General features: G+C 41.3%; 16 protein-coding genes and 1 long non-coding RNA gene across 32 annotated transcripts; 7 read left to right on the forward strand and 10 right to left on the reverse strand.

Moving 5' to 3' along the window:
* Positions 1 to 21997: 21997 nt before the first annotated feature.
* On the reverse strand, positions 21998 to 44552 carry LOC308102310 (H-2 class II histocompatibility antigen, A-Q alpha chain-like). 3 transcript variants are annotated; one of them, XR_013934639.1, is made up of 6 exons: positions 42641 to 44552; positions 40825 to 41082; positions 39728 to 39828; positions 39106 to 39286; positions 37894 to 38193; positions 21998 to 22359 (listed from the first exon to the last, which is right to left on the reverse strand). XR_013934639.1 is itself a non-coding variant. In XM_080451968.1 (5 exons), the coding sequence occupies exons 1-5, from the start codon at positions 42711 to 42713 to the stop codon at positions 38066 to 38068; spliced, it is 735 nt and encodes a 244-aa protein (XP_080308094.1). In that variant the 5' UTR covers positions 42714 to 44552; the 3' UTR covers positions 37361 to 38065. The 3 variants fall into 3 exon arrangements, 2 of the variants coding, with proteins under 2 accessions (XP_080308094.1, XP_080308093.1); XM_080451968.1 differs by lacking the exon at positions 21998 to 22359 and having other exon boundaries at positions 37361 to 38187; XM_080451967.1 differs by lacking the exon at positions 21998 to 22359 and having other exon boundaries at positions 37361 to 38193.
* Positions 22348 to 27789, reverse strand: LOC308102312 (H-2 class II histocompatibility antigen, A-U alpha chain-like). The gene is made up of 5 exons (XM_080451970.1): positions 27679 to 27789; positions 26287 to 26544; positions 25040 to 25140; positions 24421 to 24601; positions 22348 to 22841 (listed from the first exon to the last, which is right to left on the reverse strand). Exons 1-5 carry the CDS (start codon positions 27749 to 27751, stop codon positions 22720 to 22722), a joined length of 735 nt encoding a protein of 244 aa, XP_080308096.1. The 5' UTR covers positions 27752 to 27789; the 3' UTR covers positions 22348 to 22719.
* Positions 29231 to 48847, reverse strand: LOC308101540 (uncharacterized protein). The gene is made up of 10 exons (XM_080450962.1): positions 48715 to 48847; positions 47055 to 47324; positions 46643 to 46927; positions 45862 to 45978; positions 45635 to 45664; positions 34135 to 34404; positions 32392 to 32679; positions 30676 to 30789; positions 30533 to 30562; positions 29231 to 29403 (listed from the first exon to the last, which is right to left on the reverse strand). The coding sequence occupies exons 1-10, from the start codon at positions 48776 to 48778 to the stop codon at positions 29363 to 29365; spliced, it is 1509 nt and encodes a 502-aa protein (XP_080307088.1). The 5' UTR covers positions 48779 to 48847; the 3' UTR covers positions 29231 to 29362.
* Positions 48848 to 51284: 2437 nt separating this feature from the next.
* Positions 51285 to 78529, reverse strand: LOC308101817 (uncharacterized protein). Of its 11 annotated transcripts, none has more exons than XM_080451304.1 (11): positions 78273 to 78529; positions 76570 to 76638; positions 74002 to 74118; positions 66704 to 66880; positions 62916 to 63005; positions 60049 to 60144; positions 59330 to 59446; positions 58712 to 58807; positions 57683 to 57799; positions 55714 to 57191; positions 51285 to 53922 (listed from the first exon to the last, which is right to left on the reverse strand). In XM_080451304.1, the coding sequence occupies exons 2-11, from the start codon at positions 76625 to 76627 to the stop codon at positions 53887 to 53889; spliced, it is 2382 nt and encodes a 793-aa protein (XP_080307430.1). In that variant the 5' UTR covers positions 76628 to 76638; positions 78273 to 78529; the 3' UTR covers positions 51285 to 53886. The 11 variants fall into 11 exon arrangements, with proteins under 11 accessions (XP_080307430.1, XP_080307432.1, XP_080307431.1 ...); XM_080451306.1 differs by having other exon boundaries at positions 60049 to 60118; positions 62980 to 63005; positions 76570 to 76629; positions 78269 to 78529; XM_080451305.1 differs by having other exon boundaries at positions 55714 to 57158; positions 76570 to 76629; positions 78269 to 78529.
* Positions 78530 to 84750: 6221 nt separating this feature from the next.
* LOC308101149 (galactose-specific lectin nattectin-like) lies at positions 84751 to 92097 on the forward strand. Its single transcript, XM_080450513.1, has 6 exons — positions 84751 to 84795; positions 87658 to 88017; positions 88950 to 89062; positions 89425 to 89559; positions 90307 to 90412; positions 90828 to 92097. Exons 2-6 carry the CDS (start codon positions 87675 to 87677, stop codon positions 90917 to 90919), a joined length of 789 nt encoding a protein of 262 aa, XP_080306639.1. The 5' UTR covers positions 84751 to 84795; positions 87658 to 87674; the 3' UTR covers positions 90920 to 92097.
* Positions 92098 to 94705: 2608 nt separating this feature from the next.
* LOC308102342 (toll-like receptor 2) lies at positions 94706 to 110596 on the forward strand. Its single transcript, XM_080452006.1, has 12 exons — positions 94706 to 94765; positions 96274 to 96554; positions 98229 to 98385; positions 98851 to 99000; positions 100599 to 100808; positions 102349 to 102471; positions 103295 to 103445; positions 104332 to 104496; positions 105121 to 105300; positions 105830 to 105970; positions 106670 to 107244; positions 108031 to 110596. The coding sequence occupies exons 2-12, from the start codon at positions 96275 to 96277 to the stop codon at positions 108464 to 108466; spliced, it is 2568 nt and encodes an 855-aa protein (XP_080308132.1). The 5' UTR covers positions 94706 to 94765; position 96274; the 3' UTR covers positions 108467 to 110596.
* rnf175 (ring finger protein 175) lies at positions 110050 to 123673 on the reverse strand. Of its 2 annotated transcripts, XM_080452023.1 has the most exons (9): positions 123577 to 123673; positions 122129 to 122166; positions 121235 to 121376; positions 119609 to 119763; positions 118717 to 118824; positions 117822 to 117942; positions 115592 to 115725; positions 114821 to 114922; positions 110052 to 113994 (listed from the first exon to the last, which is right to left on the reverse strand). In XM_080452023.1, the coding sequence occupies exons 1-9, from the start codon at positions 123598 to 123600 to the stop codon at positions 113874 to 113876; spliced, it is 945 nt and encodes a 314-aa protein (XP_080308149.1). In that variant the 5' UTR covers positions 123601 to 123673; the 3' UTR covers positions 110052 to 113873. The 2 variants fall into 2 exon arrangements, with proteins under 2 accessions (XP_080308150.1, XP_080308149.1); XM_080452024.1 differs by lacking the exon at positions 114821 to 114922 and having other exon boundaries at positions 110050 to 113994.
* Positions 123674 to 129491: 5818 nt separating this feature from the next.
* LOC308101541 (ladderlectin-like) lies at positions 129492 to 132474 on the reverse strand (the record flags this gene model as incomplete). The annotated part of the gene is made up of 5 exons (XM_080450963.1): positions 129492 to 129559; positions 130454 to 130559; positions 131198 to 131332; positions 131763 to 131860; positions 132420 to 132474. 5 exons carry the CDS (start codon positions 132472 to 132474, stop codon positions 129492 to 129494), a joined length of 462 nt encoding a protein of 153 aa, XP_080307089.1.
* A 12088-nt stretch (positions 132475 to 144562) lies between these two features.
* LOC308101886 (tripartite motif-containing protein 2-like) lies at positions 144563 to 159503 on the forward strand (the record flags this gene model as incomplete). The annotated part of the gene is made up of 13 exons (XM_080451419.1): positions 144563 to 144658; positions 146834 to 146985; positions 147217 to 147397; positions 147860 to 148119; positions 153687 to 153825; positions 154275 to 154460; positions 155093 to 155288; positions 156239 to 156342; positions 156709 to 156876; positions 157628 to 157796; positions 157955 to 158025; positions 158221 to 158361; positions 159351 to 159503. 13 exons carry the CDS (start codon positions 144563 to 144565, stop codon positions 159501 to 159503), a joined length of 2016 nt encoding a protein of 671 aa, XP_080307545.1.
* A 5931-nt stretch (positions 159504 to 165434) lies between these two features.
* Positions 165435 to 174124, reverse strand: LOC308102348 (L-amino-acid oxidase-like). The gene is made up of 9 exons (XM_080452018.1): positions 174075 to 174124; positions 171313 to 171533; positions 170261 to 170373; positions 169775 to 169976; positions 169229 to 169297; positions 168708 to 168844; positions 167628 to 167996; positions 166980 to 167147; positions 165435 to 166415 (listed from the first exon to the last, which is right to left on the reverse strand). The coding sequence occupies exons 1-9, from the start codon at positions 174112 to 174114 to the stop codon at positions 166139 to 166141; spliced, it is 1596 nt and encodes a 531-aa protein (XP_080308144.1). The 5' UTR covers positions 174115 to 174124; the 3' UTR covers positions 165435 to 166138.
* Positions 174125 to 180163: 6039 nt separating this feature from the next.
* Positions 180164 to 188124, reverse strand: LOC308102346 (L-amino-acid oxidase-like; the record flags this gene model as incomplete). Its single annotated transcript, XM_080452016.1, has 10 exons — positions 180164 to 180506; positions 181355 to 181522; positions 181975 to 182340; positions 182852 to 182988; positions 183765 to 183833; positions 184128 to 184329; positions 184499 to 184611; positions 185598 to 185818; positions 186656 to 186733; positions 188034 to 188124. The coding sequence occupies 10 exons, from the start codon at positions 188122 to 188124 to the stop codon at positions 180230 to 180232; spliced, it is 1722 nt and encodes a 573-aa protein (XP_080308142.1). The 3' UTR covers positions 180164 to 180229.
* Positions 188125 to 189156: 1032 nt separating this feature from the next.
* On the forward strand, positions 189157 to 193054 carry LOC308101542 (L-amino-acid oxidase-like; the record flags this gene model as incomplete). Its single annotated transcript, XM_080450964.1, has 5 exons — positions 189157 to 189211; positions 189988 to 190124; positions 190379 to 190744; positions 191228 to 191395; positions 192778 to 193054. The coding sequence occupies exons 1-5, from the start codon at positions 189185 to 189187 to the stop codon at positions 193052 to 193054; spliced, it is 975 nt and encodes a 324-aa protein (XP_080307090.1). The 5' UTR covers positions 189157 to 189184.
* A 1652-nt stretch (positions 193055 to 194706) lies between these two features.
* Positions 194707 to 199652, reverse strand: LOC308101945 (immunoglobulin superfamily member 10-like). Its single transcript, XM_080451495.1, has 8 exons — positions 199544 to 199652; positions 198217 to 198483; positions 197358 to 197639; positions 196914 to 197210; positions 196628 to 196765; positions 196407 to 196422; positions 196213 to 196304; positions 194707 to 194823 (listed from the first exon to the last, which is right to left on the reverse strand). The coding sequence occupies exons 1-8, from the start codon at positions 199554 to 199556 to the stop codon at positions 194774 to 194776; spliced, it is 1155 nt and encodes a 384-aa protein (XP_080307621.1). The 5' UTR covers positions 199557 to 199652; the 3' UTR covers positions 194707 to 194773.
* Positions 199653 to 199737: 85 nt separating this feature from the next.
* Positions 199738 to 203835, reverse strand: LOC308102007. Its single transcript, XR_013934602.1, has 4 exons — positions 203735 to 203835; positions 202264 to 202299; positions 200378 to 200680; positions 199738 to 199837 (listed from the first exon to the last, which is right to left on the reverse strand). It is a non-coding gene; the product is annotated as an uncharacterized lncRNA (long non-coding RNA).
* Positions 203836 to 206062: 2227 nt separating this feature from the next.
* Positions 206063 to 215478, forward strand: LOC308101915 (uncharacterized protein). Of its 3 annotated transcripts, none has more exons than XM_080451461.1 (13): positions 206063 to 206283; positions 207254 to 207595; positions 208987 to 209028; positions 209221 to 209253; positions 209737 to 209769; positions 210064 to 210195; positions 210632 to 210652; positions 210751 to 210780; positions 212712 to 212753; positions 212969 to 213001; positions 213152 to 213184; positions 213339 to 213370; positions 214593 to 215478. In XM_080451461.1, the coding sequence occupies exons 1-13, from the start codon at positions 206136 to 206138 to the stop codon at positions 214656 to 214658; spliced, it is 987 nt and encodes a 328-aa protein (XP_080307587.1). In that variant the 5' UTR covers positions 206063 to 206135; the 3' UTR covers positions 214659 to 215478. The 3 variants fall into 3 exon arrangements, with proteins under 3 accessions (XP_080307587.1, XP_080307588.1, XP_080307589.1); XM_080451462.1 differs by having other exon boundaries at positions 207257 to 207595; XM_080451463.1 differs by lacking the exons at positions 212969 to 213001; positions 213152 to 213184; positions 213339 to 213370; positions 214593 to 215478 and having other exon boundaries at positions 212152 to 212932.
* Positions 215479 to 217359: 1881 nt separating this feature from the next.
* Positions 217360 to 220537, forward strand: LOC308101687 (Fc receptor-like protein 5). Its single transcript, XM_080451133.1, has 7 exons — positions 217360 to 217414; positions 218544 to 218579; positions 218925 to 219083; positions 219186 to 219290; positions 219441 to 219698; positions 219940 to 220071; positions 220438 to 220537. Exons 1-7 carry the CDS (start codon positions 217384 to 217386, stop codon positions 220485 to 220487), a joined length of 771 nt encoding a protein of 256 aa, XP_080307259.1. The 5' UTR covers positions 217360 to 217383; the 3' UTR covers positions 220488 to 220537.
* A 25340-nt stretch (positions 220538 to 245877) lies between these two features.
* Positions 245878 to 251650, forward strand: LOC308101543 (insulin receptor substrate 2-B-like; the record flags this gene model as incomplete). Its single annotated transcript, XM_080450965.1, has 2 exons — positions 245878 to 250755; positions 251604 to 251650. Exons 1-2 carry the CDS (start codon positions 246357 to 246359, stop codon positions 251648 to 251650), a joined length of 4446 nt encoding a protein of 1481 aa, XP_080307091.1. The 5' UTR covers positions 245878 to 246356.
* Positions 251651 to 262984: the final 11334 nt, after the last annotated feature.

Consider the following 262984-nt stretch of genomic DNA (forward strand, 5'->3'; position numbering starts at 1 on the left):
TCTCAAATGACAACAAAACACATCTTAACTCACCCACAGCAGACATAGACAGGATGAACAGCCAGAGAGCAGAGCAGACACATGTAAACACAGCCATGATCGACCAGGAATGAGGAACAGTCTGCAGTCACTGGCAGTTAAAAGCTCCATTTGGACTTTATATCGCTTAAAATAAAAATAAGAAATCCTTAATTAGTAATTCAAACCAGACTTCTAAGCAGCAAAAGGTTCACAACATTGATATAGTTGTTATAATTGCTTCGAGTTAAAGCTAGTGTTAAAACTGTTTATTTCAAACAAATAAAAGGTTATTTTAACCAATGTGTAAGGTAGAGTATGATAATACAACTATGTAGCAGTGGTTGGAGGTGGTCTATCCCTGCATTGAGACATTTACACCCTGGTGTTGGGAGGACACCTAGTGGTTGACAAGTAGTACTGATTGATTGAATACTTATTTTCTATCAATTACACACATCATGAAGCATTGAATTCATGGAGATTTTTTTTGTTTTTGTTGCATTCCTAAGCCAATAATTTGATGAAAGGTGGTCTCTCTGGTAGGAGACTCAAAGAGTTTCATTTGAGTCTCCTACCATTTAACATCTTTCCGCCGGTAATCAAATTATTGGTTTAGGAATGCTAAAAAAAACTAAAAACTCTCCATGAATTCAATGCTTCATGGGGTGTGTAATTGATAGAAAACAAGTCGTTCTTTTGGGTGAACTACTCCTTTAAGTACAATATTTCCCCTGAAGTGGAATCCCGGGTAGGACATAAAGTTATGGATTCCATAATCTCTTAAAATGACAATGTAATAATCTTCAAAATGTGTTAGGCCTACTATTATCTCTTTACACAGTGGTAGCAGATTCAGTTGAGGCAGACCTTCCAGGTGTTAAAAGCAACAAAGCTGATGGTGTTACAGTACATTGCTACAGGGTACATTGCACTTTCCACTGAAGAGGACAGCCATTACTTGGCATCCAAGGTCCTCAATCACCTCTTTGGTCTGGTCACTAGGGGCAGTGAATGCATTGGCACAGGGAGAAAGGGCTAATTCTGTGGGGGAAATTCTGTTTTCAGCGTTCTCCTTTCTCATGGACACCTCAACACATAATAGGGGCTATATACCCATTCAGCTATTGCCCCCCACAAAACCAAAGGGCAGGGTCTCCTTTTACAGACTTGTACTGACTTTTTGCCAACACCAACATGCACCCCTCTACCCACCCGAGGTGGACACTAGCCCTGCTGCACTCTCCCACTCCCCCCCGGGGACCATACGGAGGTACCAAGCCCTCAAGGTGACATTGACACAGCTGAGGCAATTGACAATGTGGAGCTGCATCTCATAGTATCTGAGAAATTGAAATACATTAATAAAGTCAGTTCAACAGTGGAAACAAAAGCAATCGGGCAGTTAGCAAACATGATTAAAAACTATGTTTTTGTGAATGCCACTGCGCTTAATAGACCTTGCAAAATACATTTTGAATCACATTTACACTCCCCGGTAATATAAAATACAAATCAAAATAATAATACCAAACTATCCCTTTAAATCTAGGTAAGACAAACCTATCTTGTAGTAAATAAACAGTCAACCATATAATAACTGAGCTGTCAGTTGTCAATAAAATAACAGCTGTCATGGGTTCCCCTATAGGGCAGTTGAATCTATACCTTTTTGAAATGTGTTACTGGACACCTGTTGCAGCCAATTTGATGTGGTTTAATATTGATATTGTGATGGTGCTGTGATACTACTGAATTGACCTGGGCATAGGCGGGGGGGACTCAGCCAATTTCAGGGTACAGCCTACTATTTGGGGGTGTCACAGGTGCACAGCATTAGGGATTGGGAATCACCAGAGGGAAGCCATACAGTTTTTCAACCGTGCGTGTTTTCATTTGTTTCCTGTTTGTTTTGAGTTATTTTTGGTTTATTTCTTTATCACAGTTAGTTGTTTAGTTATCAGTTAAACACCCAGCTTTTGTTTTGCTATCATCATCCTGGAATCCAAATAAACATTTTTAAATGCACTCAAGAGAAGACCTGATTTACTGTCAACACCACACGTCTGGAAAAGCTTCACACCATATCCCTCACTGGCAATTATTTGTTGTTAGGTTGCCTTTACAACACCTTTACAAACACATTGGTCAAGACATTTCTATTTCTAGCTATTTATTCCAAGATGTATGTAATATTCCCTGACTACAGTTTCAGTAGTTGCAGTTTCACAACCTGACCTCTGGGGGGGGGGGGGGGGGGGACTTTTACACATTTTGCTTCTTATATATTTCAACCATGTCTATAAGGAATAATTTATACCAGGTTTAGATAATTTGACTCCCATATGAGCAGCGTGACAAACTGTAAGTGCCAAATGCGGCAAACAAATGGGTGTTGGGAGTACCGTTACCCCAAATACAGGCATCAGACATTAAAATATCCTCTCATAAAGTGTTTTATTGGAAAGATTGACCCCCAATACTCAAGAAATGACACCACTATGTTGGATAACTCTCCAATATTTGACACAATTTGACCAAGACCACACCGCTTTAAAACCTCAAAATGTTCCACTAAATCCATGAAGGAAAACTTTTAATATATGATGTAGGAGGGTTTTAGAACGAATAAAAACTATATCACACATTACTATTGCAATTTCTTTTGGGTTGGGCCTTTTTTTTGGCTTAGATTGACTGGCCTAAAGTGCTCTACCGACTGAGCTACCCAAGTACAGCAATACTAGCAGTAATAATAATAGCGTAGGAGAAATAGTTGTAACAATAGCAGCAACATTAGTACTAGTAGTAGCAGAAGTAATACAAGTCGTAGTATTTGAAATGGACAACAAAAAAACATCTGCAATTTTTATTAATACTAAGTGTACTTGCAGTAGTACAAGCAATAGCAGTAATAGTAATACCAGTAGTAGTATTATTAGCAACATTTCCACAGTTTTTCCACCGTACAAATGTATACTATATGTATGCACCATAGTAATTTGAACCATATATTTGATACACAGTAGTAGTTGTAGTAGTACTAGCTGCTGTAGTAATACCAAGTTCCATACAGATTTTCATTATAGAATATATATAATGTTTTGTGTCATAGATGTCATAGATTATTTTGTACACTGGTGTGATGGGGCATTCCTGGAACGGAATGTGACAAAGACGAAGTATTGATTGATGCATTGACTGTTTAGGTCATTGGTTCTCAAAGTGGGGTCCGGGGACCCCCAGGGGTCCTTGGGGGGGTTCCAGGGGGACAGGAACCAAATGGGCCCTTATGGGTCTGTAACTCTGAGAGTGTACAAATGGAACCAAATGGACCCGTACACTCTCAGAGTTAAATTAACATTGATTTACAATATAAATTGGGGTCCCAGATATGCCATTAAATGGGGGTCTGCAGCCTAATAATGCATGTCAAACTGGGGGTCCTTGAAATTAAAATGGTTGAGAATCACTGCTAGAGCCGTAAGAATCTTCTCTTATGGGGGTCCCTGGCATATATTTTTCAAATGGGGGTCCGCAGGCTAATAAGTGTCAATTTGGGGGTCCTTGACATGAAAAAGTTTGAGAACCACTGGTTTAGGTACTGTACAAGCCCTCTGCTCCTGTAGTCCTACCATCAAGGGCCAGGTAGGTGGTAGATGTATATTGGCAGCTTGATTGACATGGAATTAAATTGTAACTCCAGCACAGAGATACTTCAATGCAACAACTTGTTCTACACCTTGTTGATGTTGATAAGACCCATTTCATGAGCCTTATAAGATATTGTATATTGAGTCTTTGTTAGCATTTTCTGTAATCTGGCTGGTATGGCAATCTCAGTTTCACACTAGCACTTTCCAAAATAGTGAAAGTCGGTACAAAAATCTTAAGGGCTAATGCAGACCGCTGTGATTCTTCTTCAAAACGTTCAAAATGAGTAATTTATGCTGTGTTGTATGACAGTCGTGATGAAAATAGCAGATGTACAATCTCAAAACGCGTTGTATATCTTCACATCACAACACCCCTGATGCTGGACACACGCGGCCACTCTTGACGAGAAGGAACGTCCCCCCTGCCACCACGGCCAGAGTGCCCAGAGTCACTCCCACTCCACAGAACACGTCCACTCCAGAACCGGGCTGCTCAGCGTCTGCAGAGGAACGACAAATCACAATGCCACCAGAGACACAACAAAAGGCTGCAAGAGCTGTTGTTGCTTTGAGTGCTTTCTTTAGTCTATCACTTGCTTTAGTATTAGTTTAGTCTAGTTTTGTTTCGTTTAGTTATTCTCAAAGCGCACGAACGCGGGAAGCGAACGCCAAAAAAATTACATAATAATGAAAGGAAATCATCTAAAAAAAAGTAACCAATAAAAAAATATATAAAAAATAGAAAAAAATTCTGCGTTAAAAGGAGCATCTTAGAAAAATACAAATTCACAAAAAAAAAAATTTGAATGTTTTTGAACAATTCAACAAAGTGTTTGAAGTGCCTGTTTCACCCACTTCCAGGGGGCGGAGCGAAAATCCGAGCCCGAAGTATTTGTTCGTAGACCCCCACTTAGGGGGGGTAGAAAAAGTTTCGGAGCGATTCGGGCACTTTTAATTTAACATGGGGTTTCAATGGGGAGTTTTTAGGAGCCTTCTCCGGGGCGTGGCTTCCAGGGGAAGGGGCGGGCTTAAACGCAACCTTGACAGGTGTGTTCAGTTTTCAAAGACCTTTCATTTGATGTATGGTACGTCTATATTGGACGTTTACTTGGCTGCACACAGGGCTGAGGCAGTGCACGCACACAGACGGACAGAGACACGCACACACACACAACCCGAGCACGGATACATAGTAAGCTCCACTTGGTCGGAGGCGCCGCGCCTCCTTCCGCGTTCGCAATTAGACCACGGGCTCTGAGAGTGGTGGTGGTGGTACAAATGGGTCCATTTGAGACCGTAACATAAACATTTGTTGAAAGCAGAGTACTGACCCGTCCAGAACCTGACCGTGGGCTGGTCCAGGGCAGGGTGCGTCACACTGCAGCTGTACTCGTCTCCCTCATGGGGGATGAAGTCCAGTGAGGAGAACTGGTGGAAGGTTCCGTCCTCATCAGGGAAGTAGCGGCTCAGAGACGCTCCGTGGTTCACCGCTTCACCATTCCTGGTCCAGCTGACCTGCAGTGGAGGACAAGTATATTTACTTGAGTATTGTTTTATTTTTTGGATACTTATGATGACTTTTACTTCACTACAGGGCAGATTTTTTACTTTTGACTCGACTACATTTCTCGGAAGGGAGAAAGTACATTATGAATTAACCACTTAAAGGACCACTTTGACACTTCGTATTTATTTTCATATAATTGGTCCTCTCTAATGCACATTATAATATGGTACAATTATTTTTCTACTCAGTTCAGAAACCCGCCTACCAGTGATTTCAAACAAGATTTCAAAATGTGTATTTTTTTAAACAATGGCTCCTATTAAAGCATGCTAACTTTCCAGGAATAGAAAGCCTGCAGTTTCTATTAGCTTGGATTCCTCATCGATGATGTCACTGCGGTAGCTGGGTTTCAGGAGTATCTACATCACTGTTTCCCAAACACAGGGTCAGGACCCATTTGTGGGTCGCGGACACATTTGTATGGGTCAGGCGAGTAAATATCCCTTTATTTTTTGTTTCCTACATTTTGTAAATTTTTATCATTTCAAAACATTTCAAAAATATATATTTTTCTAAACAATTTCATGAATAAATAAAAATAAATCAAAGAAGTTCCATAAATGAGAAAATAGCCGATCTACAATTTCACAACGCGTCGTATCAAGACGCGCTGTGAGTTTGTAGATCTGCTATTTTCACTAGTGGAGACGTCAAATTTCTGTTTTGGGTCTTATACGATATTATACTTTGACTCAAGTAAGTCAAGTACTTGGTTTGAGTACTTTTGTCCACCTCTGCTGACCTGGATGGATGGAGGGTAGAAGTGTCTGACGTAGCAGATGAGTCTGTTCTCCTTCCCCAGCTCCACCTCCTCTGATGGATACAGGACACTGTCAGGAGCTTCTGTTGGATGGAGAGGCAGAGGGTCAGTGGTGGGAAAAGTGTCAATACTGCAATGTAGAAATACTCTGTTACAAATAAAAGTCTGGTATAAAAAATTTACTTGAGTAAAAGTACAAAAGAATTCTCATTAAAATATACTTAAATACTGAAAGTAAAAGTAGTCATTATGCAGAACGTCCCATTTCACAAGTTTCCGAAGGTATGAACATGTTTTGAAAGAAGAAGAGCATAGCCTTATCTGAAGTCCATGTTTGAGATTTCAAGGATGAAAAACGCACACACAGACATTTTCAAACGCTTACTGTGTTACCGAAGACATACTACAGTACATCTCTGCTTACAAGGTTCTATAAATTCATTGTGAAAACATTACAGCAATGCATTGATTAAAATGTACGCCTACTTTTACTTGTACTTCGTAGTTTGTACTTAAGTATTTTTTAAAAGCTTGTGCTTTTGAATACTAATAACTTTGACTGAGCTACTTTTACTTGTAGTGGAGCAGAGTTGACCATTAGTATCTGTGCTTTTATTCAAGTACTGGGGTTGAGTGAATACCAACAATGGAAACAAGACCGCAAGGGCAAGGACTTTTTTGGACGGACCTTTTAGACAAAGTATTATAAATGTAATTGTGATGTTTAATTTTTTTTGCCTAATAAAATATTCAATCAATCAAAAAAAGTACTTCGTCCACCACTGTTGGCTATACTCTAAACAACCAACCAACCAAATAAGTACGTAATAGACAAAACTGAAAATGTACCTTGTTCTTCAAGTGGATGTTTCTGCAGTTTGTTTAAATATTCCATAATTATATGGCACGAGTTCTTGCTTTTGTTGGCATTGACCCACGTATGTTGACCGTCAAAGATTGAGTGTACAGCGATGTCAAGGAATGGGGGAGCAGTGAACACGACCTCTTCTCTTTGGAAATCCACATACAATGCCTCGTCGCCATCAATGGCTAGCTGTAGATGTATGTCTGTATCAGTGATGTTCATATGGATGGAGCAGCCCACAAAATACTGAACATCATGGCGAACTGGAAAAAAGTAATACAGAAATATAATTATGTATGCATTGCATATCACATTCCAAATTGCAACGTTTTAACGTGAGGACGACCACAGCAAATGATCCGCACACTTTGCATGGGTTCACCTACTAAGGGATGCGTGATAGGTGGGCACTAGGGATATCTGGGCACCTCGATGTAAATTTGGCTATTTTTGTCCAAAATGTAAAAAAATAATAAATAAATGGTCTTGTAGCAATTGTAGAAATATTAGACCTTAATTGTTGAATGTTTAAGCATGTTCTAATCCTGTATACTTTAACTTTACTTAAAAACAAGGCCTGTGTTCAAAATGTTACTTGAGTAAAAGTACAAAAGTATTGGCATCAAAATATATTTAAAGTACCAAAAGTAAGTAAGTACTAATGTTTGAAAATAGCAGATATCTCTGCTGTTCGGCCGGAACCAGCTAAATCCAAAATGGTAATTGTTCAGGAAATGAAAAACAAAATATAAATTTTTCAGAAAATGAAGAAAACCTTATATTTTTTAAACAAAGCAATACTGCCTCATCAAACTTGGTATTGTGACTTTATATATTATCAGATACTTGCATGTGTCATTATATTATCACCACTTTACCCAAATCCAGTGCAAGTGGAGTTAGGAGGTTTTGTCCATCATTGATAAGAACAGCTGGCAATGGATCTCAAAGCTCACAACACATCACAACGCATTGTGAGCTTGGAGATCAGCTATTTATGGTGAGCGCCATCCTCATATACTATAGATCAAGCTGAATTCTGTACTTAAACAACTTTTATTTTAACATGCATTGTAAACAACCATGGATCTAACTGTTACCACTGTTGTTCTTCTACAGTTGAGTGCAACAAACAATTCTGCCTCAATACTCAATCATGTATTTAACAAAAGCGATCATGGCACACCAACAATAAATAAATGGCATATAAATACAAAATACATTCATGAAAAATAGAATCTGTCAAATCTGTAGCCTACTGCACTAACAATAACAACCACAGTTGAATTTACCTATCATATACCTATCAACATTTTATTATCACACTGTTGTGTGTTGTGTGTTGCGTATGTGTGGGTGTTTCTTAGTGCTTTAGATTGTCATAAAAGCTGTGAAAGTCTTTTGGCATGATCTCCTTGAGCTCTTGGAGATGTTTGAAACAAACTCCTGCACACACTCATTCTCTGTCCATTAACATTTAAAAAGAAAACACGAGCAGATGACCTTTGTGAAGACACCCTTCTCCTCTTTACTGGGGTGACATCTATCAAACCTTGCACATACATTCTCTTCTCTTCCCAGTTTATGTTCTCCCAAAAGCATTGAAAAATCTTCTCCCTGTCTGCCTCATACAGAGCAGAGCTTCTCGAGAGCCTGAGAGGAGGGGGGAGTTGTTTGTTTTTGACGGACAGTTTGAGGGTCCAATGGAGTTAGGAGTTTTCGTCAGAGGCGCTTTTTAATACTTTTCATATGTTATTATTAAAAAAAAAATAACACAGATGTAGAGGGGGTTCAATAGCGTTGATTTATGAAAAAAAAAAAAAAACTGAAAATGGAGTTAGCTGGTCCCGGCTGGACACTGACGATATACAAGCTCACCGAGCTTGAGCTTGTAGATTGGCTATTTTCAAATAACCTATGTATAAGATAGGGCTAAAGTGGTTAATGTATCTTTTATATTTTAGTAATTTATATCTGCAAAGTAACTACTAACTAAAGTTTTCAAATACTTGTAGTGGAGTAAAAGTACAATATTTGCCTCTGAGATGTAGTGGAGTAGAAGTAAAAGTATTATCATTATTATTTAAGCAATATTGGAAGTAAAGCAAAAAGTAACTCAAAATTGTACTTTAGTTACTTTCCACCAGCAAGATTCTTACTTTGAGAAGTGGCGTAGCAGATTGTGAAAGTCAGTGGGATGAAGAGGAGGATGGTGATGGTAGGATTCTTCATCTCTCTTGGTAGTACGGTGGATCACAGACAGAGTCATCAGAGACACACTGGAGTCTCCACGGCTGCTGTGTTGTCTTTACTTCCTCTTTCTCACCAATGGAGGAGGTCACAATCTGGATTTGTGATAAGCAGTGGTGGAAAAAGTACTCACATTTTGTACTAAAAGTATCAATACTGCGATGTGGAAATACTCCATTACGAGTAAAAGTCCGGAATTAAACATTTTAGAAGTAGGCTAGAAGTAAAAGTACTGAAAATTGGAAATACTCCAATAAAGTAAAAATACCTCAAAACTGTGCTTAACTACAGTACTTGAGAAAACGTACTTAGTTACTTTACACTACTGGTGATAAGTGATTGGTTCAGGTGGAAAGTAGCCTCGGGAACCCATGCCTTTTTTTTTGCAGGTGGAAAGTAGCAAAGTTCATATAGTTCACCCCCCAAAAATATTATTTTTCCTCTATCGATTAGTCACCCCATAGAGACTTGAATTCCCTTTTGAGGTACTTTTACTTTAAAGTAGGAAGGCAGGCACTGGAGCAACTCTGATTAAAAAAAATAAAAATGATTGCCTTTTTATTAAGGAGCAAAGTACAAACCAGTTTTATACTTTGCTCCTTAATAAAAAGTCAATAAAACTTTACGGGAACTTCATTTCCTGCACAAGTGCTGGAATCTTTACCACTGAGCTACAGTACGTAATAGAGCCTGCCTGCTTGTTCAGGGTAGACAATCTTTTGATAATAGCAGATCTACAAGCTCACAATGCGTTAGATCTACAAGCTCACAATGCGTTAGATCTACAAGCTCACAATGCGTTAGATCTACAAGCTTGCATTGTGAGCTTGTAGATCGGCTATTTTCAATTGGCCAAGGGCTGAAGTGGTTAATGTATGTTTTGTAATAATAATCAAAATCTACAAAGTAACTAGTAACTAAAGTTTTCAAATAATCGTAGTGGAGTAAAAGTATGATATTTGCCTCTGAGATGTAGTGGAGTAGTAAAAGTATTGGAAATTGTAAATACTCAAGTAAAGTACAAATACCTCAAACTTGTACTTAAGTACAGTACTTGAGTAAATGTACTGCCAATGCCTCCATCGGCAACAAGGTCGCAATATTTGTGATAAGTGATTGGAACTCTGATAAACTCTTATTAAGGAGCAAAGTACAGAACAGTTTTATGCTTTGATCCTTAATAAAAAGTCAATAAAACTGCAACTTTAAGGGGAACTGTATTTCCTGCACAAGTGCTGGAATCTTTACTACTGAGTTAATAGAGCATGCCTGCTTGTTCAGGGGGGAGACATTGAATTTACAAGTACCACTTGTCAAACCAGACACAGGATCTAAATGTCTCAATTACAACCACCACAATTGTATATTAGGGGTGGGACGATATATCGATATCGTGATATATCGTGATACTTTCTCCCGCGATAACTAATCGATATACTGCCGATTTATTTTTATTTTTTTTAAGTTTTTGATACGTTGTTTTTCCTACTCTGTATTTGTGTAATGATGAACTTTTGAACTGTTTGGTGCTATTTTATGTGTTTAAGAATTTAATACAAGGACTATCGTGATATATCGTTGGTGAAATTTCATGCAATATATCGTGATATCGCAATATATCGATATTTTCAGATATCGTGATATATCGTTGGTGAAATTTCTTGCAATATGAATATTGTGATATATATTGTTATCGTGGGCCTAATATCGTGATATATATCGTATCGTGAGGTACCCATATCGTCCCACCCCTATTGTATATACTGTAGGTTGTATTGTATGCATTATTATAAGACCTGAGGCCGATTCTACAAATGCCTTTGTTTTCTGAAAAATGTATGTTTCTATATCAGTGGTGCTCAAACTTTTTAATGTCAAGGACCCCCAAAATGATATGTATTTGTCCGCCGACACCATCTCAAAATATGTTGTTCCAGGGACCCCCAGAAGCAAAGATTTGAGTAAAAAAAATGGTTCAAAGATTTGTCAAAAATAGCAGATCTTAAGCTCACAGTATAAAATAATGGTTAACGTGGTTAGTATCTAAAATGACACAGATGCTTTCCCGGTTTAAATGGTTTATATCATACTCCATCATGCAGATTGGACAAAATAACATTTTATTCACAAACAAATTACATAATAGAGCTTTAAGCTGAGTGTCACAAATGTGAAATATAACAATACAAGACGTACAAGCACCCTGCAAAACCTCAACATTATTGTCACATCATAAGTTTACAGATGTAAAAAGGTGGCTGAAATTAAATAAAATAAAAACATTGTACAAGCTCCCAACATTTAGCAGTTTAGAGAAAGGAGTAGAGAAAGAAACAGTGGAAACAAATTACAAAAAGCAACAATGTCAAAAATGCATGTGGTTTGAAAGACTGGTGAACATCACTGTAGAACTCCAGCTGTCTCTTCTCCCATAGTAGGGCTCTGGCCCAGAAGTTCCTCGCCGCTCCCGTTTGTATGCGAGGCGAAAAACTTCTGGGAACTCAGATTACTCCCATAGAGGATGCTGTGAGACAGACAGACAGAGACAGATAGAGACAGATAGAGACAGGTTAACGGCCTCATACTTAGATTGTAGGAGAGAAGGAAGCACAGGCCTAATAAATTATTAGTACATTAATAAATTATCTCCTTTTATGTACTTGTACCAACAGTGGGAAAGCTGGAGGGGGAAAGTGGAGGGGAAGTGAGATGAAGATTAAAATCAGTGGTGGAAAGTAATTAAATACATTTACTTAAGTACTGTACTTAAGTGCAATTTTGAGGTATTTGTACTTTATTTGAGTATTTCCCATTTCCAATTATTTTACTTCTACTCCACTACATCTCAGAGGCAAATATTGTACTTTTACTCCACTACTTTAGTTACTAGTTACTTTATATATTTTGATTATTATTACAAAACATACATTAACCACTTCAGCCCTATACATGTTGGCCATTTCAAAATAGTCGATCTACAAGCTCACAATGCTTTGGAAATTGAAAATACTCCTCTAAAGTAAAAATACCTCAAAATTGTAGTACAGTACTTGAGTAAATGCACTTAGTTACTTTACACCACTGGAGAGAAGGAGGCGCAGGCCTAATAAATGATCAATACATTTATAAATGTAAATCTCCTTTTATTTACTTGTACCAACAATGTGAAAGCTGAGAGGCAGTGCCGTGGAGGGGAAGTGAGGTAGCTTTATTGATCCCCAGAGGGAAACGTAGGAAGGCTTTGTAGGTGCGTGTGGTTCCGTGTTGGTCTGAACTACTACGTCATCCATAGACGCAACTACAGTGTAAAGTAAAGGTAAAGCAAAATGTCGCTTTGGTAGAGGTTCACGGGTTCATGTGGTTGTGATTAAATGTTTGTGTGGTCGAGAACCTGGCCTGGAACCTCATAGCTGGGGAATAACTTGGAGTCTGAAGCAGTGACTTAGATGTTTGCCACGCTTGTGTATTACAATACGTGTTAAAAACCAAGTGATGCATAAGTAACCCCCCCCCCCAAAAAAAAATATTGAGATTAGTTTTTATGTTCCTCTATCTTTGGTGACATCCCTGCTTCATCAATATCTTAATAAATCTCTCATGTCCAAGTCCAGCCCGGGGTCCAATTGTGGCAAGAGGGTACATATGACATGGCCCGCCAGTATTGTCAAGTGAAATTCAAACATTGAAGTTTGTGCATGTTTTGAAATCAACCTGTGAAATTGATCAGTCAAATTCTGATTTGTTGCTTGTTGTTGTTTGTGTTTAGCCTGGTAAACCCTCCCTCCGGAAATCTCAATTCCATGAAATGAAATGGAATTGAGATTTCCGGAGGGAGGGTTTACCATGCTAGTTTGTGTTGTCTCTTTCTCAAAATGTAAAATATTGTTTATATTTCATTAAAATGTTTGTTGAGTCCTTTTCACAATGGTTGTAAATGCGATGCATTTGTAGCTACAGTGTATATGTGAATTTGTTATGGTCCAAAGGGACAGTATGACAGCAGATGCAGAAGGCCCTAAGGTATTTTCATATTGTCAAATATGGCCCCTGTTGAAAAAAAGTTTGGACATCCCTGCATTTGAACAATAACACCCCTTATCTGTGATTCTGTTTGTATGACCCAATATAGGTGTTTTGCATCATTTACCGAACACTGGATCAAAACACTGCTAACAAAATCTTAACATTGCTCATTGTTAGATAAAGATGTTATGGATTTATGAACTTGACACTGAGAAAGTGTATTTGCCAGTAAATGAGATAATATCTCTCAAAAGTATTTGATTGATGCCCAGATGTGACAACGTTAGATAAAGCCTACACAGTATATTAATAATAATGTATTATATTAAATTACTATTATATAAAAAAAATACCAAGCTATGTTATATCTGTGGGATGATATGTGCCATCTATTACTGTAGCCCCAATTAAATGAAATTCTTATTTGTAGTTTCTTTATTGTATATTGTATGGATTATTATATTATATTGTATTATCTCTTTTTTTATTGCATTATATAAAATATATATTAAGCCATGTTAGATGGCAAACAAAGACGACACTGACAAAAAGACAGGGGGCAGAGCTGAAGGTGGCAGAATTGAGGACACTACGATTCTCATTAGGAGTGACAAGGAAGGAGAGGATCAGAACTACATTAGAGGATCAGCCCAGGTTAGAAGGTTTGGGGATAAAGCAAGCGAGGTTAGGTTGACACAAACACGCACACACGCACGGGCGCACGCAGGTGCACGTGTGTGTGCGTTTGTGTTTGTGTGTGGCAGGGACTGTGGTTATTTGTCAGTATCATGGTCAGTATCAAGGTCAGTGTCATGGTCAGTATCATGGTCAGTATCATGGTCAGTATCATGGCCTGTATCATGGTCAGTTTCATGGTCGCTTTGGATAAAAGCGTCTGCTAAATGACTGTAATGTAATGTAATGTAATGGTCAGTATCATGATCAGTATCATGATCAGTATCATTGTCAGTATCATGGTCAGTATCATGTCAGTATCATGGTCAGTGTCATGTCAGTATCATGTCAGTATCATGGTCAGTATGATGTCCAGTATCATGGTCAGTATGATGTCCAGTATCATGGTCAGTATGATGTCCAGTATCATGGTCAGTATGATGTCCAGTATCATGGTCAGTATGATGTCCAGTATCATGACAGTATCATGTCAGTATCATGGTCAATATGATGTCCAGTATCATGACAGTATCATGTCAGTATCATGGTCAGTATGATGTCCAGTATCATGGTCAGTATGATGTCCAGTATCATGTCAGTATCATGGTCAGTATGATGTCCAGTATCATGACAGTATCATGTCAGTATCATGGTCAGTATCATGACAGTATCATGGTCAGTATGATGTCCAGTATCATGGTCAGTATGATGTCCAGTATCATAACAGTATCATGGTCAGTATGATGTCCAGTATCATGTCAGTATCATGGTCAGTATGATGTCCAGTATCATAACAGTATCATGGTCAGTATGATGTCCAGTATCATGTCAGTATCATGGTCAATATGAGGTCCAGTATCATGTCAGTATCATGATCAGTATCATGGTCAGTGTGGTGTCAGTATCATGGTCAGTTTCATGATCAGTATCATGTCAGTATCATGGTCAGTATCATGACCAGTATCATGGTCAGTATCATGTCAGTATCATGTCAGTATCATGGTCAGTATCATGGTCAGTATCATGGTCAGTATCATGGTCAGTATCATGGTCAGTATCATGTCAGTATCATGACAGTATCATGGTCAGTATCATGGTCAGTATCATGACCAGTATCATGGTCAGTATCATGTCAGTATCATGTCAGTATCATGGTCAGTATCATGGTCAGTATCATGACCAGTATCATGGTCAGTATCATGTCAGTATCATGTCAGTATCATGGTCAGTATCATGGTCAGTATCATGGTCAGTATCATGTCAGTATCATGTCAGTATCATGGTCAATATGATGTGAGTATGAGAAAATGTGCACTTGAATATATGAAACCGATATATTACAATTTATAATGGATTATTTCTTTCTTTCTTTGTGTTCATTCATCTCACCAGTATTTCTTCTCTTATAGCAGATAAATCCAGAAACGAGAAGAACCATCAGTCCAGCAAGCACCAGGCCAGTCGATCCCGCTCCTATCTTAATCCTCTGGGACTCTGTCAGACCTGCAGGCTCCGACAACAACACCACGGTCAATAAACAACAAACGTTTCAGACCACATTCATGTTTGTAATCTGCTTTATCACTATACACACTTTGGCTTACATACTACAGGTAATGTTAGCGCAAACTGCATACTGTATTAGACATTGAGTTAACTTTTAATTCCAAGATCACCTATGTATGTTGCAAACTAATATCAAGACTAGAAAAGCGTGGTCCTCTGAGTGCAGGGGCAAAAACATAATCTGTTGGCCTGGCGGAGATAAAGAGCAATGTCTTACTTGACATTGACAATAGATTTACATTTGAAATGCACTGACGATAAAATATTGTTTAATTTGCACTGAACAAACTCTTATTATTTTATTATGGCTGTCATAGTTATTGTTATTATTATTACCCCAGTCAGTTAGCATGGGCTCCTGGAGGCTGGCGTGCTCTACCTTACAGGTGATCTTTTCTCCATGTATGGGCGACGTGGGCGTGTACTCCAGGTAAGCGTGAGTCTGGTACGTCCAGTTCCCATTGGTCAGCTCTTCGGTGAAGCTGACGTCGGATGAGTTCACTTCCTGTCCGTTCCTCAGCCATGTGACTCGGATGGTTTTGGGGTAGAAGTGGTGAACACTGCACACCAGGAGGCCGGGATGACGGCTGCTCCTGTGTGGACGCTCAGACCTCAGTCTGATATTGGGCTGCACTGGTTGACACACACACACACACACACACGCGCACACACACACACACACACACACACACACACACACACACACACACACTCTTGACTACCGGGGGCCCCTGGGCAGCCTTGGGCGAAGAGGCTCGATGCCAATTTACTAAAATGCATATATAGTAGGGGGTACTAAGTGAAAAATCGTTACGCGGCGGATAAAAGCATGAAATTTGATACAGATGTCCCTTGGGTCATCCTAAAACATCCTAGAAGGGGTGCCCAAAAAAATCTTAAACAGGAAGTGACTTATGGACAAAATCCAAAATGGCCACCTAAACTGTTGACCGTTGACTCAAAAGACACCAAAATAATCTCCAAAAAGCATAAAATGTGGCAGACATGTCCTTTGGGTCATCCTAAGACATCCTAGAAGGGGAGCCCAAAAAAATCTGAAACAGGAAGTGAGTTATTGACCAAATTGAAAATGGCCGCCTAGTGTTGTCGATTGACTCAAAAGACAACTAAAGAATCTCCAAAAAGTATAAAATGTGTCACACATGTCCCTTGGGTCATCCTAAGACATCCTAGAAGGGGTGCCCAAAAAAGTCTTCAACAGGAAGTGAGTTATTGACTAAATTGAAAATGGCCGCCTACAGTGTTGGCGATTGACTCAAAAAGCCTATAGAATCTCCAAAAAGTATACAATTTGGCACATATGTCCCTTGGGTCATCCTAACACATCCTAGAAGGGGTGCCAAAAATAATCTGAAACAGGAAGTGAGTTATTGACTAAATTGAAAATGGCCGCCTACAGTGTTGAAAGATGATGCAAGATACCTACAGAATCTCATAAAAGCATGAAATGTGGTACAAATGTCCCTTGGGTGATCTGAACGCATCCTACAAGGGGTGCCCAAAAAGGTTTTAAACAGGAAGTGACCGCCTAAAAGCAGTTGACACAAAAGAAAACATAAGGGGACGTCATAAAAGTGTATAATTTGGTACGTACATTGAGTGCTTCTTAATATATCCTAGAAGGGGTTATTTATTTGTTTGCTTGTTTATTCAACTTTTTAGGAAGGGACCATGTTGAAGAAATTCTAAATGGCTGTTTAAACAGTTGACCATGGCAGTCTGCATATTATGCAGACTCAATACGACAGGTTATGCAGTGCATAACTTGCCGTATTTTGTAGTCTACCTTCTGTTTTCATTTCTACATCACTTATTTATTTTACTTTCTGCATAATTTTTTTATTGTACTCTTTGAATCTTCTTTATTTATCTAACTCTCTGCATATTCTCATTTATTTTACTCTGCATCTTATCTTACTCTGCATATTCTTATTTTACTCTCTGCATCTTATTTATTTTGCACTCTACATCTTCTTGCTTGTTTTACACTCTATCTTCTCATGTATTTTCTTCTTGATCATTACTGTTTTTTTGTGATTAGTGTTTAGTAACTACATGTATTCATGTGTGCCATTTCGCAATTACCAGCACATTGGCATAATGCTCTGCAAGGTAACCCAGCATCCCGGCATCTACACTTTCTCGAACAGAAGGGCTCAGCTTTGCAGCCACACTTGAGTTCTCTACAAACTTAAGCAGCCTCTGGCAAGAGTGTCCATAAAGGTGTCCACGAATCAGCGACTTTAATTTATTTGTCAGGAGATGGTAGAGATTGCATAGCTTTCAGGCTTCTGGACCAAATGCTAGATTGGCTGCTCGATTTGAATATTGTAGCAGTGCAGCCCGTGTGGGAGGAGTGTTTTCCATTGAGAGACTATTCAAACTTTTTTTGGCACCCCTTAGGATGCATTCAGATCACCCAAGGGACATTTGTACCAAATTTCATGCTTTTATGAGATTATTTTTTATGAGTGTCTTTTGCATCATCTGTCAAGACTGTACACAGCCATTTTCAATTTAGTCAATAACTCACTTCCTGTTTCAGATAATTTCAGGCACCCCTTCTAGGATGTCTTAGGATGACCCAAGGGACATGTATGCCATTATGAGATTCTTTAGTTGTCTTTTGAGTCAATCGACAACACTGTAGGCGGTCATTTTCAATTTTGTCAATGACTCACTTCCTGTTTAAGATTTTTTTGGGCACCCCTTCTGGGATGTCTTGGGATGACCCAAGGGACATGTATGCCAAATTGTATGCTTTTATGAGATTCTTTAGTTGTCTTTTGAGTCAATAGATAACACTGTAGGCGGCCATTTTCAATTTTGTCAATAACTCAGTTCCTGCTTAAGATTTCTTTGGGCACCCCTTCTAGGATGTCTTAGGATGACCAAAAAGACATGTGTGCCAAATTGTATGCTTTTATGAGATTCTTTAGTTGTCTTTTGAGTCAATCGACAACACTAGGCGGCCATTTTCAATTTAGTCAATAACTCACTTCCTGTTTCAGATTCCTTTGGGCACCCCTTCTAGGATGTCTTAGGATGACCCAAGGGACATATGTGCCAAATTTTATGCTTTTTGGAGATTCTTTTGGTGTCTTTTGAGTCAACGGTCAACAGTTTAGGTGGCCATTTAGAATTTTGTCCATAAGTCACTTCCTGTTTAAGATTTTTTTGGGCACCCCTTCTAGGATGTTTTAGGATGACCCAAGGGACATCTGTATCAAATTTCATGCTTTTATCCGCCGCGTAACGATTTGGCCATTTTTTGTGCTTAGTACCCCCTACTAATATAGGGCATAGCAGTGGCGGACATTTTGTGGTGCCACATGTATGTTTATAATCTAAGCATTTATATCTGCAAAGTAACTAGAAACTAAAGTTTTCATATAACTGTAGTGGAGTAAAAGTACAATATTTGCCTCTGAGATGTAGTGGAGTAGAAGTAAAAGTATAGACAATTGGAAATACTCCAGTAAAGTAAAAGTACCACAAAATTGTACTTGAGTACAGTACTTGAGTAAATGTACTTTACACCACTGCTACGCCCTATAGGTTAATACTCAAATACGTACCGAAGGCCCCTGCACCAGCAGAATGATTTGTCAGTGCATCATACATGACAGATACGTGGCTCATGCATTCTTTATTACTCTTTATTTTCATCTTTGCCATTCTGTCTTTGTTCAGGTTCATGATCTCGGCAATCCATTTGAGGCCCTTGCTGTAGCCGGTGTACTTGCCCGTAACGCTGCTATACTGAGCTAACAGCTCCTTGTTGAAGTAGTACTGCTCCAGGTACACGGCATCACTGGCATTTCTCGCAGTGAACTGGCAGCTCACTAGCCCATAACCGAACAGGCCATCTGCAGGGTGGAAGCAGCGGTGGAAAAAAGTACTTGCATCTGTTACTTAAGTAAAAAATATCAATACTGCAGTGTAGAAATACTCTTTACTACGAGTAAAAGTCCGGAATTCAAAATTTACTTGAGTAAAAGTACAAAAGTATTGATATCAAAATGTATTTAAAGTACCAAAAGTAGAAAGTACTCATTGTGCGGAATGTCCCATTTCACAAGTTCATAATGCATACAAATCTTTTGAAAATAGCAGATCTGCAAGCTCACAATGCGTCGCGATGCGACGCATTGTGAGCTTGTAGATCTGCTATTTTCAAATTACCGAAAAGTGTATAGGGCTGAAGTGGTTACTGTATGTTTTGTAATAATAATCCAAATCTACAAAGTAATAAGTAACGAAAGTTTTCAAATAATTGTAAAAGTAAAATATTTGCATCTGAGATGTAGTAGAGTAGAAGTAAAAATATTGAAAATTTGAAATACTCAAGTAAAGTAAAAATGCCCAAAGATTTACTTGAGTACATGTACTTAGTTACTTTCCACCACTGGGTGAAAGTGATGTTAAAACTTGTTCTGTCATAAAGTGGTGAATGTATGTTTCGTAATAATAATCTAAATCTACAAAGTAACTTGTAACACACATTTTCATATAATTGTAATGGAGTACAATCTTTGCATCTGAGATGTATGGCGTAGAAGCATTAAAATGGAGATTCACAAGTCAATTAAAAGTAGGCTACATCAAAACTTCTACTTTAGCACAATAGTTGAGTAAATGTAGAAACCAATAGTGGTATAGCTATATTTTGACTTCTCCCAAATTAAATGATCTGTGGGGAAACCAATGTTTTCCTACTTTTGCTGTATCATATAGTACAGTATGTACGCGCACGCACACACACACACACACACACACACACACACACACACACACACACACACACACACACACACACACACTCACTTTGTCATTTTATTCTCACATTGACAGTATTATCAGTATCCTGGTGTCAGTATCCTGGTGTCAGTATCCTGGTCAGTATGTGGGTGTCAGTATCCTGGTGTAGGCCTACTAACTATACTCTCTTAAATGACAACAAAACACATCTTAACTCACCCACAGCAGACATAGACAGGATGAGCAGCCAGAGAGCAGAGCAGACACATGTTAACACAGCCATGATCAACCAGGAATGAAGTCTGCAGTCACAGGCAGTTAAAAAGCTCCATTTGGACTTTGTATCGCTTTTCTTTTATTATTAATTCGTTAATTAGTCATTAAAACCAGACTTCTACACAGCAAAAGGTTCACAACGTTGATATAGTTGTTATAATTGATTGGAGTTAACTAGTGTTAAAGGGGTTTAATTTCAAACAAATAAAAGGTTATCTTAACCAATGTGTAAGGTAGAGTATGATAATACAACTATGTAGCAGTGGTTGGAGGTGGTCTATCCCTGCATTGAGACATTTACACCCTGGTGTTGGGAGGACACCTAGTGGTTGACAAGTAGTACTGTTTATTTTGTTTCTTATTTTCTATCAATTGCACATATCATGAAGCATTGAATTCATGGAGATATTTTTGTTTTTGTCGCATTCCTGAGCCAATAATTTGATGATGACCGTTGGTCATCAAATGAAAGAGTTTTCTTTGAGTTTCCTTTAATTGATTGAAAACAAGTATTTTTTGGGGGGATCTACTCCTTTAAGTACAATATTTCCCATGGAGTGGAATCCCGGGTAGGACATAAAGGTATGGATTCCAGCTTTAATATCATTATATTCACAACAATGAATTAAATATTTCATGTTAACTTAGAGATGTGTTATAGTTGAGCTGTGTGCTCATCATCTGTCATTCATGGTGTCTGACTGTGTTTGTCTGTGTGTGTCTGACATATTTGCAGACAATAACAAACACCTGAATGCAATTTCTGGATGGATACAAGAAGAGTGGGCCTAGTGCCCACTCTTCTTCTTTTTTTGTCCAAAATGTTAAAACATTTCATATTTGAAAAATGGTCTACAAATGATTGGATATACAGGTTTTGTAGCAATTGTAGAAATATTGGGCCTTAATTAACAAATGTTCAAGCTTGTTCTAATCATGTATACTTTACTTTAGACGTTTTCCAATATATATATATTTTTTAACATTTTGGACCAAATAGCCAATTTTACATTAAGGTGCCCTCTCTTCCTTAGTGCCCACTTTTCCTGTTACCATCAGGGTAATTTTTTTTAAAATAAAATGTTATGATGATGATGATGATTATAACATTGTGTCTTATCATTACAATTGAATAATCCTCAGAATTTGTTACTACAACTAGTATATCTTTTTATTAATATTATACTTTACACAGTAATAATGTGTTATTATCATTGCAATTAACAATATTAAATAAGTCTAAAGTGTAAATGTTAGTACACTTCTTAGTGCTATATTACTTTATATAGCACTGAAATGCTAGATGGAGAAAATCTCATAAAATTAGGTCTGTATTAATTGTCTGTCCCATTATTAGTAGTATTGTTAGCAATAGCAGCAGTAGTAATACTGTAATAATAATAATAATAATAAAATAATAATAATAATAATAATAATAATAATAATAAGGGTAATAATAATAATAGTAATAATAATGGTAACAATAGCAACAACATTAGAACTAACTGTACTGTTTTCAATCTGGCTAACAAAGTATTCAATCAATCAAAATATTTTTTGTAGTAGCAGAAATCATTAACATTTTAATATTTGAACAGGACATACAGTACAAAACATACACACACCTTAGTAATTTGAACCACATTTGCTACACATTTGTAGTTGTAGTAATAGTAACTGCAGTAGTAATATCAAGTTCCATACAGATTTTCAATAGAGAATATATACATTTTTGTGTCATAGATTTGTAGTTGCAGTACTAACTGCAGTAGTAATATCAAGTTCCATTCATATTTTCAGAATCGAATAAATATACATTTTTGTGTCATAGATGTCATAGATTATTTTGTATACTGGTGTGATCGGGCGTTCCTGCAACCGAATGTGACAAAGACGAAAGATTGATTGATTGATTGCATTGCTTTTAGGTACTCTGCTCCGGAAGTCCTACCGTCAAGGGGCAGGTAGGTGGTAGAAGTTACAGAAACATACAACTATCTTAGCAGCTTAGCAGTGAATGAAATTGTAATTCAATTTCCCACACATACTAACTTTGCAAAGGGGACTGCAACAACTGTTCTGCCTCTGAATTTTTTTGGTAAGACCCTTATGACCCTTTCTTATAAATTGTGCCTTGAGTTTGTGTTAGCATTCTCTGTAATTCTCTGTAATAAAAAAGTATGGCAATCTCAGTGTCGAGGGCAAAACGGCACTTTCCAAAAGAGTGCGCTGAAAGATCTACAAGCCCAAAGCGCGCCGCTATACAGCTTCCTTCTCCACATCACAAACGGCCACTCTTGACGATGAGGAACATTCCCCCTGCTGCGGCCAGAGTGCCCAGAGTCAGGCCCACTCCACAGAACACGTCCACTGCAGAACTGGGCCTCTCCACCTGTTCAGGCTCTGAGTCACAGAGGAACAACAAATCATGTTGTTGCTTTGAGTGCTTTCCTTTAGCCTATTACTTGCTTGTTTTGTCATTCAAGGACTCCCAGTTTGGTATGCATTAGACCACAGACCCCCATAGCTCTCACTCTCAGTGTTATGGGGGTCCATGGTCTACAAATGCATACCAAACTGTGCAAGTGTTTTGCAGACCATAAGTTCCGAAATATCAATGATTTAGCTGGGGGGACCACCTGGAACCCTTTCAAGGACCCCTCTGGGTCACCGCACCCCACTTTGAGAACCACTGGTTTAGTTATACAAGAATAATGTAAGTGTCATTAGTTGAATTTGAGTCACGAGATAACCCCATGCTAACTTTGGTAGAACGTTGGGTAGGCCTAATAGGTTGTACGGTTATCTGGGAATACAGTACAGTACAGTCAACATATTCTTTTTTCTAACTTAATGAACACAAACAAAAAGTGTATTCTGCCCAAGTTCTCCTTTATCCACTATGTTGTCTTTGTTGTTTTAACAGACTTTTAACCACAAACTTCCACTTCATTGTTTAATTTGGAAGTTCCACCGTGGGATTATAAGGTATCCAAAATAATCATTTCCTGTTAAATTTAAATTGTTCATTGTGTCTTGCAGTTTCAAGAACATGGTCAATTAGTGTGAAATCAGGCATATCACTAATGGCACATGTTTTAGATTTGAGCTAAAAAGCATTATTTTATACTTTGGCTATTCAAAAATAGCAGATATACAAGCTCATATAGCGTGTCACTTTGTGCCGCGCTGTGAGCTTGTATATCTGCTATTTTTTTTAAATAGTGATATTTTTTTGCAAATCTTTGAATATTTATTATTTTTTAAAGCGAACATTTTTAACTCAAATCTTTGCTTCTGGGGTACCTGGAACAAAATATTTTTGAGGTGGGGGTCAGACTCGGCCTCAGGTCTTAATGGGTTAAATCATAACAGGGTCTGTTGATGGTGTGAGTTCCATGTGCAATCTGTAATTATGGATAACAAGTTACTAGGTGTGCAGTTTGTGTCATTTGTGCACCCGTTAACACTACTTTTTTAGTTTTTTGTTGCTTTTTACCCCTTTTCCAGCCCCAATTTGGTTGTTACGCCAATTAATTCCATAACTTCAGATTGCACATGGAACTCACAAAAATTTTAGATCCTGTTATGATTTAAAGGAAAGTGGCTTTAATTTTACAATCAAGACACAGAGAAATCATTTTTTGGGTGAACTATCCCTTTAAGTAGTAGAGTACTTCTTAAGTAAGTGTACTTTCCATCTGCATGGCCAGAGCTATTATGTTGAAAGCATCGTACTGACCCCAGAACCTGACCGTGGGCTGGCCCATGCATAAAAACATGTTGAAAGCATCATACTGACCCCAGAACCTGACCGTGGGCTGGTCCATGCATAAAAACATGTTGAAAGCAGCGTACTGACCCCAGAACCTGACCGTGGGCTGGCCCATGCATAAAAACATGTTGAAAGCATCATACTGACCCCAGAACCTGACCGTGGGCTGGTCCATGCATAAAAACATGTTGAAAGCAGCGTACTGACCCCAGAACCTGACCGTGGGCTTCTCCAGGGCAGGGTGCGTGACACTGCAGCTGTACTCGTCTCCCTCATGGGGGATGAAGTCCAGTGAGGAGAACTGGTGGAAGGTTCCATCCTCATCAGGGAAGTAGCGGCTCAGAGACGCTCCGTGGTTCACCGCTTCACCATTCCTGGTCCAGCTGACCTGCAGCGGTGGACAAGTAATGAGATATATTTACTTGAGTATTTGTATTTTTCGATACTTAGGACGTTCACTTCACTGAACTACAGGACAGATATTGCACTTTTGACTCCACTGAAAGTTGTATGCTCAAGCAAACGCTATTGCTCTTAAGTTCAGTCAATGTTCTAGTAAAGTGTCATTGTTTAAGGCTTATTGCACACCGCTCCATACTGCCTGTCGTGTTTCTTTTATGTTTATTCCTTGTACCTTGTCTATGGAGCTGCTAATAAAGATTGAATTGAAATTAATTTGTAGGGAGGGAACATGCACTTTTGAGTACTCCAGTACTCAAGAACCAATTTTTACAGAGACATTTTCACTTGTAGTTGAAGTAATATTTGACCAGGATAATCTGTACTCAAGTACTTTGTTTGAGTACTTTTGTCCACCTCTGCTGACCTGGATGGATGGAGGGTAGAAGTGTTTGACGTAGCAGATGAGTCTGTTCTTCATCCCCAGCTCCACCTCTTCAGATGGGTATAGGACACTGTCAGGTGCGTCTGGTGGATGGAGAGGTCCCAAAGGTTAAATATGCAGTAAGTAAGTGTTACTTTTTTGGTAAAATAAGTGTTCATATTCTGACAGTGATTATTGCTATAACGTGTTTGTTCAATAACAGGTGTCTCACTCTCTACAGCTCTATAGTAAACTAAAACAAAATCATGTATGTATGTATGTATGTATGTATGTATGTATGTATGTATGTATGTATGTATGTATGTATGTATGTATGTATGTATGTATGTATGTATGTATGTATGTATGTATGTATGTATGTATGTATGTATGTACTGTATGTCCTCTCCTCTCCCCTGTCCTGTCCTGTCAGAGTATAGTTCCGGAGAAGCGGACTGAGTGGCCCTGTCTTTCCCCAAGAGGACTGACGTTGGTAGCTACTGGGATGTAAGCCGGGGCTTGATCAACCCCGGCTGGGTCACCTGGGCGAGGGTGTATGTTGCAAGACCCGAAACACCCGATGACCCCAGGCTACAACACTGATGATACGTCCCAGGTGCATCCATGTGATGTTTTTCTTTATTAGTTATTCTATTTATAGTGGCTCATAGGAATAGACTATGTCAGGAATAGTTTGGTGACCACAGGAGAGACTGTTGACAGCCGAAATGTAGACGGCATCCGGGATGTATGAAAAAGAGAATGTATGTATGTATGTATGTATGTATGTATGTATGTATGCATGCATGCATGCATGATTGCATGTATGTATGTATGTATGTATGTATGTATGTATGTATGTATGTATGCATGCATGTATGTTTGCATGTATGTATGTATGCATGTATGTATGTTTGTATGCATGTATGCATGTCTGTATGTCTGTATGTCTGTATGCATGTATGCATGTATGTATGTATGCATGTATGCATGTATGCATGTATGCATGTATGCATGTCTGCATGTCTGTATGTCTGTATGTCTGTATGTATGTATGTATGTATGTATGCATGTATGCATGTATGTACTGTATGTATTATACTGGCCAACGGAAGATGATGTTTGATTAATCAACTCGACTAATCAAACTGTGACTTAAAAATGTACTCTACTAATGGACTACTGAAAACAAACAAAAAAAATAATTGTCCATCACTGTAGCAGAGCAAATAAGCTATTTTGTCCTTTACCTTGTTCTTCGGGTGGATTCAGCGTTGGCGTAATTACTGCTAGCAAGTCCTGACAAACTTTCCCATTTTTCTCAGCATTATTGAGAATCTTATCGCGAACCTCAAAGACTGAGGGTAGGCTGCCAAATAATGGGGGAGCGGTGAACACGACCTCTCGTCTCTGGAGGTCCACGTAAAATGCCTCGTCACCGTCAATGGCCAGCTGTGTCTCAGTGCTGTTAGCAGTGCAGCCCACCAAATACTGAGCATCATGGATAACTGGAAAAATAAATATTACATGTATTAATTAGTAGAGTGTATCAATTGATACGTTCTGGTCATTAAACAGGAATTTCACTAACACTTCTGGGCTTGTTTGCATGTCTACTCAGGCTTTTGTGTGAGCCCCAGACATTCCTTTGTTGCTTGATTCAATACCTAGATATTTTATATTAATTTTAGCAGATATGCCCCCCCGTAAGTCCATTCAATCACAAACTCTGTGTTAGACTCATTGAAAACACACGTCCTGCTTCTGGTGACCAATAAAACTGCTGAAATATATCATCCTCATGTGTGGAAATGAGTTATTGGTTTCACTGTTTGTAATTGTAAAAACAGACATTCAGTGGCCAAATCCACCATTGCCTTGGGGGTAAAAACAACACAGCATTGAGTTTGTAAGACAGATCATATTCAGTGATATATTTTTATGTCCAAGCGTAAAACTGTGGCTATTACTGTAGTGTAGGGAACTGCAACAACCACCATGTCATGAAAATTTTATATGGGACTTCCAAGTACTTTGATGACCGGCAGAGAGTCAAATATTCAGTCTCCTACCGGAGGGTCCGCCGGTCATCAAATTATTGGCTTAGGAATACAGCCAAAACAGAAAAATCTCCATGAATGGGGTGTGAAATTGGTAGAATATAAGTCATTTTTTAACTACTCCTTTAATGCTCCCGAGCAACAAAAATGAGCGAAGTCCATGCAAGAAGCACCTTTGTTTGACATGACAATGATTCCTTTACCCTATTCACATTCACAAAAGACTACTCAAGCACTTAGTTACTTCTGAGTTATTGTTTAATATGTGATTGAAAAATATAAAATGATAAGTTCCAATAGAAATAAACACAATTGTCTGAAGTCTCTCTGGGTAACAAAGTGGAATGTTGCCAAATCATTTGAAAATGTACACTTTTACTCCTTTACATCTGGCCCGAATGTAAAGGAGTAAAAGTACAAATATTTCTTGTGAAAATGAAAAGTATGTTATTATAATTACTCTACTTGCAAAAAATGTAACTAATTACTACGGACCTCTGTTCAATTGCTTATGTATCCTGCTTTTTATTATTATTATTAAATAAAAAACATTATTAAATTAATTTGTGGCAAGATTCTTACTTTGAGAAGTGGCGTAGCACATTGTGAAAGTCAGTGGGATGAAGAGGAGGATGGTGGTGGTAGGATTCTTCATCTCTCTCGGCAGTAAGGTGGATCACAGTGTCAAAGACACACACTTCTCCACAGCAGCTGCTGTGTTGCCTTTACTTCCTCTTTCTCACCAATGGAGGAAGTCACACACACACAAACATCCACATTGTTTCTGACAGGTTTTACCGTAATGATTACGGATGCACTGATGTGAAATATCTGGCCAATACAACCAATATCAACCATGCCGTTATGGTAACATTTTGTGTCCATTCTGAAAAACCCACAAAAAAAACAATGCCTCTTTATCCCAAAACTAGGGATGCACGATATTGAAATTTTTAAGAATTTAGAAAGAAACTGTGAAATGGGACATTCTGCATAATGGAAAGGCTACTGCTACTGCTACTTTTGATACCTAAAAAATATATAGAAACCAATACTTTTGGTACTTTTACTCAAGTAAAATGATAGTATTGTGGTATTGATACTTTTACTTAAGTAAAGAATCTGAGTACTTCTTCCACTGCACCATACAGTATATCTCAAGTGAATGGTTTATCATAGTTTTTTATGTATTCAGATGAATGCTTAAACCCTATATATTTCACTGACCGGAGTTCCCCAGGCGTCTATACTAGGCTCCCTCCTTTTTCCCCTCTACACCAAATCTCTTCAGGGAAAATAGGCAACCTATAAAACTCACAGTGAACTTGTGGGTTGGCCATTTTCGCAGAATGTTCATACACGCTATTGATGCAGTTAACCTATTAAGACCAGAGAGCCGTCTTTGTGCCAGGGACCCCCAGAAGAGATGATTTGTGTTAAAAAAAAATCAAAATTAACGAATTAACTACATTCGAAAAACACTTATAAATAGCAGATGTACAAGCTGCCAGCGAGGCACGAAGTGACATGCTGTGATCTTTTATATCAGCTATTATTGAGAACCACTCTTCTAAAGTTTCTGAAAAAACTAGCAGAGAATCTAGGGGCGCCCGCTGGCCTAGCGGTCCGGGCGCATACCACATACGCTAGTAATCCAGCTTGACAGCGAGTTGCGGGTTCGACTCTCAATCCCAATGACCTTTTACTGTGTGTCATCCCCCCATCTCTCTCCCCATTTCCTGTCAGCCATACTTTCCCATCAATAAAGGCTGGAAAAGCTCCCAAAAAGATCTCATAAAAAATCTAAAATGAAACAAATGCTTTCCCGGTTTTAATGGGTTCAGCCCTGCTTAGGACTCTTATGGGTCCAATTTGGTATTTGTTGACATTACAGCCTTCTGCCTGGCATGGTGGCAACCCCATCGTCATGGGTTGCGATGGCACCGTCAGGCCAGTCTGACTGGTTAACAAGAGAAGAGCATATCTTTGCTCACTGCTGGGAACTAGGTAGGATGAACGGGGAAAACCAACCCCGCTGCTGGTAAATAATATGGGCAGATATATTTAGCTGAATATCACAAATGACATCAGACAATACTGTAAGACATACCGTACAGCTGAGCACCTTGTAAAACTTCAACTTTATTGTCACATCACAAGTTTACAAGAAAAGAGTCATGAGAGTAGAGAAAGAAACATGGGGAAACAAAGTTAGATTACAAAAAGACACAATGTCAAACATGTATGTGGTTTCAAAGACTGGTGATCACTGTGGAACCGCAGGTGTCTCTTCTTTCATAGACGATGCTGTAACACAGAGACAGGTAAGAGAGGTGAAAGGCATCATACTTTGATTGTAGGAGAGAAGGCACACACCTCATTTTATTTACTTACTTTATTTACTTTTATTTACCAACAGTGGGTAATTTAGAGCAGTGGTTCCCAAACGTTTTAGCTCAATACCCATAAGAGACATCAGATGTTTGCCGGGGACCCAAACTTGTGAAAATAGCTGATCTACAAGCTCTCAACCCGTCGCTTCGCGCTGCGTTGCAAGCTTGCAGATCTGCTTTTTTTCACACTTCTTAGACGGTGTGCCGTGATTTTCAGTGATTCCCCCCCCCTTTTTTTTCAAAAAAGTGTACAGAAATTGTTAAAATTATGTTTTTAGAAAACCTGTCCAGCATTTATTTATTTATTATACAAAATGTCAACTTCATGTTGATTTGACTATGAATTAGGAAGAAGATGCAGACTGGATCTGTGAATCCGGATCTTCAAATAGTAATATAAACAGAAAGAAAGAAAAAACTAAACAAATTGCTGTGTCTATTCAAACGGAGCAACTATCATATATATCTCAACAATATTTGGATCATCATCATTAAGATAACTACACAACCCTACACCCTACAACCTACACAACAATGGGGAATCCAAGCTAATAGAAACTGCAGGCTTTCTATTACTGGAAAGTTGCAATGCAATAAAAGAAGCCATTGTTCTCGTGTTAATAAAAATCTAAATAAGAAATGTGAAATCTTGTTGGAAAAATAAATCATGCCTAACGATGATGTCACTGGTAGACGGGTTTCTGGACTGTCCACAGTCCTCCTATGAGACACAGACCAAGTAGAAAAAATGGTACCATTTTATCATGAGTATTAGTGAGGACCAATTATATGAAGATAGGTTGAAAATCGGTGAAGTCGTCCTTTAAACTCTATGACTGGAGTCCCCCAGGGCTCTATATTAGGTCTGCTAAAGTTTCCCTCAATCAACCTCAAATCCCTTCTATGGATGATTTTATAGCCGATCTATAAGCTTGCAATGTGCCACATGGCGATGCATTGTGAGCTTGTAGATCTGGACACTGGAGTTCATGTGGTTAAATGTAATGTTTGAAGATAAAGCCTACAGTAATGTACGTACGTACCTTCTCTTAGTGGCACCTGCACCAGTCCAGCTGTGGAAAGTTAACATGGCAAACTTATTACTAATTATTCTACCCATAACAAACTCATGATTAAAATGTATATTAGATTATATTCTTTCAGTCTTCGTGTTCATTAGTCTCACCAGTATTGCTCCTCATGTAGCAGATCAGTCCAGCAAGGAGAACCATTAGTCCCGCTAGCAGGCCAGCTGTTCCCATTCCTATCTTAATCCTCTGGGACTCTGTCATAGCTGTATCTGGCAACAACAACAACAACAACAAAGTCAACAAACAACTAACGTTTCAGACCATATTCATGTTTGTGGTCTGCTTTATCAAATCAGTCACACAAAGTATACACCCTTTGGCTCACATACGACATTGAGTTAACTTTAAATTCCAAGATCACCTATGTACAGTACATTGCTAGTAATATCAAGACTAGAAAAGTGAACTCCTCTGCCAGGCTGGGTTTACCTAGCCAAGGCTGTGTACTGTAAGTCATGGGTTGTGAGAAGTTTTGGAGGTGCGCTCTATAGAGGCCACTCAAGATGTGATTCCAATTTGGGGTTGATGTTGCGTTATACGCCGATATTTGTACGAAATAGGCGCCTCCTACTTCTATTTGATGCCAATTACAGATAAACAGTGTGGAACATCAAAACCCAACTTGATAGTCCATGCCACTGGTAGATTGAACATGATTTGTGGCATGTTTTGTACATTAGGCCCCTCCTGCAAACTGCAATCATCGCCAATTGGAATGAATATGTAAAAAAATTAAAAGACTGAATCAAGAAGAAAATGCAAAATGGCAGAAAGGGACATGGCCTATATGTTTGCGGCCTATATGTAAGAGTTATTGGCCAAAACTTGAAATGGCCTGTTAAAGCACCACCATGAAGCCAATTTGGAAAGAAATTGGGGTGGAGATCTACTGGTAGTGGGCATTCAAAGTTTGACACACCGATTGGTCCAGCAGGTGTCCGAGATTACTGGCACACAGATATACACACTGACACACAGACAGGGGCGAAAACTCTCAGATAATCTCTGACTCCTAGCCTGTCAGCCTGGCGGAGATAAAAAGCAACGATTATTTACTCGACATTGACAATAGATTGACATTTGAAATGTACTTTTGATAAAATATTGTTTTGTTTGCATTGAACAAACTCTTATTACGCGGCTGTCATGGTTGTTGTTGTTATAGTCTCCGCCAGGCCGAAAGGCATGGCGAGAGAGTATGTTTTGCGCGCGCGCGCGTGTGTGTGTGTGTATGTGTGTGTGTGTGTGTCTGTCTGTGAACAGCTAATCTCTGGCACTGTTGGCCCGGTCGCTGCGAAATTGTGCACACATACTCCCTGGATGCCAAAGTCAAACCTCTGCCCCAAACTTTTCAGATTGGCCTGTTATAGCACCACCAGGAGGCCAATCGCTCCTACAGATTTTGTCCAAACATCACGGAAATCGGTACACAGTATCTCTATAGTCATGTGATCAACGTGGATCTGTCCGATTTTCCAAATTCCATCCTTATTGGCTAAGATTGGCTTCCAAAGTTTGCAGGATTGGTTTGTTTTGAACAAAATGCCTCAAATCATGAACATAGCATGCGATTTCCGTTAAATTTTCCCATTAGACAGAGGAAGAAAATGTTCACATCAGCCTCATGGTGGCGCTATAATAGGCCGATTTGCAGTGTCCCATTGCCGTGAAAGGCCTAAGAAGAAAGGGCACCCTTTTCATATTGGCCTATTATAGCGTCACCAGGAGGCCACAATAACCAAACCTGACCTGGCCTGAACCTGTGCTCCGAGGAGCACTTTTTCTAGTTATTATTATTATTATATTATTACCCCAGTCAGTTAGCATGGGCTCCTGGAGGCTGGCGTGCTCTACCTTACAGGTGATCTTTTCTCCATATATGTGCGTGTACTCCAGGTAAGTGTGAATCTGGTACAACCAGTTCCCATTGGTCAGCTCTTCGGTGAAGCTGACGTGCGAGGTCACTTCCTGTCCGTTCCTCAGCCATGTGACTCGGATGGTTTTGGGGTAGAAGTTGTGAACACTGCACACCAGGAGGCCGGGATGACGGCTGCCGATGACGGCTGGACGCTCAGACCTTAGTCTGACATAGGGCTTCACTGGTGGACACACACACACACACACACACACACACACACACACACACACACACACACACACACACACACACACACACACACACACACACACACACACACACACACACACACACACACACACACACACACACACAGTTATCTTAAACGAAATAACAAAAACTAGAGTTTTAAAATACATTTTATTTAACTGAAATGTTCAGGGGGGGGCACTTTTTGTTTCGCTTCATCGGTGAGGTGAGTGAGGGGTGCTGGTGACACATTTCGGTACCGATTTAGCGCTATTTAAGCAGTATTTCAGGGACGTTACTCGCGATACTCAGGTCTTTTTTTCCCTTTTTGGCCGGACGCAATTTGTGCCGAGGGCTACAGCCCCTAAAGCCTATGCATTAAGCCTATGCATTAAGCCTATGCATTAAGCCTATATGCATGAAGCCTATGCATTAAGCCTATGCATTAAGCCTATGCATTAAGCCTATGCATTAATATGCATTAAGCCTATGCATTAAGCCCATGCATTAAGCCTATGCATTAAGCCTGAATTAAGCCTATGCATTAAGCCTATGCATTAAGCCTATGCATTAGCCTATATGCATTAAGCCTATGCATTAAGCCTATATGCATTAAGCCTATGCATTAAGCCTATATGCATTAAGCCTATGCATTAAGCCTATATGCTTTAAGCCTATATGCATTAAGCCTATGCATTAAGCCTATATATGCATTAAGCCTATATATGCATTAAGCCTATATATGCATTAAGCCTATGCATTAAGCCTACAGCAGTTTGGTCACGTTCTCCTCTAGACTGTGGAACCATTGGTGCACATGTTTGTACGTCAGAAACTGAACAATGTGGGCCAATTGCATTTTAATTTTAATTTCTGTTATTTCATTGTGTTCTGTTGTATAATTATGATATTATGGAACCTCTTGGGTCTGAAATAAAGACTGAATTGAATTGAATATATTAAGTTGGCTAGCCTATATATATATATGTCAGTACCAGTGTTCCCAGATTTTGTGAGAGAAATAAGCAACCAGGTCTAGGAAAACAAACCCAAAAGAAGCAGCTATAGGTCACATGAGCACTTTAAACCTATATAGCCTACTGTATACGTCGGCTGTTTGAAAATAGCCGATCAACAAGTCGCGATGAGAGCTTGCAGATCTGCTATTACATAAAAAAAATTAATGCGAAACATTTTTAAACATTCTAACAACACAAATCTGGTACGGGGCTCCCTGGCACAAAACATTTTCATATGGGGTCCATGACATGAAAATATTTGATAACTAAAAATTAAACAAGCCCAAATAAGCAACTATACTTTAGAAACACGCGCCCCCAAAAAAGCAACCACCAATATTTACAAGCCACGTTACAGGAAAAACAAGCAAAAAGTCGCTTATAAGCGGACATGGCAACACTGGTCAGTACTCAGCTCATACACCCACCAGTCATTTTCAGTGCATCATATGCTGCAGACACGCGGCTCATACAGTTGTAATTACTGTTTCTTCTCTTCCCCTCCATGATGTAAGGGCTCTTGTTGAAGTCCTCCGCATAGCGTATGGTCTCCTTCAGGTAGCCGGTGTACTTGCCCGTAACGCTGCTATACTCACCCATCAGCCTCTTGTTGAAGTAGTACTTCTCCAGGTACACAGCATCACTGCCGTCTCTGGCAGAGAACTGACAGCGCACAATGCCATGAGCGAATAGACCATCTGCAGGGGTGAAAGTGATGTTATAAAAGGTTGGATTTCAACTTGTTTACAGTCTTGCAGATTTCGTTTTTAATTAAGGGGATAAATAAATAAATTAGTCACTTAATTAATTAGTAATGTAATAATAAATAAATGTATTAATAAATAATTAAAATTATATGGTAAATGTAGGAAAACAGGAATTTCCAATGGCCGGTAAATGTGTATATTTATATAAAAAACGTTGAATATGCACACTAAAGCCTGATTTTAACTTTGTCATACAGTACAACAGATCATAAATTGGGCATGACACCCACCAGAGAGTGGTCCATCAGAATGCTTTGAGGCGGTTAATGCTATAGACTGAATGGACCTGAGTGAGGGAGAGCGAGCGCTGGTTTTGTCTCACTCTTAACAGAATAAAGAATGCTTTTACACACATTTCATCACTTGAGGCAAGGTGTGCCGACAGCAAGGCCTTGAGAAACAAGCCGAGTGCCTGTGTCATGCGGCCAATGACCTCATGCCGCGACACACACGGCATCCAAGTTGGAAAGCCATTGTCCCGTTTGCATTAGGCCGGGCCCCGTGGTGTAAAGAAACTAAGTACATTTACTCAAGTACTGTACTTGTTAAGTACAATTTTGAGGTATATTTTTTTTACTTTTTACTACATCTCAGAGGCAAATATTGTACTTTTACTCCACTACAATTATTTGACAGCTTTAGTTGCTACTTTGTAGATTTAGATTATTATCACAAAACATACATTAACCACTTCAGCCCTCTATACATTTCGGCCATTTGAAAATAGACGATCTACAAGCTCTCAATGAATCGCAATGCGACGCATTGTGAGCTTGTAGATCCAGCCTTATCTCACTTTGGTAGATCTGCTATTTTCAAAAGATTTGTATACATTTGAAAACTTAAAATGGGACATTCTGTATAATGAGTACGTTGTACTTTTGGTACTTTAAGTACATTTCGATACCAATACTTTTGTACTTTGTACTTTTTATTTTGTGTATATATATATATATATATATATATATATATACACACACATACACACATATTTTTTTAAAGCTTAATGTCAACAAATTGCTGATTTCCAACTTTCAAATCTCATTTGCATTTGATTTCACTGTGAAACTAAATGTGTGTCGCAAGCTTCTTCCATTTGACATAGAGTCAGGTTAACTTTCTCGTTCTAGTCTCTCAAATGTAGATTCAGCCTAATACTCACTGCCGACAGACAGACAGACAGACACACCCCTGTAACAATAATGATAAATAATAAATCTATTCTCAAATGTAAAAAAAAAAAAAAAAAACTCACCCACTGCAGACACAGACAGGATGAGCATCCAGAGAGCAGAGCAGACACATTTTACCACAGCCATGATCAACCAGGAATGAGGAACAGTCTGCAGTCACTGGCAGTTAAAGCCCCATTTGGACTTTAATGTTCGACGGTGTCGCGCGCCAGAAAAGCTGATCTACAAGCTGTGATTTGGTTAGTTACTATAACAACACAAACAACAACAGATTATGTTGTGTAGCCTGTAGTCCCTCAACTGCTTTATTCCCCTTGTGTTCTGAATGAAACAGTAATTAAAACCACATTCACAACTTTGATGTAGTTGTAGTTGTTAGAAATGATTGGAGTTGCTTACTTGAATGAATAAAATGATATTTTAAGTTGAGTTGATACATCATAACTAGAACATGTAGCAGTGGTTGGAGGTGGCCTCTCTGGTCATTGAGACATTTACACCCTGGTGTTGGGAGGACACCTAGTGGTTGACAAGTAGTCAGTGTTGTATGGGTGATTTTGTTAGTGGTAGGATGCTATTTTAATGACGTCACGCGCACGTCGCTTAACACCTACAATGAACAATTTATAAGCATCTAGCCTCATTACAAAGGCTGCAAACTTTGTTGAGGTGTGAATTAAGGGTTGTTTTAAATCGATGCGTGTGCGTGCGCCTGCTCCTGCTCAAAAAAGGGGTTGCACGGTTGCATATTCCCAAGACCAATGCCTCCCTGCAAGTAGTACTGCCTGAAGTACAATATTTCACCGAGAGCGGTAAAAATTTGGTCTCTCGTTAAGAGACCCGGGTTCGAATCCCGGGTAGGACATAAAAGTTATGGATTCCAGCTTTAATATCATTTTATTACCCTCTGGCGCCTCACATTTTGTTTTATAATGCAATTTGAATGGGTACTGTGTAGGGATGTCCGATATAGGCTTTTTTTTTTACCGATATCTGATATTCCGTTATTGCCCAACTCTTAATTTCCGATACCGATGTCAACCGATACCGATATATGCGAATTGCCAGGTAACATCACATATCTAATTAAAAAAAATGGCTATAATAATATCAATATAATATCTAATAAATCTAATAGAATACAGTGATGTTGTTAGGTTTTCAATTAAGTGAGTCCCGGGACTCGCTGGTGGCACACACACACCTGCCCTCTGCAGTACTCTAATTTGAAAATGGCTGGAGTCTCATTTCTCTCCAAAAGCCCTTGAATATGATTAAGGATTACTGTGATTATGGTAAGCTCACATCTCACCGATATTAAATGTTTAAGCTAATATTGGCCGATATGGCCAAAACGTTTTGTCCAATATTTTGTCCAAAATGTGTTGTCCAATGTGTGTTGTCCAATATTTTGTCCAAAATGTTAAAACATTTCATATTTGAGAAGTGGTCTAAAAAGGATTGGATATACAGGTAATAATCTTACCTGAATATAGAAAATAATAAATCTTTCTGACACCAGCAGGGGTAAAACAGCGAAACTACAGGCCATTCATATGAACCGTCACTTCCTATATAGACTCAATTTCAAAGGCCAATGCTGGGCCCTTGATTAGAACTAACAGTACTGTTTTCAATCTTATTAACAAAGTATTCAATCAATCAAATAAAAATAATAGTAGAAGCAGAAGTAGTAAACATTTTATTATTTGAACAGGACATACAATACAAAAAATAATCTGAAAATATGATGAATGTGATAATACCGGTAGTAGTAGTAGTAGTAGTAGAAGTTCCATAGTTTTTACACTGTACAAAAATATACACCGTAGTAATTTGAACCACATATTTGCTACACATTTGTAGTTGTAGTAACTGCAGTAGTAATATCAAGTTCCATACAGATTTTCAGAATCGAATATATACATACATTTTTGTGTCATAGATGTCATATATTATTTTGTACACTGGTGTGATGGGGCGTTCCTGTAACAGTATGCGACAAAGACGAAGGATTGATTGATTGATTGCATTGCTTTTAGGTACTCTGCTCCGTAAGTCCTACCGTCAAGGGGCAGATAGGTGGTAGAAGTTACAGAAACATACAACTATCTTAGCAGCTTGATTGACAGTGAATTAAATTGTAATTCAATTTCCCACACATACTATATACTTTGCAAAGGGGACTGCAACAACTGTTCTGCCTCTGAAAAAATGTTGGTAAGACCCTCATGACCCTTTCTTATAAATTGTGCATTGAGTTTGTGTTAGCATTCTCTGTAATCCGGCTGGTACAGTATGGCAATCTCAGTGTCGAGGGCAAAACGGCACTTTCCAAAAGAGTGCGCTGAAAGATCTACAAGCCCAAAGCGCTCCGCTATACAGCTTCCTTCTCCACATCACAAACGGCCACTCTTGACGATGAGGAACATTCCCCCTGCTGCGGCCAGAGTGCCCAGAGTCAGGCACACTCCACAGAACACGTCCACTCCAGAACTGGGCCTCACCACCTGCTCAGGCTCTGAGTCTGCAGAGGAACGACAATTCACAATGCCACCCAGAGACACAACAAAAGGGTGAAAGAGCTGTTGTTGCTTTGAGTGCTTTCTTTAGCCTATTACTTGCTTGTTTTGTCATTATAAAAATAAAAATAAAATCAAGGACTACCCCCCCCCCCCCTCTCTCAGCGTTATGGGGGTCCATGGTCTACAAATGCATACCAAACTGTGCGAGTGTTTTACAGACCATAAGTTCCTCCTAACTATCAATATTCTGCTCAACTTCTCCTTTATCCACTATGTTGTCTTTGTTGTCTTAACAGACTTTTAACCTCAAACTTCCACTTCATTGTTTAATGTGGAAGTTCCACCGTGGGATTATAAGGTATCCAAAAGAATCATTTCCTGTTACATTTAAATTGTTCATTGTGTCTTGCAGTTTCAAGAATATGGTCAATTAGTGTGAAATCAGGCATATCACTAATGGCACATGTTTTAGATTTGAGCTAAAAAGCATTATTTTATACTTTGGCTATTCAAAAATAGCAGATATACAAGCTCATAGCGTGTCACTTTGTGCCGCGGTATGAGCTTGTATATCTTCTATTTCTGAAAAATCGTGAACATTTGTGCAAGTCTTTGAATATATATATATATATTTTAAAGAAAACATTCTTAACTCAAATCTTTGTTTCTGGGGGTACCTGGAACAAAATATTTTTTGAGATGGGGGTCGGCGGCCAAATACATATTATTTTGGGGGTCCTTGACATACGTTTTTCAGAAAACTGTTAGGATTCAGAAGACAGTTGTAGACTCGGCCTCAGGTCTTAATGGGTTAAATCATAAAACAGGGTCTATTGATGGTGTGAGTTCCATGCGCAATCTGTAATTATGGATAGCCCTAACCCTAAAAAACATGTTGAAAGCAGCGTACTGACCCCAGAACCTGACCGTGGGCTTCTCCAGGGCAGGGTGCGTCACACTGCAGCTGTACTCGTCTCCCTCATGGGGGATGAAGTCCAGTGAGGAGAACTGGTGGAAGGTTCCGTCCTCATCAGGGAAGTAGCGGCTCAGAGACGCTCCGTGGTTCACCGCTTCACCATTCCTGGTCCAGCTGACCTGCAGCGGTGGACAAGTAATGAGATTTATTTACTTGAGTATTTGTATTTTTTGATACTTAGGACGTTCACTTCACTGAACTACAGGACAGATATTGCACTTTTGACTCCACTGAAAGTTGTATGCTCAAGCAAACTCTATTGCTCTTAAGTTCAGTCAATGTTCTACTAAAGTGTCATTGTTTAAGTCATGTTGCACACCGCTCCATACTGCCTGTCGTGTTTCTTCTATGTTTATGCCTTGTACCTTGTCTATGAACCTGAGTCTGCTAATAAAGATTGAATTGAAATTAATTTGTAGGGAGGGAACATGCACTTTTGAGTACTCCAGTACTCAATAACCAATTTTTACCACATTTTCACTTGTAGTTGAAGTAATATTTGACCAGGACAATCTGTACTCAAGTACTTGGTTTGAGTACTTTTGTCCACCTCTGCTGACCTGGATGGATGGAGGGTAGAAGTGTTTGACGTAGCAGATGAGTCTGTTCTCCTTCCCCAGCTCCACCTCTTCAGATGGGTATAGGACACTGTCAGGAGCTTCTGTTGGATGGAGTGGCGTGTTCCAAAGGTTAAATATGCAGCAAGTAAGAGATATTCTGACAGTAATCATTGCTTTAGAGTGTCTGTTCAATAACAGGGGTCTACAGCTCTATAGTATGTATGTATGTATGATTATAATGGCCAATGGAAGATGATGTTTGATTAATCAAACTCTGACTTAAAAATATACTCTTTTAATACTATTTGACTACTGAAAACAAACAAACTAAATAAATAAAAAAAGAACATGTCCATCACTGTAGTAGAGTAAAGAAGCTGTAGTGTCAAAAGTCCTATACTTCTGGCAATACTGGGATTGCCGACGGCCAGAACATGTCGGTTGAGTTCAACAAAATATATATATTTATTCTCTGTCACTTGGCCGTCACTTCAGCATACATACAAATAAATAAATAAGGCAAAAATAAACAGTCAACACATACAGACCACCAGCCCTCATGAACACAGTCAAAAAACTGTGTGCCTCTGCCACAAGCAACACCTGTGCTTGATTAGGGACCTTGTTAAATACCTATAGGCAACCTTGGCCTTGACCAAGCCTGCGGTGACGTCATCAAATTAGAAACAACATGGCTCATTCTTTGAGACACACATACGTGTATTTCGGGGGCGTGGCCGAATCCGCAATTACTTTTTCGGGAACGTACATGTTGTTAGATTGTATGGGTTTATTTCGTCATAGCGCAACATATGGTGAAGTATAGTAGTGCAGGTCATTGCAACAACCACCGATCTTCTGAAAAATGAAAACGGGACCGCCAAATATTCTAAACGTTCCGCGATTCTGCCAATAATCATATTCTTTGAGACACATCCGAGTTTTTGCCGGGCCAAACAAAAGCATCACGTGACGTTGATTCCCTTCCCCTATTCGCTCATACCAGGACATGACGAATGTGTAGGCAGAAGAATATGTTGCTATATACAGATATATATATACTGTATAATATATAGAAGCTATATTTTGTCCTTTACCTTGTTTTTCGGGTGGATTCTTCTCCAATGCCGTCAATCCCACCAGCAGTTCCCGACAAATTTTCCTGTTTTTCCCAGCATTGACAAGCAAATGATGAATATCCAAGATTGAGGGCAGGCTGCCAAGGAAGGGGGGAGCGGTGATTACGACCTCTCGTTTCTGGAAGTCCACGTACAATGCCTCGTCACCGTCAAAGGCCAGCTGTATCTCAGTGCTGTTAGCAGAGCAGCCCACCACAAACCGAATATCATGGATAACTGGAAAAACAAATATAACATTTAGTAATTAGTAGCCTAGATTAAGTACTAATTGATACGTTCTGGTCATTAAAGGGGATCATTTCTGGACACTTCATTTGCATGTCTGCTCAGGCTTTTGCGTGACCTCCAGACATTTCTGTGTTGTTGCTTGATTATACCTAGATTATACAATACCTAGATATATTATAGATTGTTTTACAGACAGCCCCTGCTGTGTAAGTCCATTCAATCACAAACTCTGAGTTAGAGTCTGCATCTGGTGAAAGACTGCTGAAATATATTATCCTCATGTGTGGAAATTAGCTATTGGTTTAACTGCTGGTAATTATAAAAACACACATTGGGTTAAAGTGGTTAATGTATGTTTTATAATGTAATAATCTGCAAAGTAACAAGTAACTTAAAATTTTGAATAATTGAAGTGGAGTAAAAGTATAATATTTGCCTCTGAGATGTAGTGGAGTAGAAGTAGAATACGCCAGTAAAGTAAAAAATACCTCAAAATTGTATTTAAGTACTGTACTTAGTATTAAGTAACTTAACTTAAGTAAATGTACTTAGTTACTTTACACCACTGGAAATGCCTGGCCAGCGTTATGGTAAATTTGTGTCCATTCTGAAAAACCCGCAAAAAAACAATGCCTCCACCATTGTCTTGGGGGTAAAAACAACACAGCATTGGGTTTGTGAGACAGACAGATCATATTCAGTGATATATTTTTATGTCAAAGCGTAAAACTATGGCTATTACTGTAGTGTAGAGAACGGCAACAACCACCATCTCATGAAAAATGTATATGGGACTTCCAAGTACTTTGATGACCGGCAGACTCTCCGGTATTGAGTCTCCTAACGGAGAGTCCATCGGTCATCAAATTATTGGCTTAGGAATACGGCAAAAACAGAAAAATCTCCATGAATTCAAGGCTTCATGGGGTGTGAAATTGGTAGAATATATTTTTTTAGGTGAACTACTCCTTTAATGCTCCCGGGCAACAAAAATGAGCCAAGTCCATGCAAGAATAAGCACCTTTGTTTGACATGACAATGATTCCTTTGCCCTGTTCACATGTACTACTAGGGCAAGGGCATGATGTCACTGTAGCAACAACAAAAAGCAAGAAAAAAACTATTGTATATCATATTTCAAATCGAAAAGTATTGAATTTAATGCAAAGACTCCCACATTTTGCATGTCTCTTTACCAATACTTTACCTGCAAAAAATCTAAAATCTAAAACGATATTGTCCAATAGAAATAAACACAATTGGCTGAAGTCTCTCTGGGTAACAAGTGGAATGTTGCTAAACCATTTGAAAAATTATACTTCTACTCCTTCACATCTGGCCCGAATATAAAGGAGTAAAAGTACAAATATTTCTTGTGAAAGTGAAAAGTATGTTTACTCGGCTTACAAGTCAAATGTATTCAAAAAAGTAAATGTAACTAATTACTACCAACCTCTCTCCATTGATTATGTATCCTGCTTTTTAAATACACATATTGGCCAATGTTTTATTGTTGTTATTATTCATTTGTGGCAAAGATTCTTACTTTGAGAAGTGGCGTAGCAGATTGTGAAAGTCAGTGGGATGAAGAGGAGGATGGTGATGGTAGGATTCTTCATCTCTCTCGGTAGTTAAGAGGCTCACAGAGTCAACAAAGACACACTGGAGTCGCCACGGCTGTTGTATTGTCTTTACTTCCTCTTTCTCACCAATGGAGGAAGTCTCTCACACACACACACACACACACACACACACACACACACACACACACACAAACATCCACATTGTTTCTGACAGGTTTTACCGTAATGATTAGGGATGCACTGATGGGAAATGTCCAGTGGTGGGAGAAGTACTCAGATATTTTACTTAAGTAAAAGTAGCGATACCACAATATAAAAATACTCTTTTACAAGTAAAAGGCCTGTGTTCAAAACTTGAGTAAAAGTAGAAAAGTATTTGCATCAAAATGTACTTAAAGTATCAAAAGTAAAAGTAGGCCTACTAAAATGTTTGAAAATAGCAGATCTACAAGCTCACAATGCGTCGCAAGGTGAGCTTGTAAATCTGCTATTTTAAAATAGCCTATGTATAAAATAGGGTTAAAGTGGTTAATGTATGTTTTATAATGTAATAATTTATATCTGCAAAGTAACTTACATTTTCAAATAATTGAAGTGGAGTAAAAGTACAATATTTGCCTCTGAGCTTGTAGTGGAGTAGAAGTAGAATACGCCAGTAAAGTAAAAATACCTCACAATTGTATTTAAGTACTGTACTTGAGTAAATGTACTTAGTTACTTTACACCACTGGAAATGCCTGGCCAGTGGCCAGCGTTATGGTAAAATTGTGTCCATTCTGAAAAAACCCGCAAAAAAACAATGCCTCTTTATTCCAAAACTAGGGATGAATTTAGAAAGATACTGTGAAATAGGACATTCTGCATAATGGAAAGGCTACTGTATTGTGACACTAATGCTTTCCCCGGTTTTAATGGGTTCAGCCCTGCTTAGGACTCTTATGGGTCCAATTTGGTATTTGTTGACATTACAGCCTTCTGCCTGGCACGGTGGCAACCCCATCGTCATGGGTTGCGATGGCACCGTCAGGCCAGTCTGACTGGTTGAACAAGAGAAGAGCATATCTTTGCTCACTGCTGGGAACTAGGTAGGGTGAACGGGGAAAAACCAACCCCGCTGCTGGTGAATAATATGGGCAGATATATTTAGCTGAATATCACAAATGACATCAGACAACACTGTAAGTAAGACGTACCTAGAGGGTGAACGGGGAAAACCAACCCCGCTGCTGGTGAATAATATGGGCATCACAAATTACATCTGACAGTACTGTCAGACATTAGACAAATGCTGTGTGTGACGCGGCTTTCAAAAAGAAGCATCAGTTTCTGCCAGACAGTGGTGATATACATGATTAAATCTTTAACACTTTTGCATTCATCCATCAAAACATTGTTTATTTTTATTTATTTCCTTGCGTTTGTTTAAATGTTATCAACTAAGTTTTTCAAATTGATTTGGAAACTTTACATTTTCTGACAATATATTGGTCAAAATAATCGGTGGTCTAGGACTCTGCAAAAGTAAATTTAGTATAGGACACGCGGTCATTTTTCAAAATCAACACATATCGCGATACATATCGTATCGTGGCCTCTGTATCGTAATACATATGGATCTTGGCCTGTGTATTGTAATACATATGGATCGTGGCCTCTGTATCGTAATACATATGGATCGTGAGGTTGTAAAACCCAGCCCTATAAGACATACCGTACAGCTGAGCACCCTGCAAAACTTCAACTTTATTGTCACATCACAAGTTTACAGGTGTAACAAAAGAGTCATGATGATGGTAGAGAAAGAAACAGAGGAAACAAAGTTAGATTACAAAAAGCCACTCAAACATGAATGTGGTTTGAAAGCCTGGTGAACATCACTGTGGAACTACTGTGGAGGTGTCTCTTCTCTCATAGACGATGCTGTAACACAGAGACAGATAGAGAGGTGAAAGGCATCATACTTTGATTGTAGGAGAGAAGGCACACACCTCATTTTATTCCCTTTAATTCAAATTATTCCCTTTTATTTACTTACTTTATTTACCAACAGTGGGAAACTTTAGAGCAGTGGTTCCCAAACTTTTTAGCTGAAGACCCAAAAGAGAAATCAGATTTTTGCGAGACATGTGAAAATAGCAGATCTACAAGCTCACAACGCGTCGTCTTCGCGTCACGTTGTAAGCTTGCAGATCTGCTATTTTCACACTTCTTAAACTTTTTTATTTTTTATTTAGGGAATTTCTTTGATTATTTTGTGTTCATTAATGAAAAATGTTTTGAAAAATGTTTGAATTTGTTTTCGAGTCTTTGTGGAAATATTCTAAAATCTATTAAAAAAATAATAATCAATTATAAAATTTAGGAAACAAAAAATAAAGGGATATTCACTCACAACCCACAAAAATTGATCCTGGCCCACTGTTTGGGAGGGAGTGCTTTAGAGGGAGTGTCGTGGAGGGGCAGTTAGATGAAGATGAAGATTAAAATAAACCTTTATTGATCCCCAGAGGGAAATGTAGGAAGGCTTTATACTGTAGGTGTGTGTGGTTCCGTGTGGTCTTAACTACTATGTCATCAATAGGCACAACAGTATAACTCAAAGCTAAAGCAAATTTACACTTTGCTATAAGTTGAGGTTGTGTAGTTTGATGTAACTATTGGTAAGATAACAATATTTTCTCCACTGATTAGAACATTTTCAAATTGTCTCGTCATTGACTTGTATTGAACGGTGAAAAAGGTCTCAAAGTCACTCTTTTAGTGTATATATACGTATGCAAACAAAGCAGAATCTGGCAATATATAACATTAGAAAACCTAACCAGCGTTTAATTATTTATTATACAAATAACTATGAATTGACAATGAATAAGGAAGAATATCCAGACTGGATCGGTGAATCCGGATCTTCAAATAGTAATAAACTAATAATATAAACAGAAAGTTTACGTACGTACCTTCTCTTAATGGCACCTGCACCAGTCCAGCTATGGAAAGTTAACATGGCAAATTCAGAGATGTAGCCTGAAGTTATAACACAGATACCTCTTCGAATTACAACTTACTACCAATTATTCTACCCATGACAAAGGATAACACCCATCTGTGAATTCTAACTCATGATTAAAATTGATATTAGAATATTTTCTTTCTTTCTTTCTGTCTTCGTGTTCATTAGTCTCACCAGTATTGCTCCTCATGTAGCAGATCAATCCAGCAAGGAGAACCATTAGTCCCGCTAGCAGGCCAGCTGTTCCAATTCCTATCTTAATCCTGTGGGACTCGGTCATACCTGTAGGATCTGACAACAACAACAGTCAACAAACAACTAACGTTTCAGACCACATTCATGTTTGTGATCTGCTGTATCAAAATCAGTCACACAAAATATACACCCTTTGGCTTACATACGACAGGTTTGTTTGAGCTAGCCTCGATCTCCAGGCTTTTATTTTCCTTCGCGTTTTGCTCAAAAATAAGCATCTACTGTATTAGGCATTGAGTTAACTTAACTTTTTATTCCAAGATCACCAATGTACATGGCTATGAATATCAAGACTAGAAAAGTGTGCTCCTCTGAGTGCTTATCCCCGCCAGGCTGAGTTTACCTAGTCAAGGCTGTGTAAGTCATGGGTTGTGAGCAGTTTTGGAGGTGCGCACTATCAAGATGAGAATTTGGGGTTGATTGGATCTTGTGTTCATGATATATGCCGATTCTTGTAAGAAATATGCCCCTCCTACTACTCTTTGATGCCAATTACAGACAAACAGTATGGAATATCAAGTATGGAAAACTCTCCGATAATCTCTGACTCTTGGCCTGTCGGCCTGGCGGAGATAAAATGCAATGATTGACATTTGAAATGTGCTTTTGATAAAATATTGTTTCGTTTGCATTGAACAAACTCTTATTACGGCTGTCATGGTTGTTATTATTATTATTATTATTATTATTATATTATTACCCCAGTCAGTAAGCATGGGCTCCTGGAGGCTGGCGTGCTCTACCTTACAGGTGATCTTTTCTCCATATGTGGGCGTGTACTCCAGGTAAGTGTGAGTCTGGTACGTCCAGTTCCCATTGGTCAGCTCTTCGGTGAAGCTGACGTGCGAGGTCACTTCCTGTCCGTTCCTCAGCCATGTGACTCGGATTGTTTTGGGGTAGAAGTGGTGAACACTGCACACCAGGAGGCCGGGATGACGGCTGCTGCGGTCTGGGCGCTCAGACCGTAGTCTGACATTGGGCTGCACTGGTGGACACACACACACACACACACACACCATCAAGTAAAGACTTCATTAAAGTAGTAAAGACTTAAGTCAATTTACTTAGTTACTTTCCACCTCTGGTCAGTACTCATCAGCTCATACACCCACCAGTATTTTTCAGTGCATCATACGCTGCAGACACGTGGCTCATACAGTTGTGATTACTGTTATTTCTCTGCAACGCCATGATGTAAGGGCTCTTGTTGGCGTCCTCCGCATAGCGTATGGTGGCCTTGGTGTAGCCGGTGTACTTGCCCGTAGCGCTGCTGTACTGACCCATCAGCCTCTGGTTGAAGTAGTAATGCTCCAGGTACACAGCATCACTGCCGTCTCTGGCAGAGAACTGGCAGTGCAAAATGCCATGAACGAATAGAGCATCTGCAGGGGTGAAAGTGATGTCATAAAAGGTTGGTTTTGAACTTGTTTACAGTTTTGCAGATTATATAATTTTTTGATTAACCCATCAAGACCTGGAACGCTTCTGTGTCACTTTAGATTTATTTGGCTAAAAGACCAGAGAATGGTCCATCAGAACGCTCTGAGGCGGTTAAGACTGAATGGACCTGAGTGAGAGAGGGGGAGCGCTGGTTTTGTCTCACTCTCAACTGAATGAAGAATGCTTTTACACGCATTTCATCACTTGAGGCAAGGTGCGCCGACAGCAAGGAGAATCAAGCCGAGTGCCCGTGTCATGCAGCCAATGACCTCATGCCACATCGACATCCAAGTTGGAAAGCCATTGTGGAAGTAATATAGGTCAGTGAATCTCAACGTTTTTTTTCAAGATCCCAAGTTTGACATGCATTGCGAGCTTCTGCTATTTTCAAAAGATTTGAAAACTTGTGAAATGGGACATTCTGCATAATGAGTACGTTCTACTTATGGTACTTTAAGTACATTTTGATATACTTTGACAATACTTTTGGTATCAAATATTTTAATACAGAACTTTTACTTGAAACAGTATTTCAGTATTGATACTTTTACTTATGTAAAAAAATGTCATACTTTTTCCACCACTAATTAATCTCTAATCACTAATCTCTGAAACTCCAATATTCACTGTAAAATCCTCAGTGTTGGACAGTGTTGGATCCTTTGGACCCAGGGTGGTCCGCGGACCCGCCATTAACAAAACATTTAACAGGTTATTGGCCATTTTTAAATTGTTAGTTTTTAATAGTTAATGGGGTTAATAGTTAATTAATAGTTTTTAAACATGATCCAGAACAAGAGAGACATGATTTAACGGGAAGGTAAAGTTGATACTTCTCTCTTCTGCAACAATGAACTCACAGTGACCTTTAAGTTGTCTAGCTGTATTGTGACCTTTCCCACATTTACTGATCTGGTGGGAAATGTCCTGTTTCCTACACTTACTGTAACATGATGCACCCACACACACACGGTCTGACCAAGTCTTCCAACAAGTGTGTGTATGTGAGATATACATACATACGTACGTATATATATACATACACATATATATATATATTTCTTAAAAGCTTAATGTCAACTAATTGCTGTTTTCCAACTTGTTCTGGTCTTTCAAATGTGGATTCAGCCCAATACTCACTGCGCACGCACACACACACACACACACACACACACACACACACACACACACACACACACACACACACACACACACACACACACACACACACACACACACACACACACACACACACACACACACACACACACACACACAATAAATAATACATCTCAAATGTCAAGAAAATAAACACTTCTCCGGTGAACTCACCCACAGCAGACACAGACAGGATGAACATCCAGAGTGCAGAGCAGACACACTTAAACACAGCCATGATCGACCAGGAATGAGGAACAGTCTGCAGTCACTGGCAGTTAAAAGCCCCATTTGGACTTTGATTTTCGACAGTGTCGCGCACCAGAAAAGCTGATCTACAAGCTGTGATTTGGTTACTATAACAACACAAACAACAACAGATTATGTGAAGACTAACAGTCCCTCAACAGTTCCCCCCCCCCTTGTATTCTGAATTAAACAGTAATCAAAACCAGACTTCTGCGCAGAAAAAGATTCACAACTTTGATGTAGTTATAAATGTATATATTAATACAACATAACTAGTACATGTGCAGTGCATGGTTGGAGGTGACCTCCCTGGTCATTGAGACATTTACACCCTGGTGTTGGGAGGACACCTAGTGGTTGACAAGTAGTACTGCCTGAAGTACAATGTTTCACCCGGAGTGGTAGAAATTTGGTCTCTTGTCACAAGAGACCCGGGTTAGAATTACGGGTAGGACATAAAAGTTATGGATTCCAGCTTTAATATCATTATATTAACAACAATGAGCAGTTGGTGGAAAAAGTACTCACTTTTACTTGAGTGAAAGTATCAATACCGCAATGTAGAAATACTCTGTACAAGTAAAAGGCTTGCGTTCAAAATGTTACTTGAGTAAAAGTACACAAGGGTGCCGATACTGTGGGTGCCTCGGGGCTAAAGGCGAGGTTTCGTCAGCGGCGTGGACGTCCCCCTGCCCCTATCTCTACCCCTTCCCCTTCCCCTGTGACTGTGAAATACAGTCGCTATGGCCGCATGGTCAGACCTCCTAAAAAAGACTAAAGACACTGGGTGACGTACTGTTTTGGGGGTTTATTTGTTGCACTGAATGAAAATTCTGAGTGTTCGGGGGGGGGGGGGGGGGGCTGTGTGGTGGACACCAAAGAGTAATAATAGGTGGACACTAGATGGAGGTATCTCACCTCAGAATGGTTGGTTGGGTGGTAATGGGAGATTGGGAGGTGATATAGGGAAGTGACTTACCCTGTGTGTTTCATGCATTTGTTTGGAAGTAAAGATCAGGGACTCCGTCTGTTCGTCTCATTCTCACTTCCACAATACTCCACTAAAGTAAAAATACCTAAAGTTTTTACTTAAGTACAGTACTTGAGTAAATTTACTTAGTGGACTCCCCAAAAAGTCAATCAATCGCCTTCAACTAATTCAGAACACAGCAGCCAGAGTTCTTACAAGAACCAGGAGGTATGACCACATTACCCCTGTTCTTGCTTCACTGCACTGGCTACCAGTGGCGTTCAGAATTGATTTTAAAATGTCATTGTTTGTTTTCAAAGCACTGAACGGACTTGCTCCTATTTATATTTTTGACCTCCTGTCTCCCCACAAACCCACCCGCAATCTTAGATCAGCACACAAACTTTTACTTGACCCCCCCCCCCCCCAGACAAACCTTGTGACGGAAGGTGACAGGGCATTCGCTGCTAGGGCTCCATTTCTGTGGAACCAACTCCCCCTGCAAATTAGACAGGCCACTTCGGTGTCCACTTTTAAAAACCTTTTAAAAACTCATTACTTTAGAATGGCCTTTAGCTAGAAGGAATAGTCAGGTAGTTCTCTGCTTTCACTCTTATTTTTGGTCTTATTATTTTTGTATGGTTCCTTTGTTTTTAAATTTTCCATCATTGAATTGCCTTTAAATTCCCTGTGTATGTATTGTATTTGTATTGTTAAGCACTTTGTAATCCTGTTTTTGAAAAGTGCTATATAAATAAAGTGTATTAGATTATATTATTAGTTACTTTAAACCACTGACAATGAGTGAATGTGTGACTCACCATCTGTCATTTGTGGAGTCTGACTGAGTTTGTTTTAGTCAGCACCCTGTAGTGGACAGATTATCAGACAAAGTGACAAACTATGGTTGTCAAAAAATATATATAGTCATGGACAGCTCTGGACATCTTTAAAGTAGTTGTTCACAATGACTTATTTTCTATCAATTACACACTCCATGAAGCCTTGAGATTGTTTTATTGCAGTCCTGAGACAATATTTTGTGATGACCGGATCATCGTCAATAGGAGACTCTTTAGTCTTCTACCTGAGACTCCGCCGGTCAAATTATTGGCTTAGGAATGTGACAAAAACAAATCTCCATTAATTCAAGGCTTAATGCATGTGTAATTGATAGAAAATAAGAAATGTTTTGGGTGAACTACTCCTTTAAGGTTTTATTGTTAGAAGGTGAATAACATTTCATTTTATAGCACTCAAGAGTTCCAGCTTAATGTCCTTCTTGAGCCGATAGTTAAAACAACGATAACAAAAAAACACCAATGTAATGGTGACTGCATAATACAGGGTCTTTAAACTGTACGTTTGTGAGCAGGGAGGAGGAAACAAATGCAGACTGAAGCGGGCACAAAGGAACCGTTTAAAAGGTGGTTTATTGAAACAACACAAGCTTACAAGCAAGCAAACAAACCCAGAGGGCAAATCTGAGATAGTGGCCCCAAAACAGGCAACAAATGATTATTAATATACTTTGGCTATTAAAAAATGGCAGCTTGTAGATCTGCTATTTTTGAAAAATCGTGAAAATGTGTGCAAATCTTTGAATATATTTATATATATTTTAAAGCAAACGTTTTTTAATCCGATCAGTGCTTCTGGGGGGGGGGGGGGGGGGGTTACTGCGGGTCCCTGGAGTGCCGTGCTTTGAGTAAGCTTGTAGATCTGCTATTTTTGGAAAAATCGTGAACATTTTAATAGCCAAAGAAATCTTAAGATGACACAGATGCGTTCGCGGTCTTAATAGGTTGAAACACACAAAACAATCAGGCAGAGGAGTGGGTGCTGAGAGTAGATGTGTGTACAGCAGTGGTTCCCAAAGGGGGTCCAGGGACCTCCCAGGGGTCCTTGAGCCCCGGGCAAAACGAGCAGTTTAAATGCTTAAAAAGCCACTTTGATAGAGGTTTGGGTTGTGTAATTACCTTGGAATGATGCAACTCCAAAAAGGTGGACAAGAAATCAAAAATAATTGCTCCATTTATTAGAAATTGATAATTCAATATATGCTCCTCATTGACTTACATTGTACAGTGTCGGTTAAACATCACTCAAAGTCACTCTTTTCGAACGTAAACAAACACAAATAAAGCTGATACAGACAATATAGAACATCACCAAACCCAGCACTGTTTATTTTTAAAATAAAAATGTCAACTTCCTGCTGATTTTACTATTTGAAGATCAGGATTAAGTCCGGATCTTTAAAAAAAATAGAAAAATTCACAGGAAGTTATCATTCTTATAAAAACAACTTAAAAAACAGTACTGGGTTTGGTCATGTTCTACATTGTCTGAATCAACTTTGTGTTCGTTTACGTGCAAAAAGAGTGACTTTGAGAGCTCAATTTCAAATCAATGGATAAATTATTCTAGATTTCTTGTCCACCTTTGGAGTTACATCATGGCAAGGTGACTACACAACCCAAACCTCTACCAAAGTGGTCTTGCCCGTTAAGACTTATTTCATATTTAGACTTTTAAAAAATTGCCATTCAACAAGCACACAACACGTCACAATGTGAGCTTATAGATCAGCTATTTTTGAACATTTTGGAAAAATCTTATATGGGGGTCCCCTGGCACATCTTTTCAGATGGGGGTCCGCAGCCTAATATGTATCAATTTGGGGGTCCTTGACATTAAAATGTTTGAGAACCACTATAGTATATTATACAAGTACACACAGATACCTCATTGGCTGCTGCTGTTCAGTAAGTCTATTGAAGCTAAGTCGAGTACCGATTAGCTAATAATATGCTAAATTATCAACCAATGTCCACACGGTTTGGTTTGATATGATATAGGATTCTTTGTTATATTAAAAATGTGGGTTTTCGTTCCAAAAACCTTAACTTATATAGATAGTAACCATAATGGTTATGAAACAGAACAGGAACTTAAATACAACTCAACATGTTTCCTGGACTATAGTTCAGTTAACTGAAACAAATAAATAAAACTAGGCTTTACAGAAACACCACAAAAAAAACGATAACCGACTGAAACCATATTATGAGCTAAGTAAGACTAACTAAAATGTAAAATCATAGGGAAAATGTCCTTAGTTTTAGGGGGATTGGGGGTACGAATTTAAAAGTGAATACATATTTTTTTCAATGTTTTTCTATTATTACACTAAAACTATCACTAATAAAAACTAAACTAAGATTAACCCATTAAGACCTGAGGCCGATTCAAAAAAGTTTTTCTAAATCCGAACAGTTTTTTCAAAAATATCTACAAGCTCATAGCGCGGCTATGAGCTTGTAGATCTGCTATTTTTGAAAAATCGTGAAAAAATATATTAGCCAAAATAAATCTAAAATGACAGATGCGTTCCCGGTCTTAATGGGTTAAGAGTTAAATACTTTAAGAAAACCAATTTAAAAACTAATTTCACAACTAAACAGAAGGAAGTTGAACACATAAAGACGTAAAACAATAAATATAATAAAAACAAATCAGCCATTGCTGACTGACTACCCTGGATCCGTCCTCAAAAGTCCTTCAACCTGAGTTGATCTCATTGATGATCAACAACATGTCATTTACAGCTCAACAGAATTTACCTGCACTACTGCTGCCAACCAACCGTTTCTATGAATCCGTACAGCCGCCAGTCCCACTGGATCCCCACTCGGCGATACACATGACACAAGTTTGAAGTCAATCGGTCAACTATAATTATAACGTTTTATGAGCATATTGTAATGCATTTTAAGCATCTTTATAATGCATTATACACAAGGGCTTCATAGAAAGTGTTACTAAACTCTTTGAGAAAAATAAATATGACCATTCACCGACTTGAACCGTAATATAACTTCAACTCGTCAATTGTCAATACGTTACAATGACACAATTCGCTTCCCATTACTGTAATGTATGGTGGAACTATTTACAATTGCATATAGTCAGAGTTGCAATTCTAATTTAGTAAATTAAATGTGAAAAAGGGCTGCTGAATTGTGACTTCGTCTTTTTTGACTGGTAAAAAAAAAAAAACAGGTCGCTTGATCACACCTGGTTGATCCACCTCGATGTCCAGAGGACCCCCTGGTGGTTGGACGTCAGACGTCACACGATTCAGAGCTGGTTAACGCAGCCTGTAAGAGAGATGAACACATTTGAAGCCAAAGAAACAGGACATTAACATGCATGAAATGACCAATTCTGCCAAGAACGTAAAAAAACGTATTTTTTTGTTTGTTTTTTTAATTTGACCCAAAGGAGATATGATTTTTCGAAGATCTAGACTCCTATCCACTTCCTTGTTAACTTAAAACTTAAAAATTCTGTATCTCGGCTCCTGAGTACTTCTTTTTTTTCAATGAAACATCTCTGGCAGTGGGCAAACGCGGCCAGAAATAATTCAGGCAGTGAATGAGTTAAGTCGAGTACCGAGTAGAAATTAAAACGCAGGGTCCGATTGCCCGGGGCAAGTTTAAAGAAGAAAACTGTGGGCAAGTGAAACCTGTCAAGAAAAGCCCTTAGGTCTTAATGTTAACTCATTAAGTCCTGAGGCCGGATTCTACAAATCAGTAGTTCTCAAACCTTTGCGTTTGTGTTCTAAAATAGCAGATGTGCAAGTGACGCGCTGCTAGCTTGTATATCTGCTAGTTTTGAATAGCCAATGCTAAAATCTAAAATTACACGCTTTCCCGATTAAAAAATTTCACGGGCTCGGATTTCGTGTGAGTACGTGATGATCAAGGCTGATCTCTTCCTGCTGCAAGTTTAGCATCGGTCAGTGCGCGTGAAAGCTACATGTGTGCACGCGTAACGATCCATTTTGTGAGGTTGTGCGCAACGATCAGAAGCATACTGTACCAAGCGCAGACGGACACACACATGCACGCACCGCAGTATGGAGTCACAATAAAAAAAAAATAATAATAATAAAAAAAAGACTTACAAAGTCATTAAGCGCCGTCTTAGTCTTACCCTAGGGGGGTCCCCACATGATTTTCTTTGGGGGGGGGAGGTGACAATTTAAAGACATTTTTAACAACACATCACCCGCCAAGGTATTAAACATCGTTTGTTATCCCCTTGCCAGCGTAATTACCTTCATCCGATGAATTTTGAAACGCCGTGGAGGCGTTACATTGTATTCCAAAAAAAGCGGAGTGAAGGGGTAAGAGAAGGGATCTGTGTATTCAGACGGACCACAACAGTCCAACCGCGATCCGCCATTTTGGGGCTGGGGCTCGGTGAAAAAAGTGGTTTTCAATGTAAAAAACAGAAACTGAGTTAGTTGTTTTTCTGAAAATAGTCAGGGCGGGCGGAAGTGACGTTTTTTTGGAATGATCTCACATCCACATACTTCTTCTCTCATTGACGATGGATCATCCCAGAGCTGTGTTACGGTGCCTAAAACAGCGTTTTTTTTTTAATAGAACGCATTTATGCGATTTGGTGGACAAGTGCGCTATTTAATAGAACGCATTTATGCGCGATTGGCAGGAAATTTGTTAATACCTTATAAAAAAAAGGAAACAAGACTATTACTGCATCAAAAGTAATCAACAAACTATACTATAAAAACTGATCAAACATTGGCCAAATTGACAAATAATATAAGAAAGAAGCGAACATTTTGAAAATGGCAGATCTACAAGCTCACGACGCCCGTTGTGAGCCTGTAGATCTGCTATTATCACAATATTTAACTGTGGCACCAACTCAAACTAAATGTAATGTCTCAACTCTTACAATTCCAAGTGCTTGTCAGAGAGGGGGGGGGGGTCCCCAGTTCAAATATGATGATTTTTATTTTTGGGGGTGGGGGGGGTCTTGGCCTGAAAAGGTTGAGAACCACTGATGTACATCCCTGTAGACTATAGCGGAAATATCATCCTGGACATGAGAGAAAAGGTACAGAGAATAGCACTTACTGAGGTCCTGGTGGTCTTCGGGTCCCTTCCGTTTAACGGAGATGGTCCTGGATGGGACACGGCATGGGCGCACTTATGGTCTATTAGGTATCTATTACAAGAAAAAGACTTCCCACAATGGTAACAGCTGAAAGGCTTCTCTCCAGTGTGACGCCTCTTGTGTACTACGAGGGGATAGTGTTGAGCGAAACCTTTCCCACATTGGTCACAGCGGTAGGGTTTCTCTCCGGTGTGAACTCTCGTGTGTTTCACGAGGCCACTATCTGTAGTGAACCTTTTCTCGCAATGCTCACAGGCGAAAGGCTTCTCTCCGGTGTGGGTCCTCCTGTGTTTGGCGAGGCAGGTCGATTGAGCGAAGCACTTCCCACACAGGTCACAGAAGTAAGGCTTCTCTCCGGTGTGTATTCTCATGTGTGACGTGAGCTCACACTTTTGAATGAAGCTCTTCCCACATTGGTCACAGCAGTTAGGCTTCTCCCCAGTGTGAATTCTTGTGTGGTTCGTAAGGGATTTTTTTTCAGTGAAGCGTCTCCCACATACGGAACAAGGGTAAGGTTTCTCTCCGGTATGGGTGCGTTGATGAGATTGTAATGTACCATACTTACCAAAACACTTCCCACATGTTTCACAGTGGAAAGGCTTCTCTCCAGAGTGAATTTTCATGTGGCTCCTGAAGCCGGACTTGTACGTGAAGCTTTTTCCACATTGGTCACAGGAGAAAGGCTTCTCTCCGGTGTGAACTCTCTTATGTTCCTTGAGCTCAGCCGCGTAATTGTAGGATTTTTCACATTGGTCACAGCAGTAAGGCCTCTCTCCGGTGTGAACTCTCTTGTGTGTCGCGAGGTCAAACATTCGAGTGTAGCTTTTTCCACACTGGTCACAGCAGTACGGCCTCTCTCCTGTGTGTGTTAACTTGTGACGCTTAAGTATTTGCGAATGGCGGTAAGCTTTTCCACAATTCCAAAAATCACAGATATAAGGTTTCTCCCCGGTGTGACTTCTCTTGTGCGCTACGAGGTTATGCTTGTGCGAGAACGTTTTTCCACACTGTTCACAGCGGTGAGGCTTCTCTCCGGTGTGAATTCTCGCGTGCGATATGAGGTTACCAATAGTAGTGTAGCTCGTCCCACAATGGTCACAGCAGTGCGGCTTCTCTCTGGTGTGAAGTAGCTTGTGTGTATGGAGATTAGAGCTGTGAGTGAATCTTTTCCCACACTCATCACAGCCGAATGGCCTATCTCCATTGTGAATTCTCTTGTGTGATTTGAGGCTGCCCATTTGAGTGCATCTGAACCCACAGTGATCGCACTGGTAAGGCTTCTCTCCGGTGTGAACTCTTTGGTGTATTATGAGACGAGAACTTTTAGAGAAGATTTTTTCACATTGGTCACAGTGGTGACTTTTTGGTCTTTTTGGTTTAACTGAGGACAAGGCAAGAAGGGTATCTGGTTTAACTGAGGACAGGGCAAGAAGAGCACCTGAGAAAGAAAACAGAAAACACAGACCTGATAAGAACCGGCTTCATGCATCATAGCCAGAGCCAGCATTTTACTTTGAAAAATTGGAATGTACCCACTTCCTTGACATTTTGTTTTATTTACAAAAGAAGAAAAACACGATCAATATTTATCTTAAAGGTTTCATGACGTTCAGTTTTACCACACATTAAAAGTCTTGGTCGAGGAGGAGAGTGGGCGGGATTAATCGGCTGTGACCTCACTGCCCAAGGGCCAAGCTCAGATTACTTTTCAGCCTAATTATTCAGAAAACCCCAGACCACAGAAAATCCACTGACTGTTCAAAGTTCAGATTTTTGGGGTGTAATTGAAGTCATACAACCCCCAAAAAACATAAAAAATAAAAAAAAGTGAAAATGAATGTCATAGAACCTTTAAGGTTCTCTCTTTTAATGAGAAGTGGGTGATGATAACATATTAAAGCAAAGACAAAGAGGGAGCATGAAACTTACGGAGTTCCTGCAGGTCGTCAGGTTCCTCCTGTTTGATAGGAACAGCTGGTTCTGTAGAATCCATCTTCACCTGCAGTCTGGTCAACTTCACCTGCAGTCTGATCTTCATAAACTTGTCTGTAATGAAGGAATTGAAATCCCATGGGAATACAGGATTAACTAGAAAAAGTGCTCCTCGGAGCACAAGTCTCCCCCAGGTCAGGTAGGTTATTATGGCCTCTTGGTGGCGCTATAATAGGCTAATGTGAAAAGGGTGCCATTTCTTCTTAGGCCTTTCACAGCAATCGGACACTGCATTTATGATTTGAGGCATTTTGTTCGAAAAATTGGGTTTGCTAAATTAGACCTGCTGGTGGCGCTATAACAGGCCAATGTGAAAAGGGGGGCATTTCTTTCTCGGCCTAGTGGGAATGTGCGTGCAAAATTTCACGGAAATCGCACACTGCGTTCATGATTTGAGGAATTTTGGTCAAAAGGGACCTATCCTGCAAACTTTGGAAGGCAATGTTAGCCAAGTAGGATGGAATATGAAATATCGGACACATCCATCTTGATCACATGACTATAGAGATACTGTCTACCGATTTGAGTCAGCCTTCTGGTGGCGCTCTAACAGGCATATATGAAAAATGCTGGGCAAAGGTTTTTCCTTGGCCTCTAGGGAGTGTGCGTGCAGGTAAAAACGTGAATCGGCCTGTTATAGCGCCACCATGAGGCTGATTTGAAGGTTTTCAAGTGGCATTTCTTCCTGGGCCAAGTGGGAATCTATGTGGAAAATTTCACGGAAAACGCAATCATGAAAACGCAATCACGAAAAACGCAATCATGAAAACGCAATCATGAACGCATGCTGCGTTCATGATTTGAGGCATCTTTTTCAAAACGAACCAATCCTGCAAACTTTGGAAGCCAATCTTAGCCAATCAGGATGGAATATAGTAAATCGGACAGATCCGTGTTGATCACATGACTATAGAGATACTGTGTACCGATTTGCGCGCAAGGAAACAGAGAGAGCATGAAACTTACTGAGTTTCTGCTGGTCTTCAGGCTCCTCCTGTTTAATAGGAACAGCTGAGTCTGTAGAGTTCATCTTCACCTGCAGTCTGGACTCCATAGACTTGTCTGTAATGAAGGAATTGAAATCCCAGGGGAATACAGGATTAATTAACTCAACTCAACTTAACTTCAACTAATAACAGTTAATAAGGGAGAAGGAGAGTTGGTCAATTACCTCACCTGTGTATTTGGTAATTTGGTCATTACTTTTTGATCATCATGCAGAGCCATTGCAGAGCAAGTGCACTAATCCTATTTGATTTAGATTCATCTTGTGTGTAACTAGGGATGGAGATCAAGACCCAGTTCTGGTTGACATACTGTAACCCTATGCTGTATAAATAGGTGGTATGGTCCTTTAAGGTTGAGCGCGCCGGCAAGGAGTGAAGGGATTGTTCTCTTGTTTACATTCTGTTCTTGTATCGGGTAAAAGCCGGCGCGCTATAAACAGTTGGGACCCCATCTTTGCCGGTGCCTTACCCGTTAGCCTTACCCGTTAGTCTTATCTTAAGGTTTTCTTTTTTTTATGAGAAGTGGGAGATGAGAACATATTAAGGCAAAAACACGGACAGAGCATGTGAAACTTACTGAGTTTCTGCTGGTCTTCAGGTTCCTCCTGTTTAATAGGAACAGCTGGGTCTGTAGAATTCATCTTCACCTGCAGTCTGGTCAACTTCACCTGCAGTCTGGACTCCATAGACCTGTCTGTAATGAAGGAATGAATTAACTCAACTTCAACTAGAAAAAGTGCTCCTCAAAGCACCGGTCTCCGCCAGGTCAGGTAGGTTATTGTGGGCCAGCAATGATCGGAATTCGCCAATCAGGATGGAATATGAAAAATCGGAAGGATCCGTCTTGATCACATGACTATAGAGATAATTTGCATGATGTTTGGACAACATTTGTGGTAGAAATATATTTAAAAAAATGTTTTGCAAGAATCGGCCTCCTGGTGGCGCTATAATAGGGCAATGTCAAAAGGGTGACATTTGTTCCTCAACATAGAATGTGCGAATGTGCGTGAAAAGTTTCACCACAATCGGACGCCGCGTTCACGATTTGCGGCATTTTGTTCAAAACAAGCCACAAATCGCCAGTTCTTCAGCATGGACTCCTTCTTTCTTTTAAAATAGAAGAAAAGACAAGGATAATTCCGTAAAGGAAGAGGAAGGTGGTTATATTACTATGCATCGAACACCAAGTAACACGATCAATATCAATCTTAAGGTTTTCTTTTTTTTATGAGAAGTGGGAGATGAGAACATATCAAAGCAAAGAAACAGAGAGAGCATAATTATGAAACTTACTGAGTTTCAGCTGGTCTTCAGGTTCCTTCTGTTTAATAAGAACAGCTGGGTCTGTAGAATTTATCTTCTCCTGAAGTCTGGACTCCATAGACTTGTCTGTAATGAAGGAATTGAAATCCCAGGGGAATACAGGATTCATTAACTCAATTTCAATAATAACAGACACAAAAGGGAGGAGGAGAGCTGGTCAATCACCTGTGTATCAAGTTAGTCATTATTTCTTTGATCATAATGCACTGTGCAGAGCAAGTGCACTAATCCCATTTGATTTAGATCAGTGGTTCTCAAACCAAAGTGGTTTAAATTCAAGGACCCCCAGTTTAATAAGCATTAGGCCAGGGGTCTTCAATGTTTTCAGCCCAAGGACCCCCTCTCTGAGAGAGAGATGAAGCAGGGACCCCCACTATATATTGCTGAAAATGTTGTTGCAGATTAAAGCTTTTTTGTAGATGTTGGATTCATGTTAATGTGTATTTTGAGACATTTATAACCACTTAAACCGTCAATACTTAGTAAACTTTCACTCTGTACTTAGTCTGCTCTTCTTCCCCGTCTTTGCCGAAAATAGCCGATCTACAAGCTCACAACGCCTCGCACGAGGCGTTGTGAGCTTGTAGATCGGCTATTTTTTTATTTTCGGCTAAAGTTGTCCTTAGAATAGGCATACTAGGGTTCAAGTTCAAGTGTAAAAACTAAGTTCCCATCACACAATGATTTGGTGGACCCCCTGTAGTACCTCTGAGGACCCCCTAGGGGTCCCGGACCCCCTGTTGAAGACCCCTGCATTAGGCCATGGACCCCCATTTAATGCCAATTGTATCTCTGGGACCGCAGTCTATACTATGAAATCCTAACTCAGAGAGTGTACAAATGGAACCAAATGGACCCGTTAAAGGGCAAGACCACTTTGGTAGAGGTTTGGGTTGTGTAGTTACCTTGCCATGATGTAACTCCAAAGGTGGGCAAGAAATAAAAAATAATTGCTCCATTGATTAGAAATTGATAATTCAAAATATGCTCCCCATTGACTTACATTGTACGGTAAAACAGCTCTCAAAGACACTATTTTAGCACGTAAACGAACGCAAACAAAGTTGATTCAGACAATATAGAACATCACCAAACCCAGTACTGTTTTTTTTTATTATAAAAATGTCAACTTCCTGTTGATTTTGCCATTTTTAATAAGTAGAAAACCTGGACTGGATCCGCGGATCCGGATCCAGATCTTCAAATAGTAAAATCAACAGGAAGTTCACATTTTTATAAAAAAAAAAAAAACGGTACTGGGTTTGGTGATGTTCTATATTGTCTGAATCAGCTTTGTTTGTGTTCATTTATGTGCTAAAAGAGTGACTTTGAGAACTGTTTTACCGTACAATGTAAGTCAATGAGGAGCATATTTTGAATTATCAATTTCTAATCAATGGAGCAATTATTTTTTATTTCTTGCCCACCTTTGGAGTTACATCATGGCAAGGTAACTACACAACCCAAACCTCTACCAAAGTGGTCTTACCCTTTAAGGGTCCATTTGGTTCCATTTATACACTCTCTGAGTTAGTCATGTAACTCCTCAGACAAGGACCCCTGGGGGTCCTGGGACCCCAGTTTGAGAACCACTGATTTAGGCGCGCAGATCGGTGAACCAATGGGAGCCAACGGTTGTTTACACCGGAGATTTTGACTCCGCCCCTCTAGACCAGATATCAGACAGGCTACTATGACTCAGACATAACCATAAACAAACCCGATATGCCAACATATTAGGGCTGTCAACTTTCCTCAGAAATGATATTCGAATATTGGTCTTAAAAATATACATTTCATTTTGTTTTGACAGAAACAATAAAAAAAATCGAGTGCTCGGATCCAATAAATCATCTTTTGTTTGTTTTTATAACTTGATACATTGTTTTTTGTATTGTCCCTGTCAAATAAACATAAAACAAATACATATATATTCGAATATTAATTTTCATATTCGAATATACATATTTTCCCCATATTCGAGGAATATTCGATATTCGAATATTAATTCACCAGCCCTACAGCATATATAGGCATATATGGACATCCGGTTGTCCAGAGCCACAGATCCGACCGCCATGCCCATATATGGTCATGTGCATATAACGGACCGACCGACTTCACACTTGGCGCCCGCATCGGCAAGGACTGGAGGGAGTATAGTGCCCACCGCCGAGTTGTTCGGAAAAAAGGTTGTCCGGAACCGCCGTTCAGGCCGGTATGACCATATCCATATCCATTTCCACAAATGTGTTCCAATATGCAAATAACCAAATTTTCCTCAGAAGAAATGGATTCTACTGGTAAAATCACCACCACCAAATCTCCAAAAAGTATTGTCTAGAAGTCATATAAATGATTCACACACACACATCATGGTTTCATATGGGGGTAGGTTTGTTTAGAGAGTGATAACTCGCCATGAAGCTACAAGATTGGCAGGGTTATCATACCAAAATATAAACTAGAGACATGTAGGAAGACAAAAATACAAAACGTTTACGGTCACCTTAGGTGGTACTAAAATGTGGCTTGGCCCCTGGACTAGTAGGAGTGTGCTGGGTCAATCCCCAGAGAGTATTTGACTTTGACCTCTTTATTGATAGTAAACATATGTACAGTATATTTACATATATTATCACACCAATGTCAAAAGGACAAAACACTAAAAAAAATAAGTCAATGGCTGATTTCCATTGCAGTCCCTTTTTCATGCATGTGTACGCACATGTAGTGATGCATGAAATGTATGTGTTCATGTACGTTTTTTTTTTTTAATGAGAAGTGGGAGATGAGAACGTATTAAAGAAAAGAAACAGCGAGAGCATGAAACGTACCGAGTTTCTGCTGGTCTTCAGGTTCCTTCTGTTTAACAGCTGGGTCTGTAGAATTCATCTTCACCTGCAGTCTGGACTCCATAGACTTGTCTGTAATGAAGGAATTGAAATCCCAGGCGAATACAGGATGAATTAACTCAAACAAACAATAAGGAAGGAGGACAGTTGGTCAATTCCTTTTTTTATCATCATGCAGAGCAAGTGCACTAATCTAATTTGATTTACAGATATCTTGTGTGCAACTAGAGAGATGGAGCTCAAGACCCAGTTCTGGTTGACATACTATGCACCAAAAAAATGCATAATCCTGGATTATGTAGTATAATAATACAGGGGTCTTCAACGTTTTTCAGTCCAAGGACCCCTAGCTGAGAGAGAGAGATGAGGCAGGGACCCCCCACTACATATTGTATAAAACTGTTGCAGATTATACTTGTTCATAGACTTTTTTTGACAGCACTATCATCAGTGTTGTGTAAATTAAGGTTTTGTGTTCATTTGTTTACACATTATCTTTTCTATTAATATGTTGGATTCATGTTAGTAACATTAATCCAGTAATGAATTTTCATATATTTAACCACTTAAACCGCCAATAAGGTCTTTGCCGAAAATAGCCGATCTACAAGCTTGTAGATCTGCTATTTTCGGCTAATGTTTCCTCAGAATAGGGATGCTAGGGAGCTTAATGTAAAAAATAAACAAATAAAACGTTCGTATCAGCCAAACATTTGGCGGCCTCCCTGTAATAATTATGAGGACCCCCCCAGGGGCCCCGGACCCCCTGTTGAAGACCCATGTAATAATATATAATAATTATAAACTATATGATTAGTAATTAAACAATGCTACCATAACCAGCAGACACTTTGTTTTCTCCCAGAATTCTATGAGTTGGGTTGTTAGACAGAGATGAGCCTACTAACCTACAGTAAATTAATAGAAATCATTTGCATGTTTTTAACAAAAAAAAAAATCTCACGATTTTTATAACCCATTTTTTCACCCAGTGCCAATTGCCTATGTAATCCTGGGCGCTACTCTCCCTCTGCCAGCCTAAGGAGAGCCAAGAACTGAGCTCATGCCTCCTTCAATGCATGAGGAGCTGGCTAGCCGCTTCTTATCACCTGACAGGGGGGGGGGGGGGGGGGGGGGAGTTTCCCCGGTTGGACGTAGCGCGTGGAAGGAACACGTTATTCCAACCAGTTCCTTTCCCCTCCATCAGGCGCCCCGGCTGACCAGGGGGAGGCAGTATAGAGACCAGGATTACTACATGTTTTTGGTGAGGGTACCTACACCCCAGGAGACACGGGGAGAACATGCAAACTCCACACAGAAATACCCTTTCGCCAACCCCACCTAGGGTATGGGCACTGATGACGCGGAGGAGAGGACACGCCCCCAGCACCCACAGTGTCCCCGGCGGGAATCAAACCCAGGACCTTCTAGCTGTGAGGCGACAGCGCTACCGACTGCGCCACCGTGCCACCTAATCATTTGCATGTTAAATCGCACCGTATCGTTGCGTATCGCATCGTGTAGAATCAAATCGTTATCAAATCACATCGCATCGTGAACAGGGGTGAATCGATGCAAAGGCTTCAATGTATGGTTAATGTATCATATCGCTGGCAGTGAATGGAGATGCATGTGAATTGTGAATTCGGCCTCAGTGATGGAGATTCACATCCCTAGTAAGTACATGTAGTGATGCATGAAATGTATGTGTTCATGCATGTCCAAATACCAATTGGTGCAAGTTAAGCCGCTTTTCCATCACAGCATAAGCACGACACAGTCCAGTACAGTCCAGAACCGCACCGCACCGCTTCAAAATGTCTTGCGTTTCCATTGCACAAAAGTCCCCACTCGCAAAATCCCCACCCTCCCCTCCCCTCCCGAAGGAAATCAACGCCCCTTTCTTTAACACACCAACTTAGCCTCAGGCTACAGGGTTAGCCTAAATGCTAGCGTGCTTCCTCAGAGCTAGTTTGGCTCTTAAGTTATTATTTGGCCATGTTCACCCTGACTTTAATCTTCGCTATTGTTGGGAAGACCTGTGTGGTGTTTAAACACGTTGCCATCACTTATAAAAAAAACATTATTAGCGTGTATCGTCGCACATTCATTGTTGCCAGGTTTAGCAGAAAAAAATAAGCAATCAGGTCTATGAAAACAATCCCAAAAGAAGCGACTATCTACGGCTATTTGAAAATAGCAGATCTACAAACTCACAACGCGTAGCGATGCGACGCATTGTGAGTGTGTGCATCTGCTATTTAAAAAAAATATATACATATATAATGTTGACAAATACATATTAATTTGGGGGTCCTTGACATGAAAATGTTTAAGAACCACTGGTTTCAACAACATATGAAACAAGCCCCAAATAATCAACTACATTTTAGAAACAAGCAGTGGTGGAAAAAGTACTCAAATGTTTTACTTAAGTAAAAGTATCAATACTGCAATGTAGAAGCACTCTACAAGTGAAAGTCTGGAATTACTTGAGTAAAAGTACAAAAACTATTGGTATCAAAATGTACTTAAGGTACCAAAAGTAAGTACTAAAATGTTTGAAAATAGCAGATCTACAATGATGCGATGCGTTGTGAGCTTGTAGATCGGCTATTTTCAAATAGCCTAGGTATAAAATAGGGCTTAATGTATGTTTTATAATGTAATCATTTATATCTGAAAAGTAACTAGTAACTAGTAACTAATACGTTTTCAGATAATTGTAGTGGAGTAAAAGTACTACCAATATTTACAAGCAACTTTACAGAAAAATAAGCCCAATGTTGCTTATAATAAGTGGACATGGCAACACTGCTACCGTAGTGTTTACATTTTACAGACACCTGAGTGGACAGACACAGCTGTGAGCCGACCAATCAGCTTTATCACAGCTTTAGCCCCGCTTAGCCCAGCTCAGACCTACCCAAGACTGGGTACTTTTTAGGCACCAGTTTAGTACCACTTACACACCACTCTACCCACTTCATTGTAGTGGAAACCGTCGCTGTGGTGGGCGGTGTGGGGTGGGGCTAGGTAAGTCCATGTATATGGAAAGCCGCCTTTAGTGTCCTTGTGGGAGAAAGTGTGGGTGTGTGTGGGGCAGTGCTGTGGTGAGAAAAGTACTCAAATTTTTTACTAAGTATAAGTATCAATACTGCAATGTAGAAATAGTAAAAGTCCGGAATTCAAAATGTACTTGAGTAAAAGTACAAAAGTATTGGTATCAAAATGTACTTAAAGTATGAAAAGTAAAAGTACTCATTGTCCCATTTCATTGTCCCATTTCAAGTTTTCAAATTTATAAAAATCTTTTGAAAATAGCAGATCTACAAGTTCACAATGCATCGCATTGCGACGCATTGTGAGCTTGTAGTTCTGCTATTTTTAAATGGCCGAAATGTATATACGGCTGAGGTGGGTAATGTATGTTTTGTAATAATAATACAAATCTACAAAGTAACTAAAGTTTTCAAATAATTGTAGTGGAGTAAAAGTACAATATTTGCCTCTGAAATGTAGTGGAGCTGAAGTAAAAGTATTGGAAAATGGACACACTCAAGTAAAGTACAAATACCTCAAAAGACCCTAACCCTAACCCAAAAAGTACAGTACTTGAGTATATGTACTTAGTTACTTCCCACCACTGGTGTGGGGGTGGTAACCTGAGGAATAAAAATACAATCATCTAATGCAAAATAGCAGCTGTACAACACAATGTCAATAAATAAAGAAACAATGGAGACGTGGCCTCCGTTGCAAGCACACACCTGGACTGTTGACGGACTCTTCAGCTGTCATTTTCATCAGCAAGGCCAGCTGCTGCCTCTCAGAGACGGGGTAATGCCCGGACCGGCCCCCTGGCATCCCCATACCAGACGGCAAGCCTGCCTTCTGGGTGTCGGTAGGCTCCTTTTTAATGCGCTTCTGCACTGGACCTTGCTTCTCTGTAAAGAGAGAGGGAGAGAGGCAAAAAACAAACCATGTCAAGCTTTCTGAGCGGCACACAAAAAAAAACGTACAATAAAGTGTTAGCTTGTAGATCGGCTATTTTCAAAAAGTTTGGAAACCACTACTCTAAAGTACAGCAAAACAAACAACACTTCTCTGCTTGAGCATTAAGTGTCTTATTATCAAATGAACCCCCATGCACACAAGTTAAAGCATGCACTCACTCACGCACGCACGTAAACACTAATATGGTATTGTCTTTGTATTGTTAGCCTCCCCTCTATTTATGTTAATAAAGGTATGTGTTAAATCCAGGTCCTAATGAGTTGTGGGCTGGCTTTCAGGTTTAGGTTAAGTCAGATATGTATAAACTTTATTTCAGACACCATGGGTCCATATAAAAACAGAGCTACAAAACAGACAAAAACAACACATAAATAGCCTGAGTACCAGACTGTTTTCATTAATTAAAAACATATAGGCATTGCCTCCAGTGTTTCCAGAAACATGAGGAATACCTTGTATCACTCTGTGTGATCCCTGTTAAGGCCATAATTAATATATTCTTTGACTCCAACAGTCTACACATAAATTTAAACATGAAATTCCTCAGTACAGCATGAAAGGTGGGTACATTACTGGTCACAAACATTTCACTTGCACTAGTCCATCTTGGAAGTTTCAGGAATATTCTAAAAGCATCATTATATGCCACCTGAAGTTTTTTAATTTTTGCACTGCTATAACGGCACCACAAGTGGGCTGTATATAGAGGAGTGCAATATGTTTTAAAAAGTGATACTTTAACATTGTCTGTACACATGTGAAATTTTCGTGCCAGCATGTTGGCTTGCCCATATAGTTTACAACACTGGCGCTGCACATCATCGTCATCACAGAGATCATCCCTGATTATGTGACCCAGGTATTTAAACTTTTTCACAACCTCTAATGCTTCACCTGCCAATGAGAAAGAGGGAAAGGAGAGCTTCTGATCGTCCTCAGTTCTAGAGATCATAACCACACTCTTTTTAGAGTTGAACTTTATATCAAACAACTTTCCGTATTCTGAGCATATACTGAGTAGCTGCTGTAGGCCAGCACTGTAAGGAGACAGTACAACTAAATCATCAGCATAAATCATATGATTGATAAGGTTATCCCCCACCATGCAACTAGTTTTACACCCATTTAACTGTATAGATAAATCATTCATATATAAATTGAAGAGTACTGGCGAGAGAATTCCGCCCTGGCGTACTCCACACACTAGAACACTAGAAAAGGTGTGGACGTACTCATTCCCCACCTAGCTTGCATGGTTTGGTGAGAGTACCAGAACTGCAAGATCCTTATTAAATACAAGGGGACACCTCGCTCTTTTAACTTTAAAAACAGTTTACCATGATTGATGCGATCAAAAGCCTGAGAGGCATCAAGGAAACACATAAATATGGTACTATTAGACCTTCTGTACTGACTGACAATTTCCTTCAGTGAATAAATACATAAGTCAGTGCCATGTTTTTTCTTAAAACCAAATTGATTGTCAGTTGTTTCTATATATTCACTGAGCCTTTCCATAAGGATACATTCTAGTACCTTGGACAAGATGCTCGGCAGTGCAATAGGTCTATAATTGTCTATGCTAGTTAGCTTACCAGTTTTGTTTTTGACAACAGGCACTAACAGGACAGATAACATGGATTCAGGCAATATGCCATGCATCAACAACCCTGAAAAATACATAGCAAGCAGCACTGAAAGTCTAAAATGCAGTTAAAAATGTTTTCATAGTGTCTTCTCCACAGCTCAGCAATATTTTCGGACCCATTAATGCCATCTATACTAGAAGGCATTGGCATCTTACTGTTGTTAACCACCTTCACTTCCTTCCAAAATTCATAAACATTATTTTGTTGTAGCTTTTTGGCCATAGAGTTTGCCCTCATGGCCTGCTCATTTCTTTTAATATAGCGTACAGCATATTTAAACCTAGCATTTGCATGCTTCTTGTGGTCACACTCAGGGCCATGCCTAGGTTTACCTGCTAAAACCCAACATTTAAAGGCTTCTTTAGCCTCTACATGTAGCTCATGAACATAGACATTCCATCCAGGTCTCTCTTATGTTTTTTACTCCTTTTTCTTTTAAAAGGTTTGCTTCCATTAACTAAACATTGTACTATCATGTCATACATTTTACACAGGTCATTATAATGTCTATCATTCTTACAGTTAATGTTTCCACATGTAATAGTCTCAACAGGTAAATCAATATTACTTAAGTATACATCAGTCAGTGACTTGTAATGTTGTAAGTCATCTTCTGTGAGGATTGCACAGTCCAATTTATCAGGTTGTTTTGGACTACCATGGCTGGCCAGCTCAGGTAGACCCTCAACATTTATAGTCAGAGAGACAGGCATGTGATCTGCTGTGGCCAGACCATACAAGATCTCAACCTTCTCTATACTATCATGAGCATCGGCTGTAGCTATACAGTGATCCAGCTAGGATGTCGTATGCCATGCTTCCCTGATATATGTGTAGCTGCCTACTGGCAACAGCACCTTGCTGGACAGAATAACCTTATTGTGTTAGATGTTGACCAAACATTGAGTTGCTATCTGATGTCAACATTCAAATCACCCAGGACATATATGCATGTGTAAACATTTTCTTTAATATAGGAACTAATAAAAGCAAGCCTATTAAGGTATTCATCCTCATTTTTGTGACATTCATAAGGAGTGTAAACATTTAAAATGATAAAAACGTTCTCATGCACAACTTTAATGCCTATGCACCAGTCCACTTCCAGCCTAATCACACTGACAAGTGGGTCGAGCTCCTTATGCCATATTAGCCACACCCCCTGGGATCCTGCCACGCATTATTCTTGTACTTAAGTCTGTCGTTGATTCCCCTGCCCCATGGAAATCGTTATGGACAGAGTTAAGTTTATCAAGATCTTGTATTGCTAAAAAAAGTCTCCTGTATACACAGTATATCAGCATTCTCTAGGAGCTTGTCAATAACAACGCGCTGCGCTCTCTCCCCTGCGCCCTGTCCGAGGCGCAGGCCACGCGAGTTATAAGACACAACTCTCATAGTTCATAAACAAGTCTATCATGTACTCGAAGCCCCAGCCTCGGGCTCACGCATCCTTATGACAGGCAGTAACTTTACACCTGCCCCAGCAGCTGCAGCCCTGGGCTTACGTGGCTCGTAGAACCGCCGTACATACGTTCCTTCTGGCCAAAGCTGAGGATCATACATCTCGCCAACCTCTTTGCACTCAGCTGTTATTTTAAAAGAGCTGTACCGGGTTTGGTCAGTGTCTATCTTTAGACAAGTTACCTCTCTAGCCAGTTTGTCTTTCAGATAACTAGCCAGTGTCTCTGTATCCAAGTCGGGTGAGAATTTCGTGGCGAACACACTCACCATCTTAGTCTTTACAGCTCGTATGTTCCCAACAGCACCGGTTCCAACAATGCCATAAGTCTTCTTTTCTCTGGGAAGAGTCAGACGAGGCTTGGCCTGTGCAGTAGACATTCCAGGGACATGTTTGCGGTATCCGTTCTTCACTACACGGCTCCATGCGGGTGACTTCGCCACTTCAGCGTTCCCTGCGGTGTTCGAGGCTATCTCCTCCTCAACGCCGGTATACAGGTCCGAGGCTCCAAGCGTAGGCTCCGTGGTTTCTGCCCTGCGGCGCTGGGCCACCTCACTGGCCTTGGCAGCAGGCGCTCTCGCCTTGCTGGCATCTGGTTGCTCAATCACACACAAGCGTTGATTTATATCCGCAGTTATCACACGGAGATCTTCACTGGTATTAGACTGCACACCCACAGCCTGCTTCATGGTGGATATATCCGCGCTTAAGCGCTCGATTTTACTAACCAGACAGGAGACATCAAGGCTGTTAAAAGTCATCGGTGGTAACTCATCTAAATGATGAGACACAAAGCGAGGAACATTTTCACCAGCCTCGTTGAGTAGTTTCAGACAACTCTTGATGTTATTTGCATCTTTTTGTGCCCCTTTATGAGCCACATTTCGCTGTGTACCTGGGCAAAGATCAAACAGAACTTTCTTTGAGCCTTCAATCCACTCTGACCCAAAGTGATTCACAGCCATTAGAACAATGTCATCCTGATTGACGGTCTTCATTTTAACAACGAGGAAGTTTAAGAGTTCATCTTCCACGATAGTTTTGCCATCAACCGTTGTGTATATTTCTGGTTTTATTCAAGGTTTGTTTGGAGCACCTCGAGCAGCACCAGCCGCGTCCGCCATCTGATATGATACCTTGTACTTACTTACTGCCCTTTATGCCGGCTGGCATGTAGGGCAGCAACAAAGGATTGTTCATTTCCATTGTTGCTGCTTCTGTAACCTGTAATCTTTTTTTACCGTACTGGGTTGTTAGCCCTGTGCCCAACCCCAACCTGGCGGACCAGTGGATATAATACCTTTTAAAGACTTCTAATACCCTTCAGACTTACATACAAGACAAATTTAAAGGGACTACACCATGAATTTTTACTTTTTCTTCTTTTTTGTGTGTTTTTGGTCTCCCCTACCCCTCTTCTATCCCCCCAAATACCCCAGTTTGAACACTCAGGCTTTCACAGCAAATCTAGGGTTTTCTGTAAATTGGTCTCAAAACAGGCCAAACTGATTTGCACCCTGACGTCACGTCACGTCAGGGTACAATCCCTCCCGTTTTTCAGTTCTAACCAAAACAAACAAAAAAATATTTTACTTTTTCCACACAGAACCAGGAGATAACATGCATACAAACTGGCTCAATAGCGCCCCGTTCCAAACAGGACAATGTGGTATTGCAGGTGAAAGTACTTTATAAGCCAGAGAGAAGTTAGTTGGAATGAGTATATCTGAGGCTTGATTTAGGCTCAAACCTTTTGAAAAACGTTTGAGGGACATAAACAATATGATATTAAATATATATATATATTTTTTTAATTCATGGTGTAGATCCTTTAAGACAAACACAATAGCACACGACACCGATAACATTTTGTACCCAAGTCCAGATAGCCGTAATGTTTACATACAGGATATCTGGCTATCTGGTGATAATATCTATTGTTTATGAAGTGCCAGGAATGCCAGGAAACTGACTGCGGCCAGTCTATTTATCAGCTGAATAGATTAATTCACAGTAGCTATTAATTACCTTGAGTACCAGTAATCTGGGGACAGCTCGACGCTATTGTGTTACTAATGCTTACTGATGTCCTCTGAAAATGTTGCTTGAGAACAGTCAACATTGTCTGACCTTTTTAAGACCTAAATACAACCGAGTCCTTTATAAAAGGCCTTATTTTCACATAAATGAATTTAATACTTTCCTTAAGACTTCTGCAGAAACCCTGTTAACGGTTAATTAACCATAAGGACTAATGGTAATCGGTTAAGAATATGCACAACAGAACTCCACCTTTTTACAGAGCAATGCACAAAATGTCTGTATCTGTCTGACTGTATGTCTCCCATCAGGGAACGCATTCCCCATCCATTTATGCAATACCTGTTGTACTTGTCAGAATATCCATTGCACCTGTAGTCAGAGTATCCTGTGCGGTTCCCACTACCATACGATACGACTGATGAACTACATATGGATACTAGACCCTCCAGAAAAACGCGGGCAAAATTCCTTGATTCAGCGGGCTAAAACTCTTGATTATGCGGGCTAAAATCCTTGATTTTGCGACGAAATATGCGGGGTTTTTTTTCAATCTTATGCGGTGAAATTGCGGGAAGTTGCGAAATATGCGGAAAGTTGTGAAATATGCGGCAATATGCGAAATATAAAGTTGCGAAAAATGCGAAATATGTTAAAAGTTGCGGAATATGCGATGCGGAATATGCGAATCGCGATGCGAATCGCATATTATGCGATGCGAAACGCATATTATGCGATGCGATGCGCATATTATGCGATGCGATGTGCGTATTATGCGATGCGATGCGGCCTTTTTGAAAAAACGCATAATTATGCGCCATTTTGCTGATTATGCGGTAAATTCTGCGATCGCATTAACGCATTTTTCTGGAGGGTCTAGGATGCGGGGTTCCCTGATGTCATCAAAAACCGCTGATGTGATGTTGATGACGAACAAAGGGCATAAATGGGAGACAGACCCCGCAGACAGCCAGGCCTAGTATTAAATTAATCTGTTCAATTCGGGAACGCATTTGTGTCATTTTAGATTTTTAGCTATAACCATTATTAAAAAAGAAAATCATAGAAACATCATGAACATTTGTGCAAATCTTTGAAAATATACATTTTTTAAAGCGACCATTTGTAACTCAAATCTTCGCTTCTGAGGGTCTTTGACATGAAAAAAAGGTTCGGGCACCGCTGATATAGCAACATACTGTTAGGATGTAGAACACGTTTTTGGACGCGGACCCCCACCTCAAAATACGTTGTTCCAGGGACCCCCAGAAGCAAAGATCCGAGTTAAAAATGTTCGCTTTAACACACACACACACACACACACACACACACACACACACACACACACACACACACACACACACACACACACACACACACACACACACACACACACACACACACACACACACACACACACACACACACAAGCTCATAGCGCGGCCCTCAGTGCCGCGCTATGAGCTTGTAGATCTGCTATTTTTGAATAGCCAAAGAAATCTAAAATGACACAGATGCTTTCCTGGATTAAATGGGTTAAACTTTAGAGCAGTGGTTTTCAAAGTGGGGTCCAAGGACACCTAGGGGTCCTTGGGGGAGGTTTCAGGCAGTCCTCAGCTAAATGATTGATAGTTAGGAACCAAATGGACCCTTTACAGGTCTGGAACTTCGACCTGTAAGGCCTAATGGAAACAATTAAAGGGACGTTCACTCTTGAGCACTAGAACTATAAAAAGTATAGTTGGCCACAACTAGGCAACGGATTACCGCGAGCGGACAATCCCCCCCCCCCCACCTGAAAAAAACACTCGTTTTCGCTGGCAGTGGGGGTGACACTATTACACCATTTACTCTGGCAGTTAAGGATTTAAAGCAAAGAAACAGAGAGCATGAAACATACCGAGTTTCTGCTGGTCTTCAGGTTCCTTCTGTTTAATAGGAACAGCTGAGTCTGTAGAGCTCATCTTCACCTGCAGTCTGGTCATCTTCACCTGCAGCCTGGACTCCATAGACGTGTCTGTAATGAACGAATTGAAATCCCAGGGGAATACAGGATTAATTAATTAACTCAGCTTCAATATTAGCAGACAATAGGGGAGGAGGAGAGTGGGTAATGACTTGTGTGTATTTGATCATTACGTTTTGATCATCATGCAGAGCCAGTGCAGAGTAAGTGCACTAATCCTATTTGATTCACAGATATCTTGTGACTTGTTGTGTGTAACTAGGGATGGAGATCAAGAAAGACCCAGTTCTGGTTGAAATACTATGGTTACCACTCACCCCTCCCCCACAACCGCGGAAGTGTTCTTGAGCAAGGCACTGAACCCCCCCAACTAGGGCTGTCACGATTTTACAAATTTAAGTTGATAATTAATTGTCACTCAAATAATTGCGATTAACGATTTCATTGTGTGTTTGGCTTTGAACATTGGAACATATGAATTTAAGGAAAAAATCTGTTTACCTTTTAGGCATCATAATTAAAAAACTGCACAGGGCAGATATGACAAATAACTAGCCTCGCGTGGCCAGACAATATCACACGACACACTGCGTGGATATTAGTCTGGTCCCTATCAACGATAGATTTTTTTCCAAGGGGCGGTTACAAAAAGATCCAAACGGACTCTATTGGTTAGACCTAAACCAATCAGAGCAGTGCTTCCTTGTTCACGAACTAATCAGAGCAGTGCTTCCTTGTACGTCATTGCTCCAAATAAGGTGATAAGCCCGCCCACATTTGGATACTGGGCCCTGGTTGGCTCCACACCACTGCAGAGGGAGAGAAATGGAATCTCTATGGAGGGGGGCCAGACCTAATCTGCCGAGGGCTAAAGTGCGATGCGATTTTGCAAAGGCAGATTCGGCTGGAACCAGGCTAACAAATAACTTAAAGACATTATTGACATATTTAATAATGTTATGAATGTAAAAATAGCAGAAATAGCTGATCTACAAGCTTGTAGATCTGCTGTTTCTGCTTTTTTAATATTTTAAAACGTATGAAAATGTTTCAACATGGAAACGATTATGCAAAAATAATTGCGATTAACGATTTAATTGTGTGTTTGGCTTTGAACACATTGGAACAAATGAATTTAAGAAAAAAATCTGTTTGCCTTTTAGGCTTCATAATACAAAAAAATGCACAGGGCAGATATGACAAATAACTTAAATTTACAAAGACATTATTGACATATTTAATAATTTCATGAATGTATAAATAGCAGAAATAGCTGATCTACAAGCTTACAGCGCGTTGCGTTGTAAGCTTGTAGATCTGCCGTTTCTGCTTTTTTTAATATTTGAAAACGTATGAAAATGTTTCAACATGGAAACGATTATGCAAAAAATAATTGCGATTATCTCAAATAAATGCAATTAGACGATGATGTAATAATTGTGACAGGCCTACAGTGGGGCTGCTTAGTGGTCAACGGTATAAGATATAGTGGTTGTACAGGTTTTAATGTGTGTGTGTGTGTGTGTGTGTGTGTGTGTGTCTGTGTGCAGGGCGTTGCTGGAAATTAACAGTCACCACCCTGGGTAAATATAGAACTTAAGTGGTAGTGTGTGGACAACAGAACTGCTCCTCTTTACAGAGCAATGCACGACATGTCTCTATCTGTCCGTTTTCAGGCGGTCCCCGCAGCTAAATGATTGATAGTTAGTGACCAAATGGACCCTTACAGGTCTGTACCTCTGACCTGTAAGGCCTGTAACTCTGTAAAACTGACCAAAGGGCAGGTCACACTGAGCACTATAACTATAACAAAATATATAGTTTAGAGTATAGAGTTTACACCACAACAAATACAATGGTGAACAATATAGTTATAGTTCTCGTTATACAGTGGTTATAGTGCCCCCAGCGGTTCTTACATTCTTGTATTTGTTTTGCTGAGGATAAGGTTAGGAATAAGGTTAGGTTTAGCCATAGTTTTACTGAGGTTACGTTTAGGAATAAGGTTAGGTTTAGCCATAGTTTTACTGAGGTTACGTTTAGGAATAAGGTTAGGTTTAGACATAGTTTTACTGAGGTTACGTTTAGGAATAAGGTTAGGTTTAGACATAGTTTTACTGAGGTTACGTTTAGGAATAAGGTTAGGTTTAAGGCATAGTTTTACTGAGGTTACGTTTAGGAATAAGGTTAGGTTTAGACATAGTTTTACTGAGGTTACGTTTAGGAATAAGGTTAGGTTTAGCCATAGTTTTACTGGGGTTACGTTTAGGAATAAGGTTAGGTTTAGGCATAGTTTTACTGGGGTTACTTTTAGGAATAAGGTTAGGTTTAAGCATAGTTTTACTGAGAATACGTTTAGGAATACCTGGTGGCAACTGTTCCGAGGTCGCCGGATTTGCCCCGGATTTGGCAAGCAGCTAAGGGGTCTTTGGCCTGAAAAACACTGAAGACCCCTGTCGTAGAGTATATAGGTATATTATGTATCTTTAGATGTTTGCCTACCTGCGACACGTTTCTCAGTTTTCTTCCTTTTCTCCTTGCTCTGCCTGCCCCCCTTCATGTCTTCTCTTTCTGAAAACAAGACAAAAATTATGGAGCTGCTTGCACAACAACCAATCTCACCGCATTCTTTACACCTGTGACGTGACAATAAAGATGATTCTGACATATTCTGTGTGTGTACACACACACACACACACACACACACACACACACACACACTTATGGGTGGCTAATGTATGTTTAGTAATACAAATCTTAACTAAAGTTTACAACTAACTGCAGTAAAAAGTACAATATTTGCCTGTGAGATGTAGTGGAGTAGAAGTAAAAGTATTGAAAACACTCCACCAAAGTAAAAAAAATACCTCAAAATGTGTACTTAAAAGTACAGCACTTGAGTAAATGTACTCAGTTACTTTACACCACTCCTACTTTGTTACTGGCCACCAGCCCACCACGTGACGCACTAAAATACTTACGGCGGAAACACGTTTTCTGCCACAACTGTCAAATGTATATTAAACTATAGAGCCGACACCAAGCCGTAATGATGAAACGTAGGCCTACAGTTCGTCTGTCACGAGTCACGACCTGGATGAACATCAACCTGGTGTCTCGTACATCTACATAAACGTTCAGATTTCAAACATAAAGTGCTTACCCCATGGCCAAGGATGTTATAACACTGTTCGGGCCCGCAGAAGACCCGTATCTTCCGTATTGTTCAATAAAAAGCATTTTAATCCGATCGGTGGCCATTTTCTTCGTATGCTTTCCAACTACGCGACCCTATCGGTTGGGAAGTATATTGCACGCTGATACAACACTATAACTATGAGAAAATGACCACCGATCGGATTTAAATGCTTTTTATTGAACAATAAGGATGATAGTGGTACTTCTGAGGTCCCGTACAATATTGTAACATCCATGGCCATGGCGTAAGCACATTATATTTGAAATATTAACGTTTATGTAGATGTAGCTGTAGAATACAACTCTCGTAGACGTATTTATGATTCTGACGTTTTCAATCTACGAGAGTTGTAGGGTTCACCCCCCATGGAGACAAGGACTTTCAGCACTATGCCCCGTAGACACTCCAAACATGTACAAATTGAAAATAAAGGTGCTTACCCCCAAGCCCCAAATGTTAACTGTCTCTACGCAGTAGTAGTTTAATGTAATAATCCATATCTTTCAATAAAGAAGTGTTTTAATGCCGTCTGTGGCCGAACGCCATTTTTTCACCCTCGTTTACTTCCTGTTTACATTTAGTGTAATTCCGGGTTTCACCAGATGCGCCCCGTCACTACCCGTCACTACCGCCCATTGGGAACTTCCGACAGAATCGGCCACAGACGGCATTAAAACACTTCTTTATTGAAATATGTGGATTATTACATTAAACTACTACCGCGTAGAGACAGTTAACATTTAGGGCGTGGCGGTAAGCACCTTTATTTTCAATGTGTACATTTTTGGAGTGTCTACGGGGTATAGTGCAGAAAGTCTCCATGGTGGGTGAACCCTACAACTCTCGTAGATGGAAAACGTCAGAATCATAAATAAGTCTACGAGAGTTGTATTCTACAGCTAAAGTTCACCCATGACTGTCATGTTTCAGGGCTAGCCTATATCCGTTTAGGGCTAACAAAAAAAGAAACCCAGTATTTTAGACCAAATGTGAACATAATACATACATGATACCGGCTGTTCCGTGTACCTTTGTTCTCTGGTTTCGTCAACTCATAGGTAACACTGAGGGAACAGCTTTTCCCTTCAAGTCAAAACTCCGTCACAAATAGTTGTTTGTTCTCCGTTTCTTCGCGACGTGTAACCGTTTAAAGACTGCTTTTGAACACCAGTTCTTTGTTTTAACCGAATGCCAAATAGCTTCAGAACTTAAGTTCAGACTATAGTTTGACGTTTGCGTCCTGTAGTTAGGTAACTTATCATAGCACTGTCTGACGTCGCTATGGTATCAGGTATCAGCCCAGAACCGTATAAAGAGAGAGTCGCGCGTCACGCTTTGATGTCGCCGCAAAGCGGGCTGCCATGGGCTTGTAGTTCCAAACATCGGAACTTTCTCATTGAGCTAGACGGAGCATTTTTGCATTCCATTCTTACGGTCGGAGTCAACGGCAGTGTCGTGTCGTCACTCTCATAGTTATACCACGCTGGTAGCAGCCAGCCAGCCCAAGACAATACAAAACGAGACAAGTCGTGACAAGATAAAGACATGATGACATCTCTGGTTTATTTCCTGTATCTGCGTGTAGGCGGCCGCCTTTTAAGGAGACTTGGAATTGAGTCTATTAATTCCAGTGGTGGAAAAAGTACTCAACTGTTTTACTGAAGTAAAATGCGACGCATTGTGAGCTTGTAGAGCTTCAAATGGCCCAAATGCAAGTGGTTAATGTATGTTTTGTAATAATAATTAAAATCTGCAAGTACCTAAAGTTTTCAAATAATTGTAGTGGAAAGTACAATATTTACCTCTGAGATGTAGTGGAGAAGTAAAAGTATTAAATTGAAAATACTCAAGTAAAGTAAAAGTACCTCAAAATTGTACAGTACTTGAATAAATGTACTTAATTACTTTACACCACTGCTTCTGAAGAACTATGCTTTAGCTCCATGGTGGTCACAGAACTAAATATTGGACCCGATCGTCAAAAGCCACACAAATAATCTTCCCAAGATTTTTCATACTAAAATGGGTATTTTTGTGAGACAAACGAGGAGAAAATCTACTTTATTATCGACCTTTCTCTGTCCCTGCAACACACTCTCGCGGGATCTACTTCTACTAGACCATTTTGTAGGATTTGTGTGGCGTATCTTTACTGATGAATATCTTTGAGCCAGCTCACCAACACAATGCTGAAGACAGCACGCTGCCGGGCAAGACCTGGGATGTTGGTTGTCTAGGAAGTTGACAACCGGAAATGGTTGAATTTGGCGGAAGTACCGCCCAAGGAAATGACGTTGATGCTTTACAAATCTGTTAACATTCTCCGTGAAAGAAACGAGTGTTGTGATTGGTCAAAAATATCGTTTCCGGGGGAAACGGAAATCCTGTCCACTCAGGACTTCCTAGACACTCGCTGCTTTAGGTCGTGACCAGGCTCTTCTTTTCGCAGATAAGTGAGGCTGTGACCGAGGCTATGAAGACAGTGGATTGGAAAATACCTACATCACCCAGCTGTGCGTCACTTCCTGTTCTCACTAAGTACAAGTACTGTACTTATTCCTGAGGTATTTTTACTTTACTGGAGTATTTCCTGTTTTCAGTACTTTTACTTCTGTCCACTACATCTTAGAGGCAAATATTATACTTTTACTCCACTACAATTATTTAAAAACTTTAGTGATTCCTTTGTAGAATTGGATTATTATTACAAAACGTACATTAATCGGCCATTTGAAAATAGCAGATTTACAAACTCACAATGCCTCACATTGTGAGTTTGTAGATCTGCTATTTTCAAAAGATCTTTATCCATTTTCTCCATTTGAAAACTTGAAATATCATGAAAGAAAGAAAGACAGAAAGAAAAAAGAAAGAAAGAAAAGATGTGGGCAATCTGGAAAATGTCCAGTAGATGGCAGCAAAGCATTCTTCAACTTGGTTTCAGTAATGTTTATGTGAAACATTCCTCCTAGCATTCCTTGAACCAGGAATGACTAAAATAACAAACAACCTGCCATCCCACAGGTCTATTATTCCTATATACCCAGGACATGGGATCAACTGTCCGATATTATATAGTCTATGGTTTTATTTTCACACTTATCCGCACAATAATGTCATTATATTATAGAAATACTCCATGGAAGTTCATCAATACATCTACATGATATTACTATAGTATATAGTAGGCTACTGAAGAATAGTATTATAGTATACATTATTGCAGTATTATTGCACATGTATGGTATCGAAGTATACTCACCACTTTTTGACAATATAGCAATTTATTTAAAACTAACAGAAAACAAAGATTAGTCTCTGCTTGAACATGTATTTTCATTTCATATACAGAATATTCATATATTTGTGTTTATTGGCGATAAACACATATATTGACGAACATTTTAAAACATTGTCAAGAATGTTATTTTAAAAAGGGGGGAAGTCAGCCTAAACCACAAAATGTCCAATAATGGAGGGAGAGTTTAAAAAGCACGATATGATGGAAAGCATTACATCTAAACTACAACTAAGGACTGATGCTTTCAACATTAAAGGGGAACCAGTAATATTACAGTCCCCCCCCCTGAACAAAATCTAGCTATAAACTATTTTAAAAAATATGGCAGCTCTGTTACTGTAGATTGTACACTGTTCTTTATACATTAACTACAGTGAAGGAGTGTAAAACCCTACTCTCCTTCAAAACCGCTCTAAAAGAGTACCTACAGGTGGCTACAATTCAAAACTGGCCCCTGTAAAAGTCAAAACCTAGCCCCTGAAAAAGGCCTACACTGCAAAGATCGAAGACCAATTCAGCATTGGCGACATCAAGGGCACATGGCAGGCGTTACACACCTTGACGGGCGGCAAAGCAAAAAACAGAAGTGAAGTGAACCCGCCTGTTTCCCTCCCCAACGAACTGAACACCTACTACGGCCGTTTCGAGACCAGCTCCAACCGCGGATAGCCAAGCGGGGCCATCAGCAGCACCAGCAGAAGGAGAACCCTCTAACCATCTCGGAGGGTTGACGTGCACACAGCCTTCACACAGGTCAACATCCACAAGGCGGCGGGACCTGATGGGATTCCAGGCCAGGTCCTTTAAAGCAGTGGTTCTCAAACTCTTTCATGTCGAGGACCGGACCCCCATTTGAAAAGATATGCCAAGGCCCCCGCATGAGAGAAGATTTTTACGCCTCTAGCAGTGATTTTCAACCATTTTAATTTCAAGGACCCCCAGTTTGACATGCATTAGGCTACGGACCCCCATTTAATGGCATTTCTATCTCTGGGACCCCAATTTCTGTTGTAAAATCAATGTCAATTTAACTCAGAGAGTGTACAAATGGAACCAAATGGACCCGTCCATTTGGTTCCATTTGTACACTCTCTGAGTTACAAACCCATAAAGGTCAATTTGGTTCCTAACTATCTATCATTTAGCTGTGGACCCCCTGGAACCCCCTCAAGTACCCCTGGGGGTCCCCGGAGCCAGGACCCCACTTTGAGAACCAATGCTGGCGGGTGTTTTCTCTGACATCTTTAACCTCTCCCAGGCTGTGGTCCCTGCAGGGTTCAAAATGTCAACCATTGTGCCCGTTCCCAAAAAGGCCAAAGTGTGACACGCCTGAATGACTGGGAGACCTGTCGCTCTCACCCCGATAGTCAGCAAACGCTTTGAGAAGCTGGTGAGGGAATACATCTGCTCCATGCTTCCTGCCTTGCTAGACCCGTGGCAGTTTGCATATCGCGAAAACACATCCAATGACGACGCTATTGCCATGGCTCTCCACACCATCCTCTCGCACGTGGACAACAAACTGCTGAAGGACAAATATGTACGTATGCTGTTCGTGGACTACAGCTCAGCATTCAACACCATTGTCCCAGCAAAACTTGACACAAATCTCCGAGACCTAGGGCTACACCCAAGCATGTGCGACTGGATACAAAACTTCTTGAATCTAGGGGTGGCAGTGGCTCAGAGTGGCCGGGTAGAGTGAACTGGAAACCGCAAGGTTCCCAGTTCGATCCCGGGCTGGGGCGCTCCCCCAGAGTTAGTGTCGAAGTGTCCTTGAGCAAGACGCTGAACCCCTAATTGCTCCCGATGAGCAGGTTGGTACCTTGCATGGTTTCCTCCGCCATCGGTGTATGAATGTGTGTGTGAATGGGTGAATGTAATGCACAATCTATGTAAAGCGCTTTGGATAAAAGCGCTATATAAATGCACCATTTACCATTTATAAATGCACCGTTTACCAACCGACATCAGGTGGTGAGAATGGGCAGCATCACATCTGACCCCCTGACCCTCAACACTGGAGCACCCCAGGGATGCGTGCTTAGCCCTCTCCTCTACTCCCTGTACACGTATGGCTGCACAGCCACACATGACTCCAACACCATCATAAAGTACGCGGACGACAGTGATAGGCCGAATCGTCAACAATGACGAGTCTGACTATAGAGATGAGATCAACTCGCCGGCACTCTGGTGCCGGGAGAACTACCTTGCCCTTAACGTCGACAAGACCAAGGAGCTGATCGTGGACTTCAGGAGGCCACGGAGGGATCATGCGCGCATCCTCATCGATGGCGCTGCAGTGGAAAGGGTCAGCGAGTTTCAAGTTCCTCGGAGTACACATCGAGGAGGACCTCGAATGGGAGACACACACCACACACGTGAGGAAAAAAGGCTCAGCAGCGACTGTATTGGCTCCGCCGCCTGAAGAAGTTCGGAGTAGGACACTGCATCCATCGTTGAAGGCGTTCTATCAGACTCTGTTACGGCCTGGTATGGGAACTGTACTGCCCGAGAAAAGATCAGCCAACAGCGAGTGGTACGATCGGCAGAGCGCATAATGGGAGGCGAGCTCCCCGCGCTCCAGGAACTGTACAAAAAGTGGCGTGTGTTTAGAGCAAGGACCATAGGCGCTGGTTTTTAACTGCGGCGGACCCGTTATGGAGTTATGAAATGTCCCTACTGTACCACTCGTCCTAGGATATCATAACGTCATAAGAAAGGTAAGAAAACCGGCGAACCGGCGAAATTCTCCTTTAATACCATGTACAACGCACTGACTTTTGTCTTTTTGCTGTGTTTTTTTCTAGCACCTTAACTAACATCCATAAGTATATCATGAACAGTATACTGGTGCTATGCTCACGCATCTTTATATCTTATCTCAGGTAACTCTCAGGTAAATCCTACGGGCGCTGCCCTGGAAACAATAAAGGCTTAGACCTTAGAATGGCTCAGCTTTTACTTGCTCTGCCAATGGCCTGGGTGTGATAGATATGAGCCTAGATAGCCTAGATATGAAACAAAACCAAAGGTTTTAAGTAACAACCGTCTGGATTCGGATTGAAGGGATGAAGACATGGCGAGTCGGCCTTTTGTGCTGATACCTTGGACGACTGTCAAGTTTTACACACAAAAATACACAATATCGTCATTGTGTTTCAGTGACTGATAACATCAGGAAATAGATAATAATGTCAGCTGGTCACAGGGAAAGTGAAGCAGAGACCCATTCTATCGTCTCATGAGTCATGAATGAAGTGCCATCCAATTTCAGAACACCGACCTGGCATGTCTACAGGGACGATTCCAAATACTCCAGGTCAAAGGCGTGCAAAAACTACGCACTGTCTAGCAGTGGTGGAAAAAGTACTCACCTTTTTTACTTAAGTAAAAGTATCAATACTGCAATGTAGAAATACTCCCTTACAAGTAAAAGTCCAGAATTCAAAATTGACTTCACTAAAACTACAAATGTAATACTTAAAGTACCAGAGGTAAAGGCACTCATTCTGCAGAATGTCCCATTTCACAAGTTTTCAAATGTATAAAAGTCCTTTGAAAATAGCAGATCTGCTAGCTCACAACACGTTGCATCGCGACGCATTGTGAGCTTGTAGATCGGCTATTTTGAAATGGCCGAAATGTATGTAGGGCTGAAGTGGTTAATTTATGTTTTGTAATTATAATCTAAATCTACAAAGTAACTTGTAACTAAAGTTTTCAAATAATTGTAGTGGAGTAAAAGTACAATATCTGGATCCGAGATGTAGTAGAAGTAAAAGTATTGGAAATTGGAAATACTCAGGTAAAGTACAAATACCTCCAAATTGTACTTAAGTAAAGTACTTGAGTAAATGTACTTTACACCACTGAACTCTGGTCATGTTGATGTTTAGTGGTTCCTGTTTCCTGTTTGCCAATCTGGGAACCAATTGGCAAAACAACCTTTGAAGTTGCTGCTGGCTGCTGAATCTGTCTTGAGAGATTACGTGTTTGCAGAGGGCGAGGCTGAGTGACATTTTAGTGCCCTGAGAAGTTTAAAAAACATGTTACGACACAACAATGCTGCTGTCCAACAAAGACACACATAATCAGTTAGACGGCAAAGTAATCTGTCACACACGTGTTGCACCTAATGACTGTGCATGGGACCGTGGGAAGGAAGAGTTGGATCACCTTCACCTGCTCAGATGGACTGATTCTGGGGACAGAGAGAAATCAGGTGATTTTTAGGGGGGGCATGGATGGCACTAAATAGACGGCACAGATAGATAAATGGGAGTGTTTGTTTGGAATTGAAAACCTGCAAGCTAGAATAAAACCTCCAGCTAAGATTGTCACTTTTCACAGTGAAATCTATATGTTGTGTCTACATACAACATGTTTTTCAGCATCTCACTCTAAAGAAAAACTAGTCATTTGATATCAATGGGGATTTGTGAACCGTGTGCGTCTACAATGACACTTTTCTCAACAGTATCACGGTGACAAGACCCACACAATAGATACATAATCTACTCACGACCACAGGAGGCTAAGTGCCATTGTATTAGAGACACATAATAGGAATCATTCGACAGAGGAGAATTTTTGGGGTGTGTTATTACGGTAATAGAAATATAGAAATGACCCACTGTACTTAAACTGAAGCCTCAGGGAAGTAAGGTGATGCTTGACGGCCCTGTCAGAAGATAAAGTTGCATTTGGCTTCTACTTTAATAAAGGCTGGGACGCCATATAGCCAGGACCCAGAACAGGCTGGCTGGACATGAGACACGCAGCTATTTCACTTTGGACTTTTGTCAACGATGCGCTCTGGGCCGCTACGCTCTGCTAAAAGTGAGTGTCTGTGTTTAGTTCAAGTTATGTTAAAGCAAATAGAGTATGTTATGTTAATACAATATAACTTATACAATTGGGGTGGTTGTACTTTGTCTCCCTGCTCTTCTATTGAGACATTTAGATTGTGTCAAAGGTCACGTCTCACCTTAGCTCCAATCGGAAACCTCTCCCTCTGCTGTATAGCTCAGAGATGAGGTTCCACATTACTAGGTGCCTGTAAGGGGGGGGACATCGGGGAATATTTTCCACTATGCATGATTCTTACCCTTTTCCGCACATCGTATCCAAAAGATAAAGGTCGTCCCCCCCTGCATGTTTTAACTTTTAGCGGTCAAGAAAATCTAAACGAAGGGTTGAAACAAGCGTTTAAATCGCCTTTTTAGTCAGCCTGTGGCCAGTCAACCCCCGTCCGCATGCGCACTACTGCTCCCGTAAGATTGCATTATGAAAACATGGCCACAGGCTGACTTAAAAAGCGATTTAAAAGCTTGTTTCAACCCGTCGCTTAGATTTTCTTGAGCGCTAAAATTTTAAACATCTGAGAGCAGGGACGACGACCTTTATTGTTTGGATACGATGTGCAGAAAAGGGTAAGAATCATGCATAGTGTAAAATATTCGCCGGTCCCCCCCCCCCCCCTACAGGCACCTAGTAATGTGGAACCTCATCTCGGAGCTATACAGCGGAGGGAGAGGTTCCAAATGGGGATACAGAAGTCTCACCTAGACACTGGATCTGACCCGAATTCTGACCTGAAGGTCAAGATTCAATTTATCCGCCGAGCAAGCAGGCCGGCTCTATTACCTCAATGGTAAAAAATGTCAGCACTCGCGCAGGGAACCGGGTTCAAATCCCGGGTTACATAGTGCAGCTTTGAAGTTATTATGTTGGGGCTGAAGGATATGGACAAAAAACAAACAAAACAAAAAAAAAATTGACCAAATACATCAATATTGATTTTGTGATGATAATATTGTATTGTGAATATAATATAGATTTTCTTTGTTTCAAAAAATTTTTCAAAAAAAGTCCAAGATCTACAACGGCTGTGAGCTTTTATTTTTTGAAAATGTATGACAAATAAGGCTTAAATGATAAAAACTAGGGATAGACAACACACATTCCATATCACGATACTATCAAATCCAAAATCCCTGATGATGTCTAGTCTTATATTGCGATATCAATATAATGATACAGCCCAGCCCTATGTTGTTACATTACTGTATGGTGATGTGAAAGTAATGTTTCTCAATGTAAAAGAGTAGGCATGATATATTATGGAAGCTTCTGTCAATTTGTATACTACCGTAGCTACCTGAGCTGCCAGGATGCCTCCAAATGAATGTACTTTAATGCTGTGGTTCTCAAAGTGGGGTCCTTGAGGTGGTTCAAGGGGGTCCGTTCGTCCCTAGGAAATTGAGGAACAGTTTAAGGGGGACTTTAAAACTCTATTTTATACATTGGCTCGAGTATTTCCAATTTCCAATACTTTTACTTCTACTCCACTACATCTCGGATCCAAATATTGTACTTTTACTCCACTACAATTATTTGAAAACTTAAGTATAGTTACTTTGTAGATTTTGATTATCACAAAACATACATTAACCACTTCAGCCCTATATACATTTCGACCATTTGAAAATAGACGATCTACAAGCTCACAAGGCGTCGCGATGCGACGCATTGTGAGCTTGTAGATCTGCTATTTTCAAAAGATTGTTTTACATTTGAAAACTTGAAATAGGACATTCTGCCCAATGAGTACTTTTACTTTTGGTATTTTAAGTACATTTTGATGCTAATACTTTTGCACTCAAATACATTTTGAAATCCGGACCTTTACCTGTAACAGAGTATTTCTATATTGCAGTATTGATACTTTCACTTAAGTAAAATACCTGAGTACATTTTCCACCACTGGGTAGTTGTATGTGTAGTGGTATGTTCATATCTCTCTCTCAGCTAATTCAGCTAATCTTCTTGTCTCCTTGTCCCCTTGATTCTCCCTCTCCCTCTCCTTCTCTCTCACTTTGTCCCTTTCTGTCCCCCTTTTCTCTCCCCTGTTTCCCTTCCTCTGTTGTCTCCTCTTCCTTTCCAACTCTCTATCTCTCTATCTCGCCCTCTCTCTCTCTCTCTGTCCTTTTGTGTCCCCCTTTTCTCCGTCTTTGTCTCCTCTTCCTTTTTGTCTCCTCTTCCTTTCCAACTCGCTCTCCCTCCATCCACCCATCCTCCACAGACACCACCATCGACGTCATGCGACTGCCATTCATGTCGCGCCTCCAGCTTCTCCCCGTCCTCGTCCTCTGCCAGTCCTTCGCGGTCGGCGTGCCCACGAACTCCACGGACGTCCCCGGTAACAGTGACATCAGCGCGGGTCGGGACACGGCCTTGCGCTGTGCGTTCGTCACACAGCAGGAGAACGTGGAGAGAGCGAGGCCCGTGGTGGGAGCGTACGTCCCGCAGTGCAGCGCGGACGGGAACTTCATGCCCCAGCAGTGCTGGGCCTCCTCGGGTTACTGCTGGTGTGTGAGCGTCCTCACCGGAGCGGAGATACCCGGCACCAGGACCCCGCCCGGAACTATACCTGTAGACTGCAGTGAGTTCACCTGTGTGTGTGTGCGTCATCCCAAAACCTATACCACTTGTGCAAGGACACCCTGTGATTGGCCAATACGCTTGTGCAAGGACGCGCTGTGATTGGCCAGTAGCCACTTTGAGTGGCGGTAGGGGCGAACGCTCTCACCGAAACATGATTTACGATTCTGTGCCTATCGGTACATAACTCGGACGGCACTGAGTCGGCCCAAGCGAACTTCGCAACGTTCGCCACGGCAACTCGCTCGCTTTAGCCAAGCCCCCAGAGTTGCTGAGAAACATTGAAGCCGCCAAAGCTGGAACTGCAGGCGGGGGGAAATACATGCACGAGCAAAACATACTGAGAGATATTTATATATATATAGATATAAATATGTAAACATATTATACATAAACACATATGCATTTAGTTATACATAGGCATCTCGAGTGTATTTAATAAATATCTCGCGATTTTATTTCTTGACACACGGGCTGCCGTAGGACGCAAAAAGGACACTAGTGCGCATGCTCATAACTCTATGGTGTCCCCAAAAACGTCTCAATAATTCTACTTCCGGCAGGCTTCCGGGTGCTTCAAAACGCCACGGAGCACATTCATTGAAACGATAGCTGGGGGGCGAGGCAATCCGCCCTCTAGTTATATTATACCTCTATGACTTTAGCTCGCTTGGTGGTGCCTCACGTGGCTCAAGTTAGCTTGAGACGGCGCGCCTCCGTCGCGGTCCAAAACTATACGGTCAAAAAAAAATAGCCTGCAGTTGATGTAGGCAGAGGCACTTCCCCATTGGCCACAGAAGGGGGGCGTGGTTATAGCACAAGTTCTATAGGCTTTAGAATGTCGCGTCAGTACCATTTACACTCTTGTGTCACTACCATTTACTTCCATCCATCCATCCATCCATCCACCCACTCATCCATCCTCTTCCTCAGCTTCCAGCTCAGAGGGATACAAAGCGAACGACTTCTGTCCGCCTGGTTGGTATCGCTTCGGCACGCGCTGCTACATCTTCATCAGCACCATAAAGACCTGGATCGAAGCTGAGGTGAGTAGAATGGAGAGAGAGACAGAGAGAGAGAGAGAGAGAGAGAGAGAGAGGGGGGGGGGGGGGGAGACAAACGGATTACTATACTACTAAACTACTACTACTACCACTAAACTACTACTACTAACATACAACACAATTGTTATGTCACTGTCAGTATAATATTATATAACCCCATATACGTATAACACCTGTATTTACAAGTTAGTTTGCCTTCCTCTTTCCTTCTCTCGGCTTTCATCCCCCCATCAGTCTCTCTCACACTCATTTTTCTTCTCCTCGTCATCAGGTGGTTTAAAAACTAAGCAGCTTTGAGTACTGACTGGTGAACCTGTCTGTCTGTCTGTGTGTCTATCTGTCAGACGTACTGTGTGTTTGAGGGGGCCACGCTGACGTCGGTCCACAGCGAGGAGGAGAATCGCTTCCTGCAGACTCTGACTCGAGGCAACAGCCATGAATTCCCTCGCACCTGGATAGGAGGAACGGATGCAATACAGGTACTATAGGGGTGTGTGTGTGTGTGTGTGTGTGTGTGTGTGTGTGTGTGTGTGTGTGTGTGTGTGTGTGTCTCTCTCTGCTTCGGTGTGTGGTCAGACTGGCCAGACTTAAACACTCTGTGCTGCTGGGCTGATGTTACCTTGGAGCGGGTAGGGTCTAACTCTGAGGCGATGGCTGTCTCGGAGGACTTTTTGTCTGACCCCAGTATCTCTGTCAGAGCATCTATGACTGTGTGTGGAACAGAACACCAACTCCCACTGACTAATGCCCGAGGTCGCCCCTTATGGGCACAACAGCAAAGGCAGCGGCAACATTGGACTGAGCTGAGACTGCAAGGGAAGGCTGCATGTCTCCCTGCTGCCGACCATTCTGTCTCTCACTCTGTGTAATTTTGTTTTGCCTTACACACTCATTGTTGTCTTTACTCTGAAAGCGAGGTTGCAGGTTTTACCATCTAAACTTAACCTCTCCATCTGGTTTCTGCAGGCAACCATGCTCCTCACTGTATCATGGTCATGAAAAAATAGCAAATAACAAATTAGTAATAAGAAATAATATATACAAAATACAGTGATAGGGGTACTAATACTTAGGGAAGTTAGACAGGCACCGTAACTTATCGTAATTAGCAACGTTTCCATGTGCAGTCAGTTCTGATCAAAAACAGCCGAGTGTTTGTGCAAAGTGACCTGCATGTGCAGATGTACAAAGTAACAATGATCAATCAAATGTGTGCCTGTCTGTAGAATGGACTGTGGCTGTGGAGCGATGGTAGCAGGTTCGACTTTAATAAGTGGCTCCACGGACTGACCATGAGTTCTAGTGAGCAATGTCTGGAAATGAATGTTGGAGGTAATTACACGCGCACACGCACACGCACACACACACACACACACACACACACACACACACACACACACACACACACACACACACACACACACACACACACACACACACACACACACACACACACACACACACACACACACACACCTTTGTGACTCTATAGCTGGACTTTCCATTGCTATTGATTGATTATATTAAGTGTGTACCTCCTAAACTTAATACATGCTTAAACCTTAACCCAAACCGTAATGTAAAATCAAATCTTAAACTGAACCTAGGTTGAACCTGACGCTAAATCAACCTCTTGAAACATTTGTAGCTGATATCCTCACTTTCAATACGTTTTCTCATGGACGCACACAGGCGCACGCACGCACGCACGTTCCCATTAACACCTGTTTGTCCTCCTCTTCTTCAGTGTCATTGGAATGGAATGACCTGGCATGCAACAACAAGAAGCCCTTCCTGTGTGCAAAGAATATCGGATCTCCGCCGACCATGGAGACATAACCTCCATGTCATCACACATCACTTTACTACAGTGTATTTGTCACACCCTATATGGCACTCGTTCTCAACCTTTCCAGGCCGCGACCCCCAAAATAATCATATTTGAACTGGGCTGCCCGTTTCTTATATTTTTTGACAATTTGGCCAATGTTTGACCAGTTTTTATAGTATAGTTTGCTGATTACTTTTGATGCAGTAATGGTCTTTTGTTCTTTTCTTTCTTTCTTTTTGTGACTTTTAAAAGTCCTTAAATTGTCACTTCATTGTCATCTGGGTCCCGACCCACAGGTTGAGAACCACTGCTATATGGGACAAGATATATTTGGAATGGCCAAAATGTGGTTCACGTATTTGTTTAGAATGTGCTTATGTTGTCATCAGTGCATAATGTTTTGCTGCACATGGTGAAATGTCTTGTATTTGCCATGTGGATGATGTTCTTTAACTGTATGGGTTTAATTATCAGCGTGATGCCAGATTATTGGACTGCAAATGTTAAAACATAGAAATGTTTGTCGCAATAATCCCACTGTCAAGTGTGTCCTCTGCAGGAGGAATACAAATCCACACTTATACACTTCTATAGTTACGCATAACAGTTGGTTGCTAACCAAAATGCTAACCAAAATGTTCTTAAAGAGATAGTTCACCTCCAAAATGTCATTTTTTTCTATCGATTAGTCACCCCATAGAGACTTGAATTCATGGATGTATATATATTTTTTGTCGCATTCCTAAGCCAATAATTTGATGACCGGCAGCGGTTCCGGTAGGAGACACAAAGAACCGCTGCCTACCGTTCTGCTGGTCATCAAATTATTGGCTTAGGAATGTGACAAAAACAAAAACATATCCATGAATTCAAGTCTCCATGGGGTGAATCAATAGGAAAAAAATATGTATTTTGGGTGAACTATCTCTTTAACCACTCAGGGCTCTATGCTATGGTCTTTGCTGTTTTCTGTTATTGTGGGGAAAGCTTTCGCTGAAAATAGCAGATCAACAAGCTCACAATGTGTCGAGTTGCCATGCGTTATGAGCTTGATGATCTGCTATTTTCCGGACACTGGGGTTTAAGTGGTTTAAGTGGTGAAAGGACCATACTGGTGTGTTTGTATGTTTAATTACCACATCTAATCCTTTTACATTATACTGTCACTTTCCTGTGATGTTGTGATGCGCTGTGAGCTTGTAGATCTACAACTAATGATCAATGTGACACCGTCATCACTGAATTCCAAAAGAAGGAATTGTAATTGGATCATAAATAAAAAACAACCTTAATCATCTCATCGTCTCTTTATTTGTATCCTAAATCACATGAGCAACGAAAGGGCTGCAAATGTAAAGGCTGCCGAACCCAAGTAGGGTTACTTTAACCCATTAAGGACGGGAACGCATCTGTGTAACCACTTTAACCATAATGTTATGCTTTGGCTTTTCAAAAATAGCAGATTTTTTAAATGCAGATCTGCTATTTTTGAAAAATCGTGAATAGTTGTGCAAATCTTTGAAAATATATATATTTTTTTTTTAAAGCGAACATTTTTAACTCAGATCCTTTCTTCTGTGGGGTCCCTGGAACAATACATTTTGAGATGGGGGTCCGCGGCCAAATACAAAATACATTTTGGGGGCCCTTGAAATGAAAAAGTTTGAGAACCTTGTTCTGCTGAAATTCGCTATCTTGATGTTTGAGCACTTTGTAACCTTAGACACCGAGAAGCGCTATCGAGTTTATTATTATCGTTATTATTATTTCACAAGCAGATAGCAGCTGATATCAGTGGTCTGATTGGGCAAAGGTGTGTTCTGACACGCCACCCAGCTGCAATTCAAAGGTGTTTATTCATCATCATCATCACCAGGAAATACAAAAATCTAAATGTCTTTACTTTTATGTATTTGGGTCAAGTCTTTTCGTCGACTACCTTTTTTCACTGACGAAAACTAAATAAAAACTAAGCTATGATGACTAAAACTATGACTAAATATACTGACAATTTCGTCAACAAATAAAAACTAGACTAAAATGTTAGTGAGGGACTTTAGTGGAGAAGAGATCCAGTAGAACTAAAAGACAAGTCATTTTATGTTCGGGTGTTGCGCTCTCGCGCTGCGACGCGTTGTGAGCTTGTAGATCTGCTATTTTCAGCATGCAACGAAGTGTAGCCTGGGATCAATACCTTTTTTGGGTGTGTGATCCGGTCGGGAGCGGAAGCAACCCTATATGCCTCACCCCCAAATAACTCCGGCCGCGATCAAGGGCATTGTAATTTTAGGGCCTACCTAATCAAATCCTTGATCGGGCGTAGTTTAGCTTATTTTTAAAATACAAAATAAATATAAATGTGAGTGTACTTTCCCGAGACTATTTAGATTAGTCTACCTTTGTAATCGATTCAGCATTTAAATTGGGGAATTAAAACAAAGCGGCTCCGCAAAATCGGAAGCAGCAAAAAACGGAAGCCGGAAGCTTTTTCGTTTTTCTTTTTTTTAGGCGTGGCCTAGACCGGATCACACATTTAATAACGAATACCAGGCTTTCCTCCAAGGTGGAAAGACTGGTGATGCGAGGTTAAACCAAGTGTAATGCAATCAGGCATAAGACACCACAATGCATTTTAGTCAACTAAATCAACTGTAATTTAGTCGACAAAAAAATAAAGAAAAGATGACTAAAATATGGAATTGTATTCAAAAGTTTGCTGTCAAAACCAACACTATTCGGGAGGCAAGACCACACCTGATACCAATCTATGTGATAAAATGCACATAGAATTAACATAGAAGTTAACTTCTCAGTTAACTTCTCAGTTAACTTCTCAGTTAACTTCTCATAACTTTTTTTTGTTTGAAGGTGTTGGTTCTTTACTAGTGAATGAGGAAATGGCAGTTAGAGGTGGGTGTTAGATCAGCGATGGTCTTTAAAAAAATATATATACCTTTATTTGTATGTGTTTGAGTCTAGTGTGCATAAAGAGGAAATGGTACTGTAGCTGGTGGTTGGAGGCAGGTGTCAGATGACGGTGATATGGTGAAAGTTTAATCCATGGAGTGAATGTTTTACTCCATAAAACATTTTGTTCCTGATTTGGATTAGTCATGTAATCGATGTAGTTTAGTTTTCTTTTATCCTGGAGGGTTAGATTCAGAAAATATACAGTGTTTTGTAAAACAATTCAAAATTGAAATATGGTTAAATCTATAGAGTAATAGTTAATGAGGGGGAATGCCGGCTAGTGCATATTGTCCACATAATCACAATTATTAATTAATAATTCTAATTCAAATTAATATTAATTAGATTCCAGTGGGAGACCTGTGTTGTATTGTCTGTCCCTCTTGTCTGTGCTAAACTGCCTCTCTCTCTCAAAAGCAAAATGACAGAAAACCCTAATTTAAAAAAAGTAAAACATTTAATGAGTTGATACGCACGCACACACACACTTACAACATACATATTTGCTCCCTGGGGTTTTCATGGTTCAACCTTCACACTACCTCTTTTGCCTCAGCATCTGTTGAGTCACATCTCTCATCCTGTGCACGCACACGCGCACGCACACACACACACACACACACACACACACACACACACACACACACACACACACACACACACACACACACACACACACACACACACACACACACACACACACACACACACACACACACACACACACACACACACACACACACACACACACACACACACACACAGTGTCTCTCATTCTCCACCCCCTTCTCCATTCCATGTGATTGTTCTTTGTCTCTTTTCGACTGTCTTAATCTAAAGGGTACAGTATCATCAGGAATCACCTTAGAAGAACACTTTGTCAGGTAAGAGAGAGAGAGAGAGAGAGAGAGAGAGAGAGAGAGAGAGAGACACTGTTTGCCCTACTAAATTACTTTTTATAATGTTTCCGCTTTCAAGTGGTCTGCTAATGCAGTGGTTCTCAAACCTTTTCATGTGAAGGACCTCTACATTAATATGTATTTGGCTGCAGAGGGCACAAAATATTTTGTGCCAGGGACCCCCAAAACAAAATTTGTTTTGTTGAAATGTTTAGCTCCCCCCCCCCCCCCCCCCCCACGATCCTTTGAAAATAGCTGATCTACAAGCTCACAACAAGTCACAGCACGCCGCGTTGTGAACTTGTAGATTAGATATTTTCAAATAGCTGATGTAGGCTGTATGCATGGGCAAGAGTGGATAAAATCATTTTGCTGGGGACCTCCCGGAACCTCACTTTTGGGGGTCCTCGGACCTCACTTTTGCTTTAAAAACACATATATATATATATATATTCAAAGATATGCACACATTTTAAAGATTTTTCAAAAATAGCAGATCTACAAGCGCACTGTGTGCCGCGCTATGAGCTTGTGTATGTGCTATTTTTGAATAGCCCAAAGCTAAGTGGTTAAAATGATTGTGACGCTATGTTAACTAATTTAGCTGGGGACCCCCTGGTACCCCCCCCCCCCCCCAAGGACCACTGGTTGAGAACCACTGTTCTACAGATCATGTGTACCAACAAATATGTAGGAGGAGTAGCAAAAAATGCTTTTTATAAGATAACATGTATTTTTTTATTCTATGACTTACGGCTGTATCTAGCACCTCAGACTTTAGGGAACCTGTGGTGATCTATAACCGTGAGAAAGTCAGAGTGAAATCACACAGTTCCTGTCCTGCTATTTCCTTCTTCATAAAATAGGTTTCTTTCACTTAGTGTTCCCTTTTCACGTTAGACGATCTGGTTAGATCTGATGGAAAGAAATACTCAATGTTTCGCTTAAATAAAAGTAAACAACAAAACAAAAGTGGAAACTACTCATCATGCAGAATGTCCCATTTCACACGTTTTCAAATGTATAAAAATCTTTTGAAAATAGCAGATCTACAAGCTCACAATGCGTCGCATCGCGTGGCATCGTGAGAGTAAGATTGTGAGAGATCGGCTATTTTCAAATGGCCGAAACGTATACAGGGCTGAAGTAGCTTTGTAATAATAATCAAAATCTACAGAGTAAGTTGTAGCAGTAGTAGTAACTAAAGTTTTCATGTCATTGTAGTGGAGTAAAAGTACAATATTTGCCTCTGAGATGTATGGAGTAGAAGTAAAAGTACTGAAAATTGGAAATACTCCAGTTAAGTAAAAAAAATACCTCAAAATTGTACTTAAGTACAGTACTTGAGTACATGTACTTTGCACCACTGGGTGTAAAAAAAACACCTGTGGTTTTATTCCGTATATGACAACCAGCTTCTTGTACCTTCCCTCTTGCCTCTCTCTCGCTTCCTCTTCTTCCCTCATTCATTCACCTCTCTGTCGGTTTTCCAGGATGAAGCAGACTTCCGCCACCCTCCTCTTCCTCTCTGTCCTGCCCCTCTTCCTCTTCCCTCTCTCTCGGGGTCAGAGGTCAGACCCAGGAGGAGGTGAAAGGTCGCGGTGCGACCTCTGCGACCGGCGCCTCTCCTGCAACTGCTCTCGGCGAGGATTCCTCGCCGTTCCCGCGGTGACGGGCCGCGCCCTGACCCTCGACCTCTCCTTCAACGACATCGCCGCGGTGACCGATGATGACCTGGGAGGCCACGCCCACCTGAGGGTCCTCAGTCTCCATGGTGACGGACGACATTTCCCTGTTGTTGTTATTCTGATTTTAATTTCTGATCTAAAAGGAGCACTTCACCCACTTTCAACCTTACCTTCATATGTGACCAATTACAGTGCTTTGGGCAGTGGTGTAAAGTAACTAAGTACATTTACTCAAGTACTGCACTTAAGTACGGAGGTATTTTTTTTACTTTACTGGAGTATTTCCAGTTTTCAGCACTTTTACTTCTACTCCACTACATCTCAGAGGCAAATATTGTACTTTTACTCCACTACAATTATTTGAAAACTTTAGTTACTAGTTACTTGGTAGATTTGGATTATTATTACTAAACGTACATTAACCACTTCAGCACTATATACATTTTGGCCATTTGAAAATAGCAGATCTACAAGCTCACAATGCGTTGCGATGTGATGCATTGTGAGCTTGTAGATCTGCTATTTTCAAACGATTTTTTTATACATTTTATATATTTGACACAACTTGAAATGGGACATTCTGCATAATGAGTACTTTCTACTTTTGGTACTTTAAGTACATTTTTATACCAATACTTTTGTACTTTTACTTAAGTCATTCTTTTATTCCAGACTTTTACTTGCAACAGAGTATTTCTACATTGCAGTATTGCTACCTTTACTCAAACATTTGAGTACTTTTTCCTGGCTTTGGGACACAACAGGGCATTGGTCATTGTTCAGCTTTATACAGATTATGAAAGTACAGAATGTAAGCTTTCAAATGAGTGTGTCATTCATTGAAAACGGAAAATGTATTGAAGACGATTTGCCCATTTCAAGTTTGTCAGGCCAGAATACTCAAAGCAGAGAAGATGCCTTACAATTGGCCGAATTTAGTCATTTTCCTCTGGACACGGACACATAGTGTTGAGAAATTACTTTGAATATAGTAACTTAATTACTTTACCACTTACTGCTCTCAAAAGGTAACAGCGTTACTTCACTAGTTAGGCCTACTACATTATAAAAGTAACTAGTTACTACTCACTACTCACTCTGCATCTCATTGGTGGGCTATGGACAAATCAGAAACCTTGGATTCCAAGCTACTGGGAAATACAGCCTTTCCTTCCCTGAAATAGAAGCCACTGTTCCTGCATTAATAAAAGGTTTGAAATCTTGTTTGAAATGACCAAACCTGCCTACCAATGATGTCACTGGTAGGCAGGTTTCTGAACTGTCCACACAGCGCTCCTTTAAGACACAGTAGATGGTGCCATCGTATAATGAGCATTATGAAGATAGGTTTAAGTTTGACATTGTATCACATACTGAGGGCCCTATTTTCGCCGGTGCCTTACACATTATCCAATAAACTTCTTTGCAATTTTTTTTACAAATTTTGATTTTCAAATAGTTCAACTAGCCGATCTACATCGACACGTTGTGAGCTTGTAGATTGGCTATTTGAAGTATTTGAAAATGTTTTTAAAAATAGTAAAAAATGGCAAAGAAGTTTATGGATAATGGGTAAGGCACAGGCGAAAATAGAGCCCCAAGACTTTTTTGACACAACCACGCACGCACGGCACACGCACAGTATACTGTACATCTCAAGTGTGATGTCTGTGTGTGTGTGTGTGTGTGTGTGTGTGTGTGTGTGTGTGTGTGTGTGTGTGTGTGTGTGTGTGTGTGTGTGTGTGTGTGTCTCTCTCCAGCTAACAGGCTGGCAGTGATCCATGACTCTTCGTTTTCGAGTCTGTGGAGTCTGGAGTCTTTAGATCTGTCAGACAATCAGCTGACCGCGCTCAACCTCAACTGGTTCAGTCAACTAGGAGCTTTACAGGACCTCAACCTGTTGAACAACCCATACAGGTATTAACACACTTGTCCAGGCATGTTTTTGCAAAAATGCATGTGCTTTGGAACTATATTGAGGACACCGACAGGACACTTTCTTCATTCACCATGAAGGAATGTCACACACTCACACTCACACTCACACACACACACACACACACACACACACACACACACACACACACACACACACACACACACACACACACACACACACACACACACACACACACACACACAGATTATATCAGTATGCTGATACTCTCTACGAGGTATACAAAGCATAGAGTTCTCAATTTCAGCCTGGCCCCGACGGGACCCGACGCAAACCATTGTGAGGTTGTAGATCCGTACACAGACAGATACACACATATCAACCGCAGCCGGATAGGAGGAGAAAACCTCTCACCTCTGAGTTGTGGTGTGTGTGTGTGTGTGTGTGTGTGTGTGTGTGTGTGTGTGTGTGTTGTTGTGCTGCAGGTGTCTGTGTTCCCCCTCGGTGTTCCAGGGTGCAGTGAGGCTGAGGAGGCTGGCCCTGGGAGGAGACGCCCTGGAGGAGGTGCAGAGGGGAGCGCTGGGAGGAGTCACCCAGCTGGACGAGTTAACGCTGCACGCCAACAACCTGAGGAGGTGAGACAGGATGTGTGAGACTGAGGAGGTGAGACAGGATGCTTATTTCGATCAATAACACACCCCATGAAGCCTTGAATTCATGGATTTATTATAGTTTTTGTCGCATTTCTGAGACAATAATTTGATGACCGGGACATAGGTCAGTAGGAGACTTATAGGAGACTCTTTGAGTCTCTCTGAGACTCCGCCGGTCATCAAATTATTGGCTTAGAAATGCAACAAAAACAAAAATTGCTCTGACCCCCGGACCAGCAGGAAACACCACTGAAGTGCCCTTGAGCAAGGCACTGAACCCCCAACTGCTCCGGTGGAGATGCTCAGCGGCCAACCGTACAAGAGTGTTTTTTTGAGTGGTGCCAACCACTCCATCACCTGACCGAGTGTGTTAGTCTGTATGTACGTATGTATGCGCACGGCCTCAACAGCTGCAGCTGATTGCAATACAAAGATGCAACCAGATACACTAATTAAACACAAACAGGAGTGCAACACATGGGCCACTTGAAGACATGCACGCACACACACAGGCTGGCTTCGTGTGCACACACTGCACACGCACACACACTTTAAATGCACCACTCACTTCACACTGGTGTGATTTCAACACAAACACAAACAAAAACACAAAAACTGTACTAGGCAGTTCCCGGGTTCTTGTGTGTGTGTGTGTGTGTGTGTGTGTGTGTGTGTGACTGTGCAGGGTGTTCTCATCCTTTGCAGGCCTCGCCTATACAGTAGGTGAATAACTACTTGTCCAGGTCGGACTACTGTAACGCACTTCTCATCGGGATCCCTAGCAAGAGCCTTCAAAGGCTCCAGTATATTCAAAACAGCGCGGCTAGGATCCTGATGAGAGTGCGTAAACATGAACACATCACACCCATCCTCCGTTCACTCCACTGGCTTCCCGTCTCCTTCAGAACCCAATACAAGGTATCCCTTCTGACACATCAGTGCATCCACGGCAACGCTCCTTCCTACCTCAAGGAATTAGTCCCCCTACAACCCTCAACCCGCAACACCCGCTCTTCAAACACATACCTCCTCAAAAAACCCACAAGGCAAATCTTCGTACCATGGGCGACCGGGCTTTCTGCTCGGCCGCCCTCCCTGTCCACCTGAGAGCTCCACAGTCAGTTGATTGTTTTAAGAGAGGACTAAAGACCTACCTTTTTAGCAAAGCATTTTTTAGCTGGTTTTACCTCTAGGCTTTATGCCCCCATGTTTTAATAGTTTTCTTCTAGTTTCCTAGTTATTGTTTTTTCTTTTACTGGTGTGATGTTTCTGTTTTTATGCAATTGCCTTCTGCTGCACTTTGAGATTTCTTGTAAATGTAAAGTGCGTGCGTATTATTAATAATGGTTGAGGGGTGAGGGGTGAAACAGGTTGTGTGTTAGGAGGAGAGACTGTAACTGTAGTCCTCCCGCTATACTAGAGAGCCCCCCTGGGAAGCAGAAGGTCCCAGGTTCGATTCCCGACCATGGCAATGTGTCGAGGAGGTGTCCCATGAGCAAGACACTTGAGCCCATAACTGCCCCACTGAATTATTATCCAATCTCCTCGTATCTATCGGTCTTCTCTGTCTGTCTCTCCAGGTACGATCCAGGTTCTCTAGGAGACATCTGGCCGTTGGGTCGGGTCAGACTGAGTCTTCACGGTCCTTTCCTGAGGGATTCGTCCCTGGCCTCGTCCGTCCTGTGGGACGTCTCCTACCCGGACACCCCCCTGGTCCTCTCTGACCTGCAGCTTGAGGGGAAGGGCTCCGTCCAGCCCTTCAATCAGACGACAACCATCAAGAGAGTCAGGTAGGGACAAAATGGCCCGTCAATTATTACATAATTGCCTCATTGCAATTATTTGAGATATGCATGTCACACATACTGTAGACCATTCCAGCTGCCCTACAACAGTGGTTCTCAAACTTTTTGTCAAGGACCCTCAAATTGACACGTATTAGCCCGCGGACCCCCATTTGAAAAGATAAGCTCCCCATAAGAGAAGATTTATACGGCTCTAGCAGTGATTCTCAACCATTTTAATTTCAAGGACCCCCAGTTTGACATGCATTAGGCTACGGACCCCCCATTTAATGACATTTCTATCTCTGGGACCCCAATTTATATTGTAAAATCAACGTTGACTTCTTGGGACCGCTTCAAACTTCAGACATGACCAGACCTTCACCTTCGTCAGAGCCTATAAACTGGTTCTCACAATGGTGGTCTGGAGACCCCCAGGGGTCCTTGAGGTCGTTCCAGGGAGGGTCCCCAGCTAAACGGTTGATAGTTAGGAACCAAATGGACCCTTGGAGGTCTGCAACTCTGAGAGTGTACAAATGGGACCAAATGGACCCTTACAGGTCTGTAACTCTGAGAGTGTACAAATGGGACCAAATGGACCCTTACAGGTCTGTAACTCTGAGAGTGTACAAATGGAACCAAATGGACCCTTACAGGTCTGTAACTCTGAGAGTGTACAAATGGAACCAAATGGACCCGTTAGGGTCCATTTGGTTCCATTTGTACACTCTCAGAGTTACAGACCCATAAGGGTCCATTTGGTTCCTATCCATCATTTAGCTGGGGACCCCCTGGAACAACAAGTACCCCTGGGGGTCCCCGGACCCCACTTTGAGAACCAATGCCCTACAAAGCCAAAGTGCAGAAACTACGTTTTTGGACACACCGACTTATTTGTGTATCGCAAAGGTCAAAATAGCCTTCGTGATTTTGGGGGATAAACAATTACCTCAAGAACAGATGTACAATAGTGTAATATCACTTATATGATGATATCTCATTTGGCTGACCAGTTGAATCACTTTTTTTATTTTTTCGTAGTTACTGCACTTAGGCTTTGTATGACATTTTCATGTCAAGTCAAGGATCCCCAAATTAATATGTATTTAAGCCCTTCTGAAAATATTTGTGCCAGGGGCGCCCCCATACAAGGTTTGTGTTGTTAAAATGGTTTAACTTTATTTTTTTTACCATTAAAACCGGGAAAGCATCTGTGTCACAGATATACAAGCTCATAGCGCGTCATGAGCTTGTAGATCTGCTTTTTGAAAAAATTTGCAAATCTTTGAATATATATTTTTTCATCTACATTTTTTAACTCAAATCTTTGCTTCTGGGGGTCCCTGGAACGAAATATTTGGCAAAAATACATATAATTTTGGGGGTCCTTTTCATGAAAAAGTTCGAGAACCATTGACATGGAAACGTGTGTGTGTGTGTGGTGGGGACATGAAGTTTATCAGAAAACTGACATTTGTAGAATCGGCCTCAGGTCTTAATGGGTTAAATAGCCAATCTGCGAGCGTCTTAATTATTATCGCTCCAGGTCTCTGGCGCTCCACAACGTGTCCATCTCCGATGTGGTCGTCACCGACTTGCTGGCGGCCACCGACGGAGCTCCCATCAACACCATGATCATAGACGGGGTGAGACTGTCAGGAACGGGCAGGTGAGACACTTGACTACACGCACCTGTTTATTTTGCACTCTTTTAATGGTCTGTGTCTTCTCTTAATGCTTAATGATTTATGTAATGTACTTAAGGAGTAGTTCACCCAAAAAAACACTTATTTTCGATCAATTACACACACCATGAAGCCTTGATTTTTTTGTTTTTTTGTCGCATTCCTAAGCCAATAATTTGATGACCGGCAGAAAGATGCTAATGTCTACGACTCAAAGGAGTCTCTTTGAGTCTCCTACCGGAAATACACCGGGTCATCAAATTATTGGCTCAGGAATGCGTCAAAAACCCCAAAAAGAATTTCGGTGAACTATTCCTTTACAAGCTCGCACGCAGCTCTATATTAACCACCTATAGCCTTACATTCGGCAAAAATAGCAGATCTACAAGCTTACACAATGCATTGTGAGCTTAGTGCGCTATTTTCGGTGAAGAGCCCTGGTGTAGAGGGAAAATGGAGCAATGTTCATGAGAGCGATGTTATTGTTTTCAAACCATAAAATAATTTAATTATTAGATGGTTTGCAATACAATGCCTTAATGGGATAGTTCACCCGAAAATCGATTAGTCACCCCATGGAGACTTGAATTCATGGATATTGTTTTATTCCTAAGCCAATAATTTGATGACCGGCAGCGCGGTTCCGGTAGGAGACACAAAGAGTCTCTTTTGTTTCTCCTACCAGAACCACTGCCTACCGGTCCGCGCATCAAATTATTGGCTTAGGAATGTGACAAAAACTAAAATATATGGACATCTTTTTTTGGGTTAACCATCTCTTTAAGATAAAATATCTGATCTCTTTAGATGGGAAAAGGCGAACTCGACAGACCAGAGTAGTGTGGATGAGGTCTTCATCAGGAACGCTGTGGTCCTGGAAATCTACAAGTTTGTCTCATTTGTGGATCTAAGATTCCTCCTCCAGTACCCCAGGAAGATCTCGCTTATCGGATGTGAGGTAAGGAACAGGATGGAGGAAAGGAACCAGTGAAGGAAAGCAGAAAGGAGGGAAGGACAAGGGCCAGGAAGTAAGGACTGGAAGAAAAGAAGGAAGAAAGAGAAGGAGCGAAGGAAGGGAAGATAGAAATAAAAGGAAGGAATGAATGAAGGACGGGAGCAAATAAGAAAGAGCAAAGGAAGTAAGGAAGAAATGAAGGGAAGGAAATAAGGCATAAAGGAAGGACAGAGGGGTGTGAAAAAAGAAACTAATGAAGTAGTGGTGGAAAGAAGAAAGAGGGGAAGGTGAGAGAGGGACCAGTGAAGGAAACCCCAGGGGTACACATGGGTACACATGTTCCTTGTTGTGTCCCAGGCCAGAAGTGATTTAAATATAAACGTTTAAGCAAAGCTGTGTTTTGGAAGTAGCGTGGACATGGACAGAGTTTATAAACCTATTTTTGATACAGTTTTGCTGTTGTTAATCCTGGACCCCTGTTTTCTTCGACTCATGAAGTATAGCATGAAGTCAAGCGTCTTTGGGTAACTCAGAAAAGCGCTGTATAAATTTGAGATATTATGATTATTTATTTGTTTTTGGATTATTCGTTCACGGTGAGGGAATGCGACAGAAAGTAAAATTGTTCATGAATTGAAAAAAGAGTTCAAGGGGTGAGTAATTATTGATAGAAAAAATACATTTTGGGGAGAAGTATTCCTTTAAGCAGACAGCATACAAAACTGAAGTTCTCTGCGGTCTAAATTGTCCTGGGTTCGATTCCCAGGATTAGCGCCCAGGATTACAAGCTTAGGCAATTGGCACTGGGTGAAAAAAAACAAGGGTTACAAAATCGTGGGATAAAAATGTATTAGGAGAAAAAAAAGCCTAAACTGTAAATGATGTCCAGGTGTTTGTGCTGCCGTGCAATTCCTCTCGGCTGCTGAAGAGCGTGCAGTTCGGCGATCTGTCGGACAACCTGCTGACTGACCTCACGCTGACGGAGACTCTGTGTGGAGGAGACGGCACGCTGAGACACCTCAGGGTGTTCAACGTCAGCGGAAATGCCCTCAAGGTGGGCCGCAGTAATGCGTGTGTGTGTTTAGAGGTGTGTGTGTGTGTGTGTGTGTGTGTGTGTGTGTGTGTGTGTGTGTGTGTGTGTGTGTGTGTGTGTGTGTGTGTGTGTGTGTGTGTGTGTGTGTGTGTGTGTGTGTGTGTGGTGGGGACATGATTATGGAAAGTAAGCCAGTGGTTCCCAAACATTTTCATGTCAAGGACCACTGTAGTTGGCCACGGACCCGCACATTTTAAAATAGTTTGTGTCAGGGACATAATTCGTTTGAGCTTGTAGGTCAGCTAATTTCAAATAGCTGAAATAGGCCTCAACTGTTTAAACTGTCCATCCCTATGATGGGGACTCCTGGAACCCCCTCAAGGACCCCTGGGAGCCCCCCCCCCCTACTTTCAGAACCAGTGATGTATGCCATTACATTACCTTTCTCTCCCTGTTAATTTTCATCTCCCTCCCTCTCCCTCTCTTTCCACCTCCTCTCACCCTTTCTCTTTCTCTTCTCTATCACCCTTTCTCTTCCTCGCCCTCCCTGTACCCCCCTGCACTGCCCTGTTGACATCTCCTCCCCCTCTCTTCCTCTCCTTCTCCCTCTCTTCCTCTCCTTCTCCCTCTCTCTCTCTCTCTCAGTCTCTATCACTTCTGAGCAGGCTGGTGGCCCGTCTCTCTAAGCTGACCCATCTGGACGTGAGCAGGAATGGCTACATCTCCATGCCCCAGGAATGCTCCTGGCCCGCCACCCTGAGACACCTCAACATCTCCGGGGCCAAGCTCAGCGCCGTCACCCCCTGCCTGCCCACCACCCTGGAGGTATGGACTGTATTTACAGTAGAGCTGCTAAATCCCACCTATTCTTCCGACTACGCGGCTAAGCCCGTCACAATTATCACATAATCGTCTGATCGCAATTATTTGAGATAGTCGCAATTATTTTTGCATTATCGGTTCCATGTTGAAAAATGTTCACACATTTTCAAATAATATTTGAAAATGTGTGAACACATTAAAAAGAAGAAGAAATAGCAGATCTAAAAGCATACAACGTGTCACATTTCTGCTATTTTTACATGTATAAAATGATAAAATATGCCAATAATTCCATTGTATATTTAAGTAATTTTTCATATCTGCCCTGTGCAAATGACAAAGCCGATAAGGCATTAAGAAATGTATTTTGTATTCATATGTTCCAATGTTCAATGGCCAAACACCAAATTAAATCGTTAATCGCAATTATTTGAGTCACAATTAATCGTCGACTTAAATATGTAATCGTGACAGCACTAATCAATTCCCCCATTCTGAATCATCTCTTCTTTTTTACTGTGACGTTGTGAAGGTTTTGGACCTGAGCTACAACGACCTCCAGCTCTTCCCCTTGGCCCTCCCTGCCCTCAGAGAGCTGCACCTCACCGGCAACAAGCTCATGAGGCTGCCCCCAGGATGGCTGTTCTCCAACCTGGAGCTACTGGACATGCAGGTGTTTGTCTATGTTACATCCATCCTAACCCCAAAAAAACCTACCGGCCAACAATACATAACAAGCCCGCAAGGACTTTCATGAACGTCCTGTTAAAAGGAATTATCCTTATCCATATAGTGTTGATTTTGTCGACTAAAACTATGACGAAAAATGATCGTCGACTACCTTTTTTCACTGACGAAAACAAAAAAAAACAAAATAAAAAACTAAGCTACAACGACTAAAACTAAGACTAAATATATTGACAATTTCATCGGGTATTTTCAGCATGCAATCAAGTGTAAAATCATCCATTACGACGCCATCAAGGCACTGCCAAAATACATTTTAGTTGACTAAATCAACTGTAGATTTAGTCGACTAAAATCTTATGATATTTAGTCGACTAAAACTAGACAAAAACTACAACATTTCAGATGACTAAAACATGATATAGAGCTGAGCTCAATTGGCAGAGTTTTTGTGGCCGGGTCTTGTCTGGGCGAATCGCACACTATTATATCATTGAGTGTGAGGCCTCGTTATCATCTTCATCTCAACATCCCAGTAGAAGGGAGACGGGGGGCACAGACTCCCCTGATGGAGAAATAAGTGATTTAATATGAATATATATGAATGATAATGAATTATCTCTCTATCTCTGTCTGTCTGTCTGTCTACCTATATCTACTGTATCTATCTCTTGTTCCTCCACAGTCCAACACTCTGAACATGTTTGGCCGTGTGGACCTCGAATCCTACAGACGCCTGCGGAGCCTGAGGGTCGGTCACAACAAGTTCGTCTGCTCCTGTGAGTTTGTCTACTTCATGCAGTCGGAAGACATCGGACGAGGCGTAGAAGGAGGAGGGACGTCATTTGACACTCCAGGAGAGAGTAGCGTGGTGGTGACTTTGTCAGACAGCGAGGAGAGCTACGTCTGCGATTCCCCTCTCCACCTGCAGGGGGAGCTGGTGAGCGGCGCGCGTCTCACGGCGGTCGAGTGTCGGCCGGTTCTCGTGATGTCGGCCACCTGCGGGTCGGTGCTCGTCCTCGCCGTTCTGCTGGGCGTCCTGCTGTGGCGCCTCCACGTCTTCTGGTACGTCCGCATGACGTGGGCGTGGCTGAGGGCCAAGCGGAACGCCGCTTACCGCCGGCGTCAGCGACAACGTGGCGGACAGGGAGACGGAGGGGACGCGGATCCCCTGCTGCTCTACGATGCCTTTGTGTCCTACAGCGAGAGGGACGCCGCGTGGGTGGACAACTTCCTGGTTCCTGAACTGGAGAATCCTGGGTAAGATTTCCAAAACTTTTCCACATTTGGGCGCAGTCGGTAGCGCTGTCGCCTCACAGCTAGAAGGTCCTGGATTCCATTCCCGCTGGGGACGCTGGGGGTGTGTTCTCTCCTCCGCGTCATCAGTGCCCTTCTGGGGGGCCTTTCTGTGTGGAGTTTGCATGTTCTCCCCGTGTCCCCTAGGGTAGGTACCCTCACAAAAACATGTAGTAATCCTGGTCTCTATACTGCCTCCCCCTGGTCAGCCAGGGCGCCTGATGGAGGGGAAAGGAACTGGTTGGAATAACGTGTTCCTTCCACACGCTACGTCCGGGGAAACTCCCCCCTGTCAGGTGATAAGAAGCGGCCTGCTCACTCCTAATGCATTGAAGGAAGCATGAGCTCAGTTCGGGGCTCTCCCTAGGCTGGCAGAGGGAGAGTAGCGCCCAGGATTACAAGCTTAGGCATTGGGTGAAAAATGGGTTACAAAATTGTGGGATAAACGCTTACGCTGAGGGGGCACAAGACCGAGTTAAGACCGAGACAAAAGGTGAGACCAAGTCAACACCAAGACCAGAATAATGTTTAATCCTAAATTGAGACCTGACCAAAAACCTATTTGAAATGTAGATGTAAAGCCTTTAAACGTTTTCATGCATAAATAAATTAATTCAAGAATAAATATGAGAATGAACCAAAATAGAAATTGCACCCTTATCTTGAGACTAAAATCTCTCATAGCTGCACATTTCATTGACCATTGGTGACATTACCTGAGTGTCCCTTGGTGTTTTTCTGCCCCTATAGGGGCGACGACGGAGAGGACATCAGGGAGAGTTCGCCGCCCCCGCGGCCCTTCTCTCTGTGCCTCCACAAGCGAGACTTCCTGCCGGGCCACTGGATCACGGACAACATCATGGCCGCCATGGAGCGGAGCCGGCGCACCATCTTCGTCCTCTCGGAGCACTTCGTCCGCTCCGAGTGGTGCCGCTACGAGCTCGACTACTCCCACTTCTGGCTCCTGGACGGAGGCGCGAAAGTCGGCGGAGGCGGGGGGTGCGAGGAGGAGGCCATCTTGGTGCTCCTGGAGCCGCTGTCCAAAGACGACATCCCGCGTCGGTTCTGTAAGCTCCACAAGCTGATGAGCTCCACCACGTACCTGGAGTGGCCTCAGGACCAGGAGAGGAGGTCTCACTTCTGGGAGAGACTCCGAGACACCCTGAGAGGAGCAGAGGAGGAGTGAAAGAGTACAGATTATGTGGAAAAGGTTGTTCACTGTCTTCCGGCAGAAATTGTGACATTTTGCACACTGTGGTATTTCTGTGCACTGAACAAAAAAAATGCCGAATCCGAGAGGTCTGACCAATGGGTTTGCTGGGCATCTTGAATTCCATAGAACTAAATGTTTTTTTTTTTACCATAGTCAGCACCATAGTCATTAACCATAGTCAGCACCTAACCTCGCATCACCAGACTTTCCACCTCGGAGGAAAGCCTGGTATTCGTTCTAAAAAACAACCGTGTGATCCGGTTTAGAAAAGAATCAAAAATAAAAACGTGGTTCCGGTTGGTGTCGCATTGTTTTCACATAATGCGAATCAATTCATTTAGTCTCGCTAGTCGCACTACGAGTTAGAATAAAAGATGGACATACCAAACGATTATTATACCAAAAGAAACAAAACGATTACACCAAACTAAACAAGTTTTAAACTAGGGGAATCATTTTGGAGATTACACGGTGCCGGTGGTTCTGGTCACTGGTTCCGGCAACCTGATGATGTGAAGTTATTTCCGCTCCGACTGGATCAGAAACCCGAAAATGGTATCGATCCCAGGCTAGTCAGCGCCATAGTCAATACCAGTCATAAACCATAGTCAGTACTATAGTCAGTACCCTACTCAGCACCATAGTCAGTACCAGTCATTAACTAGTCAGCACCATAGTCAATACCAGTCATAAACCATAGTCAGTACCCTACTCAGCAACATAGTCAGTACTATAGTCAGTACCCTACTCAGCACCATAGTCAGTACCAGTCATAAACCATAGTCAGTACCCTACTCAGCACCATAGTCAGTACCAGTCATTAACTAGTCAGCACCATAGTCATTAACCAGTCTTTAACCATAGTCAGTACCAGTCATTAACCGTCCATAGTCAGCACCAGTCATTAAAGGAGAATTCCGGACATTTTAAGTGTTATCTTTGATGTCTCGTTACTCACCTACCGACGTAAACAGTGGTGTTGTTTTTTTTCCAGAGATTCCCCTGTCGTCATTTTTTCAACCCCCTCCGTTGTCATAATGGGAGCGCGTGGCTTAGGGAAATTCGTCTATTGTAACCGATGCAAAGTTATTTTTTTCTCTACTACTACTCATTGTAGAGTCTCATGATAGTCAAACATGCGCTGAAACTTCCTGAGAGGCTACCGCTAACGCCGACCGATTTAACACTGGTTGCTTGTTTCTCTACCTGGCAACACCAAGTTGCCAGGTTCTGGAAAAAAACAACACCACTGTTTACGTCGGTAGGTGAGTAACGAGACATCAAAGATAACACTTAAAATGTCCGGAATTCTCCTTTAACCATAGTCGGCACTAGTCATTAACCATAGTCATTAGCACAGATTTCCACACTTTCTGCCGGAATTTAACAACTGAGCATATTTTTGTTACATATCTGCCCCCCTAGAGAGAGGGAGGGAGAAGGAGAGAGGGGGGAATAACTGAGAGGAGGAAAGAGGAGAGCGAGAAGGAAGTGAGCAAAGGAGAGGAAGAGGAGTGTTAGATGGGGAGCATGAATGAGCGGGTACAGGGGGAGAGGGAGTGCGGATACCAACAAGGGTGACAAAAAGTAGTAAGGGAAGGGTAAGACATGACATCTGGAAGAGAGAAGAGGAAGGAAAGAGACAACTGATAAAGACACGTTTGAAAAATACAATCACACTGACTGGTTGACTTTTGTACAATATTTATTCAAATGTGAAGACAGTACCAGCAGCAGTCTCCACTTGTACAGCATAAATGGCCGAAGGTTACTGTGGTCTGCCAGAATTTGGCATAAGAGAGTTCACTTCCACTGTCCAATGTGCTCCAGAACCGGCCAGAACCGGTACAGACTCACTTTCTAAACAGGCGTACCAATGTGTCATGAGGCTGTGTTTCCCCCAGTTGTGGGGGGGCTGAGACGGGAACAAGAGGCTTCCATCACATGAATTAAAACTTAAGCAAATCTGTAGTTTGTTGACAACCAAAACATACTGTAAAACATTGACAGTGGAAACATTGCCATTGTGTTTAAGTCTTTCCATTTATCATCCACATTTACTTATTGCATTTCATTTATTGAAAAAAAACTACCACTTTTCAACCTCAACTGACTTTGTAAAGTATGTATGTAACCTTAGAGTAAATGACTCAAAACATATTTGGATGGTGACTCCTCTGTATCAAAAATACATTTTAAAGCAAGGCAAATGGGGCTCAAATTGTAAACACAGCTATGAGGCAAAACCAGAAGCCATTTTATAGTCCATAACAGACTATAAAATAAACTGTGATTGGGTGTCTTTTACATTTAACAACACAAATTTGTATGGGGGTCCCTGACAAAAAAATATTTTCACAGCCAAATACAGATCCAATTTGGGGGTCCTTGACATGAAAAAGTTTGAGAACCACTGTAATAGGGAACATTCTGACTGGATTTCTCAGTGCAGACACCGGTACGTATAACATCAGAAGAATATCCTAACCATCTTTGTTGCTTTAATACGTTTCTTGTGTGTCAACCACAGTTTCATATATAAAAACCTATAACAAACTTTAAATAACAGATATTTACCATAAAACAAATGGTAGTAAACAATGCTCAAAGGAGAAGTACAGTAAACAATGGATGCGTAATTAGCAACCTGGGCAAAGCTTTCCTTTGCTTGTGCTGAGCTCATGAGTAACGGGATTCGCAGCGGAGAGCAATACGCTGATTTTTAGGTCTGAGGCAAGAAAATTCAATAAGTGTTCAGCCTTCAATCGTCACAAAAAATAAATCCGCTTCAAATTTGAAAACAAAATAAAATACAATATTGCTAAGAGTATTCAGGATTATTTTGCTGCTGCTTATTTTAACGATATTGCACTTTTAGTTTTAAGTACATATATGGGCCGATAGTAAACGATTCACGCATCCCCAATTTCATCCCTTAAGCTATCAATAGATAAATGTCACAGACACGGTTTTGTCAGTCGAATAGCTGACAAAACCAATGCATGATGAGGAAATAGAAAACACATCGATTATAATGGCCATAGCAAGTGCAAGTCCCAGCTTGTGCTCCATTCTAGTTCCCTCATTAATACTGTCGCATAACAAAAATAATGCTAAGGCTTGACAAAGCTCTTCAGAAAGCAAACTATGAATTGATATAGTTGTGTAGCCTTTAACACAATTATATATCTATAAGAATTTGAGTTTGTTGTAGCTATGTGTGATACCCTGGAGTGAATAACCTTTAGTAAAAATCTGATGACGACATTGTGGAGTGTCAATGACAAAAGTGCAAACTATTAAAACATTTTACAAAATACATTTTCTTAAGTCCAGATATTTTTCTTTCATGAACAAAAGATATATCAGTACATTTAAATATATTAAATAGCATGTGCATTTTTTTTTTTGTTGCCGATTCTAGTCTCTAAACACACTTACGTAATATGGTCTTGAAATCATAGTTAAAACTGATAACAATAAACATGACATGCAAAACAAAACCCTAAGAGACCATCCACACCAGGAACGATAACTAATAACTATAATTCTAAATATCATGTTCTAAAAATCTATTTCACTCAAGTGGATGGCAGAGCCGCCAACTATAAGGTCAACAACAGTGGTCAATGCTAACGTCAGGACCACTGTCAGAGCGATTTGACGAACAATAGAAACACTGACAGCCAATCAAAACCCATCAGAATTTACAGGGTGTCGTGTACAAAATATTTACAGAACGGTATCGTTTATCAGTGTGGATGGATGTTCTCGTCATTGCCCTTATACAGTAGTTATCATTCTTGGTGTAGATGGCCCCTTTAGAGTCTAAAAGCCCTGCTAGTGGCCCCCAGAGGCTATGCTGCCCCCAGAGGCTATGCTGCTCATTACACCCAGCCAGAACAAAAGTGGTTTGAACCGACAGACATGGCCATCATTATGCAGTGTTCACACTAGTGGCAACAAAGCCACAGGCTGCACGCCATTTTCAAATGAAGCCAGCGACATGGAAGATACAAACTGACGCCCCAAAAGAAGGGGAAAAAAACCTTTAAGATGGCTAAAACCTTTTCAGCACTCTAATGTCACGATGAAGCATATTAATCAATCATCAATGTTTTTGCTTCACCATTTACACTACCCTTCTCTCCACACACAATTACTGCTTGTAATGGGGGAAAGAAATACTACCTCTTGCTACTGGCAAGTTCCTTGTTCTTTTTACCCCAAGCCTTTATATTTTTCTCACTCGTCGCTCCCACACACAGACGCAGGCTTGACGACGTCAAACTAGGATGTTGAGCAACACTTCCAACGGTGACTCTGTGACAGCGTAGCCGACCACGTCTGTTCGTTTTGTAGCTTTTGTTTGCCCTAGTGTGAACGCAGCATTTATAGTCCCACTCTTTTCACTAGTGGGACTTTTAAAAAACGGATCATTTATCACTAACCCTTCCATCACTAGCTGCTGAATTGCAGAGGGAATACTGTATAAGGCGCTGTAGGAAAGGCCATCGGGTCACCAAAAAGAAATGGTGCCAAAAATATTGGCACTATCCTGTACACCATTATTCCACCCAGCCATAGCTTGTAGGGTTAAAATGTATTTGAAATATCTTTTTCAGAATACATAATACAATCTTAAGACGCCGACTTTAAATTCCAAGTACAAATACCATCCCAGCTATGCTGCTGTGCTATGTCAAAACAGCAACCACTAGTTGGCGTGGTACCTTGGGATCATTCAGCAGGTATAGCTGCATAAATTAATCCATTGAATCCGGGAATGCACGTCTGTCATTTTAGATTTCTTTGGCTATTCAAAAATGGCAGATATACCAGCTCATAGTGCGGCACCGAGTGCTGCACTATGAGCTTGTAGATCTGCAAAAAAAAAAAAAATTGTGAAAAGCTGTGCAAATCTTTGAATATATATTTTTTAAAGCGAACATTTGTAAAAGAAAAACTAATTGTTCCCGGGACGCCCAGAAGCAAAGATTTGAGTTACAAATTTTCGCTTTAAAAAAATATATACTCAAAAAGATTTGCACAAATTTTCAAGATTTTGCAAAAGATAGCAAGCTCATAGATGGCCCCTTTAAGCTCATAGGAGCTTGTATATCTGCTATTTTTGAATAGCCAAAGAAATCTAAAATGACAGAGATGCGTCCCCAGATTGAATGGGATAAACCTAAACGTATGCAAAAGAAAAGAAAAAAAACAACAAACGGAAAAGTTTCAAATGCAGCATCGACACCTGGATAGCGCTAGGGCTAACATTTCCCTGTCAAACCTTCACCGACTTTGTCGTCGTGAGGTCCACATGTTTCTAAGACGCCCTGGCCCTGCGGCATTGCAAGGGTGGTGTTCTGCAGGCCTACTATTCTAGGCCCAGGGAGAAGTTGATTCCATGGACGATTCCTATGATGATGGGTTGCCAGGCAACCAGGTATCTGAGCCAGTCCAGGAGCTGGCCGTACAGGACGTGTGTCTTCTCCCAACTGGAGGGGAATTACATTAAGGAGCACATGATACAATAAGTGTTACGAGAGATGTGACTTGTTGCATTCATGTATTTGAATTAGTGCTGCTCAGTGTTGGAAAGAGTCATCATCATGATTATTTTGGTCAATATTGAAATCACAATTATTTAACATGATCACGTTAAAAAACACTTGTCTCTTCAATAGTGGACTTTCTTGAACTTTCTTGCACACGGTAGCCAGACAACTAGATATCTATCCATCATTGATGCTGTAACTTATAGGCAAGAGATTAATGTGATTTGCCTTCTCAAGTTCTACAGTAACAAAACATTGTAAATAGTTTCAATGTCCAGAACTCCAACTAAGCAGTGGTGCAAAAAGTACTATTTCTTTTACTCAAGTAAAAGTATCAATACTGCAATGTAGAAATACTCTGTTACAAGTAAAAGTACAAAAGTATTGGTATCAAAATATACTGAAAGTACAAAAGTACTTTCTTAATTATGCAATATGTCCCAGTATGTCAAATGTATAACATGTATAAAAATCTTTTGGAAACAGCAGATCTACAAGCTCACAATGCGCGTCACATCACGTGTCGCATTGCAACGCGTTGAGCTTGTAGATCTGCTAGTTTCGCAATTCTTGTAAATGTTCCCCTATGACAAAACAAATGCCCAAAACAGTGACACCAGGTTGAAAGTGGTTAAAGAAGGTATTACTGTCATACACTTTTCCTTACCCACATTGTGTGATTCATATGGATTCAAACCTGCCATCATAAACCCCACCACTCTAACCTTCCACTTATGAGCCGACGAATCATGAATGAAAAGGATACGGGTTGTTCATCATCCTCTTCATGTCGACCTTCTCGTTGCAGTACGGACAAGTCTGCTTCTTACCCACAATGCACCAGCCACGGATACAGAATTCATGGAATCTGAGGGGCGGGGGAGAGGTTCACTTAAGGCATGACAACCACTTCTGCTTAATGGCCATTGTCAAATAAATCAGGTCACTGAGAATATAATAATGAAAAACATGTAAAAGCATTCCCTTTCAAACAGAATATAGATGCCGGAAAGAATTGCACCAAAGTAATGCCGGCACGATAACACTTCAAAGCACGTTTTTACGGTGTGGCACTGCGGCAGTCTAGCAGTCTATAAGAGGGATAGTCTATCTTTGTTTACAGAGATAATCTCACAAACCACTGATCAGCGCCAAATCCACCTGTTCAGAATCGCCTTTCCGGGTTGACTTTGAGTTCAACTCTGGTCATTTTTTTGGTGTTTTATTGCTTTTAATTAAAATTGTTTCCTAATTAAGTTGTTCTCTTTTTTCCCCCTGCTGGCCCCCAGTGCCCCCACATACATGTAAAGCGTCTTTGTGTACTTAGAAAAGCACTATATATATTCCAGATACTTTTATTAAGTGTTGTGTGCACACTGCAAGTAGGCCACAGAACTGAACTGTAAGGACATCTGGTGGTTAGACCAGGTACTACATCGCCCCCATGATCACAGGTTCTAAACCTGGCTTAGGATCACGTATCTCGTACACTCTCCTTCCTGTCAGAAATGGATGATAAAGGGGTAAAGAGGATTACATGTGGTTGCAGGAGAGCTGGTAGGTGTCCTCGATGATTCCCTCTTCGTCCACGTCGACCAGGATCCTCTGACCGCACACCGCGCAGATGTCGTCCGACAGGCTCCTGCTGGGCATGCCTCCCATGTTGTAGTACTGAAAGAAAACACAAGCAGACAAGCAGGGTAAAGTGCAGTATTGCACGGTTCTGTGCAGTGGTGGGAAAAAGTACTCAAATGTTTTATTTAAGTAAAAGTATCAATACTGCAATATAGAAATACTGTTACGAGTAAAAGTCCGGAATTCTAAATGTACTTGAGTAACAGTACAAAAGTATTGGCATGAAAATGTACTTCCAAGTACCAAAAGTAAAAGTACTCACTGTGCAGAATGTCCCATTTCAAGTTTTCCAATGTATGAAAATCTTTTTAAAATAGCAGATCTACAAGCTCCCAATGAGTCTTTTCAAATGGCTATTTTCAAATGGCCTAAATGTATATAGGGCTGAAGTGGTTAATGTATGTTTTGTAATAATAATCAAAATGTACAAAGTAACTAGTAACTCAAGTTTTCAAATAATTGTATTGGAGTAAAAGTACAATATTTGCCTCTGAGATGTAGTGGAGTAGAAGTAAAAGTATTGGAAATTGGAGATACTCAAGTAAAGTACAAATACCTCATAATTTCTACAAATCCTTCCTTCAGTGAATTATAAATCAGCGCTTGCTTCATTGTTGACATCATAATCGATGTGCTGACATTATCAGGGTAAGTGCGATGTTTCTGGTTTAGGCCTAACGTGTGTGTTTTGAGCCTGTAGATCGGCTATTTTTGTCCAGTTACACCATCATTACACCGGAGTATAAATTAAGCATGATATGCTTTACACCACACGTGTTAATTGACCTGGATATGAATAATTTAACATTAATTTATAAATAGATAAGTCAGAGCCCTCTCCACCTCCTTGGCGGACACACACAGAATCTCTCACAAACAAAGACACACATGCAGACATACAGTAATACACCAGGGGTCTTCAACGTTTTCAGTCCAAGGACCCCCTCTCTGAGAGAGGGATGAAGCAGGGACCCCTACTATATATCGCATAAAATTGTGTTGCAGATTAAAGCTTTTTTGTAGATGTTGGATTCATGTTATTTTTATGTGTATTTTCAGACATTTATAACCACTTAAACCGTCAATACTTAGTAAACTTTCACTCTGTACTTAGTCTGCTCTTCTTCCCCCTCTTTGCCGAAAATAGCCGATCTACAAGCTCACAACGCAGCACGAGGCGTTGTGAGCTTGTAGATCGGCTATTTTCGGCAAAAGTTGTCCTTAGAACAGGGATGCTAGGGTTCAAGTTCAAGTGTAAAAAACTAAGTTCCTATCACACAATGATTTGGTGGACCCCCCTGTAGAACCTCTGAGGACCCCCTAGGGGTCCCGGACCCCCTGTTGAAGACCCCTGGTATACACACATGCACATACAGTTTATACATGTACTCAAGCACACTCACAGACACATTCTCTTATGTGCCCCCATATGTACATACGTGTATGTTCCAAGAGAAACAAATGACAGACTGATATCTTTGTGAGTTAGACCAGTGGTTCTCAACCAGTGGTCCGGGGACCACCAGTGGTCCTTGAGGGGGTTCCAGGTGGTCCCCAGCAAAATTAGTTAACTCATTGAGTGCCAGATTATTTTTTTTTTAAACGTTTGGCAATTCTGGCACTCAATTGTACTACCTATGAGTATGTAAAAGAACAAAAACGAATAAACAAAAAATATTTCTATATTATGTTGTCCCAGTGTCAGAGTTTTTTCAAAGTAAAAAAAAAAGGGCTTAGGAAGCGAGATGCAGCCTTTTTCAGTTATGCGTTAAACAAGGAGTGGATGGAGCTGCAAATCTTCAGATGATGATATCTTGGGTTCTGAACATGTTTTAACTCTTTCAGCTATGGCTGAAATGAAATAAAAAATGAAATAAAAAATGAAACTCGGGATTTCTCGTTCTGGCACTGAGGGTATAACCCTAAAACTCGGGATAACTCGGGGCTTGGCACTGAGAGAGTAAAAAAAAAAAAAACGTCATTGGCACGTTGCGCCATAGCGGTAAAAACACTTGAAACACGTTAATGGCACTCAATGAGTTAACATACCAAATACATATTTTATTTTTTATTTAGGGGTCCTTGGCATGAAAAAGGTTGAAAACCACTGAGTTAAACTCATTTGATTTTACCCCGATTGTGGACGCCATGTAGTCGGAGCAGATCTCTGCGAAGTCTCTCCCCATCACGCCATAATACAGACCGTAGAACAGCATGATCACGCCAACGTCCATAGAATCCTCTGCTTTGATCCTGAGACAGAGAAAGAGAGAGAGAGATAGAGATGGAGTCAAAGGGAGAGTGTGACAGAGACAGGGAAAGAGAGAATAGAAGAAAGAGAGAGATTAAATAAAGATATAAATATCAGTGGTGGAAAGTAACTAAGAACATTTACTTAAGTACTGTACTTAAGTAAAATGTTGAGGTATTTGTACTTTACTTGAGTATTTCCAATTTCCAATACTTTTACTTCTACTCCACTACATCTCAGAGGCAAATATTGTACTTTTACTCCACTACAGTTATTTGAAAACTTTAGATACTAGTTACTTTTCAGAAACAAATTATGATATTATGCAACATACATTAACCACTTTTTAGCCCTATTTCATACATAGGCTATTTGAAAATAGCAGATCTATAAGCTCACAACGCGTCGCATCGCGACGCGTTGTGAGCTTATAGATCTGCTATTTTCAAACATTTTAGTACTTTTACTTTTGGTACTTTAAATACATTTTGATGCCAATACTTTTGTACTTTTACTCGAGTCAATTTTGAATTCTGGACTTTTACTTGTAATGGAATATTTCTATAATGCAGTATTGGTACTTTTACTTGAGTCAAGAATTTGATGACTTTTTCCACCACTGATAAATATATACTGTATATGTATGAGAGAACAACATGACAGCAAACAGAAAGTCCCCCATCTTGGCTCTACACTCCCCCCCCCCCCCCCCCCCCAGCCTGTACTTGACATGTATGAGGCGTGTGGTGTAACCGGAGCCCATTGTCTGTCCTCACCTGAAGAAGACGTTGAAGCCGAACATGGTGAACATGATGGCCAGGTAGCCCAGAACCCCCACCGCATAGCTCAGCTTATAGATCAATAGGAACCACTTATACACCATCCTGAAACACACACACACACACACACACACACACACACACACACACACGCTATACATATACAGTATATATATATATAGCAACATACGTTTTACAGGAAACTCTTAGGATTTAGAACAGTGGTTCTCAAAAAATAGCAGATGATGAAGCTCACAGCATCTGCTATTTTTGAACATTTCTGAAATATCTTTAAAGTTCCTTTTTTTTTTTAACACAAATCTTCTCTTCTGGGCCAATGTTAACGGGTAACAATTTCCTACACAGCTTCTTAGCTGGTTTCAAACCGAGGTCCATTTTGAAGACAGATTCTAAATGCTAAACTTCAAGACTGTGTGTAGCAACTGACCAAGCTGTTTGGTATGGAAGCCCATTTCCGCCAAATAAAAAGGCAAGAATTGCGAGTTTTTTTTTCCTTCTTTCCTCATAACTGTGCACTGGTACATACATACTAACGGTGATATAGTTAATCAAATCATTTTAACAGTCAGATAATCCATCTAGTGACATATCGCAAACAGTTCTAATATGAATGTCTGTCTTGAGTATTGTTGTTGACTGCTGGGTAAAACACATTGCGTTATTGACAGATGTGTTTGGACTCAGACAACCTATTCTACAGATAAACGTATCATTGCACTGTCTAAATTAAACATGTAGATTAATCGAAGAAGGAAAAAATCGACAGATTAATCAATTATTAAAACAGTCCATAGCTGTAGTCCTAATATCTAAATATATGAAACCTTGAAGGTATTATTTATGTGCATATATGTGCACATCGTGGTACCTGGGCGTGCGGCCGGACAGCGGCTTGCGCGTGGCTCTGAAGATGACGTAGCTGGTGATGACAGAGAACATACCCCACATGGACAGGAACCTCCACCAGTACAGCTTAATGGTGAAGTACAGAGGAACCACCCACATCTGGAGTAGAGTTACCATCTGGATGGAGAGAACACACACCCAGTTAAATTAACACAAACACAAACCACTGGTCGTGTTTGTCGTCCTAGGATATAGTAATATCATATAAAAAAGGTACGAAAAACGTACTCCGGAATTCTCCTTTAAAAAAGGGCAAGACCACTTTGGTAGAGGTTTGGGTTGTGTAGTTACCTTGCCATGATGTAACTCCAAAAGGTGGACAAGAAATACAAAATAAATGCTCCATTGATTGGAAATTGATCATTCAAAATATTCTCCTCATTGACTTACATTGTATACGCTGAAACAGCTCTCAAAGTCACTCTTTTAGCACATAAACGAACGCAAACAAAGCTGATTCAGACAATATAGAGCATCACCAAACCCAGTACTGTTTTTTCCTTTTATAAAAATGTTAACTTCCTGTTGATTTTACTATTTGAAGATCCGGATCCGGATCCACAGATCCAGTCCGTGTTTTCTTCCTAATAAAAATGTCTGTTTGGTGGAGACGAGTCACCTTAAGAGGGGGCCAGTCCAGTAGAGGCTTTATAAACGAATAGGAGAGTCTTTACATTGATTCTAAACCGCACTGGCAGCCAGTGGAGGGAAGCCAGGACGGGGGTAATAATGGTCTCTCTTCATTGTACCAGTCAAGAGCCTGGCCGCCACATTTTGGCCCAATCGAAGACGGGACAGAGCTGAGTGACTGAACCCGGTATAAAGGGAATTGCAGTAATCTAAACGGGCTGTTATGAGGGCACGTGTGACTAGTTCAAGATCGTGGACAGAGAGGAATGGCTTAATTTTTGTGATGGACAGTGGTGGAAAAAGTACTCAAATTCTTTACTTAAGTAAAAGTATCAATACTGCAATATAGAAATACTCTGTTACAAGTAAAAGTCCAGAATAAAAAAATGGACTTGAGTAAAAGTACAAAAGTATTGGCATCAAAATGTACTTAAAGTAAAAAGTAAAATTAATAAAATATTTGAAAATAGCAGATCTACAAGCTCACAACGCGTCGCATCTTGTAGATCGGCTATTTTCAAATAGCCTATGTATAAAATAGGGCTAAAGTGGTTAATGTATGTTTTATAACATAAAAATGTATATCTGAAAAGTAACTAGTAACTCAAGTTTTCAAATAATTGTAGTGGAGTAGAAGTAACAGTATTGGAAATTGGAAATACTCGAGTAAAGTACAAATACCTCAAAATTGTACTTAAGTACAGTACTTAAGTAAATGTTCTTAGTTACTTTCCACCACTGGTGATGGAGTATAGGGGTGCTAGTGTAGGCACAATTATTACACAATCGTCTAACGGCAATTATGTAAAGATAAACGCAATTATTTTTTTGCATAATTGTCATAATCGTTTCCATGTTGAAAAATGTTCACACCTTTCCAAATAAAGGGGTGCTAGGGGTTCATGTGGTTACCAGCTCCCTGCCTTCCTCTGCCTGCCTGTCCCTCCCATGAACTCACGTTGTAGGAGCGGTGGTGGCGCTGCTTCCACTGCACCAGGACCACCTGGGCGACCACCAGCGTGGCGATGAGGATCATGATCATCTCGGCGTGCATGGCCTCGTGACCCCGGTGCTTCACGTGGAGGCGCTCATGATTGACCCTAAAAAGGGAGAGAGAGAGAGAGAGAGGGGGGGAGGACAGGGGTCATGAGCAAGATACACACACACACACACACACACACACACACACACACACACACACACACACACACACACACACACACACACACACACACACACACACACACACACACACACACACACACACACACACACACACACACACACACACACACACACACACACACACACACACACACACACACACACAGCGTCTGTGTCACTTTAGATTTCTTTGGCTATTCAAAAATACCAGATATACAAGCTCATAGCGCGGCACCGAGTGCCGCGCTATGAGCTTGCAGATCTGCTATTTTAGAAAAATCTAGATTTTCTTTTTTAGATTTTTTTCAAAAAACTGTTAGGATTTAGATATTTTTTAAGAATCGCCTCAGGTCTTAATGGGTTAATAGAAGAAAAAAATCTATTTTTTTCTCCCTCATATTGGTAATTGACACAGAGTAGCAGCCAGATTTTGGTTGGTTATCAGAATATTGAGAAGCCTTTGTTATAAGTCAGTATTATTTTACAAAAAAAGGACTGCAATTATTGATGTTGGCAAATACAACCTTCCAGTTGACATATAGTGACACATCTCTTCCATTAGTTTTTATTATCAATAAAAGATAATGGAAGTAAATTAATCGCAATGCATCGTGAATCACAATAATCGGAATACAATCGGATCACACACACACACACACACACACACACAAGTTGAAAAATGACTTACTTCCAGCTCTCCCTGTGAGTCATTTTCAGGAGATCGTCCTACATAGAGAGAGAGAGAGATGGTGTATAGTTAGAAAGAGATATAGATAGATGTATTGATAGGTATGGAGCGAGAATAAAAGGCATAGTGAGCAAGAAAGAGAGAGTGAGAGACAGACAGACAGACAAATGACAGACACACACACACACACACACACACACACAGAGAGACAGATTGACATAGACAGAGAGAGAGAGAGAGACACAGACAGACAGAGAAACAGAGAGAGAGAGAGAGAGAGAGAGAGACAGACAGACAGACAAATGACACACACACACACACACACACACACACACACACACAGAGAGAGACAGATTGACATAGACAGAGAGAGAGAGAGAGACAGACAGACAGAGAAACAGAGAGAGAGAGAGAGAGAGAGAGAGAGAGACAGACAGAGAGACAGACAGAGACAGAGACAGAGACAGACACACAGAGAGAGACAGCGACCTGTTGTGAGCTTGTAGATCTGCTTCAAATAGCCTATGTATGAGATAGGGCTGAAGTGGTTAATGTATGTTTTATAATAATGTATATCTGCAAAGTAACTAAAGCTGTCAAATGTTTGTAGTGGAGTAAAAGTACAATGTTTGTCTCTGAGATGTAGTGGAGTAGAAGTAAAAGTATTGGAAATTGGAAACACTCCAGTAAAGTAAAAAATAACTCAAAAGTGTACTTGCGTACAGTACTTGAGTAAATGCACTTAGTTACTTTACTCCACTGATTCTATACTACATGTCACCATGTAATGGGTAACGAACCAGACAGGTTGAAATATAGCCATGGTTCACATGACGCTCGTCTGTCAGAAGCGTCATGGCGCAACTTGTTCCTGGTTTTGTACATTTCTCCATTTACAACCCACACATCTACATAAACGTTCAGATTTCAGATATAAAGTGCTGACCCCACGGCCATGGATGTAACAAGTTAAAAAGCCTGGGTCTAAGTACCCTAATCTTCCGTATTGTTCAATAAAAAGCATTTTAATCCGATCGGTGGCCATTTTTTAAAAATGTTTTTCATGTGCTTTCAACTACGCGACCCTATTGGTTGGGAGGTGTATTGCACTCTGATACATTATAACTCTATGAGAAAAATGGCCACCAATCGGATTAAAAAGCTTTTTATTGAACAATACGGGAGATACGGGTACTTAGACCCAAGCGTTTCAACTAGTTACATCCGTGGCCGTGGGGTCAGCACTTTATATTTCAAATCTGAACGTTTACGTAGATGTACGTGATGTAAATGGAGAAATGTCCAATACCAGGTACAAGTTTGCGCCATGACTGTCATGATATGACAGTCATGTTTGAGGGCTGGGTTGAAAACCTGCATGAAACCCCCCTTAGAACAGCCTCCTACCTGGGGTTGTCATTATAGAGTTATTATATATCTAGTCCTACCTGTGGTTGTACACCTGCTGCCATGGCTGTTTATCCGCTGCTAATGACAGCTAGCCCTTTCGGCTAACGGCGTCGCGTTTGCACACAGGACGACGGGAGCCCGGGTGGGACATCCCTTCTTCTTCTATTAAGGTTCATTGGCGGTGGGCAAACATAATTTGTGCATTACCGCCACCTACTTGTCTCTTTATGCAACGCAACCTAATCCCTATTTATGATTGAAAACCCTCAGTATCAGTGGATCCACCAGGAGAAGTTGTTGAGGGCAGCAACGTGACTCTGACCTGCAGCAGTGATGTCAACCCACCAGTAGACATCTACACCTGGTACAGAGACATCAGATATATCTCCACTGGTCCTCAGCTGGTAAAGGACAATGTGTCTCCTGCGGACTCTGGACAGTACTTCTGTCAGGTGACAAACAAACATGGATCACAGAGATCATCACCATACTATCTTCATGTTCAGTGTAAGCACTAAACTGTTAAATTAGCCTCGGCTATTAAACCCCATATACAATGCAACAGGTTTCATGTTTTATAACATGATACATTGTTTTTTTTTGTATTGTCCCTGTCAAATAAACATATAAATAAATAAAATAAATGGCTTTTAAAGTGATCATAAATGCTGTTAAATGCTATAGAAGTGCTTTGAGAGAATTTAAGATGCCAGATTTTCAAGTCGCTATGCAGCCATCAAATCTAACCCTATATTGCACTGATCAGATCAATGGTCTTGAGTTCTGGCCATTTAAAGTGATAAACACTGCTGTAATTCCTGTAAACACTATACTACTATCTAACAATTTGGCAAATGTTTGACCAGTTATACCTTAGTTTGTTGATTACTTTTGATGCAGTAATGGTCTTTTTTCTAGTCTTTCTTTCTTTTTTTTTAAATATATTAAGGTATTAAAAATCCGTCATCTGGGGACCCCCCACAATCATGTGGGGACCCCCCTGGGGATCCCGACCCACAGCTTGAGAACCACTGACCTAGTCTAGGGCAAGATATATTTAAAGAAGGTAGGGTCATCTACGTCATTTTCGCTATCATGCAATTCCAGCCGGCAGATTCGTCGCACCATGGGAGCCAGACTGCAGCCGTGAGTTCAGTGGAATGCATTGGAGTTAATGAGAGCCCGGTGGATCAGCTCATGAACAAAATATATTTCTGAATGACTGAGACCTTTGTAAAGTAATTGCTTCTGGAAAATAAAAGAAGACATATCACACATTGTTTTCTGCTGTGTTGCTTTTCGATGTGTCCACTGTATAAGTTTATTGAGCTATCTAAGGAGCACAAAGTACGCGATACTGCCAAGACAGAAACCAGTGTTGCCATGTCCACTTATTATAAGCGACTTTGGGCTTATTTTTCTGTGAAGTTGCTTGTAAATATTGGTAGTTGCGGGTTGCGGTTTTATGGGCTTTTTTCTAAAGTGTAGTTGATTATTTGGACTTGGGCTTCACAATTTTACATTTATTTTAACCAGTGGTTCTTAATTATGTTTATGTCATGGACCCTCAAATTAATATGTATTTGTCCCTAACCCCCATCTGAAAATGTTTTGTGCCAGAGAGCCCCGTACCAGATTTGTGTTGTTAGTGTTTCAAAAATCCTCAATATTTCACATTTTACTTCAATATATTTTTTTAAATAGCAGATCTACAAGCTCACAACGCGTTGTGAGCTTGTAGATCGGCTATTTTCAATGTATACAGTAAAGGTTTAAAGTGCTCATAATGGCCTATAGTAGGGGGTACTAAGCACAAAAAATGGCCAAATCGTTACGCGGCGGATAAAAGCATGAAATTTGATACAGATGTCCCTTGGGTCATCCTAAAACATCCTAGAAGGGGTGCCCAAAAAAATCTCAAACAGGAAGTGAGTTATGGACAAAATTCAAAATGGCCACCTAAACTGTTGACCGTTGACTCAAAAGACACCAAAAGAATCTCCAAAAAGCATAACATTTGGCACATATGTCCCTTGGGTCATCCTAAGACATCCTAGAAGGGGTGCCCAAAGGAATCTGAAACAGGAAGTGAGTTATGGACTAAATTGAAAATGGCCGCCTAGTGTTGTCGATTGACTCAAAAGACAACTAAAGAATCTCATAAAAGCATACAATTTGGCACACATGTCCTTTTGGTCATCCTAAGACATCCTAGAAGGGGTGCCCCAAAAAATCTTAAGCAGGAACTGAGTTATTGACAAAATTTAAATTGGCCGCCTACAGTGTTATCCATTGACTCAAAAGACAACTAAAGAATCTCATAAAAGCATACAATTTGGCATACATGTCCCTTGGGTCATCCCAAGACATCCCAGAAGGGGTGCCCAGAAAAATCTTAAACAGGAAGTGAGTCATTGACAAAATTGAAAATGACCATCTACAGTGTTGTCGATTGACTCAAAAGACAACTAAAGAATCTCATAAAAGCATACAATTTGGCATACATGTCCCTTGGGTCATCCCAAGACATCCCAGAAGGGGTGCCTGAAATTATCTGAAACAGGAAGTGAGTTATTGACTAAATTGAAAATGGCCGTGTACAGTGTTGACAGACGATGCAAAAGACACTCATAAAAAATAATCTCATATAAAAGCATGAAATTTGGTACAAATGTCCCTTGGGTGATCTGAATGCATCCTAAGGGGTGCCAAAAAAAGTTTTAATAGTCTCTCAATGGAAAACACTCCTCCCACACGGGCTGCACTGCTACGATATTCAAATCGAGCAGCCAATCTGGCATTTGGTCCAGAAGCCTGAAAGCTATGCAATCTCTACCATCTCCTGACAAATATGGATGGATTAAAGTCGCTGATTCGTGGACACCTTTATGGACACTCTTGCCAGAGGCTGCTTAAGTTTGTAGAGAACTCAAGTGTGGCGGCAAAGCTGAGCCCTTCTGTTCAAGAAAGTGTAGATGCCGGGATGCTGGGTTACCTTGCAGAGCATTATGCCAATGTGCTGGTAATTGCGAAATGGCACACATGAATACATGTACTAGAACTAAACACTAATCACAAAAAAACAGTAATGATCAAGAAGAAAATACATGAGAAGATAGTGCGTAAAACAAGCAAGAAGATGTAGAGTGCAAAATAAATAAGATGCAGAGAGTAAAATAAGAATATGCAGAGTAAGATAAGATGCAGAGTAAAATAAATAAGAATATGCAGAGAGTTAGATAAATAAAGAAGATTCAAAGAGTACAATAAAAAAAGAATGCAGAAAGTAAAATGAATAAGTGATGTAGAAATGAAAACAGAAGGTAGACTACAAAATACGGCAGGTTATGCAGTGCATAACCTGTCGTATTGAGTCATAATATGAGTCATAATATGAGTCATAATATGCAGACTGCCATAGTCAACTGTTTAAACAGCCATTTAGAATTTCTTCAACATGGTCCCTTCCTAAAAAGTTTAATAAACAAGCAGATAAATAACCTCTTCTAGGATATATTAAGAAGCACTCAATGTACGTACCAAATTATACACTTTTATGACGTCCCTTTATGTTTTCTTTTGTGTCAACTGCTTTAGGCGGTCACTTCCTGTTTAAAACCTTTTTGGGCACCCCTTGTAGGATGCGTTCAGATCACTCAAGGGACATTTGTACCACATTTCATGCTTTTATGAGATTCTTTAGGTATCTTGCATCATCTTTCAACACTGTAGGCGGCCATTTTCAATTTAGTCAATAACTCACTTCCTGTTTCAGATTATTTTGGGCACCCCTTCTAGGATGTGTTAGGATGACCCAAGGGACATATGTGCCAAATTGTATGCTTTTTGGAGATTCTATAGGCTTTTTGAGTCAATCGCCAGCACTGTAGGCGGCCATTTTCAATTTAGTCAATAACTCACTTCCTGTTGAAGACTTTTTTGGGCACCCCTTCTAGGATGTCTTAGGATGACCCAAGGGACATGTGTGACACATTTTATACTTTTTGGAGATTCTTTAGTTGTCTTTTGAGTCAATCGACAACACTAGGCGGCCATTTTCAATTTGGTCAATAACTCACTTCCTGTTTCAGATTTTTTTGGGCACCCCTTCTAGGATGTCTTAGGATGACCCAAGGGACATGTGTGCCACATTTTATGCTTTTTGGAGATTCTTTTGGTGTCTTTTGAGTCAACGGTCAACAGTTTAGGTGGCCATTTTGGATTTTGTCCATAACTCACTTCCTGTTTAAGATTTTTTTGGGCACCCCTTCTAGGATGTTTTAGGATGACCCAAGGGACATCTGTATCAAATTTCATGCTTTTATCCGCCGCGTAACGATTTTTCACTTAGTACCCCCTACTACTAGTGCAAGTCTTCAACAGGGGTCCGCAACCCCTAGGGGGTCCACGATCTGCAGGGGGTCCGCGAATTGTTGCTTGATTAGACAATAAAAAAAAATATATTTTTAATAGCTTAGTATTGATGCACAATAACATGTATGTATATGAAACACAATTGTATACATAATTATACAATATATTGATGGGGTCGAGGTAGGGTAGGGGGTCCCTGCTCCATCTCCCCATCAGTTTGGGAAAACGTTGAAGACCCCTGGCGGCCGGTGCTTCTTTTGGGCTTGTTTTCCTAGACCTGGTTGCTTATTTCTCTCACACAATCTGGCAACACTGCCAGAGACGATTTTTATACAGTCTATGGACGATACATGCCGCTGTTTAGATGCCTCAATAAAATTATACAGTGTGCTAAAAAAAAATCCGAATTGATTGGATAAAAACCTGTGATAAAAACCTTCTTTTATATTCCTGAACCGATTATCTGACAAAGGACACAATCGTTCAGAAATAGTGTTTGTTCACAACCTGGTCCAGCTGGCTGCCATAGACTTCATAGTATTTCACCAAACTTCCTGTTCCAATTTTGGCTCCCATGCGCATCAATGGCGTCTGCCATGCAAGCAATGGCGTCTGCCTGCCCCCTAGGCCGTCCCTTCCTTCTTTTCTAATTTCCTTGGTCTAGGGCACCTGGTGTCAGTCAACCAGGGTGTGGTGAGAACACACAGTGCGTGCATGTATGAATTTGCACTATAAGCTCACACGATACCGCTCCATCACCTCAGGTGTGTGTTCATGCCAAGGAGCTGCACGTCATGATATCAACTATGTTAACTTACACTTCTCTGGAACATGAACATATTATTATTATTGATTATTTTCCCTCAGGTACGTCATGAACTCAGGCAGTGATGGAAAAAGTAGCCTACTCTTAAGTAAGTAAAAGTATCAATACTGAAATGTAGAAATACACTGTTACAAGTAAAAGTAAGGTATTCAAATTATAATTGAGTAAAAGTACAAAAGTATTGGCATCAAAATGTACTTAAAGTACCAAAAGTAGAAAGTAGTCATTATGCAGAATGTCCCATTTTCAAGTTCAAAATGCATACAAATCTTTTGAAAATAGCAGATCTACAAACTCAAAATGCGTCGCATCGCGAGCTTGTAGATCGGCTATTTTCAAAAGGCCGAAATGTATATATAGGGCTGAAGTGGTTAATGTATGTTTTGTAATAATAATCTAAATCTACAAAGTAACTAGTTACTAAAGTTTTCAAATAATTGTAGTGGAGTAAAAGTACAATATTTGCCTCTGAGATGTAGTGGAGTAGAAGTAAAAGTATTGGAAATTGGAACTACTCAAGTAAAGTAAAACATACCTCAAAATTGTACTTAAGTACAGTACTTAAGTAAATGTACTTAATTACTTTACACCCCTGATACATAATGAATCACACAGACACTGACTTGTTTCAGTAAGGATTTATTTAGCCTTTTATTGATTCAAATGAAGGCATTGGAACATGTTATGTTTATGTGAAGCTTAAATCAACCTCTCATTCCATCCCTGTTCCTTTATGTTCAGACCTAAGGTTCCTTAGATGTCTTTAGAACAGCAAAACGGCATCCTCCCGTTACAATGGCCGTCGTCCCATTGGCCGTTATCTGATGCGTAGATAGGAAGATAGAAAGATAAAGTTCATTATTAAAATTGCTTACAGACAGTGGTGGAAAAAGTACTCACATGTTTTACTTAAGTAAAAGTATCAATGCGGCAGTATAGAAGTACTCTGTTACAAGTAAAAGTCTGGTAATCAAGATTTACTTGAGTAAAAGTACAAATGTATTGGCATCAAAATATACTTAAAGTACCAAAAGTAAAAGTACTCATTATGCGGAATGTCCCATTTCACAAGTTCAACGTGTACAAAAATCTTTTGAAAATAGCAGATCTACAAGCTCACAATGCGTCACATCGCGACGCATTGTGAGCTTGTAGATCGGCTATGTTCAAATGCCCAAAATGTATATAGGGTTGAAGTGGCTCATGCATGTTTTGTAATAATAATCGAAATCTGCAAAGTAACTAGTAACTAAAGCTGTCAAATAACTGTAGTGGAGTAAAAGTACAATATTTGCCTCTGAGATGTAATGGAGTAGAAGTAAAAGTATTGAAAATGGGAAATACTCCAGTAGCCTAAAGTAAAAAGTCCTCAAAAGTGTACTTAAGTACAGTACTTAATAAATGTACTTAGTTACTTTACACCACTGCTTACAGATCACGTGAAGAAACATCTTTTATAAGAAACAGCTTTCATTTGAGTTGCTACTGATTGTGGACACACATTTTAACCTCTTGAATCTTGAATCCATGGCCGATCTACAAGTTCATCATCACGCGTCGCAACACGACGCGTTGTGAGCTTGTAGATCTGCCATTTCTGATGAAGAGATTTGGTGTAGAAGAAACAAGAGCAGGCCAACTCAGGTCCATTTCACTAAGTATAGAAGGTTTAAGAGGTTACAAATAATTTGGATTTAATTAAATATGTGACTTACTGTAGTTAACAACAAGGCAATGCTGGCGCCCCGAATTATCAGGCTGTCCCTTGGACCAAGCTGTGTAGTCGAATTTGGTACCATCACTCCAGAACCATACGCCCTCCTACATGAGAAGAAAAGTAGAGTTTAATGCAATAATCAATACAAGATAACAGAGAATATAATGCCATTTATACCATGGCCATCAGTGGTGGAAAAAGTTCTAAAATGTTTTACTTGAGTAAAAGTATCAATACTGCAATGTAAAAAAAATAGTCTGTTAAATTACAGAATTTAAAATGTACTTGAGTAAAAGTCTAAAAGTATTGGCATCAAAATGTACTTAAAGTACCACAAGTAAAAGTAGTCATTTATGCAGAATGTCCCATTTCAAGTTTTCAAATGTATACAAAATAGTTTGAAAATAGAAGATCTACATAAGCTCACAATGCGTCGCATCGCATGTCTTCAAAGGGCTGAAGTGGTTAATATATGTTTTGTAATAAGAAATCTACAAAGTAACTAGTAACTATAGAAGCAATGATTTGAGTTTAAAATGAATATTTGTATTCAAAGATTTGCACCCATTTTCACGATTTTTCAAAAAAATAGCAGATCCACAAGCTCATAGCGCGGCACTCGGTGCCGCGCTATGAGCTTGTAGATCTGCTATTTTTGAATAGCCAAATAAATCCCAAAAATGACCCAGACGCGTTTCCCGGTCTTAGTGGATTGAGTAGATAGTAGAAGAAGAATGTATACCTTCACTGCATCGTAGCCTCCAACCCAGCTTTTAGCATCTTTGCCAGTCGCCGTTCTCACCAGTCCCCGGATGAATGCATGCTCTTCTTTGCTGTGGATTGAGGCTAGGTTTCCACCCTGGGACACACAGTATCTCTAAATAATAGAGAAGAGAAGACAAGGGAAAGAACAACCCTTAATTATTATCATTATTATTATCATTGTTATTATTATCAGTGGTGGAAGACGTACTCGGATATTTTACTTTTAAGTAAAAGTAGTCAATACCACAATATAAAAATACTCTGTTACAAGTAAAAGGCCTGTGTTCAAAATGTTACTTGCGTAAAAGTACAAAAGTATTGGCATCAAAATATACTTAAAGTACCAAAAGTAAAAGTACTGAAATGTTTGAAAATAGCCAATCTACAAGTTCACAACGCGTCGCGATGCGACGCGTTGTGAGCTTGCAGATCTGCTATTTTCAAATAGCCTATGTATAAAATAGGGCTAAAGTGGTTAATGTGTGTTTTATCATACTGAGAAGCACTAGGGTTCATTTGGTGGAGTTGTTCATTCTAATTACCTCTGCGTCAGCCCAGTCCTTTGCTTCGGGAAAACATCGGTGACAGAGATTACATCCCCCCGAAGCCCACCCCCCCGGGCATGCTTTCAGGTTCCGGCCTGAAATGACAACAGAGTCACCTGAGATTAACAACTTCATCTGAAGGAATAATATCGTATATTATGGCCTCAGATTACACCACAATACATACAAGTATGGCTGCATGGCAGTCATGTTCCAGTTTCAACAGCACAGCAACAGTTATTTATAACTGAAACTGAAGTCATTTTATTTTTTTAACAATTTATTACATTCTGCATTCCCTCAGGAATTCATGAAATATAAATCTTGAGAGCTGTTTTAAATTAATTCAATATTAAATAATCCACTGAGTTTATACCTATTTGGTCTCACTTGACCATTGGGGTTGAAGATAAGTTTACGTCTTATTCAAGCTGATTAAAAGTGTACTTTATGGACCTTATTGTTCTGTTTTGATCTCTCTCTCACACACTCTTACACGCGCACACGCGCACACACACACACACACACACACACACACACACACACACACACACACACACACACACACACACACACACACACACACACACACACACACACACACACACACACACACACACACACACACACACACACACACACACGGTGACACACCTGCAGTCAGAGCCACCACAGCACAGAGAAGCAGAGACACAGTCAGCATCCTCATGTTGATGTAGATGTTGAAGATGATTGATTGCCTTCAGTAGAGAGAGACAAACAGGTTAGAGATACTTTGCAAAAATCACCTTTATAGTCACATCACTTACGATTACAGTGTAAAAAAAAGTGAATCAAATTATTTTCACACTCCCATTTCCTCCTCTTGAGAGAGGAGAGGAGAGGAGAGGAGAGGAGAGGAGAGGATTCATCTCAAACCTTAGTAGAATGATCTGTGTTGTCTTCCTTCCTGAAGTTCCCGTGTTGAAGAAGAGAGACAGAAGCTGTTATATACAGCTTGAGATCTCAGAATCAGGGTGTGAGGAGGCGCACATGATATGCAAAGTAAGATCATAAGTACACATACATGGGAATATGCATGTACATATTTAAACAATAGGCTGAAAAGTACATACACCTTTTTTGAGTTTTTGATTAAATCTCCTGCCTTTTGTCAATACTGCAAGATACACCTTCCTTGACAACGTGACCAAATAGTAGAACTAGTATGAACAGGACACATGGAAACAGAATGGCCCGGAAAATAAAATAAAATACAATATTCTATTTGTTTGTTGTTGTTTTTTTTATTTAGCCACATTGAGCTGTTCTTCCAGGAAACTACGACACATATGTTATGATATAACTTATGCTTGATTCACTTAAACTCTACACTTTTTAATTGACCACAGGCCCTCAGGGCTCTACATTAGGCCCCCTTCCTGTTTTGACTCTACACTAAAACATCTTGGCCAAAAATAGACCCATCTACAAGCTCACAAGGGCGTCGCGTTGTGAGCTTGTAGATCAGCCATTTTTCGCCCACTGTTCACCCGCAGAATAGAGACGGTAGGTTTCTATAGGTATAGGTCTGTTTGACTGGTACTGTGGAAGCATACAGATGTACTTGTGACACCATGGTCACTGCCTCATCAGGACAGTGTGCCCAATTAAACCAGATGCAACTGAAGTATGAGTCATCTGTAATGTAGAACAGGGGTCTTCAACGTTTTCAGGCCAAGGACCCCCTAGCTGAGAGAGAGATGAAGCAGGGACCCCCTCTATTTTGTATAAAATTGTGTTTCAGATTAAACTTTTTTCGTTTACTTGGTCTGCTCTTCTTTCGCTCTACACCAAACCTCTTTTCCAAAGAACAGCTCAACAGCTCAACAGCTCAACAAGCTCACAACGCCGCGTTGTGAGCTTGTAGATCTGCTTTTTTTTGCCTAAAGTTTTCCTCAGAAAAAGGGATGCTAGGGTTCTAGTGGTTAAGGTAAAAAAAAAAATCATATCACACAAAGATTTGGCGGACCCCCTGTAGTAACTCTGAGGACCCCCTAGGGGTCCCGGACCCCCTGTTGATGACCCCTGATGTAGAACATGATGACATTGTGTTTTACTGTTCCATTTGATTCCCACAACAACGTGTCACATCGAGCTTGTAGATCTGCCATTTCCACTACTTTTGAAAATGAACATGGAAACGATTATGACCATTATGCAAAAATAATTTGCGATTATCTCAAATAATGTCACGGTGCGCATTGGGGATATAAACAGTGACTCGGAACACAAGTAGCAAACACACGATAACCAGAAACAGGACCACTCGCATCGTGGCTTTAGATTATATTAAGGCAACGAGTAAACACAGGGAGTCCACTTAAATAAGGAAGTCATTAGGCCAAAACAGCACACAGCTGGGCACGCAGGTGGGGTGGGGAAGGGCTGAGCAGAGGACAGGCCCAAACTGTGACAAATAATCACAATTAGGTGATTATATAATAATTGTGACAGGCCTAGATGTGTTTAATAAACTTCAGAACTTGACAATGTGTTGATGGTGCCTGGCGTCCTCTTGTTCCTTCCCTCAGCTCTCCACTCAACTGAATCATCGCTCTACACCCTTAATTATAGGAACACTGCAAAAGCAGTAAATGGAGTACCTTAGAAAACATAATGCATTTCTTTTTTCATGTCATATGACATGTAGAGGGTCAGAGCGACAATAATGAGGTATCATTTGGGGTAGATTGACCAAACATTTGGCAACTGCAGCTCATTTGAAATGTGTTTCTGAGTTCTAATAAAGAGCAGCTGCCCTCCGTGAAGTTTTAGAACAAAAAACAGGACTCTATTGTGTTCACACGTGGCAAAAGGTAATTTGTTCTGCTTAGCTGCTGCTCACCCTGTCTCATAAATCATTGTGGATACAGGTGGAATTTCAAATTATGAAGAAAAAAAGTATGACAAATTACACACTGCCTTATCCAGCCCACCACCTAAGGGTCCATTACTACCTCAGCTGTGTGTTTATGCCAAGGAGCTGTGAGTAGCCTTGGGAATCAACGGTTCCTGAGTCATGTGGAACAAACGAAAAGGCACGCACATCCACTCACTAAAGCAGTGGTTCTCAACCTGTGGGTCGGGACCCCCAGGGGAGTCCCACGTGATTTTGAAGTGACAATTTAAGTGAAGTGACAATTTAAGGACTTTTAAGACCTTTTTAATACGTAAAAAAAAAAGAGCTTGCAGATCTGCTATTTTCACAATATTTATCTGTGGAATCGAGTCAAACCAAATGTAATGCCTCAACTTCTACATTCCAATTGCTTTTCAGGGTGGAGGGTCCCCTGTTCAAATATGGTTATTTTGGGGGGTCACGGCCTGAAAAAGTTGAGAACCACTGCTCTAAACGAAAGAAACAGAAAAGGCCCATTTTAAATCAAATGCAAACTCTGATGTGTTCACTGCTCATGATCATTTGAATCGCTCCCAGGTTGTTCGTTTACAGTATCTTAGAGAAAATAAGTTGTAAATGGTGCATTTATTTAGCGCTTTTATACAAAGCGCTTTACATAGATTGTGCATTACATTCACACACACATTCACACACCGATGGCGGAGGAAACCAGCTGCAAGGCAACAACCTGCTCATGGGGAGCAATTAGGGGTTCAGTGTCTTGCTCAAGGACACTTCGACACTAACTCTGGGGGAGTCCGGGGATCGAACTGGGAACCTAGCTGTTGCCATCCGGCTGTTCTACCGGCCACTCAACCCCTGAGCCACTGCCGCCCCCAGTTGTGTCAATAATCTTATAGAGAAGTTATCACGAGGCACAGCTCCTTGGCATAAACTCACACCTGAGGTGATGAACATAATGTACTAGCGAGTCCATACTCACGGACGTGCACACCAAACGTGCCGAGACATGGGACTGCAACTGCCACTACAGATCCCGTATACTGTAATAGCTAGATGGCAAAAATGCCAACGTTAAAAAGAGATCAACTTATACAGTATATACGTATATATGTTGCATCTGTCAGATTGAAAAAGGAGTGCTCGTTTTCTTCAAGATCACATCCCGCACTCCCCCGCGGCAGGACGGGGGCCCCCCCGTATCAAAAAAATAAATGACGTCTCGGAGATACTATCGGGACAGAATCGTAAAGTTCAGTGTCAACAGACTGCAGTGGTTTTGATTGAAAAGGCCGTTTCTCACCACTCACTCAGAGAATCTCCAGTGAGAAAGGGCAATTTTAAATCATGGCGTGGATCACTGTTCACACACCATCATTTGAATCGTTCGTTGGTGTTCGTGATGTTCCTGAGGGAAAATGAGTAGTGTCAATAATTATACAGAGAAGTACAATATAGTGGCGGTACAGCTCCTCGGCATGAACACACACTTTTAGGTGATGGACCCTAAGGTGGTGTGAGTAGGAGAACACAGTGTGCATTCAAGCATTGTGGTTACGTGGTGCTCTTGAGTAGAGGTCACAGTTCAATGAAAGGCTTTGGTTTCAAACCCACACATATGGTGTCAATAAATATAAATGTTACGGTAGACATGAATTTGTCCCGTGATATGCCAGTTTTCTGATAAAATTCCCTTACTGAAAGCAAACATTTATTAATATAATATGTACTTGGAGTTGGGGTTGCTGATGCAAGTGGTTTGGATGCCACACCTTTAACCCCTAAAGGTCCTTACACACCGGCGAATATGCGAATATATACGCAAAATTCGGACTCGTTCCGAATAATTAAAAGACGCTTTTTCGCTCCGCGAAACTGATGTGGACGCTTGCATTGACTTTATAAGGTTTTTAAAAAAAACGTATTTATTCGCATGAAGAATTCGCCCCGGTGTGTAAGGACCTTAACTGCTCCCTGGTGCTGTATTAATGAAGCCCACTGCTCCTAATAGTTAGGATGGGTAAAGTGACTTGAATTTTAAATTGGAAGGCCCTGGCTGTCCCGCCCCGCCCCCACAGCCCTTTACATTGGAAAGAGATAAATGTCAAGTATATGTTAGACATAAGGTGACATAAGGTGCATCAACATATAGCAGCAAGTTTATACTGTACATGATATATTAGACATTAAGGTGCAAAGGGAATATCAGTGCGTGGTACATGAGATTAAAGGTGCAAAGAGTGGCAGCCCAAAACCCAATCTGATTCCAATTTGGATAGGCCAAAAAAAAACTGATTTGAGCTGCTCAGCTGCCATAGTGAACATAACCATAGAGAGAGAAAGCAAGAGAGGGGGCTTGTGACACAGAGAGAGAGAGAGAGAGAGAGAGAGAGAGAGAGAGAGAGAGAGAGAGAGAGAGAGAGAGAGAGAGAGAGAGAGAGAGAGAGAGAGAGAGAGAGAGAGAGAGAATGATGAGAGTGGAGTAGAGCTGCAGTGAAAGACACCCACGCACATACACACACACACATACATACAGTGCGGGGGGGGTGGGGGGGGGGGGATCAAAACCAATGGACAGAGGGAGAGAGAGAGAGAGATTAACCAATCCCTTCTCTCCTTCCTCTAGCCTCTCCCCTGCTATTGGTGGATTCTCCACTGAGGCAGGGCATGTAGGTATAAGCCCCTCCTCCACTCCACCCCCTCAGCCCTGGTGCTGCTGCAGGCTGCTGGTGTTGCCGTGACGATGATACCCCCCCCCCCCCCCCCCCCCCACACACACACACACACACACACACACACACACACAGAGAGCAAATCTCTGTCATGATGCGGTGGCTCTGAGGGCAGGATGGAGAGACACACACACACCATCTCAGGAAAACATGGTGAGTGTTTGTTGCTTTTCTCTTTAAGCAGGGATGAGAGGAGAGGGAGGGATGGATGGAGAGACAGAGACTGCAGTGTTTATTTTTTCTTTGGGAGAGAGGAAGGAATGAAGAGATGGATGGAGGAGGAGAGAGGGGCTGGAGGTGGAGGGAAGGGAGGGAGGGAGGGAGGAGGATGGATGGATGGGATGGACAGACAGATAGATGGAGAGATGGGACAACATTTGACTGAATCAGCGTAGACTAATCCACTTAGGGTGTGTATGGCATATGCTGGTGGAGTGTGTATGTTGTGTGTGTGTGTGTGTGTGTGTGTGTGTGTGTGTGTGTGTGTGTGTGTGTGTGTGTGTGTGTGTGTCGTGTGTGTGTGTGTGTGTGTGTGTGTGTGTGTGTGTGTGTGTGTGTGTGTGTGTGTGTGTGTGTGTGTGTGTGTGTGTGTGTGTGTGTGTGTGTGTGTGTTTCAGCAGGCCTGGATGCACTGCTGTGCTAATCCTCCTGCTGTGCTAACAGGCTAACTGTGAGATGCGTCACCATGCAGACCAATAAATGCAGAGTGGACGTTTACATTATTGAACATCAAGGTATATAAATGAAACACACTGACAGAAAAACCCACACAGACCATTCTAGCAACGTCATGTTGAGTGTCACCCATAGACCCATCATATTACTGCCACTGATCGCTGATGCTAACAGGTATCAGTGTACTACAATATAATGTAGACTAGTATACAGAGTCACTCATGCATTTATTGAAGCAAATCAAGCAATCATCTATCTATCTATCTATCTATCTATCTATCTATCTATCTATCTATCTATCTATCTATCTATCTATCTATCAGTCTGTCTGTCTGTCTGTCTGTCTGTCTGTCTGTCTGTCTGTCTGTCTGTCTGTCTGTCTGTCTGTCTGTCTGTCTGTCTGTCTGTCTGTCTGTCTGTCTGTCTGTCTGTCTGTCTGCCTCCGTCTGTCTGTCTGTCTGTCTGTCTGTCTGTCTGTCTGTCTGTCTGTCTGTCTGTCTGTCTGTCTGTCTGTCTGTCTGTCTGTCTGTCTGTCTGTCTGTCTGTCTGTCTGTCTGTCTGTCTGTCAATATCAGTCTGTCTGTCGGTCAATATCAGTCTGTCTGTCTGTCTGTCTGCCTCCGTCTGTCTGTCTGTCTGTCTGTCTGTCTGTCTGTCTGTCTGTCTGTCTGCCTGTCTGTCTGTCTGTCTGTCTGTCTGTCTGTCTGTCAGTCAGTCTGTCAGTCAGTCAGAATATCCATTTACACGATAGTCAACTCGTTAATGTTTCTGACAGGTTACACTAATATCGTGTTTGCCCTTTACGCCCGCTCCCTGCTGAATACATTCACAGCCACTCTCCACTTTAAAACCAGCCATGCTGTCCTCTTCTAGACAACCCAAATGAGATCATCTGATCTCACATTAAATTACGGTGGCTGTGGAAGGACAAACATATAGCTGTACTCCACATGCGACTTACTATTCTAAGGATCAAAGCCAAGTTTTAAATTAAAGTGTGGGCTATATGGATGGGAAGAGATTAGTTAACCCTTAAGTAAGCAACACAACCTTATCTAAACAGATGCAATGGTTAAGACCTGCATACTAGTGAATGATGTATTCTTGCCTAATTGTTTTCTATTCAGTGCCAAAAAAAAGTTGACTTGGATAGGTGACTAAGTATATTTATTTATATATTTAACCATGTTAGTTGACTAAGAAGAACATGCATATTTTTATTAAGGTTATTGACTAAGAACACATATTTATAATCAGGTTACTTGACTTAGAAGTTAGACCACAATTATAACCAGGTTAGTTGACAATGAAGACATTCTTGTCTCACCAGACATAGCCGTCTAAAACACTCTTTGATCTGGTTTAATAAAGTGAGTTGAGGGGGAAACAGTGGAGCAAAGGGGATATTATAGAGACAAACTGAATGAGAGAACAAAGGAAGGAGAAGCGAGAGAAAGATGGAGAGATAGAGGACAAGATACTGGAGCGAGACCATGAGTCTTCCCATGAGAACACAGAGAGAGAGAGAGAGAGACGTATACCGTATGAGATCATATTACTCACAATACAGGTCACTAACCCTGTGCGTGCATGTGTGTGTGCGTGTGCGTGTGTGTGAGAGTGTGCGTGTGCGTGTGCGTGTGTGCGAGTGTGTGCGTGCGTGCGTGCGTGCGTGTGTGTGTGTGTGTGTGTGTGCGCGGTTGCTCTCTTGCTTGTGCATGATGTCACGCCAATAATTCACTTACAAGCAGTTCTGAAAGCGGTTGCCAGATAATTGTTCTCAAGCATATATAAGGTCAGCCAACAGAAGTGAATGCCTGGACGGATGCAGAGTTCTATTGAGTGTTTCAGAATCACACAGTGGAATGGACTGTTAAGCAGGGTCCTGTTTGCTGGGGGGTGGGGGGGGGGAAACTAAACCAAACTGTGCCTCTATTTTTGATATCCCCAAAATGTACTAAAGTACCAAAAGTAAAAGTACTAAAATGTTTGAAAATTGCCGATCTACAAGTTCACAACGCGTCGCGATGCGACGCGTTGTGAGCTTGTAGATCGGCTATTTTCAAATAGCCTAGGTATAAAGTAGGGCTAAAGTGGTTAATGTATGTTTTATAATGTAATCATTTATATCTGCAAAGTAACTAGTAACTAAAGTTTTCTAATAATTGTAGCGAAGTAAAAGTACAATGTTTGTCTCTGAGATGTAGTGGAGTAGAGACAATTGGAAATACTCCGGTAGAGTAAAAATACCTCGAAATTGTACTTACAGTATACAGTAGGAACTGATCATTTAAAGAAACCGGGATAATGTGAGTTAGGTTGCTGTTGGTTAATGTGGATTACATGCTTCACATTCATGAAACCAAGCCACACTAATGCAATGCATGTTTTAACGTATTTCTGCTCAGTACACTACAGTACTTGAGTAAATGTACTTAGTTACTTTACACCACTGCTGGTCATTCATTCTTATGGCTGGTGGGGTCGTTATGTTTTATCTCTGCTTCTGCTCAGACTGAATGAAAGACCTGAGGCCGATTCTACAAATGTCTTCTAAGTCAGTAGTTCTCACACTTTCAAGATTTTTCAAAAATGTTCACAGCTAGCAGATGCACAAGCTTGCAGCGTGGCACCGTGTGACGCGCTGTGAGCTTGTAGATCTGCTATGTTTGAATAGCCAACGCAAAAATTGAAAATGACAATAGACGATTTCCCGGTTTTAATGGGTCAAAACCCGGTGTCCCTGTTTTGGGCCAAATTTCAGAATTTGTAGAAAACAAGAGGCGGGGAAACGAATTACCCTTAGAGGCTTTTAAATGAACTACAAAGGGAGAGGAGGAAGAACACGATGGAGATAAAAGAGAGAGAGAGGTGGTTATACAGATTAAATCATGGGTGAGTTGACTTCGTTAACAAAGAAAGAAAGAGAGAAAAGGGAAGCCAGTATAATTGTTTGTGGCTGTGTAAGTGCCAGTTACAGGCAGTCACGATAGAGTCACAGGACGCTGTGAGAAACACATGCGCACACTCACGCGCACACAAACACGCGCGTGGACACACACATACACACACACGCGCAAGCGTGCGTGCGTGCGTGCGTGCGTGCGTGCATGTGTGTGTGTGTGTGTGTGTGTGTGTGTGTGTGTGTGTGTGTGTGTGTGTATGGGGGAGGTGTTCAAATAAGTAGCATACCAAAGATCACATATACATGTCAATTTGCATAATCCCTCCCCTTCATGGATTATTCATAAAAGCCTTCTTGATTTATATTTTCTATTGTATTTACTTACAGTTTTATTTCATGGGAGAAACATGTAGGTGAGCAGGCAGAGAGACAGGCAGACATGTGAGAGAAAGACAGACAGGTTGATGCAGATCAAGACAGGCAGGCAGGCAGGCAGGCAGGCAGGCAGGCAGGCAGGCAGGCAGTGGACGGATGGACAGCCAGCCAGCCAGACAGCCAGCCAGACAGACAGACAGCGAGTCAGACAGACAGACAGACAGACAGACAGACAGACAGACAGACAGACAGACAGACAGACAGACAGACAGACAGACAGACAGACAGACAGACAGACAGACAGACAGACAGACAGACAGACAGACAGACAGACAGACAGACAGACAGACAGACAGACAGACAGACAGACAGACAGACAGACAGACAGACAGAGGTCTTCAGAATCACAGTCGTGTTTTCTCCTCTGCGTCATCAGTGCCCATACCCTAGGTGGGGTCTGAAAGGGCCTTTCTATGTGGAGGCTGCATGTTCTCCCCGTGTGTCCCCTAGGGTAGGTACCCTCACAAAAAAACATGCAGTTATCCTGGTCTCTATACTGCCTCCCCCTGGTCAGGCGGGGCACCTGATGGAGGGGAAAGGAACTGGTTGGAATAACGTGTTCCTTCCACGCGCTACGTCCAACCGGGGAAACTCCCCCCCTGTCAGGTGATAAGAAGCGGCCTGCTCACTCCTCATGCCTTGAAGGAAGCATGAGCTCAGTTCGTGGCTCTCCCCAGGCTGGCAGAGGGAGAATAGCGCCCAGGATTACAAGCTTAGGCAATTGGCACTGGGTGAAAAATGGGTTACAAAAATCGGGGGATAAAATTTACAACCAAAAGAAAAGGGAAAAAAATTATCACAGTCGTAGCTCAGTTCCCTCAAAAACATGTTATTCGCACCGTGAGCAAAAACTAAATTTAGTTGTGGATTAAAGACGATTACCATACTTTCTACACCCCGCCCTGCAGTCTGTAACCATGGTAACCTCTCTCTGTCTGTCTCTCTGTCTCTCTTTGAAGATATTTTTATGACCTATATTCATTTATTTATCTCTCTTTCTCTACCCCCCCTGCTCCCTGTTTCTCTGTTCCCCCCCTCTATCCTGCTATATTAATCTCCTCCCCCTCTCTTTTTCTCTCCTTTCATTCTGTCGCTCTCTCTGTCTTCCATACCTCCCAATTTATCTGCACCCCCCTCCACACACACACACACACACACACACACACACACACACACACACACACACACTCTGTAACCCCATCCCACCCCTCTCACTCTCATCCCCATGGTAAAGATAGACCCCGGCCTGTCACTGACTCTCACCCACGGTTTACACCGCACACTGTTCAGTGCAGACTCCAGACTCCCCCTGTTCCTGTTGGACTGTACCACCTGTGCAAGGTAGTGTTGAACAGGTCCTTATGTGTAGAGCGTACCATCTGGGCTTAATTATGGGTGTGCAGTGATCTGACATGCAGGCCATCTGGGGGGGATACGTCAACATTCCTCCGGTGAAGCCGACACCAGACAGTCTGGGGATTTGCATGTCTGCGTTCATGTGTGTGTGTGTGCGTGCGTGCGTGCGTTCATGTGTGTGTGTGTGTGTGTGTGTGTGTGTGCGTGCGTGCGTGCGTGCGTGCGTGCGTGTGTGTGTGCGTGTGTGCGCGCGCGTGCGTGTGTTTATCTTCGCCTGTGATGATGAGTCTGCCGTGCACTAGCACGTGGATAAGATGGAAAGAGGTGTTTTTAACGACTTGAGCTGGATGAAGCTGGAACAGGCGTCATTTTTCGTTTTTTACATTATTTTGATGATCATAAGACTCAATTACTGAATGCCAGTCTCCAGGTTTTCTTCAGAATATGCATGTCACTCATTTACTATGACACTATGTATGACACATTAGGAGTCCACTGGTACAGTGGTTCTCCAACTTTTTATTTTCAAGGACCCCCATAACTCAGAGAGTGCACAAATGGTTCCATTTATGCACTCTCAGAGTTGTAAAGGTTTGTGTGTTTCTGGTAATATAATTTCCCACAATGTTTTTATGTCCACGGCAAAGATTTTTGACAAAAATGTCCACCACCAGCCAGCATGGCGATGAACCCTGAGCTGGCTGACTTTGCCTCCACGGGGTCAATAAAGGCCCTTCCCTATAATCTAACGCCTTGTCTGCCTCCTCTCCACAGGACGAAACCAACACCTGTCCCTGTAAAGATGAAGTAGACGAGGAGACCTTCGTTTTGTCTCTGAAAGGTCACGACCGGGTGTGAAATTCATCTCCACAGGCCTCATACAGTGACATGAGACCGCGAACAAACTAAGACAACAAAACTGTCTTTTCCTCTGGAATGCATGAGCCTTTTATTTAGCAATATTAAACCTAACATGCACAAAGCGATATTTTGATGCTTTGACCCTATAAGGTAAAAAAAACAGTGTTGGCAGTGTTGGCACACCCCCTTGGCTGCTAGATGTGAGAAAAGGGTGTGTGTGTGTAAAATGTACACACATTTAATGTTTAGCCCCTTCCAGGTTATTGGAGGTTAGAACAGTGTGTGTCTAAAGTATAAAGCCCCGTCTTCATCGTTCACATGGATTACAAGCACTTAAATTGTTGACAAAGACGTTTAGAAGACGTTTTTGGAAGGAACCAATCACAACCAGACATTTGGCCTAACAGACGAACACCGTTAGCCTCTTCAGTGACATTTCGGAAGCAAATGGAATAACCTGAATGTGTAGCCTCTCGCCTCCAGGAAGCATTATAATGGGATTGTATCTCAAGGCTCGACCTCTCCTACTGGCTGGGAGGGTGGAATAAGGGGTGCATCTGAAAGTTAGTGCCCCTCACTCTTAGTACAATTTAGAATAAAAAGGGCCTTTTTCTGAATGTTTGGGGTGTAACTCGACCATATCCATGGGTATACTTAAAGAGTGCGTCTGAATGTTTATCCCCTCCCCCCTGTCGCCAGAGGTCGGGACAAAATGTCTGTTTGAATGTTAAGAATCAAGTTGCGATAATGGCGTGCTCCAAGTAATAATTTTGGCCCCTCCCCCTAACTACCGAAGGTTTTTAGGCCACCCTTCGGTGCACAATAAGCAGTTGTAAAAACTCACGCTTTAGCCCCTCCCCCTGACCGTGGTGTGGACTAAGGGGCTGTGTCTCTAGTCTAAGCCCCTCCCCCCCCGGGCTGCCTGCCGTAGATGGAGACTCAGCAACACTCGGACAGCAGCAGTGAGGAGTGTACGGTACTGGAGGCTCCGCCTGGCAAAAACACCTGTCCTACACACACTGGGAAGGTAACACGCCCGCACACATGTGCACACACGCACATGCATGCACATGCACGCACACGCACACGCACACGCACACACACACGCACACGCACACGCACACACAATTACATTTTAAGTCTGCCCGGCTCTACTCAAATTGTAATTGGACCAGTGTTCATTTCGTCGACTAAAACTGTGACGAAAAATGTTTGTCGACTACCTTTTTTTCACAGACGAAAACAAAATAAAAACTAAGCTATGACGACTAAAACTAATATATTGAACATTGTGTCAACAAATAAAACTAGACTAAACTGTTAGTGAGGGACGAGTGGAGAAGAGATCCAGTAGAACTAAAAGACAAGTCATTTTATGTTTGGTTGCGCTCCGGTGTTGCGCTCTGAAAATAGCAGATCTACAAGCTCACAACGCGTCGCGCTGCGGCGCGTTGTGAGCTTATAGATCTGCTATTTTCAGCACGCAACCAAGTGCAAAATCAGGCATTACGACGCCATCAAGGCCTGCCAAAGGCCGACAAAATCAACTCAACTGTAGATTTAGTCGACTAAAATCAAAAACTGAAACTCAAAAGACTATGACTAAACTAAATCAAAATGTGCTGTCAAAATTAACACTGACACACACACACACACAACCTCATTGGCCGCTGCAGTTCGTTGGAGCGATGTGTCTTCGCGTGCATAATACATTATAAAGCGAGGCGAGTTCCAATCCAATCCACTTTATTTATATGGCACATTTTACAACTTTTTCAAGGTTTCCAAAGTGCTGTACAGAAAATCAAAAACCAAACACACTGGGTAAGCTAAAACACAGAAACTCTCAAAACGGGATCAAAAGCCAAGGTATGGATGGTGGGGCCCAGTGTGTTTATCTGGTGGGGCCCAGTTTGATATGGGAGGGGAGCGCATTCCATAATATGGGGGCTGCGACTGAAAAGGCTCGGTCACCTCTGGTCTTTAAACTTAGGACTTAGGGACCTCAAGTTTCAACTGGCCCGCAGACCGCAGTGACCTTGGGGGAGCATACACCTCTAGAAGGTCAGAGAGATACTGAGGTGCCAGGCCAAGATCCAAGCTGCTGTGCATGCTGCTGTGACATACAGCCCCAAAATCCAACATGGCGTTTGACCTTTTTATGTCTATGGTGGCATCCTCCATGTGTTATCATCCCTGCCCCCCCATCTCCTTCACACACACACACACACACACACACACACACACACACACACACACACACACACACACACACACACACACACACACACACACACACACACACACACACACACACACACACAGAGTAATGCAAACAGAGGACACAGTCTAAACAGACAAAGGTCAACGTTGTTGTTTGTCTGTAGAAAGCAGTGCTTTGGTGTTAATCAGTGGCTTAGTCAACGTTCAGCTGAGCACAGTGTGCACTAAAAACACCCACATCATCACATACAGGTATAGAGAGTATAATGTCTACACAACACAAACAGACACAATCATCCTAAATCTAAACACTCACTATAAGGTTCAGGTGCAAACACAAACGTCCACCTCAGCAACGGACCGTTCACTCTGCTACTGTCTGACACACTGCTGGAGCGGCACTTCTTGACTCTCTCTCTCTCACACACACACACGCACACACACACGCACACGCATGCACACACGCGCACGCACACGCACACGCACACGCACACGCACACGCACACGCACACGCACACGCACACCAGTGGTGTAAAGTAATTAAGTACATTTACTCAAGTAATGTACTTAAATACAATTTTGAGGTACTTTTACATTACTGGAGTATTTCCAATTTTCAGTACTTTTACTTCTAGGCAAATATTGTGCTTTTACTCCACTACAATTATTTGAAAACTTTGTAGATTTTGATTATTATTACAAAGCATACATTAACAATTTCAGCCCTATATACATTTCGGCTATTTTTATACATTTTATACATTTGAAAACTTGGGACATTTTGCATAACGACTACTTTTTCCACCACTGACAGACACACACACACACACACACGCACGCACGCACGCACGCACGCTCGCTCGCTCGCTCACTCACTCACTCACTCACTCGCTCACTCACTCACTCACTCACTCACTCACTCACTCGCTCACTCACTCACTCACTCACTCACTCACTGCAGTCTCTCTCTCTCCTCCAGGTGACAGATGTGTACTGTAGGCAGTGTGAGTGTGCAGTGTGTGAGGATTGTCTATCAGGGGACCATGAGGGACACACCACTGCCCCCCTCAGCCAGACACTGGAACTGCAACGCAACACACTGCAAGAGAGACTGGGGGCTGCGAACAACAGGTTTCAGGGAGTGGGGGGGTTGTTCATGCATGTATGTACCAGTACACACATGCACGCACACACATGCACGCACACACACACAGGCAGTCACGCACATGCACACACACACACACACACACACAAACACAAATCAAACTCTGCAAGGATAGCAACTCAACTCTCTCTCTCTCTCTCTCTCTCTCTCTCTCTCTCTCTCTCTCTCTCTCTCTCTCTCTCTCTCTCGCCCCCCAGGCTCCCACAGATCTCGGACGCCCTGGGCTTCCTGAAAGAGATCCTTCATCAGCTGACCAATCAGAGGGCCTCCATCGAGGAGGACATCCAATCAAGTTTCGAGGATCTGCACAAACAGCTCGACGTGAGGAAGAGCGTGCTGCTGATGGAGCTGGAAGTGACGTACGGACTCAAGCAGAAGGTATAGTGTGTGTGTGTGTGTGTGTGTGTGTGTGTGTGTGTGTGTGTGTGTGTGTGTGTGTGTGTGTGTGTGTGTGTGTGTGTGTGTGTGTGTGTGTGTGTGTGTGTGTGTGTGTGTGTGTGTGTGTATCCCCACATACATTTCTGTGTGTTGTCACTGCTGTTGTATCCTACTGGCTCACCTGCCAACGAGGAGCCCCCACCAGGAGGACGTAGAGCCTTCACAAAGAGACACAAAGAGTCTCCTTTGTGTCTCTATACCGGAACCGCTGCCTACCGGTCCGCCGGGCATCAAATTATTGGCTTAGGAATGAGACGAAAACTAAAAAATATCCATGAATTCAAGTCTCCATGGGGTAGATAGAAATTAAAAATATTTTGGGGTGAACTATCCCTTTAAGATAAAAACAAAGTAAAATGACTCTAGCCAACCCCCTCTGTCTGTCTCTCATGTCTCTTTCAGGTCCTCCAGGGTCAGGTGGACTCCCTCCTGCGTGGCCAGGGGGACATCACAGCCTGCTGCGCGGAGACGGACGCGTCCATGGCCGCGGAGGCGTGCGCGGAGAGCCTGCAGCCCGAGCGGGAGCTGGCGGAGAGGCTGGAGAGACTGGCCAGCCAGGGTCTGCCCTGTCAGCCTGAGGAGAACGACCAGCTGGACCTGGTGCTGGAGACGGACGGCATGAGGAAGTCCATTCACAACCTGGGGAACATCGTCACCACCAGGTATTACTTGATCCCCTTTATCATGCTGCATTGAGGTTCATTACCAGCTCCACCTACAGGACACACCATTGTATTCTGTATTCCTTAGTAGTAGTCCGTGAGCCAGGACCCCAAAAATGGGGTCATCATTTCCATCTGGGGTGATTAATTCTCATAGTGATTTTTGGGTAGGTATACACCCCTAGAGCTAGGAAAAATGTGATAGCCTTGCATCGGTGGTAGCTATCTGTGTGTTATCACTCCTTTTATAACCACAAGCCAAAACACAGTTTTCAAAATCCGAATGAAGCATTCTACTTCAAACTGATGGTTCTCTCTTATTATTGACCCTTTCTCTCTGAAAAATGGTTGGGATAAAGCTCAGACTATATATTGTCCAGAAAGGTTGTTAAAATTTGCATATCTACAATATTTTTCTATTACAGGCAGTGACAACATAGTGACTATATGTGACATAAGATGTACTTTGGTTTTAATGAAAGATGGAACACAAAGGGTTCCTTTGTAAATTACCTATAGATTTAAAACCATGTTTACATACATAGATTCTAAGGAAATGTATTATGAAATTCAATAAACAGAATATAGTGCAATGGGTAAGAAAATATCCAAAATGGCCACTACACACACGCCTGGCAATTTTTTACTTTTAATCCGCTTGTCTTAGAATACCTCTGTTTAATACCTCTTTTTTAGGGTTTTCATATGTAGAATCCATTCCTGATGTTATTTTTTTAATATCAGGTCAATCATGTCAAAGGTCAGGTCAAGGTTAAAATTGACCTCTGGGAGAACAACAAATGGAAACAACTTGATGAACATTCATGGTTCACTATTCATTTTGTTTTGTGAAAAGTGTCATTAACATGTCACAAGAACTGGTATTCATAATAACATGAATGTAAAATGATATAATCTAATGTCAAATATGTATCTTTTGCAACTACATCTGTATTCTCCAACCCACATCCTGTTCTACCTCATCCTCCTTATTAACATCACTCCTCATCTGTAGCTTGAACATATCATCAGTAACCATCTTCACCAGAGCAGTTACAGTACATCAGTGATGTACTTCTCACTCTCTGTGCCCTAAATTTATATTGCACCATGTCACATAGCTCTGACGGTGGGGTCACCCTTAGCAATGACAGGAACAAGAATATCCTAGATCTCCTATCCAAATTTTGTGACATCAAACGACTTGTCAGGTGGGGCTTGGTGGTCTGCCACTTTCCACAACATCACTTGTAAATAAATGAGCCCACATCTGGTGCAACAGGTTGGTCGGTGTTGGAGAAAGGGCCATTGACTTGTGGCACCCACCTCACCCAGCACATCAGGGTAGCCTGGGAAGTTCCCTGCCAGCAAAGTGTAGTGTGCTCTGATCTTGCCTTTGTCATACATATAAGACTGTCCCATCCCAATGCTCCATCTATACTTTACACTGTAGGTCCACCTGATACACCCCAATACACAGCATACAACAGGACAAGAACATCAGTGTAATCACTGAGCATGTGTATCACACCCTTTCCAGAGATGGCTGCATCAGGGATATAGGAACTCATGGTGATGTCTGCCTCATCATGACTAAATGCAGTATCTATCGTCAGCACTGAAGGTGTACAACATGCTCAACGGCTTCTGCTTAATGTTCTTACTCTTCATGATGACATCTCATGTGGGTAAAGGACATTACTATTCACAACAGCATGGGGGCAAATTAGCCAAGGATGGGATTGAAGAGATGATCTTTCTGTGTGTGAGGAATCCTACACCCCAATATTTTATGACCAAGACACACCAGTGCTTCAACTCTCCCTCTGTTTCTGCACATTTTGGGGAAGGCTTCAGTCCACTCCACTCACATGCATCATGACAGCATCTTTCCTGATCGTTATGGCAGTCTGCTCCCCAGACTGGTCAGCAGAGACAGTCATCCAGAATCCATCATGGTGCCGACAGACAAGGTCTAGCTTAGCCTCTATGCTATGGCATGGAGCACATGCATCTTCAGCAGGCACTGGGTTAGATATCAAGCACACTGCACATGGCCAGCATGGAAGAAGTGCTTCAGTCATGTGCTTCATGAGAGAAAAGGTGAAGTTAATGTCAATGTGTCTCCCTGCGCATTCAAACTGGTGGATGTGAAGTGTAGGAAGAAGTTGTCTACCCACTGTCAGCCAGTAGGATGGAGATGTGCAGTGTCCAGGTAGGCTACTGCTGTATCTGTTCAAATGTCTTTGGCCAAGTTGATAGAAACCACTTCAGAGTGCTGCTGATACACTCAGGACTGACCACTGAACTTGCCTGTCATGTTCTGCAACCACATGCATTTCCACTTCCAGTGCTGAACCTTGCATCAGTTTTGCAATGCAGCTGAAGAATGACTGTATAACATGCATCCCACCGGGATGCACAATTACATTATAGAGCTTATATACCTGCATGGTGTCAACAAACGGCTCCATGTCAATTGTGAGGTGAATAGGGCCTGCTGTACATGTCAACCAGTGACCATATCTGCTGCCTGCTTGGACACCTGGTTGGACGATAAGGTGCGAGAGAGACCTTGACCTGACCTTTAGCACATAGGCCAAAGACTGACCAGCAAGTCAAAATATAACATTAGAAATAGATTCTAATCTACACCTATGAATGCCCCCCCCCCCAGGTCCCCATATGAATCACGTTCACGAAGTTCACAGATTCCCTCACACAACTGCAATATTTTGTTGTTTTTAACATAATTTAGTACAATGGAACATCACCATGGGATGGACACCATCTTTGATTTGGCAATAAGAAATTAACTGATGGTAATTTCACTGATTCAGCCATATTTCTTGAACCCTAAGACCTAGTTTTAGACACCAAAACCACCTTTCTAGGTTGAACAGTATCATAAAGCCATTTAAGCTCCTGGCAGTCATATTGGACGCCATCTTGAAAATGATGGCTTTACGAGAAATATAATTTCCTAGATTTTTTTGTATGTTCTTAAGCATGCCTAGACGTACCAGAACCAATTGAAAAACCTTTTGTATATTTTTTTGGGGGGGGTTAATAGTATGTTTTCATATATTGACCCATGTAATTTTCGCCTAGTGTTATAACATAAAATGCATGATAGCACCCATAAAGCTACCATTGGTGCAAGGCTATCACATATTTTCTAACTCTAGACATGCATACCTTGACAAAAATCACTATGAGCATTAATCACCTCAGATGGTAATGACCAACCCCCCTGGCTCACGGACTATAGGGTGGTCCTCCTTAGCATCTCGCAGGTTGCTACATTGGTACACTTTTATCTATAAAGCCATTCTTGGTAATTCCCCTTCTTACATTTGTTCAAAATTTGAACTTAACCTCAGATCAAATGCTTGGATGCGCTATGTCGTACCCAATACCAAATCTGAGGCAGGGAAAAAATACCTTGCGTTTTTTGGGCCCTGGTCGTGGAATGATCTACAGACCAGATAAAAATTGGCTTCTCTGATCCCCCTTGTGACTTTTAAGAGGATTGCCATGGGCACACTCCCCAGCCATTGCTCCTGCTTTGACGAGTAGCAAATGCTGTGATCTTAGTTTTATATTAGTTTAGTAGTTTTATGATTGTTGTTATTAGACTTTTAATAGTCTGTATTTGGTGCTATTGGTGGTAGGTTTTTGGTATTACGGATGTCATGTTTGTCTTTGTTATGTCCTGTATTGTTGTTACTGGCAGAGCTGTGTAACATTTATTTGCCTCTTCTCTTGGCCAGTGCACACTCGTAAAAGAGACAATGGTCTCAATGTGATTTTACTGGTTAAATAAAGGTTAAAAAAATAAAATAAGAAAAAATTAACACATAGACGGCGTGCACGCCCACACACAGACAGGCACACACACACACACACACACACACACACACACACACACACACACACACACACACACACACACACACACACACACACACACACACACACACACACACACACACACACACACACACACACACACACACAAGCATGCAGAGAGAAAATCTTTAATTTTTTTATATAGTAATGAATGGTTTTATTTCCGTCTTTTTATTTCTGTCTGACACATGACTTAAAACATGCTTACAAAAGGTATGACGTGTGTAATTCAGTAATCAGTAATGTCAGCAATGTTGTATGGATGTGTTGGGCGGCTGTGGCTCAGGAGGTAGAGCAGGTCGTCCATTGATCCGTGGGTCGGCAGTTCGAATCCCAACTCCTCCTGTCCACATGTCGAAGTGTCCTTGGGCAAGACACTGAACCCTACATTGCCTCCAATGATTCGGTCGGCGCTAGCTTGCCACCATTGGTGTGTGAATGTGGGAAAAGTGGGGACGCTGGCGTCGACTGTTCGCCGCTCCACCTCCCAATTCCCCCCCCCCTGTATGAATGAATGAACCATTGTAAGGCGCTTTGAGTAAGTTTGAGTACTTAGAAAAGCGCCATATAAATGCAATTCATTATTATTATTATTATTATGTGTGATCAATGTAGTGTGGGGGTGTTGCAGAGTGTGTAAACTGTCTGAATCATAAGGGAAACAGGCAAAAGGGTGCTGTCATCTGGAGAGGGACACCTAGAAGAGAGTGGCACCCACTCTTTTATAGGGCTCCAGGGAGCACTGGCCAGGTGCTCCCTATGCACCTAATTAGGAACCCCAAGTTGGCCGACGCCTATAGGATCTGTGCGAAAGATACACACACACATAGGGGAGTACACCATACAACCACACAGGCCCTGCAAGCCAGGCCAAGGGGCCGTGACAAAACACTGTCACAGCTATAGTAGTGATAGTGGTAAGCAGTGGTGGAAAGTAACTAAGTACATTTACTTAAGTACTGTACTTAAGGACAATTTTGAGGTATTTGTACTTTACTTGAGTATTTCCAATTTCCAATACTTTTACTTCTACTCCACTCCATTACATCTCAGAGGCAAATATTGTACTTTTACTCCACTACAATTATTTGAAAACTTTAGTTACTAGTTACTTTGCAGATATAAATTATGATATTATGAAACATACATGAACCACTTTAGCCCTATTTTATACCTAGGCTATTTGAAAATAGCCGGTCTACAAGCTCACAACGCGTCGCGTCGCGTTGCGACGCGTTGCGACGCGTTGCGACGCGTTGTGAGCTTGTAGAGCTGCTATTTTCAAACATTTTAGTACTTTTACTTTTGGTACTTTAAGTACATTTTGATGCCAGTACTTTTGTACTTTTACTCAAGTACATTTTTAATTCTGGACTTCTACTTGTAACAGAGTATTTCTATATTGCAGTATTGGTACTTTTACTTAAGTAAAGAATTTGAGTACTTTTTTCACCACTGGTGGTAAGTCAAGACAGTTTTAATCAACTTCAGTAGGATCAGTAGGGTGAGGGGCGGCTATCAATTTTGTACGTCAAGTTGGTCAGAGGTCAAGGTCACAGGTCAACGTCCAGCCCTTGGCTGATGGCTGTACATATAACAGCGCTTCAGCCGGATGATGTCATATTATAAAGACTTTAAATGAAATGTGTCCTCAGCGCGGTGGCCAGCCAGAGTGAGGCCATGGGCTTAGGGCTGGAGCAGTGCATTGTGGGACATACAGCCTCTGTCACCATAGTGACGAGAGACAAGGCCGGGGGAGCCTGCAAGAGTGGCAACGCTATTCTGTCAGCTGAGGTGTGTTCAACACACGCACGCACGCACATACACACACACACACACACACACACACACACACAAACGCAGAGATCTGTACATGAACACACACACAAACGCACTCACGCACACGCACGCACACAAATCGACGCACACACAAACACGCACTCATGCACACACAAACACGCACTCATGCACGCACGTATGCACGCACGCACACACATACACACACACACACACACACAAACGCACACAAATGCACGTGCACACACACACACACACGCGCATAGGCGCGCACACACAAACACGCACGCACTCATTCATGCACACACACGCACACACATACACCAAAAATCCATTCACAACCTTGTCTTTACTATGTCTAATTCTTATTTGCCCTCCCCCTCTTTCTCTTCTCCACTCCCCTCCCCTCCCCTCCCCTCCCCTCTCCTCTCCTCTCCTCTCCTCAGGTGTTTACTCCAGATGGTAGTATAGTAGATGGTGAGATCTTGGATCATAAGAACGGGACGTATGAGTTCCTCTACATAGTGCCTAAAGAAGGAGACTTCTCATTGGCCCTCAGGCTGTATGACCAGCACATCAAAGGAAGTCCTTTTAAACTGAACGTGACCAGGATGTCAGACGCAGACGTAGAGGTGAGTTCGTTTGCATGTGTGCGTGCATGTGCCCACATGTGTGTGTGGGCTTGTGAGTATACCACTGGTTTAAAGTGACTAAGTACATTTACTCAAGTACTGTACTTAAGTACAATTTTGAGGTATCTTTACTTTACTGGAGTATTTCCAATTGTCTATACTTTTACTTCCACTCCACTACATCTCAGAGGCAAATATTGTACTTTAACTCCACTACAATTTGAAAACTTTAGTTACTAGTTACTATAAATTACTACATTATAAAACATACATTAACCACTTTAGCCCCATTTTATGCCTAGTTTATGTGAAAATAGCAGATCTACAAGCTCACAACGCGTCGCATCGCGGCGCGTTGTGAGCTTGTAGATCTGTGTACGTGCACTTACGCACATGTGTACACTGTTTCTTCGTCCCTCTCTCTCCCTCCCCCTTCTATCTCTCCATCTTCCTTCCTCTCTCTCCCTCCCCCCTCTATCTCTCCATCTTGCTCTCTCTCTTCCTCCCACCTTCTCTCTCCCCGCGCCTCTCTCTCCGTCTCTCTCTTATCTCTTTTAACCTGATCTACTGTATCTCTCCATCTCTCTCTCTCTCTCTCTCTCTCTCTCTCTCTCTCTCTCTCTCTCTCTCAGGAATCCCCTCCCACCACCACGGCCACCAGCTCGGCGGCGAACGCCACCCCGTCCACGGGTTCCTCCGAGGGGGCTAAGAGACGAGGCAAGTCCCCCGGCCAGAAGAAGAAGGGCTCCAAGAGAGCCAGCAGTGCCCTGGGGACCCCGAGACGCAAACACCAGAACCCCATCGAAGACGACCTCATGTTCAAGATCGGTGAGAGAGTGTATCCCATAGATTAGTTTAGTTTCATTTAACAGCATGAAACTAAATCTAGGCACTTCAGAATGATCCTTCATTACTTTGATTGTCTCTGCTGGATTTTTGTGATCATAGCTCGATGCTTTAAACTGCACGTTGTACGACCTCGCAGTGAGGCTGTTGATCAGCTGTATGAAGGCTCTTTGAGCATTTGTGTTGGAAGCTTCATCTTCAAATGCATGTTACATTGGTGTTGTTGGGGACAACTTGGCTTTTCACAGCTTGCATTTGACCGTGATTTCATCACTCGTCAGAACCGCTCCAATCGCTCCATCTTTGCAACGGTGTATCGGCCTCCCGTGTCCGTGTGTGTGTGCGTGCGCGTGCGCGTGCGTGCGTGCGTGTGTGCGTGTGTGCGTGAGAGAGAGAGCACTTGTTTTTCACTGGCCAGGATATCCGGAGGTTATTATTTTCGCAAAGGGAATTATATTTTCCAATATTAATAAAATGGAGTGAATAGCTTGTTCCCATGGACAAGTATAGGTTTATGAACGACCAGACCATGAAACAGATTAACGAGCTCTGAAAACGCTTTGTGCTATGACCATATCTAACTATATATATATACAAGTAAGACGCGCGAACGCTGGAAGCAAACGCAGCTCGGAAATATTGTGTATTTACGGACTTGTAATCCGTGTTATTTCACCGTGATGGGGAGAGCGTAGAGAGACAGTCGTGTACAAATGGAACCAAATGGACCCTGACGAGTCCATTTGGTTCCATTTGTACACTCTGAGTTAAATTAACATTGATTTTACAACATAAATTGGGCTCCTAGAGATAGAAATACCATTAAATGGGGAATGAGAACCACTGCTGTAAGATGTACTGTAACAATCTTGAATATGTTGCCCTTTCTCTCTCCCTCTCTCTCTTCCTGTGTCTCTCTGTCGGTCATGTAGGTGCAAAGGGCAGGAACAAAGGAGAGTTTACCAACCTGCAGGGAGTAGCCACTTCATCTACAGGCAAAATACTGATCGCTGACAGCAACAATCAGTGTGTCCAGGTAACACACACACACGCACACGCACATGCACGCACGCACGCACACACACACACAGTCACACACACACACACACACACACACACAGTAATACTTTTAAAGTTGTTATTACTATTGTTATCTGATTTTGCACTGTTGTTTGCTGTATTTAACTTTGGTCAGTACAGCACTGTATATATATTTGTTTAAAGCGCTATACCTATATGTGTGTGTGTGTGTGTGTGTGTGTGTGTGTGTGTGTGTGTGTGTGTGTGTGTGTGTGTGTGTGTGTGTGTGTGTGTGTGTGTGTGTGTGTGTGTGTGTGTGTTTGTGTGTGTGTGTGTGCGGGTCCGTGTGCATGTGCATGTGCGTGTGCGTGTGCGTGCGCAGATTTTCTCCAACGATGGGGAGTTCAAGAGTCGTTTTGGGGTCAGGGGTCGGTCGCCGGGGCAACTCCAGCGCCCCACGGGCGTGGCCGTGCACCCAAGCGGTGACATCATCATCGCCGACTACGACAACAAGTGGGTCAGCATCTTCTCCTCCGAGGGCAAGTTCAAGGTCAGTGTGATGACCGGTCATCTGGGAGGGATGGGGGTGTGATTAATAAGAGTATACTCAGAGTAAACAGCAGTGGTGGAAAAAGTACTCACATTTTTTACTTAAGTAAAAGTATCAATACTGCAATAAAGAAATACTCCGTTACAACTAAAAGTCCGGAATTCAAAATGTACTTCAGTAAAAATACAAAAGTATTGGCATCAAAATGTACTTAAAGTACCAAAAGTAAAAGTACTCATCTTGCAGAATATCCCATTTCAAGTTTTCAAATGTATACAAATATTTTGAAAATAGCAGATCTACAAGCTCACAATGCGTCGCATCGCGACGCATTATGAGCTTGAAGATCGGCTATGTTCAAATGGTTGAAATGTATATATAGGGCTGAAGTGGTTAATGTACCTTTTGTAATAATAATCAAAATCTACAAAGTAACTAGCAACTAAAGTTTTCAAATAGTAAAAGTACAATATTTGGATCCGAGATGTAGTGGAGTAGAAGTAAAAGCATTAGAAATTGGAAATACTCAAGTAAAGTACAAATACCTCAAAATTGTACTTAAGTACAGTACTTAAGTATGTACTTAGTTACTTTCCACCACTGGTGAACAGTATATTAAACCGTGTACTGTTAATTCTTCTATCACACAATTATGTATTTTTCTTAACTACCAATTTGTTTTCCAAGATTGTAATGTGATTTATAATGTATGAATGACTTTTGTTTCCTTGGTTTAATACTTGTCCGTCAGACCAAACTGGGCTCTGGTAGGCTGATGGGGCCAAAGGGTGTGTCCGTGGACCAGAATGGTCATGTGATCGTTGTTGACAACAAGGCGTGCACCGTGTACATCTTTCAACCAACTGGCAAGCTGGTCAGCAAATTTGGTAGCCGTGGCAACGGGGACAAACAGTTTGCAGGTACTGTACTATACAGTAGGTAATTACACTAATATTAATGTATAGTACAAGTGATATTTTATGGTTAAAACAGTCTTTTTGGTGAAACAGTTAAAGCTTAATATTGAGAATATCAGTGATGAAGGTAATGATCTAACCTCTTGTCTTCCTGACTCCAGGTCCCCACTTTGCAGCCGTCAACAACAACAATGAAATCATAGTGACCGACTTTCACAATCACTCCGTCAAGGTACAGACTGTTTTATTTACACAAATGTATAATTATATGAGATTCTAAGCCATGTCAGCCATAACCCAATACACTAGACAGGGAAGAATAAGTGAAGAAATCTGAAGAAATCCAGTTTTTCAGGATTTTATTTGATGTATGTATGCATTCTGAACTGAACTGAACTGTGTCTGTGTCTGTGTCTCTGGTTGTCAGGTGTTTACCCCAGAGGGCGAGCTGGTGCTGAAGTTTGGGTCGAACGGAGAGGGGAACGGACAGTTCAACGCTCCCACCGGAGTGGCCGTGGATGTGAACGGAAACATCATAGTGGCCGACTGGGGAAACAGCCGCATACAGGTAGGAGGGAGAGAGACATGGAGGCACAGATACACATTAGATTAGATTACATTAGATTAGATAAAAAATGTTCACACATTTTCAAATATAAAAAAAGAAGAAAATAATAAGAAATAGCAGATCTACAAGCTTACAACGCGTTGTAAGCTTGCAGATCTGCTATAAACAAAAACATAGTATGTTTTTGTTTTTGGGCTAATATCATTTTCCATTTCCATTTGTTTCCATTCCGTCAAGCTCCCATTGTATTTCGTCCTCTGTCCACAAGACGATGAGAGCTTGGCGTTGCAGTCATAGCTCCATGGACCCACGTTTTTTTCCATTATGCTGATATTCCTCGGTCTATAAGAACAAACAAATTCAGTCAAATCACCACCAATCACTTGGGTGATCCAACTGTGTAACCAATCAGCGATAAACTGCTAAAAGTGGTCTTGGTCCTTACCAAAGATCCTGTTTGGTTACAGTTAAAAAAAATCCCATACATCGAACTCGGAACAAAATGATCGTACCAAATAATTAAATGTTTCCTAAATCCTAACAGTTTTTGAAAAAACGTATGTTGCTATATCAGTTGTTCTTAAACCTTTTCATGCCAAGGACCCCCAACATTTTATGTATTTGGCCACGGACCCCCCATCTCAAATATGTTGTTCCAGGGATCTCCACAGAAGCAAAGATTTGAGTTAAAAATGTTCGCTTTAAAAATATATATATTCAACGATTTGCACAAATTTTCAAGATTTTTTTAAAATAGCAGATGTACAAGCTCGTAGTGCGGCAATCTGCTACTTTTTTTAATAGCCTAAGAAATCTGAAAATGTCACAGATGCGTTCCCGGTCTTAATGGGTTAAAAACTCTCAGAAATTAAAACCATGTCTTTTTAGTGCCAACTCTCCATTCTCTCTCTCTCTCTCTCTCTCTCTCTCTCTCTCTCTCTCTCTCTCTCTCTCTCTCTCTCTCTCTCTCCCCCCCCCCCTCCCTCCAGGTGTTTGACGGCAGTGGTTCCTTCCTGTCCTACATCAACACGTCGGCCGATCCCCTGTACGGTCCCCAGGGACTGGCCCTCACCTCGGACGGACACGTGGTGGTCGCCGATTCCGGGAATCACTGCTTCAAAGTCTACCGCTACCTGCAATGATGAGCAAAACGGACGGATGGAAGGAAAGAAGGAGGGACGAACAAGCATGCGTTGGCGAGATGGAATTAAGGACTGAGTAATTGAAAGACCTGGTCAACAATTTCTAAACCCGAGTAACTACAGCTTCAATATCTGCCTATAAGACGATGGGTGATGGATGGATTGAAAAAAAGGGGGAGGGTGAAGGAAGAACGGAGGAATTGAAAAAGACGTTCTGAGATGGTTCCCATGATGTCAAAAAAAAACTATGGATGTAATAGGTGAACGGGAGGAGGAAGAAAAAGAGATGTGATGATGAGACCGGCCATCTTTCTATCATGAGGAACTCTAGCCTGGCATGGCCAGACTAACATCACTGCGTAGATATTAGTCTGGAATCTCTGTGTGGAACCTGCATTTCCGAGGGCCAAATAATAATAAAAAATGCCTCTGGTGATAAACCCGCCCCCATATTTGCATACTGGGCCCTGATTGGTCCCTCACAACTTCGGAGGGAGAGAAATCCAATCTCTATTGAGAGGGGCCAGACCTAATCTGCCGAGGGCAATTTTTGTTTGATTCGTCTGGAACCAGGCTAGAGGAACTCTACGTGAATAATGTCCTTATGTGTTGTCACCGATGATTTAATCAGTGCTTCAAATCTTCACATCAGCAACATAAGCTCTGATGATGGACCGAAAGGAACCAAGAAGAGACGGATGGACATTAGCTCCAATCGGAACCTCTCCCTCCGCTGTATAGCTCCGAGATGAGGTCCCACATAGCTCTGTGCCTGTTGGGAGGCGAACACCGGCGAACATTTTCCACTATGCATGATTCTTACCCTTTTCCGCACATCGTATCCAAAAAGTAAAGGTATTCTTCCCTGCTCTCAGATGTTTTAATTTTTAGCGGTCAAGAAAATCTAAGCGACGGGCTGAAACAAGCGTTTAAATCGCTTATTTAGTCAGCCTGTGGCCTGTCAACCCCCGTCCGCATGCGCAGTACTGCTCCCGTAAGATTGCATTGTGAAAACATGGCCACAGGCTGACTAAAAGAAACGATTTAGAAGCTTGTTTCAACCCGTCGGTTAGATTTTCTTGAGCGCTAAAATTTTAAACATCTGAGAGCAGGGACGACGACCTTTACTGTTTGGATACGATGTGCGGAAAAGGCTAAGAATCATGCATAGTGGAAAATATTCACCGGCGTCCCCCCCCACAGGCACCGAGCTATGTGGGACCTCATCTCTGAGATATATAGCGGAGGGAGAGGTTCCAGATGAGGCCAGATGGACATGTGAGGAGATGGGGAGATGGTTGGGAAGGATGGATGGGTGGAGGAGGAAAAGAAGAGATGAAGGCATGAAGAATGGAAGGCTGTAGTAGAGAAAGTAGGAGGTGTGATGTCTTACAGGAAGCTATGCTGCTTCCATACCAAATACTTCCTGCAATGATGCAATGATGGATAGACGGGTGGTGGTGGGATAAAAATAAAATGGAGGGATGAAAAAATTGAAAGGAGGATAGAGAGGCAGGGGGAACAGATGAATGAAAAGATTGACCAAATGGATGTCACTCTGCCTTCCTATCCTGTATATAAGAGAAGACATTGTGGTTTCTAAACGGACAATGGACTAAAAGAGGTCTATTCTTAAACTTTCCTGGGATATCCCAGAGTGCATTGCTGCACACCACAGTTTAGTTTAATTTGTGCCGGAATGGGATTAAATAACTATAAAAAATGTATTTCAAACAATGTTGCATAAATGGACTGGATTTGAAGCAGGATAATGCATCGAATTTATTTTCATTTGCAGGTTTTGGACATGTTCCAATTTGGCTAAAATTTTATGACATATAGACCCATAAGGCAAAGACCTATCTTAAGCCATTGTCCAGCATTTGTATATTAGGAATGTCTGATTAAGGAATGTGCTGTTCTGCTGTATTCTAGTATTCATTGTATTGACAGTAGATTCATCAATAGACATGATTGCTTGACATTGACTGAATGTGTTGGTTGATTGATAAAGCATATTGCATCTATCGTGTATGCTTGGTTCAAGTGTTAATCTATTTTTTTGTTCTTGTAAAATCAGCTTAGAGTGAAGAAATCTATAAAATCCAACATCTATATTTGAAAATATGTAAATGATATTACAGATGAAAAGGATCAACATATTGGTCAGTACTGTTTTCACACCTGTCCTTTGCCCAGTATCTCAGTGATGGAAACAAACGATAACAGTGTAGCCAAATTCTCGGATGACATTTAATTCTGTTATATGCCGAGGGTTCTGGAACGCTGTGGATCCTAGATGTATACTGTGTGTTGCTCGCCAATATAACTCACTCTATTATAGAATGTTTTCTCATCATCCCCCCTAAGAATGTTACCTAAACTGGCCTGGCGATCAGAGATCTAAATTCAATTAAATAGGCTAAACACATTAGGGTGGTCTTTCATATTGGGGGTTGGTATCAGGACTGGTTTTCCAAGCAGTGCGAGTAGGTTTGTTCATTGAATTTAGATATCTGATCGTCTGGTTATGCGAGAATACCTAGAGGAAGCATGCCTGTCGTTTCTGTCATTGTTCTAATCTCTTTGAAGCATAACAACGCACTCCCGTCATTTGAAACATAATCGACCCAAGTGCTACAGCAAACTGCAGACGTGAAACAAACACGGTTTTGAGTTCCATTTACAGAATAAAGTACAATTTTTATTATTATTATTATTAACCTCAACAACAATGCTCAGAGCATTAACATTACAGAGCCCTTATAGTAAAGGCACAAATGCACTAACAGGAAGACAATGTTAAATAATAATGTTAAAATGACTTTTCAAAAATAATGTATAAACTCCAAAACGACTCTCCTCAGTCCTCCTTGCATTACGCTGTGAGAGTTATTTTGGAGTTTTCAAATTATCGGCCTACTATTTTCTTCAATTAATCAGGTATTGGAAATCTCCAAGAATTCAAGGCTTTATGGGGAGAGTAATCAATAGAAAACAAAAAAAAATTATTTTGGGGTGAACTATCCCTTTTAAAGTGGAATTTTGCCCCACGGTTTTCTTACCTTTTCTATGATGTTATGATATCCTAGGATGAATGGTGCAGTAGACACATTTCAGAGATTTCAATCTGGAGATTTCAATCTCGTCTAGCGAGACTTCCGGTGGGGCGCATTAAGACAATCACGTTGCATAGTGTTCTGTCACTATGAACGTCAGATCTCACCAAAAAACAAACCAAAAAAAGCTAGTAAAATACGAGATTTAGCGCAAGGACCATAGGCACGCGTTTTTAGCTGTGGCGGACCCAGGATGGAATTTTTTCCACTGTACCACTCATGCTAGGATATCATAACATCATAGAAAAGGTGGGAAAACCGTGGGGCAATATTCCCTTTTAAGTGAACGTGTACAGCTCTCAACTGGATCTATAATTAGTCAAATATAGTAAGCTTTAATTAAATAGATGGCAAACCAATAACTTCAAGATTCTGTTTTTTTTACAATGGCCCCACAGTTGCAGTGCATTGTATGCTATGTATTTATGTTATTAATGTACAGTAAATTAATTGATTTATGTATTTATTCATGTATTTATTTAATTTATATTGTTATTTTTTACCTCACCATTTAATTGTGTTCCATCATGTACATTGAATTTATGAAGTGCCCACTTTTTTATACATTTTGTCTATCATGATTGCTAATTTCTTCTGTTGATTGTTGGCATTTGATTGATAATTTCCTGCACTGATTGTTGGAATTAGTTTGATATAGTTTTTTGTATTGATTGTTGTAAAAGGATGCCTTGGAATCTCTCACTATTTTTCTTACTGTTCCTGTAGAGGAACTTGGCACATATTTTGTGGGGAAAGATTTAATGTTGACATGTCAGTACTTAACCCAACCAACAGCTTTTATTTATGTCACGAATGACCCAAGAATACTGCGTCCAGGTCCATACCCCACCATTAGAGATAAGCTGTACTTGTAATAGCCGACTCATTGGTTAACACTTGAATTAAAAGCAACTACAGTGCGTCAGTACCCCAACCATGGAGAGTCAGACATAATCAGAGTTCAGTTTGCCTGGCGCGGATGAGGGAGAAATCCATGCCTCTTTGTTTGATATATGTTTGATAATATCATAATTGAAAATGATTTAACCACATTAAGCCTGCCATTGGGCATATCTTCAGAATTTGTCAAAATATTTCACAATTATTTTTAGCACATCTACAAGCTCACAATGTGCTGGATTGCAACGCGTTGTGAGCTTGTAGATTAGCTAATTTAGCTACGGCCATTGTCTTTTTGTACAAATTGAACCCTGGACATACATTACTATAAAATTAGCTTTAAGAAATTGTGCAGTTTCTTTGAGTTTTGAGTCTAGTCAGGGCCTTCTCTTTTTTTGCAAGTTAGCCCTTGTGTCAGTAATTCACATGAATGTTGTTTTCATATTAAAATGATGGAAATGCCTTTTCAGTTGCGTAACACTGTAAAACAACTTAAATTCATCACACTAATGTTTATATCCCTTTTAGAACTATTTTGTCATAATGGTCTTCTTCCTGTTGAGTTTTCTTGTCTTTTTCTTTATTATTTTCCTTTCTTTGTCTTTGTTTTCCTTTTCGTGTTTTTTCAAATGTCTTTCATGTACAAATTAAGAAACTGAACAGGAATTATGCTGGGTTTGGTACCAAGACAAACACGATATCCCCATTCCAACAAAACAGTACCTACTCTTGTATACTTACTAATAACAAATACTTAAAACTGATTATGGTCATTTTTGTAGTGTTGTGTATCGTACGTCAAGTCAGTGCATGACAAAATGTGTTCACATCCCAGATTCTCACCACCAGTGAATGAGATAACACTCATTTCCACTGTTAAACATCTTTGATCACTTTTGGGTCTCAGCCCATTAGTTAGAAACTCTCTGCATTCTACAGCTTGAAAGAGGTGAACTTAATCATTGAGTTACAATTGTCCTCATTCTCTCTTTGGATACTCTCCAAACATGGATCCGCCTCTTACAGCACCATTTGCTTGCTTTTTTCTCTATGTATTTATTATCTGTTCATATCACTGTTTGTCTGCTGTTCACACAAACACAACACAAATAAAGCATTAAAAATGGCACCTTTCTGCTGCGGCTGTTATTTGATGTAATGAGTTTGTGCATGGGAAGGTTAGCCACTTACACTAAAGTTAAACCATATGTACAGTTTCACTAGTAAGAGACCACACCTCTACTTAAGTTTAACAATGTATTGAAACGTAATGAGATGAATGTGGAATGGCATGAGGAACCCAGGGTAGGGTGAGACTCAGGGTGGGGGTGTAGTCTCGGGAGCCGACGGGCATCTTTGCATCATTGCTCTACTCGGGGAGCGGTCGGTTGTCTCTGCTCCGTCACTATCCCTGTCACGGTCCGCTCCTCGGGCCATGGACTTTGACTTTATTATTTAGCCCTTGACTGCCCTTATATGGTATTGGACTCTTTAGGGCTGTTCTTTAGGCCTGTTTAGGCCATTGTTCTGTTGTATCGTTCCAATTGTATTTCTGTTACTCTGTTGTTGCCTTTTGCCCTGATGTTGTGTACCTTTATTTTGTAGTATTGTTCTGTGCCTTCCTGTCTGCCTAGTTACTGTTCTCCTGCCTTGTCTCACCTCCCGGTGATTATTAGTTATCTCCTCCTGTGTCCCTCTGCCTATCGTCTCTTGATTTGTCTGTTGATTGCACCTGTGTCCTGTTACCCCTGTGTCTATGCCCCTGCCCCTTGTTTGTTTAGCCCAAGGTAAGGTTGTACTGTCAATGGTGTTAGTTCAGAGGACCCAAAAGCAGTATGACACAAGGCAGGAATCAAAGTTCAGGAGGTTTATTAACAAACTTAAACTTCCCATAAAATGGGCCAGGTAAAGCTAGAACAAAACTGAGAAATAATGCAGATGGCTGGAAGCCTAAACTCTAGCATACACACACTAACAATAAACCACGACCTGACAAGGAACTGATAAGATTTATATAAGAGCGCAACCAAACATAAAATTACTTGTTTTGGTTCTACTTGATCTCTTCTCCACTAATCGCTCCCTCACATTTTAGTCTGGTTTTTATTTGTTGACAAAATTGGCAGTATATTTAGTCTTAGTTTCAGTCATGACAGCTTAGTTTTTATTTAGTTTTCGTCAGTGAAAAAATGTAGTCGACGAACATTTTTCGTCATAGTTTTAGTCGACAAAATCAACACTGATCCATTAACAGCAGTCTCAATTGAGTAAGAGATCACGTAAATGCTTATAAAATCTAAACAGCTTGAATTCGGGGGAAGTGAAGAATCGGCTTTGTCACTAGCTCCCTTCATATACCAATGGTCAACACCCATGAATGTGCAAGTTCAGATTGACTGGCCAACCCACTGAGGAGAAATATAGATGAGGACAGACAGACAGACAGACAGACTGACAGAGATGTTCTCATTTGATAGTAGGATAGCAGGATAGCAAAATGCTTACAATTACAGAAGAAGTAAGAAAATAAATAATCAAAATAAAATTGTGTACCACGATCAAACGATATATTTGCTTGAACTGAACTATATTTATAAGGACTAGAAACCCTATAGGTTAAAGCTCCACTCGAACTGTACTTTTAGCCGACCCTGTGTCCAGTAGAGCAGCTTGATGGTTGATGTTCTTGGCGGCTCTGATGGCTGACTTCATGGAGGTGTCGATCCAGGCGTGAGGCAGAGCGGTGTGTTCTCCAGCAAAGTGCACCCTGCCCTCGCTGGCAAACAGCTCCTTGGCATAGTCTATGTGCTGGTAGGGGGTGAAGAGAGCGTAGGCACCCAGGCTGTAAGGATCCAGGCTCCACTTTTTCACCACCACTCCCGTACAGAGGGACCTAGTAGAATATTAGAATGATATTGATTAGGTTTGATTTCCTTGATTATGTTTGTAATATATAATATCACAATTTAATAGTTTGATAAAAATTAAAAAAAAGTTAAACACGTTAACCCTGGATTCGCTATTTTGGACAAAATGTTTTTAAAAAAGCGAAAAGGCACATCTACTCAATGTGTTACAATGCATTGTGAGATCAGCTATTTTTGCAATTTGTTGCCCCAGAACATTAGCCTTCCATACCATAGACCCCGCCCACTCTCTGAGTGGACTGCCTCTCTTGGTCTGGTGCTGTAATGTGAACCTAGGATTTGAGAGTCGGAGGTGGGGGTGGGGATCCCTTGTGATTGGTTTAGGGAAATTCTAAAGACCAATTCAAATTGTTTAGGGAAATTCTAATCCCCTCCCCCTTGTAATCGCCTACACTAGACTAGAGCCAATGACAGACTGAAGCTCCACGCAGCTTCAGTCTGATAATCAGGCTACCAGAACATAGTAGAGTAGAACAGAACAGAACAGAACAGCATGGAATAGAGTAAACTAGAGTGAAACAGAACGGTACCTGATGTGCCCCCCATGGATCTTCACCAAGTCGTTGAGAACCAGGTCTTTCAGCTCTTCGTCGCTCGCTCCCAGGAAGAGAGACGAGTCGTCAGACCAGGTGTAAGATGCCAGGAGGACGCCAATGGACTCGTTTGAGGGGAAGCTGTGACTGGGGTAGTAGATGTATCTGGAGTAGGGATGCATGATATTGAACTTTAGGCTTGTATCCGTTAACCGATTCATTGTATGGTCAAGTTGATTGATTCCAGTAGGGTTCACCTCACCCCTGTTAAAGGGATAACTGTGATTCCGGATACAGATGCTAACTTACTAAAAAAACATGCTTGCATTCTTTATTATGATTTATTACGCCTGCTGGTGCACATATTAGTACAATTTAAATGTAGTGCAGATGTATTTTTTACTTAAATGTTTTCTAACTAGATGACTTTTATTTGTTCTACAGGTTGACCCTTTTGAAAGCTTCCCCAGGCCAGAACACACTTTGATTCTGTAGACTTCAGTCATGTTGAATTAAGCCTTTTTAGAGCTTCAGATTCAAACTAATAATAATCAGGATTATTTAGCTGATCTGTTTTGATCAATATTTCATGTTTAAGTAATATCGACCGCTATTATGATGAACAATTAACCGTGCATCCCTAACCTGGAGGGGCGGTCTGTGATGCTCTTCCCTCCCCGGATGCCATCGTCCTTCCAGAACTTCTTGCTGAAGGTGAGGATGATCTTGGTGGAACTGTCATAATGCACAGAACGCAGTGCCTCCATCTTGCGGGAAGAGAGAGGAGGCCAGAAGTCTATGAACAGGGCCGCTTTCGCTGTGGTCGTTACCAGGACAAAGTCGGCAGACACTTCGGTCAAAGACGATTGGCCGCTTTCCTGATATGACACGATGACGCCAGTAGCTGATGATTTGCTGATGCGTTTGACCGTGGCCTTACGGAGGAGCGTGGAATCGAGGGTGGTGAGAAGAGCCTGGGGGAGGAGGTCCGTTCCGCCAGTCACTTCAAAGTACCTTAAATACCAAATTCAGTTCAATAACAAGATTTACACCTTTTTAAAATGCTGCAAAGCATTCAACATCGTTGTTGGCACTCAAGTAAAGCACAGTATTTTGTATCTGATTTAAAGCCCAATTACAGTATTTTTGTTAGCATTTTGATTACAGAACCACCAGTTTTGACTGTTCAAAGCTGTTCAAGTGCTTCTTATATTTGAATTAAATGATTATCACAATTCCATCAACGAATGGTTGTGCAGTGTCTGGCTAGCTGGTTGTAAAATCTGGACACTGGCGTTTTGGATTTTGTTTTATTTATAGGTGAAGGTGGTGGAGAGCAACCTTTCACCTCAAAACTAAGCTGAGACTCAATTTCTCTTGTAGATCAGCTATTTTCAAAAGATTTTATGCATTTTTAACTTGTGAAATGGGACATACTGCATTTTGAGTACTTTCTACTTTTGGCACTTTAAGTCCATTTTGATGGCAATACTTTTATACTTTTACTCAAGTAAATATTGAATTCTGGACTTTTTCTTGTAACAGAGTATTTCTATATTGCACCATTGATACTTTTTTTTAAACTTTTTCCACCACTGTCTAAACGAGCCTGGGGAGATTATGGCATAATCTCTCAACATGGTAACATGCCAGTTGCCTCTCTCTCTCTCTCTCTCTCTCTCTCTCTCTCTCTCTCTCTCTCTCTCTCACTCCATAAGTTCTTACTCAGTGTTGTCGTTGACGTCTGACTCGATGTAGATGATCTCAGACAGGGCTGTGTACATGAAGCTGTTCTCGTTCAGCAGGTCTCCGATCATCCTCACTGCTTCACGGCTAAGATTACCCTCCTCTATCAGGTACTCCTTATGGGAGAAGCAGACAAACAAAATGTTTCACACATTCAAGGGTTGCCATGTGACACATTGTGAGCTTGTAGATCTGCTATTCTGAAAAGATTTGTATACATTCGGAACTTGTGAAATTAGTACTTTTACTTGTGGTACTTTAAGTATATTTTGATGCCAATACTTTGGTACTTTTACACAAGTACATTTTGATTACCGGATTTTTTACACTGCAGTATTGATACTTTTACTTAAAAAATGTGTGTACTTTTTCCACCACTGCATTTCAATCACCTGGACCTAGATTTTTTTCTGGAGAAGATCATACATCATCAAAATGTTGAATCTGCAATAAACATATGGGAGCATAATTACCAGTGTTTACTTCCCTATTTACTGTACCTTGAGGGTATAGTGGTCGTATTTCTTCCATGCTGCTTCGCATCCATGTGTTTCAACTTCCTTTTTCACCTGTAGAGAAAAATTATTGTCAATTGATCCATCTCTCCTCCCTTCCATCTACTTCTTTTCTCTCCCCCTCTTCTTTTTATTTTTTTGAATCTTAATTTTTTATCCCACGATTTTGTAACCCTTTTTTCACCCGGTGCCAATTCTCTAAGTGATTCTGGGCGCTACACTCCCCACACCAGCATATAGGGAGCCCAGGGCCGAGCTCATGCCTCCTTTAATGCATGAGAGCCAACTGACCTTCTTGTCACCTGACAGGTTTCCCCGTTAAAACGTAGCGAGTGGAAGGAACACGTTATTGCAACCAGTTCCCTTCCCCTCCATCAGGCGCCCCGGCTGTCATGGGGGAGGCGGTATAGTGACCAGGATTACTACATGTTTTTGTGAGGGTATTAACTACCCTGAGAGACACGGGGAGAACATGCAAACTCCACACAGAGTAGCCCCTTTTGCCTCTTTCCCCCTCTTCATCCTCCATACCTTCTCAAAAGCTTGCTGTAGCAGTGCATCAGCAGACTTCCCTCTCTCCTCTCTGCTCACGTTGTATTTAAGGACGTCAGGGTTGGCTTTCACGGCGTACGTTCTCTTCCGAGTCCCGTTGATCAGGTAAAACGTGTTCTCATCGTCCATGATGAATTTATTCAGCTTGAGTCCCAGTTTTTGTATGTACAAGAGCACAATTCTGAGTGTTTAAAAACAAGAATAGGTGATACGTATGTTAACTAGAAGGTTTGTTGTCTATCTGGCTAGTTACTTCTAGTGCTTAAAGGACCAATTCCAATTTTCAATATCGTCATATAATTGGTCCTTACTCATTAGGCCTATAAAATGAATCGAAGCCATTGTTCTCACATTAATAAAAAAAGAAAAATTCAAAGGTTGAAAATGGGTGAAGTCGTCCATTAATAGTTTTATTTGCTTCTTTATTTGCATCCTCTACTGCTATAGTTTTCATGCTGTACTCACTTGTGGAAGCTGGGGATCCTCATGGCACCCAGTTCTGTGTACCAGCCTTCCTCTTCATTCCTGTAGGTGTGCACTCGTCCTCCAGTCCGGTTACTGGCCTCCACTATGGTTACCTTCATCGCATGACACAGTTTGGACATTTTGATGTTAACAAAATATCCAAAATACAGAATCCAGAATACTCATCACCAGACAGACAAGGCCCTCAATAACCGGCCCCCCGCTACCTCTCTGAACTCCTCCAACGCCACGCCCCCTCCCGCTCCCTCAGGTCTGGTGATGCCAACCTCCTGGACTTCCCCCCAAAAAACAAACCAACGCACCTGTGGCACCACAAAACACTGCTGTGCCCAGTGGTGTAAAGTAACTAAGTACATTTACTTAAGTACTGTACTTAAGTACAATTTTGAGGTATTTGTACTTTACTTGAGTATTTACAATTTCCAATACTTTTACTTCTACTCCACTACATCTCAGAGGCAAATATTGTACTTTTACTCCACTACATTTATTTGAAAACTATAGTTACTAGTTACTTTTCAGATAAAAATCATGATGTAAAGAAACATACATTACCCACTTTAACCCTATTTTATACCTAAGCTATTTGAAAATAGCCGATCTACAAGCTCTACAAGCTCACAACGCGTCGCATCGCGACGCGTTGTGAGCTTGTAGATCTGCTATTTTCAAATATTTAGTACTTTTACTTTTGGTACTTTAAGTACATTTTGATGCCAATACTTTTGTACTTTTACTCAAGTAAATTTTTAATTCTGGACTTTTACTTGTAACAGAGTATTTTTATATTGCAGTATTGGTACTTTTACTTAAGTAAAGAATTTGAGTACTTTTTCCACCAGCCTGTGCCCTATACTTCATAGTCGATCGGTGTCTCCCAGGGGTCTATACTACCAAATATCTTCGCTGAAAAGAGCATATCAATAAGCTCACAACACGTCGCGTTGTGATCTGCTATATTTGCCAACTGTTCACCCCCGAATAGGGATGCTGCTGTATCGATTCATGTGGTTAAAATGTAAATGCATCACCTTGTGCCCAGCATCTTCCAGTAGGCTGGCAGCTGTCAGTCCGGCCATTCCAGCCCCGACGATGACAACGTGTTGAGGTGTGGTGGCGCGGGGCAGACCTTCCTCTGCTATCTTCAGCAGCTGGCTGTAGTCTTTGTCCTGAAGGCAGTCAGTCAGGTTCTCCTTTAGACTGGAGACTGCGTTGCACCGGTTGGATGTGAACACTAGCACCGCCAGAGGAACTGATGTACACAGAACCATACAAAACAGCATTTAGTATCAATAGTCAGTGGTGGAAAAAGTAGGCCTACTCACATTTGTTACTTCAGTAAAAGTATCAATACTGCAATGTAGAAATACTCTGTTAAGTAAAAGTCCGGAATTCAAAATTTACGTGAGTAAAAGTATTGGTTTCAAAATGTACTTAAAGTACCAAAAGTAGAATTGATTGATTGAATTGATTGAATATTTTATTAGGCAAAAAATGTAAAACAGCACAGTTACATTTAAAATACTTTGTCTAACAGGTCCGTTCATAAAAGTCCTTGCGGACTTGTTTCCAATGAGGGCCTTGGTATTTAATTCATAGGCATATATAGTGGCACCACAGTTCAAATATCATTACAAAATAAACAGCCAAAAACAATATATAACACTATGTACAACAAAAAAAATAAAAAAGAGGGGAAAAAAATATGTACAAGAACAGGGGGGGGGGGGTCTGCTGTCTAACGGGAAAATGGTACTACCTCCACCTTTGGCCTCCTGAAAGGTGATTTTTTAAGGCTCTTTTAAATGAGCCCAGCGAACTGCATTTTTTGAGGGATGGAGTTAGACTATTCCAATCCTGGGTGGCAGTGCTGTAGAAGGAGAATTTGCCCATGTTTGATTTATGGGTGGGTGGTACCAAATTGTTGTTAACGCTCCCTCTGGTATTGTGACTGTGGGTGTCGCTAACCTTTTGGAGGTATTTACTCAGATATGCGGGAATTGGGGGCATATCGGGCAAATTTGCATTTACAATTTTGAAGGCCAGTCCCATTTTTAGTTGTTTAACCCTGTCTTCCACCCTGAGCCAGCCTAGGCTGGCAAAATGGGTGGGAGAAAGGTGGGTCATGGGCCCCAATCCGAGGAGTAGCCGAATCAGTTTGTTTTGGGAGGTTTGAAGCTTAGTCTTCAGTGACACTGAGGTGTTGGAGTACCAGGAGGTGCAAGCATAGTCAAAAAGTGGTTGAATCAGGGCCCCAGAGAGGGTCCTGAGGGCCTGAGGGTTGACAAAAGAGGAAACTCTGCCCATAAATTTGGTTCTCTGGTTTACTCTTTTGACCACCTTTGTAGCCATGCTATCACCTGTCAGGTATTTGTCAAGTACACAACCCAAATAGGTAATCTCTTCTTTGCTAGAGATAATTGTGTCATCGACTTTGACCTTGAAATCATTTACATCCATCTGTCTGAGGGAATGTTTGGTCCCAAAGAGAATGGATTCAGTTTTCCCAAGGTGTAGTGACAGAAAGTACTCATTATGCAGAATGTCCCATTTCACAAGTTTTCAAATCTATAAAAGGTAATCTTTTGAAAGTAGCAGATCTACAAGCTCACAAGGTGTCGCATCGCGACGCATTCTGAGCTTTTAGATCAGCTATTTTCAAACGGCCGAAATGTACAGTATATAGGGCTGAAGTGGTTAATGTATGTTTTGTAATAATAATCTAAATCTACAAGGTAACTTGTAACTAAAGTTTTCAATAATTGTAGTGGAGTAAAAGTACAATATTTGCCTCTGAGATGCAGTGGAGAAGAAGTAAAAGTATTGAAAACTGGAAATACTTTTTTGGGTGTTATACTTTTAACATTGCTTGTGTAAAAATCTAAACCATTGGTTAATATGAATAGATAGTACTAGTATTATGCTGTAAGAGAACACAGCCGTTGTGTTCCTTAAAACCCATTAAGACCCGAGGCCGATTCTACAGATACCTTCTAAATCAGTAGTTCTCACACTTTCAAGATTTTTAAAAAATGTAAAAAAAATAGCAGATGTACAAGCTCGCAGCGCGGCATGAAGTGACACACTGTGAGCTTGTAGATCTGCTATTTTGGAATAGCCAACGCAAAAATCTAAAAGGAAACAGATGTTTTCCCGGTTTTAATTCAATTTAATTAATATTTTGTAACGTTTAACAGAGTGCTGTAATATTTAACACAGTGGGGTGTTTTTTTTACACTTTGTTCCATTGATGTAATTGATCATTGTCAAAACATGGACAAGCAATTAAACAATACTTTATAATGACAAAAATATAAATGTAATATAGATAACTTCTATTAAGTACTTCTAAAATGTCACACTAATATCACCCAGCATATTCACTGTGTGTTTGTGTGTGTGTGTGTGTGTGTGTGTGTGTGTGTGTGTGTGTGTGTGTGTGTGTGTGTGCGTGCGTGCGACGGGCGACGGGCGACGTGCGTGCGTGCGACGTGCGGCACGCACGCACGCACGCACGCACGCACGCACGCACGCACGCACGCACGCACGCACGCACGCACGCACGCACGCACGTGTGAAAGCAAGCAAGCAAAAGTGGTGTGCATCATAAAATAAAAAAAACAGAAGCAATTGTGATACTTTCACACTGAGTCAGTTCAACAACAATGATTCAAGTGATGACCTGCATACAGGCAGACAGACAGACAGACAGACAGACAGACAGACAGACAGACAGACAGACAGACAGACAGACAGACAGACAGACAGACAGACAGACCTGCAAAACACTCACATAAACTCCACAGTGTCATACAAGGAGCCATCATTCCCATCTGTCTCCTTTTCTTCCCTTCTGTCATGAGAAACATAAGATATAAAAAAAAAGGTAGAGGTTACAGGTTAGTGCTTCAACCACATAATTGCACATACAGTATACTGTGTGTGTGTGTGTGTGTGTGTGTGTGTGTGTGTGTGTGTGTGTGTGTGTGTGTGTGTGTGTGTGTGTGTGTGTGTGTGTGTGTGTGTGCGTGCGTGCGTGCGTGCGTGCGTGCGTGCGTGCGTGCGTGCGTGCGTGCGTGCGTGCGTGCGTGCGTGCGTGCGTGCGTGCGTGCGTGTGTGTGTGTGTGTCCGTCCTTGCATAATATACTATCCATTCTTGAGAATTGAGACAAATCATGTCCTACCAAAACATTTCAAATTATTATTTATTAACACAATAATAATAAAAAAACAGTTTGGTGAAAATACATTCTTAAAGGATTTATATATGAATTACATAAGATTTATACAATGTTTTGGTTTTCTACAAAAACATAATTTAATTAAAAAAAAGGCGGGAAAGCTGCAAAAGCTCTGTTAAGCTTTTTAATATTTTGATAAATGCACTAAATAATATTACTATCTGGTGTGTCCCAACCATAACATGTCAACCCCGTCAGTCCTTCTAAGCTAATTCTATTAGCATTAATAGAACCTAAGCAACTTTGAAAAATAAATTGTCAACTACGTGCTGTGGAATGAAAAAAACATTTTGTCAACTCCGTCAGACTCCGTCAGATGTCAACTCTGTCAGATATGCCATCTTATGGAGATGACACCAAAAAAAAACACTGTGGGAGGTTGGCCCATTACATGGTTTAAGAGTCAACCCTATGATCTTTTAAGATATCTTTTCCCGGCATTATTGAAGAATATATATTAAAAAAATAAAGGTTTTGTCCCGATTCTCAAGAATGAGTGTATACATATTATAGACACACTCATAATATCAAGCATGGAAAGGTTTCTTACTCTTTGCGTTGAGGAAGAGGAGCGTAGAAATTTGACATGACAGCAGAATCCTAGTCCTTTATAGACCTTCTGTGGACAGTTCACATGATGTCATCTGTCACAAGGGGTGGTAAATGTACATTCCCATTGAAAGGAGGTGTCATTCACTGCTGCCGTTTTTTCTTCTTCTCCTTTGTACTGTACATGTAGTGTTTTGTATTTGTTGATGTTTTATTGTGTTAATCTGTTATGCTTATGTTGATTAATTGAATACAATGTATAAAAAATCGTTTGAAAATAGCAGATCTACAAGCTCACAATGCGTCGCATCGCAACGCATTGTGAGCTTGTAGATCAGCTATTTTCAAATGGCCGAAATATATATAGGGCTTAAGTGGGTAAATCTACAAAGTAACTAGTAACTAAAGTTTTCAAATAATTGTAGTGGAGTAAAAAGTACTATATTTGTCTCTGAGATGTAGTGGAGTAGAAGTTAGAGTACCGAAAATTGGAAATATTCCTGTAAAGTAAAAGTACCTAAAACTTTTACTTAAGTACAGTACTTAAGTAAATGTACTTAGTTACTTACCACCACTGCCCAGGACTAGCCTTAATGTCTGACCGTACCACGTGCTGTTTACATTTCTGACTAATAAAGTATTCAATCAATCAATCAAAGCCAACTTTCGTGTCATGTAATTCATTCACATTCTGGGGTCACATTCTGGGGTCAATTGTCTTGTGATCAACTCAAAGCAGAAACAATGGGTTTCCTTTCTTAAGAAGCCAGCTGGATTCATTTCATTCATGCCAATCACAAGGTACTGTATATTGTACTGTAGCTATAGGGGAAGTATGAGGATAATGAAACTAAATACACAATGGGAAACTACTGGGATACTTTAACCACTCTCACATCCTTATTCTGGCCACAACAGTCGAACATGTGGTGAAAATATTATAGTACCTGCCGATGTGATCACGCATTATGCTTTCGTTTGACAGGAATTAAGATTGGACTTTTAAGGACATTTGATGCACAAACAATTTGGAGTTCAACATTGGTGAAGGTTTAGGGACTTCTGATGTCGGACAGATTTTGGACCCAGACCAGACACACAGACAATGCCTGTAGGAAGAAGTGCAGTGGTTGTCCCCAATTAGCATGCAGGCATTTTGCTTGTACTTTTCTTTCAGTCAACCAAACACTCCCAACGTTTAGTAAGTCCACACACCATAAACTAGACCAGTGGTTCTCAACCTTTTCAGGCCGCGACCCCCCAAAATAATCATATTAGAACTGGGGACCCCCCACCCTGACAAGCACTTGGAATTGAAGGCATTACATTTAGTTTGACTTGCTTCCACAGATAAATATTGTGATAGTAGTAGATCTACAAGCTCACAACGCCCTCGCTTTGAGGCGTTGTGAGCTTGTAGATCGGCTATTTTCAAAATGTTTGCCTCTTTCTTATATAATTTGACTATTTGGCCAATGTTTCACCAGTTTTTATTGTAGCCTATAGTTTGTTGATTTGATGCAGTAATGGTCTTTTATTTTCTTTCTTTTTTTTTGGGGGGGGTATTAAACTTAAACTTTCACTTCACTGTCATCTGGGGGACCCCCCCAACATCATATGATATGGGGACCCCCCTCCCGACCCATAGGTTGAGAACCACTGACTGAACTAGACCACATGGCAACATGAGAAACGGATGCCGTGCTTTGGCTAAAACACTTCTCAATGCTAATGTGTGACCGTACCCCAATCAGCCATCCCAGCACACACGCGCGCGTGTAGCAGTTGTGAGGACTGCTGCTCGAGTCCACACACACTCAGTTCTCAGATCTTTACACTGGCTTCCCAGCTGTCAAAGAATATTATTAGTAGTATTTCTATAAATACTACTGGTTGGTTTAATAAAGCACTGAATGGTTTCAATTTAGGACCAACATTTCTGAACTCTCAGGTCATCTGGGACAGGTTTGATTTCTGAACCGACAAGGTGATCTGACATGGCTGAACCCCAAACTTTTTGTGCATCTTTACATCAGAAGTCCTAAACGTTCACCAATGTTCAACTCCAAATTGTTTGTGCATTTTTACATCAAAAGTCCCCTAAAAGTCCAATCTTAATTACTTCCTGTCAAACAGAAATATAATGCGTGGTCACATTTGCAGGTACTATAATATTTTCACCACGCCTGTTGTGATGAGGCCAGAATAAGGACGTGAGGGTGGTTAAAGATAAAATATCCCAGTAGTTTCCCATTGTGTATTCAGTTTAATTATTCTCATACTTCCCCTATACAAAACCTTGTGGTTGCCTGGTTGGCATGAATGAACTGAATCCAGCTTGCTACCTGAGCAAGGAAAACCTTTTTGTTCTGCTTTGAGTTGATCACAAGGCAATTGACCCTAGAATGTGGCTTCAATGAATTTCCCTACATGACACAAAAGTTGGCTTTGATTGATTGATTAAATAGTTTATTAGTCAGGAATGTAAACAGCACGTGGTACAGTCAGACATCAAGGCTAGTCCTGGGAACTTGTTTCGATTGCGGTCCTATGTATTCAATTCATCAACATTGTCACAGCCTCTGGCTCTGCCACAGTCTGTGCCAACACACCCATTCGCCCAGTGCCCTGATGACAACTTGGTTTCACCTGTGTTGTTCTCCTCAAGGTTATTATAGTTAACTAAAACTAACGAAATAACGAAAACTAAAGGTGAAAAAACATTTCAGTTAACTAAACTAAAGAAAAACTAAAAGAAAAAAGAAAAACGATAACTAACTGAAACTATATTGTGTGTTTACAAGAAAAACGATAACTAACTGAAACTATATTGTGTGTTTACAAAACTAACTAAAACTAACTGAAATTATAGTCAAAATGCCCTTCGTTTTAGTTTTTGTCAATATCAATAAGCCTTTTAGATTTAAATTAATTTAATTAATTCATTTCCCCTGCGCAGTTCTACGTCAGTTGCAGTCACCGTTGGTCCGCTGACGTAGTCGCCCCAAAACACCGTCGCCCCAGGGCAAATCCGGCGGTATTAGAATCACTGGTACGCGAAAGAATTGGGGGTGAGCGTGTTTTGGGGCGAGTTACTCCGGTTGTTTTCAATGTGCATCGTAGCACGTGAGCAGCACTGACTGACTGACTGACTGCACGGCACTGCACGTTACTTTATAATGGCGACGGAGAAACAAGTTGGGAGAAATATGGTCCTATATGGGATTTATTTGAATACAACAGCAAGAAAGACAATAACAATTGCCTTGTAGTGCAAACGGGTGATACAATGTGGAGCAATTATCAAGGGGGAAAACCCCACGGTTCACTGTAAAGTAACTAAGTACATTTACTCAAGTAGCCTACTGTAGCCCACTTAAGTACAATTTTGAGGTACTTTTGCTTTACTGGAGTATTTCCAATTTTCTGTATTTTTCCCTTCTACTCCACTACATCTCTCAGGTAATAATGGTACTTTTACTCCACTACAATTATTTGAAAACTTTAGTTATTAGTTACTTTGTAGGTATTTTGATTATTATTACAAAACATACATTATACCCACTTCATTTCGGCCATTTGAAAATAGACGATCTACAAGCTCACAATGCTTTGGTGAGCTTGTAGATCTGCTTTTTTCAAAAGATTTGTTTACCTTTTACATTTTGAAAACTTGTGAAATGGGACATTCTGCATAATGAGTACTTTTACCTTTGTTTGTAATTTTGATACCAATACTTTTGTGCTTTTACTCAAGTACATTTTGAATTCCGGACTTTTAACAGAGTATTTCTACATTGCAGTATTGATACTTTTACTTAAGTAACAAATGTGAGTACTTTTTCCACCACTGATAGCGAGTACCTTGACAAGGCAGCCTCTCTGAGCACCTCAGAAACCTGAGACCCCTGGACCCTGTGTGTGTCATGAAAGGGTTTATGTTCATATATTGTATGGCTATTTTGATTTATACCAGGCACACAGTACATGTTGCACTTAAGGCTGCTATCTTGTGGACTGTTGTGTGGATGGTTGATTGTCAAACAGTAACTGAATAATATATATTTTTAAATGGTATCTTTTGTTTTAGTTTTTATCACACAATACTTACTTTGACCTTTTGAATCCTGCACCTGACAAAAAACCTAAAGTATGAAAAAAAACTAAAACTAACACTAAAACTAATAAAAACTAAACTAAAACTAAGCTTTCTCACAAAAATAGAAACTAAATAAAAACTAGCAAACCCGCTCTGAAAACTAACTAAAACGAACTGAATTAGATTTTTTTTCGGTCAAAACTAACTAAAACTAACTGAATTAGAAAAAAAAATGTCAAAACTAACTAAAACTAAACTATAATGAAAAATCCAAAACTATTATAACCTTGGTTCTCATCACCTGTTCCCATTCCCCATTCAGTGCTTAGTCTATTTATAGACCCTGTGTTTGCCTGTTTGGTTGCTGTATTATCTGTTTGCTTTACGTGTCCGATTGACACTGTCCTGCTGTAAGGTGTACCTAAGTTTATCTTCAGTAAAAACCCTTTACGTTTATACCTTGTTTCATGAGTCCTTGTTATTCTGCATATTGGGTCCTTACCTGGTTTTCGAGAGTCCTCACAAACATAGCATAAAAGATTAACACAATAAAACATGTCATCAACAAATACAAAACACTCTACATGTACAAAGGAGAAAATGGAAAAAAGGCAGCAGTGAATGACACCTCCTTTCTATGGAAATTCACATTTACCACCCCTTGTGACATCATGTGAACTGAATAAAAACTGAAAGAAATAGAAAATGCAGAATAGTCTACGTGTTTAAATCAAAATATAGGATTTTCCAAAACTATAGTGAAGATGCAAACAAACAGTTATTCATTTTCATTTAGTACATGCTTTATACATTTTTATTTCAATTTAACAGCAATATATTTTTTTGTTTTCAAGTTCCCCAGAACTTTGCTAAGGTCAAGACAAGCTAATTTGTTTAGCACAATGAATGCAGGTACATAATCAATGCGTTTCACTATAAAATACAACAATAGTAGCGAAATACACCAAAAGTAGCAATACAGTGACCCGCACACAATATGAATCTTCTTTCTTTATACATTTTCTTGAACTGAAATATATTTATACAGAGTAGAAACCCTTAAAGCTCCTCTCGAACTGGACTTTCAGCCGACCCGGTGTCCAGCAGAGCAGCTTGATGGTTGATGTTCTTGGCGGCTCTGATGGCTGACTTCATGGAGGTGTCGATCCAGGCGTGAGGCAGAGCGGTGTGTTCTCCAGCAAAGTGCACCCTGCCCTCGCTGGCAAACAGCTCCTTGGCATAGTCTATGTGCTGGTAGGGGGTGAAGAGAGCGTAGGCACCCAGGCTGTAAGGATCCAGGCTCCACTTTTTCACCACCACTCCCGTACAGAGGGACCTGGTAGCCGCGGAGTAGAATTAGAATGGAATTCATTATAGCAGTGGTTGTCAACCAGTGGTCCGGGGACCACCAGTGGTCCTTGAGGGGGTACCAGGGTGTCCCCAGCAAAATGTGTTAACATAGCGTCACAATCATTTGAACCACTATAGCTTTGGCTATTCAAAAATAGCAGATATACAAGCTCATAGCGCGGCACCGAGTGCCGCGCTATGAGCTTGTAGATATGCTATTTTTGAAAATTCTTGAAAATGTGTGCATATCTTTGAACATATATGTTTTTTAAAGCAAACATTTTTAACTCAAATCTTTGCTTCTGGGGGTCCCTGGCACAACATTTTCTGATGGGGGTCCGCGGCCAAATGTATATCAATTTAGGGGTCCTTGGCATGAAACAGGTTGAAAACCACTGTATTATAGGGTTTGATTTGCTGGGGAGGATGCCGTCAAAATCCATCCCTCTCTGGTCATTCATTTTCATGGCTGATTGGGGATATGTTTATCCCTGCTTCTGGTCAGACTAAATTAACCACATTTCCTTTTGGGAAATGATATGCTTGATATTTATATGTTTGATAATATCACAATTTTACAATTTAATTAAAACGATGTTAACCACATGAACCCTGGCATCACTATTGTGGGCAAATTGAAAGAAAAAACTCAAAATGTGTAAAAATGTAATAAAAAAAGAAGGGAAAAAAACTAAAAAATGTTTCTAATATTTTTTGCATATCTACACACACACACACACAATGCATCACAACGCCCCCCCCCCTCCATGTTATAGAACATAGTAGAGTAGAACATAACAGCATGAAAAATAGCAGAGTGAAACAGAACAGTACCTGATGTGCTCTCCATGGATCTTCACCAAGTCGTTGAGAACCAGGTCTTTCAGCTCTTCGTCGCTCGCTCCCAGGAAGAGAGACGAGTCGTCCGACCAGGTGTAAGATGCCAGGAGGACGCCAATGGACTCGTTTGAGGGGAAGCTGTGACTGGGGTAGTAGATGTACCTGGAGTAGGGATTATATCGACATTTTGGACGATATCCGTTAACCGATTATTTGCATGGTCAAGGTCGACTGATACAGACACCGATATTGCAAAACGAGTTTCCAGTAGGGTTACCTTATCCCTGTTATCACACAGTAGCTGTGATTATATAAATGCAGATGCTGAATTCAAAAAATCATGCAAGCTTGCATTCTCATTACGTGATTTATTATAGGTCTACTGATGCACATTAGTTCAAACAATGTAAATGTAGTAAAGATGAAAACACTGATTGATTCTGTAGCCTTCAATTACGATGATTGAAGACTTTTTCAGGTTCACATTCAAACATATTCATAAAATAATCAAAAAGTTATCCGGATTATTTAGCCAATACAGATTTTACCGATATTATAGCATATAAATATTGTCAAATACAGTTATGATGAATGAATAATTGTGCATGCCTAACCTGGAGGGGCGGTCCGTGATGCTCTTCCCTCCCCGGATGCCATCGTCCTCCCAGAACTTCTTGCTGAAGGTGAGGATGATCTTGGTGGAACTGTCATAATGCAGAGAACGCAGCGCCTCCATCTTGTGGGAAGAGAGAGGAGGCCAGAAGTCTATGAACAGGGCCGCTTTCGCTGTGGTCGTTACCAGGACAAAGTCGGCAGAGACTTCGGTCAAAGACGATTGGCCGCTTTCCTGATATGACACGATGACGCCAGTAGCTGATTGGCTGATGCGTTTGACCTTGGCGTTAAGGAGGAGTGTGGAATGGAGGATGGTGAGAAGAGCCTGGGGGAGGAGGTCCGTTCCGCCAGTCACTTCAAAGTACCTTAAATACCAAATTCAGTTCAATAACAAGATGGCTGCCATTTGATAATGCTGCAAAGCATTCAACATCATTGTTGCCGTTAAAGTAAAACACATCGTTATCAGTGTATTTATTTTGTATTTTAAGGCAAAGGCATCTGATCGAAATCCCACTTCCAGTATTATTAGCATTTTCTGTGTAGAACTGCCAAAGACAAGGTTTAACAAATGAGTGCTCTGAGGTCAATTTAAGCTTTCAGTGACAAGTGTCAAATGACGCCACGCGTCTCATGACATTCAGAGTTTCCAAAGTGAATGTAGTCTTGTGCATCGCCGTAGAAACTGAGCTTACTTCGACTTCCCAAACAATCAGAGTATGCAACATTTTAGGAGGTACGTGTCACTCTCTGCGAAAGTCCTCAGCGACACATTTTCCGTCATTTTTACATCACTTTTTTGTCATGCGACGCGTCAGACAACGCTTGTTGCACAATGCATAAATTGACCCTCCCACTCACACACACAGTTCTTACTTAACGTCGTTGTTGATATCTGTTTGATCGTAGATCATTTCAGTCAGGGCTGTATACATGAGACTGTCCTCGTTCAGCAGGTCTCCAATCATTCTCACTGCTTCACGACTCAGTCCACCTTCCTCTGTCAGGAACTCCTTAAGGGAAAAGCAGACAATCACATGTTTTCCACATTGAACTTATGGAGGAAATGTTTAATACTTCTGTCCAGAGTATAAATGTCAGTCTATCTTATCTCAGATCAAATCAGTGTGTGGATTACTCCTTCTCTATAAATGTAAATATAAGGTATTTAAGTGTTGGTTATTCACTTCCCCAGATCCTTCCTGCCAGTCCAGGCCTCCAGGGATCGAACTGGGAACATTTCAGCCACAAGCACATTCCTCTAACCCAGTGGTTCTTAACCTGTGGGTCGGGACCCCTAAGTGGTCTCTACATGATTTTGGGGGGGTCCCCATGATGACAGTGAAGTGACAATTTAAGGACCATTTTTTAAAACTAAGAAAAAAATACCATTACTATACTGCATCAAAAGCCATCAACAAACTTAACGATAAAAACTGGTCAAACATTGTCCAAATTGTCAAATAATATAAGAAAGAATAGCAGTTCTACAAGCTCTAAGCTTGTAGATCTACTATTTTCAGAATATGTATACCGAGTCAAACAAAATGCAATGCCTCAACTCCAACATTCCAAGTGCTTGTCATAGGTGGGGGGTCCCCAGTTACAAATATGATTATTTTGGGGGGTTGCGGCCTGAACAGGTTGAGCACCAGTGATCTAACCTTTAGGCTACGCTGAATTCCAGGTGGCTGGTCGAAAGTTGACAGCGGTGTGAATGTGGTATAAGCCTTCCAGGAAAGATGTGAGTAGAAACGGTATTCATTCATACGGCAATGTGTTTCTTTACCTGGACAGAATAGTGGTCGTATTTCTTCAGTGCTTCTTTGCAGCCGTGTGCTTCCACTTCCCTTTTCACCTGTAGAAACAAATATATCATGGTCAATAGATCCGTTCATCCGCTCATTTTACCACGACAAATGGGCTTCTATTTTCATGGTAAAAATGCTTCTAATCTTATGGTAAGATTAGAAGCGTTTTCACCCTTGCTGCTGGGTTTTACACTTGCACAACGTTGTTACCTCTGAGTCTGACACAACGCATGGATGCACTCAAGCACATGCACGCACGCACGCACGCACACACACACTTTTCCTCCATCTTTCCTCCCTTCCATTTACCTCTCTTCTCTCCCCCTCTTCATCCTCCATACCTTCTCCAAAGCTTGCTGTAGCAGTGCATCAGCAGACTTCCCTCTCTCCTCTCTGCTCACGTTGTATTTAAGGACGTCGGGGTTGGCTTTCACGGCGTGCGTTCTCTTCCGAGTCCCGTTGATCAGGTAAAACGTGTTCTCGTCGTCCATGATGAATTCGTTCAGCTTGAGTCCCAGTTGTTTGATGTACAAGAGAACAATTCTGAGAAAAAGAAAAAAGGATATAAGGTGAGATGAGTCGAAAACGACAGATGTATGTTGATTGCATAAGTATGCTACTTAGACAGATGTTCAGTTTAATGTCTATCTGCTTACTTTGTAGCACTTGGGCTCTAGTTTTCATGGCTCTATAGTTTCCATGCTGTACTCACTGGTGGAAGTTGGGTATTCTCATGGCACCCAGTTCTGTGTACCAGCCTTCCTCTTCATTCCTGTAGGTGTGCACTCGTCCTCCAGCTCGGTTACTGGCCTCCACTATGGTTACCTTCAGTGTTCAATTTGTAAAAAATGTATTGAGTTACTTTTCATCACCTCAGCCACTTTAGCTCTACAGTATATACTTCTTGATACATAGCAAAACATCGCTGAACTGTAACAGTACAAGCTTGTATGAGTGAGTATATGGGTATGTAGTACTTACTATCCATTTCTTATGGGTACTTTGCTAGAAACTATATTTGATTATCATCTGCTTACCAGGGAAAATACCAGGTAATAATATAGGGGACTGTTAGTGTTAAGGTCTTGTATTTTCTGAATGTTTAACCACTTAAGGTTAAACATATACTTCAGTTGAACAGGGACCCCCAGGGGTCTATACTTGGTTACCCTCCTTTTTTATGTACACCATTATATGCCAAAAATAGCTGATCTACAAGTTCACAACACATCCCATTGTGAGCTTGTAGTCCCATATCATTGCTTGTAGTTCGAGCTTATTATACCGAATGATAATTAAAATGTCAACAATTGCAAACAATTGCAAACATCCTTTCAAAAAATTTGAAAGGATTCCTGGCTAATAAGCCAAATATACCTTAATACATTATAATCAGCCCTCTATAACTAAAATTAAAAACACCTTAAATATTTAATTTATTTTAGAAATGGCTAATCTTTCACTCAATAGGGATAACACCCGTCCATGTGTGGTCCAGCCCTATGGAATGTATGGAATGTATATGCTAATAAAACATTAAAAATATGTTTTTGTGTTCATATTAACCGTAGGAAGTATTACGTTGTTTTCTATTGGGACATTCTAATAACATTCCATGGGGCTGGACTACGCACGGACAAATGACATCATCAACCTACGACGGGAGTTGTCCCTATTGAGTGAAAGATTAGCTATTTCTAAAATAAATAAAATACTTAAGGTATTTTTATAATTTTAGTTATAGAGGGCAATTATAATGTGTTAAGGCATATTTGTCTTATTAGCCAGGGATCCTTTTAAAAATATATCACCTTGTGCCCAGCATCTTCCAGTAGGCTAGCAGCTGTCAGTCCGGCCATTCCAGCACCAACGATGACAACGTGTTGAGGTGTGGTGGCGCGGGGCAGACCTTCCTCTGCTATCTTCAGCAGCTGGCTGTAGTCTTTGTCCTGAAGGCAGTCAGTCAGGTGCTCCTTTAGATTGGAGACTGCGTTGCACTGGTTGGATGTGAACACTAGCACAGCCAGAGGAACTGACGTACACAGAACCATACAAAACAGCAATTAGTATCAACAGTATTATTTATGTTATACCTTCGTAACAAACACAGCAGATGTGTCATTTAAAATGAAACAATGTTTTGTAACATATACATAGCAGTGTTCTTTAACATTTAGCAATTTAACATTGTTTTGAACAGTGTTTGATAACACTTGCTCATAAGGTAGCTTAATTTATGATTACTTAATACATTATTTAAGCATTAATTAAGCATTAATTCATCATGAAGTCCTTGTAATTCATGTATTAAGTAACTTTGCTTAACTAATGATTAACTAATCACGTTAATTAATGATGAAATACAAGGAATTAATGCTTAATTAATGCTTAATTAATGCTAAATTAACGCTAAATTAACGCTTAAATCATGTATTAAGTAACTTTTGCTTAACTAAAGATTAACTAATGCTGTTAATTAATGATGCATTACAAGGAATTCATGATGAATTAATGCTTAATTAACGCTTAATTAAACGCTTAAATGATGTATTAAGTAATCATAAGCGTTAATTACGGGTACCTGTTGAGCAAGTGTTACCCAGTGGGTATACACTTATTTCCATTGATGTAATTGATCATTTTCTGAACGTGGACAAACAACTAAACTATAATGACTAAAGAGAAAAGCAGAAGTAATTGTGAAACTTTAACAATGAGTCAGAACTGCGGACAGGGAACTATTAGGGCGGCAGTGGTTCAGGAGGTAGAGCGGCCGCTTGGGAATCGACTGGTTTGTACCGCCCTGGGTTAGTGTTGAAGTGTCCTTGAGCAACACACTGAAACGTTAATCAGTTTGAGATACACTCACATAAACCCCACTGTGTCATACATGGAGCCATCTTTCTCATAGACCCTTCTTTTCTCATAGGTCTTCTTTTCTTTCCTGCTGTCATAAGAAACAGAAAATATAACATAAAATGTGCACCAAACACTGTAGGTTACAGGATAGCACGTCAACCACCCACCTGTCCTAGTCCCTCCTCCTCCTCATGCCCACACCTGTTGTGTTATGATAATGAGGGGGACGGTATATTTTTACTATGTCACTAAAGCACGTTTGAACCTCAAGGTTTCAGCCTCCAGGTAGAAACTGAAAATAGTCAGAAAAGACATAAAACACCATAAAAACACCACCAGGGGGCTTAATGAAGTTCTATCAACCTCATAGACACATGAAAAACAGAAAAAGTGCAAAACCATGGCACCACCTCTTTAAGTTGAAACAAGTTCATGTCTGCATTTCTATGCAAATAATGTTTAATGCACAGAATGAGTCAAATTGACTTATGGTCATACAAGTCTCTTTACACTCTAAAATGCCGAGCGTTAATTTAAATCAACACGCATTCATAACAGTTGTTATGATGGTTTTATTCTTCTGCAAGGGTAACATTTGCTGTAACATCTTATGAATGAGACATGTTTTATAAAAAAATAAATATGGAAAGGCCAATGGCCAATAACATGACATGGACGAAAGGTAATACAGTAGCACCACCAGCCTCCATGCAAAAAAACAAAAACAAAATGCATTTACTGCCAACCTTTTGACATGTATTCACGAGGGCAGTCCTTTTGCACACAGCATTAAGTTTAGACAACGTAGAATGTTTTGTATCTACATTTTATGGCAGATTTTACATTTTACTCACTAGTAATTAACTATATAATATTTACCTTGTTGGTTTACTAATTTAATATATAAATAGAATATATTTTAAAGTAATAGTATTTATTCAAGGCAGATGATGGGTCTCATTTTGTAACATTTTCTGATGGATCTAAAGTGTACCATTTTCCATTTGTATGTCAATATGGTTCAAATTGGCTGTGCCTCTGGGAGCCATATTGTTTTAGTTTCTGCCTATTTGTTATGATTTCGCTTGTCCTGGTAGCAGCCATGGGTCTGAACTATGGGCTACAGAACTCCTGTATCACCAATCTGTGTTAGACTGTTTAACATTTCTTTGCCTCCATGCAAAAAAACAGCAACAGAATGCATTTACTGCCAACCCTGTGTGTGTGTGTGTGTGTGTGTGTGTGTGTGTGTGTGTGTGTGTGTGTGTGTGTGTGTGTGTGTGTGTGTGTGTGTGTGTGTGTGTGTGTGTGTGTGTGTGTGTGTGTGTGTGTGTGTGTGTGTGTGTGTGTGTGTGTGTGTGTGTGTAAATTATGGAAAGATTTCTTACCCTTTGCATGGAAGACAAGGGTCTTAGTTAGAAATGTGACATGGAAGCGGAATCCTTGTCCTTTATAAACTTTCAGTTCACATGATGTCATCTGTCAGCTCAATGTCATTTAAGTTTAGTCATTCAGGGTTTTTTAAAACTTTGCTGGAAATTTATTGTCGTCACATTCTGAGGTCAGTTGCCTTGTGATCAACTCAAAGCGAGTGAAGAAAAAGTTTGTCCTTGCTTAAGTAGCAAGCTGTATAGGGAAGTTTGAGAATAATGAAACTTCATGTTAATGTGTATTTTTAGACCTTAAACCGTCAAAACTTGATCTTTCACTCTGTACTTAGTCTGCGTTTTTTCCCCCTCTACACCAAACCTCTTTGTCGAAAATAGCCGACCTACAAGCTTCTACAACGCCTCGCAGCGTAAGGTGTTGTGAGCTTGTAGATCTGCTATTTTTGGCTTAAGTTCTCCTCAGAATAGGGATGCTAGGGTTCAAGTGGTTAAAATGAATCCCATCACACAAAGATTTGGCGGCCCCTCTGTAGTAACTCTGAGGACCCCCTAGGGGTCACGGACCCCCTGTTGAAGACCCCTGATGTAGATTGTAGAGGTATGATGTGTCAAGTTATCAACTGTGTGCTGTAGTGCTGCGTGTGCACTGGCCTCTGCAGTGTTTTGCCTGGAGGCGGTCAACGGGGCATCGCAACACCTCAATATTTTGTTGAAAATGAAGGCAAAAATAAGAATTAAATAACAAACCAAAAAAATACGGGCCGGGGAAGCGCATACTCGCGTCCCCGGAATAACGTTGGAATAACGTGTTCCTTCCACACGTTACGTCCCACCGGGGAAACTCCCCCCTGTCAGGTCACAAGAAGGTCAGTTGGCTCTCATGCATTGAAGGAGGCATGAGCTCGGCCCTGGGCTCCCTAGGCTGGTGGGGGGAGTGTAGCTCCCAGGAGCACTTAGAAAATTGGCACCGGGTGAAAAAGGGGTTACAAAATCGTGGGATAAAAAATTAAGGAAAAAAAAAAAAAAAAAAGAAGAAGAGGGGGAGAGAAGAGAGGTAGATGGAAGGGATGAGAGATCATGGAACAATTGACAATATTTTTTCTCTGCAGGTGAAAAAGGAAGTTGAAACGGATGGATGCAAAGCAGCACTGATGAAATACGACCACTATTCCCTCAAGGTACAGTAGAGAGGGAAGTAAACACTGGTAATTATGCTCCCACATGTTTATTGCAGATTCAGCATTTTCATGAAATTTCAGAAATAAATCTTTTCCTCAAGAAGGTCCAGGGGATTGAAATGTTGACTCTGCAGGACATTATCTACAACATTGCTCGAGATTTATTATTTTATCTGTGTTGATCTTGCAATCTTGTTTGTCCTGCACCTGGACACTGAAGTGAATGTGCATGCACTATCACCCTTTTCTAAAGAAACATTATGATACCTCAAACCTTTCTGGAGAAAAAAAGAAGGATAATCTTACTTTCATTGCTGAATCTTGTTTTTCTTTATTCTACAGTCCCACTTTCTTCAAAATACAGTAAATACATGTCCAGTTTCACGTTTTTGGTATGATTGAATCCCAAATTATTATTATATATATATTTTTAAAGAAACAACTGGTCATGACCAGCTGTGTATACCTTTTTTTTTTAAATAAGTGAATATGTTATTCTGTCCAATCTGAATGGTAGAGATTGGTAATACAATATACCTTATACAATTGGGGTGGTTGCATTTCGTCTCCCTGCTCTTCTATTGAGACATTTTGACATGACTGGATGGCAAGTGGTTCTGCCTGAAGGTCAAAATGCAATTATGAAATAATTGTTGAAATGTAATTATCGTGTGAATCGATGCCCCGACAGTCAAGAGCTCTGAGAAAGGTCTGTTGACCCCTCCCTCCAACCCTTGAATGTGTAAAACATTTTGTTTGTCTGCTTTTCCCATAAGGAGTACCTGATAGAGGAGGGTAATCTTAGCCGTGAAGCAGTGAGGATGATTGGAGACCTGCTGAATGAGAACAGCTTCATGTACACAGCCCTGTCTGAGATCATCTACATCGAGTCAGACGTCAACGACAACACTGAGTAAGAACTTGGAGTGAGAGAGAGAGGAAGAGAGAGAGAGAGAGAGAGAGAGAGAGAGAGAGAGAGAGAGAGAGAGAGAGAGAGAGAGAGAGAGAGAGAGAGAGAAGTAAATCAGATGCATTAATTTGCATTCAAATACAAAATAAATGAATTGAAAATACTGTGTTTACTTGAATGCCAACAACGATGTTGAACGCTTTGCAGCATTTTAAAAAGGTGTAAATCTTGTTATTGAACTGAATTTGGTATTTTAGGTACTTTGAAGTGACTGGCGGAACGGACCTCCTCCCCCAGGCTCTTCTCACCACCCTCGATTCCACGCTCCTCCGTAACGCCAAGGTCAAACACATCAGCCAATCAGCTACTGGCGTCATCGTGTCATATCAGGAAAGCGGCCAATCGTCTTTGACCGAAGTGTCTGCCGACTTTGTCCTGGTAACGACCACAGCGAAAGCAGCCCTGTTCATAGAGTTCTGGCCTCTTCTCTCTTCCCACAAGATGGAGGCACTGCGTTCAGAGCATTATGACAGTTCTACCAAGATCATCCTCACCTTCAGCAAGAAGTTCTGGGAAGACGATGGCATCCGGGGAGGGAAGAGCATCACGGATCGCCCCTCCAGGTTAGGCATGCACGATTAATTGTTCATATAGCGGTCGATATTACTTAAACATGAAATATCGGTCAAAACAGATCAGCTAAATAATCCTGATTATTATTAGTTTGAATCTGAAGCTGAAAAGGGCTTAATTCAACATGACTTTGAAGTCTACAGAATCAAAGTTTGTTCTGGCCTGGGGAAGCTTTCAAAATGGTCTACCTAGAACAAATAAAAGTCATCAACTTAGAAAACATTTAAGTAAAAATACATTTTACATCTTTACTACATTTAAATTGTACAAATATGTGCACCAGTAGGCGTGATAAATCATGTTATAAAGAATGCAAGCATGTTTTTTAGAAGTTAGCATCTATACCTGGAATCAAAGTTATCCCTTTAACAGGGGTGAGGTGAACCCTATACTGGAATCAATCAACTTGACCATACAATTAATCGGTTAATGGATATAAGCCAAAAGTTCAATATCATGCATCCCTACTCCAGATACATCTACTATCCCAGTCACAGCTTCCCCTCAAACGAGTCCATTGGCGTCCTCCTGGCATCTTACACCTGGTCTGACGACTCGTCTCTTTTCCTGGGAGCGAGCGACGAAGAGCTGAAAGACCTGGCTCTCAACGACTTGGTGAAGATCCATGGAGAGCACATCAAGTACTGTTCTGTTTCACTCTAGTTTACTCTATTCCATGCTGTTCTGTTCTACTCTACTATGTTGGGGCAACAAATTGAGAAAATAGCTGATCTCACAATGCATTGTGACACATTGAGTAGACTAGAAGTTCGGCACGCTGCGCGGGCCTCGCATCTAGCGTGACGTAGCACCCACTTTGCAGCGCAGATCCAACTGCGCGAGCCACCTCACAGTGTGAGAGAGACCATTTTGTAAAAGTAGGGCAAAGCGGCTTATAATTAGAGGACATGGTAACGCTGAGTTTCTCTCTCTCTCTCTCTCCCTCTCTCGCCCACACACACACACACACACACACACACACACACACACACTCGGGTTGTCTGCTGTAATATTACATCCCATCGCGATCCTAAATTAACTAAATAAACGTGCTCTGATAAAAACAAAGCCACAAGGAGCCAAGAACACAGACATCACACTAAAAAGTAAGAAATCGTCCGTATTTTGAGGTTGGGGAATCAATATGAATGACAGGGCGATGTATGTGAGAAATGATGGTGATTCCGCTGTCCTGCTCTCACTGACTCTCTCCCCTCTCGTTGTTGTGTGTGACTGTCAGCGCATCAGCGAGCTGTGCGAGTCTGCGATTCTGGGTGTCTGGAAAGTGCCCTCAGCTCATTGGCTCATTAACTCATGACACGACCAATGAGAGTTAGCGCTTTCAGTGTTGCCAAGATACGGTCTCTGCCCCATAGACTGTAGGGTAAAACGGGGAGGGGCTACTGGCAACGTGGTGTGAAAAAAGAACAGATCTACAAAGCAAAGTGTCGACACGTGAGGCGTTGTTAGCTTGTAGATCTGTTGTCCAAAAAGTCGTGACAATTTTGACGTTGCACTATACCTGCAGAAGTGATTTGCATAGGTATTGGGTCATAATGCGTTTCATATTAATTGTACGTCGTGCAAGTACAGTAACGGTATGGGAAGCAGCTGGTGTTATAGGCATAATTTTTGTGGAAAGTGTGGAGTTATATGGAGCATGCATTTGCAGTTTTAACGTGGTGGACACTGACTATTCCCTCCATGGGTGTCGATCAGTGCTTTTTCACTTTTTATTTATTTTACATTTTTTGTTTTATTTGCCCAAACTAGCGAATTCCGGGTTAACGTGTTCTTTTATTTTTATTAAACTGTTAAATTGTGATATTATATATTACAAACATAATATATAAAGCCTATCAATCAATTTCCCAAAAGGAAATGTATGTTTAATTCAGTCTGACCAGTAGCAGGGATAAAATATAGCCCCATCAGCCATAAAATTAATGACCAGAGTGGGATATCAAGAAGCATCCCCCCCAGGAAATTAAACCTGATCAATATCATTCTAATATTCTACCAGGTCCCTCTGTACGGGAGTGGTGGTGAAAAAGTGGAGCCTGGATCCTTACAGCCTGGGTGCCTACGCTCTCTTCACCCCCTACCAGCACATAGACTATGCCAAGGAGGTGTTTGCCAGCGAGGGCAGGGTGCACTTTGCTGGAGAACACACCGCTCTGCCTCACGGCTGGATCGACACCTCCATGAAGTCAGCCATCAGAGCCGCCAAGAACATCAACCATCAAGCTGATCTACTGGACATCGGGTCGGCTGAAAGTCCAGTTCGAGAGGAGCTTTAGGTGTTTCTGCTCTGTATAAATATATTTCAGTTCAAGAAAATGCATAAAGAAAGAAGATTTATATCGTGTGCGGGTCACTGTAGATTATTGTTACTTTGGTGTACTATTGTTGTATATTTAAGGTGAAACGCATTGATTATGCACCTGTTTGAATTGTGCTGAACAAATGAAATTTGCTTGTCTTGACCTTAGCAAAGTTCTGGGGAACTTGGAGAAATATATTGCTGTTAAATTGAAAATGTATAATGAAATGTATAATAGGCTACAAATACACTATCCTCTCCTTATGCAAAGCCAGTGCAATTCATCAGTGTTTAGGACACAGGGTGCAGAGTCATACACGCCACGTGGGATAGTGAAATGGAATGTGTGACCTTTAACTATTAGGCAGTGGTGGACAAAGTAACACCAGTACTTGAGTTAAAGTATAGATCTTCCTGGTCAAATATTTCAAAAAAGTGAAAGTTGATCTGTCAAATTTGTACTTGGATAAAAGAGTAGTAGAATACTTGCTTTTTAAATAACCTGAGTATTCAAAACTACATGCAATACTCAAGTATTCAAACGTGCAATTTACAAATGACATTTTCTTTTTTAATTGAAATTTTGACATGTATTTTTTTTAATTAGATAAATTAATCAGATTTTCCAGAAATACCAATAATAGTGAAAATTGCAGATCTGATATTTTCACTATGTTTGTCTGGTATTCTGAATCTGAACTACAGTTCAGATTCAAAGACACTAGAGGGAACCAGAGGTCAATAAATAAACACTTCACAACCTTATAAATATGGGCCTTTTGTAGGCTATATTTTGTAGTCATTTTGCATAGGCTATACAATAGCAAACTAATATTTTCATAATTGCTTAAATACTCTTTGACCTGTTATGATATGATGCTGCTTTGAACTGTACTTGTTTACATCACTCCAAACTGTGACTTATGTGTGTGAACATGGCTCTTGCATTTGTGTAATTACATAACTGTTTACCCTGCATGTACTGGTGATGATCATAGAAAGGAATATATGGGTCATAACTACCCTACTTCCAAATTTACAGATGACCCACTGATGATTATTGTTATGGAAAACATAACCAACACATCTTCTAATGGACAAAGGTGGCGTGTAAGACATTGAAGCACAGATTGTGTATGAATGGAATATGAATATTCAACACTTTTGATTTTGTATTTATTTTCATTTTTTTACATCAAAAATATATAATACAAAGCTATAAAACAGTCAGACAATGGTAATCTTCTGGTTGTGTGAAGCGGCTACTAAGCATCTGAGCATCGACATAACAGGTTATATAGGTGACCAGCTTCTTTCCATGGAAAGAGACTGAACAAATTATCTTAAAACCATTTGCAAACAATAAAACAAAAACTTTCAAGCCCCTTGTGTCTTGATACCTCTCACCGACTGGGGTTAGAATACAACAAATGGCACGGTAAATGATCACATAAATAGAGTGCAAAGAAACCAGTTCAAGTGCTACAAACTAACTGGGATACTATGTAAAAAGATAATATAAATGACGTTAAAATCCCTGCATTGGAGCTTTAAAAAGTACAAATTTAAGATTCACGATTGTATTTGTTACCTCAAATTACACAACAGTACATTTCTTTGATTCCAGTTCCTCAACATTGGAGCAACAACAACAAAGGACAAAAAGAACAACAATGTACAGTAGTTGTTTTAATTGTCAGTTTTCGTAGTCAGAGGGAGTGATTACTTCATAGATGCTTCTGTTGCCTAAAGTTAAACAAAAATTAATGAATATGGTCAAATTGGTTATTTTTGGGCCATGGTTTCAATTTAGTTAAATATTCTGCTAATTAGAGAAATTGTACACAAAACAAACTGACAGACTTTAATGTTAAAGCCTCTATGATAAAGCCTATAGCCGAAGTGTATAGACTCAGTCACCCTATAGTCATCCTCTCAAACCCCCCTCCCCCCCCCCCCCCCCCCCTTTTCCTCTCTCCTCTCGTCCTCTCTTTTCTCGTCCTCCCTTTGGTTGTGTGGGTTTGTGTCCCATTGGTACAATCGTAATTAACCCTTTACGGATTCACGCTCTAGTAAGGCCTGCCACTAATTCTACAACCGGGGACCTGCTCCCCGGAGTTTCTTTTATTTCCCACGTCGCAGGTCCATGGACCCCCAGCTGCGGCTCAATACTGTGACTGCGGACCGGGCCTCTCCATGGAGCACGACCGTGGATTTCTACTACATTACACTATACCACTACACTATACTGTATATTATCTTAACATTCTTTTATTATACCATTATATACTGCATACACACTATTGCTGTACTATATTATATTATCATATACTATCTTACACTATTATATTTGCTGCTATTGTTATTGTTACTACTTGCACTGTATCTCTTTCTGTCTCTCCTCTGTCTGTCTGTCTCTCCCTCTCTCTCTCTTCTTTCCCCCGACACGGTCGAGGCAGAAGGCCGCCACCCTAGAGCCTAGGGTCTGCCTGACGTTTCTTCCAGTTAAGAGGGAGTTTTTCGTTGCCACTGTCGCAAAATTGCTTGCTCAGGGTGGGATGTCGGGTCTCTTCTCTACATGTAAAGTGTCTTGAGACAACTTGTTGTGATTTGACACTTTAATAAAATTGAATTGAATTGAATTGAAATTAAAGGTAGGTTAAGTGATTAAAATAAGTGTTAAATAGCTCTATATTATGATAGTACTTGTTGCTAAGTGTTTGTTCAGTAACAGGAGTCTCCATGTCTCTCCAACTCTTTATTAAACAGAACATGTCGGGATATCAATGTTATCCAATCAGGATTAGGAAAATTGGAAAATTGAAATTGGAAGTGATGACATAAAGAAATGAGCAGACAAAACTGGAACTGGAACACTATATAACATTAAGCTGATAAATGGGTATCTCTCCTGATTGGCTGAAATTTTGTCACTGACCTGAGACTCCTGTGACTGAACAAACACACATGATTACCATATCAGAATATGGATGGTGCTTTAACCTTTTAACAAAAAAAATATCACTTATCCTACCTTTAACTAAAAAAATAATGTTTATTTAAATTAGATTTGATTCAAATTAGACACAGCGGTCCTTGTCAAAACTTAACAAAATGATTGGTTCAAAAACTGACCGTGCTGCAGTTGGCAGTATGCTCCAGCATCACTTTGATTGGTCGTCCGGTACACAGCTGAGACCTGATTGGTTCCCTGAGACTGAATGGGCCTGTAATTAAATACATTTATTCAGAAAACAAATGGAATTAGAAAACAAAATGGAATCCACTGCTGTCATGTTGATGAATAGGCAGAGTATTAATCCACTTACCTAACACAACATGGAGCTGTAAATAAAAGAGGAAAAAGATACATACAGTAAGTTCAAAGTAAATATTTTAAACTTTAAATTACTCCCTTGTATCTTTTATGGAGAGTGATTGTAATCTCAGAGATAGTTTGTTGATATAGTGTTCAGTCATTTACTCAGATTTTACACTTGTAGAATTACTAAATGCCTAAATTGTACTATTCTGATGTAATGCGTTTTACCTTTGTATGTTTTGGATGTACACAGAAGGACCAGCAGGGTGGACAGCAGAATCACAACAAGAAGTCCTAATGCAATAAGTCCCAGGACAAGTGGAGAAATCGGTTCCACAGATGCTGGAGGTTGAGCAGCTTCAGTGCCTGGAACATATAACATAGAACATGGAGGAAATGAGTGATGGAGCTGAATCATTCAGTCAGTCAGTCAGTCACCGGGTCTGTCATATACAGTGGGTTGGTAAGAAAACAACTTAGAAGAATTAAGATTGATGAATTATGAGTCACTCACCACCAAACCACACAAATTGAGGTTCACTGTCCTCAGTGTAATAAACTGGGTCTCCTCTCCCAGCTTTACACACATACCCTCCTGTGCCCATAGGACCATGAATGATGTAGACATTTTCTAAGGTCCCATTCTGGCTACCAGGTAAGAGCTCATGAGTGTGGGTGTTGTCTGATTGTTTAGAAACAGCCCTGTACCAGTAGAACTTCCAGCCTTCAGATGATTCTTTAACTTCACAGCTCAGAGTCCTCAGAGTCACTGAATCTCCAGGTTGTTCTCTCAGAACAGGTTGGGGTTTGGCTGTTGGAAAGCACATTTGTCTGGATTATAAACATTGTTTACTGCTTGACGTGACAAACATGTCTGTTGATGATATTGATATTGATGTTTTAACTCCCGATTTGCAATATTCCGTTGAAACTTTATATGAAATATATTCAGGCTTACCTGACACAGTCAATTTAACAGCTTCACTCCACCCTGTTGAAGACTGCTGGGAATTCTTGGGACGGCCCTTACACATGTAGTTTCCACTGTGATCCACAGAGACATTGTTGATCCTGAGTTCGGCCTGGTTCTGTGGGCTGTATGAGCTTGTTGTGCTCCATTCATACTTCCAGTCGATGGCACCTCTCCGCTGTATCTTACACTTACACTTGAGAGTGATGGTCTCTCCACTGAATATCCACTGAGGCCAACTGGACTGCAGGATCACAACAGACCTGCCCACTTTTTAAATCAAGATGTATACAGTTAGTATGCAAAATGACTGCATATCAGTGAGATTGGTCTGTCTAGAAGTTTGATTCTAAATAGAACAAAACAACACATAAGAGTCTAATAATGGCATGGCCTCCCAGTCCCCGGCCAACCTCTAGTTAACAATAGCAAGTTATATATTAATTTAAATTAAAAATACAGGTGGCATCATCATTTCACTGGTCCGTTTTCGTGGTAACAGACTATTAGCTGTCTACATTGTGAAGACTTATACTGACATACATATGTAAATAGACAACTTGTGCTCAGTTAGTAGTGTTCTATTCTACTTTACACCAAAAGGTGAAGGTGGTTCTGCTATGGGCTAATGCACTAAGGGCAGGAAGGGACTGTGTTCTTGCAATTGTCTGTACAGAGGGGAGAATCACATCCCTGGCTACTGTTGTTACAATCATCATCAGCCATCCTAACCGATCTTATAAAACCATATTCTGGATGGATTGGCCTTCAGCTACACTTTAAACAATATATTATTTAGCCCACTGTATTTATTTTATTTTATAACAAAACAAATTAAATTAATCACCAGTTGTGTCTATGGTGACTGCATCACTGTATTCAGTGTATTGAACTGGTTCTCCTCTCCCTCCTCTGCACCAGTACTTTCCACCTTCAGACACACTGATTGGGCCAGTAGAGTATCGAACACCATCTTGCATGATCAGTGAGTCCTTGTTATGTTGGTACCAGTAGTAGTTCCATTCAGATGAGCCCTCCACAGAGCAGCTCAGTGTAACACTGCCCCGTACAGGTATGTCTGTTTGGTCAGCTTTCAGCATGGCCTTTGATTCATCTGTTCAGATTAGGAGGAACATTTTAAAGTCCTGGAAAAAACTTGGGCTAGCTTGATGAATGAATACACAGGACCACAATGGAAACAATCCCTTGGCGATGGGCTTTTTGGGTTATCCTTTTAGCGTCATTGTATAATCGTACCACTGTACTATATGCAAACTGGTAATAACGTATTCCATCAATAAAAGCTGAAAGCTGCATTGCACATGGGCAGTGCAATTAGCATATGAAGAGAGTGACAAGGGCCATTTTTCACTTTCCCCAAATTTAAGCTGTTTATTAGCGTTTTTGTGAACTCTGTCAAACTGTAAGAGGTGGCGTTTCGGGGTTACTGCGAATGCGTGCCCCACAGGCTATAGGATCTCCTCTGTTGTCACGGTTATAGAATCTCAGGTTATAGAATCTGTACCTTTGGGGCTGCACTGCAGTAGGCCTAAGCACAAACACACAACGCCAAACACAGAACGGCAGAACAGATCAATGCTACTAAGTTATAAAGAAGTTTGATTTAGGGGCTGTGTCCACAGACAGCATTTTATGAGCGGAGGGGCACTTTGGATATCATGTCCATAGCACTCGCACGCAGATTGACACGTGCAATGTTCGAATGAACGTCCTGTTATTAGCACAAATAGCTTAGCTGAAACAACGTTAACACAGACTTCTCATGGTTGTAGTAACCAAATCGAAGTTGGGTCGTAAATTACCGGGTTGACACACACCACACACCAACAGGATGAACTTGAACTATTCATACCGAGTGCATAACCCAAAAGCCTGCATATAGTTTGTATGCCTACATCCCCGGGTATGGAGTAGTCACTATTATTATTATTATTATTATTATTATTATTATTACCCTTATTATTATTATTATTATTATTATTATTATTACCCTTATTATTATTATTATTATTATTATTATTATTATTATTATTATTATTATTATTACAATTATTATTATTATTACCCTTATTATTATTATTATTATTATTAATACTAACAATAATACAACTCTGTCCCTCTCTCTCATACAGTATCTAAGCTACATAACATACCTTTAGAAGACATGGTGATGGTATTGCTGATAGTGATCGTATTGCTAATCTTTGAAAATTGTTGGTCATCTTTGCGCTGACCACGACACTGGTATTCACCATTGGGATTCTCGGAAGCACTTAAAATGTATTCAGGTTCTTCAGTGGAAGTCAGCCTAGTTACTCTATTATACTTCAACCATGTGTACACCCAGTCAGAGGCACTTCCTTCCTGTATAATACACTTCAGAAGAGTCTCTCCAATGATAACCAAAGGCCCTTCACGATGTCTGCTGAGAACAGGAACAGGGGCCTCTGTGGAAGTAGCAAAGTTAAGTTGAGTAATACTTTATTTATCCTTGTGGGTAAATTCATCCACTGCATTTGAGCAACTAACCTAACCTAACCTAACTATTAGGTTAATAGCCACTGAGCAGTGCCTGGACACCAGCTCCAACTCTAAGCTCAGCCTTGCGGTCAAGAGTACTGATATGTCCGTACCATGTCATTTCTCGCACATGGGGAGAACATGTAAATTCCACACAGCAAAACTCCACGCTATGAGACAGCAGTGATAACCATTTATGTAACACCCAGAAGAAATTATGGTTAAATTCAGTTCATTATTATAGACCCATATTTTTCACTTTAGAAAAGTATACCACAAAATATCTACATTTTAAGTTAAAACATTTTATTTTTTTTAAATACATAACTGAAAGCTGAAATTGTACAAATGGTCAATTTGGTTTGTAAAATATTAGTCTTCGGTGTGAATGTTATTAGTGGCTTAAGCCATTGTTTTACAGTTGTCAAAAGGTTGTCATGTAATAGCATACAGTTTGTATAACTCACCAGAGACAGCGATATAAACCTGGTCGCTGTGACGTGTGTAGAATGGTGGAACTGGTGGGTAACAAATGCCGTAACCTGCGCAGAATGGTGGGTTTACTCCTTCACAACAGTACATGCCACTCATTGAGACACTGGAGGGGCTGAATGTGTGGATTGGCCGACTTGTCGTTGCCCACAATGTCTCTTCGATGTACCAGTTGGTGTAGGTGTAGGTCCATGGAGCTCTACCGTATCCCACAGTACAGGTGAGGGTCACCCTATTTGATGTCAGTACGCGTCTTCTGTCAGATGTCAGCATTATATCTGTTATTTAAGACAGAGAAATATAAAATAGAACTGTGTAACTATTGAGCCTCGTATTTCTCCCAACTTCTAAAACTGAAACACAACAAGGGTATACCCGCTGTATACCCGTTGTTCTTGTCAGAGTAGGCTACTCGTTGGTCACATTGTCCTGGAATAGACATAAATGGGCATAAATGGGAGACAGACTGACCCAAGGATGCACCACTTAACCCATTTAGACCTGTTGTTTGAATCCTGAAAATTAACAATTTTGGACATATGAGGTTTCCACCCGACAGAGATTAACATATATGTATTTTTCTTTTTGACGTTTTTCGGAAAACTGAAATTTAGAAGGCGTTTTTAGAATCGGTCTCAGGTCTAAATGGGTTAAGACAATAGCCTAGTAATAGCGAGCTGTGAATTACTGAAAGTACTGAAAGTAAAAGTACACATTTAGTAGAATGTCCCATTTCACAACTTTCCAAATGTATATAAACTAGAGGTCCGGGGGGCTCTAGCGAGGGCTCGCTTATTTTGGGGTTCCAAAATCGTGTGATAAAAATTTCCCCCAAAAAAGGTTAAAAGTTTTGTTTTAATTAAAAAAGAAAAAATATATATATATACATGGGGGACCCCCTGGGGATGAAGCTGGTTGCTTGTTTCTGGCGCACATCTGGCAACCTGACCTGTCTGCTTGTCTGCCCTCCAACGTGGCAACCCAGACTGCCGAGTCGGTGTTGTTGTTAGCGGCTGCTTTAAGACACTGGCGTGTTTTAATGTTTTGTGTGGGATGTGCATGACATATTAGCATGAGTGTGATAGAGAGTCATGAGCAAATTGTGAAAGCAACGGCGGGGGTTGAAGCGAAGTGGTCGCATCGCGTGCTGCTATGATTAGCTCTTTGTTTTTTCATGAAGCTGCCCACACATGCGTTTCCAGCAAGGTGAAAGATGATCCCTCAAATTGCAACCTAACTGCGACCTAACTGCAGAGGCACTCCGCGCATGGGCAGCTCTGCCAATTGTATTATAGGATGCTTTGAAAATAGCTCACTTTGAAAATATCTCACAACACATTGCATTGTGAGCTTGTAGATCGGCTATTTTCAAATAGCTTAAGTATAGGGCTGAAGTGGTCAATGCATGTTTTGTGATATTAATCAAAATCTACAAAGTAACTAGTAACTAAAGTTGTCAAATATTGTAGTGGAGTGAAAAGTACAATATTTGCCTCTGATAGTGGAGTAGTAGAAGTAGAAGTATTGAAAATTGTAAATACTCCTGTAAAGTAAAAAATCCTCTAAAGTGTACTTAAGTACAGACAGTACTTGAGTAAATGTACTTAGTTACTTTACACCACTACAAGTTTGAAGTCGATTAGTCAGACCAGTTATACGCGGTAAAGATACACACACACAGATTTGGGTTATGTATAAATAGAAACATAATACATAATAGTAAACTGACAGACTGACATTCATGGAAACAGACACACTTACATACAGTACGTAATAATTGAGAGGATAAAATATGTAACAGCTTGAAATATGATCTTGACAGAGTGAATAAAGAGAATAGATTAAAAAAAACAATCTTCACCTTGACTGTATCCATAGGAGACGAAGATACTCAGCACTGAAACATATTTGATGAGACAATATCAAAGCATAAATATCGATATTTTTATTATTCATAATGAACACAATATCAGCATAGGCAGCTACTGTACAGTTGGCCCAAGTTCAATAATAACAAAAAAAATCTATTCTGCTAATGTTTTATTAATATATCAGTGGTTAAGGATGTTTTACTAAAATAGACAGGATTGCCGAGCAATGTTGTTAATCGGTAAGCTAATTTACAAAAACAAACGTTTTTATGGAAGCGAATAGATGCCATAAGGCAAATGAAATGGCAAATTCAAACATTCTATTGAAATAAGAAAAAGGCTTTTTAATCTTCAGGAAATTAACGATTTTTTTAAGACAAAAATAAATGTAAAATTCAATAGCGTTTACATTTTATCTACAGATGTGCTCATTCTATAACGGAATTAAAACGATAAATAAAAGATCATTTGATTTTAATTTTCAAAGAATGCCACGCTAAATAGTGGACAATATTAAAATGAAAATGCAATTTTGAAAATAGAAATTAAATAAGAGAAAAGCTTTATAATCTTTAGATTTGAGACAAAAATGTTATGCGATAACAATTAATTACAATTAATTTTCAGGTGTGCTCATTCTATGACAGAATTAAATTAATACATAAAAGGTCATTTGATTTATTTTATTTTTTAAATGGCCCGCTAAACAATATTAAAATGAAGGCTAATGTTTTTTAATCTTTAAGCTAATAAATGCAATCGCATTTACATTTCTTCTCCAGGTGTGCGACAAGCATTTCTCTTATTTAATTAACTTTTTTATTAGCATTTAGATTTTAATATTGTCCAAATCTTTTTTTGTAGTTTTTTGAAAATTTAAAATCAAATAATATTTCATTTAACAATTGAAATCTGTCATAGAATGAGCAATAAATCTATTGCATTTTCATTTCAATAACGTCACAAAAATCCCATGACATCCTGAAAATTAAAAATAATTTCTCTTATTGAAATTGAATTTTTGAATTTGCCATTTAATTTGAATTATTGCATCTATTCGCTTCTATACGTTTTGCAGCTTGTAGCTATAATCATAATGTGCAAAAATCTATAAATCAATCAATCAATCAATGAATTGTGGAATGCTTTAGGAGCGAACGGACAGTAGAGGCTGTCTCTGTACTGTATATGATGATGTGAGGTGACTAGCATCATCATCATCACTGTTATACTTTGGTACATTTTTGGGGTTGGTATTGCTAATACTAATTTAAAATATTGTTTAAATTATAAATCTACCGCAAGGTGAAAACATTGGTTGATAATGGTATCCTAAAAAACAACTACAACATTGATTACATTGACATGTTTTACTATTCAAACTTAACTTAACTTAACGTAGCAGCTTAACTTTAATAAAATATTGTTCTTTAAGATTAGTAATATTAGTGATATACTCACAGAGGAGACGGCAGGGCAAGGTGTGCCACATCCTGTCCTGTGATGAATGACTCTGAAAAACCTTTCTACTCCCTATTCACTATGAACATACAGTAGCTACTGTACACTGCAGTGTGAGAAGGTGGTGGGGAAGGGGATGACAGAATGGTATACTTCATGCCATGACCTCATATCTGTCTTTAAGAGATTAATATCTCCTTTTCCTTCCTCTTTTTTTGGAAGAGAGACTGAAATAAAGATGCCTCATTCTTGTTCTAGCATGAGAGCAGCATTCACCAAAACAACTACGAAAGCATCAACTTGTTTGGTTCTACTGTACGTCTCTCCATTCCTGAGATATGACCGATTATGTCATTATGACCATGACCTTGGCGTTAACCTTTTTAACCCTCCCAAAACAAGACTGGGACATACCCAGTTTGACGTGACCACATGGTGAATGCACTTTATTCACAATGGCATTAATATTTACAAGAACACTGACAAATAATGCCTTTTAAATTAAAATGACTACTATTGATTTTGAAATCTGATAGCTTCTGATAACTTCAGTTATCAGAGTTTTTTCAACAGACAGACCCTGTTCTTGACAGCCAGCCACAAAGACATCACTTGTATTTTTATTGTTTCCAATATGTATTTTGTGTTGAGTACTGACATTTAATAATTTCGTATTTGTAATTGTATTTGTTTGTATGTTTTTATGTGGACCCCAAGAAGACTAGCTAGTTGCTATGGCACCAGCTAATGGGGATCCTTAATAAAATAAAATAAAACCAAATATGCCTTCCAACACACAAAAACACGTCATGGTTTGGAATCTGAACACCAACAAAATATAATGTGGGGAGTGACTCAGCATGAAATAACACTGCCACTGGATTTGCCCTAGCAGCATATCAATGGCTTCCTGTTTACTGTTTAGTACTCGGCAAGCCTACAACTACTTTTAACCACTTACAATGGTCTTCAACAGGGGGCGGGGTCCCTGCTTCATCTCTCTCTCTCAGGGGGTCCTTGGCCTGAAAAACATTAAAGATCCCTGCTCTAAACAGACCCGAGTTGCAACTGTACTCGGTATGCTCATCACTCAAGCTTGTAGATTTATTCAAGGAACGTTCCCCCCCAGAATAGGGATGTCGTGGTTCAAGAGGCAGAACCACAGTAGCCTCGCGTGGCCAGACAATATGGCAGATTTGTCTGGAACCAGGCTAGAACCACATGCTAATGAGAAGAATGATGCAGAGTCACGCTGAAGAGAAACTGTATTTGTCTCATCAACAACTGCATAGCAATGGTGAAGAAAGGGAACTTGGAAAGACCCAGTCTAACCACACACATTTCACAAGATGTTTATAGCCAACAGAACTGAGAAAAACAAAGAAGGAACTAGAATATCAACCATATATGAACATGCAGTGGTTGACACATTCACAACCCCATTACTCGAGTCAAAATATAGATACTACAGATTCCACTACAAAAATGGTCATATATGGTCACCACCTCCACACACAGGAGGTTGGGGGGAGGGGTGGCACAGCCTCTGTACAGCTGAGGAGGCAGTCTTCACTGCTCACTCTGTTGGAAATCTTATGAATAAAGTGTACCCTGTAAAAACTGTCAGGCCTACATGTAGGAACAGGCACCCTTGTCTACCTACACGTAGCTATCTCAGGTATGAGGAATGAATGATATAAGAGATACAAGAGGCGTTTATTTGTCATTCCCTCGTACAGGTACAAGCAGAGAAATGTTGGGACATGGTCCGCAAGATTGTGCAACAGCAGAAATACAATATACAACAAGATAATGATGTGTGCATTAATAAAATAACATAAAATACAGAAAGAAATAAGATAAGATAAAAAAAGAAGGAAAACAAAGTTTATAGGTTAAGATGCACTCTTTAAAACACTCTTATCTGCAACGTGGAATATGCAACAGAGAATGTGAGAATCTGGGAGTTAATAGATTCCACAGTAAAGTATAGCCTACACATATACGGAGATCTGTGCAAATAAAGACAAACCTGATATAAATCAAGTATCCTTATCTATGTATCGATGTACAAGTAACAGTGTAGGCTAAGTTTGTTTGTTTTGTTCTTCCTTTTTTGTCAGTTTTTCCATGTCCGTGTTTAAGACTATGATAGCCACACGGGGAAAAACGCTTCCTATGCTTTGAGTCCCTAGCTGGGAGAAAGAGGGGGAAAAAAATCCCCCTGGTCGTAACTTGAGTCACACGATCCAAGGCATTATTTATTTCCTCTTCACTCCACGCCCTTGGTCCAAGTGGCATTCAGTCAGGAACCTGTGTAACCGGTTTAGAATTTGGTATCAAACTGCACAACTCTAGCCCCACCATTATATTCTATATATGCTGTGTAGCTGGTGAGTGCATGTCTCCGGGCATGTACATCATTTGGAGCAGGAATGTCGTCCCCATATTTTTCCTTCCAAGTCAGTGCACTGTGAAATCATCGATGTGGATTTATTTCTATATTTTCCTGGTGATATGGACCAGATGCTACAACACATCTGTGGCAGGTAACATTCATTTATAAGTTTCATATACAACTTTTCAAAGTTATTTATAGCTGTTACAACACAACTGTAGCAGGTAATGTTGTTATACGTTACATATACAACGTATATGTTAATTGCAGCTGCCACAACAGATCTCCGGCAGGTAATGTTAAGTTATACTTAACATACAGTATATTTCAACCCATAGGGTTTTTGACTAAAATAAATCCCCCAAATGTAAAAACAGTTTGCTCCGTTTATAACAGAACATCATGCAGATCTGGTTCACAAAACAAACAACATAATTTCTGCACTGTTCTCGTCAATGAGGCTGACAGACACTGGATGGGGATGGTCTCAGTCAAACAACACAACACAGATTAGTGAGGTGCAGATAGCAAACAACATAGCCTGCAGTGTGCCCCAGGGCTATGCTCCCACATGCATGTGGGAGCATACCACTTCAAAAATCCTCCATCAGTATTATGTCAGCACTATTTGTGTCTGTCTATAATATACATTATATTGGCACCCAATATTTCCCGGGTTGTTGAATGTGTGGAATAGGCACAAAGTATTCAGAGGCCAGTCTATCACGTCAGTCAGTCATCAATGATGTCAGTATTGTGATGTCAGTCTCCTTTTATGTTTCTGAACTGATTTACAGAAGTGTTGATGCTAAACTACAAGTAGCTCTCTGTGAAATAAAAGCTACTGTTTCAATTTAAATAATTTACAATTTAGGCATTTAGTAAACACTCCTGTCCGTACACGATTGGAGTAAATAAATGTGTTTTCTTTAGAAAATGCTACCAAAAGTAATTAGGATATCAGGTAGGCATGAACCTGGCATATCTCTAAATAACACAATATCTACAGTAAATAACATACTTAGCATCTCTGAACAAGCATACAGCATACTGTACATCTAAATAAAGATTCAAAATTAAAGAATAATATCACTTCACTAATGTCATTTTGTTTTGATAAGGAGATGAAGCGGTGATCTGGTCCTCCCAGGTCGTGCTGGCCAAAGTGGGGGATGATGTCATTCTTCCTTGCCACATTAAGCCGCCTGTCAATGCTTCAATGATGACAGTGGTGTGGTCAAGACCCGACCTGAAGCCAGAATATGTGCATGTCCTCCAAGATGGACGTGTCATTTCTCACTCTAACAACCAGTTGTACAAACAGAGGACGTCCCTGTTTGCTGAGGAGCTGCCTCATGGCAACATCTCATTGAAGCTGTTCAGGATGCAGCTCTTGGACATGGGGACGTTCCAGTGTTTCGTACCGTACCTTCACAGCAGCTGTTGGGTCCAGCTCATTATTGGTAAGGTTTAATGGTCAAAACATGGATGGGAAAAAAACAAGGGAGGAAATAGTAGGACAATATAGATTTCATTATACTGATTTTTTTTATCAAGACAGAGATAGACCGACCGACCGACCGACCGACCGACCGACGCATTGTGAGCTTGTAGATCTGCTATTTTCAAAAGATTTTCATACATGTTATACATTTGAAAACATTTGAAGTGGGACATTCTTCATAATGAGTACTCTCTACTTTTGGTACTTTAAGTACATTTAAGTACAATAGATCTGCTATTTAAAAAAAACATCTTGCTTCTGGGGGTCCTTGGAACAAAACATTTTGAGGTGGGAGTCCACGGCCAAATACGTATCTAAAAATGTTTTTTAAATCCTAACAGTATGTTGCTATATCAGTGGTGCTCCAACTTTTCCATGTCAAGGACCCCCAAAATGATATGTATTTGGCCGCCGGCCCCCATCTCAAAATATGGGACCCCCATGAAGCACAGATCGGACAAAAACTCTTGCTTTAAAACATTTGTTTTAAAAAAGAAATAGCAGATCTACACGCTCATAGCGCGGCACAGTACACGCTCTGTGCCGTGCTATGAGCTTGTATATCTATATATTTTTTGAATAGCCAAAGAAATCTAAAATGACACAAGATGCATTTCCGGTCTAAATAATACTAATATATATATATATATATATTTATTTTTTAAGAACAGCGTCTGAACAATATCCTGTTATTGACCCACGTGCATACATGCACTAAGCAGGGCTCTAGTTCTGAACTCCCAGCCACGCTTCTTGATACCACAAGCACAGTCACAAACAAACTGCCACCAGCTAACGCACATCAGGAAGTGGCAGAGGACCTGGACAAAGGTCTCTCACTATAACCTCGTGTCACCATGCTTTCCTCCGTGATGAAGTGTGAGCAGTGTGATCCGGTCTAGGCTACACCTACTCTAGAAAGAAAAAAGTAGTTTCTGGTAGTTTAGTCTTGCTAGTTGCGCTACGAGTTTGAATAAAAGATGGATATACCAAACGATTATTATACCAAAATGAAACGAAACGATTATACCAAACTAAACAAATTATAATACCTCTGGCTGAGGGGAATCATTTTGGAGGAGCATAGGCGCTCTTGATTTCCCTTAATTGTTTCCGCGGTGTCCGCCTGATGCTGCAAAGTTGTATCTGCTCAAGATCGGATCTGAGACCTGCAGGAGTTGATAGCCTTATCTAGGGATCTGAGGGGGTTATCATCACAGACACCTGTGCTCGATCCCACTGATTACACATAGGCATGCACCTCAGAGATCAACAACCAAATTTGCCCTCTCTCTGTTCAACAGGCTCTCCTTTCTTTTTTCTTAATTTTTTATCCCATGATTTCAACAGGCTCTCCTGCATCTCCCACAGAGGAACCTCAGAGTCAGCAGAGTAAGTATTACACCTCAGTTAAGAAATGATCTCATCAGACATTGAGTCAATGACAGTTTATAGATGGGTAGGGAATCAAACTGAAATTTGTAGATTTAAAAGTAAATTTACTACCTTTCCATACTATGTATGGACAATGATGTTTTATGTGTAGAATATTACCCCATTTAATGCTGTTCCTGTGTTGTACAGACAGACAGAGACTGAGCAGGACCAAAAGCCTGTGTAAGTAGACTGCTGTGTGATTGATTGATTGATTGATGTACTTTTATTTAGTAAGACATGAGAATCACAGTACATGGAAGTACAAATTCACAATACAAGGTCTACTAAACTGGAAGACTCATTAAGCACGCAGCTTGTTTAAGATGAGAACCCCATGCACACAAATCATGATGACATATAAGAGACAGACAGATATACACACTACTATACAGAATGTCATACAATCAGCTTTCAGGTTACTGGTATGAAGAGAGAAAAGAAATATATACAAAAGAGGAAAATGAAGGAGGGGGGGGGTAGGTGCCGGGGGGTAGGTGCCGTAGGTGTGTACTTACACCACTCACATTTGGTGTGTGTGTGTGTGTGTGTGTGTGTGCGTGCGTGCGTGCGTGTGTGTGTGTGTGTGTGTGTGTGTGTGTGTGTGTGTGTGTGTGTGTGAAATATAAGTTATTAATATAATATGTGCTGCTATTGTTGTTGCAGCACCATTGTCTAATTCTAGTGAAAAAGATGATGGTGAGTATGCTTGTTTTTACTGTATGTGTAACACATTGATTGTGTTGGTATGTCATTCCTGCAAAAGTTTAAATCTGCCAATTTAAATATTTGTGGAAATGTTTCCATTGCGATGCGACGCATTGTGAGCTTGTAGATCTGCTATTTTCAAAAGATTTTCATACATGTTATACATTTGAAAACATTTGAAGTGGGACATTCTTCATAATGAGTACTTTCTACTTTTGGTACTTTAAGTACATTTTGATACCAATACTTGTGTAGTTTTACTTGTTTTTTTTTCATTTCTTTCAGTGGTACTGCCTGTCGTCGGAACACTCGGTGGACCAATTGCAGTAGGCCTAGGGATTATGTCTGTCATTATGATTATGATTGTCATCATGGTGGTATTAAAACGGACATGTTGGAAAAGGCAGGCGTCACATGGTAAGTCTTTTTTTTTGTTTAATTAATAGATTTTTCAAATCTATTGATATATCCATCTATCTATGTATTTAAATTATATTGATAGCAATGTGGGGATCAAAATGATTAGTGTCTCCACACTGACCAATAGATCTGAAAAAGATCTGACCAATCAGTGCCTCACATGTCAACTTTTACAGAATATACAAAACAGCCTCCTTCAAATCTAAAAGTGATGGGAGTGCATGCGTGTGTGTGTGTGTGTGTGTGTGTGTGCGTGTGTGTGTGTGTGTGTGTGTGTGTGTGTGTGTGTGTGTGTGTGCTAGCATGTGTGTGTGCGTGTGGTACGAGTCTGCATGCATGTAACTTTTGACTGTGTGTGAGTGCATGAATTACATCTATAAGTAGTATACGCAAGTATAGGTGATAATATAATCCATATTTCATATTGTTTCAGATGTAGAAATGTCCTCCCAGGGTGAGAAACTTTAAATTCAATTTATTGATTACAGTAATGATTATTTTTTTTATGGAGTTAACATTATGTGTAATATGCAACCTTTCCCCCTATTGAAGATAAACTTCTGCCGGAGAATAGGAATGAAGGTAAGTACAATAGCTATGATGTACTTGGATGCACACCACACTAAAGAACAGCAATCATTAGAGCAAATCTGCAGTAAAATCTATTTCTGCCTAAGCATTGTGTTGACCAAGTTGGTTAACCCATTAAGACCGGGGACGCATCTGTGTAATTTTTTGATTTCTTTGGCTATTCAAAAATAGCAGATCTACAAGCTCATAGCGCAGCACTCGGTGTCGCGCTATGAGCTTGTAGATCTGCTATTTAAAATAAATCTTGCTTCTGGGGGTCCCTGGAACAAAACATTTTGAGGTGGGAGTCCGCGGCCAAATACGTATCTAAAAATGTTTTTTAAATCCTAAACAGTATGTTGCTATATCCAACACTATATCAGTGGTGCACCAACTTTTCCATGTCAAGGACCCCCAAAATGATATGTATTTGGCCGCCGGCCCCCATCTCAAAATAGGTTGTTTCAGGGACCCCCATGAAGCACAGATCGGACAAAAACTCTTGCTTTAAAACATTTATTTTAATTTTTATAGCAGATCTACACGCTCATAGCGCGGCACAGTACACGCTCATAGCGCGGCACTGCCGTGCTATGAGCTTGTATATCTGCTATTTTTTGAATAGCCAAAGAAATCTGAAATGACACAAGATGCATTTCCGGTCTAAATAATACTAATATATATATTTTTTTTTTTAAGAACGGCGTCTGAACAATATCCTGTTATTGACCCACGTGCATACAGGCATTAAGCAGGGCTCTAGTTCTGAACTCCCAGCCACGCTTCTTGATACCACAAGCACAGTCACAAACAAACTGCCACCAGCTAACGCACATCAGGAAGTGACAGAGGACCTGGACAAAAGTCTCTCACTATAACCTTGCTTTACCATGCTTTCCTCCGTGATGAAGTGTGAGCAGTGTGATCCGGTCTAGGCTACACCTACTCTAGAAAGAAAAAAGTAGTTTCTGGTAGTTTAGTCTCGCTAGTTGCGCTACGAGTTTGAATAAAAGATGGATATACCAAACGATTATTATACCAAAACAAAACGAAACGATTATACCAAACTAAACAAATTATAATACCTCTGGCTGAGGGGAATCATTTTGGAGGAGCACAGGCGCTCTTGATTTCCCTTAATTGTTTCCGCGGCATCCGCCTGATGCCGCGAAGTTGCATCCGCTCAAGATCGGATCTGAGACCTGCAATCTGAAGGGGTTATCATCACAAACACCTGTGCTCGATCCCACTGATTACACAGACATGCATGGATGTGGTTACCTTTAGGGTCAGAGATCAACAACCAAATTTGCCCTCTCCCTGATCAACAGGCTCTCCTTTATTTTTTATCCCATGATTTTATAATCCTATTTTTTCACCCAGTGCCAATGCCTCAGCTTGTATTCCTGGGCGCTACTCTCCCTCTGCCAGCCTGCGGAGAGCCCCGAACTGAGCACATACTATCAACAGGCTCTCCTGCATCTCCCACAGAGGAACCTCAGAGTCAGCCAGTGTCGTATGGTGACTTCTAACGTTGACCGGGCCCGAATCTTAACCCCCCCCCCCGGTTCGCACAACAACGGCTGATAAGTCTATTGAGAATTACTGAGCCATTCCGGGTGGAAAACGGAACGCTCGTCCCAAAACACACTGCCCCATTTTTTTCGCGGACCGAGGCCGCCGGTTTAGACGTGGGGCAGGGTGTTTCAGGACGACGGTTCTTCTTCTATTACATTTCTGAATGGAGAGGTGCTCGTCTCTGCGCAATGGAGAACCGGTTTGACGGAGAAACTGGTTTTCTAATGGCCACTCATTAACAATTCGGCCGAATGCAAATGAGCCCCATTTGAAAACAAAAGGCGACTTAAAGGGTGAGGGGCTGCTAATGTTGTTATGTTGATTTTTTGTTTTTTTTCCCTCTGGCGGATCTTGCCCCTACACAGGGGCAAGCAGGGTTCACACAGACCTGGCCATGGCCTCGTTGAGTAAGTATTACACCTCAGTTAAGAAATGATCTCATCAGACATTGGTATTTTATTCCTTCACTGGAAGAGTCAATGACAGTTTATAGATGGGTAGGGAATCAAACTGAAATTTGTAGATTTAAAAGTAAGTTTACTACCTTTCCATACTATGTATGGACAATAATGTTTTATGTGCAGAATATTACCCCATTTAATGCTGTTCCTGTGTTGTACAGACAGACAGAGACTGAGCAAGACCAAAAGCCTGCGTAAGTAGACTGCTGTGTACTTACACCACTCACATTTGGTGTGTGTGTGTGTGTGTGTGTGTCTGTGTGTGTGTGTGTGTGTGTGTGTGTGTGTGTGTGTGTGTGTGTGTGTGAAATATAAGTTCATATGTGCTGCTATTGTTGTTGCAGCGCCATTGTCTAATTCCAGTGAAAAAGATTATGGTGAGTATGCTTGTTTTTACTGTATGTGTAACACATTGATTGTGTTGGTATGTAATTCAGTCATTCCTGCCAAATCTGCCAATTTAAATATTTGTGGAAATGTTTCCATAATAGTTTAATATTGCCCAAATCATGTTGTTTCTGTGTTGTACAGTCCTATCGAAGAGGAGTGTAAGCCTGAGGAGTGTAAGTACACCCATGTTTGTGTGTGCGTGCCTGCGTGCGTGCGTGCGTTAACAGAGTGAATCATAGCAGAGTGATTCATAGCTTGAATGTCATTTATAGTTAATAAACAGATGAACAAATACAAATCTATAGACCTCCATGGTGCATATAGCAAAAGTGTAAAATGTGACCTGCTGTATGAGCCCATATATGCTGCATTCACACTAGCAGCTATAAAAGCTACAAAACAACCACGCATAGCCAACGACACTTCTGCCGAAATGCCTTTGAACGATGCGCAACGGGCTTGTTGACATCCAAAAAAAGTCCAAAAAGTGAGAACAATATAAAGGAAATATAGGCTTTGATTAAAAAGAACAGGGAACAGGCTGTATATAATTATACAATTATAAAAATCAAAATAATTAATTATTCCCCCATTACAAGCAGTATAATGTACTTAGCATATTGATTAACATGGAGCATATTGAAAACATGTACAGCGTGCACATGTGTATGTATGTGTTAGTATGAGTGTTGTTATCGAAGAATTCTATTCCACTCAGGGTGAAGTTCGCCTTTAAGTTTTACTACCGTATAAGGAGATCAGAGCCTGGCCCCCACACCTCCAGTCTCTTCTCTCCCCGTGTACTCCTTCTTTCTCCTTTACACCTGACACAACGACACAACACTGTCAGGTGTAAAGGAGTGTCTGGTGCCTCCATTTGTGTCAGAGGAGACGTGGTTGTCTACACCCCCCACTGACCAATAGTTAACGTTAGGGAAGACAGTCAAGACACTGAGGAAAAATGCATGGAGGGGTCACTCTTGACATTTTGTCACATGACCCCCACAAACAGGTCCAGGCTCAAAATTCGTAGGTGAGCATCTATATACAATCAATAGAGAGTGGTGGTATTAACACACAGATACAAATTCAGAGCTAAGTGATTTGCATGGCATTCAAAAATGAATGATGTTTCCAAACGATTTCATACACGTAACTAAATTAACATTCGGTAACATCTGAAAAATGCGGTCTGGCCTTTGCCACCAGGGCCCCTACGTTTTGAAATGACCATCACACTTTCATACAGTATATTCCCTTATTTGATAATTAACATAAACAGTCCTCTTATCTATTTCATGGTTAATATACATCATCACACTTCTAAAGTGGTTCTTTCTGTCAACTGACATTTTCCCTACAAACACTTAACAACCGTTTGCATGGTGTTCACAGAGACAACATGGAGAACAAACAGAGGATTCTGGACAACTGTTACAGGAAAAGAAAAAGGGTCTGTGATCATTTGCGCTCCAATCAGTGAAGCTGCTGGGACTATACATTGTATCTTGCTACTTTTCTAAGGTTAGATGGTGTCTACAGGTCTACCACCAGCAGATCCTGTGCCATGCTATTTAAAAGATGTTATGGGAAATTACTAGTTTTAATACTCTGCAACAGTTACAGTATGTGGAATGGGTTACCTGCAAGCTAAGAAGTCCATTAGCTCTATTGTTAACTTTAAGTCCTCCCTAAAGAGCTGCCCGAATAGCGGCTGTTGCGAAATGCATCTTATAACCATATTATTTATATAGCATTTATTTTGTTTGTTTGTCTGTTCTCTACTAGCTCACAACATGTCGCAGCCACAATAATCTTATGAACTGTATTGAATTTGAACTGAAATTATACTGTATAACTGTATATTCTGGCTATAGAGCATTGAATGATTCAGGCCCAAACTACAGTTCTGATCTTGTGCTGCACCTTGAACCATCCCTCTCAAGTTATATGGGACATAATCTGCTTTCTGTCCCCATAATCTGAACTAAACAGAATCATCTGTGTTCTGATTTTATGCACCACATATCTGGAATAAACTCCCAGAAAACGGCTCAGTTTTTTGTTTGCCAATGCCTTTTACTGATATTCTTTATTCCTGTGCAGCACTGCAACTTTATTCTTATTCTTTTCTATTCTTTTAACTTGAATTGTATTCAAATGTCCTTTTATAATGTGCTTTTTTTATATAATGTCTATTACTCTGTTAGTAACGTTTTGTGTAAAGCACTTTGAATTGGCTGGTTGTTGAAATGTTCTATATAAATAAACTCGCCGTGCCTTACCATTTGAAACATAACACTTTATTTACCAGTTATTGTTTTACTCAGATAGGACTGTAGACATATGACTAAAGGAAGAGATGGCTTGTAGCAGACTGAACACTGTGGTTTATACAAAACAATGTACTGTACCACCTATTGGGTAACTCCAGTACTACAACATAATATGCGTAGACAGTGGTGGAAAGTAACAGTACATTTACTTAAGTACTGTACTTAAGTACAATTTTGAGGTATATGTGCTTTACTTGAGTATATCCAATGTCCAATACTTTTACTTCTACTCCACTTAATCTCGGATCCAAATAATGTACTTTTACTCCACTACATTTAGTTTAGTTTTATTTGAAAACTTTAGTTACCGGTTACTTTGTAGATTTTGATAATTATTACAAAACATACATTAACCACTTCAGCCCTATACATTTCGGCCATTTGAAAAATATCTCACAATGCGACGCATTGTGAGCTTGTAGATCTGCTATTTTCAAAAGATTTTTATACATTTGAAAACTTGAAATGGGACATTCTGCATAATGAGTACTTTTACTTTTGGTACTTTAAGTACATTTTGATGCCAATACTTTTGACTCAAGTAAGTTTTGAATTCCGGACTTTTACTTGTAGTATTTCTATATTGCATTATTGCTACTTTTACTTAAGTAAAAAAAATGTGAGTACTTTTTCCACCACTGTGCTAGATAGAGGAACAGAAAAATGAGGTCAGAGAGGAGGAAGGACTGAGGTCAGGCAGCACCGATCTGCGTCTGGAACCGAGGACTTTGCAATTATGTGGTTGATGCACATCATCATCATCATCATCATCATCATCATCATCATCTATCATTAAAAAAATCACACCCAGTGTGAAGTGGGCGGTGTGGTCATCACAGTGGTCATCATAGTGATGGAAGCTCACTTCAAAAAAGAAATACATTTATTGAAAAGAATCTTTATTGGTCATCATAGTGATGGAAGCTGGATTTTTGGAAGTCCATAATCTTATTTATAGGTTATTAATGTCATCATGTGTCTCGCTAGCCAATCACAGTGCTGAATAGAGTCAGCCAATAGAGTCAGCCAATCACAGTACAGCTAACTGGGCCAGCTGGGCCAATCACAGTGCAGGAAACTAATACTAATGAGATGTCCCAACCCCACTTATAGGGGCGGCTACACCGCCCAAAAAGCACCATCAGCATCACCATCAGTGTTGCCAGATTCGGTGAGAGAAACAAGCAACCAGGTCTAGGAAAACCAGCCCAAAAGAAGCGACTATGGGCCACATGAGCACTTTAACATATACATCAGCTATTTGAAAATAGCAGATCTACAAGCTCACAACGCGTCGCAGAGCTTGTAGATCGGCTATTTGAAAATAGTATATTGCGGGGAAATTATAATAAGCAGATCTGGCAACCCTGATCACCATTGTCATCTACCAGTGCAGCCCTTTAAAACATTTACATTTTATAACCACAGTTACTGTATGTCAAAGCAGGTCCATGTTACAATGTTACATTATCCATAAATATCCGCTCTATGCACAGTATCTGTTTTACGTGACTAACCAGAAATGACAGACATGCTCTGAATGGAGTTTAATGGATTTTTTTTCCTTCCTGTTCCCCAGGACAGTCTATTTTATGTTTGTTGTTTGCTTTGTTCAATAGACAAAATATATATTTTTCACCTGGGGAAATGGTTGTTGTATCGTGTTTTATGCGCTAGGTGTTAGCATCTGTTAAGTAAATGATTCTCATCTCCTGTAGTACTGGGTGTTTGGCTGAGTGTCTTTCAGGAAATGGGTGTTTGTTTCGGGCAACAGGATGCAGAGGGGTATGTCAAACAATGTACAGTAGCTGTCACTCAATGAATCAGTCAGTTTCAATCAGTTTGACACGATGAAGTTTGTATCAACCTATATAATATCATGTGAGTACCTTTTTCAATCTTATTTCAGTTTACTTAAACCATTTAACTTCATTTAGCTCAGAGAGTCCTTGCTCTTTTCCAAAGCTTTTTATTTTATTTGAACTAAACAACGATGCTGGAGGAATGACTTGGTGTTTTTTTTTATCTGGAAGCCCAGCCTGAAAATGGATAAGACACCAATGATTATTTTCTGAGGGTTTCAGTAGCACTCCTGTGACATGAAGTGTGGTTAAAGCCTGTATCCTGTAAACCTGTATCATATGCTCACAGCTCAGCCCTGCAAATTCTATTGTCATTTTCTCACCTGCAGCGGTATTAATCGATTGCTTTTTACTATAAGTGTGAAGTGACTTAGGGGGATTTGAAATGGAATTTTAAGTGAAATGTACATGTCTTGCATACTGTATAATTATTATCGTTATTTATATTTTTAAGGCACTTAAGGCATTTCATCAGGAGAGTCACTTGACTATAGTATATCATCTGTAAAGAGAGCACTGCTTTACAGTTATGACAAAATATTGTCAGTGTTTATTACAGAGCCCATCGAATACTCTCCAGGCTACTAAATAGGCCTGGGACAAAGAAATCATGCTAAAATGATTCCATCTATAATAGAATCAAATCCACTACGTTCATAGTACTACACACATGCTGCATAACAACTGTGGTTCTATAACTGGTCCATATTTATGTGTGAAACTGTCTGTTACTTATATCCATTGTAGCCTAATTTGTTTCCGATCCTGCATGTGACTGGTACAGTCACACGCACTATTTCTATAGGTACTGTACCAGTACCTATAGAAATAGTTTCTGTTCCTGTGTGAAACTGGTACTTACGATATATCCATTGTAGCCTAATTTGTTTCCGATCCTGCGTGTGACTGGTACCAGTACCTATAGAAATTGTTTCTGTTCCTGTGTGAAACTGGTACTTACGATGTATCCATTGTACCTTTAAAGCATACTGCTGGAGTTTTATGGTGTACATGTGATCGATATGCTCCTTAGTTTGGTGATTAGGACTACTTTTTCAATTTGTTCTCTGTTGATGAAGTGTATGCAGCTCAGATCACCTAGTGATCACTCTCTGTCCGTCTCTCTCTCTCTCTCTCTCGCCGCACAGTGCTCCTCCTTTGCTGTGGACCCGCTCAAACTGACGGTGAGTCAACTTCAATGCACTGCATTATGGGTAGCGTGAGACTGGTGGCTATCAGATGTGTTCCAACCATCCTGTTATTAATACACCACACCATAATTCAAGGATTTTCAAAGTTTAAAAGAATTGACATCCAATATTGGATGTTTTTTAATAGAGAAAATATTATCTTTATACTGTATGTCCTCAATGGACTTCCACATTTGACATTACAGTCAGTCAGAGAGTCCTCTTTCATCTAAAGTTGTTAATGCTGTCATTTGCAGTGACAGATCTGCAGCTCAGATCTGATCAAACCAGATAATATCTAGGATGTATCTATCCCCTCTCACCCCGCCTCCTTTCCAGTGTCTCTGAGGGTCAGTCCTGAAAGATGTCAGTTCTTTCAACACGAGTCCATCTCACTGAGCTGTGAGGACGAAGGGAACTCTACACTGGGGTGGTCCGTGAAAAGGACCACCGAGAAAGGAAATGGAACCTGCAGCTATGAATGGGGATTCCTCAATGGTATGTAGAGATGGGCGGATAGATGCTATGGATAGATAGATACATAGATACTGTACATAGATCACTTTGAACAAAATTCCCTCCTTTCCATTGTGATTCTAGCAGTGTCCTGTTTCATGCAAGCACCATTTCCTTGGGACAGTGGAGCTTATTGGTGTCAGTCCGAGTCAGGAGAACTCAGCCACTCCATCGACATTACAATCACTGGTACAGTCAATATAACTCTATAAATGTAAATATAATCATATCTCCAAGAGCGGAGCCTTTAACGCCAAGCTTAACTGTATTCCATTTGTTCCAATTAATGGTTAAATCTACTTTGACGTGAGTGTTCCTGACTGAACGGTTACTTTTCAGATGGCGCCGTGATCCTGGAGAGCCCTGTACTTTCTGTGACGGAGGGACGTGATGTCACACTCCGCTGCTGGTCCAAGACAAAGGCGAGGAAAGCATCCTCCAACCTCCCGGCTGATTTCTACAAAGATGGATCCCTCATCAGCCAAGAGTCTACAGGACAGATGACCCTCCACAATGTCTACCCGTCTGATGAAGGATTCTACAAGTGTAGCATCTCTGACCTTGGAGAGTCACCAGAGAGCTGGATGGATGTGAGAGGTGAGTCTTGAGCCTTTGTTAGATGATTTTGTTGCAGAGTGGTTCACTACCTCAGCCTGATGGCCTGAAACTCTAATATCTCCCTGGGAGATTGGGATTTCCCTTTGGCTTAGGGGTTAAGAAGTTGTATTTCCACACGGGAGACCCGGGTTCGAACCCCGATCGTTACAATTTGACCATTATCAACATTAGACGATGAACCACGTGTTTTGTATACTGAAAGCCATTGTTCTCTTTGCAGATTCCTCCTCCCATCCAACCTGGCCACTCCCCCTCATGTCTCTGTCCAGACTGATCATTCATCTGGTGGTAGTCACTCCTTACGTGGTGTCAACCATCCTTCTGGTACTCATATACAGAGACAGAGCTAGAGGTGAGAAACATGTCATTAAAACAAACACACACACTGCACGCGCACACGTCACAAGCACACGCAAGCACGCACACGCACGCACGCACGCACGCGCACACACACACACACACACATTAAATAGTATACAGAACTTATATACACATATAGAAATACTGTGCTGAGGGACCGTGCTAAGAATCCATGTTGTTTCCAGAGCAGTTTTACTTAATGAACTTATACTCTGTATAGCAATCAGTACAGCTGATCTCTCTCTCTCTCTCTCTCTCTCTCTCTCTCTCTCTCTCTCTCTCTCTCTCTCTCTCTCTCTCTCTCTCTCTCTCTCTCTCTCTCTCTCTCTCTCTCTCTCTTCCCCCCCCCTCTCTGCAGTCAATGTGGCGAGAGAAGAGCATAATGGAGCCACACAGTCCACTGTCTGACGGGTTGCCATGTGCGTGGAACTCATATTCAAGGCAATACACCACCTTCACAGATCATCTCATTTACACACACACATCCCTGTTCAGTAATAAAGAGATTAAGCCTTTGCTATTGTGTGCCTACAAGGTTACTGTAATTGTTTTACATTGTAAAGTAATAATGTCAGGGCTTCATCTAAAACTGTAAATGTGTTGAGACTATGGTGTGTTGACTTTGTTAATAATCGGTCTTTAGGTGTGAGAATAGAAAGAAGGAAGGAAGCTATACAGACCATACATCATACACATGTGTGTGTGTGTGTGTGTGTGTATGTGTGTGTGTGTGTGTGTGTGTGTGTGTGTGTGTGTGTGTGTGTGTGTGTGTGTGTGTGTGTGTGTGTGTGTGTGTGTGTGTGTGTGTGTGTGTTGCCATTGACAGGCAATCTAAAGTTTTCTATTTTCATTTGTCCTTCCTTTAAATTCATATCTGCGCTTGTGTAAACATTTATCATTATTAATCATTATAAACTATAAGCAACAGGATGCTCACTGACATCATAGAAAGTAGGTTTGTTTCCCTGCCCCCATCCCTGTTTTTTTTCTACATGGTGGTCTTCGGGTGAATTTCACCCATGGTTAGTGAGGGTTAGGGTTAGCTCACATGTCCCAGGAATGAGTGTACCAAAGGAAAAGTTCCCAGCTCAATTATAAAAAAGGAATATGTAGGAATATGTTTTTAACTTTGATTTTGCTGCTTATTTGTAGGATCCTCCCATGATATCTGTTTGTCTGTGAAATTTCATGTTGAAATATTAAAGAGGAGTAGGCTACCTCAATTTGCCATGTATTGTTGTACTTTAATATATTTTGATGAGAAATATTTTTTATGGAATTTATTATATCGGGTAAAATATACCCAACGTCAGTGATGGTGTGTATTTTCATCGTTAGTGTTCTAGGGTTAAAAGAGAACAGGAAGTGACGCTGTGAGCAGAAAAACCCACACCAGACAGTTTCAGATGCTGTGGTTTGTGTTCGTTAAGTTGAAACAAGTTCATGTCTGCATTTCTATGCAAATAATGTTTAATGTACAGAATGAGTCAGAATTACCTATGGCCATACAAGTCTCTTTACACTCTAAAAAGCTGAGCGTTAATTTAAATCAACACACATTCATAACAGTTGTTTCGATGTTTTTATTCTTATGCAAGACATTTGCTGTAACTTCTTATGAGAGACATTTTTATAAAATAAATATGGAAAGTAACTCACTCTTAATGAGTGAGCATGGCTGTCTAGGCCAATGACATGGAAGAAAAGTAATTGTACTGCCCTATATTTAGGTAGTAGGTAGCCTACAGTGTAGTGTCAACAGTCCTATACTTCTGGCACTAGAGGTTGTCGAGGAAGTTATGACTCAAATACTGAAGGTCCAAAACATCCATGGAATTCATAAACAACGTTTTATTGTCTGTAGCATTGTCAGTCACTAGCATTAGCATACAATAAATAATAAATAAATACATAAACACACAGGATGCAGACTCTTGTGAGTCTGTATCTCTTTGGACACTGTCAGCTCTTATGAACACAGTCAAAAGATGTTTGACTCTGCCACTGGCAACACCTGCGCTTGATTTCAGACAAGGTTAAATACCTTTAACCCTGGCAACCTTGGCCTTGACCAAGCCCTGTGGTGACGTCATCAAATTCATTTGGCTCCAAATACAGCCGCAAAAAAACAGCCTCCATGCAAAAAAGCATCAACAACAAAATGCATTCACTGCCAATCTTTCGACATGTATTCATGAGGGCAGTTCTTTCTTTCTTTTTTTCTTTCTTTCTTTCTTTCTATTTTTTCCCTGAATTCCCCCTGATGACAAGTTGAAACACGGTCAGTAGGCTAAATTAATAATTTTTGTATAGAGGTTAGAGTGTTTGATTATTTTACATTTCATTTTAACGTTTATTTTAATCAGCAGAAATGTTTCAGTCCATGTATATTACTACATACTGCAGTGACACCTGAACATCAAGGACTATGTTACCATGTACCCTAAACTGTAGACTTTCAGTGTGGCCTAAAAACATTGATTATTTCTGTCTAAGTCAGAGTGATTTATAGATGACAGATACACTGTATGCTAAAATAAAATGTCTACCAATATATAAATACTCCAGAGTATCTCCAATGTACATGCATGGAAGTGCTTCACTCAAGCATTGAGGTGAAGATTATCCATGCAGGAATGAATGCAGTCCACTAGGGGGCACAATCACACAGGAGAAGCCTTAATTACAGACTGCTGAATGAAGCTTCTGCTCTGCTGTCCTGGCAAGTTAACTCTTTCAATCAAAACCAATCCAACTCTTTATACCATTGATACTAGTCTTGCTGTAAACAGAGTGACAAACACGTTTTTACTTTTGGAAAATAAGATTGAACGTATAATTGAATAGAGCAGTGGTCTACTTTATAACAGCTGTCCTTTTCAGGTCTCTTTAGGTCAATTCTAGCTGTACTGTCAGGTATTTTTAATTTACTGGAGTATTTCCAATTTTCAGTACTTTTACTTCTACTCCACTGCATCTCAGAGTTAGTTACTAGTTACTTTTTAGATTTAGATTATTATTACAAAACATACACATTAACCCCTTCAGCCCTCTATACATTTCGTCCATTTTAAAATAGCCGATCTACAAGCTCACAATGTGTCGCGATGCGAGTCATGTGACACATTGTGAGCTTGTAGATCGGCTATTTTCAAATGATTTTTATACATTTTATACATTTGATAAAATGGGACATTCTGCGCAATGAGTATACTCTCTACTTTTGGTACTGGTACTTTAAGTACATTCTGATGCCAATACTTTTGTACTTTTACTCAAGTACATTTTTTATTCCTGACTTTTACTTATTTCTACATTGCAGTATTGATACTTTTACTTAAGTAACAAATGTGAGTACTTTTTCCACCATGGCCTTTACACAGAAGAACCATGTTTTAAAGTGAGGAGGATTTTTGGTCTCTCTAAACCTCTGCTGTCTTATTTTCTATATCAAATGAATAGCAGCCGTGCTGACAACACAACTAGCTTCTTTTGTAGCTTGATTTCACTCTTTTCATATTCACTCCGATTTTTTTTCCTTCTCATTCCTTTCTTCTGCAGATTATTCTTTTTATTTTCCCTTTGTCTCTTTCTGTCTGATTGGGTTAAATAATAATATAACGTCTCTAGTTCACAGACATTAGGCCACACTACACATTGTTCTGTTCTCTTATGTGCTTCATGTGGTCCTATATGGGGTGGAGGTGGCTCAGGAGGTAAAGCGGTCATCTAGGACATTGGTTCTCAAAGTGGGGTCCGGGGACCCCCAGGGGTGCTTGGGGGGGTTCCAGGGGGTCCCCAGCAAAATGTGTTAATATAGCGTCACAATAATTTTAACCTTTTATACTTTGGCTATTCAAAACATAGCAGATCTACAAGCTCATAGCGCGGCACTCGGTGCCGCGCTATGAGCTTGTAGATCTGCTATTTTTGAAAAATCTTGAAAATGTGTGCACAGCCTTGAATATATATATATTTTTAAAGCAAACATTTTTAACTCAAATCTGTACTTCTGGGGGGTCCCTGGCACAACATTTTCCGATGGCGGTCCGCGGCCAAATGTATATCAATTTAGGGGTCCTTGGCATGAAAAAGTTTGAGAACCACTGATCTAGGAAACAGAACGTTTCAGATTCAATCCCCGGCACAGCTTCTCATTGTGTCTTTGCCCTACCTGCTCCTGATGAACATGTTGGGGCCTTGCATGTTTGCTTCTGCCATCAGTTTGTGAATGTGCGTGTGAATATACCTCACATTCGTAACTCACATACTAAAGCACTTTGGATAAAGGCACTATAGAAATACAGATCAAGGCTGGAATTAAACAATATTACACACTCAGGAACGAGGCACTTGCACAAGTTCAGAAATCTCAAATTTGCGGTATTCAAGTGGCACTCCTAGTGGGAACCTTATTGTGTGTAAACCATATATGACAGAGAGACAGACAGACAAATGTAACCAGATTTGAGCCTATGCAGCTATATACCATTTAGATGTCTAATTATTGGAAAATAGCTCCATCCAACATCAGCAGCAAAGTGTGCCCATGACCCATCACACGCAAGATCTGATTAGATTACAGGCCGTTTCAAGGGATTTGTGACCCTAACCAGGGGTTAATGGTGGTTTGCTTGGGGGAGGAGGGAGTTAGCAGTTTATGGTATCGTGATATAAAATAGGAACACCGTATGGATTGGAAAGATTAGTGGATATTGTGGAATGCTACAACATGGGGACTAGACAGATTATAGACATGGATTATAGATGTGCATGTGCAGCCTGGCATGGCCAGACTAAAACTCAAATGTGTATCTGCAAGAGCAAATTATTTTTGCTCTGGCAGATTCGCCTATAGTGCATGTGATCCTGTGTCGTGAATTCAGTGTGGCTCTATTAACTTGCCAAGAGAGGCAGATTTGGTCAAAATTCCCACCCATTTTGTTTTGCCGAGAATTCTACTTCCTGGATTTTCTCTTCATTTTCTTGCTGGTACAAACACCATCAGAAAGATTGACCCAGTTATTAGGCAACAGTAACCTTAGAGCAGTGGTTCTCAAAGTGGGGTCTGGGGACCCCCAGGGGTCCTTGAGAGGGTTCCAGGGGGTCCCCGGCAAAGTTATTGATGGGAACCAAATGGTCCCTTACAGGTCTTTAACTCTGACAGTGTACAAATGGAACCAAATGGTCCATTTGGTTCCCTCTGCACTCTTGTCAGAGTTAAAGACCTGTACATTTGGTCAGGGTTATGGGGGTCCGTGGCCTAAAGAACCGCTGTCTTAGAGAAAGGTAGAACAACCAAGTGGTGCTAGAACCACAATTCCATATTTGGGCACGGCTGACGTCAGCAACGAGCTCGTCAGCTGGCTAGATAAAGAGTTCAACATTTAGAGTTCATCAATTGTGGTTATTTATTGAATTGCAGTGGATACTAGTTCACTGTCACCTACGCCCCCCTGTAAGACCAGGAGACAAAAGATGAGTGCCGTTCCCAGTCCCAGTCCCAGTCCTGAGGGGACGACGCGAACCAAGCAGCAGCGCAAGTATTTTCCCAAAGAGGAGCCCGACCCGTCTCTTCCGATTTTAAAACATCGACTACCCCCTGGCCTGAGACCCAGTCCTGGTCTTCAAGGAGACGACCTGAAGACCAGCGATCGCATCGGGGACACCACACAAAACAAGCCACACCTGTTTCTCCTGCAGCCGGAGCTCAAACAACGCGCTCCGGTCAAAACCCAACGTGCAAATCTAAGACGGAAGTATGTGGTGGGCGTTCAGCGGGAGCTGGATACAGGGATGTCGGAACAAAACGGCAGAAACGTAGGCGTCTGCACCATCCGCAACAAGATCTTCGCCGACGCCTTTGAGGACATTATCGATCAGGTGAATTATGAATGTCATGAGAGGGGAGAGCTGCTCGCACGGGTGAAAGAGGATTTACATTATACCGTAGACATCTATAAGTCTCTGTACGAGAGCAGCGTGGGCTTTGGCGAAAGGCTGAAGCCTCCTGAAGGTGAGGACCAGAAGCAGCCTGAGGACGACGAGTATGACTTGGAGAACACGATCTCTGATTTGGAGGATCAAGAGCAGTATGAACAACAACCTGAATCTGACAAGGAGAAGAAGAACAGGATCTCTGATCTGGAGGATCAAGAGCAGCATGATGAACAGGTGTCTGACACGAAGAACGCAATCTCTGAACTGGAGGAGGAGGAGAAGGAAGAGGAGTCCCTTACGGGTGAGGCGAAGAAAATCTCTGAGCTGGAAGATCGGAAGCGAGACCTGGTGGAGCAGGTGACTGCGCAGAAAGTTAAATGTGAAGAAGCTATTGCTTTGGGCGAGTGCGAGATAGTGAGGCAAGATCTATTGCAAAAGCTGCACTTCAAGGAGGTGGACAGCCTGGGTGTAATGAAGGAGCAGCGCGAAGCCCAGCTGAAGCAGATCTTGGTGTACCAGCAGGGACTCACGAGTCTGCGTGCAGCCAAGTTTAAGTGGGAAGACAGAATTATGTAAATTGTATTAGTGTGGTTTGCCCATAGGGAACCACAGTATTCCTGCTCCCATTTATGTAGTATAGTAACCCCAAATGTTTGACAAGTTACTCCTCCCACCCCGTTTTTTCGGCACACACACACAAGTCATAGGCCTATGTTAAATTGTCCAGCTTCATCAGGAATGGTGTGCTTGTATTTTGCTAAATTTAAATATTTTATTAAATTATTAGTGAATTATAGACACCCATAGACACATATGTTCCAATTCAAGTATTTTTCGCTCGGAAAGCGTAAGGGCTACAGGGCTACCCCGCTTAGGTAGAGAGGCTCACAGTCCAAAGGCCTGCCTATGCAGGAAAGATTAACACCAATTGGCCTCATGGTGGCGCTATAACAGCCCATTTTAGATTTTGGCTTATAACTCTTGAATCGTAGGTCATATAATTCCAATGTATTTATCCCTGGATAATCAGGCAACTGCCCATATAGGTCTTCTGTCTAACTAGTCATTTATTTATTATATCCACAAAGGTTTGGCATGCTACTCCTCCCACAGTTTTCGCGGCACACACATCATTCATCGTGAATCATGTGCTTGTATTTTGTTAAGCTATAGTGCTTTATAGTTTAATTGCTATCAATTTATTAGTGAATTCAATGTAATTTTTGTTTATTTTTTAACACTGCTACAGGGACAACACCCGGTCAAGCAACATGTCACTCTTTTTTATTTTATTTTTTTTAACTTTGCTACAGGGACACCACTGGGTCAATCGACATGTCACTTTTTTACAGTATGACTCTGCAGGAGACTAGCCGTGTGTGTGTGTGTGTGTGTGTGTGTGTGTGTGTGTGTGTGTGTGTGTGTGTGTGTGTGTGTGTGTGTGTGTGTGTGTGTGTGTGTGTGTGTGTGTGTGTGTGTGTGTGTGTGTGTGTGTGTGTGTGTGTGTGTGTGTTAAACTGCTGGACCAATCAGTGCCCAGCGTCCTGTGTACACTGACAGGAGGCCACATAAGCTAGAATTATAGCTACCAAATATATTTTTAGAATAATTAGGTTTACAGTAGTTTTATAAAGGAAGTCAATAGGGCTCTAACAGATCTGAAACCTTGCCCGACTGGCCACATACAAAGTTCAAGATCCACATCGGAGCCACGCCGTTCCCACGTGGATGGCCGAGATCCACTTCATTAGATTTTTGTTATAAATATGTTCATTTTTGGAAGTATAGCAGATCTACAAGCTTGTACATAATATATCAGCTATTTTGTTCATTAGCCTATGTTTATAGCACCAGCAATACCGGAATGGCAGCCATTAAAGTGAACATGAAGAGAGTGGTTCCATCTTGCATCAGATCAATGTTATTTTAGATATATCAGTGTTGACATGTTGTTTAAATAAATCTTTATATATTTAATAACTCTGTTTACTATTGCCATACTTTGGTTTCCAGGTACGTTGTGCCAATTTTGTATGGTATGTAACCAATCTTATACTTTGCTGTATGGTATATGGCATGGCATGTATTGAGACATGATTAGGGACTATATAATGAATTGAGTAGAATATACTGCATATTGTTTAATTATTTGACATCCCTTTGGTAGGAATTAGAATATACTGCATATTGTTTAATTATTTGACATCCCTTTGGTAGGAATTGTATTGTGTGATTTAGTGTTTAAATTATGTCTGTTATTTTTGTGCTATTGTGTTGTCCAGTGTGACTCGGTGGTGGATGACAGACAACAGAAGGATTTTTTATGTAGCAAAGACTCTGACCCTTTACAGAGTCACACACTGCTGCATGCTTGCCATGCTGGACATGAACTGTATTGTTACAGAGGAAACTGTTTCAGTGGTAAGTGTTCTTTCCGACTCCGGTCATTGACACTCCTTTGTAATGTAAGTACATAGGTGGAGGTCATTGCTTTTCTTGCTTATGTAATGTAGACAAGTGGCCAACTGTCCTGTATACAAATATGTGCAGGAGTATTCCAGCTACCCCAGAACCAAATGGACCCTTACAGGTCTATAAACTAACAGAGTGTAAAAATAAAAACTAAATGGATGTCGTTTATAAAACTGTTTATTAACAACAAATGTGAGTACAAATTACAGCAAATCCAGTGCAAAATGTATACAAATAAAAACAAAAATCACAGCAAATTATAATGTTCTAAAGTCCTGGGGGAGAGCAAATACAGTCCTCACTTTAGTCTACCGAAACATCATGACCACGGCCAATCAGCAGCAAGCAGCATTACACATCACCGGTTTGGCCCCGTTTGGCCTAGCTCAGACCACCCCTGGAGTGGTGCCAAAATTGGCAGCCTTTTCGGTCCACTTTTCCACATCTACCGTTTCCATTACACAAAAGTACCCCCTCTCAAATCCACAGGTATGAGCAGCAGACTCCGGTCATTGACACTCCTTTGTGATGTAAACATCGGTGGAGGTCATTGCTTCTTGCCTAACGATGTAATGTAGATGAGCGGCCTACTGTCCTGAATTGCAAATTCAGTACATGTGCACGTCCGGGTGCACTCCAGCTATCGGTAAGAACCAAATGGACCCTTATAAGTAACTGTGATTATAAGACAATATAAATGATAATGTATTACAACTATGCTAATTATAATACACTATAATAGATTATAACAGTGATTATTAGTACAATATAATCTATCGTGTATTACTGTATCCTGGTCTAAATAAAAAGTCAGTGAGTGATTTCTTTGGCTATTCAAAAATAGCAGATCTACAAGCTCACAGTGGTCACAACACGTCGCATCGCGACACGTTGAGCTTGTAGATCTGCTATTTTGTAGATCTGCTTCAAATAGCCTATGTATGAAATGGGGCTAACGTGGTTAATGTATGTTTCATAATATCATAATTTATATCTTAAAAATAGCTAGTAACTAAAAATAATAATAACTAAAAAGAAATCTCCTCGGAGCACAAGTCTCCGCCAGCAGACCCGTGCTATTTTAATAGCACGGGTCGTCTTGGTAGAACGGGTCGTCTTGGTAGAATGCGCGTGGTTTTTGGTGTTCTGCAGGGGCGACTGAATATGTAGTGTCTGCATCTAAAAAATGTTCTTCTTGAAGCAATGTGTCATATGGGAGTCGTCGTAATTGACTGGTTTGTTCAAATGCTTGTCTGTCTTCATCATCTTCATTGTCTTGAACAGTTTCAGCAGTTGATTGGTGTGTTTGATCTATGTCAGTTTTCTCTAGTGCTACATAATGTATTTGATCAAGGTGGCCAATTGTTACAGTATTAAGACTTTGGCCTTGTTGTGGGATCAATTCAACTCTATAGTCCTCTTCTGTGTTACTGTTGTAGATGAGTATGCTTTCTTAGCTTTGGCCTTCTGCGCCTTTGCTTGACCAATGTTAGGTGTTCTCAGAGGGACACACACACGCACGGACGGGTGATTTGTACTTGAAGGTACTGTTCCAATCAAGACTGATTGATCCTGTCTTACCTCACTTCAAAAAGAATGAATTGCTTTTTGAAGTGACACACCTATTTATAGGATTTTATTTCGTCATGCGTCCCTCTAGCCAATCAAAGGCATTGGTGTCAACATATTGACACGTGTCACGTGGAGCTTGACCAATGTTAGCTTGGCTAGGAGGGAGGTGAACACACAGCGGGACGAAGCGAAAACATACTCTCCGCCTCCGGCGGAGATAATAATTGTAGTGGAGTAAAAGTACAATATTTGCCTCTGAGATGTAGTGGAGTAGAAGTGAAAGTACTGGAAATTGGAAATACTCAAGTAAAGTACAAATACCTCAAAATTGTACTTAAGTACAATACTTAAGTAAATGTACTTAGTTACTTTCCACCACTGGCTAGTGGACAGTGGAAGAATGAGTGGACACACTAAACAATATTTATGTCACGTGCTGCCTTTGTCTGCCTTCATTCATGTTGTTTTGTAAAGATGACATGTTGTGTATTGTGTTATTTAAAGAGATGTGGCAGTGGTTCTCAAAGTGGGGTCCAGGGACCCCCAAGCATCCTTGAGGGGGTTCCAGGTGGTCCCCAGCCAGTGGTGGAAAGTAACTAAGTACATTTACTCAAGTACTGTACTTAAGTACAATTTTGAGGTATTTGTACTTTACTTGAGTATTTCCAATTTCCAGTACTTTTACTTCTACTCCACTACATCTCAGAGGCAAATATTGTACTTTTACTCCACTACAATTATTTGAAAACTTTAGTTACTAGTTACTTTTCAGATGTGAATTATTATATTATGATACATACATTAACCACTTTAGCCCTATTTTATACCTAGGCTATTTGAAAATAGACAATCTACAAGCTCACAACGCGTCGCGATGCGACACGTTGTGAGCTTGTAGATCTGCTATTTTCAAATACTTTTACTTTTGGTACTTTAAGTACATTTTGATACCAATACTTTTGTACTTTACTCAAGTACATTTTTTATTCTGGACTTTTACTTGTAACATAGTAGGCCTATTTCTATATTGCAGTATTGGTACTTTTACTTAAGTAAAGAATTTGAGTACTTTTTCCACCACTGTCCCCAGCTAAATGATAGTTGGAACCAAATGGACCCTTACAGTTCTGTTATGTATAGGGGTCTGTGGCCTAATCTAGTCCTAGTTCTTGACATTAAAATGTTTGAGAACCACTGGTTTTAGGCTATAACTTTATACTTTAGACATTTCAAATGTTGTTCTGATTATTTCAACAATAACAGAAACAATGCAGCTTTGTTCTGTCTTAAATTTAATTGAGACTTAAAGGTAGGGTAAGTGATTTGCTTTGGTTAAAATAAGTGTTAAATAGCTCTATATTCTGATAGTACTCATTGCTATAGAGTGTTTGTTCAGTAAAAGGAGTCTCCTTGTCTCTCCACCTCTATTAAACAGAAAATGCATTTTCGTTTCAGTTTCAGTTTCATTTCCAATTTTATCCAACCAGGACAGAAAACTCAATCAGGATACAGATTAAACAAGTGAAATTGGAAGTGATGACACTAAGAAATGAGCAGACAAAATTTGAACTGGAACACTATACAAATTAAGCTTAATGGGTACTTTCTCCTGATTGGCTGAGATTTTGACACCTACCGAAAATGTATTTTCTGTTTATTAAAGTGCTGGAGAGACAGGGAGACATCTGTTACTGAACAAACACTCTATAGCAATGATTACTGTCAGAATACAGTATTTTAACCTTTTAACAAAATACTTTTTATTTTAGCCATATTTTAATCACTTACCCTACCTTTAACTCCCAGAGTGACTTCTACTTAATGACAGTGTCTTTGTTACAGACAAAGAAACTTGTAGTTCTTTGTCTGTAACGACAGACAAAGAAACTTGTAGTTCTTTGTCTGTAACGACAGACAAAGAACTACAACAAGACAGAAGCTTCTAGTTTTCATGGAAGTCTCATAAATGACGGAGGATTTTTTTTGTTGGGTCCCAAATCTACCATTACAATATAATTCATTCACTGAACTATGTATGGGCTATCCCATTTATAAAATATATATTAAAAACTCTATATTTCAGACTGAAAAGCAGCATCCTATGAAAAATAACTCTGGGTGAACAAATACAGTAGTGCTAGACTCGACTTTACTAACTGTGGCTACAGCTGTGGCCTTTTAAACAACAGCTAGCACGCTTTCTTTTGTGTTTCCATGTCAGTTGAGCTCCAGCATTGTTGGGTCTGGTCCTTTGTTACACAATTAGAATAGCAAGGGAGGGTGTCCTGTGATGTTTCCTCTTGTCCAGCAGAGAGCGCTATTTCGATGTTAACTACAGCATTGTGTACAACAAGAATGGCACATGCCTGCATCTCAAACACATGATTTCTGCAGATTATCGCTTTGCTTTGTTTTGTAGCATATGTTTGTATGAATATGTAAGATACATTTGTCTCTGGCTCTGATGCGTGTAAACTATCTACTATCAACTGTTTTCCCTAACAGTAGGGTATTATTGATGAGACGGGAGATAAACTTTTGTCATGATATAGCATTGTTTATCCATAGCCTATGTAATGCAAATGGGTGGAGTTGATAATTTTAAAAACATTATCAAAATAAACAGCTTGACGCAAGTTAGATTCATACATCATGTAGACCCTATTTTATGATACAAAAATATCTATAATCTATAATGTGACGTGTTTTGAGCTGCATGCTGTTCTGTTATTTATGAGGACATTTTGAACATTTCAGAAAGTTTTCTCTTACAGTATGACATGCCCAAGACAGGTATGTCGTTAAAATGTTTAAGCCTATACTGTATGGCCTACTTTGTCTGCTAGTTTGCACACACACACACACACACACACATACACACACACACACACGGCAGGCACACACATTAGACAAGCATAGGCACACTTCCGAGCATATAAACCAGTGGTTTTCAACCCTTTTCATATCAAGGCCCATTATTTATTCAGCATTTGGAGCCTCGGACCACCGTTTGAGGAGATTTAGCCTCTCAGACTCTAAACGTAGAATATATATTATCGTTGGATAAGATTTTGGCCACAATTCCATGCTGTAGGCCTATTGATGTGGTACCAATAGGAGAGATGACAGGCAAACGTTGATCAAAATAACAATTGTTTAATTAAGTAATGCAGATGTTTAACAATAATTTAACTCCTATCTATAATAAGGGTTCATTTGGTTACCAACTCTCCATCATTTAGCTGGGGACCACCTGGAACCCCCTCAAGGACCACTGGTGGTCCCCGGACCACTGGTTGAGAACCACTGATATAAACAACAACCAAACAGTTGATGTGTGCAACCATCTCCACTCCAGCAAGTTACACCTCCTGACTGCTGGTGTAAATAAGAACAGTCCCTAAGTAGCCTATGTTGTTTGTGAATTTACATGGTCAAACTGCTTTTAAAAACATAACATGTCTATTGACCCCTTAAACCCTATACTTCACTGATCTGAGTCCCTCAAGGGCCCCCTATATTTTTGCCTCTACACCTAAATAGTCAACCTACATGTTCACAACGCATTGTGAGCTCGTACGGTCGCCCCCAGAACAGGGATGTTCAATTGGTAATGTGCCCTTTGACCCCCTGGTTGCCATTGACATGTAAAGGTGATAAAAACTATTCATATGATCTCGGGATCCACATGGAAAAGGTCAGTTTGTAACGTCAGTCGTCTATGACGTTATCCATGATGTATGACTTCCATTATAAAATGAAAGTAAATTTGAAAAAAAGGAAAAAATGAATCAATGAAAATGAATGAGTGTGGAAAAAAACATTGTGACGGTAATAAGTTAAAGACATTTGGCGCTGGTCTGTCCAGCGGTGTGCGAGTTTATAGCTCCGGGAAAGAAAACACAGACATACACACCGACACACAGACCGACCCTCTTATAGACGGCTATAGCCTCCTGCACAGCCCTGCCATTAAACAAAAAGCTACGATTAACAATGATTTGACCTGGTCAAACATGCATGACTTAAAAGAAAAGGGCTTTTGGACCTCTGCAATACAGCAGCTACCAATGAACTATCTCAACTTTCCGTTGCCAGGAACGGAGAGAAATGCCAAAAGGTTGAAGGCGGTGTTAAAGTTGTCCTGTATCATTCCTGGGAGGCCTACTACAGGTCTCTGTGAGCAGTGGCGTAAAGTAACTAAGTACATTTACTCAATAACTTAAGTACAACTTTACTCACTTTACTGGAGTGTTTCCAATTGTCTATACTTTTACTTCTACTCCACTACATCTCAGAGGCAAATATTGTACTTTTACTCCACTACAATTATTTGAAAACCTTAGTTACTAGTGACTTTGCAGACATAAAGTATTACATTATTAAACATACAATAACCACTTTTGCCCTATTTTATACCTAGGCTATTTGAAAATAGCCGATCTACAAGCTCACAACGCGTCGCATCGCGACGCGTTGTGAGCTTGTAGATCTGCTATTTTCAAACATTTGAGTACTTTTACTTTTGGCGCATTAAGTACATGTTGATACCAATACTTTTAGTCAAGTAATAGTACTTCTACATTGCAGTATTGATACTTTTACTTAAGTAGGGTGGGTCCTGTTCTGGTAAAGGTCTCGTTCTGGTAAAGGTTAACAGAGTATTGGGTAAAAGGTTGGAGGCTATGCAAGGTTGGCTGCTATCTTTGCCGTTGAAAAGCACCTGATACCTCCCATGGGTTAGGGTAGAGTTGCCCGTCGACACGGCTGGAAGCCATCAGTATTGGGGTGGGGGGGGGGGGGTAGGGAAGGACCCAGGAGACGGGTTTGGAATCCTGGCCTGGTACAATGGAGTCAGGAGGAGGCAGGGGGATTTGAACCAGAGTATCTCTGGAAAAACAGAGGTTAGACAGGGAGGGAGGCGGAAGAGAGAGGGAGAGAAAGAGGGAGGGAGAGCGAGAAAATGGAAACCACTGAGTGAGACCACGGAAAGACTGAGAGAGAAAGGCAGAGGTCTAGAGATTTAGAGACAAGACAAGACAATTGAGAGAGGTGGTGAGAAAGACAGACATGCACGGGGAGACAGAGACTGACTCTCTCACTTGGGGTTATTATAAAAAGGGGGGAGGAGATTTAATGTATAGAGACAAAAATAGTTTCTTTTCATCGCGATTGCATTGGAAACGTTACTCAACTATTCTTGCCAACAAAGCTTGTTGAGTTGAATTCACAGAAAAAGGAGAAACCCGAGAGGAGAGACAACTGCTCCCGTATAGAGCGTGCCAAAAATCCTGAAGGGGGCGTCAACAGGTGTCATTTGGTAGCGGCGGACATCTTTGGGGGGTATAAAACAGGTTGACTTAACATTGCCCCCCACAAGTATGTCTGCAGCTACTATGCCACGCCCCCCCCGTGGTGACGACGCATTGGCACGAACTATACACGAATCCACGGAGCGCTGCCCTGGGCGCAGCCATTGCTGCGGTGTCAACGCTCCACGGACGCGACACCGCAGCAATGGCCGCCTACAGGCAGCTACAGGCAGCACGTCTGTGGATTCGTCTATAGCCAATTATGTACAGAACATGGCTTTATAATTATGTTTATTAATTTGCTCTGTCCCTTTAAGCAACCTAATAAATACACGTGAAGACATTTATAATACGAGAAATGTAGCAACCAGTTGGCATGTATGAAGCGAAGTAGAGGCTGGGAGAGAATGGCATTCCCAGCAATGTGGCAGAACACAGATATCTCCCTCTGGGCTGTAAGGGAATCACCTTGCGGTTCAACTGGTAGCCAGCTACACTGTTAGAAGGAATCTCATTTGGGACAGCAAGAATTTCTGTCACTTTTTCAGCATAGCACCTGTTAATGACAACATATATGGCAAAACGTTAGCTGTTGGTGCTGGAAGGCAATCCATATATACAGTGTTTATATACTGTACCCCCATAAGCGAGCATTTTTGTTGTTAGACATACAGTATCACAGTAGGTTGGGAGATAACAGGGGAGAGAGTGAACTCTATGATCTGAAGTTATTCTTATATATTCTCTCTTCTAGCCGGTGAATTAACAGTGAAATGAATCCCATGAACCGTAGCTGGGGTGAACATTTGGCAAAAATAGTCGATCTACAAGCTCCAGGGACGGATTATGGCTTGGGCACAGTGTGCACGTGCACAGGGCCCTGAGCCAATGGGGGGCCTTGGATTTAATAGGCTTTTAAAAATATATATATAATATATATATATATACCCTAACCCTAACCCTAAAACCAAAATAAAGTAACCAAAAAACAGCCCAAAACGCCCAATAACCGCAAACATGTGCGCACGGGTCCGGTACACATGCACGTCCATTGCGATTTTGTGCACAGGGCCCATTTTCACTTTAATCCGTCTATGACAAGCTCATACCGTGTCACGTTGCGATGCTTTGTGAGCTTATAGGGCCTGGCAAAATATCCAAAAGGGGGCGTCAACATGTGTCACTTGGTAACGGCGGCCATCTTTATGGGCAGAGACTACACGACAGGGTTTGTGACGGAGCTTGTAAACAGTGACTCTTCCGTGCTATTACATACTATATTGCTTGCTCAACTTGCTTAGTTTATAAGTGCCAAAACAGGTGGCGTCTAGGGAATGTGGTAGATTTTTCTGATTTCCAGCATGGAGGCAACATCACAGAGCTCACAGCACCAGTTCAATCAGAAACACTCACGTCAAAGTAGATTTAACCATTTATTGCAACAAATGGAATACAGTTAAGCATGGCGTTAAAGCTCCGCTCTTGGGAGATATTCCCTGAATTTAGTCGAAGCAGCCTGCTAAGCATATATTCAGGGAATGCTAAGTAAATCCCCCATAGGGATAATGTCAACAATAAGCAGTACATTGACAATTAGTTTGAATTAGCAGATATACATGATATTTACAATTATTTGAGCCTATGCCAGACTCTAAACAAAGCAGATATATATGATAATCACAAGTATTTGTGCCTATGCCAGACTCTAAACAAAGCAGATATACATGATAATCACAAGTATTTGAGGATGCATTGGTCATCAGCCAAGAAAGACCTAGTGAATACGAAGCCGTATTTAAAGGAACCCCTTGTTAATGTGTGAGTTGTGATTGGAGTATGAATGTGTGATGTAATGACCAGCAGCGCTGTGAATGGGGAATAGAAAGCTGATGTTCAACATCAGCTGACTGACAATGACAGCTGATTACAGCTTTGGCGTGCAAGACTTCCGTGTCCTGCAACTAACGCTATGCTTCATATGTGGAGATGGATGGCACATTATTAACTTTCTAATTAACGATCTTGAATCTTGAAACATTGTCATTCATATGTAGCATACCATGCGTTATCATAGGAAATGATAGAAAATGACTCCAGTTCTGAATCAGTTCTTAATGATTAAAAACAATAAACACAGTGAGTCATGTGTTAACATTTGTCGATGTTGAGCAGGTATCAGAATGAGCTACATCTACAAGCTGAATTACACTCTGGTGTGCTACCAAGATATGACAAATACAATATATATGTATTGCACCATTACCACTTACATAAGCAAAGCTGTGCTTTCAAACTCTGTAGAGACCTGAGCTACTGAACTCATCTGGTGTAGTGTAAGTATAGGATTTTCCTATTTAAGAGGTTGATATTAGTTGTACTTTAAGTGCTTAAGTATGTTAGTGCTTTAAGCAGTAGTCTGTTGTTGGTTTGTATTCGTGGAATTTGTATATTTGTGTTTAAAGCAGTAGGCTTAAAGCAGTTGAGCAGTTAAGCAGGCTAGTCCAATCAAGTGCCTCGCTAAGTGTCTGGAAGAAGGCCCATCACATCTCAAAGACAATAAAGGCAGCCCTGGCAGTGTCTTCTTCAGTGTGCTTTCAAACTCTGTAGAGACCTGAGCTACTGAACTCATCTGGTGTAGTGTAAGTATAGGATTTTCCTATTTAACAGGTTGCTATTAGCTGTACTTTAAGTGCTTAAGTATATTAGTGCTTTAAGCAGTAGTCTGTTGTTAGTTTGTATTCATGGTATTTGTATATTTGTGCAGTAGGCTTAAAGCAGTTGAGCAGTTAAGCAGGCTTGCCCAATCAAGTTTCAGGCGAGGAATCTGGGTGTGACCCTGGGCGACTGCCTGTCGTTCTCGGCAAACATCGCATCAGTGACGCGGTCCTGCAGATTCCTCCTCTACAACATCAGGAGGATTCGCCCCTTCCTCACTGAGAAGGCAGCACAGGTGCTCATCCAGGCTCTCGTCATCTCCAGCCTGGACTACTGCAACTCCCTCCTTGCTGGTGCCCCGGCGTCTGCCATCAGACCTCTGGAGCTTGTTCAGATAGCTGCAGCTCGTCTGGTGTTCAACCGCCCCAAGTTCTCCCACACAACTCCCCTTCTCCGTTCTCTACACTGGCTCCCTGTAGCGGCTCGCATCCAGTTTAAAACCCCGGTGCTAGCCTATAGGGCAGAGTGAAAGGAACAGCTCCTTCTTAACTCCGGGCTATGGTCGAGGCTTACACCCCTGCCCGACCACTTCGGTCTTCCGCCTCAGGGCGACTGGTTTCCCCGTCGCTCAGTGGTCCTTCTGGACGATCTACGCGGTCGCAGCTTTTTTTCTGTTCTGGCCCCACAGTGGTGGAATGAACTCCCCACTGATGTCAAGACAGCAGAGTCACTGCCCAATCTGTAGTCTAAAGCAGTGGTTCTCAAACTTCTTCATGTCAAGGACCCCCAAATTGACACTTATTAGCCCTCGGACCCCCATTTGAAAAGATATGCCAGGGACCCCCATAAGAGAAGATTTTTAAGGCTCTAGCAGTGATTCTCAACCATTTAAATTTTAAGGACCCCCAGTTTGACATGCATTAGGCTACGGACCCCCATTCAATGGCATTTCTATCTCTGGGACCCCAATTTATATTGTAAAATCAATGTTAATTTAACTCTGAGAGTGTACAAATGGAACCAAATGGACCTGTTAGGGTCCATTTGGTTCCATTTGTACACTCTCAGAGTTACAGACCCATAAGAGTCCATTTGGTTCCTAACTATCCATCATTTAGCTGGGGACCCCCTGGAACTCCCTCAAGGACCCCTGGGGGTCCCCGGACCCCACTTTGAGAACCAATGGTCTAAAGAGTGTCATCATGTGCTCTCTGCCCGTAAACATGGACGGGGCCACGCCCCCCCTTGCTGACGTCAACGTTGCCACTCACATAGATGGCCTATTTTTGCCGGCAAAGAGACGTAGTGTGGAAAAGAGCCATTCAAGGAGAGTTACGCCACCTTCCGTCCACTTCTTCGGGCCAAGTCTTCTACATAGCTTTCTATCGGCAAATAGTGACAAAGCCCTAAACCGTAAGTTTACGGAATGCATTGGAGTCTATGGGCGTTTGTCACTATTTCCAGTTTACATGAACCACGTGACCGACGCTGTTTCTGCCCCCTCAGTGGCGGAACTCTCTAATATAAGGCTCTGGTGTGGAGCAGTGTTGATTTGGACAGCAAAGTATGATTTAGTTTTAGTCATAGTCTTTTGAATAAAATACCATTTCGTTTTAGTCATATTTTAGTCATCTGAAATGTTTTAGTTTTTGTCTAGTTTTAGTAGACTAAATATCATAAGATTGTAGTCGACTAAATCTACAGTTGATTTAGTCAACTAAAATGTATTTTGGCGGTGCCTTGATGGTCGGCTGATTTTACACTTGGTTGCAGGCTGAACATAGCCGATCTACAACTCTCACAGAGCGAGCGCAACCAAGCATAAAATGACTTGTCTTAGATCTACTGGATCTCTTCTCCACTAGTCCTAGTGTGCTTTCAAACTCTGTAGAGACCTGAGCTACTGAACTCAACTGGTGTAGTGTAAGTATAGGATTTTCCTATTTAACAGGTTGCTATTAGTTGTACTTAAAGTGCTTAAGTATTATAGGATAGGATTTTCTTATTTAACAGGTTGCTATTAGTTGTACTTAAAGTGCTTAAGTATATTAGTGCTTTAAGCAGTAGTCTGTTGTTAGTTTTTATTCGTTGTAGGTAGGCTTAAAGCAGTTGAGCAGTTAAGCAGACTAGCCCAATCAAGTTTCAGGCGAGGAATCTGGGTGTGACTGGACGACAGACTGTCGTTCTCGGCAAACATCGCATCAGTGACGCGGTCCTGCAGATTCCTCCTCTACGATCTTCGCCCCTTCCTCACTGAGAAGGCAGCGCAGGTGCTCATCCAGGCTCTTGTCATCTCCCGCCTGGACTACTGCAACTCCCTCCTTGCTGGTGCCCCGGCGTCTGCCATCAGACCTCTGGAGCTTGTTCAGAAAGCTGCAGCTCGTCTGGTGTTCAACCGCCCCAAGTTCTCCCACACAACTCCCCTTCTTTGTTCTCTACACTGGCTCCCCGTAGCGGCTCGCATCCAGTTTAAAACCCTGGTGCTAGCCTAAAGGGCAGTGAAAGGAACAGCTCCTTCTTACCTCAGGGCTATGGTCGAGGCTTACACCCCTGCCCGACCACTTCGGTCTGCCGCCTCGGGGCGACTGGTTTCCCCGTCGCTCAATGGTCCTTCTGGCCGATCTACACGGTCACAGCTTTTTTCTGTTCTGGCCCCACAGTGGTGGAATGAACTGATGTCAGGACAGCAGAGTCACTGCCCATCTTTCGCCGCAGGCTGAAAACCCACCTCTTCAGGAAACACTACCCTGACCCTTCCACTTATTTGTTTTAGGAACTGTTGTTCTCATGTCTTACTAAATAAAGTACATTGATCACATCAATCAATGGTCATTTCATAATCCCCATCAAACAATCAAGTATACACTGTATGAAGGCTGATTTATAGGGAATCTACACTTTCTTAGGGTCTGTTTCTTCACTGAAAGTATATATACTGTAGGGTTTTAAGTGGTTAAACTGTTCATCATTTTTGCTGGGGATGGCCCGTGGAACCACTTCAAGGATTCCTGGGGATCCCTGGACCATGCACTTTGAGAATCTGCTGCTGTAATGGACCCTTATAGGATTAAATCAACATTCAGGATTGAGCAGTGCGGCTGCCACACATGCAACTCTAATGAGTAAAAATGTTTTACTTAAGTAAAAGTATCAATACTGCAATGTAGAAGTGCTCTGTTACTAAGTAAGTAAAAGTCCGGAATTCAAAATGTACTTGAGTAAAAGTACAAAAGTATTGGTATCAAAATGTACTTAAAGTACCAAAAGTAAAAGTACTAAAATGTTAGAAAATAGCCGATGTATAGAATAGGGCTAAAGTGGTTAATGTATGTTTTATAATGTAATCATTTATATCTGCAAAGTAACTAGTAAGTAAAGTTTTCAAATAATTGTAGTGGAGTAAAAGTACAATATTTGCCTCCGAGATGTAGTGGAGTAGACGTAAAAGTATTGCAAATTGGAAATACTCTAGTAAAGTAAGAATAACTCCAAATTTTACTTAAGTACATGTACTTAGTTACTTTCCACCACTGAGGATTTAGCAGTGCGGCTGCCACACATGCTCCTCTAGTCTAATGAGTGCTTAGTACCACAAGTGGATGCCTTGGGGAGAAGAAAAATCTTAATATCATTCTTGGATGGGAAGCAGTGCAACGATTCATGGAATGATTGGATGCAGGGGAGATCCTTTGGCGGTGGCTCACTGTGTAAAAAAAAAAAAAAAAAACCCTGCCTGACCTAAGTAGCAGTGGTGTAAAGTAACTAAGTACATTTACTCAAGTACTGTACTTAAGTACAATTTTGAGGCATTTGTTTTACTTTACTTGAGTATTTCCAATTTTCATTGAGGCATACTTTTACTTCTACTCTTCTACTTCTACATTTCAGAACCAAATATTGTACTTTTATTCCATTACAATTATTTGGAAACTTTAGTTACTAGTTACTTTGTAGATTTTGATTATCATTACAAAACATACCTCTTCAGCCTTACGTTACGTTAATGAAGTCCACGATCATAACACCAGAGGCAGCTCCACGAATCATGTTCAACCCAGATTTGGCTCAACAAAGGGAATGAACTCGTTCTCATGCTATTCAACAAAAATGTGGAATGCCCTACCAAAAGGAGTAAAGGAGTGTAAACCCCTACTCACTTTCAAAACTGCCCTAAAGATACACCTTCAGGAGGCTGCAATTTAAAAATGGCCCCTGTCTAAGTCTTAACCTACCACCCCCCCTACCCCCCCATCCCGTTTTTTTTCTTCTCTTGTACATATTTTTCACTCTTCATACCAGTAACCTGTAAGCTGATTGTATGACATTCTGTATAGTAGTGTGTCTGTGTATATCTGTCTGTCTCTTATATGTCATCATGATTTGTGTGCATGGGGTTCTCATCTTAAACAAGCTCAGTGCTTAATGAGTCTTCCAGTTTAGTAGACCTTGTATTGTGAATTTGTACTTCCATGTACTGTTGTTCTCATCTCTTACTAAATAAAGTACATCAATCAATCAAAGCCCTATATACATTTCGGCCATTTGAAAATAGCCAATCTACAAGGTCCCAATACGTCAGGATTGTGAGCTTATAGATCTGCTACTTTCTAAATATTATTATACAATTTACACATTTTGAAAACTTGTGAAATGGGACATTCTGCATAATGAGTACTTTTACTTGTGTACTGTAAGTACATTTTGATACCAATACTTTTGTACTTTTACTCAAGTAAATTTTGAATTCCGGACTTTTACTTGTAACAGAGTATTTCGACATTGCAGTATTTACACTTTTACTTAAGTAAAAAATGTGAGTACTTTTCCCACCACTGCTAAGTAGGCCATTCGGCTCAACGTTTGAAAACAAGTGTTGCACCAGGTCATGTGTGTGACCCCGCTGACCCCTGTGGCCTGGCCCTGGACCCCTGGCTGTTGGGGCCCTGGTGCACACATGACAAAAAGGGTGTTTTATTCCACGGTTCTCAAAGTGGGGTCCGGGGACCCCCAGGGATCCTTGAACCAGGGTGTTCCCAGGAAAATGAGTTAGTATAGCATCAATATCTGTTTAACAACTTTAACCCCATATATTGTATGATCGGCTATTTGAAAATAGCCTATCTAGGCTAGTGTTGCCAGATTCTGTGAGAGAAACAAGCAACCAGGTCTGGGAAAACCAGCCCAAAAGAAGCGAGTATGGGCCACATGAGCACTTTATACATCAGCTATTTGAAAATGATCTACAAGCTCACAACGCGTCGCGATGCGACGCGTTGTGAGCTTGTAGATCGGCTATTTTCAAATAAAATCTTGCGGGGAAATTGTAACAAGCAGATCTGGCAACCCTGATCTAGGCCTGGGCCGTAGCGTGACGGTCCAGGCACTCTAGGCTGCAATGCCAGCCTGGCAGCGTGTCGACAGCGGGTTCGACTCCTGTTCCCGATGACCTTTGCTGCATGTCTCACCCCCCCATCTCTCTCCCCATTTCCTGTCAGCCTACTTTTGCTATCCCTCTCTAAAAAATAAAGGCATAAAAAGACCCCAAAACAAATCTTTAAAAAAAGGAACAAAAATAAAATAGCCTATCTACAAGCTTGCAGATCGGCTATTTTCCCCCCAAATTTTTTTTTAAAACAATTTTTTAAACATTTTAAACACAAATCTTGTAGCCGATCTGCAAGCTCACAACGTGTCGCGTTGTGAGCACGCAGATCGCCTTTTTCCGGCAAAGAGATGTGTAGTGTGGAGGGAACAAAGATATTTTCATATGGGGGTCTGCGGCCAAACGCATATCGCAATTTGGGGGTCCTTGACATGAAAAAGATAGAGAACCACGGTTTTAATCAACATCAGCCCTTCGGCACCGCCACCAAGCTAGCGTTTCGAATTGAGTTTGGGATCCAAGACCTTCCGTCTGGGGAAGTTAAAAGGTCTCTAACCTGTAATACAATTTGTGTCCAATTTGTGTGCTTGTTTCTGTCTGCAGCAGACAAACAGGGTCAACAACTGTTTCTTCACTGAAAGGGACAGAAAAGTTTTAGGGACACTATTCAAGATTAAAGAGTTTATTTATGACATCTCATATAGGCCTACACAAGAGTAACATATATACGGCTTCATAACATTGCAGCAGTAAATTGATAAGAATAGCAATGAAGCGGCTATCTACGTGCATGCGTGTGTGTGTGCCTGCGTGCGTGCGTGTGCGTGTGTGCGCGTGTGTGTGCGTGCGTGTGTGCGTGTGAGTGTGTGGAGATGGTAATCGTAGTAAGTAGCCTAGTATGGGCTATAGACAGACAGGCAAGCGATTCCATGTGATTTGTCACAAATGGTTGATTTGAATATAATTTGTGTGATGCTAATGTACCTGTTATGAAATAACAAAAACATGTGTTTGTGTTAACTGGTTCAGAACGTCCAGTAGATCCATGCCCATCATAAGTCTGGGGGAGTCAAGACAACATTCTAAAATAAATGTGAGTCCTACTCTGAAATGAAAAGATAAGCTGAGAAACTTTAACCCTTTCACGAATGAATTATGATAACCTGACTCAAAAGATTTGTATTAAAAATGTGTTTTTATGTGTCTTTATACATAAATATAACAACTGAACTTTGTTTGTTTTTCGCAACGCATTGTGAGCTTGTAGATTGGCTATTTTCAAATGGCCAAAATATATATATAGCTGAAGTGGTCAATATATGTTTTGCAATAATAATCCAAATCTACAAAGTAAAAGTTTCCAAATAATTGGAGGAAAGCAGGAGTAATAGTAAAAGAATAATATTTGTCTCTGAGATGTAGTGGAGTAGAATTTTCTTTCTCCAGTAAAGTAAAAAAAATACCCCAAAGATTTACTTAAGTACAGTACTTGAATAAACGTAGTTACTTTACACCACTATCTACTACTGAATAAACAGATCTAAAGATCAGAGTGTCTGGCTAGAGGCCCAGAGCAGAAAATGTCACCGCCCCTTTTTTTCACTTCAATGAAACTCCATACGACGCCGTTGGGTCAGAGCGATTGACGTAAAACCCCCGCCGTCGGACGGCGATTGGTCCGACTGCGCATCACTCTCAGTGGGACGTCCAATGGGAAGGCGCGTTGTGCGTCTTTGTTCCTCCCTGTTTTGTCGGTGGTGACGCACGGGTCAGGTGTTGTCTGCAGCGTTGCCATGTCCGCTTATTATAAGCGATTTTGGGCTTGTCTTTCTGTAAAGTCTTGTAAATATTGGTTAGTTGCGGGGTTTTTGGGCTTGTTTCTAAAGTGTACTTATTTTGGGCTTGTTTCTAAAGTGTACTCATTTTAGGCTTGTTTCCAAAGTGTAATTTTTTTGGACTTGTTTCTAAAGTGTCTTATTGTGGGCTTGTTTCTAAAGTGTGCTTATTTTGGGCTTGTTTCTAAAGTGTAGGCTACTTATTTTGGGCTTGTTTCTAAAGTGTAGTTGCATATTTTGGACTTGTTTCCTAATACAACCAGTGGTTGTCAAACATTTTCATGTCAAGGACCCCCAAATTAATATGTATTTGTCCAAAGACCCCCCATCTGAAAATATGATGTGCCAGGGACATTTGTGTTGTTAAATGTTAATTTCCCGCCCAAAATCACCTCATTTTTTTTCAAGACTGATTTATCTTTTTATTTTATTTGTTGATAGCAGGTCGGTCGGCAATTTTCAAATAGTACAGGTTATGGCTGGCTGCCTATTTTCAAAGTGTCGCTTCTTTTGGGCTTGTTTTCGTAGACCCGGTTGCTTAATTCCCTCGCAGAACCTGGCAACACTGGTTGTTTGTGCTGTGTGGCCCGTAGAGAGATGTGTACAGAAGAAGAAGAGAGAGGAGCGGGTAGAAGAAGTGCTAACCTGCTAACACACACAAGCTAGCCCGAGTAGCTTGCTTTTCTTACCCCCGTTTAATACACACGGGCTTCGGCGTTCCTCAAAACATGTCGCACACGTCGGCGACATAAACACGACGTCCCTCAGTGGAGGAGCCCCGCGGAGAGAGAGAGAGGGGGAGAAGAGGAGAGGCCGGGGGGGAGGAGGAGGCAGGAGCAGAGACCCGGGTTCGAGCGGAATAATAAACAAACGGGTTCGAGCCGAGGAGTCGTGCAGGTTTTTAGCTGGCCTAGCATAGCGTGCTGCTCGCTGCGCTAGCAGAGCCAGAAGAACAGCAAAAGCCAAGCCGGAGCTGGCGAGCTCCGTCTCCCCGAAAACAACAACAAGAAGAATGGATGGATGGGGGTCTGGGCTCTTCTTCCACTCGGATTATTAGCTCGCTAAGCAGAGCAGAGTGACCTCTGGGATTGTGTTTTCCTCTGATCTGATGGCGAATTTCACCAATTACCAGGACGGCAGCAGCAGCAGCAAAGCCGCGATGCTGCTGCTGGAGTCGCAGCAGAGGGACGCGGGGACGAAGCAACCGCCGCCGTCTCCGTTCGCGGTGGCCGCCGCGAACGGAGACGGCGGCGGCGGATCGGTCGGGGAACCCCCTTCTTCCCCGTTAATTAACATCGGCGGCGGTGGAGCGGGATCTCGTTTCCATCAACATTTACCGCCCTCCTCCAACCACCTCCTCCACCACCACCATCACCTGCTCGGCCAACAACAACAACAACACCACCACCTCCTCCACCACCCGCCGATCGGCCAGCCAAAGGATCAACAACAACAACAACACGGTGGTGGTGTTGCCGCGGCGTCGCACCTCCATCACTACCAGTTGCCGCAGCAGCATCTTTCCGGCGAGAACACCGCGGATTCTTCACCGGGCAGGAGATCCACGTCCTCCTCGACGTCGAGCCACTCGGGCCATCAGGTCCATGTCGACGACCCCGCCGCCGCCGCTGCCCCCCCGAGCAGCGGCGGCCATGTATACGCGTCCGTGAGCGTCACCACCACCAACAGCTCGGAGGCGGTGGACGACATTCGCAAGTGTGGCTACCTGAGGAAGCAGAAGCACGGCCACAAGCGGTTCTTCGTGCTCCGGGCGGCCAGCCACCTGGGCCCCAGCCGCCTGGAGTACTACGACAGCGAGAAGAAGTTCAGGAATAGCCTGCGGTCCGCCGCCGCTGCCGCCGTCAGCGGCGGAGCCGTGGCCCCTTCGCCCCCGAAGCGGGTCATTTACCTCTACCAGTGCTTCACGGTAAACAAAAGGGCGGATTCTAAAAACAAGCACCTCATCGCCCTCTACACTAAGGACGAGTACTTTGCTATTGTGGCCGAGAACGAGCAGGAGCAGGAGGACTGGTACGTGGCGGTGAGTGAGCTGATGTGTGAGGGGAAAAAGGGGCATTTGGATTCTGACGATTTAGACGATGGATACGGTACGGTGACCCCCGGTACTGTTTTTAAGGAGGTGTGGCAGGTTAATGTGAAACCGAAAGGACTGGGCCAAACTAAAAACCTCACGGGCGTGTACCGCTTATGCCTCTCCACCAAAACCCTTCACCTCGTTAAGTTGAACTCTGAAACTCCTTGCGTTAACCTCCAGCTGATGAACATCAGGCGTTGTGGACATTCAGAAAGCTTCTTTTTCATAGAGGTGGGACGCTCCTCTTCTATCGGGCCAGGTGAGATATGGATGCAGGTGGACGATTCTGTCGTGGCCCAAAACATGCACGAAACCATCCTGGAGACAATGAAGGCGTTGAAAGCCTTTGCAGAGTTCCGACCCAGGAGCAAAAGTCAGTCGTCTGGCTCTAACCCATTGCCGTTTATCACCACTCGGCGTCACCTCGGTAACCTCCCGCCAAGCCAGACGGGCCTACAGCGCCGCTCTCGAACCGAGTCGGTTGCCGGGACTCCGCCCTCGAGCAAGAGCTCTGGAGCCAGTGGCTACCGGTTCCGAACGTCCAGCGAGGGTGAGGGTACAATGAACCGGCCTTTCCGCTCAGCCACGGGGAGCCTCGTGCACCTCAACGCTGGCCGTGCTCACCTTGGACGCCAGGAGAGCGGAAGTGGCTGCAGCAGCAACGTTGCCACTGGAAACGCAGGTACGAGCACAAGCGTAGGGGCAGGGGGCCGCTATGTCTCCCGCGCCATCCCAGGTTCTTCGTCTTCATCCTCTGCCACCTACCACGCCCGCTCCGCTTCACTCCCAGTGTCCCACTTCCCCTCCACCACCAGCCCCGTCAGTGTGTCATCGAGCAGCGGGCACGGCTCGGTGTCGGACACCCTCACCCGCCCGTCCAGCGCCTCCATCTGCGGCTCGCCCTCTGACGGCGGGTTCAACTCCTCGGACGAGTACGGCTCCAGTCCTGGAGACTTCCGGTACTTCCGCGTGCGGAGCAACACGCCCGACTCGTTGGGAAACACCCCGCCCATCCGGGAGGAGAACTGCCTGAGCGACTACATGGCCATGGGCTGGAACCGGGAGGCATTTGGGTCGAGCTCGGGAGGTGGGGAGACGCCGCGGGACGAGGCTATGTCCACAGCAGAGGACGAGCGCTGCTTTTCCTCCTCATCGTCCTCGCTGAGGAGGCGGACCCACTCGTTCACCAGGCCAGGTGGAGGAGGTGCGACGGGAGGTGCAGGGGTGGCAGTGTATCAGAAGATGACCCAGACCGCCTTTTCGGTGGAAGAGGGCTCGGTGGGAGAGGCAGGGCTCCCATTCGGTAGTGGACTCCTCCGCGGGGGGCCTTCGTCCTCCTCTTCCTCGCTCCGCTCTGACTACAGCTCCTGCTCGGAGCACAGCCAGCAGAGCCGGCCCTCCACGCTCTCCCGGACGGAGCCCGGCAGCGGCGGCGGTGCAGGAGCTGATCACTCTTCATCTTCTTCTGCAAAAGAAGACAGCGGCTACATGCCTATGCTGTGTGGCGTGGCCGCGTCGCCACGGGACACCCCGCCCGACTACATGCCTATGCAACCCACCTCCTACCACTCCCCCCAATTTCACAGCCCCGCCTTGGCCTCTCGCATGGCCCACCACCCCAGCTCCCAATCCTCCACGGAAAACCACGGATATATGATGATGCTGCCGGGGGGCAGCGGGGGCTCGCCTTCCCCCGTCCAGGCCTCCCCGAGCCCCCACAGCAGCTCCAGTGCGGCTGGGTGTAGCGCAGGCGGCGCCGGCGTCAGCGATAGCATCGCGGAGCGGCCCGAGAACGGCGAGTACATGGACATGTCGTACAGCGGCGGTGGCCGTAAGCTCTCCAGCGAAAGCGGAGGATACTATGCCCTCAGCACGCCCGAGGGCACCCCGAAATCCTCCAGCCCGTACTTCTCGCTCCCTCGCTCCTACAAGGCCCCTGCAAGAGACAGAGAAAAAGAGGAGAAAGAGGAGTATGGAGAGTATGTTCCTATGAGCTCCCCTGCCAAGCCCGTTTACTCACAAGTCGCTACGGCCTCGACCCCAGAGAAGAGGAACCCGGGTGGAGGAGCAGGGGGAAGCTCCTCCAACACCAGCACCCCTTCTCACCCACCCCCGCCCTATGGCGCTCAGCATCAGGCCATGGCTGACCGGAGAGCCGTGAGACCCAACCGGCTTCCGCTGGGCAGGCGGAGCTTCCATGCCTTGCCCCGGGCTAGCGAGCCCTCCACTGTGTCCACGGGGGTGTCCACCTCCGTGCCTGCGACCGCCGGGAGCTCGTCCGAGGGGCCGTCCAGCCCGGGGGAGTACATCAACATCGAGTTCGGAGACCATTACCCGCACCAGCAGATGCCCGCCAGCAACTCCCCTCCTCAGACCCAGGCTCAGGGTCACCAGGACTACATGAGCGTGGAGGTCGGAGGAGGCGAGCAGCAAGACGGCTCCTCTGCCGGGGGTCTCGGGAAGAAACAGTCGCCCAGACCCAGCCTGGTGGCGCCCTGGAACCCGCCCACCTACATCCGACCCCTCGCTGCCAACACCGCGTCACCGGCGTCCCCGGGGGTCCCTCCCGGGGGAGGCCACTGGAGGGTGGGAGGGGACGACTACACTGACATGACCTTTAACCTCGTCGCGAGGGGCGGCGACAGCGGCTCGCGGTCGAGCCCCACGGCGATGCTGCAGCACCTGTGCGTGATGGAGGGCCGCTACGGACACGCTCCCCCCGCCACCTCCTCCGTCTCTCCCCCTCCTCTCCCTCCGTCGAGTCCCGGCGGGAGGGCGCCCCAGCCTCCTCACCTCCTCCAGCCGGAGCCCAAGGTGGTGCGAGCCGACCCGCAGGGCAGGAGGAGGCACAGCTCCGAGACCTTCTCCTCCACCTCCACCTCCGCCTCAAACTCTGCTCCCCAAGCGGGAGGAGGCGCGGGCGGCCCCTCGTCCTCAGCCACCCATCCCAGCCTGGCTCACCCCTCGGCCCCCAACGGCTCGTACCCGAGCGACGGTCAGACGGCCACCAGGTGGGCCTCCTCGGGCTCCTTCGACAGCGTGTGGATGTCTGTGGACGGGCTGGGGGACTCGGGGCCGCTCCGCCCCCAGTTGAGAACCTCCGATTTGGACACGATGACCCCCGTGACGTCGGCCTCGTCGTCCTCCGTCTCCTCCTCCTCTGTAGGAGGAGGTGGTAGAATGTGCCGGAACATTTCCCTGGGCTACCAGAACGGGCTGAACTACATCGCTCTGGAGCTGAGGGAAGATGGGAGTAATGGGGCGGGCGCCACCACGGCCGCTCTGGGAACCGGTGGTGGCGGTGGGAGTTCGACGACATCGTCGTCGTCGTCAACGGTGCCTCTGCCGGAGAACGGAGCCTACGCCAGTATAGACTTCACCAAATCAGACGGGGTCACCGCAACGACCAAGGGTGAGTTGTACCCATTGTTTGGTGTGTGTGTGTGTGTGTGTGTGTGACAGGGTGAGAAATCTCTAGCATTCAAAAAATTATCAGTTTTTGTCAAGTCAGGTAAGTTTGAGTGTATCAGACACTCAAAAGGTTGGTTTCTCTTGTTAGAACCGTGAACTTAGGCCTGTCACAATTATCACATAATTGTCTAATCGCAATTACTTGAGATAATCGCAATTATTTTTGCATAATCGTCATAATCGTTTCCACTTTGAAAAACTTTCACACATTTTCAAATATATAAAAAAAAACAGAAATAGCAGATCTACAAGCTTACAACGCGTCACTTTGTGACGCGTTGTGAGCTTGTAGATCAGCTATTTCTGCTATTTTTACATGTATAAAATGATTAAATATTTCCATAGTTTCTTTGTATACTTCAGTTATAAGGCATATCAAAGGCTTCATATGTTCCAATGTTCAATGGCCAAACACCCAATCAACTCGTTAATCGCAATTATTTGAGTGATAATTAATCGTCAACTTAGATGTGTAAATCGTGACGGCCCTAGTGACGAATACATCAGACACCCCCGCAGTTAGTGTGCAGTCCTGGTCTGGCTGAGAGACAAAGTATGTGTGTGTGAGGTAGAGAAACTGTGTCTGTGTGTGAGGCGTCTGTGTTGAGAGAGAGAGCTATTGGAGATGTTTTGTGTAGTGTGTGTGTGTGTGTGTGTGTAAGAGACAGCATGACTTCAGTCGATATTTCCATTTGAATTCTCATTGAAAACCACCAAAATATCCTTGTGTGCTGTGCTATTAATAGCCACATTCTCTCAGTTCCCTGCATCAGGCCGTGTCTATTTTAGATGCTAGTAGGGCTCCTGTGATCTTGACGGAGAGGCTCTTGTTGTGAGCGTGGGGTTTGTCTCTGACGGCGTCTGTCTGACGGGGGAGTCGAGGTCTCCAACACAGACTTCAGCGCAGAAAGCGACAGCAATATGCGTTTCATCTACGTCTGTGTGTATCTGAGTGATTGTGCGTGTGTGTGTGTGTGTGCGTGTGTGTGTGTGTGTGCGTGCGTGCGTGCATGCTCGGACCACACTGTTGTACTATTGGCTCTCCATAAGCTGAGTTTAGTGAGGTGAAGTTTGGCGGGGTACATCAGCCAAATAGGCCGTGTGTGTGCGTGTGCGTGTGTGTGTGTGTGTGTGTGCGTGTGTGTGTGTGTGTGTGTGTGTGTGTGTGTGTGTGTGTGGGAGTGTCTGTCTGTCTGACCGCCTGTCTGTTGGTCTATAAATGCACGCAAGTGTGCCGTAAACTGTGTGTGTGTGGGTGCAATATTTACTCTCTGTCTGTCTGGTTGTAAGTATTTATTTCGTATTTGTTGGTATGATAAATACACAAAAAAGAAAAGCCTGCCAAAAAAAAAGTGGTTTTAGCAATCAAGCAAAGGAAACCTATGACATTGATCACAATGCTAATCTATGCACAATTACTTGTGTGTGTTCTCTCTCTGCCTCTCTCTCTGGTCTGATGCTCCTGCTCTAACTGTGTAGCGGCTGGGTCCTGTAGGTTTGCATGTAACTGTGTGTGTGTGTGTGTGTGTGTGGTATAGTGGCATGTGGAGAGGCATGTGTTAACGGCTGTGTAAAAGGTGGTAACAGAGTTGCAGATAGAGACACTCTGAACCGTACGTGGTTCACAAACAAGTGTGAAAAGTGTGTGTGTGTGCCTGAGAGTGAGTGCAAATGTGCCTTTTAGATTTGATGGCACTCATCATGGTAGCAAAACATACTTGTCTTGTGTAATGCATACGTGCGTGTGTTAGACGCACGCACGCTTGTAGTTTTTTTTTTAAGCAAACTTTTTCAAATCTTTGCTTCTTGGGGGGTCCTTGGAACGAAATATTTTGAGATGGGGGGGGGGTCCATGGCCAAATACATTTGGGGGGAGGGTCCTTGACATGAAAAAAGTTTGTAGAATCGTCCTCAGGTCTTAATGGGTTAACCCATTAAGACCTGGAAACGCATCTGTGTCACTTAAGATTTCTTTGGCTATTCAAAAATAGCAGATATACAAGCTCATAGCGCGGCATCGAGTGCCCCGCTATGAGCTTGTAGATCTGCTATTTTTGAAAAATCTTTTTTTTATTCTTTATTTTTCTTCACAAAACTGTTAAGATTTAGAAAACATTTTACTTGACCACCTCCTGTTTTCACTCTATACCAAATCTCTTTGCCGAAAATAGCCGATCTAGTAGGTCGGCTGTTTTCTCCGAATGTTTGCCTATTATAAAATGCCTAGAATAGGGATGCTATGGTTCATGTGGTACTAGCCTATTATGATGTTATTGCCTGTTGGTCAGCGCTTGTTACACGGGTAGAGATAACCTTTGTACACCGTGTCACTGACACACACACACACACACACACACACACACACACACAGAGAGACCAGACAGGATGCGTTTGGAAAGAAGGGCAGAGGAAGTAAACCTCAAATATAAAAAAAGAAAGGGAGGATGTTCACATTCACTCTTTAATCAATTTTTTCAGCTCACTTCTTGATTGTCTCCGCCAGGCCGAAAGGCATGGCGAGAGTATGTTTTACCCCCTGTCCGTCCGTCCGTCCTGTCCGTCTGCGAGCAGCTAATCTCCGGCACCGTTGGCACGGTCGCTGCGAAACCGTGCACACACACTCCCTGGATGCCAATTCAGAACCTCTGCCCCAAATTTTTCACATGGGCCTGTTATAGCGCCACCAGAAGACCGATTTGTGCGAAACCCATTTTGTTATATTACTCCTACAGATTTTATCCAAACGTCATGCAAATCGGTACACAGTATCTCTATAGTCATGTGATCAACACGGTTCTGTCCGATTTCCCATATTCCATCCTCATTGCCTGAGGTTGCCTTCCAAAGTTTGCAGGATCGGTCCGTTTTGAACAAAATGCCTCAAATTTCACACGCACATTCCCACTAGGCAGAGGAAGAAATGCCACCCTTTTTCACATTGGCCTGTTATAGCGCCACCAGCAGGTCTAATTTAGCAAAACACATTTTTGGAACTAAATGCCTCAAATCATGGATGCAGTGTCCGATTGCCGTGAAAGGCCTAAGAATAAATGGCACCCTTTTCACATTGGCCTATTATAGCGCCACCAAGAGGCCACAATAACGTACCTGACCTGGCGGAGACCTGTGCTCTGAGGAGCACTTTTTCTAGTTTCACTCTCAGTTTATCTCCTCACGATTGCTCATTCTGGTTTGCCCCCTTTCTTCCTGAGCATGTCACACTCCTCTGTGTCTGTGTCTGTGTGTGTGTGTGTGTGTGTGTGTGTGTGTGTCAATGTTCTCAGCAAGTGATGAGTGACTCATTTGTTTATCATTGTGCTGAATAGAGTGAGAGTGTTAACTAAATTGTCGGTGTTGCTTTAGGTAACACAGGAGACATTGACACTCATATATAGCTCTAAAGCAGACCCTGTTTGCGTGCGTGATGCGGGCATTTTGAGCTTTGTTTTCTGCCGCTGCAAGCAGGTTCACTGACCTTTGTTTGGTGTGTGAATGTGTGTGAGACTGTGTGTGTGTGTGTCGGGGCTAACTAGGCCAGATAGTTACACGGTAAACATGAGAAAATCTTAATATCTCTTTGCTCCTACTCGTACGCATTGGTTCTATTTTGGCAGCAAATCAAAGGAAGAAAGATGTTCAAACTGTATACTTAACCCATTAAGACCTGGAACACATCTGTGTCACTTTTTGATTTGAGCTAAAAAAGCATTCTTTTACACTTTGGCTATTCAAAAATAGCAGATCTACAAGCTCGTAGCGCGGCATTCGGTGCCGAGAAATCGTGAAAATGTGTGCAAATCTTTGCTTCTGGGGGGTCCCTGGAACAAAATATTTTGAGATGGGGGGTCCACGGCCAAATATATAATACATTTTGGGGGTCCTTGACATGAAAAAGATTGAGAACCACTGACATAGTAACAGAAGTTTTTTTCAAAAAACATTTAGGAATTAGAAGACATTTTGTAGAATCGGAACCTCAGGCCTTTAATGGGTTAAACTTAAAATGTGATACAGTAGCTCACCGCCACCGCTTCCATTTTCCTTTCCGAACGCATTGATGTGGGACACACAGACGTGGCCGTGCCCTCCTGTCTGCCCCACCGAGGGGGAAATAAACAGACGTGCGGGTTGTGATTTGGAAACTGCAACGGTCAACAGATACAAATCTGTTATTTCTCATGGAGACCACAGCTTCATCAGGCCCGCTTTGTCACTAGGTTTTTGACTAATTGCAGTGGTGGAAAAAGTACTCGGATATTTTACTTAAGTCAAAGTATCAATACTGCAATATAGAAATACTCTGTTACAAGTAAAAGTGAGAAATTCTAAATTTACTTGAGTAAAAGTACAATAGTATTGGTATCAAAATGTACCTAAAGTACCAAAAGTAAAAGTACTAAAATATTTGAAAATAGCAGATCTACAAGCTCACAACGCGACGCGTTGTGGGCTTGTAGATCGGCTGTTTTCAAATAGCCTAGATATAAAATAGGGCTAAAGTGGTTAAAGTATGTTTTATAATGTAATAATTTATATCTGCAAAGTAACTAGTAACTAAAGTTTTCAAATAATTGTAGTGGAGTAAAAGTACAATATTTGCCTCTGAGATGTAGTGGAGTAGAAGTAAAAGTATTGCAAATTGGAAATACTCAAGTAAAGTACAAATACCTCAAAATTGTACTTAAGTACAGTACTTAAGTAAATGTACTTAGTTACTTTCCACCACTGCATATGCTTTTTGTGGCCGTGTATGTGTGTGTGTATCTAGGAAGAACGCTGTGTGTACTATGTCTGTTATGTGTGTCGGTATTTATATAGACTTAGGTTCTTTTTTTGATGTGTGTGTGTGTGGGTTTATTATCTCTGCGTGTGTGTGGGGGCGGGGGGGGGTGCATTGTGCAAGTGAGGATAGCATTTGGGTCATGTGGCATTGTGGGTGCCTCTAGTGTGTGTGTGTGTGTGTGTGTGTGTGTGTCTAGATGAGTCAATACACCTTGGTCTGTGTGTGTGCGTGCGTGCGCGCGGCTGGCTGAGTCATGTCAGGCGTCCTTTGATGTGGCCTTCTTGTTGCCGTGGCGGCATGTTGGGGCACACTGCAGGCCCTACAGGAAACGCATCATCATCAGTCAGGAATGCACTTCCTCTCAGCTGGGCTCAGCAGACTGAAGCACACCTGGATCTTGACACGTGTGTGTGTGTGTGTGTTCGTTCTAGATTCAATAGCCCTTCCTAATGCCAATAAGCATGAATGAAGGCAACATTAACCCATTCAATCCGAGGATGCATCTCTGTCATTTTAGATTGTAGATCTGCTGAAAAATCGTGTTTTTTTTTTTTGTGCAAATCTTTGAATGTATATATTTTTACAGCGAACATTTGTAACTCAAATCTTTGCTTCTGGAACAAAATATTTTACAAATGTTCGCTTTGAAAAATATTTAAAGATTTGCACAAATTTTCACGATTTTTCAAAAATAGCAGATATACAAGCTCGTAGCGCGGCACCGAGTGCCGCGCTACGAGCTTGTAGATCTGCTATTTTTGAATAGCCAAAGAAATCTAAAAAGACAGGGATGCGTCCCCGGATTGAATGAGTTAATATAAAAACAAACAGCATACCAGCACTCATGGACACATAATCTTCTATTTATTGAGGTTCTTCGATAAAAAATAAGATTATGGATCTGTCAGTGCTTGTGTTCTGTTTTGTTTTGTTCTTTAAACTGTTTTCCTAGCAACACTAATATGCCGTTAACATCTTCTCATCTCTTCATGAATTGTACTTGGTTGTACTTGGTGATTTGGGTTCGAGGGCTCTTGTAATGTTGATCCACTAATTGAAGCCTGTTGCTAGGAGGTGTATTGATAAATATTGACTGGCGCCGTGGCTCTAAGATGTAGGGCTGTGCCCTCATAGTCAGTTAATCGGTCATTTTAGTCTTAAACCTTTTTAGTTGATTAGTCGTTTATTAGGCTTTTTTCCATGCACATCTCTCATAACATGTGTCATATAATCCTTTTAAAGGATTATATGTAAAAGTACAGGGAGTAAAAGTACAATATTTTCCTCTGAGATGTAGTGGAGTAGAAGTAAAAAAAAAAAGAAAATGGGAAATATTCCAGTAAAGTAAAAATACCTCAAACTTTTACTAAAGTATAGTACTTGAGTACAGAGCATGACACCGGCTAACGGTGGCCAACGGTACCGATTTTTACCTCTTTCTGCACATCGTATCCAGAAAGTACAGGTAGTCCTCCCTGCTCTGAGATGTTTGCAATTTTTGCAGAAAATCATTTTTAAGCAACGGGATGAAACGAGCGTTTACATCTATTTTTGTGGTCGGTCAGTTCCATATTTTCTCACTCTTCTTCGTTGTGTTTAAACCACCCAGAAGTCTCAATATTTGCCTCTGAGAAGTAGTGGAGTAGAAGTAAAAGTGGCTGGAAATAGGAAATACTCAAGTAAAGTACAAATACCTCAAAATTGAACTTAAGTAAATGGTAAATGGTGCATTTATATATAGCGCTTTTATCCAAAGCGCTTTACATAGAGTGTGCATTACATTCACCCATTCACACACACACATTCATACACCGATGGCGGAGGAAACCATGCAAGGCACCAACCTGCTCATCGGGAGCAACTAGGGGTTCCGCGTCTTGCTCAAGGACACTTCGACACTAACACTGGGGGATCGAACTGGGAACCTCACGGTTCCCATCCGGCCGCTCTACCGGTCACTCTACCCCTGAGCCACTGCCGCCCCTCTAGTACAGTACTGTACTTGAGTACATGTACTTAGTTACTTTACACCTCTGGTAGAAAGAAAGTCGGGACATCGATTTGTTTCTCCCATTCTCACTCTGGCTGCCCTTTTTTACACTTCTATTGCTACAGGTGCAAATGTCTCCCCCCCCCTCGCCCTCTACCTCTCTCTTTCTCTCTCTCTCTCTGTCGTTCCCTGTCGTTCCCACCTCTTGGGCCAAGTCTTCTATATTTACTGTTCTATTTGCAGTCGGACATGAATTTATGAGCCGTACACAGGCATGCACTCACTGTAGCCTTCACGTAACAGGATCCCCTTCCGCCCACCTCTGTGTGTGTGTGTGTGTGTGTGTGTGTGTGTGTGTGTGTGTGTGTAGGATTGTGAACATGAACTCTGTAAACCGGATAGATATGTATGTCCACAGATGTTAGAAATATTAGCAATCATACACAGGCACACACACACACTAAAATAAATACATGCATATACTGTATTTTGTTTAACCCATTAAGACCTGAAGCCGATTCTAGAAATGTCTTCTAAATCCCAACAGTTTTCTGAAAAGCGTATGTTTCTATATCAGTGGTGCTCAAACTTTTTCATGTCAAGGACCCCCAAAATTATTTGTATTTGTCCGCCGACCCCCATCTCAAAATATGTTGTTCCAGGGACCCCCAGAAGCAAAGGTTTGAGTTAAAATGTTTCGCTTTAAAATAATATTTATTCAAAGATTTGCACACATTATCACAATTTTTCAAAAATAGAAGCAAATATTTGAGTTACAAATATATATATATATTCAAAGATTTGCACCAATTTTCACGATTCTTTTTCAAAAATAGCAGATATACAAGCTCGTACTAGCGCGGCAGCTTGTATATCTGCTATTTTTGAATAGCCAAATAAATCTTAAACTGGCACAGATGATGCGTTTCCCGGATTAAAGACTTGTCCTCTGCTGTGATTGTTGCATAATTATCTGGTGGGGGAGAACCCTGGTCTTGAGATGACTTAAGCAATCTGACACTTTTGATTCCCGTTGCACCTTACAGGATGTACCGTGACTGCAGACATTTTTAGAGTGGGTGGCCCCCCCAGTGGGAATTGAACACCCCGTGTTGGCAGGGGTTGGTTCAGTTGGTACCCCGCTAGTACCAACTTAAGTGGAACAGGCAATGGCTTTAACCCTGTTGTCTCCTCCTGACCCTGGCAGAGTTTAATGCCATGCTAACCATGGCCGTTTTACTAAATAGGACCAAAATCTTCTAATCGGGGCTAAGAAATTAATATTTATACGGTATCACCCCACTAGATACATTCTTGTAGGTTTTCACTGGTAGGATAGGCTATTCCTTTGGCAGATAGCCCACAAATCTAGCTACCTCCCATTTGTGGGAGTCAAGATGGTAGACCACTCACTTTGCACAGCCCACAGGTTGCAGCTTGTAGATCTGCTATTTTTTAAAGAAAAGTTGTGAAAATGTGTGCAAATCTTTGGGGAAAAAAAAAAAAAAAAAAAAATATATATATATATATATATATATATATTTAAAAAGTTTGAGAACGTCTGATATTAAATCCTAACAGTTTTCTGAAACACTTATGTTGCTATAATATCAGTGGTTCTCAAACTTTTTCATGCCCCAAAATCATGTGTATTTTGGCCACCAAACCCCATCTCAAAATATTTAGTTCCAGTGGACCCCCAGAAGCAAAGATGTGCACCGAGTGCCGCGCTATGAGCTTGTATATCTTCCATTTTCTAATAGCCAAAAGTATAAAATAATCTTTATAGCTAAAATCTAAAATGACACGGATGCGTTGCCGGATTGAATGGGTTAACTGATTCACTGCCAATCACGTAGATCTACGCAAACCTATTTAAAGCCGCCAAAGTGCCAAAAAGAAAGAGAAAAATTAAAAAAAAAAATTTGTTCCAATTTGACCCAAAGACCAAGGAGATATGATTTTTTGAAGATCTAGACTCCTATCCACTTCCTTGTTAACTTAAAACTTAAAAATTCTGTATCTCGGCTCCTGAGTACTTTCTTTTTTTCAATGAAAAATCTCTGGCACTGGCAAAAAAAATATGAAAATACCTTAATGGGTTAATGGAGTTAGTTCACCCAAAAAATGACTTATTTTCTATCATCACACACCCCATGAATTATTGAATTCATGGAGATTTTCTAGTTTTTGCCAATAATTTGATGACCGGCGGAAAGATGCTAATGTATCCGGTAGGAGACTCAAAGGGAGTCTCTTTGAGTCTCCTACCGGAAATACACCCTGTCATCAAATTATTGGCTCAGAAAAACAATCTCTATGAATTCAAGGCTTCATGGGGTGTGTAATTGATACAAAATAAGTAATTTTTTTGGGTTGAACTATTCCTTTAAGAGAGAGAGGTTGCGTTTCGGGGCCCAACCAGCAGCTGTCTGTGTGCTCACTGTACCCAGAAGGACATGTTGCGTCTCGTTGGTGATAAATGGGAGCAGGTTACTGTAAACTGTGTGGAATGAGTCACATGCACAAGTCTTATGTGTGTGTTAGTCCACATCACATAATACTGTAGGTCTTCCAGAACATTGGTTCTCAAAGTGGGGTCCGGGGACCCCCGGGGGTCCTTGAGGGAGTTCCAGGGGGTCCCCAGCTAAATTATAGATAAGAACCACATTGACCCTAATGGGTCTGTAACTCTGAGAGTGTACCAAATGGACCCTAACGGGTCCATTTGGTTCCATTTGTATACTCACGGAGTTAAACTAACAATTGATTTTACAATATAAATTGGGGTCCCAGAGATAGAAATGCCATTAAATGGGGGTCCGTAGCCTCTAATGCATGTCAAACTGGAGGTCCTTGAAATTAAAATGGTTGAAAATCACTGCTAGAGCCGTGGAAAATCTTCTGTTATGGGGGGTCCCTGGCATATCTTGTCAAATGGGAGTCCGCGGGGCTAATAAGTGTCAAATTGGGGGTCCTTGACATGAAAAAGTTTGAGAACCGTTGTTCCAGAACACTGCATCCCAAACCTTTTTAGCTCGAGACCCCCAAAAAAGAAATATTACTAGTTTGGGTCCCGTTTGGGAAACAAGTGTTCCAGAACATAGCTCCTCTGCTAGCCTCTCTCTCGTTCTTTACTTGTTCTACCACTCTCTTTTCTTTACCTCATGTTGCGTGAGCCTTTCTTTTCTCATTTTGTGTCTGCCCCCCCCCCCCCCCCCCTCTGTCTTGTCCTTCATTCTCTTTCTTCTGTCTGTCCATCCCTCTAGTCTCTTTCGGATACACTGCTGTGAGAGATTTTTTACAAGCGAGCCCCTCAACATACTGGAATGTGATGTTAGATAACTTTACTAGGAAAAAGGGTGTGTGTGTGTGTGTGTGTGTGTGTGTGTGTGTGTGTGTGTGTGTGTGTGTGTGTGTGTGTGTGTCCTCCCAGCTTGTATCTGTTAACTGCCCTGGCCTACACACACACACACACACACAGTTAAATCTGTCCACCACACATTAGTGTTGAATTGTCCTCAATATTTCGAGGATGGGGGGAAAGACAGACAGAGGGAGAGACAGTCAAGAGAGAGAGATATACAGTGACAAACTAACATAGAGAGATGGACAGACAGAGGGAGAGAGAGACATACAGTGACAAACTAACACGGAGAGATGGACAGACAGACAGACAGAGGGAGAGAGAGACATACAGTGACAACTAACACAGAGAGATGGACAGACAGACAGACAGACAGAGGGAGAGACAGTCAAGAGAGAGTGACAAACTAACACAGAGAGATGGACAGACAGACAGACAGACAGACAGAGGGAGAGACAGTCAAGAGAGAGACATACAGTGACAAACTAACACAGAGAGATGGACAGACAGAGGTAGAGTCACAGGGAGAGACGACACAGAGAGAGAGAGAGAGAGAGAGGGAAGGGAATAGAGGTAATTTCCCAGCAGTCATCAGGCTGATGTCAGGGTGACATGTTCCTCTGTCTGTCTGTCTGTCTGTCTGTCTGTCTGTCTGTCTGTCTGTCTGTCTGTGGTTTGCACACATTTTCCCGATTTTTCAAAAATAGCAGATCTACAAGCTCATAGCGCGGCACTCAGTGCCGCGCTATGAGCTTGTAGATCTGCTATTTTTGAATAGCCAAAGTGCAAAATAATGCTTTTATTTATAGCTCAAATCAAAAAGTGACACAGATGCGTTTCAGGTCTTAACTGATTCACTGCCAATCACGTAGATCTACGCGAACCTATTTAAAGCCGCCACGTGCCAATCGCGTAGATCTACGTGAAGTGATTTTATTTATTTTTTTTCAATTTGACCCAAAGACCAAGGAGATATGATTAATCAAAGATCTAGACTCCTATCCACTTCCTTGTTAACTTAAAACTTAAAAATTAGAGTACTTTATTTTTTTCAATGAAAAACTCTGGCACTGGCTAAAAAAATATGAAAATACCTCTGGCAGTTAATGGGTTAAAACATTTCATAAATTTTTTTTAAGTGACAAAAATAGTGGAAATAGCAGATCTACAAGCTCTAAACACGTCGCTAGTGACACAGGAACGAGATGGAGAGAGAGGGGACGAGTGATGAGGAAAAGAAACGGAGAGAGATAACATACATAGAGACAGAGAAGGGGTGAGAAGAGGGGGTTAGAGAGAGAGAGAGAGAGAGAACAAAGATCTGTTCACTAATGCAGGTGTGTGTGTGAGTGTGTGAGGTCAGTTGAGGCTGGTGTACTGAGGAGGCTGTTTTGATTAAAGTCCAAACATCGGGTGTGTCACCAGAACCCAGAGACCTCAGACTCTCTCTCTCGCTCTCTCTCTCTCTCTCTCTCTATCTATCTCTCTCTCTGCCTCTCTCTCTCTCTCTCTCTGCCTCTCTCTCTCTCTCTCTGCCTCTCTCTATCTCTCTCTCTCTGCCTCTCTCTCTCTCTGCCTCTCTCTCTCTCTCTCTCTCTGCCTCTCTCTCTCTCTGCCTCCCTCTCTCTCTCTCTCTCTCTCTCTCTCTCTCTGCCTCTCTCTCTCTCTATCTCTCTATCTCTCTCTGCCTCTCTCTCTCTCTCTGCCTCTCTCTCTCTCTATCTCTCTCTCTCTCTCTGCCTCTCTCTCTCTCTCTCTCTGCCTCTCTCTCTCTCATATTCTAACCCTCTCTCTCTTTGCCTCTCTCTCTCTCTCTGCCTCTCTCTCTCTCTCTCTCTCTCTCTCTCTCTCTCTCTCTCTCTCTCTCTCTCTCTCTCTCTCTCTCTCTCTCTCTCTCTCTCTCTCTCTCTCTGCCTCTCTCTCATATTCTCACCCTCTAGCTTGTTTTCTCTCTCTTTCTTGCTCCCTATTCTTTTTCTCTTTCTCTCCTTTCCATGCTGTCTCTCTCATTCATTCATTCCCCTCACTCT

This window comes from Gymnoscopelus braueri (genome assembly GCF_963280865.1).
Source record: "Gymnoscopelus braueri genome assembly, chromosome: 15".
Lineage (NCBI taxonomy): Eukaryota > Metazoa > Chordata > Actinopteri > Myctophiformes > Myctophidae > Gymnoscopelus > Gymnoscopelus braueri.

Coding starts and splice junctions, on each gene's coding strand:
- LOC308101149 (XM_080450513.1), top strand. CDS start 87,675: ATGCGACTGCCATTCATGTCGCGCCTCCAGCTTCTCCCCGTCCTCGTC. Junction 88,018..88,949: donor AACTATACCTGTAGACTGCA/GTGAGTTCACCT, acceptor CCTCTTCCTCAG/CTTCCAGCTCAGAGGGATAC. Junction 89,063..89,424: donor AGACCTGGATCGAAGCTGAG/GTGAGTAGAATG, acceptor TCTATCTGTCAG/ACGTACTGTGTGTTTGAGGG.
- rnf175 (XM_080452023.1), bottom strand. CDS start 123,600: ATGGCAGCAGGTGTACAACCACAG. Junction 122,167..123,576: donor CAGCAGGTGTACAACCACAG/GTAGGACTAGAT, acceptor CTCTCTATGTAG/GACGATCTCCTGAAAATGAC. Junction 117,943..118,716: donor GGCTTCAACGTCTTCTTCAG/GTGAGGACAGAC, acceptor TCTCTGTCTCAG/GATCAAAGCAGAGGATTCTA.
- LOC308101687 (XM_080451133.1), top strand. CDS start 217,384: ATGAAGTTTGTATCAACCTATATAATATCAT. Junction 219,084..219,185: donor TGAATGGGGATTCCTCAATG/GTATGTAGAGAT, acceptor TTGTGATTCTAG/CAGTGTCCTGTTTCATGCAA. Junction 219,291..219,440: donor CATCGACATTACAATCACTG/GTACAGTCAATA, acceptor GTTACTTTTCAG/ATGGCGCCGTGATCCTGGAG.
- LOC308102310 (XM_080451967.1), bottom strand. CDS start 42,713: ATGAAGAATCCTACCATCACCATCCTCCTCTTCATCCCACTGACTTTC. Junction 39,829..40,824: donor GAATCCACCCGAAAAACAAG/GTAAAGGACAAA, acceptor TCCATCCAACAG/AAGCTCCTGACAGTGTCCTA. Junction 38,194..39,105: donor GCCCACGGTCAGGTTCTGGG/GTCAGTACGCTG, acceptor GTTCCTCTGCAG/ACTCAGAGCCTGAGCAGGTG.
- LOC308102312 (XM_080451970.1), bottom strand. CDS start 27,751: ATGAAGAATCCTACCACCACCATCCTCCTCTTCATCCCACTGACTTTC. Junction 25,141..26,286: donor GAATCCACCCGAAGAACAAG/GTAAAGGACAAA, acceptor TCCATCCACCAG/ACGCACCTGACAGTGTCCTA. Junction 24,602..25,039: donor TCTACCCTCCATCCATCCAG/GTCAGCAGAGGT, acceptor CCACCGCTGCAG/GTCAGCTGGACCAGGAATGG.
- LOC308101817 (XM_080451304.1), bottom strand. CDS start 76,627: ATGAAGGGGGGCAGGCAGAGCAAGGAGAAAAGGAAGAAAACTGAGAAA. Junction 57,192..57,682: donor TGACGACCTGCAGGAACTCC/GTAAGTTTCATG, acceptor TTTCTTTCTCAG/GTGCTCTTCTTGCCCTGTCC. Junction 53,923..55,713: donor CGAAGACCACCAGGACCTCA/GTAAGTGCTATT, acceptor TCTCTCTTACAG/GCTGCGTTAACCAGCTCTGA.
- LOC308101945 (XM_080451495.1), bottom strand. Junction 197,211..197,357: donor TGTTAAATTGACTGTGTCAG/GTAAGCCTGAAT, acceptor GCTTTCCAACAG/CCAAACCCCAACCTGTTCTG. Junction 194,824..196,212: donor ATACTGCCAACTGCAGCACG/GTCAGTTTTTGA, acceptor GTTTAACTTTAG/GCAACAGAAGCATCTATGAA.
- LOC308101915 (XM_080451461.1), top strand. CDS start 206,136: ATGTCTCCGGGCATGTACATCATTTGGAGCAGGAATGTCGTCCCCATA. Junction 209,254..209,736: donor GAGCAGGACCAAAAGCCTGT/GTAAGTAGACTG, acceptor TTGTTGTTGCAG/CACCATTGTCTAATTCTAGT. Junction 210,196..210,631: donor GAAAAGGCAGGCGTCACATG/GTAAGTCTTTTT, acceptor ATATTGTTTCAG/ATGTAGAAATGTCCTCCCAG.
- LOC308102342 (XM_080452006.1), top strand. CDS start 96,275: ATGAAGCAGACTTCCGCCACCCTCCTCTTCCTCTCTGTCCTGCCCCTC. Junction 99,001..100,598: donor CACGCCAACAACCTGAGGAG/GTGAGACAGGAT, acceptor CTGTCTCTCCAG/GTACGATCCAGGTTCTCTAG. Junction 103,446..104,331: donor TCTCGCTTATCGGATGTGAG/GTAAGGAACAGG, acceptor AATGATGTCCAG/GTGTTTGTGCTGCCGTGCAA.
- LOC308102348 (XM_080452018.1), bottom strand. CDS start 174,114: ATGGGAATGATGGCTCCTTGTATGACACTGTGGAGTTTAT. Junction 171,534..174,074: donor TATGACACTGTGGAGTTTAT/GTGAGTGTTTTG, acceptor TGTGTACATCAG/TTCCTCTGGCGGTGCTAGTG. Junction 167,997..168,707: donor GACGTCAACGACAACACTGA/GTAAGAACTTAT, acceptor TTGGTATTTAAG/GTACTTTGAAGTGACTGGCG.
- LOC308101540 (XM_080450962.1), bottom strand. CDS start 48,778: ATGGCTGTGTTTAAGTGTGTCTGCTCTGCACTCTGGATGTTCATCCTG. Junction 47,325..48,714: donor CCTGTCTGTGTCTGCTGTGG/GTGAGTTCACCG, acceptor TCACCCCTGCAG/ATGCTCTATTCGTTCATGGC. Junction 29,404..30,532: donor GCAGGTGCCACTAAGAGAAG/GTACGTACGTAC, acceptor TCTGTGTTACAG/CATCGTCTATGAAAGAAGAG.